The sequence below is a fragment of the Muscardinus avellanarius genome, assembly GCF_963383645.1.
Source record: "Muscardinus avellanarius genome assembly, chromosome: 17".
Classification (NCBI taxonomy): Eukaryota; Metazoa; Chordata; class Mammalia; order Rodentia; family Gliridae; genus Muscardinus; species Muscardinus avellanarius.
Genome location: NC_137803.1, coordinates 41,067,897 through 41,356,254, shown reverse-complemented (window position 1 = coordinate 41,356,254; position 288,358 = coordinate 41,067,897). Strand labels below are relative to the sequence as shown.

Sequence of the window (288,358 nt, the reverse complement as noted above, 5' to 3'; positions counted from 1 at the left end):
GGTCTGGGAGTGTAGCCCGGAGGTAGAAGGACTTCTAGGAACCCCAGTACCACCACCAAAAAAAAAAAAAATACACACAGTTATGTGGTAAATCGTTTTTGTTCTTTTACTTTCAAGCAACCTGTTTTTAAAATATATTTTTATAAGGAGCATATAATTTTGCTTTGGTTTTTCATCCAGTTTGATAATGGAGCATGTAGTATGTTTACATTTAATATAATGTTTGCTTTCATCAGATTTTAGTCTAACATTTCAGTATTTGTTTTCTATTAATCTTTTTACTTCTTTGTCCCTTTGTTCTTTTTGCATTTGCTTTCTTTTGAGTTAATTAAATATTTCAATCTCCTATTTTATCTCCTCTGTTTATTTTTTCACACTACTTCAAAAGGTGTTTTTCAGTAGCCATGCCTTAAGATTAGACTATAAATCGTTAGCATTGTCTACGTTAAATAATATTACTAAAATAATAGTCTAAAAACCATAAAAAGTATAATTTTATTTATTTAATTTCTGGACTTTGTTTTTCTGCATTTATTTTATTATTCATGGGTAAAGAAAATGAAATATGTGATTATTTTTGCTTTAAATAGTCAAGCATTATTTCACCCTCAAGTGGAAAGATAGGTTTTTAGAACACAGAATTCTATGTTAAGTTCTTTCCTTCAGTAATGGTAGATATAATTGCATTGTCTTAAGGTGTCCAGTGTTCTAGATGAAAAATAAGGTATCACTGTCAAAGTCATTTCCTATGCATAATATTTTTTCCTCTGCATTTTTTCAGCAGCTAAAATACAAAAATGTTTCACTGTATTGTCTGTTGGTAGTAGTTTTCCTCGTCTATTTGTGTTTACATTGATACTTATACTTAGCCTTCATTTAGATTTTTTTCACACATGTATGGTTACTGTTTATCAAGTTTGGAAAACACTCACCAATAATCTTTTCAAATATTTCTTCTGCCCTAATTGTCCCTTCGTATTCTCGTGGTGCGCTCATCACACGCATTCTAAACCATTAGACATCATGTCATCATCACGGGTTTTCTGTACTCCTTTTCCCTCCATGTTTCTGTTTGGAGGTTTTTCATGGCCTGTATTAAATTTTACTGATTCTTTCTTTGGCTGATTCAGTCTGCTGCTCAGTCAACTGAATGAGTCCTTCACTTATATTATTTTTATTTTAGCCATTTCCATTTTGTATCTTATGGTACCCACATCAACTGTTAATGTCCACTTCCTACTTTCTCATTATATCTTTATAACATGTTTCCCATAGCTTTTTTTTTTAATTTTAATCCTTGTCTTCTAAGTCCAACATTTGGGCCATCTGTATGCTTGCTTCTTTCTATTGTTTATTTTTTTAGGAGTCACATTTTTCTGCCTTCTCATGTGTTTTATGATATATTATTGTACATCAATCTTTATGGTAAAACATCATAGTAAGCAATATTTAACTCCAGTAAAGGAGCCACTCCTTCCTCTATTGGGCTGCGAATGTGTGTAGCGTAGGACAAGAGGCTGGATCAACCTGATACGCACTTGATCTGGACCCGAGCTTTGTTGCAGCTTTAGTGAGATCTAGTTTGCTAATGGCTTTAGGGATTGTGAGGGAGGAAATAGGACTTTCCCTTAGGCCAAACAGATTGGCTACACTCTAGAGAAGTTGTTACGCTTGAAGCCTACTGGCCAACATTTATTTATTTTTCTTTATTTTTGTAGTACTGGGGATTGAACCTAGGGGATTTCACTTCTGAGTTACATCCCCCACCCTATTTTATTTTTGTTTTTAAAACTAGGTCTCACTAGGTTGCTAAGGTTGACCTTGAACCAGGATACTCCTGCCTCAGCCTCCCAAAGTACTAGGATTACAGATACCTACCGCCGCATGTGGCTTAGCTGCCAACATTCCTGAACCACAGGAGACGTCTCCCTCCTCTACCGTCCATCCCCACTGTCCAGGCTTAATGACATCTTTCTCCACCTTTGGAGATACGCTACAGTGCACCTTGAGGGGATTGCCGCCAGCTCTCCTGCTCTACTACATCCCGTATCAAGCCCCTCAAACACTCAGCACAGACTCTCTCTGTGGCCGCACACTCAGGAGCCTCTCCTACACACCAGCCCACTTGCTTCAGTTCAGGTTTTCCTCGTTAGCCAGTTGTCGTCTTTGCCCATTTCGGTCCTGAGACGCTCCTTGCACCGTCCCCGGGAATGACAAGAACTGTGGAGTTCCACTCTCAAAGACAGGGGTAGTCGTATTTTGGAAATGAATAGGGCCTTTAGCTTTCTGATAGGTTAAAAAATATGGTTGTTAGCCGGGCGTGGTGGCGCACGCTTGTAATCCCGCGCCTGGGAGGCGGAGACAGGAGGATTGTGCAGGTTCCAAGCCAGCCGCGCTGGCTTAAGAGACCCTGTTTCCAAATGAAATATAAAATAGGCCTGGGAGTGTAGCCTGGAAGTAGAAGGGTTCCATCCCCAGTACCAACCTCCAAAAACTAATATATGATTGTTAGGCTTATTCATTGTTCAGGGCATAAATCAGCTAGGAAAGAGAAAGCATTGGAGGCGCCCAGTTAACTCTGAGGCCCTGCAAATATCACAGCAGGCCGACAGTCACACTGACTGTTTCCAAATGAAATATAAAATAGGTCTGGGAGTGTAGCCTGAAGGTAGAAGGGTTCCATCCCAGGCCTGTTTTATTTTGAAACAAGGCCTGGCTAACTTGCTGAGGCTGGCCTCAAACTTGCCATCCTCCCATATGAGCCTCCCAAGTACTTGCATTACAGGCAATTGCACCACCACACCCAGCTCCTCGGCACATTTCTCCAAGCTTGATTTATACTCTCTGCATCCACATCCTTTAACCACCCCAAAGGTTTCCCTGTGTGCTTCCTAGAGGAAGGTCCACCTTGGGAAGACACACCTGGAAGCAGTCTCAAAGTCTTCTGAACCAGGAACTCAGGAGTTCCAGGTTCTCAGAGCATAGTATGAAGATGGAGTCCTGGATTGTCTAACTCAGAGCTCTGTGGGAAGGACATAAGCAGAGGGAGACTAGTGCAGCGAAGACCCTCAGTGAGACGGAGAGCAGCTCTCCCTTCCTACTCCCTTTGGCTAGATCTAAGAGCAGTACAGACGGGAGTGCAGGCTATCCAGAGGTGGGCAAAATGCACTGAGAGAGACAGCAAACGTGGAAGCAAAGGAAAGGACGTGAAGGATGCCCTTTGACCCTTCACCCAGGGCCAGCTCTTAACTGCAGGCCCATTTGTCCTCCTAAGAGTTTAAATATTGATGGGATACTCTTGAAAATATAAGGTATAATATGACTTTTAGAAATCTCATGTCTCCAGATTGACATTATAAGGAGCAAATCTACATAGAAATTGATTGAAGACAAAGCTTGGCTCAACAAAATATATCAGTGTGAGCCACATGCCAACGGCCATGACAACTGAAGCTGGGAATCACTCCACCATCAGACTCTTCGTTGCTTTCCTACCTAAGCGAGCACAAGTGGCTGCCAAGATCATTGCAAGATAATTTTGCTTGTCCTGACTGGATTTTGATTTAATTGATAGTTTAGGCAGAATTTCAATTACAAAAGAAATAAATGTATTTTTTTTTTTTACTTTTTAAGATACATAGCTTTTGCATATGAGGGAATTAGTTATAATTACATATGTTTAGAGTTTTAATTCCACAAGCATATGCTGAAAGTTTTAATATAAGAAACCACAAGTAACTTCAATAAAAAGCACTCTTTGTTTTAATTGAATGCCATGTTTCACTGTATCTAATACAATTAGATACCTTGGTAGGATTCAGCTTTCATCTAACAGTGGATGAACTTCTGGTAAAATGAAGTATTGTGTTGCCCCCTTCATATACAGATATACACAAAACTGTGGAATTTGGTGAGATTGTTGGGGGAGCAATTTGAAAATGTGTTTCCTTGTTAGAGCAGTGCTGACATGAAGGCAGAGAAGTCCACTCAAAGCAATGGGTGGAACACGTGCTCCACTGCACTTGCTCCCTCCCCAAGCAACCCTTTGCTGATGTTTTTTTTTTTTTTTATAATTCACTGGAATAAATAAAAAGGAAGAAAACACAACATCTGAGAGTGATTGATAAATTTTTGAAGATGGAAAAGGAAATAAATAAATAAGTGGCATTTGTCTGCAGAAGAAATGCTGTCAAGAAGCAAATGGGGGGCGGGCATGGTGGTGCACGCTTGTAATCCCAGGACTTGGGAGACTAGGACAGGAAGATCACTAGTTTGAGACCAGCCCCTGCAACAGCAACGTGGTGAGATTCTTGGTAACCTAGCTAGACTCTGTTTCAAAACAAAAGATAAAAAGAGCTGGGGTTATAGCTTGGAGGTGGAATGCCCCTGGGTTCACTCCCCAGTACTAGAAAGGAGGGAAGGAAGTAAGAAAGGAAAGGAAAGGAAAGGAAAGGAAAGGAAAGGAAAGGAAAGGAAAGGAAAGGAAAGGAAAGGAAAGGAAAAGAAAGGGAAGGAGAGGAGAGGAAAGGAAAGGAAAGGAAAGGAAAGGAAAGGAAAGGGAAGGGAAGGAAAGGAAAGGAAAAGAAAGGAAAAGAAAGGGAAGGAAAGAAGAGGAAAGGAAAGGAAAGGAAAGGAAAGGAAAGAAGAGGAAAGGAAAGGAAAGGAAAGGAAAGGAAAGGAAAGGAAAGGAAAGGAAAGGAAAGGAAAGGAAAGGAAAGGAGCATTGGCAGCAGCAGTACCAGTAGCAAATTTAATCTCCCTTAAATAACCCTGGAAAGTTTCACAACTTGAGGCAAAGGAGATTGTGGAAGACAGTGCAGGAACTTGGGGTTAAAAACAAGACTGGTTAAAATTCTTTTTTAAAAAGCAGTATGACTCCCAAATCTCCTCCTCAACCATGTGAAACTACCTCACCTTGTTGAAAACACAGGGGTAAAAGATTATTCTCAGGAGTCACTTCACTAGAGAGGCAGACACTCTGCAACACTGGGAACAGCAGGGGCAGGGGAGGGTGAGGCGTCATACTGAGCTCTGGGAGACTAAGTGGAATCTGCATGCTGAACAGTAACTAAATGCCCCCAAGACACCACGTCCAGCTCACCTCCCCGGACACTGGTGGCACTGCCTCCTAGGCAGGAGAGTGGTGGGCACGCCCGTTTGCAGGATTTAACTGCCCAAGGAGGTAGGAATCTAACTACTCTTGAGGGTGCTTCCGTGAAGCAACTTGGCTTAATCTAAACTTTTCACGGTAAGATCCTATCATCCATACTATGCTGCTTGAGCAGGCAGCTTGGCAATACCAGATATAAAGGAAACTCTTTAATATAAAGAGATCAAAGTAAACACAATAGCAAGAAATTGAAACACAACATCTGCAGGGAACAGATTAAAAAGCTGAAATGTAGCGCCAGGCGTGGTGGCTCACACTTGTAATCTCCATACTTGGGAGGCAGAGACAGGAGGATCGTGCAGGTTCGAAGCGCAGCTGGCTTAAGAGACCCTGTTTCTAGATTTTAAAAAAAAGTATAAAATAGGTCTGGGAGTGTAGCCTGGAAGTAGAAGGGCTTCCAGGAACCCCAGTACCAAGAAAAAAAAACCTGAAATGTATGTTCCTACGAATATTAGAAAAGAAATGGTACCATGAAACTAAGAATGGTACTATGAAAAAGGAGCAATTCGAGTAAAAGTTCTTAGAAATTAAAAGTATGCTAGCAGAAATAAAATATTCAACAGAAGAGACATAAGACATTTTTCCAGAGAGGACATGACAGAAAGGAGATAAAATAGAAAATATAATACAGTGAGTGTCAATCTAAGGGATCCATAATCAACTAAATGGAGTTTAGTTTCAGAATGAAAGAACAGAGGAAAGAGAAGTTGGAAATTTCTAAAAATCTAACATAAAATTTTCCAGAACTGGAAGTATGAGTAAAAGTTTCTCCGGCTTCAAGCACAGTCAATAAGGAGATAAGTGGGCGTCACACCAATGTATACTGTCATGAGATAGGAGAAAGCAGGGACAAAGAGGAAATAACGAGTATTCCCAGACATGGAAGAGAGGAGGTGAAGGAGGAGGACCAGGAGGGAACGAGAGAGGAGGATGAAGAGTCAAATAAAATTTGTCAAGGAACAAAATCACCCCTCAATAACATGAGTAGCTGAAAGACAGTGAATAAAATTATTGAATTTTTTTCAGGAAAAATATCTTTCTTTCTTTCTTTCTTTCTTTCTTTCTTTCCTTTTGGAAATTTAATGTTTACTTGTCATCTAGGAATTATATACAGAGTGTGACATTTCAGTACATGTACACAGTATGCAGTGACCAGACCTAACCATTGTCTCATACATTTATGGTTTCCCTATTTGGGGGCATTTGAAATCCCCTCTCCCAGATATTTTGAAATATTCCATTAATTGTGGTTAACCATAATTATTCACTGTGTTACAGAACATTAGAAACTATCTCTCCCATCTGAAGAGAAAATACTTCTAAATAAAAAATTCTGTATCTAATCAAACTAACAACTAATGCAAAAAGGCAATAAAGAAATATTTTCAAGCATTCAAGTTCTCCAAAAGTTTATTTGTTCCAAGCATCTTTCTCAGAAATTTACTAAAGAGTGTCTCCCTCACACCCACGGTGAAGTCCACCAAATAGGAGGAAATCTAGGGATCCAGGTAGTGGCCTGTACTGCGGAGCAGCAAAGAGCAGCCTCGATGACAGCTGGCTCAGGAGCAAGACTGAAAGGAGGAAAGGAGCTGTGAAGAAAGAGCTATGTGACAACAATGTTGCCTGTGTGTTGGAGAGGTTGAGAAAAACCAGTAGTGATGAGCAGATTGAAAATTAAACAAACAACAGGACACAACCAATACCAGGAAAGAAGAAAAATATGTAAAAGAAATATAAACAGCCAGATGTGATGGCACCAACCTGTTATCCCAGTACTTGGCATGCCGAGACAGGAGGATCACAAGTTCAAGACCAACCTGGGCAACTTAGCAAGACCTGTCTCAAAATTAAAAATAAATTTGGGCTAGGAGTGTAGCTCAGAGGTCGAAAAACCCTGGGTTTAATCCCCAGTATCACACACACAGAAAAAGAAAATAAATATAATCATAACCCATGTCAGCTACATGTGAATAATATATGCATAAACAACATAATGTAAAGGCTGAATAATGATTCATCTAAAATTGATATATAATTAAATTAGGAGGATTTAGGAAAGAGGAGGTTGTGTGTGTGTGTGTGTGTGTGTGTGTGTGTGTGTGTGTTAAGAATAAGCAGAAAGGGAGGAGCAAAGGAAGAAAAAGTTGAGAGAAAGAGGGCACACGCTGGCTGAAGTGTGTAATGGTCGAATCTTTATCTTCCAAAGAAAGAGGTCAACATGTAGTATTCACTTTGAAAAATCAAAAATGAGGTGGATGAGAGTATCATTTAGGCATATGGAGTAATCATCATAATTAAGAGTTAAGAATTAAAGATGCCTCTGGGATTCAAAGACAGGCATGACCAGGACTTTCTTTTAGGCTACATAGTTCTATGTGTCTTTTTAAAATGTCTGCATGAAGATGGGCATGGTGGAACAAATCTGTAATCCCAGTACTTGGGAGATTGAGATGGGAAGATCACCATTTTGAGGCCAGCCTAAACAATTTAGTAAGGCTCTCAGCAATTTTTTGAAACCTTGTTTCAAATTAAAAAACAAAAAAGGCTGGGAATGTACCTCAGAGGTTGAATGCCCCTGGGGTCAATGCTCAATATATTTGATTAAAAGCTAAATGTTTTAATCAAATGCAGTGAATACCATAGTAAAGCAAGAAATTTGAAAAATCCTGATAGCTAGCTATGTGCTCATCTGGAGAAATCTCCCAAATGAATACACTGACTTTAACAACTACCCACTCCATTCAGTTTTGCTGTCACTTGCCATTTTCTCTCATCAAACAAAACAGAACTGCCCCATTTATAACCCTGGATATATCTTTGAAAACATGGATTTGAACCAGTTTTACGGTTGGCTATTAAATATGGATTAGATAGCTGGGCGTGGTGGTGTATGCTTGTAATCTCCGTGCTTGGGAGGCAGAGACAGGAGGATCATGCAGGTTCAAAGCCAGCCTTGCTGGCTTAAGAGACTCTGTTTCCAAATAAAAAACATAAAAATGGGTCTGGGAGTGTAGCCCGGAGGTAGAAGGGTTTCCAGGAACCCCAGTATCACCAAATATATATATATTAGATATCTGATTATAGCTTTTATTTTTTTTACCTTTTTTTTACCTAAAAGAGGGGTAGAATATGAAGGAATAATCAGGAATGGATGGGCAACCATAAAGTTTTCCAAATGGAAGAAAGGGGACCTGTAGTACATTGGCAAGAAGGCTTTCCATCAATTCCCTGAACTAAGATTTGGGAAGGAAAACTAGGGCCAGAGAAGGAGGAAAGAATCGATTAGGGAGCTTCCATGTCAATTAAAAAAGAGACTGGCTTACCAGCTACCTGAAGAGTTACCCTGGGCTCAGTGAGTATAATACAGGTGGTGAGTCAGGGTGCCATCAGTCTTCAGACAGGCTGAACAGAGCCAGCAGCCGGGCCTGGTCTGATAGGGTGGTCCCCCTATGTTGAGGCACCTGGGGCTCACTGCTTTTCCAAGGGCACTCACTGACCACACACCAGGAATGGTTGGTGGATGTGGCTGAGGGCAATTTCGGGCCCATTGACCTCTGTATCCACATTTAAAACAGGCTCCTGGAGGTAGTTGTCATTGCTGCTCTCCACCCCTAGGTGGTGCTGCTCGTCCCGAGGGTTGAGTCTCCTCTGCCAGCCACAGGGCAGCTACCAGGGTTCAGGCCTGCAAATCTGCCTTCTGGCGAAGTCTGAGTGTACGCTCCGGCGCCACTGATTCCTCTCTGGACTTAAAGACTTTAAATGCCATGTTCACCAAATCTCGGATAGGAGTTTGAGCACCATCCTCAGCCTTTCTTAATCTTTTCTAAATATCAGTGGCTGACTGCCCAATAAAATAGGTGCCAACGCCACAAATTCTGCCTCAGTAGATGGATCTAAGTAGGTAGAGATTGTAAAAGCCTCCTGAAGCCGATATAGACTCATTTTTAATTCCTCACCCCTACCATTAGAGGCTGGCTGATAATCCCAGGGAGGATCCTCAGAAGCAAATGCAGCTGCTCCCGTCGGGAGTGCTGAGTTGGTCAAATGAGCCTGGTCAGCCATTCCGGGGCAGTCTTTACAATATGATCACATTCATCTGGAGTTAAGGCAGAGGTTAAAATAACATGAAGATCCCACCATGTTAGATCATATGCTTGCACAATGTATTGGAATTCTTTAATAAAACCGGATGGATTGGTGGAAAAAGAACTCCGTTTTCTTTCCATTTAAACAAGGTCAGAGAGGGAGAAAGGCACATAGACACAGACTACGCCTTCTGCACAGGTCATCTCATGGAGCAGGGCCAAGGGAGAAGGGGGAGTCCCTGGAGCGGGTATGGTAACCTACATGGGAAGGCGAGGGGGAGGTAAGGACTGGTCTCTTAAAAGAGGACGGCAGGGGGAAAGGAGTGGGTTAGAGTGGGAGGCTGTCCTGGGATAGGATGGTTGCCAGGTTGGTGAGGAGAGAACCTGTGGATCAGGGTCCTCAGAAAGCGGCGCCTGCAACCCAGCAAGGTCACAAGATGGAGACTGTGCGTCGACACAATATGGTGACTGCAACCTCACAAGATTGCGACCAAGATGGCAACTGTGTAATTTCACAAGGTCGCGACTGTGTAACGTCACAAGATAGAGACCAAGATGGTGACTGTGACATCACAAGGTTGCAACTATGCACCATCACAAAACAGCGGCTGATGGGAAAATGGCAGCTGACAGGGGAGAGTGGTCAGAGGGATGGGAGTGCAGGGAAAAGAAAGCCTGAACATAAAGCACTTCCGACCGTGTACCAGACTGCTTACAAAAGTTGCTGATCCCGGTCAGGGTATTAAAGTCCAGAGTTCATAGGTTTTAAAAAATGACATTAAACACATTTTTGTTTGCTCCAAAACCAAATTTCATCCTTTCTCCTTAAGAAGCATCAAATGTAGCTGTCCATACAGCAGAGGTTATCTCTATACCTGGGGTCTCAGTTATTTATTTATTTATATCTCATTTCTTTTAGCCAGACACTCTAGTTTTACCTGGAAATGGATATAGGTATCACTGTGCTCCAATGTGGGTTAGCTTTGGTCCCCACAGAGGAAAAATTTCCCCACCCATCCTGAAAGAAAAATATAGTAAGATATTCATACTTTATACTGAAGACAATTTGTATCTTCTGTAATATGTCACATTGCTTATTACTGGGCTACAGAGCCTCTCAAAATCTAAAACTTTGAAGAGAAAATAAAATTTTGAAAGAGATACTTCTGAAAAAATCACTTCCCTCTCTCAATCTATCTCTCCCTTTTTCCAGTTTCTCATCCAACAGAGTGTAGTGCTATGCCTTTCCTGTGTGTTTCTATTATATCTTAATAAATAACTAAAAGCTGCTTTGAGAAAATAACTTTTGTCTCAGCAGTTGCCAGCATATAATACATTGTTATAAACTATAGACCTCGTGTCCCACATTAGACCTCTAGATTTAAACATACTACACCACAAGTTCCTTTTGATTTCCATCTTCATGTCCGTTCACATCCCCACTTCTGCTCTCCACCCAGCCCCTAATAACCACTATTTTGCTCTTTCTAAGTATTTGACTTTATTTTCTTAGACTCCACATATAAGTAAGATCATGCAGTAATTTTCTGTTTGGCTTATTTCATTTAGCATAATGTCAACCAGGTTCATTCATGTGGTTACAAATGACAGGATTTCTTTTCCATGAACATATAATATCCCATTATATATGCATATGCTGTAAATTATCTATAAATGTGTCAACATTTCAGTTGTTCCCACATTTTGACTAATATAATTAATGCTATAATGAAAATGGGGATGTAGATATCATCATAAGGCGATTATTTTATTTCCTGTGGGTTTATACTCAGCAGAGACATTGCTGGGTATATTTCTAAGTTGAGTGGCATGTAATAAAATTAGCATGCTGCTGTTTTGAAAACCTTCCATATTGTTTTACAAAGCCCATTATTAATGCTGTTTGTGTATAGTGTTTGCACTTTTTCTGAGTAGCATCTATTTTACTTTTCAAACAATACTACTTATATTTGTTAGGTTTTTTTCTTTAAACCAAACTATGATCCCCTGCTCTCCAATTTATTTTTGCAATGATAATATATGTTTTTAAAAATAAATGAGCCGGGGGTGGTTGGCGCACGCTTGTAATCCCCGCGCTTGGGAGGCAAGATAGGAGAATCGCGCAGGTTCGGAGCCAGCCGCGCTGGTTTAGGAGACCCTGTTTCCAAATAAAAATATAAAAATAGGTCTGGGAGTGTAGCCTGGAGGTAGAAGGGCTTCCAGGAACCCCAGTACCACCAAAAAAAAAAAAAAAAATGAAATGCTGAGTCCAAAGCAGAAATATCATGGTGCCAGGGTGTGGTAAAGAGAAGCTGCTTAGGGTACGCAGGAAGTGACTCAAGAGGAAGGGACCAGGGGCCAATACAGCCTCAAGGCCACGCCCCCAGGGACCTGCCTCCTCTATCACTCACCTGCATGCCACCAGTAAGTCCATCCAAACTGTTGATCTACCCATGCATTTACTGGTGAGGTTAGATCCATGATTCAATTATTTCACTGCTGAACATTTCTGTATTCCAACACATGAGATTTTCTGAAGATGGTTCAGCTCCAAATCCTAGGAAGAGGGGAGTATGAAATGATAAAAAACAATGGCTCTTGAGTGACCAGGGTTTTATATACGTGCATGCCTCACAGATAAGCTAGGACTATAGTCTGATCCCCTGGCTCACACCTGTAAGGAGCCTACACAAACATTTGCCATCTCCAGGACTACAGTAATACAGTCTGCTTCTGGAGAATGGAGCAGAGATTAAATGCTTCTTGTTCATAATAAATCAAGGGGAGCTTATTTGTCTGATATATGCCCGGTTTTCTTTGGAAGCAAGCTCTGGAAGATATTTTTCTGACCAATCCTAACTCGCATGTTACTTCCTATGGAAAAAAAAATTTTCTCATGATAAAGACTGAGTTCTAACCATTATACATCTTATCAATTGCTTTGTGACTGTTTGGGAGAGAAAAAGGAAATGTAATTGTATTCAATATATTTATGCCTAGACTGATACCCCTACTAATATTGCAGTGTTCTGGAATTTCTAGGAATGGCCCGTATGAAAACATAAGTGGAGAGAACATTGGGGATGTAAGGAAGGAGATCCTTGACTGATGAGTGTTGTACTGAAAAGAATGGCCAGTGACAATTCCATAAAGAAAACTGTCACAGTTTACTACTTAATGAGAAATACTAAAAAAAATACACTTCCTCTTTTTTCCTCACAAGCCAACAAGGTCAGCATAAATGATATTTTAAAATATTTGTCATGTTAGAATGTCAAGATAGTCCCCCACATACGTGATGATCTTTTACTTTTCTTTTTATCTTCAGCCAGGTGTGTAGTACATAATATACATCCCATCTAATCTCTTGGGTTTTTTGGTGAAGAGAGATTTTTTCCTAAAATCAAGATAATTACAAATTATTTTTGTCTAAAATATGGGCAAACACATAACTCTTATATATAGGTGAAAACGCCAACAAACATTTCTTGAGTGCCAGTTTCATGCTGTGTTCTCTCAAAAACACAACAGAAGGGAACAACGTGCTGTATGTGAGCCCAGTGGCCCACTGCAGCCTGCACACGCTTCTGATGTCATTTGCTTGGGCATCATCCATTATTCTAAAGTAGTGTGTTCTTGATAAAGGGGTAAAAAACAGAGTCAGAGATACTTTCTCTGTGGGCTCTCAGAGCCCACATACTCCCCTCTTCCTAGGATTTGGAGCTGAACCATCTTCAGAAAAACTCATGTGTTGGCAATACAGAAATGTTCAGCAGTGAAATAATTGAATCATGGATCTAACCTCACCAGTAAATGCATTGGTACATCAACAACCCCATACTTTCTCTGTGGGGTTATTATTTCCATTTATTTATGAATTCATTTATCAGGTTATTTATGAACTTCATGAATATAAGCATATAATTGACACACAAGAAGTGTTTAAAGAGCTGAAGAACTGTTATAAAAAAAAAAAAAGTGTGTAGCCGGGCGTGGTGGCGCACGCTTGTAATCCCTGTGCTTGGGAGGCGGAGACAGGAGGATCGCGCTGGTTCTGAGCCAGCCTCCCTGGCTTAAGAGACCCTGTTTCCAAATAACAAAATATAAAATAGGTCTAGGAGTGAAGCCCGGACGTAGAAGGGCTTCCAGGAACCCCAGTACCACCAAAAAAAAAAAAAAAAGGTGTGTATTTTAACCTATGGAAAGTGATAGATGCTCCCATCTAGCAGCATTGCATACAGTCTGCCCTTTCCCTAGGATAATCAACTTTGGGAGAAGTTCCTTCGCTGACTTTCTTGGAAAAAAAGTCTTTAAACATCTAATAACAGAGTTAGATTAGGGTAGGAGCAGGATGGTACGAGGCATCAAAATAACAGTGAAATAAATTAGTAATACAATACCAGTTAATCTAGTTTTCACTCATGAGTTCTTAAAATGGTCTTTCTCTAGAAAGACAATCTAAAATGAAAAAATTGAAGCCCCAAAACCAACAAATCTGAAAAGCTCTCTTTATGGAGTCGAGCATTTGCCACTGAATATCTTTGAGACATCCGTGTATGCCCAAGGAGTAGCTGCGGTCACATCACCACTCAGAACCCAGCCATCTGGCAGTTGCCAAGACAGTCACTGCTTGGGGTTGCACTGTGTCTAATCACCAAAAGTCCACTGCCTTATTAGGCCTTTGATGAAGTTGTGAAGGCTGTTGAATCATATGTAATAAATTCTCTATTGTGAATATGAGGTAAATCATCTTCAGTAGCTGAAGATCTTCTCACGCCAGTGACCAATGAATAAATGTTAAAAAACAGATTGATTAGTGGCAATTTAAAGCCTCTCATTATTAATACTTGGCATATTCTACTTAATGAAGTGTATCATTTTTTCTAGTTTCTATTCACTCAGTTTCTCTTCGTTCACATGCCTATGTGTGTGGTGTCTCTCTCTCTCTCTCTCTCTCTCTCTCTCTCTCTCTCTCTCACACACACACACACACACACACACACACACACACACACACACACACACTTTCTTTTCCATTCCTCACTAAAATCTGCAAGACAGTCCTTAAAAATAATCTGCCAGGGTCAGTGGCACATGCTATAATCCTAGTACCTGGGAGGTTGAGACAGGAGAATGACAGGTTGGAGGTCAATCTCAGCAACTTAGTGAGATTCTGTTTCATAATAAAAAATAAATAAAATAGGCTTGGAATATAGCTCAGAGGTAGATTGCCACTGGTTTCAATCCCCCACAAGAAAAAGAAGAAAGAAGGAAGTTCAGTAGGGAAGTAGAATTATTTCTTCCTCCTGCTATCTGCAATATAAAATATAAGTGAATTGAAATCAATTTTCCCCCAATTTCTTTTTCTTTTTTGGTGGTACTGGGGTTTCTGGAAGCCCTTCTACCTCCGGGGTACACTCCCAGACCTATTTTATACTTTTTTTTTTTTTTTTTTTTTTTGAAACAGGGTCTCTTAAGCCAGCGCGGCTGGCTTTGAATCTGTGTGGTCCTCCTGTCTCCGCCTCCCAAGCGTGGAGATTATAAGCGAGCGCCACCATGCCCGGCACCCTCCAATTTCTATAAGGAAATTTCTATATAGTTTTTTCACAGGAAAACCACAGATTCGACTGTCGCCCTGGAGACTACTGTGAGGCGGAGAGTGGCCCTTCCCTAGCGAGTCTCAACCTGTTCCTTAAAGCTTTCATAGGTTTTAAGGGGGTCGGGGGACAGATACTGTAGGTTGGACCCAGAGACAGTCTACCTCGAAGCTATAACCCAGCCCTATATATTTATTTATCCATTTATTTGAAACAGTTAGCTAAATTGCTAGGACTAGCCTCCAACCTGTCATCCTCCTGTCTCAGTCTTCCAAGTACTGGGATTACAGGAGGATACTACCATGCTCTGCTTAATATTCCATGATTATCGACAAAACATTTTGCCATTTTATTTTTTTACCGTAGCCATAGCCATCCAGGGTAAAATCATATGTGGCTACTAAAATGTAAATAATGTCCTACAACAAAAATATTTTAATGCTCCCAAAGAGTTGTCCTATTTTCCTCAAAAAGTTATGAAACAGAATCCAGGGGTGTTACTTGTCTGTCCTATGTACCTGGGAGGTTATCCGGGCTGAGTAACACACAAAACGAGAGCTGCCTTGCTTTCTTTTTCCAGGAATGCCAATCAGAGAACATTCTTTTTTCAGGCAGCCAAGTTTGGAAGTCAGTTGGTTTCTGGCAGCAAGTAGGGGGAGGGACTGGCAGGGAGGCAGAGTGAGTCCTCCCAGGCTGATCTTCAGCTTCCAAGGGTTTCCGTAATAGCCATCAATGAAGGCATTTCCTTTTACCCACGCAGAGACAGGTAAAAAGACAGCTGAGTAAATCAGCCTTAGATGAAACAGCGGAAGCTGGCTGGCAGGGAGGGGGAGAGGGAGGGCTTTGAAAGGCTGCCATTGGTGAGCTTACCAAAGGCATCTGCCAGTGGGACTTCAGTGGAATGTGAAACCAAATCATTTTCAAGTTAAAGATAGACACAGTGCACACCAGGATCGAGAGGCAGGCTTTCAAACTCCTGTCTTTCCCCAGAATTTCAGGGAGCTCCGTTATGATCTCGGTAGTAATTAACAATTTGGTTAAAGTTTGTTCTTCTAATGAATGTGCTAAGAATCTGTATCTGTGGATGTACTGGAATTAAAAGGACTCACGAGAACGTGGTGTGCGTGTACTAGGGTAAGTGAAAAGACTGGCTTGAAGGTGCATCGTTTCTCTGGGAAGGTTAAAGCTAGTTTTCCTTTTTTTATTGCTGTGAATGAAAAAGCCATCCTGAAGATTTTGCTGTTCTGTGTGTAGCTGGCTTACCTATCTTGAGAAAGACGGCATTGTACATTTTGTGTAGCAAAACAAATATGGCATCTTAGCTTGGCTTAGAAATTTACATCGCAGGTCTGTAACTTCAATTTGGCCAGTGACCTCGTTGTTTTTCTCCTGTTAATTCTTAAAGCACCCTGCATTTACTGGATGACAGCATTGGTATGTGTCTGTGATGACACAGACTGAGTGTCACTGTATTCATCATGTCGCTGGATAAAACTGTTATTGTGAGATGGGGTTCAGTTCCCCCTTCATGGCACTAGGTCATTTCCTAATTTTTTAAAACATGAAAAATTTTTCAAGAAAAAAAAAAAGGGGAGGGAAGAAGTGGCCTCTAAGGGTAGTCTAAAAGCGTATACGAAGCTACCAGAAAGTTTTCTTTTTAAAATATTACCTGAGGAGAAACAGACAATTTCCATTGAAGAGAACAATGTATTAGTAGAAGTTATTTTTTGGTGTTGCCTCATTAATTCCAAGCAAGTTCCCCTCATCCAGAAAAGCTGGCATTTGCTAAGTGGCTGGAGACTTTCTGATTATACAGAGCTCAAGGGAAGAGGAGGGAAGGGAAGGGTCCTCTAAGTTGTGATCACTCCCCTGCATTTGAAGAAGTTCTAAACATTTTTTTTTATTGAAAGAGAGAATAACATACTTGCTTCTTCATGTTTTGCCCATGTATAGGTTGTGTTTCTTGTTTTGTCAACTAACCTCTCCCTCTGCCCTTAGCGACATCTTTTCCAAACTTGAACAGCATTCCTTCTGAATAAATACTGTCCATAATAGTCACAGAGTACATGGTGTGAATTAGAAATTCTACTTTATATGGGGAAAATAAATCTGCTGACGCTCTCGTTACAGAATGTGGGGCTGAAAAGTTGTTAAGTGTACCGGCCAGTTTTTGCTCTGTCCAAAGAACCAGATCCAAATAAACTCAGTTGACTAAACTAGGTTGAAAACAGTGAATGATTTAGTAAAAATCGTTTACTCATCTTTGATAAGAATAAATAATACACTGTGTTACTCTTCTAAGATGAAAATAGATGTTATTTTGATAGAGTCACTTGATTTTACAACTACAGAATAATGGAGCAAGGCCCAAAAAAGTGACATTTACATAGCACAGGTGTGTTCTCCCCTGGTTTCCTTCCTCTGCCCACTTCCCCTCCCCCTCCCATCTTCCTTCAGGCCCTAAGGAATGTCACTGCTCAGGGCACCCTGTCTAGCAGTCAGACCTATCCTCAAGGAAGAAGCTGATAGTCGAGTGTTTCAGGGTCAGTATATGAAGTCCATCAGGAATACCTGAATCTCAGTATAAAAACCTAACCTTCGAAGAATGTGGGCAATTTGTTAAATCACGACTAACCTTTAGGAATACCTGGCAATTGTCCCATTAGATTGTAAAATACGCAGCTCATTTCCATTTCCCTAGTGAGTAGATGGTACCTTTGTAAATTTTCCCTGGTAATACAGATGCCTGTTGATATTGCATTATCAGCTGAGTCTTGAATTACATTAGCAATGAACCTGGCAGAGAATTGTTTCCAAGGAGTTTGTGAATCTACACACCTATACCCAGTACAAACAGGGACACATGAAGGCATGCCTTTTACTTAACTAATATGTTTCTGATCCTGTGAAAATAAATATAAATTATATTGGGTATAAGAGTGACATTTCAGCTTTTCTGTTTTCTGCATCTTGAAAGAAAATAAATAGAAATGTAAAATCCTAAAATATAAGGATTTTTAAGTATGTGGTCAACTAGCATCAATTGTAAAAGAAGTATATATTTCTTACTATTATGTCACCTTATCAATTCTGGTTCCCTGATAAAATTGTAAAGCTTGGCTTTTGTATTTTTTGAATATGGTAAAGGTCAATGTTTATTCTATATGTCTTCTATTTATAATTTCTCAAGTGCTATTGGGTTTGTGTTTGTTATTACTGTGTCTGCCATTTCTCACTGAGATGTCTTATTTTCTTGGTAGCTTAGATATTTTTGCTGTATGCTGGGAATGTATTTTAAAACTGACTTGTGTAAGGGTAAGTGGAGACATTGTGAGGACTGTGTTTCCCTCCAGGAAATACTTGGTTTGCATTTGCCAGGTGCTGGAGGGCGATGCCAGATCAAAATCACCTGCAGCAGAGTGTAACACCTGAGGCTCCTGGAGTCACTGGTGTGATAAGAGCCAAAGCTCCACCCGTGTGAGCCGCGGATTATTTCAGGTTCGCTCTAGCACAGACAAAGTTTGGGCTTTTCTGAATTCCGACTAAAGTTGGGTCGGTTTGTTAAATCTCTCACTAAGGGCCAAGACTTTGATTTTTCCATGAAACCCAAGGAGGCTGCTCGAAATGAAAGTGTTATCTGGGGTTCGTTTTTGCTGATAGTCATATGTTCAAGACAAACACTTTTAAAACCGAGTCTACCTCTCTGACGTCTCGTCCTCTAAATTTTCAGTTGCTAAATTTTCACCATGCTCTTATGCTCTTTGCTATTTTTATACTTCAAATATTTGTACTTATCTGACTGGGTGTGTCCATCTAAATTATCTTATTATTGTGACAAGAGATGGAAATTCATTCTAGTGCTCCTATAGTCGTTTTTTAAAATTTCTTTATTCTAAACATGATGTTAGACAGTCTTTTGATGCTGTTGATTTCAGGTAGTTGTTGTGATCTGTTTGGCTTTTTTCTTTCTTTTTTTCTTTTCTTGGCAGTACTAAAACACTTCCATTCCATTTTTCTTGCAATTGCTCTTCTTCAGTTCTTAATCATTTTGCTTGGGGATTACCACAATCACAATTACTTTCTTGCCTCTGGACTACTTCCACACTAGTACCACCCAACACACATCTTCCACATTGGGACCAACAAGCTACTTTAGTATGACTGATGAGATCTGTCACAAAACTTCAACCCATTAGTCTCACATCATCTCCACTAATTCACTGTTTTTCACCACATTTTGTTCACACATAATTGCTGCCTCTAAGGGCTGTAGCTCAAAGGTCGAATGCCCCTGGGTTCCATCCCCAGACCTGAAAAAAAAATAATAATAATAATAATTGCTGCCTCTAGAATATGCAGCATTCCATCATACTGCTGTGCTAGTCCATCTACTAATTTCTGTTTTCTCAGAATGCATGCTGTTCCTCTCCTTTGTGGGAAAACCCTGCTTCAAGGTTGACTTCCTAAGTCACCTTCATTGCACCTTCTTTAATTGTATAGTTCACCTGCTATTCTGGGAACTTCCAGTCACATAGATCTTATCTTACACAAGTCTGTGTGCTCAATGACTGTACATGGAAACTACTTACCCCATGTTCAAGGAATTAACACGTGACTGCTCCTGGGAAATTGTCTCTCAACTTCTTTTTCTTTTTCCTAAACATCAATGCTGTTTTTACCTTAGGATTTTTTCCTATAACAATGATCATTAATGGTTCTATATGTCAGAGTCAAGTAGCAAGTCAATTTGTCTTGGGATTGCTGTTTTGGTAGGAGGGAATTATTATTATTATTATTATTATTATTATTATTACCAAATGGGCAAACTAGTGACTAGAAAGACAGTAGCAGTTTAAGAAGTATGATGAATCAGCTGTATATTATCTGAGAGATTCTTTTTTGTGGGTGCTACTGAGGGTGGAACCCAAGGGCTTTTCTACCTCCAGGATTTGCTCCCAGACCTATTTTTTATATTTTATTTGGAAATGGGGTCTCACTAAGTTGCAGAGAGCCTCACTAAGTAGCTGAGGCTGCCTTAGAACCTGTGTGATCCTCCTCTCTCAGCCTCCCAAGCACCACCATGCTCGGCTCTGAGAGATTCTTAATTGCAAGATAGCCATGGAGTAGGGAAAACCAACATGTTTAAACAAATCTAATCTACAGTGTTGGATAACACAACAGAAAAAAGTCATTGAGGCACAACTAAGTTAAATGCACATAACCTGAATCTCGACCATCAGAAAACACTGGATTGCTTTCAGGTCATGGTATGGTGGAGAAGGAAAGTAGCTGATTATAAGATGACCCTAAGTTGTGTGTGTGTGTGTGTGTGTGTGTGTGTGTGTGTGTGTGTGTGTGTGTGTGTTGCTGGAGATTTAACCCAGGAGCATTCTACCTCCAAGCTATACCCCACCTCTATTTTTTTATTCTTTATTTTGAAACAGGGTCTCATTGAGTTGCAGAGGGCCTCATTAAGTAGCTGAGGCTGGACACAGACCAAGTGACCCTAAGTCTTAATGCTGGTTGGGCCTTAAAGTATAAGTTTAATCTTATATTACTGTCAGCATATGCTAAGCAAAGAAAAAGTAAGTGTCATTAATTTAAAATTCAATATAGTTGGTGAGAACCAAAGGTGGAGGAGGAAATATATAGCTGAGTTTTTATTAGAATGTTTAATTACCTTTATATTTTTGGACCACTCATAAAAGCACTTTTAATCATATACTTATTGTATACCTTTGATATGCCAGCTCAAGATTTAGAAAAATAAGACCTGACTTATATCATGCTTTATACAGAACTCTCTTACCTACCTAAAGAGAAAAGCCCTAATATTGGTGGAGCCAAAATTTATCTTTATTTTTTGTGTGTGTACTGTGGATTGAACTCAGAGGAATTCTACCTCTGAGCTATGCTCCCAGACCTATTTTATTTTTTATTTTGAAACAGGATCTCACTAAATTATGGAGGGCTTCATTAAGTTGCTGAGGTTGGCCGTGAACCTGCGATTATCCTGTCTTAGCCTCCCAAGTACTGTGATTACAAGGATATGCCACTGTGCCCAGCTAATTTTTTTTGGGGGGGAGAATGTTGTTGGGAATTTAAACCAGAGACATTCCACCTGAGTTACACCCTCAGCCCTATTTTATTCTTTATTTTGAAAGAGTCTCACTAATTTGCAGAAGGCCTCTAAAGTTGCTGAGGCTGGCAGCACACCTGCAATACTTTTATCTCAGCCTCCCAAATACTGAAGTTATAAGCATGCACCACCATGCCTGGCTAAAAAATTTTTAATGTAGTAAAATATTCAAAAGCATATTTAAATATGAACCCAGAATTTTATAAGATGTTGTTATTTGGGATTTTTAAACTCATTTATATGTTGGCTCTTGAATACTGATAATTAAAGCATAACTTCCAAATACCCAACCTAATCTAGCTTATTAATTCAATAATTCAAGGCCCTTATCTGTACCTTAACTGTGCCATACAATTAAATATTTTATTCACACACACCCTGTTTTTTTACTTGTGGTGCTGAGATTTAACCCAAAGGCATTCTACCTAAATGCTCAATATCCCCAGCACTTTGATTTTTTTTATTTGAAAAAGAGTTTTATTAAATTGATCAGGGTCTCTTTAAATTGCTAAGGCTGGCCTTGAACCTGTGATTCTGTGCCCGGCCACCCAGATTTATTCACACTCTTTCCTAAACACTGGCACTGGAAGATATCAAATTTAAAGAGTACACAACACATTTCTTATATTCTTTCACTTATATTCTTTGATTATTTGTACTAATCCTACCCATTGTTTTTGTTGTTTTGTTTTGGTTTGGTTTTGGCTTATTTATTTATTTATTGGTGCTGAGGATTGAACCCAAGGTCAATCTACCTCCAAGCTATACCCCCAGCCCAGTTCTATTTCTTCTTTGGAAACAGGGTCTCGCTAGATTTCTGAGAGCCTCGCTAAGTTGCCAAGGTTGGCTTTGAACCTATGATCCTCCTGTCTCAGCCTCCCAAGTACTGGGGTTACAAATATGTGCCACCACACCCGTCTCTACCCGTGTGTGTGTGTGTGTGTGTGTGTGTGTGTGTGTGTGTGTGTGGTACTGGGGATGAAACCCAGGAGCATTCTACCTTCAAACTACACCCCCAGCCCAATTTCTTATTCTTTATTTTGAAACAGGGTCTCACAGAGTTGCCAAGGGCCTCACTAAATGGCTGAAGCTGTCCATGAACCACAATCCTCCTGTCTCAGTCTCCCAAGTACTGGGATTACAAGTGCGTGCCACCACGCCTGGCTTCTACTCATTTGCTGCTGGGTGTGGTGGCACTCTGCAACTTAGTGAGACCCTGTTTCCAAATAAAGAATTTTTTAAAATGGGTCTGGGGATGTAGTTTGGTGGTAGGATGCTCCTGGGTTCAATTCCCAGTACCACTAAATAAATAAATAAATACATATATAAATACATAAATACATAAATAAATGTCATTTGCCTTAATAGAATTTTCCTCTCAGAAAGTCAAGCTATAGGACACAATTATTATCTTGGTATTATTTTAGTTCTTAAAAATATCTCATCTTTAACAGATACTTTTATTACAGAATAGCTTAATGAGACCTGAACAAAGTCTAAAATAAAAAGTTAAGTAAAATGTATATTTTACCACATTTTGTGTTGTATCTTAATACAAAATAGAAATAAGTACATTATTTGCATAAATAAAGCTGGGCTTTGCATTTTTTGCCAAATAAATATGATGTAAGAATGACTCAGAGACACCCTGAGTCAGAAAAGCTTTGTAAATCTTTACATGTTTTAAAGAGAGCAATAGAGTTACTTTTATTACTTTTTCTATTCTCATTTTGAGTTTTTCACCCATCTCTACAGAATATGATAGCTCACAGATCTGTGGATCCTGAAACAATGAATTCGCCAAATTAATCACATTTCAAAAATACTGATGGCTTTACTAGTTTTATTAAAGGATATTAGATTAATTTTGAATGAAATTGATCATCTAATGCAAATTAACTTCCAAGTCTTAGACTGTTCATTACCACACATTTTTAGAAATGTGTCTAACCACCAAAAGATGTTTTAACACTTCAAATAAATGTAATGAATCTCTTTGAAGGTGGATCCAACTTATCAAATAATTTCATAGATAAGAGACTTTCGTTCATTTATTTCAGGTATGATAAAATTAAGATGTAGACACAGGAAGTATTCCAGATATAGTAAGTGTGGTTTTCCCAAGGTAAGGAACAATGCCAGGTTCAGTGTGGTGTAAAAGCCAAGGCTGCTGTCTCACCTGTGCGATGCAGCCACCGCAGCGAGGCTGCAGCCATTCTCCCATCACTGCTTTCACCTGAAGTGGCCTGTTTTCTCGTGGCCATGCTTCCTTGGCCAAAGCACGTCATGTGGCCACACCTACCGCCAATCAGGTGGGGAGCACAATCCTACCATGTGCCTGGAAAGAGAAAAGACTAGAATATTTCTGAAGAGCTCTAATAAGTTTCCATACTAACAATGATAAGCAGTCCTTGATCCCCACACTCTAGACTTAAGTCTGATACACCTATGGACAGGTGCAGTCTTGGTAATGCACAGGCAGGCTACCCGCGATGTGATGGTAGTAGCATCTTCTGCCTTTTACATCCTTTGCCTTCCATCTGCGCTGAGTGTTTCCAGATCTCTAAATCTTTGCTATTCCCAGAGTACCTGTGACTCTTTTGGTCACAGCTTCTCTGATGGTATGAACTACTAGGATTTGCCTGCCCTCCCCAAAGCCTGGTCAGTTAAGGAGTCCTGTCCCAAAATGGTTTAGACAGGTGAAAGGAGCCTCCACAAAAGCAGTTCCTACAAAATGCAGAGAGTAAGCATGAAATGTTCATTCTCTACCATCTCTAAGAACTGCCCCGTGTGTTAGAGAAATGAAGAAAAAAGTAATTTAATGCAAGCATAACCTGTGCCTCCCTTTACCAGTAAACAAGGTAAGGGGCCCGGCTTGAGGAAAATGGCACAAAGGAACGCTGATAGAGATCATACCTGGAAATGCAGTCTTGAATAGCATGTATATTCACTGATGCTCTGACCTTTGCTTCGCATTTAATTTTAAAAATTAACAAGATAAAACTCAAACTTGCTGAGATTGAGAGAAACTTAAAAGTTTAAAATGTTTTTAAATCAATACTTTAAGATCCTTTGAATTATAATTTAAATCAACAAATCTAATTTGTGCTCTTGGAATCAATACTTCTATACCATATGTGGGGGTGGTAAAATGAAGAATTCTGGATCAAATAAATTGCTATATACTGTATCACCCTCTTGGAGATTTAGGTCAACATTAGCATTAAGGGTTCATAAAAGATCTATGCTAAAGAGTTATTTTTTATTTTCTTTAGCCCAGTGTTTTTCAATCTATTTTGACCATGGGAAAGAGAATCACTTTTCAACAACACAAACACACTTTGGTAAACTCTAGTTTAATCACGCCTGGTATGTTGTATTAGTAATTTTTATTGTGATAATCCTGTAGACATGTAATAATTTAGAACATAAAGCTAAGAATTTTAAAGTTTTGTACATAGCTTTACTATTTGGCAATTTGCTTTATTCTCTAGATAAAGGCACTGATTTTGAATACCAATCCAAATAAAAATTTTTTATTCTTTATTTTGAAACCGGGTCTCACTGAGTTGTAGAGGGCCTCACTAAGTAGCTGAAGCTGTCCACGAACCGCGATCCTCCAGTCTCAGCCTCCCGAATGCTGGGATTACAATCGTGCGCCACCACGCCCGGCCAAATAAAATTTTAAAAAGAGTATCTAATCATATCTCACACTACTCAAGCATATATTTGTGATAAACCACAAATACGAATACTGTTTATATTTTTTAGAACTCAAAGTGATTTGCCCTATTTTACCCATTTTATTGGAAACTCTTAAACTGTCGTTCTGTTTTATAATACACATTATTAATTTATTAGAATGACTCATCATTTCTTTATGAAGACCTTGTAAAAAGAAAGGTCATTATTTAACCGCAATGTTTATTTCTTGATTTTCTTTTGTTCACTTCCTTAAAATTTTAAAGCTTGAAAGGAGATAAGAAATTGTTGGCTTTTAAAAGACTCTACTAAATTCCTAATTGTAGGAATTTCCCTGTGCAAAAGAAAGCTAATATATTAACGAGAAAAACATATCCACCTTTCTCTTTAGAATATATGTTACGTTCAACTAAGCGCAATGACCACTTGAAATGAACCAACTGTTCCATACACTTTTATGCTACCAACAAGGCCACTCAAAGAAAACCCTAAGTATGAGGCTCTGATAGATGTTATGGTAGTTCAGGTGAGATAGAATGGGTATCCTTATCCACTCCAGAAAAATCATTATACTCTTTATTCATTAAAAATTTCAGTTCCCCTCTTTTTTTTTGTGGGTCTAGGGATGAAACCCAGGGACATTTGACCTCCCAGCTAACCCCCTATTCTTTATTTTGAAACCGGGTCTCACTGAGTTACAGAGGGCCTCACTAACTAGCTGAGGCTGTCTGCGAACCGTGATCCTCCAGTCTCAGTCTCCCAAATGCTGGGATTACAAGTGTGTGACACCATGCCGGGCTCCCCTCTTATTTTAAAAATGAGATAAGTTACAATTCAAAACATGATTTGTGAAATACACCTTTTCTATTCCATAGAAAGGGAAATCATTCAATCAAAATTGTGGGTAGCATAAATTCTTAGCATACTTTTATTTTCCCTGATTAAATTTTGTTTATATTTTTCCATGGGGTTATAAGGTTCAGAAGGTGTAATGGGGTCAGTAGTACTTGTAAAACTTTACTGCAGGAGGATCTGCAGACCTCTCCGGAGCACCGCAGGGCTCCTGCTTTGCATCTCTTTGAAGATCTATGTGGCAATACTTTAATCCTTGTTTGCTAAATTATAAAGTCAGTTACATCCATATTCATTCTCTCTCTCTCTTTCTCTTTTTCCCTCTCTCTTCCTCCCTCCCTCCTTTATTCTCTTTCTCTCTTCCTCACTCTCTAATGCTGGGATTAAAACCAGAGGCACCTACCATGAGCTACAAACCAACCCTTAGCTTAATTTTTTTTTAAATTTTGAGACAGGGTTTCACTATATTGCTGAGGCTGACCTTGAACTTTGGGGGGGGGGGTGTTACTGGGGATGGAGCCCAGGGACATTCTACCTCCAAGTTACACCCCAGCCCTAGTTTTTATTCTTCATTTGGAAACAGGGGCTCACTGAGTTGCAAAGGGCCTCACTAAGTATTTGAGGCTGTCCTCGAACTGCAATCCTCCTGTTTCAGCCTCCCAAATGCTGGGATTACAAGCCTGTGCCACCACGCCCGGCTTGGCCTTGAACCTTTGGTCCTCCCAACTACCTATCATCTAAACAATTGTAATGTTAACAAATATCTTTGCTAAATATCAGAGCATAAATCTAAGTTACTTAGCTTTACGGTATTAGAATCTCTCCTCTAAAATGGCATGAGGGAAGTGTTTCACTTAATGAGGCAGAGGGTCCTGGTGTACGAATTACATTAAATTTTTTATTGCACCGGGTAAATTATTACTTCGGTTTCCTGTATGGTACCCCAGTGGCCTCAAGACACACTGTAGCTTCTAGAAATGCCTGCTTTTGTCTCAAGCAATAGCTTACTCCTTGATAGTATACATTCTTAGAATTACCCATAACATTTCTTAACAGTAGGCAGAATTTCTTGAAGGTTATTCACAGTTAATAACTGAATTTAACTTCTTTTTAACTTGGGAACGTTGAAGTGGTAAGTCTGAAAATATGACTATACAAAAGGAAAAACTAATGAATGTTTTCTTTCTGAATACAACATTTAGAAAACAAATTCTGGGTAAGAAATTAAATTGTAGCTGGGTACATTAGTGCATGCCTATACTCACAGTGTTTAGGAGGCTGAGAGAGAAGGTTTGCAGATTTAAGGCCAGCCTCAGCAAGTTAGTGAGATACTGATTCAAAATTTAAAATAAAATTAGACTGGGAGTATAGCTTAGATAGAATGCCCAGAATGCCCCTATTCAATCCCCAATAGCACAAAAGGAAGGAGAGAGAGAGAGAGAGAGAGAGAGAGAGAGAGAGAGAGAGAGAAGGAAGAGGAGGAGGAGGAGGAGGAGGAGGAGGAGGAGGAGGAGGAGGAGGAGGAGGGTGGGGAAGGAAAGGAAAATAAAAGAAAAATTTAGAAAAAAATTTAGTATATCTCATCTGTTATTGAAAACTTTTTTGGGGGATACTGGGGGTGGAACCCAGGGGCATTCTACCTCTGAGCTACACCCCCAGCACTATTTTTTTTGAACCAAGGTCTCACTGAGTTGCACAGGGCCTCGCTAAGTAGCAGAGGCTGCCCATAAACCACAATCCTCCAGTCTCAGCCTCCCAAATGCTGGGGATTACAAGCGTGTGCCACCATGCCCCGCTTGCGAACTTTTTAATTATTATTTTTTATTTTGGTACTAGAAATTGAACCTAGGGGCATTAAACCTCTGAGATACACTTCCAGCCCTTTTTTAATTACTTATTTATTTTTTTGGTGGTACTGGGGTTCCTGGAAGCCCTTCTACCTCTGGGCTAGTGGGCTACACTCCCAGACCTATTTTTTTTATATTTTTCATTTGGAAACAGGGTCTCTTAAGCCAGCATGGCTGGCTTCGAACGTGCGCGATCCTCCTGTCTCCGCCTCCCAAGTGCGGGGATTACAAGCGTGCGCCACCACGCCCGGCTTAATTATTCTTATTTTTTTTCTATTTTTTTTATTATTGGTGCATTGTAATCATACATGACATTGGAATACAAGATTTGAGAGGATATACAAGCACACATCATCCAACGTGCCCTCATCCAATATTTGAAACAGAGTCTCAGTAAGTTTCTGAGGTTTTCACTAAATTGTCGAGACTGGTCTTGAACCTGCAATTCTCCCGTCTCAGCCTCACAAATGCTGGGATTAGAGGTCTGAGCCACCACACCCAGCACAAACTTTTTAAAATAAGTAAAGAAGGGTCTTTTGGGGAATGGTCTTTGAAGACTTACAGTAATAATTAAATACACTGTTCCATATTTGTAAATGAGAATCTTAATCCTATTTTGCGCTTCAGAATCAAAGGTCTAAGTGTGTGAGCTTTTCAAATAAGCTTTAAATTCTCATAAGGTAATATTAGAACTTAATTAAAACAAAACAAACAAAATGCCCTTCCCAGTCAGTGTTGGGTAAATTCTGGAGCTGGACACTTTTGAAGGCTGCCACATTGCTCTGGGCTTTCTGCCAAGCCATTGCGGGTAATCAGATGACAAGGGCTTAAGCCAATGGACGTACCAAGCTGGCTGAATTGGATATGCGTCGGCTACAAGAAAAGCCAGTACATTTCCTAAGCAAACCATGAAAATTGCAACTTAGAAACACACAAGCACACGCACACTCTGCTTTTACAAGCCCAGGAATATGCACATTAAAATACAACTCTGCTCAAAGGAAACACAGAAGTGGCAGGCACAGCTGGTATTGGCTGAATCCTTTCTGTATCTTGAGTGGTTTTCATACACAGCAACATTTCCTGCAATGGCTACAGCGGAAGCCATTCAATTATTCATATCTACACAAGATTTAGCATCACTCTTATGTAGCCCAATTCTAGTGGCTGCTCAACGTCATCCATCCATCGATAATGATTTGAGTTGCTATCATCCATGGTTTCCCCAATGATTTAAATAAATATCATTTTTATGGCATGATTCACAAATGTGTGTGTCATCCTTGCAAGGGGGCCTTGAAAATTTTCTCGGTAGCATTTCAACTTTAGTATAGGTGCTGCCAAAGTGAGCACTTAAATAAACAGCTTTTCTCCCCATTGTGCTAAAAATAATTTTTGTAATATTACAGCAGTATAAGAAAGTAATCAAATCAGGCTTTTATTTATTTATTTTTCCTGGGGATTGAATCCAGGGGCATTCTGCCTCTGATCTACACCCTTGGCACTTTTTATTTTTTGACTTTGAAACAGAGTCTCACTAAGTTTCTGAGGCTGGCTTTGAACCTGCAATACATCCTCCTTAGCCTCCCAAGCACTAGTATTACAGGCATGAGCCGGCATACCAGTCTCAAATCAAGCATTTTTATACAAGAAAGATTGTTTGAAAATTTATAATATTTTTGAAAGGAGAAAATATTAAGTAAATAACTATGAGTATTTGCATATATAAGCTTTGGCCACTGGAGGGCTCCCATTTTTTTAACAAATTCTTTAGACATCTACTTGATATAGATGCAACTTAAATATCACACATTTAACTCTTGGCATTATAAAGTCTTCCTTGTCTCCTAGTTCATAAAATTGTATATGTTTTCAAAACACTAAAGAAAATAAAATCAGGTTGAATTTACTATGTCCTTTAAACAAAAACATTTAACAACAAGTAAAAAGAAATTCACAATATGCCTACTTTTTTATAATCATTTTATAACTAAAATTAGTGTCAAAAGTACATTATTAGTAACCTGTGTGTTCATGTAATACATTCCTAAAGCTTGGGGTCACACTGGATGTTTGAAATCTTAAATAATCTAAACAGTGTCAAATCCATACCTTTGAGGAGGGTACTATCTAACACTGCAGTACATGATAGATGGAGTTTGAAGGTGTCCAGAGAAGATATTCAGAAGAAAATTATGCCCCTGTGGTATTTAACAGATGAGTATGTGGTACATACACAAAGATGGGGAAAGCATTCAAGATTCGAAGGTCTCGCGTGGTCCAGGATACGAGATGGCATAGTGCATAGAAGGTATAGCCAAAAATTTGATGGTGCTGTAGGGTGAAGTGTGTGACTAAAGTGAAAGGAGAAAAATTTTAGGAGTTAAATAGATATTCACATATGGACATGGAAAGACCTTTTATATCATGGCAAAGGATTTGTGGTGCATCCCTCTCAGGGCTTGATGCTTCTAAAGCCCTTTCCCAATGTAAGCAAAGCAAATACAGAATCAGTATATTCTCACAGGAGGCCTGGAGCCAAAGCTCAAAAAAGGCCTCCCATATACATCAAATTCTTTGAATTTCCATGTCTTTACATTTTACTTCATTAGTAAATCTTTGTTTCATACAGAATAAAAATATTTTTCTCCAAATTCCCATGAAGATGCACCATTTTATCCAATAGCTTCTCATTCTCAACACACTGTTGGTATCCTTAGAGTTACCTTTGATTGCAGATTCTCTGATTCAGAAGCACAGCTGTAGGTAGCTAAGATCATTTAAAGTAAGAGTCACAATAAATCAGTTTAGATAAATTGATCACTCTAAATTATTATTTTAAAGAAGAAAAGAATGGAAGCAGGAGTGAGAGAAAAGACTGTGATAGTCTGCTCATAAATATTTAACTGATTCTATAATATCTAGTTAGATTTATTAGTATTTCGGCCACTGATAATTTTTAAATTTATATTATGAACAAATTTATTGGATTTGGCTAAATATCAAAAGACATTCTAAGCAAGCAAAGAAAAATAGAAAAATAGACTATATTTTATTTTCATGTAGTTTCAGGCCCTTCTACTTATGAATACCTTCTAGGAAAGATAAAAGAAATATGTATCACTGTGAACAGCACTTAAGGGTGTTGTTCCTGAAGGGTCTCTCCTGTTTCTTTCCATTATTCCTTTACATTTTGTGACACTCTTTCAGAAACACTTAAACTTCTGGGGTTTCCTGGGCATTTTATTTATTTTTGGGCATTTTACAATCCTTCTTACTCATTATCAGTAGATCAGAAAATACGGAATAGATAGATCAACTAGAGGAAAAGCAAAAAAATGGAACATCTGACACTCAGTGAGGATAGATTTTTCCCAGATACCTCTGTCTAATAGTGCAGTGCAATATAGACTATGCCAGTGCTTGATCTGGAAGTGGCTATGACTCCAAATCCCTAGTGTGTGAATCTTAAATTGCTAGGGCACCATTTAAGAAGAGCTCAGAGGAAAATTTCCTCTATGTCCAATGAAGCTAACGTTGTGCTTTTCTAAAAAAGTTATTTCCAATTTTAAATCTTATAATTGTGCCATGTCTCACTTGTTTTAGAAGTTATTGGATTGATATTCAGGTATATTGGAGATAGGCTTATATGCCCAAACCTACAAAAAAAGATATGCAGCCTAAACTATGATGACCTGTTTTTCTTATAACAATCAGGAGTGGCCTTAATAAGCAGCCATGTCTGTTACTTATCTTTACCAGGAACACTTTCCATTAACAATGCTAAAATAATAAAAGACATATCCTTTAGTACTCAAATACGGAACAATAAATACTCTGATCAGGTCAGTTTGTTCATGTACTCAAAATATTTCATGCACTGGAGCACTCATCAATACTTCTTTCTGCTTGAATATTCAGATTTTGATAAAAGTGTCTTTCTCAGATACTTTTATGGATACAGGTTGTATAAAGATGAGAGCTCTCCATGAAAATTTAATGCCCCAATTTTTCCTTCTGTCCTTTGTGGAGAAAAATGTTGAACCATCTTTGTGTATTGGAGTGATCCATCCCTAGGTGAGAATAAAACTCATGTTTCTTAATTTTTCCATTGCAATGTCAACTCTGCTGCCTTCTCATCTACTATTTAAACATACAGATTGTCTTCATTTAACCAGGGGCAATATGAGAATCAACTGTGAACAATTTTTTTTTTCAGTACTGAGGATGGAATCCAGGGGCATTCTACCTCTGAGCTACACTTCCAGCCCTATTTTTTATTCTTTATTTTGAAATAGGGTCTTACCTACATCTTTATTTAATGTAAACTCAGCCTCCCAAATGCTGGGATTACAAGAGTGTGCCACCATGCCTGGCTAACTGTCAACAAATTTAACCTTGACAGGTTGAAGTTGATTGTGCTAATATGTTCGGGACACCTCTCTAAGTAATGTTGTGCGCTGGATCACAACTACAGATTATTGGCCTCGAGTCAATACTGACTCTTACTCCTTCCTGTACATGCATAATGTCATTGCTGAGTAGCCACTTAATTTTGTGCATCATTTCTATTGCACTTTACAACAACACATAGCTTTTTGAGGAAGTAAAGAATGTCTTTGAACACCTGCAGACACATTGTGCTAAGTGCTACTTGGTGTCTTCAGAATAGGAAGATATGCCACACGCTTCGCAGGAATTTGTGCCAGGAAAAAGCTTATGTTAGGACAAGCTTGTGAGGTTTCTTTATCGGACAAGGAAAACTATACCACATCAATTTCCATTTTTGTTTTGACTGCCTCAGTCCCTAGAGTTACTAAGTTATTACTAATAATCTGACGTTTGTTAACTTGTATAACTGTTGATTTCAAAATTAGTTTCAAATCATATCTTAGTAAACTCTCTGTTACTTTTTCTTTCATAGCACACACCTCAGGAGGCCAGGCTCCTTTCCCTCCCTGCTTGTTCAGGTCATAATGCTTTGCTACTTCTCATCACTGAGTAGATAATACATGTTTGTCAATTTAACATTTTTGCACCATCTTGTATTATTAATAATTTAATTATTCTATTTTGCGTATAGAATGTGAAATTTTAAACTAGAAAGCATGATTAGCAAGATTATTGAGAATAATGAAAAAATAAAAGAAGTAATTCTTAGAGACATTTTCTTTTTTTTTTTTTTTTTTTTTGGTGGTACTGGGGTTCCTGGAAGCCCTTCTACCTCTGGGCTACACTCCCAGACCTATTTTTATATTTTTATTTAGAAACAGGGTCTCCTAAGCCAGCGCGCGTGGCTGGCTTCGAACCTGCGCGATCCTCCTGTCTCCACCTCCCAAGCGCGGGGATTACAAGCGTGTGCCACCACGCCCGGCTCTTAGAGACATTTTCAATCCAATTTTTTTTTTTCAAAGATTTTGGCAATCTATTTTTTTACCCCCTCCCCCGATACACACACACTTTTTGCCTACATCTTTATTTAATGTTATCAGTCAGGTCATATTCTATGTTATTGAGTTTTATTTCCCGAAAGTTTTAACTTGGCTGGAGTTTGCATCTGAGGACTCTGGTAAGCAAGGCGGTCAGGTCATTCTTGATTACCATGTGTCATTGTCTTCCATTGCCCTATTCTTGCAATTAAGGCCAGTATTCAAGTACATGAGGAGAATTCTATAGGCCAAGGGAGACTGTGCCTGCAAGGCTATCTTTATGAGAACTGGGATGAGTCAGACCAACCATCGCTCATGAGAGCAGCTTTTCCCCCCACACAGAAATCTTCTGACATCTAAGGAAAATGAAGCTGGAGAAAGTAAATAATTGTCCAAGATCAGAACAAATAAGGAAATGGAAATCTGAAACCCAGGTCCCTCCGTTTGTAATACAGATCTTTAAGATTCTTCTTAGATGTTTCTCATAACTTCTCTGGAATAATGTATTGAAACAGAAAGGGTTTTCTCACTGTTGAGATTGCCTAAGAGAGCACTCTTTGGGCGCTCAGCCTTAGGGAATGGTGACTTGTCTCTCACCGGTAACATTGGCAGTTTGTTCTAAGATATGTTCCTTATAAAATGAAAACCTCCAAGGAAACGTGGAAGGGTGAGACTTCATCAAACTAACACACCATTGAAAAGTAAATACTTTAAAAAACGATGGTAGATCTACTCAGTGGACTATGATACCACCATTTATGTATTCAAGCTTGTTCTATGTTTTCCACAAATTGAACGCAAGTATCTTTCTGTAAACAATGTGATATTGGTTTAACTTCTTTAATTTTTTATTCTCCCCTGTTAAATTAGGATCATAATGGGGTTACCATCTAGGAATATTAAGATTTGATACAATACTGACACATGTAAAGAACACAGAAGCTTAGTGTGGTGCCAATAGTAAAATGATATCTATAAAAAAATTTAAGTGATTTGGCCAGGTGTGGTAGTGCACACCTGTAATCCTAGTACTTGAGATAGGAGGATGGAATGTTCAAAACCAGCCTCAACAACTTAGCAAAGCCCTTAGTGAGACCCTGTGCCCAAAAAAATAAAATAATAAAAAATAAAATAGGGCTGGAAATGTAAATCAGAGATAGAATGTCCCTGGTTTCAGTCCTTAGCACCACAAAAAAAAGGAAGTTATTTGTGGAAATTCTTATGTCATAACAATAACAACTAACAGAACACAATGTTATAAAATCCATCACAGATATATTGATAGAAAAAAAGAAGAAAGCATTTATCACAATTATCCTTAAATTATGAGCAATTGAAATTATTTTCTTCTTTATACTCATCTGTATCATACATTTTCTACAAAAATAAACAAAATATGCCCAGAAAAATATTAAATTCATGAAGACAAATCTCATACTTCTTTCCTTTAGGTATTAACAACTCTTGAGTATGAGGAAGAAGCTATTGTAGTTTTATTTGCTTACAAACTTTTACCTATTCCTGTACAATTCACATACTCTAAAGAAATAACATTCTATTCCACTCTCAATCCTTTCCAGCCTTTTAGACTAGTTCATTCACCTGTAATGAAAATTCATCAGGAAGAGAGTGATATGATCCTGTTCTCAGATGTTGGGATCTATAAATCTTAATTCATAGACACTCATTTCCTTCCTTGGAAGCTGTCTCATTCTTTTGGCAAAGAAAAATCTCAAAAGTATGGGTTCTTGTAGGATACAGGGATGTATAAGTACAGTGAAGTGGCACCCAGGACTCCAAGCGTGCTGGATAGCGCCTCATCACTACAAAATGAAGAGCACCAGTGAGCCTTCCTTGTTCACCCTGTTTATTGAGGAGCAATAAACATGGTAAGGTTGTTGACATTAATTCTGCAATGCTCACACTCCTCAGCAAACATTAAGCCTAAATGTCTACCGCAGTGCTCAGCTTACCTGTAAACATCTCCCCACCCATTCACTTGTTCTCACCTTATAATTATGAAACATTATGATATGTACTTATGTAAATGAAGACATTATACCCATAAACATTAATCATGGCTGGAAGAGTCCTCAGTGCATAAATCAGTTACAATGAGTCAGCCTTCGTGTTGGTCTCTTATTGAATTTAAAAACAAGTATGCACATTTTTATAACTTACTCCTCTATATACATCCTCCCTCTCTTTAACAACACTCCTTCCTTCCTTCCTTCCTTCCTTCCTTCCTTCCTTCCTTCCTTCCTTTTTTTTCTTTCTTTTTGTGGTACCGGGCATTGAAGCCAAGAGCATTCCACTTCTGATCTTCACCCCTAACCCTTCTTATTTTTTGTTCTGAAACAGAGTCTCACTAAGGTACTGAGGATCTCACTAAAGTTTCCAAGGCTGTCCTTGAACCTGCGATGCTCTTGTCTCTGCTTCCCACTTACTCCTGATTAGATTACAGGTGTGTACCACCATGCCCAGCTAACAATATAATTTTTATATTGTTGCATCCAGTTTATCTCTGGCCTGGTCATAAAATGTTAGAGCTGAGAGCAGGCTTAGCTATCATGTATCACATCTACTGATTAGTTCAATCTGTTAATGTTTCAGAAAAGGAAACCATGGTCTAGAGAAATTAGCTTTGTTCAAGAGCACAGGGCAAAGAGTATAACCCAATCCAGGTCCATTCTGTTACATCTTGGAGCCTTTAATAAATCATGGCAGCCATTCTTTTATTTTTTATTTATTTATTTTTTTTTTGCTGGTCTGGGAATGGAACCCAGGGGCATTTGACCACCGAGTTACACCCCCTGCCCTATTTTTTATTCTTTATTTTGAAATAGAGTCTCACTAAGTTATGTGAGGACCTTGCTAAGAAGTTGACACTGTCCGTGAACCGTGATCCTCTGGTCTCAGCCTCCTGATTGCTGGGTTTACAAGCATGTGCCACTACACCTGGCTATGGCAGCCATTCTTTGGCTCATATTATAACGACAGGTCATCCTAAGATACATTACTTTATGGAGTTCATCATGCTTTGGGATATCTGTTGACAACACCATGAAATCAACATCATAAAATTCAGTCAGGAAAATCTATGGACAAAAGCAATGAGTTGGTCTGGAAAGTGTTTTAAATCAATGCTGATCATAAATCACTATTTTATTCGAACACAGTGTCAGATAATCCTATATCCATAAAGTAGGCAAGTAGAAGTGTGTCTGTTGATGGCTGGAACAGATTGGCCATGGTTCTGGGACTAGTAGCACAATCCTCTCATTTCTCAGTCACTGTTATCAATCCTTTCCATCCATTCACTTTTGGAGGCTTATGTCAAACCTTTCATTGTTAGGAAGTAGTATTTTTTATATTTTCAGGGGATTTGTGTCACAGATGAAGAAAAACTTTAAACCAGTGTCATATTGGAATATAAGAAAATGGAACTGACCACATTTAGAATGAGAGATGAGAGAGAGAGAGAGAACAGATGGGAGTTAGCAAAAGGGACTTTTTCAGACGTTTGATGGTGGGAAAGGGGTGGTAGCCTAAAAGGGACCCACATTGAAGGACATCTTTTAAATGTCCTTTTAAATAAGACTGACTTGAAAGCATTTTAATGCCTATGTAAAAATAAGTTCAGATGGGCAAGGTGGCGCACTCTTGTAATCCCAGCATTCAGGAGGCAGAGACCAGAAGATCTTGGTTCGCTGACAGCCCCACCTACTTAGTGAGGCCCTTCGCAACTCAGTGAGACCCTGTTTCATAATTTTAAAAAGTCTAAATAATAGGGCTGAGTTGGAGCTTGGAGATAGAATGAACCTGGGTTCCATCCCCGATACCGGAAAAAAAAAAAGTTCATGAAAATAGATAATGTGAAGACTCCGAAGAGAGGAATTGATAGGTTCCCAAATAAGGAGGGAGAGCCCTTAGAGCAGGTATTTGTATTCAGTACAGTTATTGTAGACAAAGATGCCCATTGCTGTTGTGTTTAGCTTATAACTTAAATTTTTAATTAAAAATATGTGTTTGGGGTAACTGATTGCTTTTAGATTATTTCATGAAAATACTCTTAAAAAGATTCACGTATTTATTTAAATTTCAGATGCTATTGTTTCTATATTGGTAGACAAAAATCTGTCCTGAAAATCTGCCTTGAAAGATTTGTTGCTCTTACTTGTATAAATTATCACAGTGTTTGAAACCTGATTTCTTTAATATTATTTATATTATATATATACAAATATATGTATATGTAGCAGAAAACATTTGGGGGGGGAAGAACTAAATTATATGGTAACTAGCGCTGGTAATTAGTACTTTATCTTTTTTGTGTTTGTGTATTAGGGATTGAACCTGGAAGCATTCTAAATCCAAGCTATACCCTAGCCCTTTTAATTTTGAAATGAGGTTTTGCCAAGTTTCTGAGGATCTCACTAAGTTGCTGAGGCTGGCCTCAAACCTGCCATCCTTAGCCCCCAAGTACTGGGATTACAGGTATTTGGGATTTTACCAAAGAAATCAAAACTAGTTCATTCTCATGCTCATTGAAGCATTATTCATAATAACCAAGGTATGAGATCAACCACATCCATTGACAAATGAATGGAGGGAGGGAAGGAGGAAGGGAGGGAGAGAGAGAGAGAGAGAGAGAAAGAGAGAGAGAATGAATTGCTAAAAGAATCATTAATATTCTTACCCCAAAAAGCATTTGAGGTGATGCATATGCCAATTAACTTGATTTATGACAATGTATATACATATCAAAACATCACATTGTACACTGAAAATATATGTAATTATCTGTCAACTATATCTTAGTAAGCTGGGATGGGGTGAAGAAATCAGAACCAGTCTACCTGTGTACATTATGTTATCAACAAATGTGCTTGAGCATGAGAAAAATTACTTGATTTGTCACTAGGAACCTGCATTGGCTTGATCAAAAATACCACAGTTTGGTGTATGTGATAGCTAACACCATCGCTTCTCGGCCTTTGGGCTAAGATCAAGTGTGATAGATAACACCAAACTCCATTAAAAAAATGAGAGTGTTCTGTGTTCTAAAGGATCAGAGCATGGCTGTGTGTTCAGGCCTATGGCAGGACCACCTTGGGGCAGAACTCCTGGGTCACTAGCCACATGGGCTACCACAGAGCTGCACATCGTGGTAACCATACCAGGGTAGGGCTGAGGACTACATAATACAAGCTTTCCTGAAACAGGAAACAAAATCTGATTTAGGAACCAAGATCTGAGCCTCAAGTAAGACCAATCAGCTTTTATGAGGTTTTCCTTTTGGTTATTTAAGGGCTATAACTGAGTATCAGAATCAAAAGGAAATCCATTTACAATGTAAAATAGAGTTGGATTTTTAGAGACTACTCTAGCAGATGAGTCTTGCCAAAAGAAAGGTATTATAACAATGTTTTTTGTTTACTCAGAGATACTTTATCTTTCAGTATCTTACTTCATTTGTTTTTTAATGTAATTTTGCTTCTCCAGTTTTCAATAATTATTCTTTTCAATATATTCTATTGGTACATTTTAGCCTCACATCATAATGTAAAACATGTCGATAGTGGCATACGTGCACACAGCACTTTGTGCTCCCCCACCACTTTCCCATCCCCTTCCCCTTTACAGGGTACATAGATTAGCATTGGTATTCTTACATATGTACATAAAGCCAATAGTCGTAATTCCTTTATTGATCCTCGCTCTTGCTCTCCCGCTTCCCTTAGACCATCTCCCTGACTCCAGTGAAGTTTCTCCTCCATTATTTGGATTCCCTCTGGTATCCCAATTATTCCTTAGAGAATTATTAAATATTAGAGAAAACACATGATCCTTCACTTTCTGTGACTGGCTAATCTCACTTAACATAATGTTCTCTAGGTCCTTCCATTTTCCTAAAAATGACATAATTTTGTTCTTTATTTCGGAGTAGAATTGCATTGTGTGGATATCCCATAATTTTGTGATCCATTCATCTGTTGATGGATACCTAGGTTGGTTCCATAATTTGGCTGCTATAAATTGTGCTTCTAATTATTCTCAGGAGCTCAAAGGTATTGCCATGTTTGGGGAACACTCTTGGCTAGAACCAGTGACTACAGTCAGTACAAGTAGAAAAAAATAAATAGACTAAAGCAAAGTTTTATGTCCTCAAATTCATTCATTCATTCATTCACTCATTCATTCAACTAATACTTTTGAGCACCTGTTACATGACAGGCACTGCGCCATTTGCTGGTCACAGACAGACTAAGCTAAAAAAAAAAAAAGAAGAAGAAAGAGGCGTGACTTATAACAAGAAATGCAGTCACATCACTGAATGAGGAATCAGTGTTGTTTTCTGAAAGTTACATTTTTAAAACTATAATTCTCCCCAAATGTGTAGAAAATTATCCTCAGAAGCTATTTTTACTTTATACAGACACAGCACTTTTATAACAGGAAAATGCTCTTATTTTCAGCTAAAGTTTAAAGTGGGGAAAACATGGCAAATTCTTTTGCTAAGCGTAAGAGACTGATTTGAACTGAATGTTAATTAAAGTGACTCAAAGTCCTAGTGAATAGTTTCTCTGTGACCATCTGAGAGCGTTAAAAAATTCTGTTCACCTGGAAAGAAGAAAATTGTGTCAAACTTAAATCAAGAGAACAAGAAAAAGATAAGGTAACCAGTAGCTGCTTAGTTAGGTCATGAGATTATCTTCAGTGTTATAGTGGAAACATATTTTTTATTTTACTTTTGCCAGTTCCAGATACACTAGTTTATAAAGACACCAAAATCCGGAAATTAACAATGATGTGAAATCTTGTGCTAAGAACAGCATAACACATTGATACATTAACATTTCTATAAAAAGTACCTCTTGACTGTTAATTATCTATTTTTGTTTTTTTGAACAGCAACTGCCTCTTATATAATGATGGTTTGACAACACAATTGACTCTATTTAAATTTAGACCATAACACTGTTTTTGAACAAACGAATTAGAGAAGCATCACACTTAGTTTCTTCTCACATCCCTGGTGTCAATAAAATTTCTTCAAGTATAATCATTTTTAACTGTGGAAATATTTGTTCCTCAAAAAGAGGGCTACAGAGAATGCTGATATGTTAAACAAAGTTGATGTTGAATAGAAACTTAATTAGCAAGTATTGTTAAATTCTTTAATAAGCAATGCTATCTTAAGTACTTTGAGAAATAAAATGATGAATTGGGCAGGACTCTGACTCATCTAGAGCTCACTGTACTGTGGGAAACAGCTGTGATAAGTGCTTTAACAGATGCTTAAACAGTATCCAGGCTGAAAGTACTTGCAGGGAGTAGAGAATTGATTCCAGATGAGGATGTCTTTTGAGTGATGGAGACACATGGTTCATTAGGTGCCACAAAGAAAAGTAATACAAACTCATGACCTGGCACTTTCCTCCAAGGGACTTATCTTTTGGGGGAGATAAGGGTTGTACACAAAATAGTCAGAAGACTCTCCAAACAAACACGATGCTATAAAATATACAATTACATACAAAGAACAGAAAGGTTGGGGCATAAATCAGAGGCTCTGAGAGTTTACTAGTGGGACAAATTGGTGTTGATAGGATAGATTAAATGCCATCTTGGGGAAGACAGACTGTCCAATGGTTCAGGAATGCTGGAACTCTGTGCAGAAGCAGCAGAGAGATGTGAAGTGATGGGAAGGATGCGTGAAGGCAGGACAGACCAGAAGCCCAGTCCAGAGCTTCAGTGACTGGCCTGGCTGTAGCAGCAGGTCTTTAGGGGTATCTTGGAAGTGTGGGCTTCATTAGTGTGGAATATTGGCTGAATCAGGGAAGGGCAGAATAGGAATGCCACCCTTGGGTGGCAGGACAAGGAATCCGGACTTAACCTGATAATAACAGGAAATGCTTGCAGATTTACAAATAGCCTAACGACACATGAGATCAGCTAGGAAGATTTGTCTGGCGGTTACTGCTTTTCTGAAAAATGATTTTATATAAAGCTCCTCCAAACAGTTTGGAATCTGTAAATTATTAGGTGGACCTGTAATGTTATTGTTTTAGACATATACAGAGAATTAATGGGAAAATATACAACCCTAACACTTAGTGAAAAATATTCTATTGAAGCTTGTTAATCCCAGCGTTTGGGAGGCTGAGACCAGAGGATAGCAGTTTGCAGACAGCCTCAGCTACTTAGTGAGGCCCTCCGCAACTCAGTGAGACCCGGTTTCAAAATAAAGAATAAAAAATTGGGCAGGGGGTGTAGTTCAGAGTTCAAATGCCCCTGGGTTCCATCCCCAGACCCGCAAAAAAAAAAAAAAAATATATATATATATATATATATAATATATATATACATATATATTCTATATATATTTTTATTTATATTTCATATATATTATATATTTATATATTTTATATATTTTTTAAAAAATTATATATTTTATATATATTTTTAAATATATATATTCTATATATTCTATATATAATAATCTATTGAATATTATAACTGAGTCATAGAATAAATCATTTAATCTGCCTGACCTATTGTAATGCAGTAGATGAAAATCAAACATAATGTTCTACCGGATCTTTCAAGAGTCTCCAGAAGGTATCCTGACATTGGAAACAGGAAACTGCCTTTTGTAATTTTTTTTTTTTTTGTACCGGGGTTCCTGAAAACCCTTCTACCTCCTGGCTACACTCTCAGACCTATTTTTATACTTTTTTATTTGGAAACAGGGTCTCTTAAGTCAGCGCGGCTGGCTTCAAACCTGCGCGATCCTCCTGTCTCCGCCTCCCAAGCGCGGAGATTACAAGCGTGTGCCACCATACCCAGCATATTTTTAAGTGGGAAAAATATACTTGGAAATTACAAACTGGTTCAAATTTAATAAGAATAAATAAGCCCATTAGATCTCCAGCCACCAGCAGAACATTTAATCAACAAGATCTTATAAAGGGAAATCAGGACAGATTTGTTAAATTTCCACTCAGGACCAAGTAATAGATCTTAGTGATAAGGAGGTTATAACATGGCTGAATTTTTGTAAGACTTTTGGTGTCTGCTGTACTTGACATCTTTTCATAAACCTATACAGATAAAATCTGTTGATATTTCATATGGAGACAGATAATGCAAATGTATATCCAGATATTGCGTATTGATTAGAGACACCTCAACATTGCTGATAAACTCAGTGGTCAGAGATATGTTAATAGTGGCAAAGTAATGGAATTCACATCCATGTGAATTCAGTGTGTTCTAAAATCACATTACCAGCTGGGTTCACTCCTTCTCAATGACTCAAAATATATATTGTTTTCACTAGAGGAACCAGAAAAAGAATTACAAATTACATCCTTATTTCTAGAAAAAAAAAAATTCCCTCATAGATCCCACTTGGACAACATCTACATGCAGAGGAGATTGATAGTAAAAAACAAAAAAGAAAACTAATATCTACCCTAACAAAGCTAAGATTTAACTGACTTGACTTTTTCATTTTCTTAACCAGAGCAAACAAACTCACTCTGAAATTAGAATATTTCTGTGAGATCCTATTATAGCTGAGGAACCAGCAATCATTCTAAATGCACCTGCCTGTGCAAATGTGGGTTTGCAAGGTGTGTGAACTTTTCCTTATCCCACTGGAATCTCCACTTCCCTTTCAACCCAGGACAGCAAATTCTTCCCAGCTCCCCATGACCCCTTCCCAATTCACTCTTTTTAGGGCCCTATCAGTTCCCACAGCATCTTGAAGCCCTCTTGCCTTCTCCCATCCAACACACTAAGTTTAGGCCCACAAATATCAATGTGCCTAGAAATTATAAAGGGTCAGGTTGTTTAGAATGCCCTTTTCAGTGCTTGCAAGTAAAAATTACTCTCAGATCTCAAACACCAGTATCTTTGCTGCCTTTTGCCCTCTGAAGCACAGAGCTTTACCTTGAGTCCTGCCTCTGCCAGGGTAACTGTGCTTACAGAGATTCTACCCATGTCTCAGCTTCTCTTGGGATATCTGCTTGATCTGAGAAAACCTACAAAAGAATTTTTTTCAAATTCTCCATTCAGCTTCTTTATTATTGAAGACCTCCCAGTGCTGATTCTGTTATTTTTTTTTTACTAGCATTAGTTATTTTTAGGAACTTCCTGGTGCGTCTTCTGTGTGGCCATATTCTAGTCATTTTAAATATTAATTTGAGTGTCCTACAACCATTATTAAACACTGAGACATTTAAGTCATTTCTCTGGATTTTATGACAGTTCAAATTCTTCTTTTGAGGGCTGGGGATATAGCACAGTGGTGAAGCACTTGCCCAGCATGAGTCAGGCCATGGGGTTCCATCCCAATACTGCAAACAATAAATAAAACAAAAGTAATGAAATCCATCTCATTTTAATAAAATTGGAAGCTCAAAGATTTTTTTAAAAAAGCACTGTGACAAACTCTACTGAAATGTTTTCAAATGATTGGTTACAGATTCATATGACACCGATTTCCTTTGATCCTCCTTTGTCATAAGGCCTTTAGACATGACATAGGATTTTATAAGTAACACTAGCCATGGGGTTAGTGACAGGATTATGTAGAAACACTCATTTGGCCTCTACTTACACGATGTTCAAATTGCATTATGTCCTTTGAGATTTCTTTTTTCACTGAACCAGATCAATCTTGCTTGATGCCTTTTCAAAAAACTGCTATTGGAGAATTTCCAGTATCCTTCTGGCATCTCAAAGTTGCATATTCCCTAGATAGCACTTGAATTTGTTGTAAACATAAAGCTTCCACATTCCTAAAGATATATCTTATGTAGAATGGTAGCTATGTGAAGAGATGTTGTTCCCTTGATTTCTTCTAATCTCTGTACTTTTTGTTGTTGTTGTTGTTGTTGTTCCTACTTGAACCTGCTTGTTGGACTGGGTAAATCCGTATTTTCAAACTGGTTTTTCATGCCCCACAGACCTGTTACTTTTGGTCAGCAGCAATCAAGCATATAAATTCATTCAATCCAGCCAGACATGATGACACATATCTGTAATCTCAATACTTGGAAGGCTGAGACAAGAGGGTCGCAGGTTCAAGGTGAGCTTCAGCAATTTAGCGAGACCCTGTTCCAAAATAAAAAGAGCTGGGGGTGCAGCTCAGAGCTAGAATGACCCCAGATTCAATCCCTCATACCAAAAATAAATAAATAAATAAATAAATAAATAAATAAATAAATAAATAAATTTCATGCAGTCCTTTATCCTCTCCTGAATATCCACACCAGACACACCGTCCTGAGCCACCTTCCTCCTGACTGTTTCCATTCTGGAGTAATTGCAATTTCCAGCAACCATCACACGACCCTGCCTTCACGAAGCCTTCCTCCATCTCCTGGCCATGGTTCATGCCTACTGCATGGCGTCCCCAGCAGCCCTCTCCACGGAAGTTTCCTCACTCCACCTCTCCCTCCACCGAACTGTGTGCTCCAGGGCTGGATGTTGTGGTTGGCATTTTCCTCCACTTTGGAAGAATAGTTTCCAGATCTTTCTCTAATTCCCTTGGGTAAAGCCTCTTCTTGAGGCTTATGGCATCTGCTTTTACCTCTCTATTCCTCTGATGACCACTGTCATCTACCCACATGTGAAGAGTTTAGAAGCCAGTACAGAGCAAAAACATAACCCAGCAACTGCCAACCACTTGAGTAACATCCGGGTAGGTAATCCATGAAAACCATCGCTTCTCTGGGCCTTGGCTACCCTGACACCAGCCATATCCTAGAGCAATGTGCGACCCAACGCTTCCGAATTTCTGAAATCTCAACTCCCCCTCACTACTGTGCCATTGGTCAGTGACTTAAGCTCTCTGTGCCTCTACAGTTGTGGCTAATAATGATCCCAACCGTACAGGGCTGTAGTGCAGGCTAAAGGATTACTCTACATGTAAGCAGTACCTGACTCCTAGGTAGCCTAGTTGAGAACTCAGTTTTATTATTGCAACTTTTTTTAATACCATAAGGACTTAATGAAAAGGTATACTTATTACGCCCCCCCTCCCCTTTGTGGTGCTGGGGATGGAACCTAGGGGCCTTCTACCTCTGGGCTATATCTCACACACACCTATTTTATATTTTATTTGGAAGCAGGATCTCGCTAAGTTGCTGAGAGCCTCACTAAGTAGCTGAGGCTGACTTCGAACCTGCGTGGTCCTCCTGTCTTGGCCTCACAAGCTCAGGGATTACTAGTGTTCTCCACCATGCCTGGTTTTTGTCCCCCCCCCCTTTTAATTGGGGAAACAGATTAAGAGAGGTTGCTTTACTTACATAAGCAAGTATTGGGATTCATTTTTTGAAGTGGTCTGCCTAAGGAGCTCCTGTATTTAAAAGACAAGGGAGGCCAGGGGTGGTGGCGCATACTTGTAATCCCAGCGCTTGGGAGGCGGAGACAGGAGGATCCCGCAGGTTCCAAACCAGCTGTTCTGGCTTAAGAGACCCTGTTTCCAAATAAAAAAGTATAAAAATAAGTCTGGGAATGTAGCCCGGAGATAGAAGGGTTTCCAGGAACCCCAGTACCACCAAAACAAAACAAAACAAAAAAGCAAAAAGGAGACCCTGTTTCCAAATAAAAATATGAAAAATAGGTCTGGGAGTATAGCCAAGAGGTAGAAGGGCTTCCAGGAACCCCAGTACCACCAGATAAATAAATAAATAAATAAATAAATAAATAAATAAATAAATGGCAAGGGAGAATGTTGCAGGAAACAACAAAGCAAGTATTTCTATAAAGTAGAGTAAATAACAGTGTTAAATGAAACAAAGTTGTCTTGAAACTACTCCTTAGTTCCAATCCTTTTACCTGAGCATCAATACTCCCATAGTCAAACTAACTCATTGCCCAGAGTCCCTGTGCCTGGAAGACTGCACACATGTGATATCCTACCCATAAAATGGATCAGCTGGGTTGACCCAGGAGAGCCAGCTTTACTCCTCTTGGGAATTTCACGATTTTGCGCATTTTATTTTTTAACATTTGATTCTCTTTAGTTTTACATCTATCCTTTATTACTTTATATTATGTTGGCTTTTTTAAACTTTTGATGATGCACTATAAACATATATAGTGAAATCCAAAGTAATACATCAACACATGCATACATCACTTGGCGCATTCTCCTTTGTATCCCAACCCGCTCTCCCCTATTTCTGCTCATCACAGGTTAGTGAGGCTGGATAGTGACACCTTCATGTATGGACACAACCTTATTTGAACTGTTCCCTTCCTCAAGCCTCATTTACTCCTCTTTCCCTCTATCTCTCCCTAATCCTTTTCCTTATTCTACTGGTTTCTCTCTTCATTTGACTAAAATTCCTTTGATTTTCTATTTTCTTTCTAGTTTCCACATGTGAGAGGAAACCTGTGACCCCTGACTCTCTGAGACTGGCTCATCTCATTTAGAATAATATTTTCTAAATGCAAATGACACAATTTTGTCCTTTATGACCGAGTAAAATTCCATTGTGTGTATAGAACACATTTTCTTTCTTGAGCCATTCATCTGATGATGGGCCCCTACATTGGTTCCATAATTTGGGTATTATGAATTAATGCTGCTATAAATATGGATGTGCATGTATCACTACAGTATTATAACTTTAATTCTTTTGGAAAGGTACTGAGGAGTGGTCTAGCTGAGTCATATGGTGGTTCCATTACTAGTCTTTTGAGGAACCTCTATACTGATCCGGATAGTGGTTGTATCAATTTACAGTCCCACGAACAGTAAGTATACAAGAGTTCCTGTTTCTCCACATCTTCACCAACATTTCTTATCATTTGTGTTCTTGATGATGCCATTCTAACAGAAGTTAGGTGAAATTTCAGAATAATTTTGATTCATATCTTCCTGATTGCTAATGATGTTGAACATTTTTTCAAATATTTTTTGGCCATTTGTGTTTCTTCTTTGGTGAAATTTCCATCCATATCAATAGCTCATTTTAATTGGGTGATTTTGGGGGGCCTTTTAAGTTTTGGGGAGTATTTTAATTTCTATATATTAGTACTCTATCAGAGGAGTATCTGGCAAAGATTTTCTCCCAGTCTTTAAGGATCTCTCCTCATGCTCTTGATTGTTTTATTTGCTATGCAGAGGCTTTTTAATTTTATGCCGCCTCATTTATTGATTCCCCATCTATTTCCTGAGCTTTAGGGGTCTTATTGCCAGTGCCTGTGTGTTGAAGAGCTGGTCCTATGTTTTCTTCTAGTAATTGCAAAGTTTCTAGTTTAATATCTAGGTCCTTAAGCCATCTTCAGTTGACTTCTGTGCAGAGTGAGAGAAAGGAATCTAATTTCATCCTTCCACATATGGATATCCATTTTTCCCAACACCATTTGTTCAAAAGGCTGTCTTTTCTCCAGTGTACATTTTTGGCACTTTTGTCAAAAATCAACTGGCTAGAAGTGTGAGAATTTGTCTCTGTCTCTTCTATTCCGTTGGTTTATGTGTCTGTTGATTACCAATATCATGATATATTTATATTTATTGTTACTATAGCTATAATATGTTTAATTTTAGTAATATAATAATATATACTACAATGTATATTATATATTAATATAGTAAATATAACATATTATGTGTTATAATATATTAACATATGTCAATACTCGAATCTATTAATAAACATAATATTATAGTATATGCTACACACTATAATACATATTGTTACTATAATATATATTGTATATATACAGCGATATATTATTATGCAATAATATATAATATATAACGATATATACTATATATGTACGTATATAACAATACATATTGTTACTATAACTCTGTAGTATAATCTGGAATCAGGCACTGTGATGCCACTGACCACTGCACTCCGTTGTTTTTAATCATATTTACAGCTATCTTTTCATTCTCCATTTGGCAGAATTGTGGCTTTTGTTTGTTTCTTGCTAATTACTTTTCACCATTGCGTTGAATTCTATGTAATCAATATCATCTTGTATGTCTCATAATGTTTTCAATCTAGCATTCTTTTAACTAAAGGAAATAGATTTATGTAAATGTCTCAATATGGATTGCTACAGCCGTTGGCATCAGAAGCTTTTCCTTCTGTGGTGGCACAAACATACAGGGCTGGTACATGTGGGACACCTGTGTCAGCTTCTCTTGACCAAACCACAAGGCTCAAATTCCCCTCGTTAATGGTGATTGAAGGGGAGGATCATTGGGAAAGCAAGCCGAGGGGTTCCAATTGCATCTCAGCTCTTTCTGATGTGATAGCTGCAAACTATGCCGCTTTGCTTTGTTGTGGATTTCTACATAATTCTGGGCATGGTGCCTTATTTAGCAGTTCCCTAGTGTTGTTTTGGAAAAGTCCTTTGCAGAAAATGCCAGGACTCAGCTTGAACTCTTGTCCCCTGTCAGGGAGAGCCTTTCTATCAGCAGGACTTCTCAGCTATTATAAAAATCATTCAGTACTCTACTGGTAAGTTTTGTGCCTGTGGAATATGCCAACTGTAGCTTACCCTAATTGTTCATCTTATTAGCTTCAGAAACAAAGAATTTTATCAGGGAATTTCAGCCTTTGCAACAAACATTTTTATGTAGAAATCTTAATTTTAACTCACTAATTAGCTGGGGATGGTGGCGCATGCCTGTAATTCCTGTGCTTGGAAGCAGAGACAAGAGGATTGCATAGGTTTGAAGCCAGGCTCTGGCTTAAGAGACCCTGTTTCCAAATAAAATATAAAATAGGTCTGGGAGTGTAGCCCAGAGGTAGAAGTGTTCCATCCCCAGTACCACAAAAAAATAACTCATTAATTTTTATGTTTTAACTTTACCTTTAAAACATAGCAGTGCTTCCTTTCATTTTAATCAATTTAATGATATTTTCTTTAATAAAAATAATTTGTAAAGTTAAAAATTAGCATATCCACAGGGAAGATAGAAAATTCCTGTAAGTTAGTAAATGGTGAGACCAATGTACTACCTGGGTCCAAACCAGGTAGTTCCAGAGCCTGAAGACATAAGCACTGTGCTATATTTGACGAATGAGAAACATCCAGAATTTCAAGTTATGTGCCTCCCTCGGGTGCTGCAATATAACTATTCTTTTATTTTTAAATACTAGAGAGCGAACCCAGGGGGCATTCTACCTCTGAGCTACATTCCTAGCCCTATTTTATTTTTATTTTAAAACAAGATCTCAGTAAATTTCTGAAGTCCTCACCAAGTTGCCGAGGCTGGTCTTGAATCTATGATCCTCCTGTCTCAGCCTCCCAAGGACTGATATTAAAGGTATGCACCACCATGTCCAGTTGCAATGGTAACTATTCAATATCGAGATTAAGTCAATTCTTCATAACCATGTTAAGTTCCAAACGTCCACTGTGAGTTAATTATTTGAAATTCAGAATATAATGCTGAAGAGAAGTAATGCGCTGCCCAACCCACGAAATCTCATTTAAACTCTACAATAGTTAAAATATATAACATTTGTAGTAACCAACATAAAAGTTGTGGTGTGGCAACACACCACAAAGAGAAATCAAGGAAATCATAAAATAATAAGAGAATGTTTAAAATTTTAATAGTATTACTTGAGTGAATGCTAAATTTAATTACAAAATAAATATTTTGGGTTCACAAGAAAGACATAAGAAAGGAATTCTATCAGGCACGTTGCAAAGAATGGTAATTTTTATGTGGAAAAATTAAGCTGAAAAATAGATAGCAATCAGGTAAGGATAGAAGAGGAGGAAACAGTATGTAGAAAATGTTTTGAATATACACTGTATTAACAGGTCATAAGCCCCAAGGCCTTCTATAACTGCTAAGTATAATAGACTTTGTGGAGAAACACACACAGCACGTGTCCATTTGTCTGACCATCCACCATTATATTGATGAAAGAATTGGACCAGTTCAAAGTCACTGCCTGCAGGCGCATAGAGTAGCCCAGTCTCCTGAGGTTTTTAGCTTAGGGAAAAAGAGAATAAGTGGAACAAAACAGAGCCTGCCTTTCCAAAAACTCAAATCAAATGTTTGAACATCATCAAAATTGGATTCTGTGAGTTTAAGTAGAAGTAATACAATTCAATTGATTAGTGAGATAACTTATACAAAATCTATAGTACATTGTGCCGTACATAATAGATATCCAATAGATAGTTAATAGTAATACTGGGCAAAACCAAGGTGCTCCTCCTACCCCCAACTAAAAAGAAAAGAAAGTGCCTTTCTATTCAGTGCACTTCAATGCACTTTTTGAATTTGAGTTTGAGATTTAGACAACATAAACTCCAAAGATTATGTCTTTCATTCTTTGTTGCATTTTTCTTCACTTCTCTCTAAAGTATTTACTTCCTTTACTCAAAGTGAGTTTCTATATATTAACTATTCTGGAACAGTTTCATCTCAGAGCCCCCTTAATACTCTTTTTTAATTTTATTTTTATGTGAATCATATTGACAATGGCATACATTCACACAGTGCTTGGTGCCCTCCCCCACACTTCCCCTTCCCCCTCCCAACAATGCATGTCCAGGTTGACCATGCTACATTCACACTTATACACATGTTCGATTGTAGCTCCTCCATTAATCAACCTCAGCCTTCTTCCTCTCCTGCCCTTCCTTTATAGCTTTGCTGAGGTTTCTCCTCCATTATTTGGAGTCCCTCTCATATCCTTAAAAATTATTGATAACTCCAAAGAGCTTTGTTTTGTGGGTTACATCTGTTAATATTATCCAAGATAGAAATTAAAACTTAATAGGGTATGATGGCACTCACCTATAATCTCAGTACTTGGGAGGCTGATATAGGAAGTTTGCCAGTTCAAGGCCAGTATCAGAAAATTAGTGAGGTCCTCAGAAACTTAGTGAGACCTTGTTTTAAAATAAAAAAAAATAAAAAGGATTAGGGGGTTAATAGAAGGTAGAACACTTCTGGATTCAATTCTCAGTAATTTTTTTTAAAAGATGAGAAGAAATTAAAGCTAAGAAAAAATTTTTTGTGGTACTAGGGATGGAACCCAGGGATATTCTACCTCCGACTACACCCCCAGCTCTTTTTTTGATTATTATTCTTTATTTTGAAACAGGGTCTCACTGAGTTGCAAAGGGCCTCACTAAGTAGTAGTTGAGGCTATCTTGAAACTGTGATCCTCCTGTCTCAGCCTCCCAAATGCTGGGAATTTTTTCAGTTATACCACTTCTGAGTATCTTTCCAAAGGAACTGAAATCAGAATATTATAGTGATATGTGCATATCCATATTTATAGCAGCACAATTCACAATTGCCAAATCACAGAACCAACCTAGATGATGTCCATCAACAGTGAATGGATTACAAAATTATGGTATATACACACAATGGAATTCTACTCAGCAATAAAGAAGAACAAAATTATGTCATTTGCAGAAAAATAGATGGACCGGAAGAACACTATGTTCAGTGAGACTAGCCAGTAACAAAAAGTGAAGGGTCATATGTTCTCTATCATGTGCAGAAGGTAGAGAGTAATTGGGATACAAGAAGGATGCCAGATAATGGAGGAGAAACCCCAGTGGAGTGGGGTAGGTAGTCTAGGGGAAGGTGGGAGGAAGAGAGAATTAATGAAGGTACCATTTCCATGGTCACTATGTACATATGTGAGAATACCAAAGCCAGTCTCAATAACATGTGTAGGGAAGGGGGAGTGGGAAGAGAGCCAGGGGGAAACTCAACGAGTGCTGTGTGCATGGATTTCACCATCGCTGTGAGCTGCATTATGATGTAAGACCTTAATGTACCAATAAATATAGAAAAGAAAAAGGAAACGAAAGTAAAAATAAAATAAAATTATAAAAAATATTTTACTTATGAATCCAATAAAAATAAGAACAGATCACTTACCTATGACATAAATGACACTTTTATTGAAAAGAAAGCATAATTTACAACAAAAACATTTAGTAATACAACAGCAATTTTACATTTTTTGCAAATCTCTTTAATGTTTGTGTGATGAGGTAGTTGAATTCTCCTGTCTTTGCACTTATTCTGTTACAATATGTTGTTTTTAATGAATTATGAACAAATTCAGTTTAACACAGATGTGGTTGGAAAAGGAAAGAATATTTTATAGCCTTTCAGGTAATTTGAGTATTCTTATGAAATGTGCCTAAACTCGACGAGTGGTTGCTTCCTAAAGATTAATTTTAATATGAAAAGTAAAGCCACATCAATGAACTTCTTACAGTTAATTACATTAGTATCCATTATCTGTCTCAGACTTTGTGTAGATTTTTTTTTGCCTGTGCATGATTTTATAACATCAGGCATTGGTTTTGGGAAAGCTTGGGTTTACTGAGTTAAGCAGATCTTCAGAATATGGACACACTTTATACTATAATAACAAAAAGTACTTTTGTTAATATCAATATCAGTTTAATCAGAAAAGTCTTTCAAAAGATCAGAGGCTGTCCTCTTCAGGGTGGCAGATGCATGCTTCCCCAAATTTTATTTTTTCTTGAAAATCTCCATTTTTTTTCTATCACTGGCAACAAATGCTGTCGTTTTTCTTTCTCCTTGAAGTGACAACTCACTTCATTTGCTTTTGCTTGTCAATCTTCTTTGACATAAAATGGCATTCCATAAAAAAGCAGCTAGCCCAATTCCCAATCGATTGCACAGATCCTTCATGAGCACACGTGCCCTGCGATGTGCAGCTGAAGTCCTCTATGTATACTTCCCATTTCATCACACATGATATTAGAAAGACACATATTTGATGTTGAGATTTAGAAAAATTTACAGATTTTACTGTTCCATCAAAAAAACCCGAAGTGAAGCAAACATGGTGGGACATGCCTTTCAGCCATTTGGGAAGCTGAGCCAGGAGGGTGACAGGGAAAAGGATAGTTAGAAATTACTAGTACAGTCTGAGGTGACTCCTTCAATTCCTGCAGATGCAGAAAATTTTTCTTGCCATTGTTTTCACACCATCAGTACAAGTGGTCACCTGGCAAATCAAGCTGGCAGATACCCCCAAAGTCTCCAGGACCCGCAGAGGCCTGTGAGTCACACCTTGAGAGATGGTGCAGCACGGAGTGCCTCTAATTTCATCTTACCGTTAAGTATCTCCCTCCTTACCCACAGTTTGAATTTATTTAGTTACAGAATCCAAAGTCATGATGATGCCATAAGTATATTCAATTGTCAGGTAATATATAGATCCTTGGTGTTGATTAAAATGAATTTAATTATTTGCTGGTGGTTTTGAAATTTCACAGGAGATAGTGATGACTGGTGGATACTTAATAGGAGATGTCATCAACCCTAATTTCCAGGTCATTCAAAAAAGAACCCGAAGGAAGAGGGGTGAAATGGTTGATGGTTGACACCTGCTAGTTGTTAGTAGCCTCCAACCACACTGAACTTTGAAAGAAATAAATGCCATATTTACTTACAAACTGCTTGCTTACTTAATTGGTATTTCCCTAAGTTGTTCCAGGAGAAAGGAAGTGGATAGGAATATGTCCTACTATTGTGACAAGAGCAAAGGAACTGGGTCTATCTTCAGCCTCAAATACAATTTGTTTCACAGCCCATCATTGTTGCTATAGATGGCATATTATTCTGTTTCCTTTTAACAAACAGGATGAAATTAAGGGCAGCCCATTGTCCCCTCCAGCAGCTTTTGCCAGATCCTTCATAACTGTAAAGCAATTGTCATTGTTTAAAAAAAAAATGTTGCCCATGCAAAGAAATTTTTCAGGAAAAAAAGTATTTCCACCCCTAAACTGAAAGGAAAAGAACATTTCTGAAAATACAATATATAAAAGTGGTACATTTCTTACATGTGTGTGATAGTCCATTTTCTTTTGCTATTACAGAATACCTGAGACAGGTGGTCAATAAGGAATAGAAATTCCTTTGGGCTCATGGTTCTGAAGGCTGGGTAGACCAAGAGCACAGAGCAGGCATCCTCTCTGCTTCCTGTGAGGACCTTGTGTTGTGCCATGACCTGGTGGAAAACTGAAAGGGCCAAAGATTAGCATAGTCCTGAGTCCCCACTCCACAAAACACTCCACTTAGCCAGTTGGTTAGCTGGTAGTCTTAACTCTGAACAGTATCATGCCTGATCTGGACCTGCCTGTCACATTTGGATGCAAACACAGTTCTTCCTCAGAGATGAACTATTGCCCAAGCTCACAGAAATGAAAAAGCCACTTATTAAATTTTACAATCATTCTCTCATGAGCTAACTGCCCTTTTTTTTTTACCTATAGGCAGATATAGAAAAGAAAATAGAATCCAAGAGTTGTTTAATAAGATTAAAGTAGGGACAGTTCGCTGGGTCGCTGAAATATTTGAGAGCAAAGGAGCTGAGCCACCAGAATCTTTTCCACATGAACCACACATTGACGGGTTTGCCTGGACATCTCCTCTTGTTATACTGGAAGGAGTAAGGACTATCTGTTGTCAGATAGGCCCTGGGCATCTCAGCTGCACCTCTGACTATTCTATGTCCTTTAATTAGTTACTAAGCCTCCTTCAGCTAAAGAGTATCCCTGGAAATTAAATGAGGTAATGGATATGGAACACTTAATAAAATGCCCGGCATATGGTAGGCAAGCAGCAAGTAGTAATCCCTCTCTGTCTCTTGTTTCTCTTTGCTTTTGTGGCAGAACCCCCTGCAGCTCCCAATAACATTTAGTTCCTCTCAGTTGGCTAATACCCTACGGGAAGTTGTGTATTTAAGTCCTGTAAATAATAGCTACATTTCTTTTCTTTTCTGGTACTGGAGACTGAGCCTGAGGCATTCTACCTCTGAGCTACACCTACAACCTTTTCATTATTTTGAAACAGGATCTTGCTGAGTTGAGAGTCTTCCTCAGTTTCTGGGGCTGGCCTCGGACCTGTGAACCTCCTGTCTCACCCTCCCAAACAGTGGGATTGCAGGTGTGCATACCCACAGCTGTCTAATAATATCTACTCTTTACACAGTGCTTGCTATGTCCTAGGCATTGCACTTTGTAGCTTCTTTTAATAAATTCTCATTTACTCCTCAAGACAACTCTGACAAGGGCTGTGGTGATTCACGTGCTATCGATGAGGAAGCAGAGATTGGATGTTTAGTCCGTTGACCTGCCTGGAAAATGGGGACGTCAAGATTGGGATTCAGCAGTCTGACTAAAGAATCATGTTAGCTGACACCCTATATTGTCACTCAGGTGTGACTTGCCTACCCCTTTCTTTGGGCTCAGGGGGACTTTGCATACCTTGGTTCATTATATGTGGATTTCTAGTTAGTTCTCGGAGGGCATCTTAGTTCTTACATTTCTAAGTTCTAGGTGGGGACATGTTACCATCACTTTAATTCATTACCATTTATTTGCTTAATTCACAAGTATGAAAAAGCATAGTACCCATGCCCACGAGAAAGCAAAATGTTTATTTCCCTACTTGGAATAATTGGTTTCAAAATTTAGCCTGATATCTGCTGGTTCTCAGGCATTTTTCTGATAACTGGAGGCTCAGCCTTGTTCAGGGATTGTCAGCCTAGGCACAATGGTATTTGGGCAAATAATTCTTTGTTGTGGGAGCCGTCCTGTGCGTGATAATATTGAGTAGCATCTCTGTCCTCTACCCACAGTGGCTTGTAGCATCCCCCCCATCACACACACACACACACACACACACACACACACACACACACACTCTGGGTTCTAACAACCCAAACTGTCTCTAGACATTGTTAGCATTCCCCAGAGAAAGACAGCACATCCCCCTTGATTGAGGCCCAGGAAATGGCATAGTAATGCAAAAACTCCATCTAGCCAAGGCTTTTAGGAGCCTACTTGGTTTGAAACTCATAATTCATGCTCAAGCTATAAACATAGCTCTTGATCTACTCCAGACTCAGAAGGAAAGGAATCCAAGTCAGGGCAGAATTGGAGGTGGGTTTCAGTTCTCCTCGTTGGCACTCTGCCCCATGTGATGTTGGCCTTTCTCTTCACTGGCATGGGGAGAGGAGACAGCAAGTCAGTGGACGGGCTGCCACACGTCAACAGCACAGCTGATGACATCACCAAACCCATTCTTTTGATTTTATTTGGACACATTGCTCTGAGATTTTACTAAGATGAGATTAGATTAATAGAGACTATACATGAACGCTTGAAAATAAACAATCTTATAAATGGTTTTATTTTTTAATTTACGATTTGCATCTGAATACTCTTTCATTTTTTTCTCTCTCTCTGTGTCTCTCTCTTTCTCCCTCTCTCTATATCTCTCTTTCCACTAAAAATTAATTGAGCCCTGGGGCATTCCACCTCCAAGCTATCTATACCCATATATATATATATATATATATATATATATATATATATATATAATTTTTTTTGCGGGTGTTGGGATGGAACCCAGGGAGCTATACCCCCTGCCCTATTTTTTATTCTTTATTTTGAAACCGGATCTCACTGAGTTGCAAAGGGCCTCACTAAGTAGCTGAGGCTGTTTACGAACTGTGAACCTCTGGTGTCAACCTCCCAAATGCTGAGATTACAAGCCTGCGCCACCACGCCCAGCTCTTTTTTATATTTTATTTAGAAAAAGGGTCTTGCTAAGTTGCCGAGGATCTCACTATGTTCCTGAGGCTGGCCTTGAGCCTCCCAAGTCCTGAGATTGCAAGCATTAACTTGGCTCATTTATCATTATGTGTACATATGTTTATGTTTCCATGTGTCATATGTTAACAGTGGTTCTTTTTAAATGATTTATTTTATTCATTTTATATGAAAATTCAAGATATTTTTGAATTGCCGACTCTTCTACTACAGCTAAATGATTGTATTTGTATTTTAAACAGTCCAGTAAAAGCCTTTAATAGAAATTTCTGCTGACCTGACTTTCAAACTGTCAAAAAATGGCTGTGAACAACCAGAGACACTGATGTTTTGTGTTTTCGTATTCTCGGCACCATTTCTTGGCCCTTCTGTGTGCACCTGGAAGGCCAGGCAGTTGCCTCTCCAGGCAGCAGAGGGCCGGGGCGCTCTGCGCGGGCGGTCCTCACTCGATGCCACCTCCCTTTGCTCCATGCTCTGAGGTGGAAGAGGAGCATCCACAGACACGTTTACAATTGTTTCTCCTCGGCTTGGAGACAGCTGTCCTCCTGGCTTCTGTCTTGGCACCCAGGTCCGGTCACTGGACCCTGGCATATCTGTTTGTATCTGGTCTGGGGAATGGCAGCCTTGCAAGATGACCACATGCCCAGGACAAGGAGCCTCACTGTCCGCTTCTTTCTTCATTGGCCCCGTACACATGTAGCCAGCGTTCCTCTAGCCCAAGCCACATTCTAGGTACAGGTTGCAGCCCCTGTTCCACCCGCCAAGCTTGTCACAGCTCTGGCTCATTGGGCACCATGCTTTGCCCAGCTGCCTAGAATGTCTCCCAGGGTCTGCGCCTAAGCCCAGCCTGGTTGTTTCCTTCATCTGTATAAATGAACTCAGGGTTTAGGTCCCATCCAGCCTTGACCCAACTACTCTGGAACTGACTGTTTCTGTTTTCTATTTTCATATTAAAATTCCAAAGTGTGTTCTTACAACAGTTTTTTTTTTTTTTAATTTGTACCCCTCATGGACTTTTAGATGATTTTCACTGTATATGAAAGACTGATTCTTCTTAGAGGTTTGGTGGTTGTTGTTTTTGGTGTGTGTGTGTGTGTGTGTGTGTGTGTGTGTGTTACTGAAAATTGAACCTGAGGCATTCTACCTCCAATCTATACCCCTAGCCCTTTTATTTTTCATTTTGAAAAGGTCTCACTAAATTGCTGAGGCTGACTTCAAATCTATAATCCACATGTCTCAACCTGCCAAATACTGGAATAAGAGGTGTGAGCCACCGAATCTAGCTCGATTTGTGTTTTTAGGAAGAAATGTTAAACTTTACTAAGCACTGTCAACATACATAAGTTATTAGCTAAAAGTAAAAATTCCATTATCAATCAAATAAATGATATGGCAACATACAATAAGTGTTAGTAGTGATAAAAATAAGTATTAGCCGGGCGTGGTGGCATATGCTTGTAATCCCAGCATTCAGGAGGCTGAGACCAGAGGATTGCAGTTTGCAGACAGCCTCAAATATTTAGTGAGGCCCTCTGCAACTTAGTGAGACCCTGTTTCAAAATAAAAAATAAAAAATAGAGCAGGGGGTACAGCTCAGAGGTCAAATGCCCCTCAGTTCCATCCCCAGACTTGCAAAAAATATATATTAATAAGTATTAAAGAAGATCCACCTGCAAGATTGTTAGCACCCAGAGTAAATAATATATAAATATAAGATTAACCAGTGATAAGAAGTCTTACTCTGTCTATTAAATCATAGAATCTCAGAGATCAATAGAAACTTTGTCACCAATCCCCAGGCCTGAAAAAAGTTATAATGGTTTATTATATGATAATTAGTGATAACATTTATTAAATCATGTCTGTGTACCCCTTTTGGTCAAGGAAAATGATTGATGTCATTGAATCCTGGAAAATTATTCACTCCAGTGCTGGGAACTCACCTCTGACCACAACAGCCCCAAGATATTTCAGAATGACTTTGGTATTAGAAAGTTTATTATTATCATTTATAGACATTCCATCCTCTGCCTATGCTCTCTGAAACTTGACTAAATGTGTCTATTATTCCTTCCCCATCATAGTGCTGCACATGTGACAACAACAAGCATAATAATCTTGAATCTTTTCTTCTTTAAGGGGAACAAATAATATTAATTTATCCCACCCATCCACTTATAGCAGGTGACTCTTTTCTGAAGGAAATTCCCTAATTCTTTGGCCCAATTCTCTTCCTTCTATCAAATATCATTGCTTTTAAAAGTATGGCACAGGTAGACAAGCATTGCATTTCAAGTGTGGACAGAGTTGGAGAAGTCTTTCTTTGGGTCTTTATTTTTATTTTAATGTAAATAAGTTGATATGTGAGACTGAAGTTTGAAGTTGAAAGTAGAAGCAAGGAGGAAGGATAGAGTATCATATGCCAGAAAATTAAATTTAATAAGTTATAGTGCATAGTTGTATTTACTTATTACATAGTATGCTGAGAATTAAAGAGTAATCCCTGAAAGAAAAGTCTTATGTACCACAGTCCTGGAAAACCATAACCTACCAGGTAGACATTAACATTGTTCCCAGTTTCATTACTATGTAGGGATTGTGCTATATTCTGAACCCTTGATGAATTATGTTATAGCTGCTTTAAGTGATATGCATTGATGATCCCCTGATACAAGGTGCTATGACATCCAGGAGTAGAAGCTTTCCCCTGAGGTCTCATTAGCATCCTTCTCACAGCAAGAGTCTGTGAGGTTCCACTGAGGCATTCTGGGAACCGCAGGGGCATGTGAAGCTGAAACAAATGTGGGCCCAGGCTGATAAAGAAGGCATTTGGAATTATCCACTTCTTAAAGAATTCTTTTTAAAGGTTGTCCAAACTAAAGGTGGGTGTTGGAATTCCCTGGGCCTCAAAGCCCACTGATTTGAGGATGAGCACGTTCTTTACTATTTAAAACTCTGAATGTCATTCAAGCCCTCTCGCCTACTACCTCAGCAGAGGAAGCCGAGTCTCCTAGCAGGAAGCAGCTTGCACATTCCACATTACTCAGACTGGCTCTCTTGCTTCCAGAACGTCAGCCCTCCCAGAAATGTCCCAGCAGCATCTCCCTGTCCCAACCTTGTTTTACATGAACCTGGAATTCATGCTGGTGACCAGCAGCATGTAACTCAGTAACTCAGCTGCAGGCTGTTGCAACATCTTTGCATAGCGGGGGTGTGAGTCACCACATCCAGGGAGTGGGATTTGGTGGGTGAGATTTGGTGACTATTTCTGCTAAGTTTGTTTTTAATCTTGGGACATGGTCAGTCTCTATCAAGCAAAGGGAATACGTACAATAAAGCAGAGGTACCAAACATGTCATGGAGTCTAGCTCCTGTGTTAACCACCCAGTGCCTTTAATCACAATCAGAGCTCACAGTTCCTTATCTATGGTAGTAAAATATGTACTCCAGATGTGTTGAAATATCGATCAGTATTGGAAGAATGCATGATGTTAGTTTTTGTTTTTGTTTTGTTTTGTTTTGTTTTTATGATACTGAGGATTGAACCCAGAGGCATTCTACCTCCGAACTACACCCCACACCCCTTAAAAAATTTTTTTGATCCGGGCGTGGTGGCGCACGCTTGTAATCCCCGTGCTTGGGAGGCGGAGACAGGAGGATCGCGCAGGTTCGAAGCCAGCCGCGCTGGCGTAAGAGACCCTGTTTCAAAAATATAAAATAGGTCTGGGAGTGTAGCCCAGAGGTAGAAGGGCTTCCAGGAACCCCAGTACCACCAAAAATAAAATAAAAAATTAAAAAAATTTTTTGAAACAAAATCTTGCTAGGTTGATGAGTCTCACTACATTGCTGAGACTATCCTCAAATCTGTGATCCTTCTGACTCAGCTGGGATTACAGACATGTGTCACCATGCCTTGCTACATGATGCTAAATTTAACTTTACGAATAATACTTATTTAGAACGTTATTTGAATTCGCACATTCTTATTGTGGGGATAGGAATCTATAAAAATTATACTTTTTTCTTATTTTTTTTTGGTGTGTGTGAAAAATAATACAGGGAATTAAACTCAAAGACATTCTACCTCTGAGCTACACCCTCAGCCCTACTTTTTATTTTTTTATTTTAAAGTAGTGTGTGTTACTAAGTTGCTGGAGGTCTCACTAGACTGCTGAAGCTAGTCCCAAATCTGTGAACCTCCTGTCTCAGCCTCCTAAGCACTGAGATTCCAGGGTACTGCCACAACCAGCTAAGTGTTATTCTTGTATGACGGCAGCCTATCCCCAGCCCTTAGGTTTAAATACAACAAGGCAAAAGATCCATCAGCCATGTGCTAATTATCTTAGTTCTGCTTTACCTTCATTTCTACATTTTTCATGTGTTTAAGGGAATATGTTTATTCTTTATTACTCCTATTGTTCTTTGCAGAGCTTTGAGAATCTATTCACTGGAAAAAATAGACACGTTGGCAACAATATCACTGAGATCCACAGTTTCATTATCTAGGCCATTGGCCAGATGCATTCGACTTCATCCTTAAACATATTTTAGATTACATGATAGAAGCTTCTTTGTAAAAAAAAAAAAAAAAAAAACTTGGCTATATTTTCTGTTCCACATGTGAGAGCTAGTTGCCAACATTAAATCTCGATAAAAATATTATTATATAAATCATAACATTATATATTCTTTAATTACATGGTTTGGTAAATCTTTATACATCATTAAACAGCCTTTTTACATACCATAAAAATGTAAATGTCTGTAACCCAAAGCTAAGCTGCCAGAACACAACTCTGCAACTCATCAAATGGCACGTTTTTCTTCAACTGTGTGTTTGAATGTTTTCACTAAATGATCTATCACTCATATGGCCGATGTGATTATGAAGGATAATGGAAAATGGGAATCACAGATACTTCAAACCTACAAATAAGCTAAATCTCATTTGGGTAAGTAGTCTCAGCCTTCCCTCGCCAGGTCCTCCTGCATTTATGTTCCTTCATTGTTCTATTCGCCCTCTAATGGAATTCCTAATGAGCCCTGGAAATACATAGATTGAAACCATAGAGAAACTCAGGAGAGGGTCAAATACCCATGAAGCCGAGAAGTTCAAGGAACAGCTAGGAGTTGATTTTTATTATTACCAAGAGGATAGTTTGTGAATGTTAATTATTTATGGCTATTTATAATCTTTATACTTATTGGCTAAGACGTGTACAGAATAAAATTGCACAGCAACTAGTGAAATAACATTTTTGTATGTGGTACTGGAGATTAAACCCAGGCCTGTTCTACCTCAGAGCTATGCCCCTAGCCCTATTTTTTTATGTGGCACTAGGGATTCTACCTCAAGGTATACACCCAGCCCTTTTTATTTTGAAATAGGGTCTTGCTAGGTTGCTGAGAGTCTTACTAAGTTGCTGAGAGACTGATTTTGAACCTGTGACCCTCTTGTCTCAGCCTCGCAAGTACTGGGATTATAGCCATGCACACGCATGCCTGACCTCCAGCACTATTTTCATTTTTAATTTTGAAGCATGGTTTCACTAAGTTTCTGGGGGCCTCACCAAGTTGCTGAGGCCCACTCCAAACCTGCAATCCTACTCAGCCTCTCAAGTCCTGGGATCATAGGCATGTGCCAGCACACCTGGCTTGAATTACGTCTTAAAAGGTTCTAATTTGAACACAGTCATCATTTCAGGTTTTTTGAGATGACAGACTTTGAAACTTCTAATTCCTACCAGGGAGCAAGAAAGCTCTCCAGTGATCTGTAGTCACTTACACATTTCCAAGTCTACTTTTCAGTTCAGGTTTGGTTTAGTCTCTGGTGATGTGTGTACTTGTAATCAGCAGTAACATTCTAAATCACACAGCTTGGCTCCTTGCTATTTAATCTGAAGAGAACATCTGACATTTTAGAAAAATCCCAAGCAAAAGAAAACCATAATTTTTAGTTCACTTCAACTAGTCTTTTTTCTCCAGCCTAATATGGATATAAAATGTATCTGGCATTAGAGTTTCCTAGTATTGCTGCAGCTTGCCAGAATGTTTAGACCTTTGCACAATGAATCCTTTATTACAGTAAATAGAAAAAGACATAATATTCTAAACAGCTCATCACATTCCTTCTAGTGTTGCTTGTACCTGAGAACACATTTGAATGTATACTGAGTATTTGAATTTATTTTCAAAATGGCAAATTTGTTCATTGAGTTGTTTTTTAAGAGTTCTTTGAGTACTTTGTGATATTATAAACTGGGTACATTAATTATGTTCACTATCCACTAAAAAAAAACACAATCCTTTCCTAAGTTTCATAAACATATTTATACCATCATTTATTTATTTATTTACTTATTATTTACTTCTTTGGTACTGGGGATTGAACCCAGGGGTGCTCTATCACTGAACTACATCCCCAATCATTTTTATTTTGAAATGGGGTCTTGCTAAATTCAAGTTTGATTTAGTACCACACAAAGGGATCTGGGAAATGTAATATAGCTGTATGCCAGCAAGAAGAGACGAGAGTGGTCTTTGCCACTTCTGCTATTTCAGATGTTCCTAAAAATGAGGGAAAACATTGATTTATTTTATTGACTAATTTCTTGAGCCAGTTTTGTCACTAAGGAATCTGAAAAGTTTACCAGGTTCTAACCTCTTTGCCTTTTTTACTGTTTGATCTCATAGAACTCACAGTGTTAACAATGGTATTAAATAAATACATAAACAAATACATCATTATAAATTGTGAGTCATGTAGGCTTCAGGATCTCACAAAGAGAGTCACAAGTAGCCTACATGAGTCTGGAGCCTTTCCTTTCTGTCACTTCAAGCAGCACTTGGAACACACCAGGCGCTCAGCAATAATTATTGAATGAATGCACGCCTCCGTGTGTGAACGGACGAGTGGAAATATCTGAAGGAAAAAGTAGATCTTACGAAGGAAGGCAGTAAGGGGTTTAATGAGTCTGGGGATCAAGCCAAATCTTCCTAAGGACATAATATTGACAGTGAGTCCTGATGGAACAGGATTTAGCAAAGGGAAGAGGAGCATGGTGAACAGATTGGTTCCCTCCACGTTATTATTTTATTTCAAAATGCCATTACCGTTGCAATTAAAAAGCTGACCTTTCAGGACATTTAGGGTTACTTCATTAAGATTCTGTAAAGAGCTTTGTCCTAACTCAAGATTTGCTCAAATATCAGTCAAATAACAGGTATTTCAGTTTAGTTTTTTTTTTTTTAATTTGTTCCAGAGGGTTGGGAGTATCTCAGGGGCAGAGCACTTGTGTAGTATTAAAGAAATTCTGGGTTTGATTCTCACACTACAAAATTAAAAAACAAACTAACACAAAAATTTGCTCCAATTATATGGTATTTCCATTTCCTTCATCTTCAAGAAATGATTAAGTTCACAATGATGGTAGAGAGTTATGTGCATGTGTGTGTGTATACAAACACATCTTTAAAATTAACACAATTTTGTTTTTGGTGGTACTGGGGATGGAACCCAGGGTCATTCTACCTCCGGGATACACCCCCAGACGTATTTTATATTTTATTTGGAAACAGGGTCTCTAAAGCCAGCTGAGGCTGGCTTCAAACCTGCGTGATCCTCCTGTCTTAGCCTCCCAAGCATGGGGATTACAAGCGTGCGCCACCACGCCCAGCTAAATGTTTTACTTTTAAAAATAAGTTCATTAAGAGATAAATTTTGGACCATCTTTCATATCTTGCCAATGTGAACTGTTACAGCTGGTTGTTTTAGTTTTTCAACTTAATTGTAGGAAGTAATCCACATATTGTGATAGTGTTGAAACCTTATCCTTTGATTCAGTTCTTTCATCTTTCAGAGTTGGCTCTAATGACTCAGGTCTCTTAGTTTCTTGGAGATAAGAACACTCTGTACAGAGGACTGGACATGCTATGCTCCTATATTCCAGTTTGCTCTCTCTCCCCATTTGCTCTTGTCTTACAGATTTATCTTCCTCTGTATTTATAATCTAGACAATGGACAGCATAGTGATGTCCCAGAAGCCTTGGGAAGGTTGATTCAGTGTTTATTAATCAGCTTTTAAGATGATTCAGTGATTTGGGTAAAGCAATATCATAGATTTGAAAATAGATATATCTGCAAAATGGCTGGTACCCACAAGCATGGATGTTGTCAAAGCCTGGCAGGTTTCCTGTAGGATGGCATACCAGTAATCAGAGAAGTACTTCCAACAGGTTCTTTTCCTCGTTCTAAAGATAGAACCTCATTTCTGAGATTCTCTGGCAGGATACTTATGTGTGCTAAGTATTCCAACTTTAATTCGTTTATTTGAGTAATTCTCACCCAAAATTTCCTATTTTGAGCTACAAATCAGTGGATTAAATTCCTTAATGATCTGTTGCTCTCTGAAGAGAAACACTGAAAGAAAACAGAATTTTTAACAAAAAATAGGGGTATAAAAACACACTGATGTTTATAACCTTATCACTTTGTACCTGTTGGGATGTCCCTCTACTTTCTTTGATATAGTCCAGATTAATTTTTATGTACATTCTACTTTAATTTTTTCAACTTCTTTATAATCCTGTCTTTTCCCCTCAGCTCTTTCTGTCATTGCGCCTCCTCACTTTAGTATTATGCTATATGTGACCTAAAGTATAAGAAATTGAGGGGACCTTATAAATTCACTTTGTTGTTTTAGTTTATATGTGGATGTAGTATAAAAACATAAAGATGGCATAGATTTGTTGTAAGTTCCAAAGCTTTACTTATTATCTCAGGAAGTTATATGCATAATTTGCTTATCCAAAATTGCTACTTTTCACTCTAGAAAAAAAAAAATGTACCCAGGACTCAAAGTCTTGGATAAAGCCATTTTTGAAGAGAAACCTGACTACCAGAAGAGCCCAATGTTTTTAAATTCCTCATTTCTGGGATCTCTGATGACACCAATTTCTAGCACCTGGCACAGAAGATGAAAATCTTCGCTTCCTGAAAGCAAGGTGTTTGGAGAGAAAGTGTTGACCTTCTAAGTATCTCTGTGTCCTGCCAGAACACTAAACAGGAAGCTATTCAGAAAGGCTGTGGGTCTGGTGAACACTCCTCTTCAAGGGTGAAGGTCCAGTTGTGTGAATCGACTGGAAATAATGAAGAGGAGGTGTGTGTGCTTACAAGCCTGTGTTTGCATATGTTGTTTTCTGTACTCAAACATACTGAATTTTTTCCTTCTTCTCCCCTGGGGACACAGACTTTTTATAGTAATAGTGTAATTAGATCCCTTCCTTTCTAGCCACTTAATCATCTGTTCAACTTGGAGCCAATATCCCTGCCTAAGAATAGAATGAAAATTCAGCTTCCTGGCTTGTGGCACCCATGGTGACTGCCCTCGCGCTCAAGGAGCATTTATTGAGCTTAGAGACAGATACTATCTGGGCCTACATGGAAAGCTGCTACAATTGGGTATTTATGAATGTATCTTCTGATATAAGTAAAGAACATAAAATTAGTGCATTAAGTCCGTTTGGGGCCCTGTTGTAACCATATTCTTTCTATTACAGGGCCCCAGGATATGTTATCAAATAATGTAATCAGTCTTGTTACTGTCAGAGTAAGAATTTAACTCTAAATTCTAACTTACATTAGTCATTCATTATCATCCTTTGACTCATGAATCATTTGAATGTTTAAAAATTATTTTCCATATTCAACCTACTCCTAATAAAATAGTACTGCATCCTTTTATGGACCTAAATCTTGCCTCTTGAAACTACAATAGTATTTTAGTAGATAAGTCTGTTGTCATCTTTTCCAGACCATACACAGCTTGGCCACCTTTGGGTCTTCTTTGCCCAAACACCCTGTATTTTTGAGTCTGTCTTTATACAGCTACCTCCCATTTCTCTTAGATGCTTCATGATATCCTGGAAACTGTGTTAACAAGAGTTACAAGTGGTATTTAGGGTTCAGACACAATGTTTTATTAAATGGTAAGATTTATATATAATTGCATTTATTATTTTACTTTCTTATTAGCAATACCGCTCTAGTAAGATTCCTGTGAGGATTAAATGAGGGAATGATGAGAAAGTAATTAGCCCAGTGCTTGGCATGATAAGTACTCCATAAGTCTTAACAATCATTGCTATTTAGCTTCATTTTATAATATTATAAAGAACCATATACCATATGCCAAATGCTTTTTTTTTAATCCTAGGCTTTCCTCATTCAGCAGTTGAGATATGCTGCAGTCAGATCAACATTTTCAATACCCACCTCTGACCTGTCTGTTTTGTTCACCTACAAATGCATTCAATGAATATATCTCATATTGAGATTGATTCAGAGGATTCAGCTACAGGTGGGCAAAGTCTCTGCATCCAGAGACCCTGCCATAAACAGGGGGAAAAGCAATGAGTAGGCACGTATATTACAGTGCAATGAAAAGTACCAGATACTCTACCTCCAACCCTCACCTCAGTGCTATTTTATTTTTTATTGGAAAGAGGATCTTGCTAAGTTGCTGAAGCTAGAATCAAACCTGTGATCCTCCTGTCTCAGCTCCCCACATACTGGGATTACAGGCCTGCACCGCCATGCCTGGCTCAGCCATTCCTCTTAAAGACCTTACCTTCTTCCAACATTGCTATTATCGGCAACCAAATTTCAGAGAGAGTTTGAAAGTACCTCCAAGCCGTAGCACACACCGATCACTTCTGATATCTGCTCCTTACTCTGCACTTACTCATGCTTTCATGCTATATTATAATCGTGGTAAATCAAAAAAGAAAAATACAGTACAATTCTACCTGTTGTTTGCTAAAAAATAAAATTCTGCTTTGCCTTTAGCTTTGCAGTTTTATAGCCTCTGCCTGAATTTATAGCGAACGTTTCTAATGATTGCGTTTGCATTTCTGAGACACACCAATCTTGCTCCTGGCAGGCTCTGTGATTCACAGTGAGTACTAGGGTTGAATCCTGCTCGTCTCCACCGTGAATACTCTAGCCCAGGCTCAATTCTCTCCAGTGTATGAGCGATCTGTTTGAGTAAAAGGATAAGGAACAAAGCACTTAACACTAAGGGATTTTTTTTAACTAACACTGAAGGATTCGTGCTGAAGTACCAGGCAGCTTTGAACTAGAGAACTGCATTTCTTGGCTTCAACCTGCTTCTGTCTATCATACTTGGTAACGCTGGTTGAGCTTTATTTGAAACTATGATAAAAGATTTGAGGACATCATCCACTGCAGATAATGTGCTACAGCCAACTTTAAGAGTTTTCACTAGGGGACACCATGAGAGAGCAAGGGCTCCCCAAGGAACCCTGGTTTTGTTCACAAGCATGAGTGAGCTCAGTAGTTCACCTGATCACCTGACTCAACCTCCTCCTCTGTGACTGGCCAACTGTTTACCAGCTGGCTTAGTGCTGTCCTCAATAACTGATATGATACAGCCATCATTAATTGGCAGGGAAGAGATTTTTCACTTTAGAATGGTACTCTGGAAATGTTCCTAAGCCCTATTTCTGTTTAGTTACTTTCTTCTCCTTATCAATCAAATTTTAAAGTGAGTTTTAAATTAATAATAATTAATAATCCTAGAGCTAGGAGGGGTGAAGTCATTGAGAGTGACTGGCCTTGGTTATAGCAGTGAAGACTATACAGTTTGGATTTCATCTTCTGTACATGTTGTCCCACGAGGAATCACACTGGAAAAATAGAGAGGCTCTTCTTACCTTAAATGTCTGAACACGGTGTCATATTTCTTCTTCTCTGAAGGGCAATGGAGTGCTAACTGGACTCGAGATATTTGCCAATCACCAGTGAACCTTTCTTCCTGAACTCCCAGGTCAGAAAGAAATCAAAGCTGCTTTTCACTCTCCCATTGAGGTCCTCCAAGCCCATCAGTTTCTCTAACCAAATCTTACAGATGTCAATGTCTTTAGTGGTTTACATTTTTTGTTGTTGTTTGTTTTGTTTTGTTTTTTTTGGTATGCATTTTGGTTTTGGTTGGACTTGGTTTTTCTAAAGGAGTTTCCATAAAATCTTAGAATACATAAGATACTTTATCTTCATTACAAGTATTGATTTAAAATTTCAAGTAAAAAGAAGTGAAAAGTCTAGTTGTTAGATGTTAAAATCCATTTTTTAGAATACTCTAGTGTAGTCAGATGCAGTGGTGCACATCTGTAATCCCAGTACTTGAGAGGCTGACACAGGAGGATAGCAGGGTCACCACCAGACTCAGCAACTTAGTGACACCCTTCACAATTTAGTGAGATCCCGTTTCAAAATTAAAAATTTTTAAAATAGGTTTGGGGTAGCCGGGCGTGGTGGCGCACGCTTGTAATCCCCGCGCTTGGGAGGCGGAGACAGGAGGATCGCGCAGGTTCGAAGCCAGCCGTGCTGGCGTAAGAGACCCTGTTTCAAAAATATAAAATAGGTCTGGGAGTGTAGCCCGGAGGAAGAAGGGCTTCCAGGAACCTCAGTACCACCAAAAAAAAATAAAAATAAAAATAAAAAATAGGTTTGGGGTATAGTTCAGAAGTAGAATTTGGAAGGAAGGAAGGAAGGAAGGAAGGAAGGAAGGAAGGAAGGAAGGAAGGAAGGAAGGAAAAAAGAAAGAATAAAATAAAATATGTTTGGAGGTATAGCTCAGTGATAGAACACCCCTGGCTTCAATCCCCAGTAACTAACACACACGCACACGTACACACACACACACACACACACACACAACTAAAGCATTTACCTAAAAATTTATTGAAATATAGCCAACAGTGTCTTCTACACACAAAAAAAAATATTTGCAATTTTACTCAGCATTATTTTAACCCAAAAATCACAGAAATCAGATAATATAGAGTTGTTATTCTGCAAACACTGTAAACTTGTCTTAGCTTACTTAAACATCTTAGTTTTGTGTTTTCCAAATATGGGCACTTTATTTTTTATTGGTCACAAACACTTTTCAAGGGTTTAAGTTTAGAAAAACTTATTAAAAGTAAAATGTGGACAGGCTCAGTGGCGCACCCCTGTAATCCCAGCAACTCCAGAAGAGGGTGAGGCCGGAGAATTGCACTTTTAAAGCCCCCTGGGCAATTTAACAAGATAAGGCCATTTCTCAAAAGAAAAAATAAAAGTTAAAAGGACTGGGAATGTAACACAGTAGTAAATACCCCTGGATCCAATATGAAAAAGGGGAGAAGAATAAAATGTGATATAAATCACTTAATTTACTTTCATCAGCCACAGTAAAAGCATTAAATAGCAATTACCCTAAAGAGTAGTAGAAGTATTTTGTCCATTTTTAATTATTTATGTAAATGTTCATATTCTAATATGATATATATATATATATAATTTAAGAGTTTTCATTTGAAAAAGCAAAACTACATGAAAAATTTTTAAAATACTAACCCAATATTTTTTCTTTAAAATGTTTCCATAACTTTAAACAAACACACAAAATTTCACATATACATCTCCATTTAGAGAAGGAACAATGATTATAAGAAAAAATGATGAGTTGTCCCTATAGACCCATCTCAAATGTTTAATTTAATAGACAAAACTACAAAACTACATTATTTACTTGAGGCAGAAAGGAGAAAACGACTTGGTTTTTTTTAATTGAAGGATCTCATCCTTTCTACTGACTGATTTAGGAAGCAAACACTCTCCCTGAAGTCACCATAGGTGGCTCTGGAACCCCAAGGTGACATCTTTTATACAGTGGAACGCCAGGGGCTTTTCAGAGGAGATGTTGGTGAAGATGACAGAAGCAGAGTGGTGTAGCAGCTCCAAGACTGGAAAGAAGAGGGTGCGCACACAGGGGCAGGAGCCAGGCTGCTGGGCACCGCTTCACGCCAGCCAGAATTCCAGGCCACATTTTAGTAGTAGTGGCACGTCACTCTCAATCATAGAGAAAATCTAGAAATGGCAACTTTTCATTGACTTAAGTAGCCAAACCAGGGTTCATATTTTGATTTCTCGAAGTCCTTATTGAGACACAGTTTTAGTCTAATATCGTGAGCACCATGGCCAAATCATTCTCAGAAGCAACCAGGTCTAAAACAGAACTGGAAAAGGCAGGAAGCTATGCCAGTTCTGTTCTACAGAGCTGATTTTGTTCTTTTATAAGAGTGGCATAGAGGGGAAAACTTAACTCTTTGACAGCGTTCTTCCCTCCTTAGCAAGGTAGCCAGGACTAAATGAACTGACAATATCCTTCCACTCTTGGACCCAGGGCTGACACCATGGCAATTCAGGATGGGCTGCCACTTGATGCTGTGATGATGTTGTGCCATTTCCTGGCTTACAAAACTAGAATCTCCAAATCAGCACCTTGAATGGAATTTTGAAATCTGTGTTGTTTTAATGTCTGTTACCATGGCTTGCTTTTCCTATACTTTCTCTGTATGCATACATATTTGAATGTGTGGATGTGTGTGTGTGTGTGTGTGTGTTTGTGTAGAAGTGTGTGTGTGTGTGTGTGGAAGTGTGTGTGTGTGTGCATGCACAGAGGAGACTAGACAATGATATATAATGTCTTGTAGAGCTTCATTCACTTTAGAAATAAGATGCAAGCCATGTATGTCATTTTAAATGTTCTAGTAGCCGCACTTTAAAAAAGTAAAAAGAAACCAGTGAAACTAGTTTAAATAATATATTTTATTTTGCCCAATATGCCAAAAACATCATCTTCAACATGTATTCAATATAAGAAGCTCGATAAGATTTTATTTTTTCCAAACCGTATCTTGGAATTCAGGTATACATTTTACGCATCTCAAAACCAACCATATTTCTACTGCTCATAGCCACGCATGTCCAGTGACTTGTAAGTTGGTCGGTCCACTACAACAGCATTTCTCTCTCTTTGAACAATAATATCTAATATGACACTGCTGGCTTCTGATATTTTAGCTCTCCATCTGAATATGTTACAGTTTACAGAATAAATATTCATGTGGAAATACTGTAATCCAGATTCTAACACATACAAATTAACATCTAATCATTAATGGCTCATCCTTCTAAATAAACCTGAGCAATAAAATCCTTCCTCCCTTTTGCTTCCTGGAGCTGCATGAGTGTGTGTCATCATGGGTGCTAAGGGGTTACAATATTTAGTGTTGTCAGAGCTGCTGACTCCTGGCCAATGAGGGGCTCTGCTGCCCGTGGTGTTTGATGGAAAGCCAGTAATGGCTGCCTACAGCATCTGAAAAGCTGACCTTCTAACAATATCCACATTCTTTTAGTTGCTTTTGCTGACATCCTCTCAACTCAAAAACTGTTTTCAAAACAAAAAGTACAACAAAGAACTGAGCTTCTAGAAACAATTGTATGTCAGTTCATGAAAATATCTGAGTATGTTGAGGAGGGCACAGTAACAAATAAATAAATACACAGAGAGACCCATCCTTGAAAGTTGACATTTGAGCTATAGGCACATAATACTTGGGGACAGTGATCTAAGGTGACATGAGTGTCAACATGAAACAAAACAAATGAAAATCAGCCACAAAAGCTAATTTTTAATTTTTTCAGGATTCTACATTAGCTCTGTATTACTGACCTATTTGAAATTCAGTTTTTTCTTTAAAATTTAAAAAATGTATCCCATTTCCTCACCCCAAAAATATTTTTCTCAAGTGAAGTGTCTTAAGCAAAGAATATAAGATGCTCTTCTTTAATTAATAAGTGCTAAGATACTGTTAAATACTTAAAACAGAGATCAAATTAACAGTAAGTCCCAGCTCCTGCTCTAGTTGGTGGATAAACTGGTCATTGACACTACATCAATCTGCCTGCATAAAGCTCAATTTATGCCTTCCAGCCAACAGCACATGCTGCCAGGCCTGCCTTCTGATAAGCATTCAAGTTTTCAGCTTCTTCTCTTTCCTGGTGGCAAGGTCCAATACTCTTTTTTCTTTTCGGTACTGGGAATAAAATCCAGGAGCATTGTACCTCTGACCTACATGCCCAGCCCTAATCTTTTATAGTCTTTTTATTATTATTATTATTATTATTATTATTATTATTATTACTATTACTTTTTGGTGGTACTGGGGGTGGAATCCAGAGGCTTTTCTACCTCCAGGCTATCCTCCCAGAACTATTTTATATTTTATTTGGAAACAGGGTCTCACTAAGTTGCTGAGAGCCTCACTAAGTAGCTGAGTCTGGCTTCGAACCTGTGTGATCCTCCTGTCTCAGCCTCCCAAGCGCGGAAATTACAAACATGCACCACCACACCTGGCTAGTCTCTTTTTTAAAAGCAGGGTTTCACTGAGCTGTGAGGGGCCTCGCTAAGTAGCTGAGGTTGTCCACGAACCGCTATACTCCAGTCTCAGTCTCCTGGGTGCTGGGATTACAGTGTGTACCATCACACCCGGCCTAGATCTAATATTCTTGTCCCTGCTTGAACCAATTTCCCTGCTCCCTCTTTTTGTTGCCTTTTGCCCTGGAGTCCAATCCACACTCACCACTGCCAATAAAATTACCCTATGGCTCACATCTCACACACAATAGCCAGAGTCTGGTGTGCTGCTTTCAGGGATGAATGAGGAGCCTCACATAGATGGAAGTTTTCCACCCACAGATTATAAAGAGCATTCAGTTGCTGCTTTGGCACTCTATAACCACTAGGGGGAGGTAGCAGCTCCTCTCTATCCTGAGGCCCCACCCTCTCTGCCCCAAGTAAGGGGTGGTGATAGACATGAGTCAAAGGCTGAGCTTAAAGATACATGAGATCAGGAGGAAAATGGAATTTTATCATTGGAAAAATAAAAAATATAGAAGCCTGAAAACCCTGACAACATGTTTCATTTGGCCTACCAGCTTGAGATATGATTTATAAATTTGAGATTTTTACATAAAAATCTGAATTTCTACCCTAAATTTCAAAATAGAAAGGTGTGACTACACTGGATATATGCATATAAGTGACACAGAAAGAGCATCTCCCTTTAAACCATGTACACACTCTTATTTGAATTCCAGCACTTCCATTGTCTAGTGTTTTTCAAACATAAAGACAAATGCTATGTGCAACGTATCAAGTCTACATTGTTTGTTTGTTATGGTTAAGAACTAGATTTGGAGAATTATTTTGTTCATTTGGTGCTCAGTTATATTTGAAATAAAAAGGGGGGGGCTAAGTAAGCTTCTTATAATTTCAAAGAAAATGAGAAAAAGCCTATATTTTTTGAGGCAGTAAAAAATATTCACAAAGAAATATTTGCCGGTGTGGTGTGCCTGGGTCTCGCCTACTGACCCACACAGGTCAGCCGCGTCTCCACAGGAGTCACAGCTTCCCAACACTCACCCAGTCTCTGCCAAATCCCCTCTGTGACTGCAATGAACACATTTGTGTATTGGGGGCACATGCAAACACATATACACACACAGCCCTCTCTGTTTGTTAAGACAAACACCCTCTTGCCCTTACCTCTATTTTAGAGTTAATTTCTTCTATTTAGTTTTCCCTACAAAATGATAAAATCTGAAGGACCAAGATTAGCAAAAGAGCCAACATTTCAGGAGAGACATTTTCAAAGTGTTTGTTCCAGGCCTTAGGCAAAAAGGGTCCTCATGACTCCTTGTGACCTAACTTTCTGGTCAAAGAATAAACCCTTTGGTAATCTCTGCTTCCCAAACATGGTGTGGCACTCAGATCAAGGGTTGGAGGACTTGGCACTCCAGTCAAAATACCGTTTCTCATTCATCACCACTAGCTTTAGCTACCAAGAAATGGCTCTCATGACTGACTGAAAAAGAATTTGCAAAATCAACATATACAGGGCAAAGTATCAATCTTTGTACTCTACACAGTAGGACAAAAATACATCTGTGTGTTGCTTGTACTCACAAAGGAAATGTCAAACTTAAATTTGGATTTGGGTAGGATAAACAAATTCCAACAGCTGATACTCTGATTTACACACATCATTGCGTCTTGATCTCTAAAAGAAGTGATAGTATAAATATTAGTAATCATAGTATCTGTGGGTTTACTGTGTGCTGGGCGCCGTGCTCAGTGATCTTTGATCTTCAGGAACGCTCTTTGAGAAAAGACCTGCTATTTTACCTGTTGGAGAGTGGGAAAATGGGAAAATGGGGCTTGGAGTAGATAAGGAAATTGTCCAATACCAGATAGAGAGTAAGGAGAAAATGGGTCATAGAAGGAACTCTAGACAAAGAAGGAGAAACCACAGCGAGACGTAACTGAGGGGAATGGGAGTGGGAAGAGGAACTCCCTAATGTATGTGATGTACATTCACAAACATATAAAAGTCAATCACTAAGCCAAACATGAGAAGAAGGGAGGGGGGAAAGGAATAAGGTGGGAATTAGGGAAGGGCTAAATGAGTGATGCGTGCATGCATGACTCTACCATCTTGTACCCCATTAAGATGTATAACTATAAGGCACCAATAAAAAAAAAAGAAAAAACCAGTGAGAGGAGAGTTGCCTGTGGCAATGCTCAACCTCAGAGATTCCACTCAAGCACTTAACATATTCCCTTCCTTCTAGGATAACAGTTCTCAACCTCAAGTCCCCATGACACTTCCCAGGGATCTTTGCCATCAAAACTACTTTAATAATAATCTAACATATTACTTACCTTTTTCATTAGGTGGATATTTGCAATGATGACATAAAAGTAGTGGAGGGTAAAACGATTAGAAAATTTTTATAAATGAAGACAGTGGCACCAAACTCTACTGGGAGTCTTTATATTTTTTATTCCAACACATGTACAATTTTTTTTTTATGCGGAACTGGGGATGGAACCCAGGGACATTTTACCTCCAAGCCACACCCCCAGCTCTATATTTTTTATTTTGAAACAGGGTCTCACTGAGTTGCAAAGGGCCTCACTAAGTAGCTGGGGCTGTTCGCAAACCACAGTCCTCCTGTCTCAGCTTCCTGAATGCTGTGGTTACAAGCGTGTGCCACCGCGCCCAACTTTGTACAATTAAAAAAACAACAACAAAAGCACAGAGAGGCATGGTGGCACGCGCTTATAATCTCAGTACTTAGAAGGCTGGGACAGGAGAATTGCAGGTTCAAAGACAACTGTGGAAACTTAGTGTGATCCTGCTTAAAAAAAAAAAAAAAACGAAATAGTACTGGGGGTGTAGCTCAGTGGTAGAATGCCCCTGAATTTAACCTCCAGAACCACACACACACACACACACACACAGAGCATTTTGTTAAATCTTGAAGCCTTAATATTTTGATAGTTGGGATGAAGGAATGGAAATTATGCATACAACACTTTGAAATACATTGATATACATAACTGCCTCCAAGTATGATTGTTTAGGGTACAGGCTGCACCAGCCACTTCTTTCATAAAACAACATGTTCATTTAAAAGAATAACTGGCAAGCAAACCATGACTATTCAGACACGGTAATTTTGCAAAGATTTTCTTGGAAATGAATGAAGCAAGTTTGATTCTTCAGAAAAAAGCAACAGACAAATTTCTGACAATGATAAAATTCTAACTTTCCAGTAGAAATTGGAAGTTTGGAAAGCTTGCGTTTGCCACTATGAGTTTGATAGTGTCCTGGTACCTCAAATACATTTCTGATGAGACTGATGGGGAGATTAACAAAAATTATGTTTTGCTATTGAAAGTGGAATGTGTTGACATTTGGATTATTTGCAGCATCCAGTGAATTTATATTTCCCAAATGACAAATGCATGATGTTATAAAATCATACATAGGTTAAAAAAAAGATTCTATACAAATATAAAATAAATATACAAATATAAAATAAAAATGATTCTATACAAATATAAGGAGCAATTACTTATTCAGAGTTAGTGTTATATCAGTGACAAATATCCACTTGGAGCGTATTTGTTCTTGGGAGGCTGAGATAGGAGGACCACATGTTAGACACCAGCCTCAACACTTAGTAAGAACTTCAGTAATTTAGCAAGACTCTGTTTCAATTTTTTAAAAATAATTTTAAAGGGCCAGGGGTGCATCTTGGAGGTAGAATGCCCGTGGATCTAAAACATAGTACCCCCCCCCCAATAAGACCTGAATGACCATGAAAATACGCTTCCATTTTAAACTACCTACCTGTGTGAACCTGGAGTGTCTTCATACTCTTCAACAGACAGCATTAGTGCAATAGATTAAATGCAGAAGCTGATATGAAAAGCCAGCTATCTTCCATTAGCCCAGACATTAAAGTGATTTACTAACATGCAAAGCCATGCCATACTTCTCAACCAAGTCATGTTTTGGGAAATATTGCTATTTTATTATCTTATATGTAATGGATTTATTGTTGTTATATAAAATAACTTAAAAATAAATACTCTTTTTTATTTTCCAAGTTTTAAGTTCCAATAAGGTAGATGTTAATAGATATGACAAACATTTAAAAAGCACTTTGGGGTATTTAGAACAAAGAGTATGAGAACCTCTAATACCCCAGACTAGCATGGCAATTTACTGATACTAAATTTAGTTATGTACTCTTAGATTTGTTGTTTTAGAAGGCTCTTCTCCCCTCTGAGTCAGGTGGATGATAGGTTGGCCTCTCAGCAACCCTCAGGTTCATGTGGCTTTGAAGGCACATGGGCTTGCAAGGCCACCAGACGAAGCAGAAAAAGGCTTGCAAGGCCACCAGAGGAAGCAGAAACAACACAGAAGGGCCAGGCCCGAGCAGAAGCCCAGAATTTAGATGCTTCTGTCTCTTTATGACTTCGTCTTGATAAAGTTTCCTTTGTCTAAGAAAACACCTACCCATATTTTGCACACAAATATTTTTTCCCTGAGGAAACAAGATACACATTGTAAGCAGCGATAACAACAAAAAAACAAGATTCTGATTTTCATGCCAAAGGGTTTATCACTGAAATAGCATCCAAATAACTGCTTCCTTCGCATACATGGTATTTTATGAGAGCAAGTCTTATGGTTGGGTTTGTATGCATACTGGGTAAGAGGGGTGTTTAAAAGGAGGTGGTATTCTATGTGCTTAGAACAAGTTTGATTCTGCAAATGTGTAGGAAGAATAGTGTCCTCCATGGAGACATTCACTGTCCTGCCCTTCTATCCTCTTGTAGAGGTTGCTAACATAACCAATAACAGGTCCCATAAAATCTTTTTCTTTCTTAAATTTTTTCTACATTCAGTTTTATGAGTTTCTTTTGTCTTTTCTCGTTTTCTGGTGTTTTGATTTATTTATTTTTATATACTGTTACTGCCGCATAGTGGTCTCACATCATATTAGAGCCAGAATGACATGACAGGGTCATCCATGCACACAGTACCTGGTGAGGTGTCTTGATTTTATATCAAGGTAAACACAGCTATACCAGATCATATTTTATCCTTAATCTCTTAAAAGTGTGTGATAGACTTCCCTATCATGTAAATTAACATAAACTGTGAGCAAGGTATTCAAAGACACCTATTACAGGGAGGTTTCATTAGAATCTATGAATACGCCTGCATGTGACTAATTAAAATTTTGTCTTTTAAAAAAGTAATTGGACAGTGTGGCATGGTGGCACATGCCTATAGTCCTAGTATTTGGGAAGCTGAGCCAGAAGGATCACAGGTTTGAAGCCAGTCTCAGCAACTTAGCAAGGCCCTCAGCAATTTAATTTGAGATCCTGTTTCAAAATAAAAATAAAATAGGGTTGGGGGTATAACTCAGAGGTAGCATGTCCCTGGGTTCAATCCTCAGTAAACACACACACACACACACACACACACACACACACACACACACACACTTGACCAAATCTTTGCCACATTTTTATTTTTTCTTAATGTTTAAAATTCAATTTTATTATTTTTTGACCATTATGACTGTGGCACTGAGAAGCAAGAGGCAAAAGTAAATAAACATTGTTTTCTCTAGTCAGCAACAAGTATGTCAGTCTTCCAGCGATACTTGGAATTAGTCTCCACATGGACAGGTCAAGGGTTCCGTGAGTTACCTGCCATGTGGCTGCACTTGCCTGCACTTGGTTTTAGTTGTACAGCATCCTACTGATAGTCTTGCAAGGAGATTTTCATCTGAGAAAACTCAAGATACTCAGGTTTAGTGATTATGTAAGTAAATGAGACTCTCATTGGTTTTGCACTACCTTTCAAAATGTTTTCTAAGAAAATTACGCCTATTTTTCTGATATTGGGGACACTTGGGTTTTGTACATTAGAAGTTTCTATTACAAAGCCTTCCCCAGGAATGTGGTGGACACATGTGCTATGTGGGTGTGCATGACGTAGCAGAGTCCTGCAGTGACGGCTGGTGGCGCTCATCTTTCCATGTGTCGTACCTGTCTACTAGCAAGTTAAATAACCGCACAGCCATAGAAAGGAAGTGTGTGCTGAGTAGGTATGGATCACTAATAACAGCAAGGCACAAGACTTTTTTTTTTAAAGTTTGAGCTGGGCATGGCAGGGCACACCTGTAATCCCAGTGTTTGTGAGGCTGAGATGAGAGGATTGGAGGTTGGAAGCCATCCTCCACAACTTGGCAAAATCCTCAGAAATTAGAAAGACCCTTCAAAATTAAATAAATATATAAATAGGGTTGGAGGTTCATCACAGAGGTAGAATAACCCTGGTTTCGATCTCCAGAAATAGTTATGTTACAGGGAATAAGGATTAAAGTAGGAGCTGAAAATCTGAGGCCCAGGACTGGCTCTACTTTCCCGTATATCCCTGTATTCTTAGTACTTGGGAGGCTGAGACAGGAAGATCTCAGGTTCACAGCTAACTTCAGCAACTTAGTGAGAACCTTTGCAACCTAGTGACACCCTATTTCAAAAATTAAAAAAAAAAATAGGGCTAGGAGTATAGCTCTGAGGTGGAATGCTCCTGGGTTCAATTCCCAGTACCACACCCACAAAAATATATTCCCAGATGGTGAAATATAGCCATATTCTACAACCAGAGGCTGTGTCATAAAAATTACTTTCTGAGCCTGGTGTGGTGGTGCACGCTTGTAATCCCCACAATTGGGAGGCGGAGACAGGAGGATCGCGCAGGTTCGAAGCCAGCCGCGCTGGCTTAAGAGACCCTGTTTCCAAAAATAAAAAAGTATAAAATGGGTCTGGAACTGTAGCCCGGAGGTAGAAGGGCTTCCAGGAACCCCAGTACCACACACAGAAAAAAGAAATTGTCGTCTGATTAATTCCCCCCAAATCTCCAAAAGATAGATAAATACCTTGAAACAAATTGTATATATATTATAATCCCTTAATTGATTAAACTTTGTGTTGTGCATGTGTATATACATATGAGTGTACATATACACATCTAACTATATATATGTATATGTATTCATGTATGTATATATCTAATTGGGATTATATATATATGTGTAAGCATATATACATATTCATGTATGTGTATATCTAATTAGAAATAAATATATAAAATCTGAATAGGGATTTCCTCTGTGATGGATGTAAATAGCATAATTTTCTTTATGATTTATCATATTTTCACCATTTCTCTAGAGAAAATTGCTATAACTTTAAAATGCACCTATGTTTCTTGCAACATCTTATCTATTTTTAAATTACACATTCTTTCTACATAAACATTAGCATACAAACTATTACTATATTTCTTAGTTTAAGTTAAAAATGTGCATAAGGGCTTGAGTTCTTAGCAACTGAGTTCCTCTGCTGGAGCTGCTTAAATGCAAGAGACATCATTAAACACACCACATCAGGGAAATGTCCTTTTAAAATGCAGATGTCTTTGGAATTAGCCTCCACCTTAACCTTCCAGTGAGATTCAACAGAAAGTGTAACAAAGGCAGAGTTTTAGAGGGAAAAGAACACTGTAAGAAACAGAGCTGGGAAATTCTTTATCATTCCTCTTATTCCTTCTCAGCACCTTTAAAACAGTTGACAGAATACCCTACTGTATTGGTGTTGACAGGCAAGCCATCATATTTTTTGAGTTCCTGAATGTCAGCAGGTCTCTGGCTTTATGATACAAGAAATTCTGCTTTCACCGCTGAATGTGCACGTCCATGCCATTTGACAGTTGTTCTGTCCAAACGTTGTTCTCTGTTTTATTTAACTTTAACCTAAGTGATAGACTATGACTTTTTTTTATCCCTGATGATAAAATACCAAGAGTAAAACAGAATTCTCACTTGCTCAAAGATCCTAATGCTGTCTTGTTGTATGTTGTAGGGAATAAGTATTAAAGTAGAAGCTGAAAGTCTGAGGCCCAGGACTGGCTCTGCTTTTCTGTATATCCCTGTATTCCTAGTACTTGGGAGGCCGAGACAGGAAGATCTCAGATTCACAACTAACTTTGGCAATTTAATGAGGACCTCTGCAACTTAGTGCGACCCCTGTTTCAAAATTTAAAAAAAAAAAATGGGGCTAGGAGTGTAGCTCTGATGCAGAATGCTCCTAGGTTCAATTCCAAGTACCACACACAAAAAAGAAATTTTCCCAGGTGGTGAAATATAGCCATGTTCTGTAACCAGAGGCTGTGCCATAGAAGAAAATTATTCACTGATTAGATTAATTCCCCATTTATTTGGCCAAAGACTTAAAATCTTCACAGAAATGAGACGTTACCACAGCATAGGAGTGGATACAGTCTATCTCAATCATGCTTCCCTTGGAGTTCAGAGACCCTAGGGGGAAGGGACCATCTGATATGATCTTGGGTTTTCAAATAGCACCACTCCGAGACTAAAGAACTAATCTGTCATAGCTACAGCCACCCCCCCTCTTCTAGAGACTTGCCCATAATAGAAAATATGTATAGATGCTTAAGATATTGCTGGTTCTCAGTCTGAGTTTTGTGTCAAAAGAGCAAGTCTTTAAAACAGAGAGGATGCCCAAGTGTCCCTAAGCACTGATTTTGTCTCCAACGTCTAATTGTTCTGAAACGCTCACATAATACCCTTGTGTCTGGGGTGACTCTGACTTTAGCCCAAGGCTATAAATCCAAAACCATTTTACTGCAGCTTCTTAAGCCATTTTGATGTTCTTAGGCCAATAGCAATATCAAGTGAAATTATCTGAATAATTTGATTCTGTACCTCTGCAAAGGAGTCAGAAGAGAAAACATTAAGCTCTGTTTTTGCCAATTGTTCTACTATCAGTCGTTTACTCAAACAAACAATTAGTGAGGATTATTATTCATCACTAAAGATGACCTGCTAAAGATGATGAAGAAACAAGCAAGATATGTCTGCCATCCAGTGCAGATAGTCTTTTTTTTTTTTTTTTCCTGTAATACTGGGGATCTAACCCAGGGACATTCTACCTTTGAACTACACCCCCAGCATTATTTTATTTTTTTTATTTAGAAACAGGGCCTCACTAGGTTGCTGAGGGTGGCCTAGAACCTTCAATCCTCCTGCCAGATATTCTTATAGAATGATAAAAATATTCAAGGTCATTTTCCATGATAATAGATGCTAAAATGAAGGACTTACAGGGTGTGGCAAGACCAAAGACTACAGTATGAAGGGTGAGTCAGAGGAGGGCCAGGGAGATACAGGAAAGAACTCAGGAGAGTATACAGAGTGGAGGAACGTTCAGCAGGGGAATCAGGCTTACCCTGTGCAACTTCAGAGCTCGGGATGAGACCGGTGGTGAAATTACAGAAAAATTTTAGGATGGAGAAGGGCTTGAACCATCTAGACCAGAGTTTCCCAATCCAGCACTGGTACATTTCAGAGTGGATTATTATTTGGAGGAAAGAGTGTGCTGACCTGGCCTCTACCTACCAGATGTTAATGGTAACAACCTTTCTCTACAAAAACAAGAATGCCTCTAACACTGCAGGACATCCTTAGGGGTGAAAGTAAAATCGCCATCTGAAAATCTTTGGTTGAAACCAATATCGTTATTTTGTTAATGAGAAAAGTGAAACTGATTTAGGAGACAATGACTTGCCTAGCTAGCTAGCAGTTAAAATAGAAGTAATCCAGTCTTCCCATACTACTTCAGTCTCCTTCTCCAACACCAGAAGAGGCATGAGAGACCTTTCAGACCTAAGTTTTTCCTTCTCTTCCAACCTTCTCGTGTTGTAGAGGATCGTTCTGCTGTTCTGTTTGCAGAAGAGGTTTAGCAGGAATTCTTAATTCAGTTTTAGTACTGCATGCAATCTTAGCATGCATGTGTGAATATGGCAGCATAGAGCATCTCAGAACAAACAGCAGGACTTATTGAAGTCCTTTGGAAATTATTTGGACAAGCAGTTATTGTTCCAGTGACTATAATGGTTCTTGACCATCTCCCTTAATAACTGCTACATTTATTCTGACCAACGCCATCAAACACCAGAAATTGCCAAGCTCTCTATGTCTATGAAGGCAGTATGGTTCTCCATCTCTGCATTTCCCTGAAGCACCCTTTGTTACTTTATGGCCATAATTCCCTCTGACCCAAGGATCTGAAATTGTCTTTCATCCTCACCAAAAAAAGTTAGACCCATGGCACTCTAGACTCCCAAGCCTAACTAACAGGGAGGGAAAGCCTGCAAAGCTCTGGCTCTATTCCTCTTCTTAGTGTTCAGGCTATCCGCATGTAGTGTTCACATGAGAATTTTGCTTTGTGACTGTCCAATAGGAGAGAGGGAGAGAGAGAGAGAGAGAGAGAGAGAGAGAGAGAGAGAGAGAGAGAGAGAGAGAGAGAGAGAATTGATGGCTTTAATTCACTGGTAGTTTGGAAAGCAGCCACTACAGTTTCAAGAATGGAAATAGTTATAGTTATCTTTATTTGGTTCTGTATACCCTAGGGGTGCCCCAAGGAATAGACGCTTGGGATAATAAGGATGGATCTTCCTCCAGATTAGACACCTGCATTTGATCACTGCCTGTGAATTACAGGCTGAAACACGTCACTTGCTGGTGGAGGAGCAATGGCAAAAACTGAAGCTTGCTTGCAATCAGGTGCAATCTTTATGACAGTTACAGATCTCAGTTAAGTTGAACCACCAGTGAGGTGCTTCAACATAGCACCTCTATCTGAGTGCTACCTGGACTCCTTTCTGGTCCATTGTGGTCCAGGTTACCCAGGGAGCCAGGCAACAAGAAACAATGCAAAGCACCTGCCCAGAGATTGACAGGCAGAGGAGCAAAAGTCAGCAACAATATCCTAAGAGGTCACCATGCCAGTACCAAGACATTTCCTGTGAGAGTCTATATTGCCAGAGAAAGCTAGATATAAGTTTATTTGTGTGTGCTCACTTTAATAGATATGTAATAATATTTGTGAATATATATGGCCTTATATAAAAGAACTTAAGATTCTGTAAATTTCCATTTACTTCCTGGTACTGTGGCTTGGTCCAGCTTTCCCCTCAGTTTTCATCTGTAAAATTTCCCCAAAGGCAAACACTGATAAACCCACTCAGCTTTAAAAAACATGAACTACCCATTTTGCAAACTATTTACTATTTATATGTTGTTGCTATGCAATACAATAAATCATATAGATTAGTAAATAATGTTAGGTTGCCTTTGCCAAAATCCATTCATAAGGGCTATTATTCACAACTGCCCAAGCTTCAGTCATTAGTGAGCCTGTTAGTGTGAGGACTCTGATCTCAACCAAAATTTCCTTGGCTTTCGTAGAAATTATGGTGATATACTGATATAGAAAATTACCTACTTGGAAAATATAGAGGGTTCTATATCTCCCACTGCTGGATCTTTAACTAAAAAGAAAGAGCTATATAGGGATCCAAGACTTCAGGCCCTCGTTTTTTATTATCCGTAGTTTCATCTTGGATAGTCACTTCATGCCTCTGGGATTGACCTTCCTCGTCTGTGAAAGGACTTCTAGCATAAATGTCCATTATTTTTAGAGTAAATGATTTATTTCCTGTAGTAAATGAAATGTCCTATTTAACTTCATATAGTAAATGATGTTTTATTTGTTGTAAATAAAAACTGAGTTCTGAGTAAATTACTAAATACAAAGTTAAGCATGTATAAGAGGTTTGCAAAACATCGTGTGTTTCACAGATTCACAGAGTTACTGGTTTACATCTCCCTTTTCAAAAAATTTATTCAGCAACCCCTGGGTACTTTCACTGCCCTCTTATTTTTATTCAGTATCCTCAGTTGCACCCAAGACTACTGATAGCCCCTCAGATACCCCCCACCCCGGGGGGCAGTTTCAACTTTTGGAACCTATATCGGCGAGAGCTGCCATCCTGTCACTATAATAAACATGTAAGTTTGCGTTGCTTTGCTAAGTAAATGTGTGTTTTCTTATTTCAGATATATAGGATTTACCAGGCCCTGGATGAAGGCCTTGGGAAGACTTTAAATGCCATATCAACTACCATTTCAAAGGAAAAAAAAAATAGATGGTTTTAGAACGTCCATGCTGTTTCTTCACTGAATTTTAGGTGAGTGTGTTTAAGACAAAGAATTGAAGATAAACATAAAATGTTTCCCCACAAAATGCTTCTCTTCGTTGCATTAAAAAAATTGAGTTAAATGTATTAGTGCCTTTTGCTTTCTACTTTTTGAGGTTCCAGACAGTGAAAAACTTAGTTTTATTACTTTTGTTTTTATAATTATCTGAAACTCTTTCAACACAAAGATGGCTTGATGTCTCTTTCTGTTTCTATTAGGCAAATGCCATAATGCTTTTTTCCTCTTTTAAAAGTTACCTAATTTTTAATATAGAAAACATTTAATATCAGAGGACTTTATGTTGCCTAAATTCAAGATCAAGACATTGATAAGATTAGCTGCACTAAATTTTTAAACTGCTATAGCACAATTTTAAAACACACACACACACACACACACACACACACACACACACATTAAGCTTTGTTTTGCTTGGCTATGACTGTGTGAATATATTATATTATCATACATCATTGCCTTTCCATGCTACAAAAGTAAAAAATGTGAAAATTAATACTTTAATATTAGCCTAAAATATGTTATTAGCATTTTTTTCAGCTGAACAGAGAGAAATGGGTGAGTGGTGGTAATATTGAGAACATTTATGTCTTTCCACTTCCTCCTAAGGCCAGTTTTCAGAGTATGGTTTTATTACCTACTTTGAAGAATGGTGAGATCCAGCACAGAATATACCAGAATATACCTCTGTTTAAGTCTAAATAAAACAATGCAACAGACAGAGCATCAGTTCCCGTGTAAATCTCATCAGAAAGGCAGGCACACTTTCATACTTTTGATTAACTTCAGAATAAAGGTAGATAATTTTCTCAAAATCCTGAGGGTGTCTAAATTTGGTTCATGTATATTGGATATAGAACTAAAATCGTGATCTCATTTATTTTCAATATGTTTGTTAAAATGTACTTCCCAAGAAGTAAATTTCACACACTTTAAAAACATCAGTAAAATCAATTTGCCTAGTAGAATAGTTAGTCTAGGAGAAAAAATGAAAAACTTATGAGATTTCTTGAGTTGTGCTCATCTGTGTGTGTTTTTACCTTGAGGTCTGTCCCTTGCACTGTCCCTGCTCCATTTGTGCCATGGGAACTGACCCCAGCAGGTTGCCTTCCAGCCCTTACCCATGCCTCCAGCTTCCATAGGAACCCTAGTAACACTGTCTCTTCCTTTGTCCCTTGAGAATTGTGGGTGGTGAGTCCAGCGTGGTACTGCACACTTGTAATCCCAGCATTTCGGAGGCGGAGACAGGAGGATCCGGGTTCGCGGGACAGCCTCAGCTACTTAGTGAGACCCTCCACAACTCAGTGAGACCCTGCTTCAAAATTAAGAATAAAAAATAGGGCTGGGGGTGTAGCTTGGAGGTAGAATGCCCCTGGGTTCCATCCCCAGTACCAAAAAAAAAAAAAAGATTTATGAATGGTGGTGCCTTAGGCTTCCTGCTGCTGCTAATGCTTAGGGTTGATTTACTATTCCCAGTTCAGTCTCTCAATTCTATCATCTGTGTAACCATTTTCCTTTGATTGAATTCCATCCGTTTAAAATACTTAGTGTTGTCTCTTATTGGTTGAATCTTAACTAATCCATAAATGTTTAGTCAATTTCTTACAGAATTACTGGAAATAATGTAAATGTAAAGTTGGGTAGGGTTTTTTTTTAACGTATAAAATGTTTCCCTTTAAGACATTGAGATACACACACAAATATACATGTGTCTTTAAAACTCTTCTCCAAGTATTGACTATTAATCAAATCAGAAATTAAAATATTACCAACTTTCACAGAAGTCATACCCATGGTCCCTTCTAGTTGGCCCTTTTGAAGAAAAATAATATCCATATTATTTTTCTGAAATAATAATATTATTATTATTATCACACAGTGAAAGAATCTCACACTGAAAGAATCACACAGTGTGTCTTTTAGCAATGGGTTGTTCCTTTTTTAATTAATAAACTTTATATTTTAGAAAAATGTATGGTTTGCAGTAAAACTGAGTAGAAGGTACAGATATTTCTAATATGCTCCCTGCTCCCACACATGCTTAACCTCCCCACTTGTTACAAACTGTGAACCTACATTGACACACCATTATCATTCAAAGTCTATAGTTTACACTGGAGTTTACTCTTGGTATACATTCTGTGTTCTAACAAATGTATAATGATAATACATCTATCATCAAATACTACAGAATAATTTCACTGCCTAAAAAGCATCCCTCCCCACTATATCCTGGCAACCAATGATCTTTTTTACTGTCTCCAATAGTTTTGCCTTTTCTAAAATGTCATAGAGTTAGAATCATGCAGTGAATAGCCTTCTCAGATTGGCTTCTTTCACTTAGTAATATGCACTTAAGTTTTCTCCCTGTCCTTTTATGGCCTAGTAGCACATTTCATTTGAGTACTGAGTAGTATTTCAGTGCTTGGATATTCCACATTTTGTTTATCTTTTCACCTAATGAAACACATTTTGGTTGCTTCCAAGTTTGGACAATTATGCATAAAGCTTCTATAAACATCTGTGCAGATTTTCGAGTGGACACAACTCTTTAATTTATTTGGGTAAGTACCAGGGAACATGATCACTGTGCAGTTATTAAGAAACTGCCAAGCTGTCTTCCAAAGTGGTTACACAATTTGCATTTCCACCAGGACTCAGTAACTATTCTGTGGCTTCACCTCCTCTCTGGCCTTTGGTAGTCAATACTATCATAGGTGTGTGGCTGTTTTAACTGACAGTTCCCTGATGGCACAACATCTTTCCTGAGCTCATTTGCCGCCTATATAACTTCTTTGGTGAGGTATTTGGTCTTTTAATTAGGTTGCTCATTTTCTTATTGTTGAATCTTAAGAGTTCTTTGTATATTTTAGATAGCAGTGTTTCATCAGATATGCCTTTTGCAAATATTGTCTCTAATCCAGGCTTTTTCTTCTCATTCTCTTAATGGTTGGAGTTTTTATTTTACACTGTAAAAATGTAACATAATATGTTTAAAGCCATATTCTAAGCTATATGATTTTGTAGTATTAACTTGTTTCTATTACCAAAAGCATTGTCAACCTTGCTATTTTCCATGTCAAATTAATAGGAAGCTTTTTAAACTCTTAGGTATATCTCCAATAGAACTTTTTTGGGGGGGATTCCTGGAAACCCTTCTACTTCTGGGCTACACTCCCAGACTTCTTTTATACTTTTATTTGGAAACAGGGTCTCTTAAGCCAGTGAGGCTGGCTTCAGACCTGCGCGATCCTCTTGTCTCTGCCTCCCAAGTGCAGGGATTACAAGCCTGCGCCGCCATGCCCGGCCTGAACTTTTGTTTTTTTAGTGTTTTCATTTCATAAACTTTAATATTCACAATAGAATCATAGAGAGTCCTATTCATTCTCTCCTCTCTCTCTCTCTCTCTCTCTCTCTCTCTCTCTCTCTCTCTCTCTCTCTCCACCCCCCCCACCCCAGTAATGGCTGTTGCTTTCTGAAGATGTCCTGTGGTCTGGACATTTCAAATTTCCTATAATAAATACTGAATAGATATATAAAGCAGTCAGGATGCCAGTGTTCATCTTTCTTGGCAGATAAGCAATTTTCCCTGTCTGGACAATCCCATTCTCTCTAAAGGCCTTCCTCGATATTAAAGTAGCTTTTCACTTAATCATTTTGGTACTGCACTTAGTTATTTTAAATGTAAGTGCCTTGCTATTTTCATTTCCATCTCATTTATTTATGTAGACATTTTCCTTTTCAATTTTTTCTTAGAGGTTATCACAACTGCTCATCTGTCCGTTTTAATGTACTCTGCTTAGACTCAAAAGGACATGATGTCCCCCATGCCTACAATTTTCATCTATTCAAACAAAGTTTATGTTGAGCCTGAAATGACTCATTTAGAATCCTTTGAGACAATGTACAAATGCCATCATGAACAGGACAGTATTTCTTAGACGCTTTCATAATCCTGGAGCTGGGAGGTTCAGGGGTGAGCACCTTTATGATGAGGTTTTGTTCCACAAGCAAGTCTGTCTCTTAGATTTTGATATGACTGAAACTTCAAATAGTTAAAATCATTAGCATTTCTCTCTAGCATATGAAATGATACTTTATAAAGTTATATTTGGGGGGATACCACTGGGAAAGAAAAATGCATCCACCAGTAGTATATACTGCATAGCACATAAATCTAATGAATTAGCAGAGACCTCTGAAGCAATGGTGCCCACACACATTTTTGAAAGGTTTTACACATGTACCTAGGAAGAAATTATTGCAATAAACTCACTGAGCTGGATGAGCTAATCTCAGTTCTTGAGAGGCTGAGACAAGGGGACCTCAGGTTTAAGGCCAGCCTCGGCAACTTAGTGAGGTCCTTGGCAACTTAAGTGACATCCTGTTTCAAAATAAACAATAAAATAGGGCTAGGAGTATATCTCAGAGGTGGAACACCTTGGGGTCAATAGCCAGTATGAATGGAAGGAAAGAAGAAGGAAGTATCTCACTGGGTTCATAATGTAACCTGAAGTCACAGGACACAACTCTTGTCAAAGAAAACTCAGGCTGAAGAGATCTTAGTGTCATATTGGGGCAAGAAGAGAAGTAGGAAGAATAGAGGTACTGGTTGTTATGATAATGAACATTCTGATGAGTGATATTAAGTCACTGTTGCCCAAATAGTTCAAGGAGGGATTTTATTCACAGTGCACTCTAGCGCTATTGCTGGATGCAGAATGTGATGTGGGAAACAACTAATGTGTTTATAGACAGAAATCATGCTTTAATATTTTCATATTCCTGGAAATCATGATTGTAATATTGTAGGTATTTTTTTAATAAATGGCCAGTGATTGAGGGGACAGGTGCAAAGCCACACTGGCTAATGCTTACTGAGCTCTCCTTTACAGGGACATTGTTCTGCGCACCCATATGTTCCGTTTTGTGCGCAAACACCCTGTGGCATAGGCATTTTAACTTTTATTTTTTAATAGGAGGAAACTAGGACCCAGAGAAGCTGAAAAACCTGCCTGAGGTTCAGTAAGTTGAGGGTGAACATTCAAATCCAGACAGTCTGGGTGCAGCCCGAGCACTTGAAGACTAGGCTTCAATCACCAAGTAATTTTAAAACACAGAAGTGCCATTTTTATGATTAAAACATCATCATTCCAGAACACACCTGAATTAAAAGACTTTGTACAATCCTAAGACACCCTGTTTTGAAAACAAAGTCCCTCTTCATGCTCTCATCTTTCTCCCATTTTGAAATATGATGGCCCAAATCATTGCCCTAATATTTCCATTCTTCAGCTCTTTGTCCTAGAATTAATATTTTTAAATCCCATCACTTCTTTTGGCCCATTTTTTAAGAATGTATCATCTTAATACAACAAGTAACTTAACCTCTTGTTCCTCAGTTTCTCCACATAAAAAGACAAGTATATTTCGTTTTCAGGACTAGAAATTCGCATCCATAAAACAATAAAGCAAAGTTCCTGATTCATGAGATAACTGACAGACAGACAATATGATCTCAGTATCCTCTCCAACTTGTCTAAAGCCACTGCCAGCTGCTCCATCAACTGCAGAACACAGCCTGAGCCTTTGTCCTCAGCAAGTCCTAGTGCAGGCCAGCTGACCTCTCGAGTTGTGCTGCCTTTGCTCCACACCAGTTCATCTTTGCCAGCGAAGGTTAATTCGCCTTTTCTACACCTGTTCTTTGCATATGCTTGTTCATGGACTCCCCTCCTGTCCACACTCCTCTCCATACCCCAGTCACTCCCCTGCGAGTACTCTCCAGTGACTTACACTCTGCTGGTTTCCCTTGAAGGCTCATCACTGCTAGTGCTATCACCCTTTCACTGAAGTCACTGATGAACCCACTTGAGACAGTAGCCCTTGGGCCACTCTCAGGACACCAGCTCCTGGTATAGACAACAAAAAAGAAAAGCAATTTCCATTCAATATTTACATCATCAGATTGTAATTTCTTATGTCAACTGTCTTTTTTCTGAAATTTTCATCAAGGAGAAATATCTGGTTTTTTCTCATCTTTGAGACCCTTGTACCAAGCTCAGAATGGTCTTCTTTGCTGGTTTCAATGGAAGGTTCTATTTGGCGATAGGCTTGAGCACTTTCAGGGTGGCCAAGATTATAAACTTTAGCCAGCCATTAAAGAAAAGGAGAACTACATTTTGAGAAAAGAAACACACAGAGAACCTCACAAAAGAACCTCATTTGAGAAAGAAACTACCATAGAGGTAGTCCTCTGTGCCAAGCACTTCAGCAGATGTTCCATGGCCAACTGTCTTTTTAATCTTCATAATAATTCCTCATATTAGTTATTGCAATCGTTTTTATCCAGATATAATAACTAGGGTTCAAAAAGTATAGGTAACTTACTACTGACATATTTCTGGTTAAGTAGTAGAATGAGAATATTATTCTTTTCTTCTGTGGAGGGGTGGAGAATCTGCCATTCTAGAAGGAGCTTTCCAATTTAATTTTATATGAAGAATGCATAAGTTAGATAGTATTAAAATTTCCCATTTAAAATATTTCCTGATGGGTAAGTTATTTATAACTCTACAAATCTTTTCTCACTGACTAATAAGTTTATGTTTAGATTGATACTAAAATTAGTATTATTTATGTTCAATGAGAGCTTAAAAGATGTAGCACCTTGCTATTCTGAGATCTATTTATGTAAAAACTTCCTTTACTGATATGAGCATAAGTCTTGAAATAATAATGTCCAAAGTTGAAGATTAATATAATCTAAGGACTAAAGGTTATCTAAATCACCACTGGATCCGAGTCTTTTAAGGCAAGAATTTCTCTCTTCCTTTTTTCTCCTGAAAAATATTTTAAAATAAATATTTATAACTTATTATGAAAGAATTTGTTTAAGATGAAAAATTTAAAAATTTTCCTAGACATAGTGTTAACTGTTAACAGCTCTTAAGTGAGTATATAAGTGTGTTCTGGGTGTTTTTAATCACACTTTTTAAATTACAAGCATAAGAATGATAATTCCATGACTACAACTCAAAATTTCCTAAACCAATCTCTGATTTTAACTGAAACACTCAGTACCCACAGAGAAGGGCTTTTTTTTTTTTACAAAATTAGTTGTTAAAAAATGCAAAGGATGCATGGAACAACATTTGTACATTCATTTATTCATTCTCTCTTTAACATCTATTACTTCTCCTGAATGTGCCCTGGCTCTGTTCTAGGTACCTGGAAGCTTTCAATGAATAAGGTACAACTATTCCAAGTAATATCCTAGCTAGACTTGCAACATATTATCTTAGAATGATAGAAATTAAAAGCATCAGAAAGTATATTTCAGCCAGGTGTGATGGTGCACGCTTGTAATCCCAGCTTTAGGGAGTATGAGACAGGAGGATCACGGTTCACAGACAGCCTCAGCTTCTTAGTGAGGCCCTTTGCAACTCTAAGACCCTGTTTCAAAATAAAGAACAAAAAATAGGGCAGGGGTGTCACTCAAGGTAGAATGCCCCTGGGGTCTATCCCCAGTACAGAAAAAAGAAAGAAAGAAAGAAAGAAAGAAAGAAAGAAAGAAAGAAAGAAACAAACAAACAAACAAACAAACAAACAAAAGAGAAGATATTTCAGATCATCTCAGACTGCCTAAATTTTCATTTGAAGAAATCGAAGTTGAGAGCAGTGAAGTACTGAGCCAGTAATTAGCAGTAAAGCCACGTCTGGGCCTAAGTTTCCTACCACCCATCTCCTTTCTACCATACAACAGTTGAGTCAATAATATTTCTATGTTTTTATTTTATTTTGCTCCAAAATATGTTTGTAGGTCCAAGGAGATAAGACTGAAAAAATAAAGTTGATTTTTGTTTTATATATAACGTGTAGACATGGAATTTCTATTCATCAAGGATTTACTGAGAACTAACTAAATCTCTGCCAAGTGGGTACATGGCTGAAGAAAACATAAATGTCTTCTTGGCCCACATCCTGCTTACTGGTGTGTGTGTGTGTGTGTGTGTGTGTGTGTGTGTGTGTGTGTGTGTGTGTAAAACCCCAACATAAAGGTGCTATACTACTTGCAATGTAAATACTAAAATAGTACAGGCAATACTAGGCAAAATGAAATCCTAAAAAAGATTGAACATATTCACTTTAAGAAACGTAAAACAGACAAATGGAGCAGAATAGAAGACTCAGAAACAAATCCACACACTTAGAGCCAATTGATTTTTTGACAAAGGGGCCAAAAAAATACACTGGAAAAAAGATAGCCTCTTCAACAAATGGTGTTGGCAAAACTGGTTAACCATAAGCAGAAAAATGGAAATAAATCCCACTTTCTCACTCTGCACAAGAATTAATTCAAGATGGATCAAAGACTTGGAAATTAGACCAGAGACCTTGAGGCTCCTTGAAGAGGGCATAGGCCCAACACTGCATACATAGGCACAGATAAAAACTTTCTCAACAAGACCCCAAAGGCACAAGAAACTAAAAGGCGAATCAATATGTGGGATTGCATGAAACTGAGAAGCTTCTGTTCAGCAAAGGAAACTGTCAAGAACCTCAATCGAGAGCCAAAACAATGGGAGAAGACTTTTGTCACCTATTCCTCTGATAGAGGACTAATATCTAGAATATATAGAGAACTCAAGAAGCTCAGCATTAAGAAAAAATAACCCAATCAAAAAATAGGCAAGTGAATCAAATAGACACTTCACAAAGGAAGAAATTCAAATGGCCAATAAATGCATGAATAAATGCTCAACATCACTGGCAATCAGAGAGATGCAAATCAAAACTACCCTGAGATTTCACCTAACTACAACTAGAATGGCAATCATTCAAAACACAAACAACAACAAATGCTGGCGAGGATGTGGAGAAGTGGGAACTCTAAACCATTGTTGGTGGGATTGCAAATTAGTGCAACCACTTTGGAAAATAGTATGGAGGATCCTCAGAAGAATGAGAACGAACTTACCATTTGATCCAGCAATATCATTTCTGGAAAACTACCCAAAAGAAAGGAAACCAAACTACCAAACTAATGCATGCATATCTATGTTCATAGCTGCACAATTCACCATAGCCAAACTATAAAACCAGTCAAGATGTCCATCAACAGATGAATGGATTACAAAACTGTGGGATATGTACACAGTGGAATTTTACTCAGCCATAAAGAAAAACACAATTACATCATTTACAGGGAAATGGATGGAATTGGAGGACATTATGCTAAGTGAGATGAGTCACAAAAAAGAATTCGGATACTTTCCCTAATATGCAAAAGCTAGGGAGAAATGGATAACAGCAGAAACTCTAGATGAAGGAGATTCTATAGAGTAGCAAATAAGGCAACTTAACTGAGGGGATGGGGGAAGAAGAGGGAAACTCTCTAAAGCACATGATGTACTTAAATAAACATATCAAAGTCAATCACTAAGCCAAGCATGGGAAGGAGGGATGGGGAAGGAATGGGGTGGGGATTGGGTAAAGGCTAATTGGGTGATGTGTGCATGTGTGTGTTCACCATCTTTTATCCCATTAAGATGTAAGACTACAGTGCACCAATAAAAAAATTATTAAAAAATAAAAAAGATAAAATAATGCAATCCAAAGCACCATATATGTTACACTGAAAAAAAATCATATATGTGTCTTTGGTCTACTACTATTTTATAAATAACTTGTTTCATAGCTATTTCCTGTTTACTTAAACATTCCAGAGACAGGCCTGGTGGTACATGCTTGTAATCCCAGTACCTGGGAGGCTGAGAGAGGAGGATCGCAGGTTCACAGCCAGCCTCAGCTACTTAGTGAGGCCCTCCACAACTTATTGAGAACCTGTTTCAAAATAAAGAATAAAAAATAGATCTGAGGGTGTAGCTTGGGAGTAGAATGCTCCTGAATTCAATCCCTAGTATGGCAAAAAAAAAAATTAAACTTTACAGAAGTGAAAACAAATTTAAATATATATATATATATATATATATATATATATATATATGTGTGTGTGTGTGTGTGTGTGTGTGTGTGTGTGTGTGTGTGTGTGTGTATGCGGTATATTTATACTCCTGTGTCTATTTTTGAGTAACACGAATATATAGTGTTTTAGAAAACATATATCTAGCTGGGCATGGTGGCAGATGTCTGTAATTCCAGTACTTGGGTGACTGAGACAGAAGGATGGCAGGGTTGAGGACAGCCTTAGCAACAAAGGTACACTCTCAGTAACCTAATAATACTGTGTTTCAGAACCTAAAATAAAAAGGGCTGGGCATGAAGCTTGGAGATGCTTGGAGATAGAATGCCCGTGGGTTCGATCACACACACACACACACACACACACACACACACATACACACACACACAAAACAAAGGAAAGAAACAAAGAAGGAAGGAAGGGAGGGAAGGAGGAAAGAAGGAGGGAAAATAGATTTCATATTCCCACATTATGTTCCTGACTGTTATCTTATCCTGCTTGTTAATTGCCTCTTTACTATCCCAGAAGAGTTTACAAATGCCGTTTACCTTTATATAGGTATGATTTTTAGAAACTAAATTAGCAAAAGAATGGAAAGAGCAATATTTTCCTAACAAAAACTAGGGATTATGATAGGCTTACAATAGTAAATAATAATGTGTTTTATTGTTAGCACATTTATACTGATGGCAGCTTATTGTCTGAGTTTGTATTATAGACATTAACTGATTTTATGACCTTCAAAATGTGAATTTTAAATCTGTACAGTCTATTTTAGCAAAATCTAAAACTGTGAATCTGATCATTTTAAATCAGCAAAGCAGATAATGTAGCTTTCAGTTCTCTCAATTCCTAACAATTCTGTAACAGAGGCTAGAAATTTTACTGTTTGTATGTGTGTGTATGCTTTCAGATGCTTTAGATAAATACTTGGAGTATTTTCTCTTCTAACAGTTCTTGAATATATAAACATGCTTGTTTTATATTGCCACGTCTCCCTAATATATAAGCAACACTAGTATCCCATAGTGTCCCTTCTGAACTGGAAGTTCTTCCCAGGGTAGTCACATCCACAAAGGGCACACTTGAACAGGGAGGCTGGGAAGCATCAGGATGTAACCACATTAGGTTGCATGGTTCCCATAGAGCCAGAGCAAATGCACCTCCCTTAAGCTCAGTTACACAGTCCTCATTTTGTACTGCAAGAAACTAAGACGGTTCCGTTCAGACTTCCTTTGAGGCCGGCAGTGTCTCCATGGTAAGACAGGGAGGGCATGCTATTGCCTGGACCCCCGGCACATTCCCACAGCACTCCAGTTCTCCTTTAGCAGAAAACGTTTGCATACATTAAGTACAGTGGTAAAATTGCTCTGTTCAGTCCTGAATTCTCCTTTTCTACAGTACCAGGAGTAAAAGTCCCTTAGAAGTAAGGCTTTATAAATTCCCCGAAAACTCAATTCTTAGCAGGAATCCCTCCACCGGATAAAAAGGACTCCTCTGAGATTTTCTGTGTCACCCAGCTCTCACCCTGCTGTGTGTAGAGTTGTCACTTTTAAGCATGAAGGTTTTTTAGTAAAATACTATGATACTATTTTTTTTCTTTCCTAATAACAGTGTCATTCAGTCATAATTGCCTTGTCATTAAAATATTCAGATTGTTTTTGTATTTATACCTAGAGTTCTTATTTAATGTATACTACCTGCAAAAAAAAAAAAAAAAAAAAAAAAAACTGTGTTTGCCTGGTAACCAGTGGAGGCATGGCTGAGTCTAGAGAGCATCAGTGGATAACAGAAACTTGGACATCAGCTTCAGCTGAATGAACTAAGCCTTAACTCTGCACTGCCCATCCCAGCTTTCTCAGAAGTAGCTCATTACATCATAAAAATATCAATTAATGTTTATTATAATGTATTTTATAATCTGGCTTGGAGAATGACTAGAGGAGAAACAGGTTTAGGGGCTGCCACCTCAGGAGTGCTTTTTACAGAGTACAGAATAAAATGTCTGCTAGGGCTCATTCGATTGTTTGAAGAGCTGATGACTCCGTTTTCTCGGTTTCATTGGGAAAATATTTTAATATTTTTTCCACTCTCCGATAGTATTATTTCTCAAGTTGAGTTTTTAAGGATTATGAAACATTTTCCTTATATTCAAATGTTATTGCTTTAAAAAATGGAGACACAAAGAAAAATATGATTAGAATAAAAAAAAACTTTTAGCTGAATAGTGAAATGAATCCATAAAAGAAAAAAGCACCTGATATTTTCTGAAGAAGATACTCTCAACAGCTTAAAGTGCACCCAAAGCCATTCTTTTCTACCTTGGATATTTGGTCATATGATGGAACTCTCAATGTTTTAGCAGGAATTGCTACTATTTCTTCAAATGTCCTATATTTTCTGTGTGTGTGTGTGTGTGTGTGTGTGTGTGTGTGTGTGTTGCTGAAAATCGAACCCAAGGGTGTTTCACCACTGAGGTATAAATCCAGCCTATTTAATTATTTTTATCTTGAAACAGGGTTTCACTAAGTTGCTGAGGTCCTCACTAAGTTGCTGAGGCTGGCTTTGAAACTGTGATCCTCTTGTTTCAGCCTTCCAAGTACTAGGATTGCAAGTGTATGCCACCATACACTTGTCGAAATTTTTCCTATATTTTAAAGTGAAAAGGAAAGTTAATTTTTTTCTAAAAGCAGTAATGAAGAACTATAATTACTCCACACCAGGCTGCCTATTATGTACCTTCCACATGTTACCTATTTAATCCTCACCACATTCCATTAAGTAGCTACCACTACCTCCACTTTTAGGTTATGAATTGGAGGCTTAGAAGGTTTGTCAAGGCCACAGAGTCAACTAATAGTTTACTCTGAATTTGAAAGCATTTCCCATCAGGCCACTGTACTGGCTTCAAAAATACCTATATCAATCACCATTGTGCTTCCTGAAATTTGGTCTACTGAGTTTTGACTGAAATGCATGCACGTCATCTAGGCAGGCCTACAAGGTGGCTCACCGTGGCCTGTTCCTTCACTCCCAGAGTCTGGAGTGAATTGCTGGTATCTATGGACCTGGACTAGGAGAGTAATGACAAAGTTAGGAAGGAAGAGACAGGGCTCCTGTAAAGCCAACTCGGCTGTGCAAAGCCCTCTTTAGAAGGCGCTTTGGTGGGAAGGATGGGATTCTAGGACAGGGTGGAAAAGGCCGAGTGATAGTCAAGCGATTTATACAAATTAGAGAGATGCCTAGGGCAGCAAGCACTGCAGGAGGATGCAACACCCTCATTGTGAAGGACATGATGAACCATTTCTACAATGTGAGGACCACATGCCCTCCTTGTTGCCTTCCCCTCAGTGAATTTCAGCAAGAGCATCAGTTAGGCAGGAGCCAGCAAGAACGGCAGGTGGTGGTCATCACAAAACAGGAAACAGACAACTCACTTTACACAACACTTGCCAAGAAAAGCATCTACAGCGTGTGAAACAAAAAGACATATTTTCAGAAAACTGACTCATAATTCTCTTGACCTTCTCTTTCACACGATCAGTTCCCTGCCTTCAGAGGGCCATTCAGCATGCCAATTCAAGAATACCCTGTATTTAGAATCTTGCCCTGGCTTCACATTTCCTTTCAGTACCTGTCTATTTCCACCTCCCTACAAACCCATGTTGCTCAAAACCAAGTCTTCACAGCTGATTCCTCTTTGTTGTCCCTCATTCCCCACCTGGTCCTTACAACTTCATGAAAAGGGGCCCTGATTAAGGCCAGAACTGACTCTGTCTGCCAGAATGAATGCTTTATCCATTTTCATCTTGCCCAACTTTTCAGAAGTTTCAAACTCAAAGGCCACTTCTTCTCTAAAGCGCTCCCTTGCCTCAGCTCCTGTAGAAATCCACGTTTTCCTCCAGCTTCCCTGAACCCTCCGCTGTGGGCAGGAGGCTCAGATGTGTTCTTTCTTCTTTTTCCATGACTTTAAGAAGACTACAACCAGCCAGGCATGGTGGCTGATGTCTGTCATCCCAGTACTTGGGAGTCTAAGACAAGATGATTGCAGGTTTTAGGACAGCCTCAGATACTTAGTGAGATTCCCAGCAATTTAATAAGACCCTGTTTCAAAATAAAAAAAAAATTAAAAGGGCTAGGGATGTAGCTCAATGTTGAAGCAACCATGGATTCCATCCCTAGTGTGCACACACATACACCACACACACACACACACACACACACACACACACACACACACACGCCTACAACTCCCACCTGTCTCTCTCCATCTAGCCTATTTCCTGAGCTTTGGGCTCATGCAGACACTGATGTCTGGAACTGAATGCTTTCCTTCCCACACCAAAGCCAGGGTGCTCTTCTACAAATGAAAGTTGGGGCCTGGCATGGTAGTACATGCCTGTCATCCTTGGAAGCAAGTTTGAGGACAGCCTCAGCAACTTAGTGAGACCCTCCGCAACCTAATGAAACGCTGTTTACAAAACAGCTCCCAGGGGAGCTTTACTAGGGAAAAGAGAAAGTATCACTTTTATCACTTCTGCATCTAATTTTGGTCACCCAATATGCTGTTAGGGCACAGCAGGCATCCTCCATAGAGCTTAGGATAGGCACTATGCTATTGTATCCAAAGTTCCTGAAAAAAGTGGACGAATCAAAAACAAACCTAAGAAAGACCCCCAAAATAAATGCTTTCCAAGAATTTGGGGAACACTGACTAGGTAATTTCTCTCCTGTTACCATTCTACCTAAACTGACCCAATTAAATTATCTATCGACTCCCAAGTCAGTTGAATATATTCTTTCTCATCTATTGTTATATGTACAATTATATTTTCCTTATCCACATTCTTATCTCCTCCTCTAGATTGTATGCCATTTCTATTTATTTGACTACATCTAATATAGTAAGTGATTTTTTAAGCATTTAATTAAACTATATTGAATTAGGTCATCTCATTTTAGAAAAAGACACATGGAATAAACCAAGAAACAATCATCTCTAGCGCTGTGCATTCAGATTCAGGAAATGAATTCTTTGAAGAGCGAAGTTCAGGAATCTGCCTGTTTCCTCAACTTCATAGGTAGGCTTGATTTTCAGAAGTGTCCTTTCCTCTCTAGCTGAGAAAGAATACAGGCTGTCAAATGGAGACCTCGTATGACTGTGCAAACATACCTGAGGTTATAGGTGGTGACACTGTCACAGAAGGTGACACGTCAGGTACTTGTGTTGGCTGACAAGCTGCCACTCCAATCACACACATCTGTGGCTGTGCCAACAAGACTGTGCGGCCATGAAAGATCGTAGAGGCCTTAGCAGAGCTCTGATAATGCTACATCAATTTGAGCTTCCTAATATTGAGAGGATCTCGACCCCTCAGCTCTCTGGAGAACTTTCTATTTAATTCCCTACCAAACAAATTTTGTTCTGGGAGAATATTTATTCCTCAGTATCCAAGAGATGCTGCCATATGGATTTATCCCTGTCTGTCCTTTTCCCCAAAACAGAAGAAAGAAAAAAACAATGTCAGCTGCTTTCAAGTAATTCTATTTCTGACCTGAACTCCAAGAATATTCATGGAGTTTCACAGAAAACACCACGATAACACATGGGAACGGGGAGGGAGCCCTGGGGAATGAGCTGCCATTCAGAGCCAGCGTGGTAAAATTACAGAATGCAAAGTGAATTCACAACCTGTTTCTGTTCTGTCACTGGAATAATCCATGGTGTGAGGGGGACAAGTTGTTTCACCTCACTGGGCCTCAGCTTCCTCATAAAAATCAATAAAATAGGTATTAGACTACATTATAGTTATGGATCCTGCCAATCCTGTCCATTTTAAAATTGTGTGCTTAGATTTGTCTAACTTAAACGTAATAATATTCTTAGCCCCCAGAAATCTATTGTAAGGAAATAATCTTAGATACAACAAAAATTATACCTAAAGATACATTGATTTTAATAACACACCTGGAAAATGCTGAACATATATTTAACAATGTAGTAAAGCTAAATGAATATGGTACATCTGAATAATATAATTTCATGCAACTATTAAAGTGTTTTCAAAGAATGTATAATACTATAATGTGCTTATTTTGCTTGACTTTTATTAATTGAAAAGACAATATGCACAATTATCCAGAGTGCTTAACAGTTAAGGAAATATATTCAATGTTAATACTGGTTGTGTCTAATAATTTAAATGAGTGCTTTCAATGTAATTACATCAACCTTTTTTATATTTTTAATTTCTATATGGTAGATGTATAATACTATCTTTTAGTAAGAAAAAAGACAATAAAGTAAAACTTATTGTTCATTTCAAAAATAAAGTTTATTTTTTTACTGTAGATAAGTCCAAAATACCTACATAGTTATGAATTTTAAAGAAATAAAAGGTACAAAAACAGAAGATTAAGAATCAAATTCCTTACATTATTAAGGCAAAAAAATTTAGGGTTCATGTTAGATAAAATATGTAACCATCCATATCATAATGTTCTTTAAGTATAGCTATTTTCTATGATGTATCCATAGTAGAAAAACCTAAAAGAAACCTTATTATTAAGAGCACCATTTCAATAACTTGAGTATATATTTTGAAAACATCTTAAGGATAAAATGAAATATCTTGTTATTGCTATAAATTGAGATGGGTAGCAACAGCCTTGTTCTTTGATAAGAAATTGTCGTGAATAGAATAGATACTAATCTGATTAATAATTTTTTGGTCAGCTACTCAAACTGGCCCAAGAAACTGTGAGTTTGCAAAAATTTTCCAGATGATCACAATCATTTTTCATTGCTGTTAACATGTTTTTTTTTAATTTAATATCAACCAGGGCCTTAAAAATAAAGTACTCTGTGGTATTCAAAATAAAGAATAGTTTTACAATGCGACCTAAAAAATGGCACTGGCAGAGGCTGGAATTGTTTCCTCTTGTTTTAGTTTCATCAGCATCGGCAGCCAGTGTTTTTTATAGCCCTGCTGCCTAATTCAAACTAGTGACCTCTGAGCCACTTTGTTACCTTGAGTTGGTGCTAAGTTATGTGTTCTCATATCTGAACAGAGTGCAGTGAAGCAAATAACCTCTCATGCTCTCTCCCACCTCTGTGGGACCAGGACCTGGCAAATCAACTTCCTGGGGTATGTTCCACATCACCTGTGCTGCAAAAACCATCTCTCCCCAGGTGATTGGATTCTTCATAAACAATTAAGCGGATCACACCACCCAGATTATATTACAATTCAGCTCACATGGCGAGGGAAGTTAATCTTAACATTCGCAAAAGAGGATTTCAAAACATTGTGAAACCAAAACACCCAAGTCATATTCCCTAATGCTTCAAGAGAGGGACTCAAACAAGTTGCTTTAACATCTGACAAAGGATGCTCCTTGCGTTTGCCGATTGAATTCAATGTTCTGGAAGCAGTATACATTAGCTAAATAAATGATAGGCTCTTGAGTTTACAAAATGAAGAACAATTAGATACATGTAGTGGCCACCTGTCTGTAGGAGCAGAAAAGCACAAGGTAAAGACTCCCAAGTAAATGAACGGCAGCCATGAAAGCGTCTATTCAGAGCCGCACTTGAGAGTAGTTATGAATTATTCAAATCGTGGTTCTTAGTCTTTCCTTCATCAACTGCTCTGAAGAGGATTAGCGGTGCTAATTTTCCAGTGTAGCTGCTTCTTGCCTTTTTGCCTGCTCTTCCTCACACATTTTGTAGGACTGAATCCTCATGAGTCACAACACTAGAGGATTTTGCAGGTTTATAGCGGTGCCAAAGCTATTTTAATAATCTCAGCTGATTTGTTGTAGGGTTTCTCTTTCCCTTTTTCTTTCCTTTTTAATGCTAGAGAAACCTCGGAATGTGCCACATTCATTTTATTTTTTCTGGCAACTTCCTGCAACTGACATCCCCTCCCCCCCTCTAATCCTTGGCTAATGCTTTGCGCCATAGTTTGATGCTCATTTTCCTAGGCCATTGGCTTTGGTGTCAGACAATTTCTTGAATTAGATGACTATGGGAAAAAGCAGCGACCAGTCTATATCGTTGATCAGCTCTCTGTACTTGTCACAGATCAAGGTGACCTTTCAAAGGCTACTGTTAATCCAATATCATTGCACTATTAAGAATTTAATCTATGTTAAACCGGGCGTGGTGGTGCATGTTTGTAATCCTAGCACTTAGGAGGCTGAGACAGGAGGATCACACAGGTTTGAAGCCAGCCTCAGCTACTTAGTGAGGCTCTCAGCAACTTAGTGAGACCCTGTTTCCAAATAAAATATAAAATAGGTCTGGGAGTACAGCCTGGAGGTAGAAAGCCTCTGGGTTTCACCCCCAGTATCACCAAAAAAAGAAAAAAAGTATTTAATCTATGTTTATAATTTCTACCTTGAAACCTTCTATGGTGAAGATTCCTAGTACTCTGTTTTAATTTGAAAAAATAATTCTAATAAAACATGACCATTTTGGAGAATTCAATATAAATGGTGAAATGAACTGCTTTACTTGATATATTTTTTCTTTCTTATTTATTTATTTATTTATTTATTTATTTATGTGGTTCTGGGTATTGAATCCGGGGGTATTCTTCCTCCGAGCTGCACTCCCAGCCCTTTTTATTTTTTACTTTGGAATGGTCTCGCTGTGTTGCTAGGAGTCTTGTTAAGTTTCTGGGGTTGGTTTTGAACCTGATATTCTCCTGTCTCAGCCTCCCAAATAAAGGGCTTAGAGGAATGGGGCTACCACACTCTGTTATTTCATATTTAAAGATAAAAAAAATTTACTCCCCAGTTGAACATTCCCCACAGTCCATTTTATACTGGGAGTAGGTGTAATCTTTGACTGGTTAGTTACTCTTAGATAATCTTGGGGTGGGAGCAAACTTCCCTACCTGTTGTGTGAAATGGTTGCAGTATTTATGTTGTGTTGTTAGTCATCTTATGATGCACGTAAGTAATAATGTGTATCTGAAAAAGACAATTTCATCAACAAAGGGAAGTCAAGTACCAGTTAGCATTCTCATTTCCCCTCTTGTTAAAAATCATAAATGTATTTAGTACATAACACTGACTAGAATTTATTGAGCGCTTAGTATATTTAGAGCACATTGCATGTGGCTTCTTTTTTCACAACTCTTTAGGAATTTTACAGAAAAGTTAAATGAGGTTAAGAGAGGTTAAATAATCTGCCCATGGTCACAAAAGTAGTCTTGTGGGGAGCTGGGTTTCAAAGCTGCAACTGCTTAACTCCAGGGTTGCTTTTGCGTTTCTTCCTTTGCAAGGTCACATGTCAAGGAAAGTCCTCTGTAGAACCTGTAATGCTCTAACCATGGAAAAAGTGCTGGGAACTCAGTCCCCAAAGAGCTGAGTTTTTTTCAGTGTACAAAGGTGCAGCATCTATGCCCTTCTTTACCCATTCAAAAGTAGCCCAACCTGTGCCAAATCTTTTGCTGGTTACTTGGTGCAGAAAGCTGAATGAGATGAGGTTTCTCTTCCTCAGAGAGCTCATGTCTAAAGAGGGAAGACAGATATGTCAACAAATCATTATAAAATATGAACTAATTTGGGATAAGAGCAAGGCTGGGCAAGGAGCAGAGTAAGGAGGTCAGGCCTGGGGGACAAAGTCTCCACCCCCGGAGAATGAATTCAGCACCTGCCAGTGAAGATGTCATGGGGGAAAGGAAGGGAAGCCACAGTCACTGGCGGTGAGCCCTTAACATCTTACCTACATCGCCCCTGGTTTGGGGAGTCCCAGGATTAATGCAGAGTTGACACTGTCCTGAGACCCTACCTGTTCAAATCCCTCCTAATTTAGTTTGGTTGCCTCTAGCAAACTGGATCTCCATAGATAGAGACTTATGATCTAAAATCTAAATAGAACCAAAACCTAATCTGTTTAAAAGAGTTAAACATAAGATTTTGATTAAAAAAAAAAAGAAAGTGAAAAATTGTACCCTCCACATCTAAGTCATGATTAAGTTTGCTCTAGAAAAAAATACTTTTGAAACTAACTCTTTATATATTGATGTAGTATTTTCAATATCTGTATTTACTGAATAATTTAATGCATTTTTGTGTTTTTAAAGGAGCTATGGGATTATTTCGTATTGAGTTACTAACTGGCATTTAAAAATTTTAGTTGGCAGAGGGAGGAGATAATAATCAAGATTTCAAGAGATTAGTGGCGATTTAAAATGCATATTGTTATTTCAAAAGTTAGTTAAATGCTTTGGGGAACCTTTTATTTTTATACCTTTGTTATTCATTTTTCTCCCCTCCCAAACTTGTTCATGGAATTGAGTCAGCAAGAGAAACATATTCAAATTAGACTGTCATACAGAAAAAAAATCTGACTTTGTCGGGGTGGGTGGAGGGGAAAAAAGCAACTTTTTGTCAGTCTTTTGTATTTCAGCAGCTGGATTCATTGCTGCCATGGTAACGGACCACATGATGAGGTGTATTAGATTGCTGTGTGTTGAGCACCAGGGGAAGAATGAACACAGCTTTTTATTGAAGTTAAAGGTTACTTTGGAGTTTCTTCTGTGGAAATGTGTAAGGTCAAATACTATAGCTTTCAGCATATGTAGTACTTCAGCGGAAGAATTAGGGGCATGTTGGTGCATTTAACTACAAAACCAGGTAAGGTACAATCGAATCTATGAAGCTGAACTCTCTTACTTTGGAGGCTGTGGCATAACTTGCTGGGTGGAATTTCACTGTCGCCCCCACCCCCACCCCCACTCAGGCACAGCACAAAATTCTCTTGTCCCTTTCCTAATTTCGTCTTCATCTCTGATTTCATCTGTTTTTAATTTGAAAGTGTAAATTGCTAAAAGTGTAACACATTATGAAATTTGTACAGTTCTGTGGCAGTGTATACAATAGTGTGTGTGTGTGTGTGTGTGTGTGTGTGTGTGAGTCAAAGAAAAAACTGCAAAGGAAGTTAAAGGGATGTAATAATTAGTGTCTTCAGATCAACGTGAAACAAAGCAAAGTGTTTTTAAAACTGTTTTTTAAATGGACTGCTTTTCTGATGGGATACCTTATTAGCAGTGCTGGTCCAAAAGTACTTGTCTCGTACTAAATTAAGCAGTAGGACCAAGTTCTCCAGCATGAGATGTAGTGTATTTATTGTATGTAGGTTGTTTTTCTTTTCTTCTTTCTTTCTGGGTTTGTATTGCTGCCAGCCTCACCCAACACAAATAGTTCAGTTTTATCTATAATTTTTACAACATATTTTCTTTCCAGCAGTGTCCTATTCTTTCAGGCATTGTAGCTGTGTGTGTGCTGGAGGATTTATAAGTAGAAATACAATATGGGTGAGTGTAAAATGAACTCTTTTGCTTGGAGGCTGGTAAGAAGCGAATGTAAACAATTCCGTGTGGCTTGGTGAAGCCCCAATTCCCAGAGCGCAGCAGCCTCCTCCTGTGTTATTTATACATCTCCCTGGAAGCTTGCATCAAAGCAGAGACTTTGAGATGCACGGGCCAGTGAATGAAGAGGAGGATCTTCTCCTGATTAATAACTTATTTTTTTCCTTGTTCATAGTTCTTACTGATGTTTTTGTGTTTGACTTTCTAATGAGATATTAAGATTCATTTTAATTTTTAGCCAAAGGCTAACCTAAACTACTTCTTTCTGTATTAAGTTGTCTTGGCAGCTTTTAGAGACAAAAACCAAACTAATTAGCGGCAGTGTCCCACTATTGTTGGAGTCTATTCACTGTCCGTACACCTGCAGAGTTTCCACATAGGAAAATCTCTGAAAATTGCTTTCTTAGGTATCTAAAAACAATTATTTGCCACTAAGTAGCACGGGTCAGGATAATTATCTCACATTTGCTCATGCCCTGTACTTCCTTTAAAAAAGAAGAACTTGAATTTTGTTACGTTCATTTGTGCTCTGGTTTTCACCGCTATTTTCTTACTGACCAGTTTTTGTAGGTAAGTCACCTTCCAAGTTTGAGCAAGGAGTTTTAAGCACTATTCAAAACACCTTTTTTTGCCATGCTTTCAAATAAAGAGAACTATTCCTGTGATGTAAATATCTAAATCACCATACTAACACCTAACATTAGTAAACCATGTATGTTTCTCTCTGAATTTATCCTTTCCCTTTTCCCGTTGTTATTCTGAATACAGAACGAGTAATAGACATGTTCTTCAAAGCATAAAATGTTTTCACAAGCATACATTGTTATTATTAGAGAAAGGGAACTTCCCCAGAAGTGCTTAAAGAGAGTACCTGGCAAAATACTTTGAAATATTAAATTTGCAAAACTGACGGTATCTAAAGTAGCAAGTATTCTGTCTCTATTAAGGGAAAAATAAAAGAGAAAGAAAGGGGAAGAGAGAGAGAGACAGAGATGCACAGAAAAGACACAAGAAAATAGACAAAGGGAAAAAGTAAAATGATCTCTTATGCAAGCTCCCTTCTTTCTCTCAAGTACCAGACTGGGTTAAATATATGACAAGAGGGATAGAGTCCAAAAGGTGAATTTACTAAAAAGCACAATCATTGCACTATCCTACATTAATAAGGCATAGATAGTTTCTTTCTATGATTTAAAATGTTTTTTAAAGTTCCTATAGGTGAATTTGCTTCCATTTTTTTTCCCTGTATTGAGCTAACCTCTCATTAGCTTGGCTCTTAGAGCTAGAAGTGTGCAAAAACCAATATACACCCAAATTTCTGTGGTCTTCATTCATCTGCACTAAGCCCTATGTACACAACCAGTTCTGAAGTCATCATAACTGAAAGGTCATAAGACAAAAGCTCCTTTTAAAGCTGTTTTGGTACCTATATTCTTTTTTTTTTCAGTAATGGGGATGGAGCCCAGGGACATTGTACCTCCAAGCTGCACCCCCAGCCCTAATTTTTATTTATTATTATTTTTTTGAAACGAAGTATCACTGAGTTGGGAAGGGCCTAGCTCACTAGCTGAAGCTATCCGCAAACCGCCATCCTCGTCTCCCCTGCCTCCAAAATGCTGGGATTACAAGCATTTTGTATTTCCCAGCTGGTACCTATATTCTTAAGAAGCAAAATTGGCACTTTGTATACTGGTTTTAAATTAAAAATTTTTCACGATGTTTTAATTGAGTACTTCTGTCAATTTTTTTTTTTTTTTTTTCGGTACCGGGGATAAAACCCAGAGACATTCTACCTCCGAGCTACACCCCCAGCCCTATTTTCTATTCTTTATTTTGAAACAGGGTCTCACTGAGTTGCAAAGGGCATCACTAAGTAGCTGAGGCTGTCTGCAAACCACGATCCTCCTGCCTCAGTCTCCCAAATACTAGGATTACAAGCATGTGCTGCCACACCCAGCTGTCAACTCTTATTTAGATCATACTTTACTCTTAATTTTGAATGATTAGTACTGTTTTTGACATTCAATTTTGATTTCTAGAGCTCCCTAAATGCTCATTACTACAAAAATTTACCTCTATTAAGGAGATAGATGTTCAACAGTCAAGATGAAGGAGAACTGTATTGACTCATATAACCCATACTAGAAAATTCACAACTTTTTAACCACGAGACAGTTTTCCAAAATAGAGGAAGAGTAAGCCAATGAATGGTGACTCAATCTCAGCTCTATGTGTCATTTTGAAGATTTTTTATTTTTGCACTTATTATTTCCTTATTCTTGATCATGATGTAATTTTTGTGTAAAAAGAATTGAACTCCTTTTTTTAGAATTCTTACTTTTCAAATGAAACAAAAAGTGATGATACAATGATAATGGTGATGTAGGCACTAATATTAATTTGGAAATTAAGATGTACTTACAAAGCTTTTGGCACTGTATCTAATAAAAGGGCAGTGTTTTGAGAAAGAAAATGGAAATTTCTAATGAGTTATATGATTCTTGGAAATTCAATTTCAAATTTAATTAATTCCATTAATAGCACTTATAAGTCACTAACAATAGGTGTGCTTGTTATGTTCTTAAGAGATCTTATTATAAAATATGTTGGCTTTGTTCAGGAAGAAATAGAGGCTTTTTATCAAAATGATTAAATTTATCAAGAATTGTACAATGAATGAGCCAGCATCTGATAGAAAAATAATAAAATCATTTCTAGGAATGAATAACTTGTTATATTTTTAGTATATGAAGGAACAATCAACTAGTTTCACTTTCATAAAAATATTAGTTGACTATATTTTGGAGTGATATTATTATATTTCCCTCACTCTGGCATGCATATTATGAAATGTTTATGCCCTTTTTATATTTTCACTGTTTTTAAATTTTAAATTATTCATTTAAGCAAATAATATTTTATGCCTACAACATGTTGATTTGGGTTGTTCAGGGAAAAATTATACTTCAAAGAGTTCTTATCACTCTATCTCACACATGCAAGAAAATGCCAAATGTGTTGGCATTTCCACTCTAAAATGAGGACCCATAAAAGGAATAAGATAAAACACAGAATCTGAGATACAAAAGCTTGCCCTCAAAGACAGAAACCATGCAGGAATGGTGATGTGAAAATTTATTACTTCTGGAAAATGTTAGAAGTTAAAGTAAAGACAAACTAGAAACAACATTCAGAGCACATATGAAAGAGAGAAGTAAATATACATAATACATAGAGACACAAAATAACTAGAAAAATGAGTTTCATGTTTGTTTTATTTTGTGTGTGTGTGTGTGTGTGTGTGTGAGAGAGAGAGAGAGAGAGAGAGAGAGAGAGAGAGAGAGAGAGAGAGAGAATCTGTAAGTTACTGGTGACCGAAACCAAGGTCATCCTACCACTATGCCCCCAACCCTTTACATTTTTATTTTAAGACAAGGTCTAAGTTGCCAAGGCTGGCCTTGAGCTTAAGATATTTCTCTTTTAGCCTCTCAAGTACTGAGATTAAAGGCATATAGCATCATGTCCGGCTTCTCTGATTATTTTTAAAATCACTACAAATTAAACATCAGAACTCATAGAGGTGTTCAAGACCAAGTCATCGTCGTCACAACATCATCACCCTTATCACACAATAACCATGTACTTGGCATTAGGCATTTTCCATTGGTTATTTAATTTTTAACACACCTGGTGCAACAAATACTGCCCTCATTTAATGAAGAGATGCCTACATCGCCGATAAGCTAGCTCAGAGCTGCAATGTTAGACCAGAGTTGGCCCTGTCAACCATGCTTAGTCTTTACTTACTTGCTTTTGTATGGAATTTAAATTATCTTATCCTGTGTACTCTGGGAAGCCATATCAACACACAGAAAATAGACCAGAGGGTGGCCACACTGGATGGATAGGAATGAGTCATGAAGTTAAAGCTACCACCCAGAACAAAGACAAGGTGGCTCTTCAGCCCGGGAATAAAAGTGGACTGTGGGAAGGAGTAGGTTTGAGACATGTTTTATCAATTGTATGTCTTTATAAATAGTCAGGTAGGAAACATCTGACTTAGTTTTTACTGTTCCTGAAAACCATCAGTGTCTGAAAATCACCAATGGCCACTTATAGCACTCAAGAAGGACAGTTGTGGCCGGGGAAACTGAGCATATGTAGCAGTATGAAAGCTTTGCTGACAAGGCTCGCCTTTCTAAACCATCCTGTAGGCAGTGAGCATCACCTGCACTCTTGAAATATGTGGCACTCTTTCATGTGTGTCTTGTTTGGAGACATAGTGTAACTGAGGTGGTATCTTTATAAAGTTTCTTTCAACAAAATCTTAATGTTTATCCAGATGTCATCATGTATGCCTATAATCCTAGTACTTAGGGAAACTGAGACAGAATGATCACAGGTTCAAGGCTACCCTCAGCAATTTATCAAGACCTTGTTTCAAAATATAAAATATAAAAAGGGTTGGGAGCTATAGCTTGGAGATAGACTATCCCTGGGTTCAATCCCCAGTGTCCAAATATATATATATGTTATTAATTTGTAGTATTTATATAATTATAATTAATATAAATAATCCATTTGTCTAAATGTTATTAACTTTTATAAATAATTGTCTATTAATCTTTGCAATATGCAGTTTTTTAAAGTTTATAGTTATAAGTTATTTAGAAAGGTCACAACACGGTTGCTTTATCATTGTAGAAGCAGCAGTTGTCTAATTGAGAAATTGATTTGGGTACTGCCTTGGCACCATTTTTTCTTTGAAATTTTTCCTCTTGGCAGTATATCCATTTTCCTAGGCTGAAAGATGGTTAAAAAAAAAAAAAAAAAAAAAAAAACACTGTTACTTCCAGCATCAGAGCTCTCACTATTTTCCAAGAATTCACTTTTGATGTCTTTCAGTCCTATGATGTTTGCAGTAAAAAAAAAAGAGTGTTAGGGAAATGCAGAAAACGGGTGGAGGAGGTCGAGCATGGCCTTGGTAGTAAAGAGCTGACAGGAAGAAAAAGGCAGAGAATCATATGGGCAATGTACCCATCATATGCTGGCGACAGTAGTAAACCCAAATACAGAGGAGGACATATAGGAGCACAGTGCATGAGGATCCCATGAATTCTCTGACAATAAAACAGGATACTTTCTAAGTGACAGGTATTGTCCAAGTGCATTTTTGTTTATTCATTTTAATCTGTTGAACAGTTTCTAGCACATGGAAATCACTGATGGAACAAAAGTAGTTATTATTTTTCCACTAATCCTCATAACCCCCAGTGAGTTGAGTATGCTTAGAAGTTTTATGTTATGGATAAAAAAAAAAAAACAAAAACATATGGGCAGAGAGGTTAGGTAATCTCACAAAAGCAAGAGAGAAAGCTGTAGTGTTCTCATTCCCTACAACATCCTGCCTACTTTTTATCTAATTCAAAGTTTATTATATGTAAAGAGCAATGGTATTTATAAAATGCTTACAAAGTGCCTAACATATAGTAAACCTATAAAAATATTAGCAATTATATTATTTTGTAATAATATTTAGAAGTTTGGTATTTACATCATCCTACCTGACACTGCCTAGAAATAATAATGGGGCAGGTGTTTTTTTTTTTTTTTTTTAATCACATGCAGTATGAATACAGCTTTGCTTAGTAGCATGCCCCTTACAAGTTGGAAAACCCCCTCTTTCTATCCAAATACTCCCATTCAGTTTGGCGTAGTTGAAGTTTTCACCTCAAGGAATGTAACTCATTGAAATATTCTGCATACACATCTGCATAATTCTGACCTTCTCACAGAGAAGGACTGCTGCTAATGGTACTAATGAGAGCAAATGAAATCCCCTTCCACGCTTGGTATTTGAATATGTCAATTTGTTCATTGCTGTCTTGCTAAGAATTAAATACTCTGACATTTTTATAACCTAAGGGAGCAAGTGAGAGGTTGGCAGCCAGGAAGGGGAATCAGGCCAGAGGCTGGCCAAAGCCTAGGGCAAAGGGGAACAGAGTCAAGGTCAAATGAATGCTTCCAGGGACAACCCAACCAGACCCTAGAACAGAGTCAGGAACAAACTGTGTTCTGATCTCTTCTACCTAGAACATGGTTTCTGGGAGATGAGTGGGTTGTCATCCTCTGTACTGAAAGAATTTTATGGCAAATTAGTTGGCTTGAAATCTAACTGAAACAAAAAACCAACAGATGCAGAATTAAAGATACCAAACATTATGGATCTATAATGATGCTAAAATGGTTGTACTGTATTCCTGGGGAGGACTATGCTGCTGGGACCCATGCAAGAGGAATAAGCAACACAGAGAGGGGCTTGAAGACAACATAGCACAGGACAACGGAAATGTGGGGACTCTAGAGAGTTAGAGGAGGCTGCAGGAAAGAGGGCAGGGGAAAGCCTTGGGCCTGAGTGACCAGCAGTTGCTTTGAAACCTGCAACTGTGATTCTGGTACTCTCTAGTTATCTGTGGCCAGAAAGGGGAAGAGGAGAAGGAAGAGAGAATAGACGGGTGGGCCGACCTTTCACCACTCTGCTCCTGGAGAGGGATGCCGTGGGGATATGGAGCATCTCTACAGTGTGTCCTCTGCATGGTCACTATCAGTAGATTGCCACTCCAGGAGCTTAAATGGTCTGGGTTTCATACAACTACTATAAAATGCATACATAATATCAGAAATTCATGAGGTCTCTGAAGTTATCTCTGCCAATGTTTTGTGTAGTTCTTCATCTAAAGAAGTTATTGGCTTTTATTAACTAACAATTGTGTGGTGATTTACTGTTTGCCAGGTATTCTGATTATGTTAAAATTGAATCTCCAATAGCTCTGGAAGATACCTAATGCTATCATTATGCTTTTGTGTGTGTGGGAGGGGTGGGTCTGGGGATTGAACCCAGGGGCATTCTACCTCTGAGCTACTCCCCCTGCCCTATTTTTTATTCTTTATTTTGAAACAGGGTGTCACTAGGTTGCAGAGGGCCTCACTAAGTAGCTGAGGCTGTCTGAGAACCATGATCCTCTGGTCTCACTATCCTGAATACTGGGATTACAAGCATACCCCACCATGCCCACTTCTATCATTATGCTTTATGCTTTTTAAATCATTTTTGGTTTTACTTATTTATTTGTGAACTGAGAATTGAACTCAAGGGGTTTCTACCTCTGAGCTACACCCCAGGTCTCTCTCTCTATATATATTTTTATACTTCAAAATAAATTCTAATCAGTATATAATATATTGCTATATTGCTGAGGGCATGCCTGTAATTCCAGTTCTTGGGAGGCTGAGACAGATGAATTAGAGTTTCTAGGCCAGCCTCAACAACTCAGTGAGATTATATTTCAAAACAAAAAATTGGAAAGGGGCTGAGGGTATAGCTCAGAGTTAGAATGCCCATTGGCTCAATCATCAATATGTAAAAAGAAAGAAAAAGGAAAAAGAAGAAAAAAGGAGTCAGTTGCTAAGTTTCTCACTAAATTGCTGAGACTCAGCAACTTATTTTACTGGTAAAAATTTTCTCAGTAATAGCTATTTACCTTTATCTATTACCAATAAGGAGCTCTTACATTCAGAATATTATTCAAATCAAATCCTTTTAAAATACTTCCAAGATAATTTATGTACACAGTAGATATTTAATAAGTCCTAACTGCCTGATTATTACTTTTTGTTCTCCTCAAAAGTAATCATTACTATCCATACACATTTGATAAAAAAAAGAGTTGTTTATTTTCAGTAGAATAGTAAGCAATTACAATTCTCAATATGGGAAAGTATTCTGAATAAAAATGTGAAGTAGTTCATTTTTAATTTAAGAAAATAATCTAACCTGTAACATAAGTAAGTAGGTTTAAAGTATCTCAACTGGACAAAACCAGAAGATGACAAGCAGACATCTGATAGCTATGCAAACCAAATAAATGGAATTATTGGAATTATTATGAGCCCCTGACTATTGTCCCTTATCCACATGACAATCAAAGAAGATACAAGTTTATCTCGCCTTTGAGCTGCCCTGCTATCTTTCTGGGTATGTTTTTGTATCACACACTCTCTGTATTCTTTATAATCTTTACCCAGTATTCTCCTTGAGTTCAACTATCTTTTTTTTTTAATTTTCTAGACATATCAAAAAATAGCATTACCCCTGGCTGATTCTCTATGAGAACCAGTCATTAAAAAGCTTGACCAGAGAAAAGAAGCTGGAGCACATAATTATCAGCAACAGATTTTTCTAATTTGGCTGAAGATTTTTTTTTTTACTTCAGCTAGTATTGCAGCTATTTAAGTTGCTTTTGCTTATACTTGTCCTGAAAATGAAAGAAAAATGCTAACATCTATTACTTTTGGTATTTAAAATTGTAGTAAAATAATCCTGTGGGTTTAAATATTTCCTTCTATTAGTAATGCTAAGACCTGGAATTCTTTTGATTAGGGCAAAGGCTAAGCAAAAATACACACATACATACATATATATGTATATATACTAAAATAAAAAGGTACTGATTTTACTAGCTATTAAATATTTATGAAGCCATAATTATAATTAAATTGAATTATGATTAAAGCAGTGTTAATATAAACAAAATCCTGGAGTTCAAACAAACACTAGCATATATATTAATATATGCTACAGATGGCTGTGTACACCTATAGGAAAGATTAATATGATTATGCAGTAAATAGTATCAAGAAGGGAAACATTGTTTATACTTCAAAATAAATTCTAATCAGTTGATTAGAGTTAAATATTGGAGTTAAATAAATCAAGCTATAGTAAGCGATGGAAACTGAAAATGATGGCACATGTCTGTAATTCCAGTACTTGGGAGGCTGAGATAAAAGGATCACAGGTAAAAGGCCAGCCTCAGCAATTTAGTGAGACCTTATTTCAAAACAAAAAATTAAAAAGATTAAGCGTGTAGTCCAGAGGTAGAATGCCCCTGGGTTCCATCCCCAATAGCAAAATAAAATGTCTAAAAAATGTACTGTTAATTTATTTATGGTGATAAAACTGACAATAAACTATACTACATAATGTGCATGAAAAATAAGTTCGATATATGTATCCTAAACCATCTCTAGCGTCAGGTAGTGGACATATCTAGCCTCCTGAAGCCTCCCTAAGTCCCTTGGTCATCCTCCAATGCCCTACCAGGCAACCCCAGGTATGCTTCAGTCGCTACAGGTTAGTTTGCATTTTCTAAAACCTATATAAATGGAATCATGCAGTGCATATTTTTTCATCTGACATCTTTCACTCAGTATAATTATTTTGTGATTTATTCATGCCGTTGCATGTATCAAACATAAGATCATTTTTACTACTTAATTTACTGTTTATCCACTCACCTGTTGATATTGGGGTTGTTCCCAACTTTTGGCGATTACAAAGTCATTTTTTACAATTCATGTGAAATTCTATTTTTTTTTCTTTTTGTGGTACTGGGGTTCCTGGAAACCCTTCTACCTCCCAGACCTATTTTATATATTTTTTTTATTTGGAAACAGGCCCTCTTAAGCCAGCACAGCTGGCTTCGAACCTGCATGATCCTCCTGTCTCTGCCTCCCAAGTGCAGGGATTACAAACGTGTGCCACCAAGCCCGGGTTCATGTGAAATTTTGAACTGATCTATTAAAGGAAAAGAGTTTTATTGTATAAAAATTAACATTCACAATGACAAAAAAGTTACACCTAACAACATTAACATTTAAAATTTTTGAATGTCAAAAATTTCACTAATAACATTATAGGCTAAATGCTGGTCAAAGAAAATATACAAGTAATGAGTAACAATGGTAAGAACTTATTATACAGAGGCATTGAAAACTGATGTGTCAGTTAACCAGCGCCATGGTCTTAAGAAAGAGAAACTGTCGTCCCTGTCCAAGGCAGCCAATACCACAGGCCGTGTGCAGCCTCTTTGTATGGATAAGGTACATACAGTATGTGCATATGGTCTACCTGTTTAAAAAAATAGGTAATATTCTAATGTAGAAAAGTATATGGGAAATATCATAGAAATGATCTATAAAATGTGTATGTCTGATATTTATATGTGAGATTATGGGCCTATAACTTTAATTTATAAAGAATTTGTAAAAAAATGTAAAAGATAAGAAGACAGTTGTAAAATAGGAAAAGTATATAAATAGGCAGCACACAACTAAGAGAAGGTAAAAACAAATAAAATATTAAACTTCACTTTTAATCAAAGAAATTAAGAATAAAATCACACTGTGACTCCTAGAAAAACTAATGTATACTTTGAGGTATTCTGTTGGTTTGTTTTGCTCTATATTAATAGCAGTGATATGTTAGTGAAATTAGAAGGCATTCCCATATTTTATTGGTGGAAAATTAATTAATATAATAATTGGGGACTTCCGGGAAGATGGCAACTGAGAAAAGCAGCATTTACGAGCCCTGCTAAAACTCAATCTCTATTGCCACAAAATCAGCGCTTTTCATAGCCAGAAAACGCCATCAGCAGAGAAATAAAAAAATGTAAACGCAAGGGACAGAGAAAAAAAAGACTAGAACAACCAGAGACCAGAAATCAAGCCCGCAATGCAGCAGCAGGGCCACACCGGCACCATCTTCCCCACAGGACCAGGATCCAGAGAGGAAAGGTAAACAAGGAGCTGAAGTGAGCAGCTACGAATCATTCAAGTGCAATTCAGCAGTTCTTTCAGCGCAAAGAACGTCTAAAACTCCCAGTGGTCAAGCTCATCACGCCTTCCAGGGACTCAGAACAGAGCTCAAAACCAGAAAAGAAATATGCCTGCATCACAGCCGAGGGCATGGCAGCTGAAGGGAGTTCACCACGCCCTCAACAGCTCCTGATCAACACGCACAATAACAGTGAGTGAAATTGTGGCCCCTAAAGGAGAAATCCCTGTACTGCATGCCCAGGGACTTTGATAATCTCCCTGGATCTGAGATTTTGCAGTTCAACCCAGTGAAGGAGTAGCGGTGGCAGAGATACCACACCTTAGTCACAGCTCCCCATGGGAAAACGCCCAGCCCGGCACCCCTCCATGGTCTCGCGCAGCCTCGATTAACTCCCTGGGTCAGAGACTTTGCCATACAACCCAGTAAAGGAGTAGTAGTGGCTGAGATTACCACAGACTCGAGATACAGAGCACCCTCAGTGAAGTCGTAGTGACCCAGGGAAGGCACAAAATTCTGAAATCATGGGAAAGCGGAACAACAATAGAGCAATGAATGCCCACAACCCCATATTATCATAACCTGATAACACAGAAATTCAGAGATCACCAGAAGATCAAATCAGGAATATAACTGTAGAAATAATATAGGACCTTCGAAAAGAATTTAGAGAGAGCCAAAAAGACATAAAGGATGCAATAATTGAGGTAAAGGCCTCAATTCAAAGTATAAACAATCGATTAGACCACATGGAGAATAGAATCTTGATCCTAGAAGATGATCACTCCAAAAACGAATGCATAATTTATAACTTAGAAAAAAAATCAGACAGCAGGAATCTGACATTGAAGAAATATGGGGCTGTTTTAAGAGAGCTAACCTAAGAATAATCAGAATAGAGGAGAGAAAAGAAAGTGAAACCAAAGGGATCAATAATCTCTTCAAAGAAGTAATAGAAAATTTTCCAAACATAGAGCAAGAGGTCAATACACAGGTCCAGGAAACGTATAGAACTCCCTTTAGACAGGATCAGAGAAGAGGTTCCCCACGCCACATAACTGTCAAAATGACCAATGTGGAAGCCAAGGAGAGAATCTTAAAGGCAACAAAAACAAAAGGCCAAATGACATTCAGAGGCAAACCAATTAGAATCACTCCAGACTTCCCAAACCAAGTCATGAAAGCCAGAAGGGCTTGGAGTAACATATTCCAAACTGAAAGAAAACAACGTCCAGCCAAAAATTTTCTGCCCAGCAAAACTATCTATCAAATTAGATGGGGAAACGAGAAGTTTCCATGACAAACAGAAACTGAAGGAATTTATGTCTTCAAATCCAGCGCTAGAGAAAATACTCAAAGAGATTAACTTCAAAGAAGAAATAGGTAACACACACCAGAACCAGAGAAACGAGATTTTTCATCCAGCAGACAACAAAGATTGGTTATCTTTGGAGATTCATTATTTATTTTAGTCTTTTACCTATTTTAAATTGTATTGTTTGCTTTTATTGTTGCTAATTTTTAGGATTTCTATTTGGAATATTAATATACCTTCAAATATAGCATTTGGAAATATTTTATCCCATTCTATCAGTAACTTTTAACTCTGTTTACATTGTCTTTGGATTTACAATATTTTTTTATTTTTTAGGAAGTTTGTTTGTTTACCCTTCTGTTGCCTGTGCCTTTGAAATCATATCCAAGAAATCACTGCCAATTTCAATGTTGTGAAGTTTTATGACCCAGGTTTTCTTCTAAAAGTTTATAGTCTTAAGATGTATATTTAGGTCTTTTATCTATTTTGAGTTAATATTTGTATATGGTGTTAGGTAAGGGTCCAATTTTATTCTTTTTCATGTAATTATTATTTTTCAACAATATTTAGTGAAAGATTATTTCCTTCACCAAATGTTCTTGGAAACCTTGTCAAAAATAACTTGACCATATATGGAAAAATTTATTTCTAGGCTTTTTATTTTACTCTACTGGTTTATATATCTGCCTTTATAGCAGTACTACGCTGTTTCAATTATTGTAGCTTTATAAGTTTTGAAATCAGAAAATGTACACCTTCTAGCTTTGTTCTTTTTTGAGATTGTTTTGGGTATTTAGAGTTCATATTTCATGTTAGGATAGATTTTTTCTGAACAATAAATGAATAAATGTATGATAGTTTCACCTTAAAAAAAAGAAAAACATATCCTCTGGTAAGAAAGAAAGCAAAAAGAAATATTAAAATGTTATCTCTAAGTCATCAAAAGCTTGGTATCAGACAAATGAATCTGTTATGTGGGATTATCATTGATAATTTTGGATAAATTGCTATAATACTAGATGTCAACCACTAAGCCAAGCATGGAAAGGAGAGATGGGAGGAAATGGGCTGGGGATTGGGTAGGGGCTAATTGGGCGATGTGTGCATGTAAGTCTACAAAAGTTTTTTTTAATCCCATTATGATGTATGAATATAGTGCACCAATAAAAAAAATTTTAAATAATAATTAATTGAGCCAGGCGTGGTGGTTCATGCTTATAATCCCCACGCTTGGGAGGCTGAGACAGGAAGGATCGCACAGGTTCAAAGCCAGCCTCAGCTACTTAGTGAGACCCTGTTTCCAAATAAAATATAAAATAGGTCTGGAAGTGTAGCCCAGAGGTAGAAAGCCTGTGGTTTCCACCCTCAGTAGTAGTAATAATAATAATAATAATAATAATAATAGTAATAATTTGGTACAAACTAATGCAATAAGCTTGGAAAGCAATTTGGCATGTGACAGAAAAATAATTACACTCTTTGATTTAAAATTTTATTTTTAAAATTACCTAAAGAAAAATATGAAATATTGCAAAGACTTAAGTACAGAGAATCTGTATATGGCATTATGTATAGTGGTGAAAACTGAAGAAAAAAAAAAAGACTCACAACAGGGAAAAAAAAGCTAAAGTCATTCTATAGCTAAGAATTCCCTGCAGCTACAAAAGGGGTTTTCTATGATTAGAGTGAGAATTACTACAAATTTTCTGGAGATGTTTTTAATAATATGCTTAATTCACTTAACATTCTTCTGATCTTTGGAACAGCAATTCTACACTTAGGAATTTCTAAAATGGAAATATTTTTGCTCCAAAATTTATAAACAAAAATATTGATCACACTGTTGTTTTAAACATGAAAATTTTCAAACAAACTTACCACATAACCATGGAAAGCCTGTTAAATGAGTTGTGTTACATCCATATGGTAAAAATCACTTTAAAAATCTTATAAAGTGATTAATCTCTCCATATGTGCTTTTTATAACATACTATCTAGTATCTATTGAAAAGGGGTGGGACCCAATAGCGTTAGAAGGGAAAAGTAAGCAAAATGTTAATAATGATTATCTATGGGTAATAGTTTAATTTTTTTCTATCCTTACTTTTCCTGTATTTTTGAAATTTTCTTCAGCAGATATGTGTTACTTTTGAATTGCTCTGATATAAATTAGGTAAAAACATGAAACTGAAATGTGCTAATAGCATAGTTTTTAAGTATTTTGTATAATTTTTCTAAACAGTCAAGAATCAGGGCAAAAAGTATGCTAAGAAACAGAAGGAAAAAACAAGGCCTTCTGGGTAATGTGTGAGAAGTAATGCAGAGGGAGTTTTACCATCAGCTCTTCCTGTTGTAAGCTCAAGAAATACCACCTCAACCAGCTTCAAAAGGAGGAGCTGGCATATATAAGTAGCAGGAACCCTTATGCAGATGGCTTGAGGCTTGCTTAGATCCAAAGAACCAAAGGCATTCCCAAGACCTCTGAAAGTGACCATGGAATGGGGCGTTCGGTTCAGGTGACCACCTTTCTGTCTGAAGGAAAGCACAGTCAGCCCACAGCAGATGCATGAGACAGATACTGTCAAGAGCTGGCAGAAATCACAAGGAGGAAAGGAATGTCCAAAGGAGAGAAAACAGATATTGATGACAAAAACTAATAGGCATAATTCATAACATTTTGCAAAATCATCACATTCACCCCTCGTGTAATTATGTTCACTTTCAAATAAAAAATATTGAAGGTAAGAAAAACTTATTTGCTCAAGAACACGCAGTCAGTAGGTGGCAACGAGGAAATGTGTGATAAGCTAAGTGTGACTACATGGCCAGGCCTCCCCTCCAAAGTATTTGTCTTTCTTAGGCTCCTATGTCTGCTTCATCTGCAGTCAAGGGAGAATGAGAGAGCTTTCTTTGTCTGTGAGTAAGAAATGGCAAGAAGAAACCAGGAGCTCTCTACCTTCCAAATGTAAAGCTAGGGGACAGGTTGCTTCTATTTCCCTTGAGGACGCTACTTGGAGAAGAACTAGCAAAGGGAATTCTATGCCAGTGTGTGCCACACGTTAAAACTGTTTTCCACACATTAAAACTGAGTGCAGAATTCAAGTTTATTAAAAGAAATTCACACTCAAATTGTTAAGCTTTTGTGAAGACTGGACACATATTTGGCACTCACAGAATGTCTTCAAGAGCATACTAGGCGCTCTCAAAGATACAAAAGAAAACACTTCTAAAGTAGAATACGAAGAAAAGACAGGAGATGGCCGATTCAAGGTGAAGAGACATAAATGGCAACCCAGAAATAATAGTCTTTCTGGATCTGGCAGCTCCCCAGCGAAAGCAGGCAATCTAAGAGGAACCTCAGGTTATTTATACCTGCTGAGGATTTACTCTACCTAGTGATTAAACCTCCAGGACACTCTAGATAGATTTAGTGGAGCTTTAAGATGTCAAGCTTTGTGTTTCCTTAACCTGCTTGTTTCCTGTCCTTGGCTCTGCATGGGAAAAAAAAAAACTCATCTCTCCACAGTTCCAAGGAATAATTCCAAAAATAAATGTCGGTATTTGCTTTGACCAGGACATTCTGTTCCCAGTTTTCTCTCCAAGGACTAGAGGATGTGCAAGGTGCTCTTAAAGTCTGTCCTCCGCACAGCAGATGCAAGTGCTGCCCTTTCTCCCTGCTGAGTGGCCATGCTTGGCAAAGCTGCACTTGGTAGATAATGCCCATGGAGGAACAGCTGGATGAGTCATTTGTAGTCAAAAGCACTGGTGAAGGCTCTGGATTTATTTAGCACAGTATATTTCATTCTTAGTTCAGAAGTAAAATGCCATACATTAGGTAATGCATGTAAAAGGGCATTGAACTTCAAGCATTAAAGCAGAACACAGTTGCTGGGGGCTCTAAGGTAAGAATGGTCCTTGCCTTGGTCAATTAGGAACTCATTCCTTCCATAGCCAGAAAACATGGGAACTGTTGCCTGTAGGCTTCTTCTGTGCATTCTTGGCAAAAACTGAGGAAGCATGGCAAAGTAGGAAAATTATAAGCTGGATATGGTGGTGCATGGCTGCAATCCCAGTACTTGAGAGGCCGAGACAAGAGTATCTCAGGTTCAAATCCAGCCTTATGAGGCTTGCAACAACTTAACAAGACTCTGTTTCCAAATAAATAACATAATAGGGTTGGAGGTATAGCTCAGAACATCCCTAAGTGCAATTCCCCAGCACCACAAAAAAAAAAAAGAAAAATAGAGTAGGAAGAATATTGAAGTCAGATTTGGGTTTAAATATAATTTCCATTCAGTAACTGGCTCTGGGACCTGTCTGAGTCCCATGGCCTCATTTGAATAACCCAATTGTGAGATGGGAACTCCTAGCCTATTGAGGGTTCACATGAGTTGGTTTGAACGAATTTAACCAATCCAACAAGATTTGGGAGTTCTTAGGGTTACTGTTCTCCACTCTTATTCCTCTGGCCCTAATTTCTATACATGCTGTACCATCTTTTCCCCCTTTATTGGACTGCAAGTTAAACTGCCCCCTAGCCAGCATCCACCAGAAAATGCACTCATGTTAGTGTATCCAGTAACCTCACTGAAGTTTGGGGGTTGGCAAGAATGGGGAGATGGGAGAGGCACACAGCCTTCATCTCTCCAACAACCTTGATCATGGTTTTCACTCACATATGCCTTCAGCTTTCTTCTTGGGAATACAAATATTTTTATCTTACTATGCAGAAAAGTTTTACTGTCTTCTGTTCTTGTTCCCAACATTCATAATAAAAAGATATAAAGAATGTATAGTACATTTTATAATGTATAAAACAGTACATACTTGAGGATGATGATGATGATGATGATGGTGATGGTGGTGATGATGATTCTGTGTTGGATAATCAAGGTTAGCAGTAACTGCACTTCTTTAAGTACCACTTAATCACAAATAAAATGAATTATTTTTTAATCACGTTTTAATGTATTTTCCCCCTGCGAATACTGCTAAGTTCCCTGAGGGCAAAAACTATTTCTGTCTCATTTACCACTGTATGTCACCAAGCTTCAAAATGTATCTAGCCTACATATTTAATTCTTTATTGTACTAAGGGATAGATGAATACAAAAATGCACAGATATTAGTTGTAGAGGATTTTCCTCTTTGTCTAGAGTTATAACTTTATAAAGAGAAGTAATAGGACAAAAAAGGATGATGAAAACGTTTAAGTTATTCCCAGAATATTGTCAGTTCTCTAAGAGTTTGGAATGATTAGCAGAGCCTTAATTTCTTTATTTTCTCTCTCTCTCTCTCTCTCTCTCTCTCTCTCTCTCTCTCTCTCTCTCTCTCCATATATATATATTTGCTCTCATATCCAGATTCATCTCCTTCCTGTGTTAGGTTCATCAACATTAATGAAGCTGAAAAAAATGTTTTCCAGACCCCACATCATCTTTTTAATACAAATCGTAATCATTAGGTCTCCATACTATTTTATGAAAAAACCATCTTACCCATAATTTAAATAGTTAAGGTTTATCCAGACATGGTGGCACATTCTTGTAATCTCAATACTTGGGAGGCTGAGACAGGAGGATTACAGGTTCAAAGCCAGCCTCAGAAACTTAGTGAGGCCCTCTGCCACTTACCAAGACCCTATTTCTCAACAAAAAATAAAATATGACTGGGGGTATAGCTTGGAGGTAGAATGTCCCTTGGAGCCATCTCCAGAAGCGTGCGCGCGTGCACACACACACACACACACACACACACACACACACACACATACACACAATAGTTGAGGGTTTTTTCCCTTATATTGTTCCATGGCAGGCATTTTGGGATTTTTAAATCTACTTTGTTGAGTTGCCTAAATATCTAATATTGTAGCATGTCCTAAATGATAAAAATGTATTCTGTACTAAAATGAAGTTTGTACATTAGCGTTAGCACTATAACTTATTCTTGTACTGCAAAGTCACCTGCATATGCAAAGACAGCACGATCCATAGCAAAGACTCGGGATTTGTAGACACCCTCCTCAATGAACTCCTCTCATGTAAAAGGAGAACTTGGGACTACAGAAATAGAGTTCAAACTATAGCAGAGATGGGATCCTGAGTGAGTGAGGCTCTGCCCTCCTTCCCTACCAGAGAAACTCTTACTCAGCTCAGCTTGAGAAATTCATCTGAATTAAGGAACCCATGGCAATAATAAAATTAGAAGTCTAGAGTAATGACTTTCTATATTATCTCAAGCAAAGGAAATAAAATCACCCAACAAATATTTCCTGAGTCTCAAGTGCTAGTTAAAACACAGATGTGAGCCGAGTGTGATGGCGCACACTTGTAATCCCAGTACTTGGGAGGCTGAGACAGGAGGATCCTGCAGGTTCGAAGCCAGGCTCAGCTACTTAGTGAGGCTCTCAGCAACTTAGTGAGACCCTGTTTCCAAAGAAAATATAAAAATACAGGTCTGGGAGTATAGCTCAGAGGTAGAAGGCCCATGGGTTTCATCCCCAATTACACACACACACACACACACACACACACACACACACGATGCCCACTTTTTTTGTTGTTTTTGGTGGTACTGGGGTTCCTGGAAGCCCTTCTACCTCTGGGCTACACTCCCAGACCTATTTTATATTTTATTTGGAAACAGGGTCTCTTAAGCCAACGAGGCTGGCTCCGAACCAGCATGATCCTCCTGTCTCCGCCTCCCAAGCGCAGGGATTACAAGCGTGCGCCACCACACCCGGCTTCCACTTAACTTTTAATTTCAGACAAAGGTTGAATAATTTTTTTAGTCTGCATATGTCCTATTCAATCTTTGGTTCATTCTTATACTAAAATATATATTTTTATTTGCTAAGACAACTTTATCAGCTTTGGGAGTGGAGGATTGGCATCAGACAACAAGTAGAACACAAAGATATTATAAAGTTGAAATTTTACTATTGATTTCCTTTTATTAATAATAATGTAACAGTGTGACTCTTGGAAGCCTACTGCATTACTTCATTGCCTTGTCTCATATCATGACACTGTATTTCTACTGGCCAGCCAGAATAGGAAGCTCTCTCCCTGACGTGTGTGTGTGTGTGTGTGTGTGTGTGTGTGTGTGTGTGTGTGTTACTAGAGACTGAACCCAAGGCCTTAGTCTATCTAATTTTTGTTTGGAAAGTGTCTCTCTAGGTTGCTGAGACTTTTGCTACATTGCTGAGTTGTCCTCAAACTTTCGATCCTTCTGTTTTGGCCTCCCAAGTACTAGGATTACAAGCATGTGCCACCACATCCAGCTGACTCCTAACTTTTGTTTGTTTGTTTGTTTGTTTGTTTGTTTGTTTGTTTTGCAGGTCTGGGGATGGAACCCAGGGGCATTCAACCTGTGAGCTACACCCCCTGCCCTATTTTTTATTCTTTTTAATTTGAAGCAGGATCTCACTAAGTCGCGGAGGGCCTCACTAAATAGATGAGGCTGTCTGCGAACCATGATCCTCCAGTCTCAGCGTCCCGAAGGCTAGGATTACAAGCATGCGCCACCACGCCCGGCTCTCCTAATTTTTTTATAATATCAGGGATTAAACCCAGGAGTGTTTTACCTCTGAGCTACAAACCCAGTGCTATTTTTTATTTTTTATTTTGAAATGGGGTCTCAGTTGCTGAGAACCTCCCCACGCTGCTGAGGCTGTCTTCAAACCTGTGATCCTTTTGTCTTAGCCTCCCAAGTATTGGGATTACAGGTATGTGCCACCATGCCTGGCTGGACCTAACTCTTTAAGGTGTTCTGTTCACATGGGGCCACTAAAACAGTACATGAGAAGTGAGGCCTGCCCATACCTTTAGCTCCTCCTTATTAAATCTCCTGCAGGATTCCCTGTCCACCCCACTCCCTAGGACAGTATTCCTATGGCTTTACTATCTTCATAGTTTATTTCCCATAAAAATTGACATCAGAAGGAAAATGGTGTTTGAGATACAGAACTGAAATTTACAGCAAATAAAATATACCTTCATGGGCTGAGTCGTACTTTCTGACTGGCTAACACTGATAAAAGTTATAATTACAAGAGAACAACACCATGAGTATTCACACACCATAAGTATGTGGCCTCAACTTCTTGTCATGAGCTTCCATTGGTTGGAGATTTTATTTCCACAGTCTTTGGGATGATCTTTTCAAATGAATTCTGTATGTGTCATAATTAATATGAATAAATTCCAGAAAAACATTTCTGAATATATATATATATATATTTTTTTCTTCATTGCTACTGTAGTAAGCAGTTCTCACCAGATGGGGAATGTAATTGCTTTCTGTAGCCTTTGTGTCATAGATCTTAAAATGGAGCCACAGGTAAGGAGAGAATATGGACAACTGATTATATAGATAGAATCAAATTCCGGGTCCTAAACCACTGGAGTAGACTGAGAAGCTGGAGTCAGCATCATAGCGGTAAAAATCTCAGTGTTCTGAAATCTAAGGCTACATTTACATGTCTTGGGCTACTCAAAATTATGCAAGAATGATTTTATGAACTTTTGAGAAATATTCATAGCACATTTTGGCCAAAAGTAATGACTTGTGAATCCAGCAAGTCACTTGAGAATAGGTTCTGTTTGAAAAAAGTGATAGAAATTCAGTAGTGAATTTTGAAGACTTTTAAAAATAACTTTCTAGAAACGACAGAATCTGGGGCATACTCTATACTTGTTCCCCGTTCTTGTTGGATCTTCCCACTTTCCTACACACCCTCAGTTTTGTCCGAAAGAGCAGAAGGTGCTGAAAGGTAACCCTTCTCACCTTCTGTGGTTTACAAAGAAAGTAGCTTCATTCACAATTGGGAAATAGTAAACATTAACTTGATTAATTAATCACTTTCAAACTTTTTGAGAATTTCAAAACTTTCAGCTGTGTAGTGGAAGTTTTAGTATTCTAAGGGTATTTGGCTCTTTTGGAAATAGTCATAGGGATCCAAAATTAGCCACTTGGAGGCTTAGCTGAAATAAGACTGTATATTCTTAATGTACATACAAAGGTCTCTTGATCATCAAAGAAAGAACTAGCTAATTTTTTATCAAAGAAATTGAGACAAGCTATACCTGTGATGGTTATTATCTAACTTCACATCCACAAACAAATGATGGCGAAACCTCACTTATTTAATAGAAATCTTAATTATTTTAAGGTTATCTTCATTTACCACATCTCCAATCTCTTTAAAATATACTGAAGCCATAAGAATGAAAGTGAATGATTTTGCTCATTTTTAAAGTAGCTGCTCTTAGTTTAAACCAAATCATCTATGGAGCTTCCCTTCCTCTTACAGTGCAGACAACAAGGGGCTCCTCGGACACAGGGCTCCAGTTACTGGAATACCTTCCTGTCAGTGAGTTCGCACTGCTAGTCCTCATCCAAGCCAAACCTTGCAAGGTTTTATTCTCTGCATCTCTGATTCATTCAGTGTGCTTACTGTCAAATGTAAATTCCTTGGTTACTGTTCAATTAGTTCCTGTGCACAGAACTCTGCTCATTCTCCTTCTTGCTTCCTCTGTGACGTGTAAGCCACTCAGCGCAATTGTGAGAGCTGCTGTAAGAGGAAATTATGAGAGTACCGTGAGAGCAGATAGCTGCAGCCTACTAGAGAAATTAACTGCCCTGGGGCAGAGAGGCTAATTGGAACTGTCCAGGTTCAGGGATGAGAGGGTTTGTACTACACACTGGGAAGAGAAAAGGGAATCTTGCAGGCAAAGGAATCAGAAGAATAAAAGGGCCCGGGGCATGTGTGACAAGGGTGCAAAATGTGAACAGAGACATGGGCCTCGGCTAAACCTAGGAGCCAGATGGCTCAGCCATTTTAAGGGTTTTGAATTTAAAATTAAAGGCAGTGGGAAGTCCATCCTGCTGGTACTTGCTATTCCCCAGAAAGCATCTTAATTGACCATGGAGGCCGTTAGACACAACAGGCATAGCTACTAAATTAGTTCATATAATACCAGCTGCAGTTATAGAAGTGTGATGTCTAAACCAAGAAAGGCCCACACTGTGGTCCCGCTGATGAGGAGAGTAGATCAGGGATGTCAGAAATGGAACACACAGTGTATTTATTTTGTTCAAACCAAAGGTGTCCTCATTCTTTTTTCAATTCAAATCATAGGGGTTTACTAAAAATCCAGTTTACCAAATATTTGAGGCTGGATCTAGAGGATGAGTTGGGGGTCACTTTGTACTTCCTCTTCATCCCATCCCCCTTACTGCACTGGGCCTCTTCACACTCTGTTTTGCTCTCCTGATCCAACAGTTTCTCCCCTTTCTCTTCTCCCCTCTGCTAATGTTAGAGGTTTGCTATGTCTGATACAGGAGAAAACAGAGAAAAATGCCAGTTGAGAAATGCCAGTCTACAAGAAATAGCTTTCCTTAGACCCCTTTGACCTAGAGTTTTGTGCATAGTTAACAGTCCTGGAAAAATCCTGTTCCTGAGAGCCGCAGGCCAGAAGCAGCCCATTAATAAAGGATTAATGCAGAGTGCTGTGCCTGGCGAAAGTTTCCAAGATCGTGTGGCAACGAATTCTTGATGTGTTTTGCAGAGAATGAATGCATAATTAGCTTAAACTTTTTAAACTAAGAAACACAAGAACTTGATTCTCTGTGGTTAGGATATAAACAGGCTTTATATTAAAACCATTTTTATCATACTTGAGTGATATGTAGTATGATATTTAGTATGAGGTCTACTTCTCTTTCTATTCTTTGCTAATAAATAGTCTTCCTCCTTTCCCCTCCACACCTCCACAAAGTATTTACATAATCCTAAAGCTTGGATGAACAAAGTCACATCAGACTCTCTTTTTGAGGGGGTGCTAAGGATTAAACTCAAGGCCATTCTCCCTTTGATCTGCACCTCTGACCTATTTTATTTTTATTTTGAAACCAGGTCTTGCTAAGTTACAGAGGGACTTGCTAAGTTGCTAAGACTAGCCTCAAACTTGGAATTCTCTCATCTCATCCTCCCAAGTACTAGGATTACAAGCATGCACCACCACACCTGGCTACATCAAACTCTTAAACGCTGTCATTCAAAGATCTCTTTAACTTGGCTCCTCCGCAAACTATTAATCAACCTCAGAGAACAATGACTCAACTTTAAAACCTTTTCAGGCAGATGGTGCACAGGCCAATGACTTGCTTGCTTGAAGGACTTCTGTGGACCCTGGCGATATGACAAATCTTGCAAAGTTCAAGATTCTCAGTTCTCATCACCTCCATCCCTGACACCCCACATTCATTTATTTACAGGTATTTTGCAGAGTTCGTATGCATGAGAATCTGACTCAAAGAAATAGACCTTTAAGTCACAGAAGAGAAAAACATTTCTAACTAGGAGGCAAAATATCTAGATTGCAGTGTTGGCCTTGGCGCTTCACCAGGCAGCCTTGGATCTGTCTCCTGAATTCTGAGACTCACCCGTTCTCACCAAGTGACAACACAAAGTTGTAAAGTTGGGAAACAGCAGTAGAGACACCTGTCACTAATGGGGAAGGAATGATGAAGAGCATGACTCCTCCATTTAGGCATTGATCATGTTTGCCCTGAAATGTTATGGACCTGGCTTTTATTGGTAATAGCCTGATGTGAGAGATAGGAGCCATTCATGCTGGAAACCTTATTATTTCTACCCTGAGTTCAAAGAATGTTGTTCCCATCACATAGAGGAAGCTTTCCAAGTTTTAGCATCCCTTTCAACAGCTTTTTAGAGATATTAAAGAACAGTTCTTAATAGTTCTTTCTCTCTGTGCCTAATCATTTCCAGGTAGTAGTTCAGACTCATTAAGTCTTTGAAATCACTAAGGTGCTATTAAATGCATCACTGCTTTGCTGCATTGAATGACTGAAATGGCGGCCTCTTGTCTGTGTGCCCAGCATGGTCAGGAAATGGCTTGAGTACCCTTAGGCAAAAGGCTTTGTTAAAAAAAAAAAAAAAAGAACTGTTTTTTCAGTCTGGGATACTTAGCCTCTTTCTTAGGAGCCTGGGCTGTGTTTTCCCCAGGTCTAGGGAGCTTATTCCCACGAATGCCCACGCTAAATAAGGAAGGAATCTGGGGCACTTTGGTATTCAGAGATCCAAGGAACTCACACTTACTCCTGCATTGAAAGTGTGACTTTAAAATCTTGAAACATGCGTGATTTCTACACTCTCAAAAGTGTGTTCATGGTGGTGCTAATGCTTTGGCTGCACACATTTTCTTCGAGTGCTGCAGCTTCTATTTTGTATCCCTGTGTCTATCTCTAGCACTGTGTCTGTGAAGTGGTTCAAAGTGTTGGCATCATGAACAGAGAAGCACAATGTTTGCACATTTTTATGTGTCCCATTTATAAGCTCTAACTTGGGGGATTATAATTGAAAAATTAGCTTTGTTCTTCAGGTCTCCAAGCAGATCCACTTTCTATATAATCATATTGCATATCACTTTGTCCCTTATAGTATAGTAGGAATAACACAACATAATAAAAAGATGTGATGTCTTAATTAGGTTAATGCAATTCAATAATGTACTGGCTTTGGGGAATATAAAGTTCCCAGCAGCATGGCCTTCATTTCTACATCATTTGATTAGCTTATTTCTCTTATATTTCTTAATATTTTAGCTATTACATGTAGTCTTTATAATTCATCTGGTCTTTTATATGTGCTATGTTGAAGTTTCAATGACTTTTTATCATGGTATTCATATGTGATATGATATGATTAATGGTATTGATATGATAAATGATATGATTAATGGTATGATATAATCATGGTATTCATATATGATATGATATGATATGATTAATCTCTAAATGTTTTACTATACTTACCCCTATTCCATTTGATCATATTAAACAATCAGAACCAATTAAATATATGGATATATAGAGATGGCATCATAGTAGAGTCAGGCTAATTTTAATCATGAAGGCATAGGATTGAAAGAGCTATGTCAGTGGAAACTCTATGTCCAAGGATTTCACCATTAGCCCCTAGAGTAGAACATTCCTGGAGCATAGTTGACAAAGTGAGTCCCATGTAGGCTACCTAGGCGTCTTCAAGAATGTTTGAAGTGCAAAATACTAAATTTGTTTGGAGGCAACTGGAGCTTGAGCCCGGGGGCATTCTACCTCTGAGATATACCCAAGCCTTTTTTATTTTTGTTTTGAGGCAGGGTCTCACTAGCTTGCTTCAAGTCTCGCTACATAGATAAGACTGTCCTCGAACTTGCAGTCCTCCTGTCTTAGCCTCCCAGTGGGAGTACATTCTTATGCAACCATTCCCAGCTACTAAAATTTGAATTCATGGTTTATACTTGCACTTAATAGCTGCCATAATCAATAAATGTTGGTCAAATGCATATGATAATAGGATGAAGAGACTGAAGATCAATAAAAATGATCTAGGTTCAAATTTTAGCTCCTTAACATGTAACATCTATAAGCCTCGCTTTTATTATCTATAAAATGGGGATAATAACACCACCTGACCTGAGGACAAAATAAGATCATGTCAATTAACATAGTAGGTTCCAATAAATGGTCTTTGGAAGCTAGTAGACTCTAAGGAGAAATAGCTAGGTTGTACAGTAGTGCCTAATTATTTAGCCTCTGGAGAGACTTTGTGAGCACAAATCCTTGTTCTATGGCTCCTAACACTTTAATCTTGTGAAAGTTTCTTACTCCTATGCAACTATCTAATTTTCCTATTGTTGCTGTGACAAATTACCACAGATTTAGTGATTTAAAACAATACTAATTTATTATAGATCTGTAGGTCCTAAAATTCAAAAACAGGTCTCACTGTGCAAATATCAGGGTGTCACAGGGTTATCTCCCTTCTAGAGGTCTTAGAGGAGAATGTATTTCCAGTTTCTAGAAAGTCACCTGCATTTTTTGGTTTATGAGATTTTCTTCCATCTTTGAAGGCTCTCTTTCCCTCATAAGGATCTTCATAATTACATTGGGCCCAGTGACATAATTAAAAGATAACTACTCCATCTCAAAATCCTTAATCACATGTGTAACGACTCCTTTTTGCCAAGGAATAACATATTCACAAATCCTGGGGATTAGAACATGGTCTCGCTCTATTCTGCCTGTCTCATCAAATCTCTTCATTTTCTCACCTATAAAACAGGGTAATACAATATGACCTATCTCTGAGCTAGAATAAGAAATAGAATAATATATGTAAAATTGTTAGCTTTGTACCTACTCACACATAGGAAACATAAATTGCACTCACTGAATGGATGTCAGAGTCACTTCTCGATGTATAGCCTAGGCATCCCTGCCTCTGCCTCATCATGCTGACTCAGGGGCCTGGGTAGTTCAAGACTGAAAAGGAAGGCACTTTCCCACCAGCTATTCTTTCCCACTCAAATTCTTGGCAGCCACCAACTTAGAGCCATGGCTCTTTCTACAAACAGATTTCTCCCAGTCTTCCTTTAATTTCAGACAAAAATTCCTTCAGTTGAAAGAACTTAACCAAGGGCCTTATAATTCATAAGAACAAATCCAGAGGCAAGAAATAAGGGTTGCCTCTGTTTCTTCTCTTTCCATTTGTACTCCCTTCGTGCCAGTCTGTCCTCGTTTAAGAACGATGACCACAGTATGCAGAATGCCCTTGTTTACTGCTGGAGATCTTGCAGCCATAACTTTTGGCTCCACATGCCCTCTGCCTGTTTCTTTTTCGTGTGACCTATTTAATTTTGGCATCTCCATTCATTAACCCCATATACTTGACTAAGCTTTTATTGGTCATTAGTATCCCTACAGTGTTACTGCTATGTTCTAAATTGTTTTATATCAGCCTTACTTATTTACTATAAAGAGAATTTAAATGGGTAGAGGAAAGTAGCATAATGGTAATTAATATTTAAGTGAATTAATCTATTACACATGTTACTGATATATTAAAGTAAATGGAAATGTTAATTGTAGATTTCCTAGTATCTTCCTTTTAAAATTTTAAATTTTAAATGCATATCTATTAAAAAGTAAAAATAGCTCCTTCTGCAAACTATAATACCTGAAATTTACCCTTTAAAAATATTTGTTCTAGCCCAAATAAATTTCCAAAAACATATATTGGAATCAGTAAAGAGGAGAGGTGTGTTAGTCAGCTTTTTTGTAGTTGTGACAAAAATACCTGACAGGAACAACTTAAAGGAGAAAATGTTTATTTGAGTCATTGGGTCATCCTTTCAGAGGTTTGGTCCACAGTCAGCAGGCTTCAAGACAGAACATCATGGTGTCACGGTGTAGCAGAGGAAAGCTGCTCAACACATGGCAGCCAGGAAGGAGAGAGAGAGAGGCAGCAGTAATAAACCTAGTCCCCAAGCCATGCCCCAGTGATTTACTTCCTCCAGCCATGCTTTACCTCTGAACTTTGATGCACAGGGGGTGAGACTTTTAATTTTTTTTTTTTTGGTAGGGAGGGATATATTCCAGATCCAAACCATAGCAAGAATAATTTTTTAAATTGGTAGAGTATATTCACATTATAATTAGATAAGTGGAGTTCAAAATTTCAGTTACAAAATTTAAATTTGACTTATTGCAAAGTTAATAAAAAGTCTTATAGTGAAGAAAAACTTTTCACTTTTTTTGTTTTTTATTAGATATGTAGAAAAATATATTTTTAAGAACAGTAACATCTTACGCTGAATCAGGAAAATCACAAGCAATTGGAAGGCAGCGACTTCCCATCACCTGCCCCTAGAAATTAAAAATTTAACAGTCCTAGAAGCAGAACAAGGAAATATCTCCCTCCAGTGTTAGATTTAGCCACAGCTTCACGAAGATAAAGTGGGCCACATGTGTAACTTTGTGAAAATTGCAGATGCGCACATGCCCACAACCATTGTCCCAAAACACGTCATGGTCGGTAAAATGTGGTTTTCCAGAAAAAAAGAAATCAGAAGTCTTAATGCAGTGCTTGAAGCAACAGAATAAACAATCTACTTCTTATGACAATCCATGAAGCCCTTTTGATCTACCTTAGGCAGGGATCTCCAATCCTTAAGACATTCTCCAACTCTAAACCTCACATGACAGACTCTGGGTTTGATTATCATCTTTCCAAGAGGTTCTTTGACCCATTCCAGTGTGCTTCCATCCTTGACCAAGTCTTCACTAATAGTAGGGGAAAGCATGGTTGACACCATGCATAAATTCTAGCTTCTTCCTAAGTCAAATGAAAGTCAACAAAACCAAATATTCTGAAGTATCTTGTGCACCCTTACTTCACACAAAAGGTTTCTTCCTGTCTTGAAAAAACAACTAATAGTAGTTTTCTCCAGAATAAAAATGGGTTTTCTCACTTTTTAGTGGAGCTTTTCATTTCTTAAAGTGTGCCTCATTAGGTACCCATGTCTATATATATGTATGTATATATGTATATCTGCATTTACATTCCCCCAAATAATTATCTTCCCCATTTGACTCATTTTAAAGTAGCTCTTACAAACCACAAAAACATATTGCAAAGGGGTATAGGAATTCCTAATGCTGTACAAATAAGTTCATGCTCAGAGCATGGTATTTCTAGCTCAACCCTAGCTGTGTATCAGAATCACCTAGGATGCATTTGAAAAGTGTAAATGCTCAGTTCTGTCTCTATATTCAGTAGATCCAGGCATTTGCAATTTTGACAAGACATCTGGGTTTGTATGATGGGAGCTTCAGCTCAGAACAACTAGAATGGATACTTGAAAGACAAGACCAAATCCCTGATAACCCATTTAGCTGTCATTAAACTAAAGCAATGAGCTTATGCCTCTGTTTAATATATATATATATATATATATATATATATATATTTTTTTTTTTAAAGACCCAAATTCCAAGAGTAGAAATAATGTTCAAAATAAAAGACAAAATCAGAAATCCATTATAACCATTTATTTTAGTAACAGCATTTTTCCCCCTGCCATAACTCATGTAGATAAAGAATTAGGAAGTAGAAGCAAATGCAATTATACTTTGCCTCAGGAAGAAGTTCTGAATACTTTTTTATTATATTGCCATAGATTAGAACCAGAATGTAAATCTGAGAGAGTCATATGAGAGCCTTCCTCATTAAAAGTAATGGAAACAGGTATTTATGTGCCACCAATAAATCAATTAAAGAAGGAAAGATGCTACAAATGGCCTTCATTGTAGTTATTAACTTTGGGGATTACAGAAGCTGGTAATTGCTGAACCCAGCATTTTCTTGTCATCCACCTGGAGCAAATGGGAGGGACATTAAATGTGGGAAGGGTCTCCCCGTGTTAAACAGAGTCTGCAAGAAGCCAAGTGTTTCTAAAGTGGAACCAAAACCAAGCAGAGCCAGTCGTTTCCACAGACACTGCCAACTCCTGCTGATTTTACTGTGAGTGTGAATCAGTGTGTGCGTTAGTTTGTATATGTCTGGGTTTATATTAATTGGGATGCCAGGAATCATTTTGGCCTCCGTGATTATTTTCAGTATAACAGTGTTTTAGAACTAGAGGCATGCATTAAGAAATCATGCACAAAGGATTTCCCCATGAAATCTAAAAGAGCCTAGACTCTTCTCCATTCTCCTTCTGTCTGTTAAGCATCAAGTTCTACCAACTTCTTTTTAGTTCACCAATTTCAGAAAATTTCACTTTGTGCCGAACAGAAGTATGTGGAATAAAATTACTAGCAATTAGAACTCTACTAATTATTTTTCTTCTTTTCTCCCCCTCCCCTTTTTATGGTGGTATGAGAGATTGAACCCCAGGGCATTTTATCTCCAGCCACCTATTTTATTTTTTGAAATAGGGTCTCACTAAGTTTTTGAGGGCCTCACTAAGTTGCTGAGGCTGGTCTCAAACCTGTGATCTTCCTGTCTCAGTCTCTCAGGTATTGGGATCACAGGCATGTGCCAGTATGACAGGCTGGAATCCTAGGGATTTAAAAATTAAAAACAAAATAAGGCCGGGCGTGGTGGCGCATGCTTGTAATCCCCGCTCTTGGGAGGCAGAGACAGGAGGATCACGCAGGTTCAAAGCCAGCCTTGTTGGCTTAAAAGACCCTGTTTCCAAATAAAAATATAAAAAATAGGTGTCTGGGAGTGTAGCCTGGAGATATAAGGGATTCCAGGAACCCCAGTACCACCAAAAAAAAGTAAATAAATAAATAAAATAAAAAGAATTCAGCTGAGCATGGTGGTGTACACCTATAATGTCAGTACTTGGGAGGCTGAGACAAGAGGACAACAGGTTCAAGAACAACCTCAGTAAGTAGAAAGAAGACTCTCAGAAACTTAGCAAAACATTGTTTCAAAATAAAAAAAGGCTGGGGCTATATCTCAGGAGATGACTCCCCCAGGGTTCAATCTCCAGTATTACTACTACTACTACTACTACTAATAATAATAATAATAATAATAATAAATGAATTTAATATCCTGCCCTGTCATAAAATTCTTTGTTTTGGGATAGGTACTTTATCTGTCTAAGTCTCAACATCTTCATCTATAGCTTAGGAATGCTAATGTCTCCCTGACTTTCTCTCAAGGTTATAAGAAGATGCATTATATATTTTTCAGACAGTTATGCAAGTGTAAGACATCATTAGTTTATGCTTCTACCTTTAAAACTTTTTATATATCATGTGTAGTAGAAATATGCATTTATTATGGATGGTGAAGGATTAAAGATATGTCATGCAGGAAGTGACTTGAGGATGTGAAAGTTCAAGGTGCACTTACTCTTGCTGTGCCAAACTATAATTCACATTCTTCTAACACTCTGTACCCTACATTTTTTTTTATCTATTCTGTATTTCTTACTGATTCCTGAGCTGTTTTGCTCTGTTACATCCTTCTTTTCCACATGAGTGGCAGAGTAGAACCCTTCATGTCCGGTTGTGCGATCTTCTTTTGATAACCATGCTGTAGGAAGTCACTGTAACCCGTTTCGTACAAATTCGCTATTGCCATCAGGGCATTAGATTATTTCTTAACATAGAAAATTGAAAGCTAAGGTATCTTCCACACAGCCTGGAAATCACCAATCACACCAAGTCCTACTGAATGTGTCTTCTACTGTGTGTGTGTGTGTGTGTGTGTGTGTGTGTGTTTTACTGGGGTTGAACCCGGGGATGTTCTATCTGAGCTACCCCTTAGCCCCATTTTATTTTTTATTTTGAAACAAGTTCTCACCAAGTTGCTGAGATGACCTCGAACCTATGATCCTCTTGTCTCAGCCTCCCAGCACCACTACTCAGATCAAATCAATCCTTTGACACAAGACATAACAGTCTTATTCCTGAATCACAGAAATAGCTAAATAACTGACTCTTACGTATATGCTCTCAGACCTACCCTCCTCCCCACTCAATAGACTGGAGCAACCTTGCCAAATCCTAAACCTCTATATACATCGACTCCCTACTTAAACCTTGGGTAGCACACAGTCTCTTTCCTATAAGAAAACCCTGGGTTGTCTAGACATGGCAAGTGGGGCTTCTGGACTTGACACCTCTTTATCTCTCCAGCACTGACATTCAGGCTCGTACCCAGCAATGCTAAAGGACTTCTCTTCTCAAATGGACCAGACCCTTTTTAAAGTTCTGTGCTTTTTTCTTGATTTAATTTAACTGTAATTGTCCTTTCTCTACTCTTTCCCATCTGAAAAATCTCTATCAAATTCTGTTCCAGAATCTTCCTTTCTTTTCTCTCTCTCTCAGATCTTCCTCTAAATCCACTATTAGATCAGAGGACATGCTTTCATTATGGTATATATTATACTAAATTCTATGTATTTATTAGGAACATTGTTTTTACTTCTGGACTGTGAGTTTAAAGCAAGGATTATGTTTTCTTAGTCTTTGGATATTGGGAAACTAACATATGACAAATAAAAACTACTTCATAAAAATTTCTTAAATTGATGACTAGATGGATTTTGAAAATAGCACGTGCCCTGTGTAATTCATGGGACTAAGCGCTAGTAAGGAAAACACCTTAAAGGAGCTTGTCATGCCTTTATTGTTTAGTTTTTCTCACTCTTTTGACATTTGTGTAATAGTCTAATAGCCTTTAAGACTGTAAGCATCTCATCTTCACAAAGAAAAGACAGAAATTGACCAGCTCAGACTTGTAGGCAAGCCCTGTGCCTTGTAACATGTTAGTATCATCAGGAATGGGTTATGTCTCCTTTACCACCTCCTATATCTGAAGGTAGCTGTTGTTATACTGAGATTCAAAACAGAAAACATAGTCCTGGACAGTTTTTATTATTTCAGAAGCAAATGGCCCTCTGCAAAAGCATTCAGTCCTCTCTTTAAGGTGATAAGAATGTGGTCAGGAACATATACCTCAACCCTGCTAACCAGAGACAGGAAACCAAGAAGCCCATGGTGGAGTTCCCTGCCTATTTAATTCTTGAGCTCCCTTTATTCAAGTCCCTTTACTGAATGGGTTTAAACTCTCAGATAGCATGTCTCCTTCTTTTGCCATGATGACTATGATCAATGAGTAGTAAGTGAGTATTCTCAAATGTGTCTAACAGTGTTGCTTCCCAGGAACCTCTAGGGGTAAAAAAGAAATGTATTATTTTTCATGTTTATAATTATATTCAGTGTCTCCTATTATTTCACACCACTGCGTTTTTCCTTCTTTTCTTCTTAAGGTACACATTTTACTCACAAGTGAGAATTAAAACCTATTGTGTAACTAATGATGGTTCTTTTATGAGTTAATTAACCAAACAATGGTGGTAAATAGACCAAACATGGACATTGACATCAGGGCAATTTGTATCTTTCCTGATTTTCATTTCATGAGACACGATTTTGCTTTACAATGTACAATCCTAGCTTATAATAAACATAAATTAGTTTCTTTTATTCAAATGATGAATTTTTGAAACTAATACAATTAGAATTTCATCTTTCTATGAGTCAGATTTGGGAAATTTTGTTAAAAGTTCATTTCATGGAAAGAAAATTAGCTCCATGTTTGTTTGTTTGTTTCTTCCCCTTTTCTTTCTTTTATTCATTTATTCAAAATTACTAACTGGCCACCCCAATTGTTGACTGCATTTTGCTAAGTACTGTGAAGAATTTAAAGCTTTATAGACACACACACACACACACACACACACACACACACACACACAACTAGGAATAAAGATGTAACGGTGATGCATGCTAGTGGCCCAGGCGGAGTGGCCTGAGCTTAGATGCTGGTCTTTACCTTGCAGACATTCCTAATCTGAATCTCCCGCCTGTCATCCTTTGTGATTTGTTTTTAATGAGTCTCTTCAACTCTCACCGGCATAAACTCAGACCCGGGTACACATCACTGGCTCGATCCCTTCTCTCTTTTCTCTTACTGTCTCAACTTATGTCTGAGCCCTTGAAATAAAAACTGGAAGCTTAATTCAGTCTATAGTGTGGATTTCAGATGATTATCTACTCACTTCCTGTAGAGTAAAGGAGATGACATGATGTGAATCGGCAAAGGTGGAAGTTTTCTCCAGATCTCTATATGTCAACTACAGCTTCATATTATAAAAAGAAAGATTTGACCACATTCAGCAGTGAGTTATTACCAAATTGAAGAAGCTTTATTAACAGCTCTACTCTTTTCCAATTGTTATTTAGATCCTCATTATATTATCTATGTCATTACAAATATGTGTATACTGTCCCTTGACCCTACAAACAAAGACTGTTCTAGGTCCATCTTTCCCTTCCTGGCAATAGGCAGCCGTCCTTCAGTTACAGAAACCACAGGTAAGGCTATGTGACCAATGTAACTAATCTTGTTCTTATAACAAATTCCTTCCCTCTCAGGCAAGTCACTTTATATCCAGCCCATTACCTTTTGAGCAGACTTTGACTAGGAATTCTGTTAACTTTGTCCCCAGGAATCGATTTCTCTCATGCTCGCATCTTTCCTCCCATTTCTATGGCTGTAATTAACTCCCTGGGTCTTGACGACTCTTATGCTCCTGCATCTCCTCCACTGCCCAAGTAAGCACCTTGTGGGCAGGAACTGTGACTTGGCTCAGGTGGGTGCCCTGAGTTTAGTGTGGTTTCTGGAGACCAAACAAAGATGTACAGAGTGAATACACAGTATCTAGAAAGGCATAGTGTGCACCTGGAGGTTCTTGGAAAAGGCACCAGATTTAGGCAGAGAGTTAAGAAGATTTCAGAGAAAGACACAGCTAAACTGAAACCTGAAGGGTGGCTGCAAGCTACCTATGCATTGGGAAAAGTAGTCCAGTCACTGAAAAAAACATGTGCAAAAAATACCTTGATTTGAGAAAGAGTAGAGCACTTTTAAAAACAAGCAAATAGATTTGTTCAGCTATACCTTATATTAATCATGCCTGAGAATCAAAATAGAACTCACAGTGCTATGCATATGTGTGCATATGTACATGTGTGTATGAGAGAGGATATTTAAGTTTTTAATGGTTTCATTAGATATAGTAATTCACACATCTCCATATTTATAGCAGCACAATTCACAATAACTAAATCATGAAATCAACCTAGGTATCCATCAACAGACAAGTGGAATATAAAACTATGGGATATCTACACAAAGAAATTCTACTCAGCAATAAAGAAGAACAAAATTGTATCATTTACAGGGAAATGAATGGCCCTGGGGAGATTAGGCAGTCACAGAGAGTGAAGGGTCATGTTCTTCTCTCATCTGGGGAAGCTAGGGAGTAATCAGGATAAATGAGGGACTTCAGATAATGGAGTGGAGTGATGGAGGGGGTCTAGGTGAGGCAGGGGAGGGAGGATTAATGAAGGAAATGCTTCCATGGACATTATGTACATATGTGAAAATAGCAAGGCCAAAATCAGAATCTTGTATGAAGAAGGGGAAGGAGTGGGAAGGTGCGGGTGGGGGAGCTCGCCAAGTACTGTGCATGTATGCCCCATCACTATATTATATATTATATATATATATATATATATAACGATTATATATATAATATAGTTATATATATAATATTATGATATATATTATATTATATATTATATATATATATTATGAGACTATAATGCATCAATAAAAATATAGTTAAAATAATAAATAAATTACCTGTGATCTTTAGCCCAAAGCCTTCTACATAATTAAACAACACTTCTATGAACTTTCTCACTATTTTCTTTTTTCCTCGAGCTAAATAAATTTTAATTTTTTATATTTTTCTTATTCTCCACTTTAACTTTTTTTTTTTTTTTGCGGTACTGGGGATGGAACCCAGGGGCATTCAAGCTCCAAGCTACACCCCCAGCCCTATTTTTTGTTTTTTGTTTTGAAACAGCATCTCACTGAGTTACAAAAGGCCTCACTAAGTAGCTGAGGCTGTCCTCGAACCATGATCATCCTGTCTCAGCCACCCAAATGCTAGAATTACAAGCGTGCACCACTATGCCTAGCTTTTTAACTGACATTTTAACAGCAGCTTAATGGTATGGTTAAGGAAAGAAATGTAAAACCAATTTCCTTTATGAACTTATTGTGTACAGGCAAATTGTTGCAAACTGTAAACACTCGACTTAGAAATGGACATCAGAAAATGACCAGTTTCTAAGTTAAGGTTGTGAATGCACAAGGGCCACCTGGCAGAAGAACAAGGTGAAGGGCATCCTGGCCCTGGGGTACAAGGGTCCGTGCCCTTCACTCACCAGGGGCATGAGACCCTCAGCCTCATCGCTGTTGAACAGGATCCATCAGATCTGCTCTGTTGTCTTATAGATATTACAGAAATTAAAAGAGACACTGTGTTTAAAGTGAATTGCCTAACAGATGGTAGATGGTTGTATTTAGTCATAGCATAAGGTCATCTGCTATTGTAGTAATGTTTATGTTAAAATGATATGCCTCCTTCAAAAACTACAACAACATGACATATGGAAAAATATGTACAGCAATTTAGGTTAGTACGAGTAAAGCTGTCCTTTTTAAAAACACAGCTTTAAAACAGTTTTTCTCTGTAGCATAAATGCAGAGAATGTGTTTTTCTAGAAATAGCTGTTTTCATTATTAGTGTGAGGATAATATACATTATAACAATTTTGTCTCATAGAATGATTGAAGATAGTGGGAAAAGAGGAAATACCATGGCAGAAAGAAGACAGCTGTTTGCAGAAATGAGTAAGTATGGAACTTTTGAGGCAATCCCTAGAGGTTTCATGGAAAGGCTGGAAATAGCCACCTAATCCTTATGGAGTTTGTACTTTTCCTTAATGTCCTAAATTCCTTGCATAAAGCATGCATTTGACCATTTTTCTATCTTATTACTTAAGAGTTAAATTAGTCAGTGATTCAACATGATTTGTTACTAAACATATTTTACATGAAAAATGTTTGTGGACCTATATATTTATAGGTTCTCTAAACCTATATATTTATAGGCCATTTTTGTCTTTTATTAGCTAAGAGTTAAATTAGTCAGTGATTCATCGTAATTTGTTACTAAACTATATTTTAAATGAAAAAATGTATGGACCTATGTATTTATATTTGCACAAAGAGAAACACTTGGTAAACACTGCTTCATGTAGACATTAATATAACTCACTAAACTTAAAAGTCTGTGTTCATCTTCCTGCATGATCACAGCGACTGGGATAGTATAAGTACTAGATAAAAATTGTGAAATGAATCATGTAATGAATCATGAAATGAATCATCTTCCCTGAAAAATGATAGCACATGTTCATATGAGAAAGAAGAGTTCAATGTGAATGCTGGCTCAAACTATCAGCAATCGTTTCTACCTTTTTTGGAGGGGAGGAATCTAGCCTAATAGCCAGTTTTTTTTTTTTTTTGAAAATACAGAGGATACCAGATATGACAGCACATGCTTGTAATCCCAGTTCTTGAGAGGCTGAAACAGGAGGATTGTAGGTTCACTGCCAGCCTCAAAAATTTAATGATGCCCTTCACAATTTAGCAAGACTTTATCTCAAAATAAAAAAAGTAAAAAAGGCTGGGGATATACTCAGAAGTAGAATGTCCTTGGCTTCAGTATCCAGTAAAACACACACACACACACACACACACACACACACACACACACACACACACACACTTACAGAGGAAAACAAAGCAAAAGGAGGTAGGAGGTGACCTGTCATTAGGAAAACCAAGCTAGGATTATACATACTGATGCCAGTGGTGAACCTACCTCCATTTCTGTGAATGGAGAGTTACTATGTAATTTTTAGTGCCTCCTTTACAGACCATTTTTCTTATTCATAAAGAACTTCACGTGAGGGGGGAAACACATCTCAAATTAAATATTACGAAGAAAAAAAAAAACAGGCATGGTGGGGCACACTTGTAATTCCAGCATTTGAGAGGTTGAGACAGGAGGATCAGTTTTCAAACAGCCTCAGCTATTACTTAGTGAGGCCCTTTACAACTCAGTGAGACCCTGTTTCAAAATAAAGAATAAAAAATAGGGCTGGGTATGTAGCTCGGAGGTAGAATGCCCCTGGGGTCCATCCCCAGTACCAAAAAAAATAAAAAAGGAAAAAAGTATGATGCTCTTATTGTTTATTTGCTTTGCCTTGTTTATCTCTCCCTCCTGCATATAAACAGGAGTAAGTTTTAAGTTTCTTCTCTTGAGAAGAAAAAAAATTATGTGTGTATAAAAGATTGGAAGCGACTGGCAAGAATGAAGGTCAGAGCAAATAAAGGAAAGTCCTAGATAATGAGAGTCACATTTTCTTCTATCATTTCTCAATAATCAGCAGTCCCAAGTTAGAACTAACAAAGACGAAAGAAAATTAAATGGATGTAAGAAATTTCAGGCATCCTCCTTATTTTTTCCACTTTTAGAGATGAGTCTAAAGTGTTTGTGGGACTTTCAGCCAAGACCTTCCAATATCCTAGGCCATGCTTGGTACCAAAACCTTTACTTTTGGCAAAGCCAATCAACTGGAATTGTATCCAGTCCTCTAGATACAAATCTAACAAAATGAAAAGTCTAGTTACTGCCAGCCAAAGTCTCCAATCAGAGCAGTTCTAGTGCTCCATTAGATTGCATGGTGACCACAGTTAATAATAATGTATTACTGATTTCAAAATTGATAAGAGAATGAATGTTCTCCCCACAAAATAAATGTTCTCGCCACAAATACCTAAGTTGGTGAGGAGATAGATATGTTGATTAGCTTTGATAACTCTTTATATAATGGATAAGTAGATCAAAACATCACACTGCATCCCATAAATATGGAAAATTATTATTATTTGTCAATTAAAAGTAAACTAATAAGCCGGGTGTGGTGGTATATGCCTGTAATGCCAGTACGTGGGAGGCTGAGACAGGAAAATGACAGGTTCAAAGCCAACTAGTTCAGCAACTTAGTGAGGTCCTCAGTGTACCAGTATTTGGAAGAGGCTTCAAAATGTCTTAATGTACCAGTATTGGGAAATATTTCTAATTTTAAAAATATATCCTTGGTAGTAAGAAAAAAAAAAAAAAAGCCAGGAGCTTCAAGAAAAGGGCTGCAGATCTCCAGGGGCCAAGGGCGATTAGCGAGAGAATACAAGAAGCCCAAAGGCCTAGGGTCTTTCTACATTTCTAAAGAGAGGCAAACTTCCTCAAGGAAATCCCAGACTCCAGATAAGCAATTTAACCCATTTTGGAGTGTGACAAAAGGCCTGGGGGTCTGGGCTGGAGACAGAACAAGTCTACATATCAAACAACCTGCCATGGAGATTTAATCCTGTCAGAAGACTTATAAAGATAGCCTGTGTCCAGGAATCTCCAGTGACTTCGTTTCGGGTCACTCCCTATATTATTCTGTAATAGTATAGGGCTGTACCTGTATTTTTTATTTCTATCTTTGTACTAATAAACTCACTTAAATCTTCAGCAAGAATCTGGACTAGTGTACATCTGTCCTAAGTCTGGACAAGAAACCACGGCTATGAGAATAATCTCCGGGACCCTAAATGACATCCCGGGGACAGTTCCCCCAAACCATAAGAGGTCAAACCGTAACTGTCAGCAACTTAGCAAGTTCCTGTTTCAAAATAAAAAAAATAGGGTGGAGGGATAGCTCAGAGGTAGAATACTCCAGGCTCAATCCCAGTAACACACACACACACACACACACACACACACACACACACACACAGAGTAAATAAATACATTTTAGAAAAGGAAAATAATATCTAATTGTGAAATGGGGGTTTCTTGAGAGGAAACCCGGCGTTTCCTCAAGATGAAGCGGAGTTTCCTAAGAAGGAACTTGATTACCGGGTTCTTGTCTACAGTGAGCAAAGAATGACACCCGCAGACCTCAAGAAGGGGAGAAAAAGGTTTATTGGAGGCAGCAGGGAATGGGGGGAGGGTGGCTGAACACCCCAAAGGGGCTGGAACTCTGGGTCCAGCAGCTGCCTTCAGGACAATACTTGAGAGTAGCCCAAGCCGAACTGCCTTCAGGTGCAGGCTGCTTTCTTCCAGAGTCTACGCGATCTGCCAGAAGGGAATAGGGAAAGAGGCAGAATACCACTCGGGCTGTCGGGTCTCCTGGTGTCCAGTAGTTGTCTTCAGGTCACTACTCAAGTGTCGCCCGAGCCAAGTGCCGTCAATTACAAACTACTTTCTCCCAGAGTCCACACGATCTGCCAGAAAAGAGGTGCAGGTCACCCCTAGGGGCCCTGGTCAGCCTTGATGTTCAGCAGAGGCCTTCAGGTCACTACTTGAGAGTAGCCTGAGCCACGTGTCCTTAGATGCACTCTGCCTTCTCTCAGGGCCAACAACGACCTGTGAGAGAGAGAACAGCTCTGCAAAAGGGGAGGGGGTCCCAAGAGGAAAAAGCCCCAATTGCTGATCCCCAAGGGCCATTGCCCACCACTTGCAAGTCCTCTTTAGGTTAGGGTGACTTTGGGAATTCTGGGAAGCAGCTTTCAGGATTTGCATAGGGTATCTGCAAGTCCTTTGAAGGGTCTCATCTCCTTTCATTCAGTAGGAGTGTCCGACTTGCTCTGTACTGGCTCTTGGGTTTGTTGATTAGTAAACAGATGGCTTTGTGAAGCTCTGGCCTTCTTATCTCGGAGCCTTTGGAATTCCAGGTATTTGTCACCCCTCAGGAAATTCAGGAAACTCAGGAAATTAACTTTTTCTACCGAGGCCTCTTCCCTATCTGCCTATTTCCTTTCTACCTTCTCAATTGGATAGTCAAAACACAAGTGGAAAAATTTAAAGAACAATATATTGGGGAGGGAGAGACAACATCTATTTACTTGCCTGCCTATTTAAACAAAATTCAAAGCAGCACAAATATCAAAAAAAGATAAGAGTATAGTGTGGGCAAATATCAGACACAGAAAAATAATTAATATTTACTGTAAAGGTAATAAAATCTGGTAGAAAACTTTAAACTTACTTTTGTAGCACTGAAGACTATCATCTGGCACACTATGAGAATTATGGGTGTGCAAATACTTATACACGTTTAAGTGTCTGGTTTCTTTTGCACCCAATACAGTGCTTGGCACAGACAAATAGAGATGTTGACTATTAAGTCAAATGACTATTGATTAAAAATGGCTCAACTCAAAGAAAGCACGACAAAAATTTTAGTCATAGAAAAAGAACAACTAAATTTTTCACCAAGTGAGAGACAAGAAAATTGTACATTCATTTTCTATCTTGTAGCATATGTTCATAGAAATGTCACAGAACTATTATACAGTTTATTAAATAGCTTTATTAGTTTCCCTGATTAATGATCCAAATAGATAAGAAAGTTAGCGTGTATCAATCTTCCCTGTGTGTGCTGAAGACTCACAAGCTGAAGGCAGCTACACAAGTCTGACTTTAATAACCCATGAGTTTGAGCAACATGTCTAGACCAGCACTAATACACAACCTCTGTAAATAGGATTCTGCAGGACAAAAAAAATTGACTGTTTTGAAAGGGAGGAACTGACTCTGACAGGTAAACTGTCTTACAAAAGAGTAAGATGATTTCATTGAGAATGTGTTAAATGGTAGGGAAATCTATTGGTGATCCCAGTTTTATCAGCAGAATACCGAAGGAAAACAATGAAAACTATTATCAGAGAAGACTGAGAGCTGGGTGTGGTACAGGCCTGTAATCCTAGTACTTTGGAGGGTGAGAAAGGAGGACTACAAGTTGAGACCAGTCTCAGTAACTTAGTGAGGGCCTCAAGAGTTTAAAATTTTCAAATTAAAAATAAAACAGGGCTGGAGGTGTAGTTCGGAGGTAGAATGTCTCTGGCTTCAATCTCTAGAACCACAGGGGGGGGGGATAAGAGAGACTGAGATTTGAAAAGTAACTTCTTCCAGGAATCTGCAATGTCCACACAGGAAGCAAAAAAGAACTAGAAACTTGTATATTTAGTCAACTAAGTTTTATCTGGAAATATTTTTAAGCGAAAAAAGTGCCAAAGAAATCTTTGCTTCAGGAATTATGAATGTGAAAGAAAAATCTCATCAGAGTTAAGCAGGCAGGGAAGACTTTATTCAAGATGAGGGCAGTAGAGGAGAAAAATTCACTAGGACTCCATTGGAACACAGAGCGGGGTTGTAGGTCCTGGGTGAGCTTGTGCAAAGTTACTTCAGGCTCCAGCCTGGAGGTGGTCAATGTCATTAAGGCTGGATCCAGAGCTTGCTAATTGTCCAATTAAAAAGTTAGGTGCTATTCCTCCCTCAGGGACTGGGAGAAGGGGCCTACTCCTTGGATGACTGCACTTCAAAGGCTGGCCTCCAGCTCCAAGAGAAAGACTTTACAGGGTTGTAAAGTTGGCTAGGGGCTGGGAGATTTGCATCTCAATGGAGCAGAGAAAGGATTTACAATGGAAGTCTTCTAAAGTTGAAAGCCCTAAGAAAAGGGAGGTCTGAGGCCTGGATGTAGGAAGAAATTCCTCTAAAGTCAGGCAGGTGGAGGGGACTGTGCAGGCTGCCTTAGCCTTACAGAGCCAGAAAGCGCAATGGTAAGAATAATAAGAAGTTCTGGAAAACCTACATGACTGCTGCGCATATGCATGAAACATCTACTCTGAGCTTATTACCACAAACAGCAGAAGCAGGAAGAAACAGCCAGAAGTGCAATTAAGAACAGCATCGACTTACAAATAAGCAGAGAAAGACTAGCCTCATGTAAAAACCTAGGTAGCCACCAACTTGATTTAAGAAATCCTGGGCAAGTTGCTCTTATCTGAATTTTTTTCTGGCTATAATGCCCTAATTGTCAGATTCCTTGCTGCCTTGAATTACAACTGAAATGAACAGAAAAAAACACCCAGTTAAATGTAAAATGTCATCTTCACCTTGGCTTTTCCAGCCATCAAGCAAGTTTATCAGTTCAAATATAGTCTTACCGCCTGGCTTTTCTGAATACGTGTTTTTCTTGGAATGACACGGTCCTGTTTTTCCACTCTCAAGGCAAGAGTGACTTCTGTGAATTCCTTTTTTTTAGGGAACAAACCCTAGACATGTACCTTCAAATCCACTCATTGTTCAGTGGGAAGAAGGCAGTTGGAAACACCTGTTTAGAACCTGGAAGCCTGCCTAACAAGATAAAGCAGGCCTCCAGGGGGAAGCAGAGGCACTGCTGGCCTCTTAAGTGGAGGAGGGACCTGAAATCAAAGGGAGTCAAAGTGGGCCCTCAAGAAATACTGCTGAGTTGTGTGAAAGCAGACAGGCCTTTTCAGAATAGCTGTGATCAGCACAGTTGGAAATGAAGCAATGAACACTATGAGTTTTAGCAACACTGATTTCAAAAATTCAGAAAAACGATGTGAATGATCCCACCACCATGGGCCACAGTGGATGCCGTGACTATTTCTACTAACCATTTCATTTCTCATGTTCTTTAGTCTCTTTAACCTGTTTGGTACCATTGTCTCAACCACAAAACACTTATTAAAAACTTCAATTGAGTAACAAATATATCACTTATAGTAACTTTGAAATAATTATTATGTCTTTAGAGGTCTATTATTTTGATACATGTAACAGGTGAGCTGGGCATTGTGGCACATGCCTCTGATTTCAGTATTTGAGAGGCTGAGACAGAAGGATTGTAGGGTCAAGAGCAGCCTCAGCAACTTACTGAGACTCTCAGCAACCTAGCAAGACTCCCTTTAATACTAACAATAAAAGGACTAGGTGTGTAGCCCAGAGATAGAATGCCCCTGGGTTTAATACCTAGCACCACACACACACACACACACACACACACACACACACACACAAGATATGTGATTGGCACATTTGAATAAACACACACACACACAAAAGGACTAGGCATGTAGCCCAGAGATAGAAAGATAGAATGCCCCTGGGTTTAATACCTAGCAACACACACACACACACACACACACACACACACACACACACACACAAGATATGTGATTGGCACATTTGAATAAACACACACACACATATCATAGCTAAGCTCTTAAGTTATGGTTATGATTTACAGCCTATTTTAATAAAACTGTGTCAATTTCACTAAAATATTCACAGAATTGAAAACCTGGAACATAATAGGATAAAGTGTTAACATTGTTGTGTAAGTCCTCTCTTGTCATCACCCGTACTGGACTCCTGACTTTTCTCAATGCTCTACTTATCTGCTCCACTGTTTCTTTCTCTTAGTACCCAACAGACCCAGAAGCCAATTTTGTTCTTGACCAGTCCTCTTCATCTACAATTTTTTTTTCTCTTCCAGGGCTTTAACTTTATTGCTCTGGCTCTCAAGTGTTCAGAGTCCTTCAAAAATGCTCCTCACATTCACATGCTCTAGCTTACCCAGGACAACAGGTGGACACACCATCCCTGTCAGCTTTGCTATCTTGCTGTTCTGCTGCTGAAGCAGCTTGAGGTGGGCCCATCATTAGCTCCAATAATAGCTCCCACCACAAAAAAGCCAAGGATATTGCCTCTCAGAATGTCTAAAGCCATATCGTTTTTGAATGACTATCAAATAGCTAGGCTATTGATAAAAAAGAAAACTCTTATTCCCAATTTTGGGTCTCAGTTTATCATCTAGATTATGGACTTGTGCACAAAAAATTCTTTTGAAAAAATGTTTCCAATCTTGGCCCAGTCAAACACACTAGTACATTTCAAATTTTTGATAATTCCTGGACTGTATTATAGCTCTAGTCAAGAACTTCATATCAATATATTCAACTGCCCTCAAATATCTCCACTTAGACATCCCTCAAATAACTCAAGATCTGTATGCCCAAACCTGAGCTTTTTGTCTTCACCTGTCTACAAACCTCTTCCTCCCTATTTGTACCTCAACTCAAGAAGAAGCATACTGTCTCTCTCAGTTGCCCAAGGTGGAAATCTGAGCATTCTCCTTGAGCCCCAAACGCTTATATCTTTCTCTCCTAATTTCTTCTCTCTCTCTCTCTCTCTCTCTCTCTCTCTCTCTCTCTCTCTCTCTCTCTCTCTCTCACACACACACACATGCACACATACACAGAATATACATGTATTCAATCATTAATCAGAACAAAGAGTTCAGACACAGAATTTCTAAGTTTCCTATTTATTCTCTATATTTGTGGAATGAAGTTTTAAAACAAACAAGATATTTAAGAATCTCAGTGGTTATACAGAAGATTTTATAATGAACTCTCAAAACATAGAAGGCAAAACTTACATAAATTGTGTACAAATGTTCAGAGCCTTGTAAAACTAAAGTTAAAGGTGTGTAAGGCTGCCTGGTTGCTTGGTGGGTAGGTAGATTTTCTAAACAAATGAGAAAAGATAGGACCAAGAAGATAAAGAAGTAAGAGAGGGAAGGAGAGAGGGGAGAAAAGGAGAAAGATTTCTTTCTTTTAACTAAAGAAAAGAAAAACAGGATTTAAAATTGATAACTATGAACAAACATAAATTCTTACCTGGATCTTTGCTCTTATTCCTTTTCACTTTCTTCCAACTATGACCTGGGTAGGAGAGGTTCGAGGATGTATTGTAAGAACATCAAGTTTCCTTAAATGAATGAAATTTGTTTTGAAATTTTTATCATGAAAACTTTCAAATATGCACAGATATAGAGAAAATAGCACTTATCTATCTTTAATTATTTATTGTGAGCTCCCAGTGTACATTAGTATAAAGAAAACCTAAAAATTTTTTAAATAAGTTGACTCTTCAAGAATTAGATCCCAGTGATATAATTTTTAAAATTCTCCATTATCATGAAATATAAGGAAGAAGGCAAAACCAAAAACAAAAAAACAACTGGATTCTTTAGAATCAACAGGATGAACTTGAAGTTACATTTCATGATAAAATGATTTATTCTTGTTTTAAACAAAAAATTCTAAACATTTCAACATGCTAAGAACAAGGATCCTGGACTTCATTTCTTTATCTACTTATTTAAACTCCATCTTTTTAATAAAAGGATTCCTAGTTAATTTCTCTTTTTAATAAGGTGACCAGCCTGATAGATCAGGAAAATACAATCAAATAAAAAAATAACCTCAATTTCAACAAGAATATTGACAAAGGCTTTCAGGCTGTGCCTGTGCTGGGAAAATGTGGTCTGGATCATCATACAATTAGGTAGAAATATAGATTGTGTTGTGAGCATGTCCAGGGCCTACTTCAAGAGTATTAAATATGTGGATGAAGGCCACGAGCAGTGTACTGCCCACCCCTGCTCAAGACCCTGGCTCTGCTCAATGATGTAAAGGAAAACACAAAAGATTAACTGAATCCAAGCTAGACTTTGAGCTTAAAGATTTTCAGGAAAATACCATATATATAAAGCTAAATTAAGCTCATGATTTGTTGAGGGAAAGAAAACTTACATTTTATTTATTTATTTATTTACTTTACTTTACTTTATATTTATTTATGTGGTACTAAGAGTGGAATCCAGGGGCATTCTACCTCCGCGCAATACCTCTAGTTTTATTTTAGTTTCAATTTTGAAATAGGCTCTCAGAAAGTTTTTCAGGCCGGTCGTGAACCTGCAATCCTCCTGTCTCGGCCTCCGAACTACTGAGATTATAGATGATGATGATGATGATGATGATGATGATGATTTTGTAATACTGCTGATTGAACCCAAGGGCATTCTAACTCTGAGCTATCCCCCAATCCTATGTTTTGTTTTGTTTTGTATGTGTGTGTGATACTGAGGGTGGAGCCCAGAGGCATTCTACCTCTGAGCTCCATCCCAAGCCCTATTTTTATTTATTTATTTATTTATTTATTTATTTATTTATTTATTGCATTACTGGGGATGGAACACAGGGCCATTGTACCTCCAAGCTACATCTCCAGCCCTATTTTTAATTTTTTATTTTTGAAACAGGGTCTCATTAAGTTACGAAGGACCTCACTAAGTAGCTTAAGCTGTCCAAGAACCGTGATCTTTCTGCCTCTGCCTCTCAAATGCTGGGATTACAAGAGTGGCTCCAGCCCTATTTTTTATTCTTTATTTTGAAACAAGGTCTCACTAAGTTGTGGAGGGCCTCACTAAGTAGTGGAGGCTGGCTGCAAACCTGTGATCCTCCTGCCTCAGCCTCCTACGCACTGGGAATTGTGCCACCATGCCTGGCTTAGAAATTTTTTTAATTTTATTTTAAACTAAGCGAATTCTCAGAACAAGAATCCTCAGCTTTTTTTTTGCTCCAAATTCAATGTGAATCCCATAGTTGGCATTTGCATTGTCTGTACAAGGCAGTGTGGTACTCTCTGTGAAAAAGCTAAATTTTGTGGCTCACCACATCCCCTTCAATATCTAGGATATACATCATCAGCCAGGAAGAATGGGACCTTAAAAAGTAAAGGAAAAGCTACCTCCCAGCTAAACTTAAAAGTTCATGGTGACAAAATTTTGTTCTTAATTTTAAAATATTGATGAAGATAATAATTATGATAATGATAGCAGCCACCCAATATTTAAGAAATGAATTATCCAAATGACAGGGATAAAGAGTATGTATCTCTGAAGGGAAAACTAGATCAAGTGGTTTGAGATTTCAAGAAAGCAGATTAAAGCTCAAATGTGAAAGGAATTCCTATCATGTTATTATATTATATTATATTATACTATATTATATTCTTCAAGAGTGGTAGAGGAAGCCATTTAAGAAGGTCCATTTGCACCAGGAGTGCTGAAGCATGCCTGTAAGCCCAATACTTGGGAGACTAAAATAGGATGATCACAAATTCATCACCTGCCTCAGCAACTTAGCAAAACCCTGCTTCAAAATAAAAAATAAAAAGGGCTGGGAGTGTTGCTCAGAGATAGAATGGCCCTGAATTCAAACCATTGGAGATAATAGTTCAGAGGTTATGCCCCTAGGTTCAAGCCCTAACACCACAAAAAAATGTAAGAAGTAAGTAAGTCTGGCTCATTTAAAGTTAGGTGTTCACTGTGTTACTGGTGCAGAGGTCACGCTGCACATCTATTACCAGCTGGTCAAGTTCATATTATATATCTCTATTTTATACATGGGAAAATTGAGAAGCGGAGTAAAAACTTCCTGAAGTTAATATGGTAGGATTAACAGAATTACAGATTACTGACTTTAAAGTAGTCTTCCCTATCATTGAGAATAACCCTACTGGCCATTGACTAAATGTCCTGAGGACATGTGTAGGAGAACTTTGGATTGAGTCAGGGTAGGTCTTTCCTCTTACATCCTTCCAGGGCTCAGTATCAATGAACCTGTTTATCAAATAACATACTTCCATAAAAATGGCTGATGATCTGCCTCTTAAAACCACATCATAATAGGACTATTGGCAATATTTTTAAGTGAATGTAAAGAGATCAATTTGAGTTGAGGGGATGCTAAATGCCCTTGATGACAGAGATGTGTTCATTCATCCTGAGTTTCATTGAGAAAGCACTTCATCGGCCACCTAGTAGAACTGCCTCCAGGCTAGTTCATTTACTTGCTACTCTATTATGTTCTGAAGCACGTGTGGAGCACATTTTACTATAATATCACTGGAAAGAGAAAGCTCAGTATATGCCAAAATATAGCTAAATGCCTTTTTATCTGATATGGAGCATAAACATGAGCTACAGGAGGCCAAATATTTAGAAGCAGAGAAAATGTGAAAAGCTTAACCTGTTTTAGACATGGGGTAGAGATTATCCTAACCTAAGGATGGTGGGAGGAACACTAGGGTCTCCATGTTGCTGTGACAGGCTTGTGAAGGGACTGGCCCAAGCCTTGCAGGGATGTGGTGGGAGAGGGGAAGGGGACTGTTAGCAGGTAAAATCGAAAGAACCCACAGAGGGCCTTGGATCCTGAGCCAAGGTTTTAGACCTAGTGTTCAGGGCATCTGTAGCCATGCTAGATTCTTGAATAGAAAGTACTTTAGCCGGGCATGGGGAAACACTCCTGTAATCCCAGTATTTGGGAGGCTGAGGCAAGATTATGGCAGGTTCATGGCCAGCCTCAGCAACTCTGAAAAGATGCCCAGTATTTGATGTGCCAATGACCAATAACAGTGCATTTCAAAGTGCATTTATTTGAGTATAGAATCTGGTATCATCTAGCAGCCTAACTCTAAGTCACAGCTTGAGCAGATTGTTTCAGAAGTGTCAGACACAACAGAGATGAGCTTGTGTTCCCTGGTCATGAATGGAGCTAACAATCTAATTGCCAATGTTGGATGCACATGCTCTTTCCCTCCTGAACCTAAGGAATATGTGGCAGATCTTTTCAAGTCTTAAATTAATAGTTCTATTCTAATAAAAATTAAAATATTAAGTATATTGGCTATATCTGCAGTTGTTTTATTTCTAAACATTATAAGTTCTTTTCCACACAAATGGCATACCATATGTGTACTATTTTTCCCTCACTAGGGGCTCAAGATCTGGATCGTATCCGACTCTCCACCTACAGAACAGCATGCAAGCTTAGATTTGTTCAGAAGAAATGCAACTGTAAGTGTGCCAGTTGTTTCGGCTAACTGCCCTCATGAATCCCATAGTTTACATTTGTTACTCGGTTGATTAAAACCAGGTTTTCTTACAAGTATTGATAAAATATGTTTACACAACAATGAAAGGGATATGATGATACAGGAATGGAAGAGAGTTTGCTACTAAGTAGTTCTGAGAACTGAATTCCTCTTAACTAGTAAGGTATTAAAAGGCATGGGCCTCTGGATGCACAGACAATGCTGAGCTTGGAACGGTTTATTTAAGTGCAGTGTCATCAAGATGGCGTCTGTGAACTACACAAAACATCAAATGTTGAACCCTCCTTATGTGTGTATCTCTTTTATAAGGGAAGGAAAATGTTTACAATCTCCTGGAAAGCATGGACGCTTGGTTCTGATTCTACGTTAGCCCTTGGTGTTAGAGTATTAGCTACATTTACAGACATGATGATAAGAGGGACAGAGAGATGCTGCTTAAAGAAACACAGGACCTCCCTTCAGCTCACTCCCCAACCGCCAGGTGTGGCAGCAAGCTGACTCTCTAGCCATGATGTGCAATTTTACATTCCCTGCAGCTCAGTGCGGCCATGTCCTGCCACATTCATCTTCCCTTGGAAACTAATACTACTTCATAATTCATATGCATAATATTATTTTCTTTTGTGAAAACTGACTGCTATTAAAAATAATAACGGTTCTCATTTTTAATTGGTATTGGATGAATTCTAAAAAATGAAAGCCATAATGTTCTCCTGAGCACCAACACACAGCTCTCAAATAATGGGCATAGGACTTGGACTGAGTGGATGCATAGACTAGCCATGGACTGGGTCGTCAGCAGGTGTCTCCCAGGGTCCTGGATGGACCACTGAGCTCCCAACTTTCAGGCTGAGCACTGTGCAGATGTTCTTCAAGGTGCCCAGCTGCAGCTTGTCCTCCAGCCCCAGTGCTTAATTAAGCATGGGTCTGAAATTGGGGGCAGGAGAGAAAAGAATAAAAAAACAGGTTGGCCAAATATATGTTTTGATTCCGCACAGGAAGCTAAATCAATCCGAAAGGAGCAGCGAGATGAACCCTGTAGATGTTGAGAAGGAGCCATGGCTGTATTTGTAGTCTTGGGCCTTGGTGAGCCAATAAAAGCCCTTTCCAATACTGGTGTTAGGGGACAGGAAAATCCTCCCAGAGAAGGAAAGCTGCCTCCCCTCAGTCCCGTCACTCATATTAGAACAAAATGAAGCATCTCTACATTCTCAGCCATGAAGTGATGGGATTTTCTTCACATTCTGACCACAGATTACCACTCCCATGGCCTTCCAACTGGGGAGGATGGGAGGGATGGGAGCAAGAGGCTTGCCAAGCCTCCTTGGGCTCCTCTCAGTAGTGCTGGATACCTCCAAGAAGGAGGAAAAGAAAAATAAGTGAAAGAAAGAGGAAGGGAGAGAGGGGTGGAGGAAAAGGGAAGAAACTGATGGTAATTTGACAGCCCTCTAGCCAATGCTGCACTGTGCCCACACTGTCAGCCTGATCAAGGTGACCCAGCAACAGCAGGCCTTGTTTTGTTATCCGGCTCTCAGAGAAAGGCACAGTATCATTCTTGCACAAATATATGTTTTGATTCCGGTCTCATCCTTTTCTGGCCTCATCCTTGTCCTATATGCAGAATTGTGTCTCAGTCACGCTGAACTTCTTGGAAAACAGTGGGAGAGAAGACAGGTTATACAGTACATTGTGGGTGAAAATAGAACCTTCATATCTGCTCAGTGGCCATTCATGTGTCCATTTGTTTATCTCTTAATTTAGTAAAGAGGGAAAAGCATATAAGGAACTCAGTTGTTCAAGGTCTAATTGAGTAGATGGAGTCTTTGTTTTTGTTTCATTACTGGGGATTGAACCCAAAGGTGTTCTAACACTGAGCTGCACCCCTAGCCCTTTTTATTTTACTTTGAGACAGTCTAAGTTGCCCAAGCCGGCCTCAGACTTGCAGTTCTCATGCCTTAGCCTCCTTAGCTGGAATTACAGGTGCATGTCACCACACCTGCTTTGGCAGATAGATTTTTAAATAGATTTATAAACCCATGTAGCAGTGTAACAATAGTATTGTGTACATGGTGTTTGAGAGCCTTAGGGAGGCAGTACCCTGACTTGAGGGATGAGGACTGTTGAAAGGACTTTACTGAAAGAAATTTTGTATCTTAAAGAATTAGTAGAGATTAAGCAAAAAAGTTTTATTTGCTTTGCAAAGTACCTTATAAACTTCATGCATTTTAGGACAAGAATTGGCATTATGGTTTGCACAACCTAGAGAAAGTTAAGGCTCACAGAAGAAAAACAAGCATATTTTGAATGCTCTGCTAAGTTAAACTTCTTTCTAAAATTGTTTTTACCACAGTCAGAAGTATTCAGTACTGGTACTGCATATGTTTGGGGCATTTTTCTTCCTGGCAATTAATATAATAGTTGTGATATTCAGAGCTACTTGTACAATGTTTACACAATTGAGGTTGTCTGGTCCTAATCAGAGTCAGGGGCTTCTAGAGAGGAATCAGAAGCAATGACTGCTTTGATAACATAACATTAAAACCTAACCCACACATATATAGCACCTTATTAATTTAAAAAATTTTTAATAGCGTATTTGAAAGTGCAGTTGTATCTGAATGCAATTGTTTTTTCTTCTTGGGAGCACAAAACTGATAAGCGCGACCAGGAGAAAAGGGCGAAGAAAGATTTGTCACCTGCAACAAGTAAGGCAAACACTGGGGCTAATCTCACAAGCAGGGTCTCCCTTAGAAAACAAAGCAAGGGACTTTTTCTGGGGAAAGGCATGCGTATCTCTGCAGGAAAGACTCCTTACCCCTCCACGTGTGGCGGTGGGTTCATTCTTGAGCACTCATAGTCCAGTGCCATGCCTCTTCATACATCACATGTTCAAAACCTGGTGGGCAAATTTGTATTATAATGAACAAAGTTTACTCTAGGCCATCTTAAAGGAATCAGCACACTCCCTAGTAAAATAAAACAGTGAAACTAGGGAACACCAAGCTGGCTAGGAGGAATGGGATAGAATGGAGGAAACAAACATTCCTAACACTCATTTGTAATCCACAACCTTCTCCCTGGCTGTCAGGTTTTTGTTAACGTTCTACAAAAATAAATACCCATAAGCCACTTATAAGCATGTGTAAAATGGCATCTTGCCCTTCATTTTAAGCAAATAACTGTTTTCTACTGGAACATTATTTCTTGGGTCAGCACTGACATGCTTAACGACCCAGGTACCCTGCAGTGTCAGCAAATCTTTTTTTCAGAAATTACTTTGGAGTCAATGAAACGTAGCCCTAAGTTCATGAACAACAAAAGGCAAGAAAAATAAAGAAGATCTGTTTAATCTCTCCTGTCCAGTCGTGGGAACAAAACTAAGGAAGCAGGGAGGTCCTCCAGGCCACTCCCGCAGCTGACACTGCCCATCTTTTAGTCCCGATGCTGCTGTTTACAGCTGGATTTTTTTTTAATATCATTCATATCAAGTAAAATTTTCTTTAAAAGGAAAAAAGGCGGAAAGATCTATAATTGTAGCTGGCCTTTCCTATTTTCTTAAAATATCTTTCTTTGTATAAATGAAGATATATATCTTCATGTTCAAAAGTCAACAAGAATACCAGGGCGTGTGTGACTCCATGAGGCAGGAATCCTGGGGAGGGAAGCCCTTAGACTTCTCTGCCTCTCACACCATCCAGGAACACAGACTATTTTCTTTCATAAAATCTTGATGTAAAAACAAAGTTGAAAGCGAAAAAGTCAAGAAAGAGAACAGAACCAAAAAAAAAAAAAAAACCCAAAACCAAATTTTATATATATATATATATATATATATATATATATATATATATATATGGGGGTGGAACCCAGGGGTCTTCTCCGGGCTACACTCTATTTACCTATTTTATATTTTTATTTGGAAACAGGGTCTCTTAAGCCAGCAAGGCTAGCTTCAAACTTGCAAGATCCTCCTGTTTCAGACTCCCAAGCGCGGGGATTACAAGCATGTGCCACCATGCCCAGCTGAAGATATATTTTTAAATATATCCTTCATCCAGAAAAAAATGAGTTAGAATATATGCTTTATATCTCTATGTTAATATCTATATTTCTTTTAGTTACCTATTTACCTAAATGGCTCTCCACCACTGTATAATTAATCCAATCCTACGAATGAGTAAGTGTGCTTAACTCAATTTACGCCTAACCAGCCAGATGACTATTCAGCAGAAGAATGTTTTAGTAGTAAATACTAATACCCCACTCATTTTGTTCAAGCCAGTGTACCAGTATATTCCTCCACTCTGCCTCATTGTTAATATATGGGTTTCAAGATGCCTACATCTGGTGATGAGCCAGTTATCACACATTTAGCATCTTAAGACAGCATCACATTTACTCTCTTGCAGTTTCTGTAAGTCAGAGATGCAATGCAGCGTGGCTGGATTCTGGGTTTCGCATCACACTGGGCTGAAATCCAAGCGCCAGTTGGTTCTGTGGTTCTCAGCCGGGACTCTGGGTCCTCTTCCAAGTGCACTGGCTGTTGGTATGATTCATTTCCTTGCAGTTCCAGGACTGATGTCCCCATTTCCTTCTGGCTATCAGCTGAGAGGTACTTTTAGCTCTTTTGATTTTTTTCTCCACACATGGTCCTCTAGAGTTTCTGACTTTTCCGTTTGATACACACTAGTGAATTTTTTTTTATTTAAAGGATTAGTGTGTTTATGCTAGCCCTACCAAGATGATCTTCATGTTCAAAAGTCAACAAGAATACCAGGGCGTGTGTGACTCCATGAGGCAGGAATCCTGGGGAGGGAAGCCCTTAGACTTCTCTGCCTCTCATACCATCCAGGAACACAGACTATTTTCTTTCATAAAATCTTGATGTAAAAACAGAGTTGAAAGTGAAAAAGTCAAGAAAGAGAACAGAACCAAAACAAAACAAAACAAAAAACAAAAACAAAAACAAAATGTACATAGAAGAGACAGGTAGAAAGATGTCCTTAGCCAGAGTCAGAGGAAAGAGCAGGAACCTTTTCAGTTAGGGATATTAAGAGATAGATGACTCCTCTTAGAACACAGTTTTCTTCCTATGACTGCAAATGTTTTTGATAAATACTCTCATTCTTGATGTTGAATCATTTTAGACACTTGTTTAGAATAGAGAGAAGTGCATTGGGTTAGAATACAATGTTCCCCAAAATTCCCTCTGGGGAAGTTGGTGGTGGCAGCAAAACATAAGCAAGCCCATTAATGAATGATACCTGTGGAGTGAGACAATGGAAAGACTCCTCTGGGAGCCCTGGACCTATGGCAGATTCTTTCCTCTTAATCAGAGTACACCACTGGTAGAAAGCAACCATCATTTCCAAGTGACTGTGATATGGGCTTAATTGAAGTTGCTGCTTCTCTTTACTTGTTTTTATTTTTAAGAGCTTAAAGATGCAGGGTTTTGTTTTCTTGCCAGCACTGTTAGTTTTACAGAATGCTGGAAGCTCTGCTGCTCAAGCCGCTGCACAGAGGAACCCGCAGAGGGCTCCAGCACTCGTTATCCTGTTTAATTTTGAGGAATCTGGATGTAAAAGACAATGGCTCCCTTCCCTCTCTTCTGCATCTGCATTATGCCGGAAGCTGTGCCAACAAAACACTTTTCTTCATCATTTAGGAAAGAGCGTCATCTTTAAATGCCCTGGTTATCTAGGAAGGGGTGATGCACGCAGAGGCATGCCTTCCGAGCTTCCCCAAGCCTCCCCTACAGGTGCCCAGGCAGGAGGCCACAGCCTTTCCCTGTGGCCTGCCAAGCTTTGTCCTGGGAGGCGCACAAGGCTCAGCAGAGCAAGGAAGGGGCCCCCTAGAAGGCATTCTTTTGCAACCTTGAAACTAGGGGGCACAGTAAGAGAAAACAAGACATTCAGAAGGATGGAGATGGGAGAGCAGCCCCTCCCACACAGCCATACCCCGGAAGTCACCGCGTCCAGTCTTCACTGAGGCTTTGTTGTTTTTCATTGTTTATTCATTCAACAAACAGGGACTGAACATTTACCATTTGTTGCCAAGCATGATTCTAAACCACAGCGGTGAGACCATGAGTAGAAAGTGGAGCGTTCAACTCCTACCTTTTGCAGAATTTAAAGGAAAGCATAGTTATTTTAGAACACCTCTTAGAAACACTGAACTTTATGTTTCCAGTATATTACTCTCACCTGTTAGAAATTAGAGTAAAAGAGTTTGAAGTTGGTCGTAGAATAGTGAAAGGTTTGTTCAAATAATTCTTTTAAAAGAGTTTTGCTGCCTTGGTGAATGGCACCAAGACCAATCAAGTCACCCAAATCATAAAACTGGAGATTGTCTTTGAACTCTTCTCCCACCTCAAACGGAACCAATTCTGAAGTCTTGTCAGTTTGACTTTTAGCACACTTCTAAAGTTCATCTGCATCTCTTTGGAAACTTTAAATACCCAGTCAAAAACACCTCTACCTAGGTTACAATTTAAAATGCCCCCCACCCCGATTTCCTATGCCCTGAGTAATCTTGTGCAAAATCCCCAGGACTGGTGAGTTTGATGCAATTTACTTTTTGTGCTAGGTTATGTTACCTGCACAGTTGGCCCTAAAATAGGTTATTTGGGTGAACCTGACCTCATCATATGAGCCTGTTAAGAGCAGAGCGTTTTCTGTGGCTGGTTGGCAGCTGAAGAGAAACTCAGAAATACGGCAGACACCCCACTGCTGGCTTGAAGCCAGAGTGAGCCGCATGCCCAGCTTCTCGGTGCTGACAGCCAGTAAGGAATGGGAACCTCAGACCTCCAACCTCAAGGAACTGAGTTCTACTAACAGAAAGAAATGCATTTGGAAGTAAATCTCCCCAGAGCCTCTAAATGAGAGCTGAGTGAATCCCCCTTCTGTTGTCTGTCTTTTCCTGAAGAAAACAGCAGCGAATGCTAGAGGTTTGCTTGCTCAAGCTGCTGCCAGAAACCTGCGGAGAATGACAATCCTCAAAACTTAAAACTTCACCCCCATGTTTGTAAGCAACTTCAGTAGATATAAGAAACCTAGACGCTGGGCGTGGTGGTGCACGCTTGTAATCCCCGCCTTGGGAGGCGGAGACAGGAGGATCACACAGGTTCGAAGCCAGCAGTGCTAGTTTAAGAGACTCTGTTTCAAAAAAAAAAAAAGTATAAAATAGGTCTGGGAGTGTAGCCCGGAGGTAGAAGGAACCCCAGTACCACCAAAAAAAAAAAAAAACCTAGATTTTAAATTTATGATGAAAAGATCATGTGACCAAACTCATCACAGACAGACCCCTGTGGATTTATGAGTTTCATGGAGCAGAAGATTCTAGCAACAGATTGAGACTTCCTTTTCTGACTTACTTGAAAGACTTCAGAATCTGACTGATACTTAAGGGCCTCATTCTAAAACTTGATATACCGAAATCCTTACAGAAGATGAGGAGGGGTGGATGTATTAAACTAAAAATGTAAATTTCCAAAAACAAAATTAATCTACTTAACTACTTAAAAAGAAATAGCTAATGTATTCAGGCAAAAAAGATTTCCAAAAACTGCATGTTTTCATTATGTGAAGCATCATGTATATGACGCTGGTGGTCTCCACTTCACTCTTATTTTAACATAGTCTTATACTTGCTACCTATCAATGCTTTTTAAATTTTTTAAAGTATGCAACATAAAAATTGCTCTTTAACACATTTTAAATACACAATTTGGTTGCATTAAGTACATTCACAATGTTTTTCAGGCATCACCACTATCAATTCCCAGAACTTTTATCTGCCAAATAAAAACTCTATCCATTAAATTTTAAATGTTCTGGAAATTTCCCATCAATTTTTCTTTTCAATGATAACCACTAAATAGACTCAGCTCTGAGAGGTGAAATAGGATACCGGAAAGGCAAAGACATGGTGAAATGATACTGCTAAAACTGAAAACAAAAAAAAATTTTCTGAAAAAAAATTTTGTTAATAAAAAATTTTATTTAGAGTGACATTGGTAGAGGAACAGGGAGTGGGCTGGGGGGAAACCCAAGTGCTGTGTGCATGTTTATTACTGTTACTGTAAGCTACATTATGATGAGATTATGATGCCTCAATAAGCGTATAAAAATCATATTGATCAACAGCTTAGCTTGTAAAATACAAGATACAGTGAACTGGGAAAACCTCTGTAAAATCATTCAGCAAATATGTATAGATCACCTTCCATAAGTCAGGTATTTTATACACAGAGCAATGAATAGAACGGGGGGGGGGGGACACCCGCCCTCACAAAGTTTGCATTTTAGTAAATAACACAATCATCTCAAATAAGAAAAAGCGCGCTGATGAAAAGAGTTGAGGACAGCAAGACTGTGCCTCACTGCTGCTTGGATCCTCATCTGCAGATGAGGTTATAAAGTGTCATTGACCGACGGCTTTCTGCAAAACACCTTCCACCTGAAGAGACACGGGCATGGCTCACACTCAGCGTCACCTCAAGGAACTCGCAGATAGATGATCACTAGAAACACATATCACTTGCAGATGATATGTATATAGCACATCGTTTCTCTTCTAGAGATAACTATTTGACAATGTACACAGCTTTTTCTTTCACCTAAACTCACCTTTTGGGCCGGGCGTGGTGGCGAACGCTTGTAATCCCCACGCTCGGGAGGCGGAGACAGGAGGATCGCGCTGGTTCAGGGCCAGCTGCGTTGGCTTAAGAGACCCTGTTTCCAAATAACAAAATATAAAATAGGTCTGGGAGTGTAGCCCGGAGGTAGAAGGGCTTCCAGGAACCCCAGTACCACCAAAAAAAAAAAAAAAAAAAAAAAACTCACCTTTTGCTTAATTTTTTTCTATTGATCATATCATCAGAGCCTTACCCAAATCTTTGTTTGGCATAACCTGTATGCTTTCCTTCAGTCTCTTTAAAATGTTCAGCAGTAACAAGCAAGTTGAAAGCCTAGAATGACCAATGGAGGATTTTTTAAAGTCCCCATTTCCCCAGAAGAACAACAGTGCATCTGCAGAAGCCCTTTGGGGGTCTGCCAGTCAGAGCGACAGTTCTTAGAATTATTGTTTGCATTTAAAAGAGAAAATTTTAACTGGAATAGCACAAGAAAAAATGCAGTATGACCTCATCCCCTTAATTTGGGTTATCCTAGATAGTCATATTCCTTAGTGTATAAATTTAGTAATAGAATAATCTCAAGTTTAGAGTTTAAGGAATGTGTTCTGTTTTTATAGGTCTGGATTTTGTGAATATCAAAGGGTAGATATACTATTAAACTTTGCTAAATAAATTTTACTGCATAAATTGTTACCTAGCCTATTTAAAAAAGCATATCTATATGTAATGAAATGAGGTGTCTATGGCAATTTTTAAGCCTTTATGGTGTTGGGCTAGGGCTTCTGTGTTAACTCCTTATCTTCCAGAAATTATAGTTAGTTCTGTTTATTCCAGGTGAGGATAGCAATACACAGCAGTGGATTCTTTGGGATAAACATCAGATAAAATCATATAATTAAAGATTCCACAGATGTAAGACAAGAGAATTGCAGGTTTGAGGCCAGCTGCAGCAATGTAGCAAGACCCTGTTTTAAGATATAAAATAAAAAGAACTGGAGGCACAGGTCAGTGGTAGAACACCCCTAGGTTAAGTTACCAGCACTAAAAAAAACAAAAACAAAAACAAAAAATCTTCCAAATATAATTTGAGTATCATGGTGAACAGAGCTGCTGTTCTACAATGCCTGTCAAACCTTGTCTTCAAAACATTCTGGATTTAGGAGGCTATGACAGGAGGGTCGCGGTTCGCAGACAGCCTCAGCTAGTGAGGCCCTTTGCAACACAGTGAGAAGCTGTTTCACAATAAAGAAGAAAAAATGGGGTTAGGAGTATACCTCAGAGGTAGAATGCCCCCGGGTTTCATCCCCAGTACCACACACACACACAAAAAAAAATACTGGAAACTGGGTGTGGTGGTGTACACCTATAATCCCAGTGTTTGGGAGGCTGAGACAGGAGGATTGCAAGTTTGAGGCCAGTCTCAGGTACTTAGTGAGGCCCTCTACACTTAGTGACACCCTATTTCAAAATAAAAAATAAAGTAATTGGCTGGGGGTGGAGCTCAGAGGTAGAATTCCCCTTGGTTCAATTCCCCAGTACAACACACACACACACACACACACACACACACACACACACACACACACACACACACACTACTGGACCTCTGGGGCAAGTTTGTGGTTTGGGGCCCACTAAGCCTGCTGCTGCAAATAATAGTCAGGCACCTGCCCTACATTATTTACTTCCTCAGAAAACAATGAACTTTGACATAAGATCAAGTGTGATGCATTTTATTTTTCAAATTAAATTCTGCTGAATAAGACCCTGATATTATGCTATGGAGAAAGATAGTGGAAGGAAATGCATATAACCAGGCAGAATCAGAATCCGCTTTGCACATGGGCTTAATCATTTCGTCTCATTTACTATTCTGGGAGGGCTCAACTGGGAATAGACAGGGACTTGATTAGAATCAGAGTGTGAACCTGTGTTTCCCCAGAAAAGAGATCCCACGTGTCACAACACACACATCACAACAAGGCTTGCGTAGACAGTGAGCTAGAGCAGAGCTGGAACAGGAAAGGAAGGAGAGCGACCCTGAGCAGAGGCTCCGGCCGCCTGTGGAGGGCGCCCAGAACCACCACCCGGCCAGCGGCGGAGCGGGCGCAGCGCGGCCCCATCATCGCCAAGGGCGGCTGCAGGGGTTGCCTCTCACCCCTTACACACGCACGGGCGCTCAGTAGATTCCAGATTTTCACACTGGGGCATCAGAGGACCGCAGGAAGATCCTGAGGCCGTGGCTTGCTGGTAGCAGCTGTACCGTGCTGGTCGGAGTCTGCGGGGTGCTGGGCGCTGCTGCAGGGGCTTCAGGAGAAAAAGGGCCAAGAAGATTTGGAAAAGAACACAAGATGGGTCTGAAATATCTCCCACTGTATACCAAGATTCTCATTATTTTTGATACCTCATCATTATTTCCAGGAACCGTTTTGTTTGTTGGTTGGTTGGTTGGTTGGTTGGTTGGTTTGGTTTGCTTTGGTTTGGTTTGTTTCGGTTTGGTTTTGCAGTCCTGGGGATGCAACCCAGGGACAGGGACATCTACCTCAGAGCTATACACTTACCCCTCTTTTTTATTCTTTATTTTGAAACAGGGTCTCACTGAGTTGCAAAGGGCCTTACTTAAGTAGCCGAGGCTGGCTGCAAACTGCGATCCTCCTGTCTCAGCCTCCCGGATACTGGGATTACAAGCGTGTGCCACTACCCCCGGCTGCAGTTTTTTTTTTTTTTAATTTTTGTTTTATTTTAATTGACAAATAAGAATAATAATTTATAGAATACAATGGGACATGAGTATACATGTATTCGCTGTGAAATTATTAAAACAGGATAATTAATGTGGACATTCCTTCATATACTTATCATTTCTTTGTGGTGAGAATATGTAAAATTCACTTAGCAATGCTTTCAATCTACATTACCATTAACTATGGTCATAATGTTGTATAATATATCACTACAACTTATTCTGTGACTTTAAAAATTTTAAACAAAAGCTATACCTCATATTATATACTGGGGATTGAACCCAGGGGCACTTTACCTCTGAGCTACATCTCCAGCCATCCCTTTTTTAAAATTTAAAGCTGAGTTCCACTAAGTTGCTAAGGCTAGCCTCGAACCTGTGATCCTCTTTTCTTAACCTCCCAAGTATTGAGATTACAGGTGTGCACCGTCAATGACTGTATTAAGGTATCTATTAAGCCCTATATTACAGCCAGATGTGGTGGTGCACACCTGCAATCATAGTACTTGGGAGGCTGAGACAGGAAGAGCAAATGTTCACGGCCAGCCTTGGCAACTTAGTGAGGTGCTCTGCAACTCAGTGAGACCCTGTTTCAAAATAAAAAATAAAATAGGGCTGGGGGTGTAGTTCAGAGGTAGAATGCTCCTGTGTTCAATCCCCAGAAGCACACACACAGAAACTACATTCTTGATTACCTAAACACTTCCTCGTCCCAAACATTAATCCAATTGCCCAAGCAATATTCTCTGCACTAGGAAGCTGGCCGGTAGCTATTTTCTGAATTGGTCAATGAAACACATTTCTACCATCTATCCCATTATCTACTGTCACTGCACAGACAATTAACTACATATGAAACGATACCAGATGAGTGCAGAAGTAACACTTCACAGCCAATTGCTGCTGGGTCGCGGTTTCCAGTGTCCACACATATTTTGTCTATTGGTTTTCATGGTGACCAGATGCACACACAACAAAGGTTCAGTAAGACCAAAATTTAGGAAGGAAAAATAGAAGACAGTCCCTCATGGTTTCCTTCAAAATGTGGCCTCTGACATCTAGGATTCTGGCCAGCTGCTCAGGTCACAGTACATAAAGACTAAGAGGACAAAGGAGAAGCCCTGCGCAGCGGGCACCATGGGGCTCCTTCGGCCAGCTGAGGTACAGCGGAGGGTTCAGACACTGCACGTGCAGCAGCAGCCCCACTCCATTCGCCAGGTTTTATTGGGCACCTGTTTGAAACAGGTACTGTGCAAGGAGTCGCAAGAAATATGAATGTGGGCAAGACATAAGCCCTGGCTTCGAGAGCCAATCGTTCAGTTCTCTGGTTCTCAAGATGCTTATCATTCTGGGGGGTCTTAGTTCTCTTCTGGGGAATTGGATGAAAGCCACAAACTTTTCCCCCAAAAAACATAAATGACTCTATTCACAACATTGAGCTCCTAATTTTAGCCTTTCCTCTCCCCTAAAGTCCAATTATAGGCTGATCTAAGCAATCAAGGGAGAAAGTGTCCATTACTGTGGAAAACACAAAATGTCATAAGTGAAGGATCCGGGTGGAGTGATTTACCTGGGGGTATCTGAATGGCATTCCCAGGGAGCTCAGTGTGTGTGTACTGCCTGAAAAGATGCGGACCAAAGGCTACACCTGATGCAGGGAGCAGGCTGAATACAGGCATATGTAAGAGGGCCACAGGCATATTCTGGAATTGTAAGGAGTCCAAAACGTGCCTGGAGGATACGATGCTTAGAAGCTGCAAAGTACAGAGAGATGAGACTGAAGATCATAGCCTGGACTGTGTTACACAGTAGGCAATGGAGACGGTCCTGGCCAGAGATGAGTCCCATAATATGTCTTAAAGGGTTATGTTTTTTAAATAGATAAAGCTGGAGATGAATAGGAGGTTAGCTTCCATGTAGAAGGCAATAAAAATCCAAACTAGAGCACTAGAATGGTAAGATTACATAAAAGAAAACTATTCAAAGTTTTCCAGTGAAATTTAAAAGTTATATGCAAAAATGACAAGGCTCAGGGAAAGTATGATAGTGGATCCTCTTGTTTCTAAAGTTATTAAACATATTCTGTACAAAGTTAAACACTGGCAAGGAGAAATTAGTTATTATTCATATCTCTCTTTTCATTTACCTTCTCTTGTTATTTTTACATTTCTTGGTACAATACCTTGAAAATAATAAGCTTAATAAATGTTCAGTTCAATTGAATTTAGTCCAATTTACAGTATGACAGCTATTGAGGCAACAATTATTAGACCTCATTTTGAATAATGATGCTGGTCTACAAACACAATTTAAAGAACACTGAATATTTTTCCTAATAGGCAGTGGATGTGCTGCCAGGGCCTTTGAGGATTGGCATGATATTCAATTTGATTTTATACCAAACATATGTTGTAGACCTTTTCATTAAGTTTTATTATATCACCTTAACCAGGAAATTAAAGTGAAATTGAAATGTTATCTTTGTAAGATATGATGCTTTTCTCCAAGGGTTCTTAGTGAAGAGAGCTAACTGCCTTAATGATAGAAACATACTTGGAAGCAAGGAAGAGGTTGAGATTGGATGCATACAATAATTTTGTGAGCTATTCAGGTGTTGTGTGTATTTGCAATCTATGAAGATTTAGCAAATAGATATTAATCAAAACCAAAACTAAACAAATGATTTTTTTACTAACATTTTATTTCTGAATTCAAGGTTTGGTTAATCTGAGTAATAACTAATATCTGCAATAGAATCACATCAAAATACATTTGTTGACCCTGGGAAAGCATGAAAGCATACCATTATCCTGATTCTTCCTTCCCAGTAGATTTTGTTCTTTTTCTCTTTTCTTTTATCCTCTTCCTTTTCCTTCTTCTCCTTCTCCTCCTCCTCCTAGTTTAATATGGGTTTAATACATATCTCTTCATGATTGATGGCATTCATTTTTTTCATTTTATTCTTTCCCCACCCCAAGAAGATTTTTTTTTTCATTTGCAGTACTAGGGATTTAACCCAGGGACAGTCTACCCAGAAACATTCTACCTCTGTTTCCCAGAGAAAAACAAGCTACATCCCTGGCTTTTTTTAAATTTCAAAACAGGGTCTCACTAAGTTGCTGCAGTCCTCTTAGCTAAATTGCTGAAGCTGGCTTCAAACCTGTGATCCTCCTGCCTCAGCCTCCCAACTACTGGGATTATATGCATGTACCACCATGCCCAGCTCATATTTTTAAACATTTTTTGTCATGATAAGAGGCCTGAATAAAGGAACAAAATAAATTATTTATTTGGGAAAATATTAACAACTGGCTAATTTACACATGGCTTTCTTGACCACCATTCTGGTGTTCCCAGAATGTTGAGATAACTTCCAAATAAATTTTGATGAATGAAATAAGCATCAATTTCTTGTCCTTCCTGTCTTCTAACTTAATTCTTAAGTCATGCTTCATAACCGTGAGTCTAGAACTTCATTAACCTTCAAAATTACCCCAAGTGTTGATTAAACCTAGGGAGGCCCTGGCTACCTGGGAGACCTGTGGAGCAGACACTGAAGTGTGAGGTCTACTCACTGAACTAAGGAACAGCCCTGGTTTTCACCACCAGATTTGTTGGCTGTAGGTGGGGTCTGAATTAGTTTACATGGCAGTCCAAAAATGAAACCAAGCATTAAATTTTATAAAATATAAATTTATAATAATTAAATATGCATAGGCTTAAAAATAAATATACCTGCTCATCGAAAAATTAGGACAATGTAACATAATAGGCCATAGAAAAGATTGATTGGCTATGGTCCCTGCTTTCCTATAAGCCTCAAATCAAACTCCCCTGGCCCAGTTAGGATCATATAAAATCTGAGCACACCACCCTCTGTCACTGCTCTGTGCCGCTGGCTGCTGGCCTCTTCCTCCACCGTCTCCTCCCTCCTCACCTCCATCAGTTCACCTCCTGCTGCCTTCACGCACAGACCTGGACCTCACCTCCACCAAACCTTTCCAAAGTTTCCAGCCCACAGCAGTGCCTCAGCATTTAGAACTCGGGTAGCACTTACAAACAATCTGCACGGTGGATGTGGACTTTTGATAACTCGGGACTTTGTGCTGATCTTCAGTTAGGTTGACTTCGTGTGTCTCTCCCTATGGAATTATATGTCTTATAGACAAGCTCTTACACTTTGTTCAGTCTTCTATAGTATCAACCATAATGCATTCTAGATGCTTAAAAATTACTGGTTGGATTTAATTTCTTTTGAAGCTGTTACTGGATCTCATTTCTTGCTCCCTTCTCCAACTCTGTATGTACAAGCATATGGCAATCTTTCTCCATATGTTGCTGTCTCCATGTGAAATAGCTGTGTGGTAAGTAGTAATATATTAAAGTGTTCTTTTTATTCCCATGAGCTGAACTTTTCTGAATTTCAAGGTAGGTATTTGACCTAAAATTGAACTAAACTAGTGGTCACTATTATACAGTCTGTCATGGATTTATAATACCATTTCATTTTGTAAGAGGAAAACAAACCTGAAGTTATAAGAGAAAACCTATAGTAAGAGGAAAATAACTTTTTAACTGATGGAGTAGAGCAAAGAATTGAAAGAAGGGGGTTATTATTCTACCTGATTATGGTGGTGCATGTTAATGTCTGGGTTTTTTTTTTTTATCAGAAATGAGCCTAATATCTAAAATTAATGTAGTGCTTTCTGCTTCCTGTTTTCTCATGTACACTTTCCATTGTTCCTCATGATACCTACCCATTGAGAAAAGTGTGTATTACTTCTATCGTGTACATTATTATATACTGAATCTCAGTCTACTATCTCAAAGCCTATTGTTTCTCTATAAGAGAAAAGAGATATATGCAAGTATTGTGTACTGATTACCATAAATACCAAATCATGAGTTGTATACCTCATTATATACAATTTTATTTTAATCAAGTATTTTAAAATAAAATAACATAGCTCATTGTTGCATATTCAGTATACCTATTTTCTTAATATCTCTAGTCCCGGCCACATAGGTGGAGCGGCCTATCTCGTACACTGCAACAGTAGCATCTTGCCTATCTTGTACTACTGTGATACTGCCACATGGTAGGAATGAATAAAACCTACTACACAAAAGAAGTCTTAAATCCCCGAGACGGAAGGCTATCAAAGAAGACTAGCGAGAAGCTCAGACTAGTGAGCTTGAGAAGGAACCTGGAATTATCCCCAGCACCCTCGTGACAGGGCTCAGGTCCTCTTCCCCCTCCTGACACCCCACCCCTGCCACTGACCCAGGTGTGGAACAACTGAAGAGTACTTTGTTTAATGTCACCTCGCTTACAACACGCAATGAAACTCTCCACTTGAGAACTGTCACAGGGAAAAGGCGGTGCTCAGATGTGTATTTATCTTGTAGTTCTAAGGACGTCAGAACTTTTTAGATACTACAGGAGTGAGTCTCCATAATTAAATCTTCTACTAGCTCAAAAATGTACTTGAAGAATTTTCTATGTGAAAGGACAAAACTTGACACTTCAAATCCAGCATGTGAACTGATAAAAATAATACCTGGACTTGGTTCTCGTGTTCTGAAGAGTATGGAGAATACTGCCCAGAAAATCAGGAAATTAACATTTGGGGAAGGGAGAATCAGATGAATTTTCATGGAAAACAACCTAACTTTGTTGCTATGGGATTTGATGGATAGGTTACCTGCCTGTCTCAGAGAGGAAAAAAGCAGTCAACAGGACCTCAGGCATCAGTCACCATAGCTGTAATGCTGGGGGAGGGGGAGATGAGGTTGCGAGGACAGGTGTGTAGGTGAACACACACAGGCACGCACACACACGGGCACGCACATACATGGGCATACATCAACTGTATCTAGAGGATACAGATACTTATTCCCAATGACATAGTCACAAATTATATTCATTCCCAGTGTAGCTGCAATTTCCTTTTCTCCTAATTAAGAAAGCAATCATAATGTAATGAATGACCTTAGAGATGCAAACTTCAAACCCCTCTAAAATAATGTATATATGCATAATTATTTAAGTCATCCTTAAATAGCATAAATTAATACTAATCAGCTTCTTACAACACATCTCACAACCCATTAGGACATACCAGGTGGTCTTGATGCCAGAGGACTGAGGAGGATAGACTCGAGCAGTGCTTCTTGTCCTCTAGTGTGGATACAGACTGCCTGAAAGTGTTGCCGGCAGGCAGCTTCTGAATCTCTTGGCTTGGAAATCCATGGTTGTCAGAATCACCTAAGAAGTTTTGTCAAAACCCTTTCCCTCACTCTTAAGCTTTGGAATCAGAAAATGATAGGATAGGGATATGAAATTATTGAGACTATCTCCAAGTGTTTTAGACAAAGGACACATGCTTCTATTCAGTAACATGGACTCAGCCTCTAGATATGGCAGAGGCATGGCTGGCCCTGAACTAAGTCATAGAGAATGCTCAGTGCTGAAGTTTTCTTTTTATTTTTCCTATCCTTTCTGTATCTCACATATTTTACCTCATTGATATGGTCCTATTTCTTCTAATAAGCTTATGACATCGGCCACTTTTATGTAAGTGTAAGTGTGTTTTTAAGTTAATAAAAGTTAATAAAGCTGGGCATGGTGGCGCACGCTTGTAATCCCAGCATTTGGGAAGCTGAGACCAGAGGATCGTGGTTCGTGGATAACCTCAGCTACTTAGTGAGGCCCTTTGCAACTCAGTGAGACCCAGTTTCAAAATTAAAAATTAAAAAGTTAGGTTAGGAGTGTAGCTCGGAGGTAGAATGCCCCTGGGTTCCATCCCTAGTACCAAAAAAAAAAAAAAAAAAGTTAATAAAAATACTATCACTTTAGGTCAGTGAGTTTAAACACTAATAGCCAGAATTTCATTGGCAATGAATTTAAATAATACCTAGCTATGGACTAAAGACCCCAATCTCCTTTTTTAATAGTGCAAGATATTAGCAAATAGATAACAGACATCTAATGATATTAACACACTCTTCTTTACCCACCTGCAACTCTCCTCCACCCCGTAACCTTTTATGCCTGATATTGTTTGGATTGTTGTCTATTTACATTTACTTATAAAGACAAACTTGTAGATATTAACATTAATGTCTGAAATCAACATTTATAATGCTTTAAGATTATAAGAAGTACTATTACGTTAAGAATCCTTTTTTTTTTATTCTCAAGGTGGTTAATATTGCCCAAAGAATTTCATTATGCAAAATTGTTACCTTACCTCATATAGAAACATAAAATGTATACAGTTGTAGAGATGAAGGAGCCCCATTTTCTATGGCCTGTCCCTAGTAGCAGGTGTCTATGATGGACAATTAAAGCTAGATAGCCATTTAGTAAAATATGCACAGTGCCATCTAGTGGTGGATAGTCATTATTGAGTTTCCTAAATGTTTTCATTTTCTAAAATGGTTTCAGAGTAGGACAATAAGCAATATGTACATACAACTGTCAGACTTTTGAAACAGACTTCCTAGAAACTCCCTAACTTAGTATTTCCCAGTGATCCTATTCTTTGTGGTGCTTAGGGTTGAATTCAGGGCCTCGTGAATGCTAACCAAGCCCTGGTTTGACCTGTATCCCTAGCCTTCAGTGTTCCCATTTAAATAAACAAAAAGCTGATAATACTTATTTCTCAACAATAATAATTACTATATACTGAAGGCTGATTATGCACTGATGACCATGGGAAATCCTTTACATGGATTATCTCATTTAACTCCCCACAATAACACTGTAGTAATGACCACTGCCCGAGGTCATAGCGATAGCCAACACAGGAGGCCGTCAGAACCCAGCCACACTGCCCAGGACCCTGCGCCCTTCTGAGTCGTGACCAGACCTACTAAAGAAGACCAGTGGAATAAAGTGTCTGAGAAATCTTTATAGAGAAGGCCTTTCTCATTAGATTCCTAATTATCCAGTGCAACAAAATCAATTCAAAGTCGACTAAGTCAGATTTTATGGCAACTAAACAAACATTTGTTTTGTGGCTGGAATTTGGTTTGTGCTTCTTCTACAGGACCCATATTACATATGATTGAAACCATGTGTTAATAACTTAGTTTGGGGCTCATGGGTTTTAAACATTAATAATAGTATGCCATGGCTTTGGATCAGAGCTATTTAACACCAATATCTAGGCCGGGTGTGGTGGCGCATGCTTGTCATCCCAGCATTCAGGAGGCTGAATAGGAGGATCACGGTTCTAGGATAGCCTCTGCTACTTAGTGAGAACTTTTGCAACTCCTAAAGACCCTGTTTCAAAATAAAGTATAAAAAATTGGGCTGGGGATGTAGCTCAGAGGTAGAATGCCCCTGGTTCCATCTCTAGTACTGCAAAATGTTAAAAATAAAAATAACAGCAAAAACCAGTATTCATCAGGCACCTATTACGTGTCAAGTCCCGTGGCCAGCTTTTGTAAGTAGATTTTCTTCTTTAACCTCTGTATGCAATTGGTTTCCTTTTCCTAAATATTAAAGGAATATTATGACTTTTAAAGGTAGAATAATTTGTCCACTTTCACAGCTATTAGCGGAGCCAGTACTTGGGAGGCTGTGACAGGAGGATCACAGGTTTGAGGCCGCCCCAAGGTAACTTAGAGATACACTGTTTCAAAATAAAATAAATAAATTGGCTAGGGTGTAGCTCAGTGGTAGAGTACCCTTCCAGTTCACTCCCCAGTACCACAAAATGAACAAATGAATGAATAGAAAAATGAGGCTGATAATAGCAACTACTCTCAGATGCCAAAAGTGAAACCTTAATATTAGTGGCTGCAAAATCGAATCTTTTCTACAGTGGCACCCCAGGAAAATAAGTGGTATAACATGGCACATGATCCCAGTTTTCTCTTCATGACCCCATCCTTCTGCCCCATGTAAATTCCACTCTCTTACCTGGATGGAGCTGTGGGCCCCAGCTACTTCCCACTGCCTGCCCTCATCCTCCTTTCTTTCTGCCCTTAAAATCGGAAGTGTTTTGAAGCCACATTTCTGAGTATGTGGCTCCGTTCTTAAAACCTGTGTCTTCACACGTGGCATGAAGATCCAAATTCCTTCTTGGGGCTGCAGTGCTCGGTCAGCCTTTTCCTGGTGGCCCCTTAGCACCCATATGATAACCCCACACTGCGCCTGGCTCCCGGCACGTCACGGTGTGTCGTCACTCTGGTTTTCCTCCTGAGTGGCTGTGGGTCATGTCCATGTCCCCGCTAGACCTTGAGCGACCTTGAGCGACCTTGAGCGACCTTTAGCGACCCAAGGCAGGAGCCACATCGGTACTGTCTGCCTTTGGGCCCCCAGACGCTACCACAGTGTCTTCTAGCACTCAACAATAAAAACTAGTCTTATTTAAATCATTTGTAATTATCTTTTCCCACAGATAGCCAGAATTGCTTTCCCTTCTGAGGGATCTTGAATGTGCAAAGACACAAATATGAAGTGTATTTATTTTTAATAGCCTTCATATGATTTCTAGATGTTTTATATATCCATAAAAATTAATGATTACTATTTTCTATGTAACATATTCAAGTGTTTTCCAAACATCTCACTTAATCCTCCTTTACGACTTCAAAATATTTCTGACTTTAAGAGGAGAAAGAGAGGAGTAGGGGTAGGCAGTGGGATTTTACATGGGGCAGAAGAAGGGGATTAATGAAGAAAAAACTGGGATCATGTGCCATGTTATACCACTTGTTTTCCTGAGGTGCCATTGTAGAAAAGATTCGATTTTGCAGCCACAAAGATTGGGTTTTCACTCCTGGCATCTGAGAGTAGTTGCTATCATCAGCCCCATTTTTCTATTCATTCATTTATTAATTTTGTGGTACTGGGGAGTGAACTGGAAGGGTACTCTACCACTGAGCTACACCCTAGCCAATTTATTTATTTTATTTTGAAACAGTGTATCTCTAAGTTACCTTGGGGTGACCTCAAACCTGTGATCCTCCTGTCTCAGCCTCCCCAGTACTGGAATTATAGGTGTACATCATCATGTCCAGCCAGCCCTACTTGTTTAAAATAAAGGATTAGAGAAGTCAAGTAATTTCACTGATGATATAACTTGGATTCAAACCAGTATGTGTGAGATGATTCACAACTAAGCATTATTGCCCCTTTGTAAACCAAATACATCCTTAGAAACCCCTGCTTCCCTGCTGAGTCACTTCTCTGCCATTTTCTCACTTTGCCAACAGATAGTGACTAACCTCCTATAATGTGTGAGTTGATAACCAACGTTTGGTGTGTCCGTATCATGGAGTACCACTAAACAATAAGAAGGGATGAACTATAGCAATACATGAGCAATGAAGATGACTCTAAACACCGTTATACTAAGTGAAGCATCCAGATGAATAAAAGAATCTAGAACATTGTAGCAGTTTCCTACTTGATGGGAAATAGATTACAGGGGACGCATGAAAAAAATTTTGATGGTGGTCGTGATGGTTTCTGGAATATCATAACAATACTTCATGGCAAACTGGGGGAAAATAAAAACAGATTTCTTAAATGTCCTAGTGAATGAAACTATGACTTAAGTTGGATTAGCTAGTCAATGTTGTACAAGAAACTGCTTGTTCTTGACCAGGTTAGTTAGGTGACCTCTGACTTAATTCTGCTGCCACATAGTACAAATAATGTGTCTTTTTTCTCTATTCTTTCTGCATACCTTTTTATTCTCATTTTAAACTGTCTCATTTTAAAATATATATATTTTATACTTTGTTGTTGTTGTTGTTTTTTAAACAGGGTCTCTTAAGCCAGCACAGCTGGCTTCGAACCTGTGCGATCCTCCCGTCTTTGCCTCCCAAGTGCGGGGATTACAAGTGTGCGCCACCACGCCTGGCTAAAATACATATAAATTAGTAAAAATTTAAATACTCAATTTTTATATTTGCTTAGACAACAGAATTCAGACTCCAGTTTTTTTTTTCTTTCGGAGGGGTTGTGTGTCTATTAAAACGTTTAAGCCAGATACCCTTGGATCTGACTGTCCCGTTTGCCTTTGGCTGATCCCTTGCTATAGCTGATCTGCCAGTTAACCTTCCCGATCCTCGGTCTTCTTGCATGTGCCACGAGGATAATAGCTGTATTTCGAGGGTCACTGTGGAGATTGAAGATAACTTTCCACTGTGATATGCAGTAAACGATTCACCTGCCTTTATGTCCCATACATCAAGTCTTCGAGATCATGCACAAATGCTTTTCCTCATTCATGTTAACCCCTGTGACAGCTGAACATGTGTGAGAAGCCTAAGAAGCCAGGCAGATGGGCACATGAAGGCCGTACTTGCTTTCTGTGCACTTTGGGCTGATGTGTGGGCTCTGCTTTCATTGTAGTGCACCTGGTGGACATTTGGAACGTCATAGAGGCACTGCGGGAAAATGCCCTGAACAACCTGGACCCAAACACTGAACTCAACGTGGCCCGCCTGGAGGCCGTGCTGTCCACGATCTTCTACCAGCTCAACAAGCGGATGCCAACCACGCACCAGATCCACGTGGAGCAGTCCATCAGCCTCCTGCTTAACTTCCTGCTGGCGGCCTTTGACCCGTAAGCTCACTCTGTCTCTTATTTGCTCCATGTCGGGTCTCTCTTTCCTTTTGCACTTCCTTCCTTTGTTTCCCCAAATAATTTTCTAGAGTAGCCATATCTTTTTTCTTCATCAGATGCATATGTCGATAAAGTGTCCATGTGATTGATAGAAATTTTAAAGGCTGTAGAAAGGACTAGAGAGTAAAATGGTGCTGTGGGACTGGCAGGGCAATTGTATTGTGCGAGCCGACCTTTATTTAACTCATCCCACGCCTCCTGGCAGCTCTGGGCGCTGGAGAGTGCGGCGTGACGGCGTGCTGTGGAGGGAGTTAATGAGGTGTGGAGTAGGAGGATGTTTTTTAACTCTCTTCTTTGCAAATTGTCTAAGAAGGTGTTTCTGAGGTGTCATAACAAGAGCCTAGAGCAGATGGGGAAGAAATTGAAAAGTTCTTTTTTAATATGTTTATCAGTGCATTGTGATCTCACATCATTATGTAGTTCAGAGTGGTCTTCACTCGCCTAGTCAAAGTAACCATGGCTTGCATTAAAGGAACTGTCAGCTATGGGCGACCAGAAAACAGTGTGATGTTGTCCACAGACCACAAATGAAACTCAGCCTCATTAGCATATAATTTTGTCTCATGGAATCAGGATTTCAGAGCCAGATGACATTTTAAAGACCGATTGTCCAGATCTCTCCCTTTACAGATGAATGAACGAGGCACGACGAGATCGTCACTTAGCCAGCGCCTCACAGCATGTTAGTGGCAGAGCGGGGACTTAGGTGCTCGGCTAAAGCTTCTTTTCCAGGGTATACATGGCAGCATCATGAAATGTGAAAACATCCCTGCATCACATTATTCGTTTTAGATTTCCCAAGGCCTTCTGCCTGTAGCCTCTAGTCTGGACATAGCATCACTATCTTTTTTTTTTTTTTTTTTTTTACCACTTGTTTTGAATACTAAAGAGGAAAATTGTTAGCCTGACCTTTCAGCAGTCACATCTGAGACCCTGAAGGTTTTGTTCAGTCTCTTTGTGTCCAGTGCTTGGGAGCATTTATGCCGGCAGTGAGACGTTCCAGCCAGGCGAGTGTCACCATGCTGCTCACCACAGTCATCAGCTGTCACTTTGCAACCTAGAGTGGCAACAAAGTTGTCCCTGCTTGGTTTTACCAGCATACATTGTTGTCTCCATGATGTTTAGATTGTGAGAAATTCTCAAGTTGAAATAAGCAATCCTAAAACAAGCAGTCCAGCTTGGTAGATTTCTTCCCTTATCCGTGCAGACCTCAGAACTAGATGTTCTGCTCTGGCCTCATTGCCATGGTAACCAGTGGTGAGGCAGGTGGAGAGAGCTGTGGTTCCACATGAGAGGCCCAGAAAGGAAGCAGGTCATGGAATTTCTAAACATCATTTCTGTCCCTGTCCCTTAATAAGAGCGTGGCAGCTTTCAGACTTGCTGCTAAAGACTACATGGGACTTTTTTGGTAAGTGTATTAGCTAGCTTTCTAGCATGGAGACAAAATACCTAAGATAATCTATTATAAGGGGAAGATGTATTTTGGACCACGATTTCAGAGGTTTCAGTCCATTGTCACTTGCTTGGGGTCCATGACAAGGCAGGATGTTTTGGTGGGTGCATGTGGCAAAGCAGAGGAGATCTGTTTACTATGTTTTAGCTGTGAAGCAGACGGAGAAACGGGGGCGGGGGGTGCTGAGATCCCAATATCCTCTACAATATCTCCAGTGCCCTACCTTCCTTCCACCAGGCCACCCCTACAGAATCCAGCATCTCCCAGTCACACCATGGGCTGTCAACCAAGCCCTTAGCGTGTGGAGCTTTGGGGAACATTTAAGATCCAAACCAGAACAAAGTATAATAATGAAAGATATCTTAAATATATAATTTTCCACTAAGTTCTGGAGTATTACTGTAAGATTCACAAGGAACATAAGTTAAATAATAATTTTCACCCACTTCATAAACATAAAACAGGGCCAGATTAACAGTAACATGGCCAGTTTTGTTAAAATGTGGAATTAAAAAAATAGAGTCAGATGTTTCACTCTTACTTAGAAATATTAGTTACTGTTTTTAAAAACAGAGCCATACATGCTTCCTAACCACTGCTAAGAATAGTGAAGTCACCTCAGGATTGATGAATGCTAAATTAAAGGACTGTCTCAAGGTAAGAAACAATTCACATAATGTTCAGAATAATTTGTTTTTGTTTTTGTTTTGGTGCTGGGAATGGAACCCAAGGATGTTCTACCTCTGTGCTACACCCCCAACTCTATTTTAACTTTTTTTAATTTTGAAATAGGTTCTCACTAAGTCATGGAGGGTCACCCAAGCTGCTGAGGTTCCTCACTAACCTGCTCTCCTCCTATCTCAGCCTCCCAAGTACTGGAATACAAGGGTGCGCCACCATGCCCAGCTAGAAGTGCTTATTTAGTCTACTTTTCTTACAGATAGGAAGGCTCCTGATGTATATTTCAATAATCTCAATTACAATAAATTTATAAACCTCTCCACAATAAAGAAGTCTCACTGCCCAGATTTTTAAATACATCTATACTCCATGTAACTTCAACTACAGCACCCTGAGACCCCAGCCCGGAGGCTCTCCCGCTCGCTCTTCCTCAGCACAGCACTAACACATGGGTGGTTCCAGTACTCAGATTTCCTATTTGATAGCTTTTGGAATTTTAATATGAAACATAAGCCATCAGGAAGTACAACTAGTGGGGAATGGAACTTAGAAGTGAATGGAAGAGAAACTTAGAAATAAAATGAATGTTCGTCTCTATTTCTTATAATAGTGAACTTCTGTTTACCCAAATGAGTTCCAGTATGGAAATCTGATGTCACTTCCTACCACCCGCCACGGAGCCCAAGCATTTAAGACAACCTTCTACATCCTGGCAGCTATGAATGGGCCTGATACTAAACAAAGATGTGCTGTTGCTATTATAGAATCACTAACACATTTAGAGATTTTCTCCCATTTGCTACATTTTAAATGACATAGTAAAAAACGAAACAGAAAAAAATTCAGAATAAAAACTAGAGATTCCTTAAAAGCCTGGACTCTAAAGATGTAATTTTTTTAATAAAAAGGAAAATAATACAACAATTTAAACTTATGAACTCACATTCAAAGAAACTTGTTCATTCTTTTGGCAGCGTCTTAAAATTCATCAGACCCAGCCAGTTGGACTCTGAAATAGTGATGAAAGCCCACTTTATGTGGATGTATCCCTGGAAACCACATTTGCCTTCCCACCACTAGAGTTCTCCGAGAATAGCACTTTCTCCACCCCCCAAAAATCTGGCTCTGAGTTCTCCTACAAGGGTGCTTCCTGCAGACAGAACTGTGTTCTGGCTGCAAGCTTTCTCTGTTTCTTGGTCCAGGCAGCCCCTCAGGAGATCTGGGACATGGCTACATAACAAGATGGATGACTCACACATGTTAGGGCACAGCCCTTGACCCCGTGGCCTGCCATTCTGTCACTGAGAGAGACAGCTCTAAGAGACAGTTCCTTGAGTCCAGGAAAGTTTGTTCCTCCTGACTTTCCCTCTTTAAATAAATGGATTTTTCCCTCGGAGGGGGGTCACCCAGGGAACAATTGTAGCCCATTTTTAATCAGGTCCTTTTCATAGCCACAAGCCATCTTTTAGGGTCCCCATGGATGTGTAAGGATATGCTTTGGAGGAATGACAAAAGAGGTGTCCGAAGATGGGAAAAAGATATATTGGGAAATAGCCAGAGTTGGGCCCGTCTCTTCCCCTCACACCTTTCCGCCGTGCTCCCCAGACGCTGGCCTGCGACCCCTGGCTTTGCTGCCCGGAGCCGCCCACTCTACTCCGGAGTCCACTGGCAAACCGGCAGCAGCCCTTGCTGTCACCTCATGCCCATGTCGCAACGGGGTGTCAAGCTCTTTGGAATGTTCCAAGGCGCTTTACTGTTGTTGTTGTTTTTATTGTCGTTAGTATCATCATCATCATCATCATCATCATCATCATCAATCATTAGGAAATAGAAAATATCTCAAAAGAAAAACAACATGGCAGAAAATTACAAGATGAAAACAACTGTTAAAAGTCTATAATAAACCAGGCATGGTGGTGGTGCATGCCTGTAATCCAGTACCTGGGAGGCTGAGATGGGAGGATCACAGGCTTGTGGGCAGCCTCAGAAACTTAGGCCTTTGGCAACTTAATAAAACCCTGATTCAAAATAAAAAATAAAATAGGGCTGGGGGTGTAGCTCAGAGGTAGAATGCCCCTGGGATCGATCCCCAGTACCACACACACACAAATAGTCTACTAATGTGCAGCCTTTTTTTTTTTTTTTTTTTTGCAGTACTAGGGATGGGACCCAGGGACATTCTACCTCAGAGCTACTACACCCCAGCCCCATTTTTTTATTCTTTATTTTGAAACAGAGTCTCAGTAAATTGCAGAGAGCCTCACTAAGTAGTTGAGGCTGTCTATGACCTGCAATCCTCCTGTCTCAGCCTCCCAAATGCTAGTATTACAAGCATGCACCACCGCACCTGGCTATGTGCAGCCCTTTGAGACGTGTAGTCACAAACTCTGGTGCTCTGAAGAGCCCCTTGCCTGTCATGGTCAAGATTGTCCCCCTTCCCCAGGTCCCAGTGCTCCTTGCACAAGATTCTGCTTTCTCTTATAGAGCATATCTGACTATATGACTGCCCCCACAGGTTACTCTAAGGTGGGACTATGGCTTATTCTCCTCATATATGCACAGTCTTTGAGTCTGTGCCCAGCACAAGAATGAGCCAATGAATGCAAATCAAAAGTTAACCTTTTGAGCCGGGCATGGTGGCGCACGCTTGTAATCCCAGCATTTGGGAGGCTGAGACAGGAGGATCGCACAGGTTCAAAGCCAGCCTCAGCTACTTAGTGAAGCTCTTAGCAACTTAGTGAGATCCTGTTTCCAAATAAAGTATAAAAAAGGTCTGGGAGTATAGCCCGGAGATAGAAAAGCCCCTGAGTTCCACCCCTATTACCACAAAAAATAAAAGTTGGCCTTTCCAAGTCGGACTGGTGGATCACAGTTCGCGGACAGCCTCAGCTACTTAGTGAGGCCCTCTGCAATTTAGTGAGACCCTGTCTCAAAAGAATAAAAAATAGAGCAGGGGTTGTAGCTCAGATATCAAATGCCCCTGGGTTCCATCCCCAGATCCCCCCCCCACCACACACACACACACACAAAGTTGACCTTTCTACTTGGGAAGCTGAGACAGGAGGATCACGGGTTTAAGGCCAGCCTCAGCAATTGAGTGAGGCCTCATTTCAAAATAAAAAATAAAATAGAGCTGGGGGTGGGGTATAACTTAAGGTAGAATGCCCCTGGGTTCAATTCCAAATGCCAAAAAATAGTTGACCTTTCTTAGCTCTTTATATTCTCTCCCTGAGATTAAGTTCTCCTTAATCTCCAGTATATTACCAAGATCAGTAAATCCTAGTGGCTCAAATCCATACCCTCTACCCCAAGTGCTCAGGGTTACTAACGTGGGTGATTCTCTATTCACTGGCTGGAGTAGACTCCTCTTACTTTCTTCCTCCTTCCCGGGGAAACACTAACTTCAGTCTTGACTTCACCTCATCTCCATTCAATAGTATCTTTCTCCTTAGGAAGGTTTCTCATAAAGTGAGTTTTGTGACAGGGACCTTGATTTTAGCAAATATCATTTTCACATATATTCAGTCACTCAAAAATCATAGTAGGACAGTGATAACTAGTAAAAGAAACAACACTTTTTCTATTTTCTGGGATTAAGATGCATTTTAATGTCAATTCTTCAAGGATGATAATAATATTTTAGTTATACATCTAAGCAGTACTCAGCATTTAATGTGTGACAACAACCTTACTAATTTAGTACTATACTATTATAATATTCCAGATCCAAGAATGATAAAACTAGGACATAGAGTAAATAATTCCCAGGCCCTGCAGCTCTACACCACACAAGATGGAAGGAGAAGAGACCATTGCATTTCAGGAATTTGTTTAAATTCAGCTCTAACCTGATTTCAGTTTTATTTTTAAAATATGAGAATGAATATACTTTTTTATCCTAGAGTTATCCTGTTCATTACAGAATATTAGTATTACGCTCACATTCCTCACCTTTCCAGTTTGTTGTAGACATATTTGAAAGAGTGGGTGTGAAAGAAATATTGGCACTTAACAAATTTTAGGTTGTGGCATGAGAGTCCATTTTATGGGAAACTCCCAGAACAAGACATCCATCTTGTGACAGTCTTATGTGGAAAATACAAAATCCGGGTACTTGCCTCTCTGTCTGACATTACCCCTTGTGGCCATCAAAACAGCCATGTGTACTGCTGAGCTCACTGTGCCATGAAAGGGAATTTCAAATGCAGAGATATTAAATGATCCTGGAACTCTGCCAAGTTCCTGCTGCCTTTTGAATTTCAAAAATGATTCTGATATTTAGCTCAAGAATAAAATATGGTATAAAATACACAGCCATTTCCCTGCATGCCAATCATATGTATTGTTCATTGACAAATTCAAGATTCCAACATGCTGCTGAAATGGAACCATTTTCCAAAGAATTTTCACAACTGTGAATAAATTGAACTTCATCAATGTTACTTTTTGTGAGAATTATACTTTGGACAAGTGGCAGATGGAATTTCTTTTCTCTTGGAACAATACCCTGGACTGAGGACTGGTATAGCCAGATCATATGGTAAACCAATTTCCAGTTTTCTAAGGAATCTCCACACTGATTTCCATAGTGGTTTAACTTGTTTGCACTCCCACCAACAGTGTAAAAGAGTTCCTTTTTCCCCACATCCTTGCCAGCATTTGTTGTTATTTGATTTCTTTACACTTGCCACTCTGATTGCTACTTTGATGGCGGGCGGTTAGATCTTTTGCCACTCTGATTGGGGTTAGATGGAATCTCAGTGACTCCATCAACAGATGAATAGATTGCAAAATTATGGGAAATACACACAAAGGAGTTCTACTCAGCAATAAAGAAGAACAAAATCATGTCATTCGCAAGAAGATGGAAAGACCTAGAGACCATCATGCTATGTGAGATCAGCCAAGCACAGAAAGAGAAGGGGCATATGTTTTCTCTAATATGCCCAAACTAGGGAGTATTAGAATACCAGAGGGACTCCAGACAATGGAGGGAAACCTCAGCAAAGCCAGAAAGGAGGGGTAGGGGAGGAAGAAGGCTGAGGTTAATTAATGAAAAACGTACATTTGAATATGTGCATACATGTGAATATAACATTGTTAACCTGGACACTCAGTATTGGAAGGGAGGGAAAAGGGGAAGGGGGAGGGCACCAAGTATTGTGTGAATATATGCCATTGTCAACATGATCCACATTATGATGTGAGAATATAGTGCGCCAATAAAATAATAAATAAATAAATAAATAAATAAATATAAAAATTAATGGCTTCTGACATTTTTCTCCTATAAACTCTAAGGAAATGGAGGGTAGGAGACACCTTTTTGTACAATATTAGGATTGAACCCATGGGCCTCCTAACTCTGAGCTACACCCCTAGTCCAATTTAATTTTTTATTTTGAAACAGAGTCTGGCTAAGTTACCATGCCCTGCTGTCTTTCAGCCGGTACTTTTCCTACCTAAGCCTCCCCATGAGTGCTGAGCTCACAGGCTTGCACAACTGTGTCTGTGGAGCCACTTCTGATTCACCTGTTATCTCCAACCTCTGGGTCAATACCAATAAGTATGTAGTGGGATGGTAAATGAGTGTGTGCTATGAGCAACACAACTTCCAGATAAGGAAATGTGTCACGAGAGGCGTGGAGTGGGAGTGCAGGAGGAAAGCAACTCAGTGAAGCCCCAGAATGTGTGCGAAAGAACAATTGGAGTGCTGTGTATATGCTCATCAAAAATGCTTACCAATGTTTTTTGAAAATATGCTCATAAAAGAAGAGCTTCTGATTTCAGCACTCTAAAATAGAGAAATAATTTCTTCGGTCTGAACTCTGATCTCACTTTGAGGACTTGAAATTGGTCGCGAGGTTCTATAACTTCAAAATGAGAAATTTACCTGGCAATGTGTAGAAAATGTAGCCAGGTATAGCGAAGCATGCCTATAATCCCAGTATTTGGGAGGTAGAGACAGGAGAGTCACACGTTCAAGGCTAGGCTCTGTGACTTATAGAGACCCTATAATCCCAGGATTTGGGAAGCTGAGACAGAAGGATCTCAGGTTCCCAGACAGCCTCAGCTACTTAGTGAGGTCCTTTGCGGTTTAGTGAGGACCAAATAAGAAACAAAATAGGGTTGTTTCCAAATAAAAAATAAAATAGGGCTGAGTATATAGAGGTAAACTGTTCCTGGGTTCCATCCTAAGTACCGCAAAAAAGAAAATGTGCCTTTTGTTTTGAGGTCAGCGCAGCATCCCAGGCATCTCAGTATCTATTTGTTGTTTTCCCTTCTTGTCAAAGAAGATGTTTTTCTTTTAGGCAACTTTCCCCTAAAATTAATACCTTAGTTAAAACAAATTACTTTGATAATGGAAAACCCAGCCCAGAGTAAAGAAGTTGCTCATATTTATTATGACAAATCACATTTTTTGTGTGTGTGGTACTGGGGATAGAGCCCAGAGGCATTCTTCCTCTGAGCTACACTCCCAGCCTTATTTTTTATTCTTTGTTTTTTGAAACAGGGTTTCACTGAGTTTCAAAGGGCTTCACTAAGTAGCTGAGGCTGTCTTCAAACAGCAATCCTCCTGTCTCAGCCTCCCAAATGCTGGGATTGCAAGTGTGCGCCACCACGCCCGACTCACAAATCATATTAAGGTAGCACTTTTCATTTTAAAGAGAGACAGTGGGCAAGTATAGTTTGGCTGATGGGTAAGTGCTTTCCTCTTTATGTCTTCATTAGGTGGTGCCCTGGTAAGTTCCTAGAAGGTGGCAAAAGAGTGCAAAGGGAAATAAAAGATGTAAAGGAACATTTGGTTGATAACTTTGATAAGTTGCTTATTAACCTAGTTCTTTGAAATACGTTATTGAGTATTTAATTAGATAGTTTGGGATATGAAGCATGATTGGGAATGTAAAGTTTGCACAGATGAGAGCTCTAGGATAATTGGCTTAAGACCAGAATATATTCCGTTATGCCAAAAGACAATATGGAGAAGTGGAGTGAATTATACATTGTGCTTTCTTTCAACACTGAAAGAGAACACACTATAGTAGGTAAAACTGCATGGCTTTATTTTTCAAACAAACTTATTATTTTAATAAAAATACTAATCATAATTTGTTCATTTACTTACTGATTTTTGGTACTGGGGATTGAACCCAGGGGCATTTTGCCTCCAAACTACACTCGTAGTCCTTTGTATTTATTTATTTTTTTATTTTAAAAGAGTCTTGCTAAATTACTGAGTCTCACTGTATTATTAAGGCTGGCCTTGAACTTCCAATTCTCCTGTCTCAGCCTCCCAAGTACTGGGATACAGATGTGGGCCACCATTCTGGGTATAATTTCTTTTTTAAATCTTTTACTGTGCCTTTTACACTACTAAAGATTCTATTCCATAAAGTGAACATAGAGGCACACACCTGTGACCCTAGTACTTGGGAAGCTAAGACAAAATGATCACAGGTCCAAATCTAGCCTCTGCAACTTAGTGACACCCTATTTTAAAATAAAGAATAAAACGGGGCTAGAAGTGTCACTCAGAGGTAGAATCCTCCTAAGCTCATCCCCCGGTATCACTGTCACAAGAGGAGAAGGAGGAGAAGGAGGAGGAGGAGGAGGAGGAGGAGGAGGAGGAGGAGGAGGAGGAGGAGGAGGAGGAGAAGGAGAAGGAGAAGAAGAAGAAGAAGAAGAAGAAGAAGAAGAAGAAGAAGAAGAAGAAGAGGAGGAGGAGGAGGAGGAGGAGGAGGAGGAGGAGGAGGAGGAGGAGGAGGAGGAAGAAGGAGAAGAAGAAGAAGAAGAAGAAGAAGAAGAAGAAGAAGAAGAAGAAGAAGAACAACAACAACAACAACAACAACAACAACAACAACAACAACAACAACAACATTACTACTGCTACTACTATATTGTTCTAGCAACAGCTTTAATTCACAAAGCAAAGCTTATGTGCTCATGGCATTAATTGCTGACTCCTAAAACTGTGATGCCGACATGTAACTGTGATGTTTGAAATACTCTCAAACACACCTGTCTCTGTTCTGTCTCTTTAGAGTGCTGGTGAAATTGAAGATATGTTGCCATAGCTTCTCATAAAAGCAAGAAAGGAGTATAAACTTTTGCTATGCTCTTCCTGTTGCCCTGTTCCCAGGCTATCTAACCTGCAGCTTTAGGGACAATCTTTGTGCATCATCTTTAAAACACTTCCTCTGGTCTGCACCCTGAGTTGTGGGTGACCACCAACACCCCAGAGATGCAGTGCACTACCCTAGTCGCTGGGCATGGCTGTGTGTGTGCAACAGTATGCCTGCCACTTTTTTGTTTGCTTGCATAAGATTCCTGGGAACTTCCTGCTATCCATCCTCATGGTTTCTTTTCACTCATAGACATCTAACAGATTTCACCAACCTCATAATTCAAATGAGGTTCCAACCAGTGATTTCTGGTGAGAATCACTTCTCCATATCTCCATTTGGGTATACCAAACTCCTGCTTCCTGTATCAGTGCCGATTCTTTTATTTATTCATTTTTTTCACAACAAAATAAGGACTTGGTCCCAAGGTGACTTTGTTAATGGGCTTTCTCATAGTACTTGGTCAAATACCTTTAGGAAATTTTCTTTCCCCTCCTTTTCTACATTGTATCTCCTGAAAATATGCTTTTAAAAAAAATGCCTTTTGTATCTACTCTTTGGTGCCACTAAGGTGAGCAAGGTCTGAAGTCAACTAGTGTAGGTGTGCTTACCAGGATTTAAATCCTGACAAGTCCCAGATGGGGTCACATTTGCAATCTGGCACAGTATCTTGCATAACAATGGATTCCAGTGGCCTAATTTCACCCTTGAGTTCCTGTAAAAATCTCATTCAGCAGCCCTCCACTTGGTGATCTATCTAGATTTATTGTGTCAATTTGGCAGAGAAGCTCAGTCTTCCATTTCCAAGAAAAATACAGGACTGGCAATCTCCCTGTGATAGTCCTCATTAAAAGCCAAAGCGTGAGAATTCACTCATGAGCTGTCCTCATTCCATTCTTTGGAGAATTCTCCATTTCCACATCATCCAGCCTCAGTCTTCTCCCTTGAGTTAAATTATTCTCTCGGATTCATTGAAAGGATGTTGCATCCCTCTTGAAGTCTCACATGTAATGCTTCTCAATTTCTTTGCATTTTGAAGACTATATTATTGCTGTATTATTCCATGTTTTGCTTAGAAAAGAAGCTGATTATTTCCTGAAGTAAAATGCTTGATACCTCTGATTATCCATGCAATTGGGAATTCAGGGGACACAAGATAATTCTGAAGAAAGTGATTTCAACAAAAAGATTGTATTTTTTATTACAGCTACCTGCTCTAAAATTACTAAACAACTTAATAAATAGACATTTAAAATTCTAGGGACACCTATTATGATGATTAATATCCATTCACTAATAAAAGAAATTTATTGATTGCTAGCTGTGTCAAACAGAAGTGTGGGGTACTAGGGATTCAATGAATTTAGAAGAATCATCTCAGTCTCCCAAAGTTCTCAGAGTGAATAAAGTCTAGTCACATTGCAAGCATGTAAATAAACAAGGTCATGTGACAGACGTCATATGAGGGAGGAAAAGCTGTTTTCAGAGATCTGATGATGGTATTGATCACCATCCTACAGAGTGGGTGGGAGGACCCTGGGCCTACTATGGTGAGAGGGGCCGGGTCCAGGAGGTATTGAACCGTAACAGAAATAGTGGCCACTGAAACTGGGGTAGACAGCTAGGTTTGCCATGAGAAAAAGCCAGAACTTTTTCCTGTGGGCAAAAGGAGGCAATTGGGGTTTAAACAGTGAGATACTATGGCCACATTTGAGATATAAATATGTGGGCAGAGAGATCATGGTGGAGCAACAACCCATGGAAGCGATAGCTGTGGAAATGGACAGAAGGGAGCAGAGAAGAAGAGCAATGAAGGGTAAAAGTCTATTTGAGTTTCTCAAACATTTGTTCAGGATGGTTGCAAATTAAGAAAGAGGGAGAAATCCAGGGTGATCCCTGCCCCAGGATTCATTTTTAGGTAAGTAGGTATGGGGTGGTTCTACCAACTAAGTGAGGGTGTAAGAGGATGTAGGTCAGTCTGAAGGGCTTCAAGATAATGAGTTTTTTTTTTTTTAACATACTTGGTTTGGTCTGAAGTATCCACATGGAGAATTGCAACGAATAATTACATAAGTCTATCAGTCAGGCTTAAAAATGTCCTAAAAGAATCAGTTAGCTTTGCATTCTGGCCAGCTGAATTTCAGGTACTATGCTAAGAAGGAAGGCAACACAGATGAATATGAAAAGACCCTCCCTGGAGTTTAGAAGGAAATAAAGACCCAATTACTTATTATACCTTTTTCTAATATATGAGGTATATTAATTTTATTCATATAAGTGATTTATTATATACACTAAAGACTTGTCAGTACTGACTTTATTTGCCTTTCAGCCACATTATTTTAGGTAATTCTTGATCGTTCTTAAGAGTAAGTGGCAACTATCAAAGCAATGGGCTGCTAATATGATAGTCTTTCTGATTCCAAGGATGTAAGTAAGAATACACAGTTTACTCTAGATGGAAAATAATTTATTTTAAAGGTTGTATTTCTTACAGTATATGCTTTAAACACGTTTTGTGAAGGACAAGTTTTTATACTTCCTAAGTCAATGAAGATTTGGCAGGATTGTGTCAAGTCAGGTAGAAGTAGAACTACTCAAAGATTTACTTTTGCCCCTTTAAAATGCCAGCTCCTTGGCCGGGCATGGTGGCGCACGCTTGTAATCCCCCCGCTTGGGAGGCGGAGACAGGAGGATCGTGCAGGTTCAAAGCCAGCCGCGCTGGCTTAAGAGACTCTGTTTCCAAATAAAAATGTAAAAATAGGTCTGGGAGTGTAGCCCGGAGGTAAAAGGGCTTCCAGGAACCCCAGTACCACAAAAAATAAAAAATAAAAAATAAAAAATAAAATAAAATACCAGTTCCCTTTGAATAGTAAATATATCATATAAGCGCAGTTGGTTTGAAGGTAGGAAATAATATTTTAAAAACAATTTGGGCATGGTGCCACACCTCTCTAATCCTAGTACTGGGAGGCTGAGACAGGAGGATCACAGGTTTGTGGCCAGCCTCATCAACTTAGAGATGCTGTTTCAAAATAAAAAATAAGCCAGGCACGATGACACACGCTTGTAATCCCAGCATTTGGGAAGCTGAGGCAGGAGGATCGTGGTTCACGGACAGCCTCAGCTACTTAGTGAGGCTCTTTGCAACTCAGTAAGACACTGTTTCAAAATAAAGAATAAAAAATAGGGCAGGAGGTCAAATGCTCCCATGTTCCATCCCCAGACCCTCAAAAAAATAAATAAATAAAAATAAAAAATAAAGCCGGGGGTGTTGTTCAGAGGCAGAATGCCCCTGAGTTTAATTCTCAGTACCTAAAGAAAGAAAGAAAGAAAGAAAGAAAGAAAGAAAGAAAGAAAGAAAGAAAGAAAATGTGTTATAAAGAAATCCCCATAGATATCTAATCTTAAATTCAGGAATTATCTTACAAAAATTATCAAGTGTCTAATCTTGCTTAAATAAACTGCAGAGACTGGAATCATCACACACAAAAATATGCTATGAAAGCCCAAGTCAAAACTCTGCTCCGTTATTTAAATCCATAGTGAGCTAGGGCATATTTCTCTGGCTACTAGACCATGTTTTGAGCGAGTGACATATGCAAAAAAATAAACTAGGAGATTCCGATGTCTCTTAAAGAAAGGAAACACTGAATAGACACTTCTTTAGAAATGTACTTTAAATTGTACTCACAACCTTTTCTAAGATGCATGTGTTCACATAGTGCATGCAGCCATGTGTCTTGCAATTTCCACAGAATAGAAAATGTCAAACCTCATTATTGGAACTGCTCCAAATGATTTTTTTGTTTTCTATTATCATTAAACAGGGAAGGCCACGGTAAGATTTCAGTGTTTGCTGTCAAGATGGCTTTAGCCACATTGTGTGGCGGGAAGATCATGGACAAACTAAGATGTAAGTTATGACCGTGTCTTTGCCCGTGTCGTCCGTGTACCACTTTTCCTCTCCCTTGGTCCTGCCGTGTCCCCGACCGCTGTAACCTTCCTCATTCCGTGAGAGCCGTTTGAAATGCATCCTTCTTTGTTCTTGGGAATTTTTCATAGAAATATTTTTCCTATTAGATAAATGTTAATGAAATTAATAGTTTCTTCCACTTCTGGATAATTATTTATCACTTGTTGTCTATCACCAAATAGATTCTTTCTGATATTAAGACAAGATAAACATTCCTTCTAGTTCATTGTGTCATGCCACCTTCCAAGTAGTTCACCAGCAGAAGGACAAGAAGGCCAAGCTAGCCGGCCTCACCCTTCCGGTTATCCTACAACCAAACTGGCACGACTTCTCACTCACTTCAGCCAGTGCTAGTCAGTCCCCGGGACTCCACAGGCTCCAGAGCCTCACTGCCAGGGGACAAGCATCAGACGTACAGACAAACAGACTGAGCTTACTGGATATCAACAAAACATTCACGAAAGGGCATTAAGTAATCATGGGCCTGATGTACATTTGTCACTCACTGCTACAGAGGTTTTTATGGTTTTTTTTTTTTATCAGTGCATTATAATTATATGTAATGGTGGGATTCATTGTGACATATCTGTACATGTATATAATTGGGTCAATTTCATTTAACAGACAACACAATGGGGTCTTTTTCATTCATCTGTTGTGTTTTGGTTTGGTTTGGTTTGTGTGGGTGGTCACTGGGGATTGAACCCAGGGCATTCTATCTCCAAGCTACACCCCCACCCCTAATATATGTGTGTGTGTGTGTGTGTGTGTGTGTGTATATATATATACATAATTTTTTAAAATTTTGAAATAAAGTCTCACTAAGTTGCTTAGGACCTTGCTAAGTTGCTGATGCTGGCCTCTAACCCGAGATCCTCCTGGCTCAGCCTCCCAAGTACTGGGATTATAGGCATAGACCACCATATTTGGCTCATTTGTTTGTTTTCAGTAAAGAAGCTGATACCCCTAGAGTTAAAGGAAATCACATAGCTAAGATGGCACCAGGATTTAAATCCCAACTTTTCTTTTTCTACACTAGTGGTTTTCAAACTTTAGTATGCATCAGTATCAACTGGAGGGCTTCGTAGAACATGAACTTTTGGGTTCCATACCAGAATTTCTGATTCAGTAGGTCTAAGATACGGATGGGGAGCAAACATTTTTATTTTAACTAGTTTAAAATGATGTTGATGCTGCTGTTTAAAAGAAAGTTTCAGCCGAATGTGGTGGTGCAAGCTTTTAATCCCAGTACTTGAGAGGCTGAGATAGAAGGATCACTGGTTTGAGGCCAGCCTCAGCAATTTGTGAGGCCCTTCACAACTTAGTGAGACCATGTTTCAAAATAAAGAATAAAACAGGGCTGGGAGTGTAGTTCAGAAGTAGAATGCCCCTGGGTCCCATCCCCGGTACCAAGAAAAAAAGAAAGAAGAAAGAAAGAAAGAAAGAAAGAAAGAAAGAAAGAAAGAAAGAAAGAAAGAAAGAAAGAAAGAAAGAAAGAAAGAAAGAAAGAAAGAAAGAAAGAAAGAAAGAGAGAGAGAAAGAAAGAAAGAAGTTTCCATTTAACCCATCTCTTACCCTAAGTATTCTAAGTCTGGGTTATAATGCTGTATTAGGAAGGGTAGAGTCATGGGAACTGGGAGTCCCACTGACTACTTTTCTGTTCCCCTATAGAAGTTACTTCACTTCTTTAATTCTCAGCTTCCTCCCACATCCTAATTTTGAGGATTTTATTAGATACCCACAGGCCCACTCCTAGCTGCAACAGTCTCACTCACAGTCTAAAGGCTCTTTCCTCTCCAGCTGCCTGACAGCTTCTGAGTATATCTTTCTTTATTTTTTAATATACTTTTCTTGGTGTGTTACAATTATCCATCATAGGTTTAATGTGGTACAAACATATGCACACTGCACTTGGAGTGTCTCCCTCTGAATCCCCCCCCCAACATCCCTTCATACATGCATAGGAGATTAGAAGTGACAGCTTCCTATATGGACATAGCATTATTTGAACTATTTTCTTCATCAAGCTTCCTTTTCCCTCCCCCTTTCTCCATCACTAGGGATCTAGTTGAAGTCCTTTTTGATTTTTATTATTTCTGTGTGTCTTTGCTTCTTGACGTACAAGAGGGGAAGGGTAAAGGAAGATACAGAAAACACACTTTCCTCCTTCAGAATTTCCCCAGAATTGCACCAAGGAAAGTGTTTTCATTGGGCCAGGAAATAAGTGAAAAGGACTGGGAAGCCCAGATAACCAGCTGGCTTCCCTTGCCCCAGAGGCTTCCTTTTATGGAATGACCAAATACAGCCAGGAGTCAGAGGAGCCCCCAGCCCTTGCGAGGGTCCCATTAGTTTCTTATCAGCTAGCCTGGAAGACAGAAAATGAAAACTATCCACCTCGTATTCAATTGGCAGCTAATTTAGAAGGTGCTGGAAGCTTTCAAAAAAGGGCTTTGGAGTGATCCAGGAGGCATTTTCTTCAGGATTAGACCAGGAAGAGAAAGTTTATCAAAATGAGCCAAAGTAAAGGAAGAAACCCTTGAGGGCTTGGCCTGATGACCTGATGTCACAAGTGGTCCTTGATCTAAGGACATTAGACAAATGTGGGGACATATGTCCATATGTGAAGGCATTACTACCACCTCACTCGCATCTACAGGGCGTGGGATGGGGAAGCAGGGTGGGACCCAGAGAGAATCACACCAGTGCTGTGTGCACGTATGCTGGCCACATTAAACCTCACTGTGATGTATAACTACGATGCACCAAGAAGTGAATTAAAATTTTAAAAATAAATATTAAGCCAGGCATGGTAGCACACACCTATAATCCCAGCATTTGTGAAGCTGAGGCAGGAGGAGTGCAGGTTTCCCTCAGCAACTTAGGGAGTCTCAGCAACTTAGTGAGGCCCTGTTTCAAAATAATAAAAAACAAAATAATGCTGGGAGTGTAGCTCAGAGGTAGAATGCCCCTGACTTCAGTGTCTAGTAACACACACACACACACACACACACACACGTGTGTGCACACACATGTGCACTCAAAAAAGTGTATATATAGTATATGTACATATATACACATATAAGTATATGTTTTATATTTTTATATTATTTATAAAATATATATTTGTATATATACTTTTTCTTTTCTTGTTGCAAATATTTGCTTCACATCTATTATTCATGGTTGAATTTGCTTATCCATTTTCTTATTTATATACCTGTTATGTAGCAGACATGCTATGGGCTATAGGTTCAACAATGAACAAAATAAACAAACATTACTTCTAAAAAAAATCTTGAGAAACCTTCCCAAATACCTACCCAATATTATATTAATAGGTACCTGTATAAAAGAGCCCCATATTAAATAAACTTGAGAAAAATTGGTTAAAAAAACAACAGTTTTCTGCATTTCAGAACTCCTCTAAGGCTTTAATGTGCGAGGGTAGCCTTGCCCTCGAGGACCCAGCTGCGCCCTTTCCTTCCACTCAGAGTTCCTCAGGGTCAGAGTTCTTCCTAAGGAGGAAGGAGCCTGGTAATTCTAGGACTGACATCTCACTCTAGCCGTTAGGTCTCCTCACTCAGGGAGGCACCTCAGACCAATTACTAAGCTACTTTCTGGTAGTAGGAAAGCCATGACAGGGACAGTAATCAATCCACTTTCACCTCCTGGACTGGGAAGGGCCGCTTCTTTCCTTTAGCCCAGGAACCAATTTGGAAGCAATATAGATAAAGGGAATGATGTCAGTCAGGCAAGCCATTCACAATGTTAGGAAGCTCCAGCTGTTTGGGGGCAGATGTGGATGTTATCAGAATCCTTGAGGTTTTCCTGCAAGCCCATATGTTAAAAGAAACAGTGTAAAGCTATACTGCTTTCTCTTTACCCAATCTCATCACCCCCGAGGTGATGCTCTCTGGTGGTCAAAGTCAGTCCTATTCAGGACGGCGAGTGAGGCAAGGAAGGCAGGAGCCCACTGGAGTAAGCCTGAGCCCTCCAGTCACAGAAACAAGCCCCACCACGTCACAAATTACCTACAAAAACACATAATATAACCACAATGTCTGTCACATGTTCCCCTCAGAGCAGTAGACCTGGACCACTGCCTCATAAGTCCCCAGTTCTCTGACTGACAAGTCCCTCCCTCCCTCTTCATACAGCTAATCCCAAGAAGATGGCTGTAGGCAATATGGTTAGAAGTAATTTGACCAAAAACAATTTAGCTGGAATAAGTTTGGTTAGAAGAATGTTTCCAAAATACTACCAAGTCAAAAATTAATATCTTTAGTCAACAATATTTCTGGTTTGAATGATGATTATCAATAAATGAGCAAATGTGGGCAAATCTACCCACAAACAGCAATGGTTGCTTCTTGGTATCTAAGAGTATGGGTATTTTTTACAGTCATCTTCAATGGCTTTCATTTCAACAATAAAGCAGGCAAGGTCATGTTTTTTCCGCATAACTTTTGCAATAAGAAAAAGTAAAATGATGGGATATGAAATTTTTCAGAATTTAAAAGTCTTGATTTCCCGTCCATAAACTTTTTAAATTCACTTTAAGCCAATATGCCAGCTGTGCTTATTTGGCAATTTTTCTATTTTTGTGCATAGGGATGAAAGATATTTAGTATGTTCCAACTAGCTCTCCTTTGCTGGAGAGCACAGATCAAGCATAATTGGCTGAAAATAACTTAGAAATTTAAAAAGAAGAAAACAGAAAATGGAAGCTTTTTAAGGCTTTCAAATGCATTAAAAGGGGCAACAGCTCCATGTTGCATTATAATTTCTAATACTCAAGGTTGCCATCTACTAGTGTTCACTGGACATCATTAACTCAGCCTAGGAAAAGAAGTGCGCCCCCTAGAATTGTGTATTATAGCAACCTAAATATAAACTGACCTAACACACGCATTTGTATTTAGTTTTTCTCCATCTAATTACAATGAGTTCTGCTTTGGAGTTCCTGTAAAGTCTCAAGGATCTTAAGGAATTCTAAGTCCATCGCTGTCAGCTCTTCTGAGAAGGACTGTTTTTCTTTTGTGCAGAACACTAGCACTGCTAGGGTTGGTGGCACACGCCTGTAATTCCAGTACGTGAAAGGCAGAGACAGGAGAAGTACACGTTTGAGAACAGACTTAGCAAATTAGTGAGCTCCTCAGCAACCTATCAATACCCTGTTTCAAAGTGAATAAATAATTAAATAGGGCTTCGGGCATAACTTGGAGGCAGAACACCTCTGGTCTCAACCCCCAGTGCCAAATTAAAAAAAAAAAAAAAATAGCACCATGGCAAACACCTTGCATGTATTGGGTCTCTATCACTGAACTAATTAATTTGCCCCCACAACTACCTCCAAGGTAGTGTCCCTAACTTTGCTTAAAATTATTTAGTTTCTCTCTCAGAATCCTGGACATAATATGAACTCCATAACAGAGTTTTCAAAGCTCTTCCTGTCTCAGCCTCAACTCCCACCTCCCACAATGGCTGTGTGCACCCCAGGTCCCTGCCACAGTGGGTTACGTGAAGATCCTCGACTGCATCACGTTTGCCCTCTTCCCCTGCCTGTGCTGCAGTCCTGATCCTGTTTCCTAAGGTCTCCTCCCCTCATCTGTGCCTGACCAGCCCCTCACTGACATCCACATGTGACCCTGGCCCACGGCTCCCCCTGGGAACCTTCTCTCTGAGCTGCCGCTCTACCCTGTCCACCCTACTGTTGCGGAATTCACAGCACGAGGTTATATTCATAAGGCTTCTATGATGCACCCTACAAGCACATCTGTGTCGACCTCAACAGACTTCCCAAAGGGCAAGAACTATATTCTGACTTTCTGTATATTCACTGCTGAGCACATGTTCATACACTTAGTATGTGCTAGGTTGGCTTTAACTGAATGAGTCAGGGAACACAAATCTCCATAAGGTATCTATCATTGCATGGTGCTGCAGGAAATTCAAAGAGAGTTTAGAATATAACTTGGAACCTTAGAGACAATCTGATTACTAAAGCAAAGCCTAAACATATAAAGCCAATGGCAGAATAATGTAACATGAAATTAGTAATAAAAATACCTACATGTCTGTACTGTACCCTATGCATCAAAATACGATTCTTAGTGCTTTACTTCTGTTAGCTGATTTACTCCTTGAAATAACCCACAGTTTTATATCTACACACATATATATTGCAAGTATATTGCCTAGGGCCCCAAACTAAAGTACAGATCTTTTTTTTTTTGCAGTACTGGTGATGGAACCCAGGGGCATTCTACTTCTGAGCTATACCCTCAGACCTAATTTTTATTCTTTATTTTGAAACAGGGTCCCACTGAGTTGCAAAGAGCCTCACTAAGTAGCTGAGGCTGTCCGTGAACCACAATCCTCCAGTCTTGGCCTCCCAAATGCTGGGATTACAAGCATGCGCCATCACGCCCAGCCCAAATACATAAAATTTTAATGTCTTCCTTAGAGTTCTCTCATTTCTTTTTTCTTGTTTTCCTTTTCTCTTTCTTTTTTTCTCTTTTTCTTTCTTTTCTTTTTCTTTTTTTTTTTCTTCAGAACTGTTGATTGAATCCAGGGGCATTCTACCTCTGAGCTACACCCCAACCTTTTAATTAATTAATTTATTTATTTATTTATTTTGTGTGGTGCTGAGGATTGAACCCAGGGACATTCTACCTCCAAGCTACATCCAGAGGCTTATTTGTTATTTATTTTGAAATAGGGTCTCACTAAGTTATGGAAGACCTCACCAGGTAGTTGAGGCTGGAGGTGAACCTGCGATCCTCCTGTCTCAGCCTCCTAAGACTGGGATTACAGGCCTATGCCACCATGCCCAGCTTCAGTTCCCTCATTTCTTTTTAAAAACTGGACTGGTAGCTGGGCATGGTGGCACACACTTGTAATCCCAGTGCCCGGGAGGCTGAGATAGGACAATCACAGTTTCACAGCCAGTGTCAGCAACTTGTGAGGCCCTCCACAATATGAGATCCTGTTTCAACATAAAGAATAAAATAGGGCTGGGGGTATAGCTCAGAGGTAGGTTCCATCCCCAGTACCAAAAAAAAGAAAAAAGAAAAAAAGCCCGAGTAGCCATTAATGGCCACTTACCACGTATTCCATTGTTCTGTCACTAGTTTGGCCATTGCTTAGCAAACCTTCATCAATACGAATGAGGCTAATACTAGTTTCAAGTGTATAAAAGGCCACTATTGGTACACCTTCTGCTTTTGCCTTAGGTAGAGATGATGTCAGAATTCATTCAGTTGTTGATTTGAAAAACAAAGGCCATTTTTCAAAATGTTCCCTGGAAGAAAAGAAAGCTTCGAAGAGAATCAGGATAACCCTTTTATAACCAACTGACCTGCCCCCAAACAGACTAGATGGCAGCTCTCATAAGAAAGTCAATTTACTTTTTCTAAATTTATTTTCTCCCTTTTGATTGGAACTCTTAAGATGTTTTTCGTTTGTTTGTTTTGGGGATTGAACCCGGAGGCAATCAAGTCTTAGATATATCCCCAAGACTCCTTTTTTAATTTTTAATTTTGAAACAGGGCCTCACTAAATTGCAGAGGCTGATCTCAAACCTGTGACCTTCTTGTCTCAGCCTCCCAAGTACTAGGATTATTGGCATGCACCACCACGCCCAGCACTCTTTAGCTTTTATATTTGAAATTAGGTATTTTGTAACTGGTAGATTTTTGTTTGTCTTTTGACTAGTTATAATGGAACATGAGATAAATTTTACTAAGTAAAAAATATGTGAGATGAATGAGAACAGCATTCACTTTTTTTGTTCAGATAGAATTTCATTTTTTCTTAATTGACAGATAAAATTATATGCTTTTATCATATGTTTACATTTTTGATATGTAAACCCATTGTGAAATGACTAAATCTAACCAATTAACATATGTGTATGTCACATAATTATTTTGTGGTGAGAACACTTAACATCTATTCTCTTTACATTTTTAAAAACTACTACATACTGTTATTTACTACAGTCACCATGCTGTACAGTAGAGTTCTTGAACTCATTTTTCTTATTTAACTGTAACTATATATCCTTTGACCAATATCTACTCTACCCTCTCTCCTCTCTATGCACTCCAGTCTCTGGTAACCACCATTCTAGTTTCAACTTCTATGAGATTAACTTGTGTAGGGAGAAAAAAGGATCCTAGGAGGAACTGTAGAACAGAAAGGAAAAACCATAGACGAGCAAATAAGGAGACCTAACTGAGGGGATGGTAGAGGGGAAGAGGCAAATTCCCTAATGTACATGATGTACAGTAACAAACATACCAAAGTCAATCACTAAGCCTACATGAGAAGGAGGGAGGAGGAGGGAAGGAGGGGGAATTGAGGAAGGGCTGAATGAGTGATTTGTGCATGTATGCCTCCACCATCTTGTCCTCCATTAAGACATATGACTACAATGCATCAATAAAAAAATTATTTATATACAAACAAGATCATGCACTATTTAGCTTCTTGTGCCTAGCTTATTTTACTATGCATAATGTCCTCTGAGTTTATCCATGTTGTTGCAAATGACAGGATTTTCTTCTTTTTATGAACAAATAATATTCCAAAGTGTATACACGCACACACACAAACTCACATATTCACATGTTGTATATGCACACACACATATATAAATATATACATTGTGTATACTGTGATATATATATATATATATATATATATATATGCATTTTCTTTATCCATTCATCTGTTGATGGACACTTAAGGTTTGTTGCCTATCTTAACTATTATGAATAGAGCTGTGATAAATATTGGAGTATAGATGTCTCTGCAGCACACTAGTTTTCTTTCTTTTGGACGTATACCCAGTACTGGGATTGTTGAAACATAATGTAGTTCTATTTTTAACTTTTTTAGTTACCTTCATGCTGTTTTGCATAATGGCTATAATAGATTATATTCCCACCAACCATAGATTAGGGGTTGTTTTTTCCAAAATTCTCCCTAACACTTGTTATCTTCTGTCTTTTGGATAATAGCCATTATTGAAATAAGGTGATGTCTATTTGTAGATCTGACAGTTAATAACACTGAACATTTTTTTTGCTTATTGTTCATTTCTATGCCTTTTTTGAGGAAATAGCTATTTGGATTCTTTGCTTATTTTTTAAACAAATCATTTGTTTTCATGCTATTGAGCTTTTTGAGTTCCTTATATATTTTGGATATTATACTCAGGTTGAACTTTTATAGTCTCATAATTAATAATTAATTAAACTACTTGAAACATTGTAGAAATCCTTTATAATTGGAATATTTAAAGAAAATTAAATTCAATTCACATCTTTAGAACATAATCCAATAAAAGCCTATAACATGCTTAACACTCAGTTGTGTAAAAGCACTGTCCTCAGCTTACATTTTGACCTTGAAAATTTAAACCCAAAATGAATGGAGGTAGCAAATTGAACTTACAACAGTTTATCCCAGCGGCTGTGCTAGCCTCGTGACATTTTGGCTACCATGGTAATAAGCTAAAAGCAAATCCTTTCATTCTAATAGTGATTTCCAAAGAGAAATTCTAAACAACCTTGGGAAATTATGCCATTAATATTCATCAAATGTGTGTAGCAGAAACTGAGGATCACAGGTTCAGTGGGGCCAGAGGCACTTCGGAAAATAATCTGAGACCCTGACTTTACCTCATTGATCATACACAAGGCCAGGCTTCTTCACTACATGAGTTAAAAGACCTTTTCCCATAAATCAGATGCCTTCCACCAGAACACGGTGATTTATAGAAAGTTTTCTGCTTCTGTGGGAAGTTAATCAAATGTGTTTGTTACATCTTTATCCCTATTCTTTCATTTTTCAAATATCTTAAGCCTAAGCCCAAAAGTGTTGGTGGTAATATAGATGGATAATTCGCTAACCAGATAAATAATTACACACATCCCAACTTTGTAGTAAAATTCTCACTTATGCATTTCAAGTAAAGTCAGAAATGTTTTCACATATTCAAAAATTATCCCTACCAAGTTATATATGATTTGATGATTGACTTCAAAACAAAAATGTAAAGTTTTCTCCCTTGCCAAAGTATGTTCATTTTACCCAAAGAACCAGTTAATGCCATTTGCCAGAATCATCTATGAAAGCCACCAGAGAAAATACTATTCTAGGACTATTTCAGCATAGAAATTAGCTTCAATGTTATTCTTTCATAAAACAATATGTTTATTCTGCCACAATTTTGTTATTTGCAGGAGATATATTGACTAGAACAGATGTTAATACTTATGTGAGGGATAAATATTTTCATCCTTTCTCTTCCTTCAGATATTTTCTCAATGATTTCTGACTCCAGTGGAGTGATGGTTTATGGGAGATACGACCAGTTCCTTCGGGAGGTTCTCAAACTACCCACCGCCGTTTTTGAAGGGCCTTCATTTGGCTACACAGAGCAGTCAGCGAGATCCTGTTTCTCTCAACAGGTAACAATTTTTTTTTTTTTTTTTTTTTTTGGTACTGGGGATGGAACCCAGGGGCCTTCTACCTCCAGGCTACACTCCTAGACCTATTTTATATTTTATTTGGAAACAGGGTCTCTTAAGCCAGCTGAGGCTGGCTTCGAACCTGCGCAATCCTCCTGTCTCAGCCTCCCAAGTGCGGGAATTACAAGCGTGCGCCACCACGCCCGGCTCCAACAGGTAACATTTTTAAGGAAATGTCTCTCAGGCAGTTATTGCTCTCCTGTGTACCATTCCCAGGCACAGGTGCCAGGCAAATCCTTCTTCATGACAATAACCTGGAGTTGGTGTCTTCCAGCCTCTGACAAATGGCCTCTGAGCCCAAATGATACTCAAGTGAAAATAATAGCTGGTGTCCAGTAACTGTAAGGCAGGTGCCATGCTAAGCAATTTGCTTCAGTTGTGTAATTGAATCTTTTTGACAATTCTATACCCTCAATGCCACTATTATTATTACCACTACATTATCAAAAGGACTAAATTGTCACTCATTCCCACACAGACATATGCCTGACCCAGCACTAAGCTGAACCAACGTCAGCAGAAAAGAGAAGGAAGGAGTCACCTCACCTGCCACCTAGCACCCAGGGCAGCTCAAAGTATGGCACATTACAGCTGCCCAAATCTTCCATGAGTTGATACATTAGGATGGCAAATGATATGTTTTAACTGGACATGTCACAAGGGAAGCTGCTAAGTTTGAGGATTTCTCCATGTTTATACTTCTTTGGTCATGTAGAAAGATTATATCATTCTCCAGCACAGCACAGTGGTAGTTTATAAATTCATGAATAGGTTTGTTTATGGTTTTAAAAATCCAAGCTAACCAGGTGTCTCCCCTAAAAGGAACCTTTAAATAATAAATGAGAAGCTGGGTGTGGTGGTGCATGCTTGTAATCCTAGTATTTAGGAGGCTAAGACAATAGGATTGCAGGTTCTCAGCCAGCCTCAGCTACTTAGTGAGGCCCTGTTTCAAAATAAAGAAATGAAAAGAGTTGAAGATGTAGCTCAGAGGTAGAATGCCCCTGGGTTCAATCCCCAGCACCACAAAACAAACAAACAAACAAACAAACAAACAAACAAACAAGAAATCGGAGCCAGGCTTGGTGGTGCATGCTTGTAATCCCAGTATTTGAGAGGCTGAGACAGGAGGATCTGGGTTAGCAGCCAGTCTCAGCTACTTAGTGAGGCCCTTTAAGACTCAGTGAAACTCTGCTATAAAGAATGAAAAAATAAAGAATAAAAAATAGGGCTGGGAGTGTAGCTCGGAGAAAGAATGCTTCTGGGTTCCATCTTCCACAGTTACTGGAGAAAGAGAGAGAGAGAGAGAGAGAGAGAGAGAGAGAGAGAGAGAGAGAGAGAGAGAGAGGGAGAGAGAGAGAAGAAGAAGAAGAAGAAGAAGAAGAAGAAGAAGAAGAAGAAGAAGAAGAAGAAGAAGAAGAAGAAGAAGAAGAAGAAGAAGAAGAAGAAGAAGAAAAGAGAAGAGGAGAGAGTTGACTAGGAGGGTGTCCCCTTCCTCCCATGTGTGTCCCTCCCAAAGCTGCATGCTTGGTGGAAGAGGATGACCTTCCCCAAACAGAGGAGGGCTAGTCTTCAGTCAAAGGTACAGGAGTAGCTGTGCTCCCCCGCTAGAACCTCCAAACAAGCTCTCAAGTTCCATTTGTAGGAGAACACAGTATACTCATGCTGCCAAGACTCCAGGCGCTGTATGTGGCAGCGCTTGTATGTGGCAGTCTGTCTTTCTTTTAGAAAATAAAAATAAATAAATAAATAAATAAATAAATAAATAAATAAAAATAACATAAAAGAGGAATTTAAAATCTCAGTGCATAGTAGCCTCTAGAAAATGGCATTAACTTCAGAGAGTAGACATCACTAGTCTATGTACCTGACCTGGAGGGCGGAACTGTGCAGGTACCCTTGTGAACTTAAGTAGATTCACAAATGAATCCATGTGATCAAGAAAGACTATGTGGTTTGCTACACTAACTGCTAATTCTGATCCTGTGTCATCTCACTCAGGGGGGCCTTTTCTCATCTTCCTAACTAACACTCCCAAACCTAGACAGGGCTTGGGTGTTCCTGTGTAATCCTTCTGTGCCCCCAACAACAGAATGCCCCTCTCTCAATAATTTCTGGCTGGAGTTGGTATTTCTCCTATCTAACAGGATTTCTGTACTCATTTACCAACCTCCCTCTGTTCCCCCTTCTCCCTACCCTTGCCAACCTCTAGTGGCCACTATTCCACTCTCTTCTCTGAGATCCACTATTTAGCTTCCGAGTGAAGGAGAACATGCATTATTTGTCTATGTCTGACTTTCTTTAAAAAGTGTAAATGGACCAATATATACGATGTTCCATGCTAAAATTGCTTTAAATGTTCTATAGACTGTTCCACTATATCATTTATATATCCTTAGTGATGAGAAATTTGTACATCTCAAAATTATAACATCTTTGGGAACATCCAGGAGTGATTTTTTAGCCAATATGGTGAATGATCAAAATGGAGAGGAGCATTTGAAGTACAAAAAGAGATAAAACAAATAAAATTAATAAGACCCATTTATTTTTGTCATTATTTTTACAACAGCAGTTTAAGGGATGGCATTCCAAAAGTCTTTGAAATGTTTCATTGGAAAAAGTCTGGCTACTCTAAGTGATAGTTCTGAAAGAGATAACTGTCTTTTAGACCTATAAATTCTGGTAGCTTTTGTAAAAATACCCCCTCATTACTTATACTTTACATAATATACATATTTAATAGAAATACTGATATCTGCCCTATAGAAAACCCAAGCTATTTAGTATTATAAGGAAAAACTAAAATCTTCAATTTCTGCTTCTAATAAAATAATAATTAAAGGGTCACAAAACAGTTGTTTAGCGAATTTTAAGAACTGGTATATGACATAAGTCTTTTTTTAAAAAACGAATAGTATTACTCTTCAGGACTGATTTAGTATTTAAAAATATCAAAGTTCTACCACTTTGATATTGTAGTTTAAATTTCAAATAAAATAGAGACTTCTACTTATAAATGTGTATTTTTGTTATTCATAAAATATATATTAATGTACTTTCTTATTGTTGACATTTTTGAAAGAAACATACATATGACATATTCATTTTGTATATCAGAAAGGATCAAGTTAAGGAGACAGAAACATGTTAAATTAAAAGTAAAACCTTATTTTTACAAAGCAGAGAGATTTTTAAGATTTGCAATTTTGCCTCTTACTGGAATCCACTTCAGTCCTGAGAGAATCTCAGTTCTCTGTCTTTCCTTATCAACATGAAAAGGATGTTGTCAGAATTGTTTTCTCCAGGTGATACTCTTGACTCAGTTCTGGTGGCAGTAACCCACCAGGTGGATTATTCACTAGAAAGCAATCAGTGTTTTCAATTCTAGGCTAGTTTGACAACATATTTGGCAAATTCTTTCCTTACATAGTAGAGGTTAGTTGAACATCTCATTTCTTAAGTGCTCAGTGATATTTATATAGCAGATAAATTAAGATTGTTCTCTGTCCTAAATTCTTGTGATTATTTTTATGCAGAAAAAAGTCACACTGAATGGCTTCCTGGACACCCTCATGTCAGACCCCCCACCACAGTGCTTGGTGTGGTTGCCGCTCCTGCATCGGCTGGCAAATGTAGAGAATGGTGAGTAGTTCCTGTTCAGCAAAGGGCAGTTTTTTTAAATTGTTGACATTGGAACATCAGGTCTACAGTGAGTAAGTCCATGGTGGTAGAGAAGTCTATTTCATAACTCTTGGTTTTGTTTAGGATAAAATTAACCCATCTCTGAATAATAAACCTTATAGGAACACTGCAAAATGAAGACTCTCAGTTCTAAAAATATATTAAATTTCATTATGTAATTTTCCCTTATAAGTCAGGTGTGTACAATAAATAAAGGAAATAATGTGGCATTTTCTGGTAGATGCGTTAGATCTGAATTTCCAACAGTGGTATACGGGGCACTATTTCTTCCAAATAGGTGGGAGAAATGGAAAAAACTTAAGTGCTATAGCACCTTGCTGACCTTCAGCCATATGCCTCAAATTGTAAGCTCTCAAGAGGTGTAATTATGTAAAAGATGAGAATAATGTCATATTTTAAAATAATTTACAAATGTTAATTTCATTTTCTCCATAAAATAAAACCTACTTACTACAAAGGAAGAAAGAGTTGGGCACAATGACACAGGCATATAATCCCAATGCTTTGGGAGGCTGAGACAGGAGGATTGCTGGTTCAAAGCCAGCCTTAGCAACTTAGCAAGACCATATTTCAAATTATAAATAAAAATACTAGAGTGTGGCTCCGAGGTAGAATGTTTCTGAATTCAATCCCAAATACCAAAAAAGTAAGAAATATGATCCATGATCAGCCACACAAAAATTACCATGCTTAGTTTTTTAATGTTTTTTTCCTTATTTTAGCATCCTATTTTTATACTTTTATTGGTACAGTAATGATGAGGTTCAAAATAATACAAGCATACATGCACTCAGTTTTGTGTGCATTTCCTTCAACATCCTGCCCTCCTCACCCCTCTTTCCTCCCTGTACATGTTAATGAATTGGTATCTTCAAATATGGACCAGAACATTAGTTTTTGTAGTATTCTTTAATGAGAAAAAAAATGTTTCTAGAATAAAAGTATTTACTGTTGGTACCAAGATTTAAGTATGAAATACAGTTCAGGGCAAGAGTTAGAGAAATTAAACACCAAACAATTCAGCATGTCCATCCTATCTACATTCAGGTATTTTTATTTATTGTTTAATTGAACTCTGGAATTTCTCCAGACTTTAATAGGACATAATTTATGCCATCTCTCACTATATCCTAATGTCCTTTTTTTTTTAGTGTATATATGAGGCTAAAGTTGGCTTCATTTTAAATTCTCATTCAGAATTTTTGGTAGTTGGCTTTATTATCTCTTTTAGTTAACAGTTATGAATTTATCTGTATTTAATCATAGACAGAATTTAAAGGATTAATTTACTAGTCTCTGTCATTACTAACAATTATAGTTTTTCTTTAATTCTTCTTATCCATATGCAGAAGCAAAAATCAATCAAGTTCCATATAATGATGTAGGTTGAGTTCAGAGGACCATTTGCAGTTCCAGAACTAGTCATTTTCCAATCATAAATCTGTAACTTCATTCTTGCTATCTCAGTATCTCCTTTTGCAGGAGATATGTTTCTCAGCACTTGTCCCAGAGCAATAACTTCAGGTTTAAGTCCCACCCTGGTCTTTACCAAGAGCCAAAAGGGGGCTTGGGGGGCTTGTTTAGAAGACAACACACCCAGAAGTAGTTAGGTCTTTCTTTTCAAACTTTGCCTTTTATCTTCATTTATTCTTCTATGCATTATTTTTTCCTGGCTGGTTAACCAGAGAATAACTTTGCCAAAGGCAATAGTTGTTGCTGTTTTAGTATCTTTATCTCACAGTATGTAGACAATTACTTGGATTTGATCATTTATTAGCTTTGAATCTCAAATATTGTACCTTGCCTGGTTTGGATTTTAATTTCCTACTGAAAAAAATGTTAAGTGTCTCTTGAACTATCTGAACTGGAATTTCATTCCTATAATTTAGACATCTTTTGGGATTTATCCACCTGCCTCAGGTGGGAAAAACTGACAGATGAAGACAGTGCCGTTCATTAAATAAACCCAATATCCACTCCATGTTTTAAAAAATAACCCAATTCTCTCACCCAGTTTTTCTGCTCTACTCTCATTTCCCTTTCATTTTCTTCCTCTCATTTTCCATTTCTTTAATATTTGATCGACCACTGGACAGTTAACTATGTTCATCCACTGTGCTTGTGAGTCCTTAGGGAGCTGTAGTTGTCTTCAGGAGACAGAGCAGTTTTGGGAAAAGCAAGTCAGTTTGGGCCTTTTTTTTTTTTTCTTTTTTTTTGCGGGTCTGGGGATGGAACCCAGGGGCATTCTACCTCCGAGCCACAGCCCCTGCCCTATTTTTTATTCTTTATTTTGAAACCGGGTCTCACTGAGTTGCAGAGGGCCTCACTATTTAGCTGAGGCTGTCCTCGAACCGCAATCCTCCGGTCTCAGCCTCCCGAATGCTGGGATTATAAGCGTGTGCCACCATGCCCAGCTAGTTTGGGCCATTTATATTCTGTTAGTGTAAGGAACGGGATTAGTGAGAGCAAATTACATTACTGAGAGTTATGTAATTAAAAGGACACCTATGATGTGTCCTATTTTACCCCTATATCCAGCCAACCCCCCCACACACATACATATGTTTGAAAGCCACAGTGAGAATCCAAAGATATGCTAAAGACTTCTCTGAGCCAACATTAACTATGATTTGAAATCAGCACATAGCAGAAAAGTACAGTCTTGGTTGGGCTTTGTTTCTCCTTGCTCTTGTTCATGCTTTTGTTTTCTTGCTTTTCATTTACTTCCCCCATAGTCTTTCATCCGGTTGAGTGTTCCTACTGCCACAGTGAGAGTATGATGGGATTTCGCTACCGATGCCAACAGTGTCACAATTACCAGCTCTGTCAGGACTGCTTCTGGAGGGGGCATGCCGGTGGTTCCCATAGCAACCAGCACCAAATGAAAGAGTACACGTCATGGGTAAGGCCAGGTCCCAGCAACACTTAACAATTGGATGTGCGAATGTTGCCCAGAATAAAAGGGACTATCAAGGTTGAAGAGAACGAAGGGGGGCTGACTTGACTTTCACTTCACGTCTAATGTTCCTCCTTCCGGTTATCCCGTGCTTTCTGGGATCTCTTCCTTATTCTATCTGAACCCAGCGTAGCTTCCTGAGACTTAAAATATAGGAAGACTCAAACTATGTTACTTCTTGGAATATAGACAATTCAGTGCTGATTTAAATAGCTACTGAACAGCAAGCATCTTCTGGAACATAGTCTTATTTTCACAGTAAGTTCAAGGTTTTTCCAAATTTCCTTTTGTTTTGCTTTTGTGGAAGTAGCTAGAAAATTGGTAGTTTCATTTTTCTTCTATCCTTGAGTTCTTTTAACTTCATGACTTTTCTTACTAAGAAAGGACATTTGAGAATGAGCTGTTTCATTTTACTCTTTTCCAGAGGGTGGGGAGAGAGATGGTGGTCATATTAGCAAATCACTTTTTATGAATAATGTGACCCATCTGATAAGGTAGTAAAGGTGACACGTGAGTGTCCGTGGTATTGGTGCGTTCTCAGGAGCACATGGCCTGCGGCCTGTGGGAGGACCCTGACTCACTGTGTGCTTGCTGTCGGGACGGTTGGCAGTTTTCTGACCTCTGTCTCTGTTCATCTCAAAGGTCAGTTTTAGCAATGTCATTCTTGTGCATCTGTTAAATATTGTTCTCCAGGTAGTTTGTGTTTTGTGACATATACAGTCACCCTGCCAGCCCCTCTTGATAGAGTTTTATCACAGAAATGCAAAGAATTTAATGAATTTTTTCTATATTAAGTGTACTTAGATTTAGGTGTAACTAATTGTTCTTTTAAAAAAAAATCTTCAGCTGGGCGTGGTGGTGCACACTTGTAATCTCTGTGCTTGGGAGGCGGAGACAGAAGGATCGTGCAGGTTCAAAGCCAGCCTCGCTGGCTTAAGAAATCCTGTTTCCAAATAAAATATAAAAATTAGGTCTGGGAGTGTAGCCCGGAGGTAGAAGGGTTCCTTGCCCAGTACCACACACACACACACACACACACACACACACACACACACACACACTTCATAATATGCATATAAATCAGAACGATCTTTCTAGGAATTATTATTGGAAACTGTTATGGAGTCTAATTTTATTAAAAGTTCATTACCTGTCAGATTCTGACATCAAGTAACAGTTCCTCAATAACCCAGAGTTAGAGTTTTGTGCCAGATCAAACATCATCCGTTGCTAAGGGTTAGATCATGTGCTTAGGACAGATCAATAAACACCAATAATAAATTACAATACAGTACAGAATATACAAGCAAACACTCTATTTTTATTGTCAACATATTAGCAGTTTCAGATTTTACAGGTTGATGTTTGAAGATTAAATGTTGATGGTTATTATTTTACATGCTAAAGCCACATAAAGAGCTTCTTTCTCCTGATGGGCCCTAAAACTGTATGGCAGGACACTGTCTTCACAAAGATGGATCCAGTTCTGTACGAGGACAATGGGCCCAGTGGCTGCTGGCTGAAACTTGAGTGCAGCTGCTGAATTAGGTGTCCCAAGACTCAGTCCTCCCAACAGAAGCCCAAAAAGACTTTAACAATGCTCCTACTATGTAGCTTCTAAGTAATGAGGACAAAAGTCATTTCCTTATATTACCAATTATGAACTCCAGGAATACAAGAAAGTGACAAATATAAATGGCTCCTGATGGAAAAGGAAACGTTGGCTGAACATTTATTATATAGAAAAAATATTCTATATTATACGGGTTTATTATATTTTTATAACTTTGATGGTTTTTCCTTTTAGGAAAAACATCCCATTTGTCCAAATAAAAAAGAGGCAGCATGATGCTCTGGAAAGAACATGCTCCTTAAGCTTAAAAGATGCAGATTGAAGCTCCACTTTTACTTCTCAGCGGTATATTGGTCCACACCAGAAACATCTTGCATCTGGGTCCCTGCATAACTTTCTGTTTTTCTCCTTCCTTCTAATCTGATCAGATCCCAAGTTGTTGTTGTTGTTTTGTTGTTGTTGTTTTTCGGAAACAGGGATTGACCCCAGGGACATTCTACCTCAGACCTATACTCCCAACCCTATTTTTTATTCTTTATTTTGAACAGGGTCTCACTAAGTTGCAGAGGGTCTCACAAAGTAGCTAAGGCTGGCCATGAACCTGTGATCCTCCTGTACCAACCTCACAAGTACTGGGATTATAAGCATGTGCAACAACGGCAGCTCCCGAGTTCTCAAGTGGGAGCAATGCTTCTAGAGTCAGGGGTCATCTGTCACCTCTGTGATTTAAAGTCTTCATCACATAGCGGCCATGGCCTGCCACCCTGGTGACCTGCCGCCTCCTTTCCTCCCCAGAACAGGACCCTCTTTCTCCTCCCTTTGCACTTGCCATTCCCTCCACTTGGAATCACCTTCCCGGTCCCTTGGGTTTGTGTGGAAGGCCTCCTGCTGGCCCAGTAAGTGCCAGTTAGGTTGTGGCCTGCAGTCATTGCTTCCACTCGTGACAGTATTTGCTGCACTAGCTGCAGGAGGTGGTTACTCTGGTGGCTTGTTCCAGCACTCCAGTCCCAGCCTCCAGCCAATTCCTGCTTGGAGGCTCTAAAAGGATTTCTGAACTGGTTGAATGAAGGACTGAGCAAGTGGCCAATCTGAAAAGCAAATAATCTGACAAAACGCCACAGCACAGTTAGTTATAATAATTCTACCCTAACCAGATGTGGTGGCACATGCTTGTAACTCCAGCATTCAGGAGGCTAAGACCAGAAGATCATGGTTCACGGACAGCCTCGGCAACTTAGTGAGGGCCTGTTTCAAACTAAAGAATAAAAAATAGGGCAGGGGGTGTAGCTCAGAGGTCAAATGCCCCTGGGTTCCATCCCCAGACCTGCAAAAATATAATAATAACTCTACCTTTCTTCTTCTTGCCAGAAATCTCCTGCTAAGAAGCTAACCAATGCACTAAGCAAGTCTCTGAGCTGCGCTTCTAGCCGGGAACCTCTGCACCCCATGTTCCCAGATCAGCCTGAGAAGCCACTCAACTTGGCTCACATTGTGTGAGTATCTCTAGCCCCCGCCCCAGTAAGATATGTCTTTCTTCACTGGCATGAGTCTGGAACCACACAGAGGCAGTTTTTAAAATTATTTATTTATTTATTTATTTATTTATTTATTTATTTATTTATTTTGTAGTAGTGAAGATTGAACCCAGGGACATTCTGCCTCTGAGCTACAATCCCAGCCCTATTTTATTTTTTTTTTTAAATTTTAAAACAGAGTCTCATTATGTCACAGAGGATCTCACGAAGTTGCAGAGGCTAGCCATGAACCTTTGATCCTCCTGTCTTAGCCTCCCGAATACTAGGATTACAGGGGTGTATCACCACACCTGAGTCAGAGACAATTTTTTATCAATTGTCAGAGACTACGCTTTAAATTTTATTTTTTAAAAAAGAAAGTAATGGCATTATAATTTTTTCTTGTTGCACTTTGCAGTACCATTGCTGTGACATAATCAACACTAACATAATTCACCATAGAGTGGATTATTAAAAAATCCTGGTTATACTCTATGAATGTTCAAGGATTTTACACAATTAGAAGTTAACAATCAATAAAATTACCATAGTTTAATGAAAACTAAAAAGACCTAAAATTTATATGTGCTTTGAGTCTAAAAGCTCAGTGTTTCAGTTCTCAGCCCCCAAACCTAGAAATTGATTTCTTTAAAATCCCAAATGTAACTATAAAAATCATAATCTACTCATGGAAAAGTTGAAGAGGAAAGTGATATGAAAATTTATTAGAACATAAAAAATGTAAAATTCTCCAAAGTATATGCCAGTATGGTGGCCAGAGGTTGGGCCAGGAGGAGTTTGACTACTATTCCAACTACCTCCCAGAAGCCTCATGCCCTGGGCCTCTTTGAGGCCTGGCCAGCCACAAATGCAAGGGGCTCCGGTAGAAGGAAGTACTTCTTCCTTGACTGTGAACTCAGAGACAAAAGAAGAAGGAAGCTTATTACCTGCTTTTGTGTACAATTATGAATTCTGTGTACATTTAAATGTATAGGGCAGAATGATCTGATGTTTTATTTGCTGAATTAACTGAGGGCAATGGCTACACAATCAGTCCTTTATTTTTACTTGTGTATTTCTTTTCTTGTTCATTTGTTTGTTTATTGGCGCTGGGGATTTAACTCAGGGCCTTGAACATATGAAGCACATGTTCTATCACTGAGCTACACCCCCAGCCCCCACGATATTTTTTTTATTTTGGTTACATGGAGAAATTTTTCATCTTAAGCAGTAAAATGTCTTATAAGGTATAGGGGTATAAAGTGAGACAGAGATACATAGCTTATATTTGATCGATCCATAATAAATAAATTATAAAATATTTTCATGGTTTAAGATTTCAGTTCCAACTTTTTCACATATATATGGTACATGTGTGTATGGGGATTGAACCCAAAGGCATTTTACTTTCAAGCTAAACCTATAGCCCAGTTTTATTTTTTATTTTGAAACAGGGCCTTGCTAAGTTGCTGAGGGCCTCACTAAATTGCTGAGGCCTCTCACCTGCAATCCTCCTGTCTCGGCCTCCCAAGTACTAGGATTACCAACAAGTGCCACCATGCCTTGCCCATTTAAACTTTTAAGTGTGAAAAGTGGCAAAAACATGGCACCATCTGTGTAACTACATTAACATTTTACAAGGAAGTTTTAGATATAGTAAAAAGAGACTGAGTCAATAGAACCTTTAAACAGACTGTGATACTACAAGCATGCACACATTTGCATATGGAAATGCCATGCCCTTACTGTAGCCAAGAGCTTACGCACACAGTGAAGAGGTGCTGCCAATCATGAGTTACTCCTGAAATAGAAACGAGCAGGTGGTGACATCTGGGTACTTTGGCATTTGCTCTTAGCTTTGCATTGCTCATAAATGTTGCCATGATTAATGGTCTCTGTTCTGTTCAATTTTTTGCTGCCAAAAGTGATACCTGGTAAGTAGTCCAATAGTCCTCCATGTACTTATAAAGATATAATTATACGTGGTTATGAGATACAAAACATGTGAGCGATATGAGGCCAATTTAAACTTATTCTGCCTTGAGCTGAACTTTTTCTGTATATGAAATAGGACGCCGATTTTATAAAAATATCTTCTACAAATATCAGAAAGAAAACTTTGCACTAGGGCCCTCATGACTTACTCCATTTTCTGAAGTTATTTCTTCTTCATAAGAGTAAATATGTTTAACATTCCCAATGTGACCTATTTATTGGATAAGGGAATTTGCCATTTGGTTAAGGAGAAAATAGAAACTTCAGTCTGTCTGAATGCCAACATTTGGTGCCAAGGTTAGCCATTTTGTGCCCCCAGTTCAACATTTTAATGGTGAACCTTAAACGCAAAGCTACTTGTTAAGAAACCTCAGTGCCAGCTTTGCAGTGATCAGATTCATTTGAGTGAATTTACCAAACTGGTTAAAAAGCACTCCAGATTTACATATTTTCTAATTTCCTACACAGAGCAGATAGAACAAAATAGGAAAGTTTTTTTTAAATAAACAAAACAGAACCAGAAATGGAGGGTCATGTTTATTTTCTTTTCAATTCTTTATAAATCTACAAAAATGATGTTTCATTCTGCTTACTGTTTTAAAATATGATCTACCCAACTTCATAATTACAGATGACATTTGTGTAAAATTATCATCCACCTTAATAAAGTTAAAGTGTTCAACTCAAGGTAGAATTAGTTTTAAGTTAGTTAAAGTCTCATGTGCTCACTTGCAGAAAAATACACTCTAGATAAGTAGTGCAAGACACTAAAATTGTTTTCAGGACTTCAGCTAATATATCTAAAGTAGATGAAATAGTGAATCTGCTGTTATGATCTCGCCCATAAAAAATGTGATTTACAAAGTTTTAGAACACAGTTTAGCACCAACTTCCAGGAAAAATTTCATTTCAGTTTTTCATGTACTGCTGACATTGAAAAACCTTCAGAACATCATGTTCATTTCAGTAAATACACTGAATAAATAAATAGATGAGTCTACCCTTTTTCCAGAATCCCTTCATTGTAAAATTCAAAACTAATTCTGGTTCCCTAAGTTCAAAATTAAGCCATTTACAAATATGGTTTTTAATCAAACTAATATGAATCGATCCACTATGCTACTGCAATTAATGGCTCATCTCTGAAAACAGTCTATACTGTCAAACTCAAATAGAAAGGTATAACGAAACCAGAACTTCCCTCTGGCACAGAACGGTGCCCTGCTTTACTCTCCTTCCTCTGAACTCTAAATACCATCTCACATTATCATTCAGTATCTAACATCAAAAGTAAAATAAGACTAAAAGCTTATCATTCAGTATCTAACATCAAAAGTAAAATAAGACTAAAAGCTGCTTGGTGATGTAGTAGGGATCATGGCTCAATAGTGAAAGAACAATGAATAAAATTAAAAAGGAGGAGGACAGACCCAATGAAATTGGTGTTTAGGTCCATGGACAATTATAAGAAATAATGAATCTTATTTTTTTTTCTCATCATATGAAAAAAAGTTAATTTTATGTTATGCCTTACACCATATATCCTATCATATAAATCAGCCAAATTGCAAAAGTGATAAGCTATGGTGTCATTTCCCTTTATTCTAAGTGAAAATGCATTTACCTTCACTTAGAATAACGATAAAATAAGTCAAGATGTGAGTTTGCAGCCTACATCCTTCAGCATATTAAAGAGGACCATTGTCATGAAGAACACAGAAGACATTTCCAAAGGCTTAGAAATCTTCCTCTTTCCAAGAGGATGTAGATCTGATGATACTGCTTTCAGAGTATCATCAGATACACCTTTAGAAGACAGTAGAAAGAGGTTACTGCCTTCTTCAAAGCCTTCTTCGAAGCCCTTCACCCATTCAAGAACACGATTCAATGAAATGCCAGAGCTTAAAACTCATGGATAGACATTCTTGTGTTGTTACAAGATCTTCCTTCCATATTTTAACTGAGATTCTATATTCTCAAGGAAATACAACTTTTGAAACTTAAATACTTTATAGGGAATATGTAGACTTTCATGTTGATCCTGAGAACTCTGATCTCCCAGCCCTGTCCTCAAGGGATGGAGGGCAGTGTTTTGTAATTGGTGACTTGGCTTTGCTTTAACTCTCTGTGCACTGTGCTCTGTTTTAGGCCTCCCAGACCTGTAACCAGCATGAACGACACCCTGTTCTCCCACTCGGTTCCCTCCTCAGGAAGTCCTTTTATCACCAGGAGGTAAGTTCCAATCCTTTTTATAAAATAAGCCCTATCTTCTGTGATGAACCTTGATTCTATAGCAAGAAAAATATTCTATTGTAAGCCAAGTTAAGAAGATTATTTTTGGAAGCTAGTTTTTAAATATCTATCACAAGCTTTCAATTTCACTCTTTTGGATGTATTTTAAAAGTGCTGGGATGGTTTTAGGGGTTAATGTCACTTCTGGAAACCTATTTAATAGTCTCCCTATGGCAGAAAAGTGGGGTATGTTCCACTTTTACTACTGACACACATATATTTCATTTTTGCAAGCAAGCCATTTAATAGCACTTGGAGTGGTCGGTTGAAGCCAGAAAGTTGGAATTTCAAGATGAAATGGGGTCTTGATAGATAGATAGATGATAGATAGATAGATAGATTGATTGATTTTGAAATATCTTATTGCGCAAGGCTCCAGATATGGAAAAATATTCTTCTTGGTGAACTCAAATTTTCTGAGGCTAGATCCTGAAGACCAAACTTACAAATGTAGTTTCCACACAAGTAATTTCATGGATAACAAGAACTTAAAAAGGGGTAACATTTTGTCTCATCTTTTTGAACAAGATCCACTCCATTGAGCAAGGAGCAGGAAAAGCATGTTCTCTAACACCATAGACACACAGGACTCAAAAGATGCTTTGAGTCATTTAATCAAATATCACAAATTAGGCACCTGCAAGTTATTTCATAAATACATGAAGAAGGCTCACAGGAAAGCCAGCACAAAGGCAGAAAAAATTTTAATGAGGAACTGAACATAAGATCTCAAATGCTTTTCAGCAAGAAACAATATACAGCCTCATATTTTACAAAGTTCTTACAATCCATCTTTTTTCCCAAAGAGGTTTACTAGGTACCAATTTCAATATAAGATCCTAGTATGTTCTCGTGGGGAGTTGAAAACAGTGAGACTTAGTTCACTGGTCATTATTTCCCTGCATTTCTATATTTGCCCACCAAAGAGAACCTGAGGTGAAGATGTTCCTCATAGTCATAATAAGTGCAGTAACAAGTGGCATTACATAGTGTTTCAATATAAAAACTACATCTGTAGCAAGTGGAAATAAGAAGGCATTTTTACTGCAGAACATCCACAGGGAAATAATACAACTCAAGACCTCAGTAACTTTCCTGTTGGCATCCCTTTCCAGAACCACCAGCCAATTCAAACCTCCCCCTGAAAGAAAACCACAAATTGTAAAATATGTAAGGGACACACGTTTGTGTGTCTACCTAGGGCAAACTTGATTTGATGTTTAGAGAGATGTTGTGCTTTTATTAGGAAGCTCTACATTCTGCAAATGCCAAGCACAGGTATACCCCATCCTTACTGAAGGTCATTTTATATCATTTCAGCTCGGACGGTGCTTATGGTGGATGCGTCTAGATGGATAACATGACTTCCTCTACTCTAAAATATCCCTATAATAGTTTGAGCTCTTCTGCTCCCCACAGGGCACATGGTACTTGTTAACCTAAAAGCTGATCATTTTCCTTTTCTCCCATTTTCAGTCTTTTTGGCATGTTCCCTGTGAACACAGACATGTTTAAAGCTTGCAGTTCCTCTTATAACCATGGAAATGGGGTCCCCAGTTTGTTTTCAGGGTGCTGTTCAATAAAGCTGTGTACACTGAACATCTTCCTCTCTGCGTGGGCCTTGCTCTGTCCATGGGAGGTTTTAATGAGGTCTCATTGTTTGCATCCCTCAGGTTGCCTGAGGTGCTAAGTGCATCCAGCCCTGTGGCTGAAGAGCATTCGCTCATAAAGCTGTATGTAAGTCAGCTTGACCACAGCACACGGTCAGTATCCCTGGATCACTAATGGTAGCAGTAGCTCCTTAGCTAGACAACTAGTCGTTCTACTTAGCCCTAAAATCCTCCCGTCTCGTGTCCTAGTAGAGATGGAAGTTGTCTGTCAAAGATGAAATTCTGTTGAAGAGTCCATCCTAAACTGGACTTCTTAGTGCTTTCCTCTCATTCTCACCTACTTTATTAGTTGCATCGCTTCACACCAGTAAATATGAGGTATAACGTCTCCAGTTTTATACAATTTGCAAGCTCCTAGATTATGACTTCTAAGACTCTCAAATTCGGGAGCCACTTGGAATGATCTAAGTGCTGACTGGGAGAAGCTAGGACAATGGCATGTGGCTGGACCTTATTGCAGTTAAAGACTTGAGAACTTAATAGGTCTTAAGACTTTTCTAGTCCTACTGGGCCAGGCAATTTTCCTCCAAGGCAGACAGTCTGATTCCTACTGAAGTAGGAATTTCAAAACTATCTTCTTCTATCATTGCTTAATTTATATCACTTGATAATGCTGCTGGTGATCACTTTGCTTTCTTAACTATGCCAACAGTTAGGTTGATGGAATCCATCATGCCAGGTGAGCACATAAGTTAAAGGTCCCATTCCTTCTATCATTGAAACAGGAATGGGAAAAAAAATATTACCTAGAACTCTGCCCTCATCCCCATAGCACCCCAGCTGATCCTTTTTTAAGCTTTATTTTTAGAACAGTTTTAGAGTCATAGTAGGAGGTGCAGAGATTTGCCACAAAGATATATGCCCCTGCTCCCATGCATGCATAGAACTCCCCATTATCAACATCCTCCACCAAATTGCTTCATTAGTTATAGTCAGTGAGCCTGCATGGACACTCTTATTACCCAGGGTCCATAGTTTATATTAGGATTCACTGTTTCTGTTGTGCCTTCTATGGGTCTGGATAATGTAAAAGGACATGTACTGCCCTTATAGTATTACACAAAATCTAAAAATCCTCTATTTCCACCTATTCTTCTTTCCACCAACTCCTTGGAACCACTGATTGTTTCATTGTTTACCTAATTTTACCTTTTCCGGAATGTCATTTAGTCAGAATTATATAATCTAGGAAATTTTCAGATTGGCTTCTTTCATTTTATGATATACATTTAAGTTTCTTCTATGTCTTTCAATGGTTTGGTAGTTCTGAATAATATTCCACTGTTTGGATGTACCACCATTTATCCTACTGAAGAACATCCTGGTTGCTTCCACATTTGGGCAATTTATTTACTTATTTACTTATTTATTGCAGTATTAGAGATGGAACTCAGGGGCATTCTACCTCCAAGCTACACCCCTATCCCTATTTTTTATTCTTTATTTTTAAAGAGGATCTCAGTGAGTTGCAAAGGGCCTCACTAAGTAGCTGAGTCTGTCCTTGAACTGCAGTCCTCCCATCTCAGCCTCACAATTTCTGGGATTACAAGCGCATGCCACCATGCCCAGCTGATAGACCCCTTTTAAATCAAAGAAACTTAAGCAGGAAAAGAATAGTGCTGTTCAATAGTTAGGGCACCATTAAGAAAGTAGAGAAGCTGGCTATGAAGACATTTAGCCTGAATTGTCAGTCTATTGTAATTTAATTTAGAAATTTCAGAGACTTAGATAAGGCAAATGATGATGAAGTGAAATCACCACTACAAAATCAACACTACAAACCCCTGGCATTCCCTCCAGAGTCTTCTACAAGTCTGCCACTCTGATCTTCAAAAGTCACTACAGTGAATCTTTGAATTCTCCTGACATCCAAGTAATCTACCTCATGCACATTTACAAGCATATACCTTTTATTACCACCACCATCTGCCACATCCCTTGCTCTTAATATCCTTTTCCAGCTATATACTCGATTCACTTTTCCTTTGTATAAAAGGAAAGGAAGGATTTCCAAAGGTACTCTCTCCCAGTCCTTTGAGTCTTCTTGGATGTGTGCATGCGTCTGTATGTACGCACATGGGGACATGCCATGCTGGTTAGCATTAGCAGTTAGGTAGGATGTGGGTTAAATAACATAAATTATAGACCAATCCTCCCCATTCATTTTCTTTATCATAAACTGTATCTCTAAAACTAGGTTGTTTTTTTGTAAGTTTATAGAAAAGAATGGCTGGATCAATGGAAATCTCTCATTCTTACTAGGAAAAGCACTCCAAGAGCTAAACATGGCAAGTCAGTAATACTGAGTGATAGCCTTATTGCAAAGATGGGCCACAAAGCCAGGCTCAAAAGACCCTTTCTCCCCTCTACTGCCCTCAGCATCATGCCTCTGAGGTTCTACTTTCCTCATTGGCATCATGCCTCCTGTGTAAAATCTTAATTGTCTTGCCAAAATCATTGCTTAGTTTATGCAAGAGTTAATAATAAAGACATGGAATGTTCAAATGGCCATCAGTGAAAGAATTTCACAGGTGCTTGATAGCTGCATCTTCTAAAGTGGTAACCAGTCACAAAAGGAATCACTCTACCTAGTATATATTAACACCTAGCCAGATCTTACTGCTTTACCAAATATTGGGAGGTTGGAGTGTGTTGAACACAATCTAATAGTGCTATTTTCTGCCTTATCACAGTAACACTCATTATTACTGACTCTGTATTAGGCTCTGTATTACATATGGGGAGGGACTCTCATTCACCCAAGCACTTCCCAAATCTTAATTCTTCCCAGTGGAGGAGACTTTGTGGGTTGTTTTTGTTGATTAACCACTTGGTTACTGGGTTGATTAGTTTGCATTTTCTTGGAAGGAAGGACTAATTCACCGTGCCCTTTTCAAAAACTTTTGCTTACCTGAAGATTAGTTACCAGCCGGGGATGTTGGCACATGCCTGTAATCCGTGTACTTGGGAGGTAGAGACAAAAGAATCACAGGTTTGAGACCAACCTCAGCAGCTTAGCAAGACTCTCAGCAACCTAGTGAGATCCTGTTTCAAAACAAAAAATAAAAAATAAAAATAAAAAAGGATAGGGGTGTACCTCAGAGGTAGAATGCCTCTAGGACTAAAAAAAAAGTCTTAAATTTAAAATGTTTAAACTAAATTTTAAGCATTTGCAATTTTGTAATCAAAAGTGACTAGAAATAAAACTGAGGTGCGGAATTCAGCTTTTGGCTTCTGAACATCAAGGTTTACTCCATGGCAAATTTTTGTAAAAGAAACCCAACCATTTCCAATTATAAAAATAGAGACATGTATAAATTGACAACACCATCCTGAAGATTTCTTCAGTCTTCTCACACTTTCCTGTGCTTTTTGTGTGATATTTGAAATAATTACCTCATGTAAATAAGTCCTTATTTCATGTATCTCCAGAGCTTCACAATGACACTAGATAGTTTTTCAAACACTCTTCATTCTCAAATCTAACAATTTCCTAAACTGTACATAATTAAAACTCTGGTATTCTCTCTCCTTCACTTTGTTAGCCTTCTCTCATAAGACTGTTTTATTTGGTTTTTGTGCATGCCAGGCACCCAGCAGACCTTTCTACAAGCTCTCTTGGCAAAATGCAATCATTATGGCTTATGATGTTGGGGAACAACATCATAGTCAATGTGGTGAATCAAATTCCACCTAGGAATTTTCTGATTTCTTCCATGGTGCCTGTTTAAGACATTTCAACCTTTATGACAGCCTGAATGGATGGGTGGCTCATTTTCCTGCTGAGACATTAACCTATTTTTAATTAATTGTTCCCTGGTTTGTATGTAACAGACTATTGAAAGCTAGAAAAGGAAAGAAAAACAATTTTCAAGAAATTATCTCTTGACATAACTTTTCAGTGTGTTCTTTTAATGTACTTAAATTAGTTTAGTGACATTACTAAACTGTGTAAGTTATAGTTATTCACAATTCAAAGTTTAAGGAGAAAGCAACTTTACAAATTATTCTTCACAAGTCCAATACCACACAAGTCAACCAAATATTGAAGAACTAATAAAAAATAGTTATTTATTATTTGCCATTGTTTAGTTATTGATTTTCTTTTAACCATTGTGATATATATTCCACATTATATAACCTCTTTATATAATATTCTTGTTCCACAAGACTGAATCCAAGCTTCTAATGCTCAATAGATGAAAAAAATCTTTGGTCAGTGTTCATATAGTAACCCAACATAAGGAGAAGTGGTTATAAAAAATTTTTTGAAATTTAAACAAAACTCCAGGGAGCATCTGTATATTATTTCAATGCTTTAGAATACCTTCAAAATGTTCTCCCTAAAGTAAAAATATTAGCTTCAGTTGTTAACCTCCAAAATTAAGGGGATAATTAAAAAGAATAAATATAAAGTAACTTGAAATTGTTCTATTTTTCCAGAATCCATTTTGTCACTATATATATATATATGTCATTTGTCATATGTCATTATATATGTGTTTGTGTTTATGTATACTTGCATAAAAATTTAGAGGAAAGTTATTTGTCACTAGAGGCTTTTTAAAAAAAATTGATAGGAATTTTTTAGAAGCAACATCATCTAGAAGAATATTCCCCCGCATTTTTGCTTCTAGCAGAATGCACAAACTTCAAAATTTATTGCCATATTCTCTGGGGTATAGAGCAACGATAAGAGCTATGTAGAGGCTGTATTTATATCTTGGCAAGAACCTGGTGGAAAGCAAAGGGTAATGTTTGTACACACAATTTAGACATGATAGTCTTGCTTTTCATTGTGAGTCAGATTAAGAAAGGTGTATTAGGCATGTCAAGGGAAGCCTCAAGCAGGCCCCGGTTTCAGAGGTTAAAAGAAAGAATGCATTTTGATCTGAGGACAGAGCATGCAGAGCATAGAGCAGCTGCTGGAGCAGGAGCTGGAGTTCTGTGAAAGCCACCACGGCTCTCAGACGCACCGGCGCGCATGAAGTGTGCATTCCCGAAGAGAAACTAGGTTCCGTATGCCTGACCCAAAAGCCCATGATGGATTGAAAATATAATTTAACTTCTCCCTGCAAATCTTCAGGCTACAAAATGAGGGTTTGAAACTCTATGTTATTCTATAAGATAGTGTGAGAATATATTGCTTCATGGAAATCATAATAAACTACCTGTCATCACTGTTTTGACAACTCAGGAGAAAAAATATTCACTTTACTTCCCTTCTTCAAGCTCCTTGGGAACTGCAGAAGGGATTCTGGTGGAAGTTACTTCATACCTAAGTTTTAATTGAACCCTGACTCCCTGTCAACTGTTAGGTCTTGGTCCATTTCATTTTCAAAGAGTAGCTTCTTTTCTCATTTTTGTTGTGTGTTTGCTGCCCCTAAGCATGGTCATATTTTGGCTTCCCAGAAGCAAGTAATGAGCAGAATTTGAGGGTAGCTCCAGGAAGTATAGAAACTATGTGAACAGTAAGTACCAAAAATTCAGAAATGCTCCTAAAACTAGAAATTAAGAATTATAGCAAAACAAAATAATTTATTTCCACAAATTTATAAATGTACATGGTACAGCCCCTGTATCTTCTAAGAACCTGTTTTTCCAAGAATTCATGCGAGAATAGAAAGAAAAATAAAGGATTTAAATGATTTCTTCCAACCAACACTGGCAAGGACCAATACAAAGAAAATGAGTAAGAGGAAAAAAGATGCGTAAGCATAGCCTATCTATCCATCTCTTTGAGGGTGGTAAGGACTTAGAAAAAGAAGAGGGAAGATGGATAAATGAAGGCAGTATGAAAGAAAAGAGCCCAAAGAACTGAAGAAAAAGAGAAAATAAGGCTACCAAGAGAAAGTAAGGCTACCGAGGAAAGCCCTTTGCCTCTTTCCTGCTGCCCTGCTCTTCCACCACACTGACGTCCCCAGGGCTCGTCATGTTTGAGGAGTCAGCTAGTGGGAACAGCACGTGTGGGCCTGTTGACATGTCAGCTTCCGACCACACAACACTGGGGTTATTTGCAGCACACATCATCGCATGGCTGATCGTCCTGTGCTTCTTTACTGGTTCTGTCTTTTTACCTTGCACATTCGGCATCAGTGGGCATAGCTGTGCAATTATTTGGCTTTGGGTTTAAGGAAGTATCACTACAATATTTCTGAGATTTGAAGAGCAGAGAAACATAATAAAGGAGAGAAATTCTTTAGTTTGGAGGGGAAAATGTTGCTATTTCAGTGTTTCGAATGGTTTTGCAAGTATCTGAAATCAATTGCACAAATCAATAGATATATCTGCCTTAACTTAAAAAAAAGAAGAGATTGAGGGGGTATTGGGCAGTGGGGAGACTGTACCACTGGATAATGAAGGTATGGAGTTCTGTCTCCATATGGAGAAAGGCTTGCAGTGCTATGTTGGTGAGATAATGGGACATCACAGGAAACACCAGCTACAACGGGTCAAGGTGGTTATTGGCCCTCATGAGCAGGCTTCATAGTTCTGGAAGATAAAGATCAATACGCCAAAAGAAATCATTAAGGCCATCAGAAAAGTAGATCCTCCTAGAACAGTAATGTATTTATTGTTTTTAAATTGTAGTTATTATTGAATATGATGACTGTGGTTAACAATAATGTGCATTTCAAAGTTGCTGAAAGAATAGATTTTAAATGTTCTCACCACAAAAGTAACATACATATGTGAGGTGAAATGTATGTTCATTAATTTGCCTTAATCATTTGATGATGTACATGTATCAAAACATCACCTTGCGCCCCATGCCCTAACTCGTTTTCAAGGCCACTTTTGTTTATGTGCAATTGTACTTTCTAAACACAGCAGTACTTTAACAAATGCCTTCCTAAAGGGCTGAGTGAAAATGTCATATGTTCAATACACATGACTGCCAACTCTATGGAAGACGTTTTCTTTACAAATCAGATTTGAGGGAAATTTGCCAGACACTTCACTATTTAAGGAATCTTTAGTATACATCTATTATGACTCAAGAATACTAAATTATAATATACATAATCCTAATGTGCTATTCATGTATTAATTTACATTTTTAGTATTTCAGACAGAAAACATAATACTTTGTAGTACAATCTCAATACTTGTGGTTAAGTGTTTTGCAAGGTTTTAACTACTTTATAAGCCTCAATATATGTTTATACGTGTGTAATTAAAGCTTTCATATATGTTCTATATATGTGGCTTAGAGCTACTTGGTATTTATTTATTTATTGGTACTGAGGGTTGAACCCAGAAGCATTCTACCTCCAAGCTACAACCAAGCCCCATGTTTTTATTTCTTTTTTTTTTATTGGTGCACTGTATTCATACATCATAATGGGATACAAACTTTTGTAGACATACATGCACACATCGCCCAGTCAGCCCCCACCCGATCCCCACCCCATTCTCTCCCCATCTCTCCCTCCCATGCTTGGCTTAGTGGTTGACATCTAGTATTATAGCAATTTATCCAAAATTAAAAATGATAATCTCATATAACAGTTTCATTTGTCTGATACCAAGCTTTTGATGACTTAAAGATAACATTTCAATATTTCTTTTTACTTTCTTTCTTACCAGAGAATATTTTTTTTCTATTTTTTTAGGTGAAACTATCATATATTTATATATTTATTTTTCAGAAAAAAAATCTATCCTAATATGGAATATGGACTCTAGATACCCAAAATGATCTTGAAAAAGAACAAAGCTAGAAGATATATATTTTCTGATTTCAAACCATATAAAGCTACAATAATTGAAACAGTGTAGTACTATTCTAAAGGCAGATATATAAACCATTGGAGTTAAATAAAAGCCTAGAGCTAAATTCTTCCCTATATTGACAAGTTATTTTTGACAAGGTTTCCACGAACATTTGGTGGTAGAAATAATAATCTTTTAGCTAAATATTGTTGAAAAATAATAATTACATGGAAAAGAATAAAATTGGACCCTTACCTAATCCCATATACGATTTTTATTTCTTTTTTTTTATTGGTGCACTGTATTCATACATCATAGTAGGATACATACTTTTGTAGACATACATGCACACTTTTCCCAGCCAGCCCCCACCCAATCCCCACCCCATTCTCTCCCTATCCCTCCCTCCCATGCTTGGCTTAGTAGTTGACATCTAGTATTATGGCAATTTATCTAAAATTAAAAATGATAATCTCGCATAACAGTTTCATTTGTCTGATACCAAGCTTTTGATGACTTAAAGATAACATTTCAATATTTCTTTTTGCTTTCTTTCTTACCAGAGAATATTTTTTTCTATTTTTAGGTGAAACTATTATATATTTATATATTTATTTTTCAGAAAAAAATCTATCCTAATATGGAATATGGACTCTAGGTACCCAAAACAATCTTGAAAAAGAACAAAGCTAGAAGATATATTTTCTGATTTCAAACCATATAAAGCTACTATAATTGAAACAGTGTAGTACTATTTTAAAGGCAGATATATAAACCATTGGAGTTAAATAAAAGCCTAGAGCTAAATTCTTCCCTATATTGTCAAGTTATTTTTGACAAGGTTTCCACGAACATTTGGTGGTAGAAATAATAATCTTTTAACTAAATATTGTTATTTGGAAACAGGGTCTCAGTAGGTTGTTGAGAGCCTTGCTAAGTTTCCAAAGCTGGCTTTGAACCTGTGATCCTCCTGTCTCAGCCTCCCAAGTACTGGGATCACAAGTGGCTAAATACTTGATAAGTTAGACAGCTTACTTTTGTATTCTCAGTGAATAGAAATTAATTTTAAGTGCACCAATGTGTAAGGAATATTTTTAATCTGCGAGAGTAAGATCTCTTTAAACAGATTACTAACCCAATTGTAATGCTAAGAATTAGTACCATATTTCCCAATGAAGCATGCTTATTCACTACAAAAGGTCTTGGGTGACTTTAGCTTGGTTACAACTAATCATTACCTATATTTCTATTTCTACTTTAATAAAACCATATTTCAAACCTTAAAACTGTCATTTAAATTGCTTGATAAATTTAACCTTTATTGTAATTAATACAAAATGCCAACAATTTCTTTAGTGACAGGACTGTATTTCCTAGTTGTGTATTAATATTGACATAAGAAATATGAAGCCGAGTGTGGTGATGCATGCTTGTAATTCCAGTATGTGGAAGATGAGACAGGAGTATCGTGCAGGTTCTAAGCCAGCCTCAGCTACTTAGTGAGGCTCTCAGCAACTTAGTGAGACCCTGTTTCCAAATAAAAACTTATAAAATAGGTCTAGGAGTTTAGCCCAGAGATAGAAAGCCCCTGGGTTCTATCCCCAGTACCACCTAAAAAGAAAAATGAATATATATATATATATATATATATGTGTGTGTGTGTGTGTGTGTGTGTGTGTTATATGTATATGTGTATGTGTGTGTATGTATATATATATATATATATATATATATATATATATATATAATCTGCAAGGTATATTTCCATTTCTCTGAAAGATTTATTTGTGGCTTCCCAGCCAAGGTCAGATGACTTGCTTAGGGCAATAAAACACTCCTAACATGACATCTATCTGTAGGTAATTTTCAAGTCTCCATTCAACACAGACAGCTGGGAATTCTAGGGAAGGCTGAGAAATAAATTTCTTGAGTGAGATCTAAAGGCTGGCAGGACTTAGTGAACTTCTGGACTGTTTGCACAATACCTGTAATAAATGTTGAAGGAATTTTCATGTTATCTAGGCATAGGCAATATAAATGCTCACTTACTAAACAAATAGCAAGGGTTAAATCTGGGGCCAGGGTGGCTTGTATAATTGCAGTTATGAATTTCAGGCCAGGTTTCTGCTCCTGGTTAAACTCTGGAAATCCAGAAACATCTTGAACATTTCAATATTATAAGAGATCTGTCCAAATAGAGCTTGGACCTACACTTGGGAGCTTCTGTCGCCAGTTTCTGTTCTTGAACGTGTTGTGCTGTTTACGCTCCTCTTGGCTTTCCCGTCTTATTAACCAGCTCTCCTCCCAAGGACAGCGAAGTAGAGCAGAACAAAATGCTGGCTAGGGCTGCTCCGGCTTTTCTGAAGGGCAAAGGGTAAGTGAAAGCAGAGTGTCCTGGAACCCTGAATTAACTAAACTAAAAATGGAGATTCTGGTGTCAAAAAATGCTCTGTGTGGGAAAGATCATCTTTGACCTCAGGAAAGCAGCTCTATCTTAACCCAATTAACAGCACTCAGTCGTGATTTCAAGTGGACACATCTGTGTTGTTAATCGCTTTCATTAATGTCTTTTTTTCTATTCTTTTTTATTTTTGAATTATTAAACAGATAATTTGGTTTTCTCATAAGATACTTACTCTTTGCTCATGACCCATTTCCGTGTGTTTACTATACAGATTAGTTCCTTAGCATTAGTGATTAAAGAATACAAATCTGTTTCCTGAAAATGGAAGCAGCCTAACATGAGTGAAATGGCTTTGTGAACTCCACTGCATGGGTTTTGCTTGTGTTCTTCACAGAACATCACTTGTTCTCTTCCTTTCCTGGCTTGTTTTTCTAAATGTTTTTCTACCACAAACTCCCTCCTGCCTTCTCTGCTCATTTCTGTTCACCCCTCTCAGTCCCCTTTCTTTCCTCCTGCTCTGTTTCAGGATACAGTACAGCCTGAATGTGGCAGACAGGCTGGCTGATGAACATGTTCTCATCGGGTTGTATGTCAACATGCTCCGGAACAACCCACCGTGGTTAGTGAAGGTTTGCTGCTTGGCTGTCCTTAGAGAGGGGAACAGTCTGAGCTGGTGACAAGGAGCCGAGTAACGGCATGCCAAAGGTGTCACTAACGTGCTTGTGACCTAATTCAATTAAAAATCTTTGCCATATTGGTTTGAATACTTCCCATTAATATATCATGAAATTTAGAACTTTCTGTATATCTTAGCAATGGCGAAAACCTGTGTGAGAGGATGCCGTGCCAAAGATTAGCATTGAGGTGGATGCAGGACTCTGAGTCCTATGAGTTGGTTCTAGGCCAGGTGTCATGTCAAATGACCACAGGATGGTCATGGAAGAATTTGTTCTGTTCCAAGGACATATACGTCTCTGCTGATGCAAGAAGCAATGCTTCATTTTCCTTAAGATAGAAGTGAAAAATCGAAAAGTAGTGTGATGTCATAAAAATGGAAATAATTTCTCTCACAATGATAACCGTGGGAGAAATGGTCTTTCAACAATCCAGTTACTTACAAATATGAGTAGCCACACTGATGAAGGCCGCTTTCAAATCGTAGGGCAGTTTTCTACTTTAATTTGACATAGATTGGTAAAAATTACTTTATTTAATAATATACATTTGTAATTTGAATAAAAGGTCAAACAATCTTATTATTATATTATGTCTCAGTCTAGTTTAGACTACCATTGTACAAACATATTTAGCCAAACGGTTCCTTGGAAATACTTTAACAACTTCAATTTTCTCTGAACCAAGGTCCTGTGGATGTTCTGAGGTGATAACCACTAAGTGGCCTAGTGGCTGAATTCCTATTGAAATGGCTTACACCTTCAGCAGGGCAGGTCCCTTCTCTATCTCACAATGACGTCCTTCAAACACGTAACAGCCACTATATCATGCTTATTGCCCCCACCACTTAGTGTTGTTAGACTCTTTGTTTCTAGAACTCTTTCTACCTTGACTGTTTCCAAAGTCCCTTCCTGTTGCTACTTCTAACATCTTGAATCTATTTTGGCAAGATTAATATATCATGTGATTTTAAGTCTGGCGAACTAGTGAATATTTATTTAATATATATAGGCATAATTTTTTTTTAAAAGCCAGGCATGTGGTACGTACCTGTAATCTCAGTACCTGGGAGTCTGAGACAGAAGGAAGACAAGTTCAAGGACAGCCTCAGCAACTTAGCCAGGCCTTCAGCAACTTAGTGAGACCTTGTTTCAAATTAAATATAAAATAAGGTTGGGGGTTTGGCTCAGAGGTATAATTACCCTGAGTTCAATTCTCAGTACCACAAAAAATTAAATAAGCAGCACACTAGTTAGTTTTATCCTATATCCTATTCCTTAAGAAAGTAAGAATGTACTCTTCAGCCAACCTAAATCCCCATCATTTTGTTCAAATTTCCTGAGCTTCTAGATTCAGTAGTATCTATTTTTTATTTTCATTTTTTATTTTTATGTGGAACATATTGAAAATGGCATACATTCAGACTGTGCTTGGTGCCCTCTTCCCTCCCCACTTCCCCTTCTTCCCCTCCCAACAATGAGTGTTCAGGTCAATCATGCTATTTTTATATTTTTACACAAATTCGGATGTAGCTCCTTCACTAATCAACCTCAGTCTTCTTCCTCTCCCATCCTTCCATTATAGTTTTAGTAAGGTTTCTTCTCTATTGTCTGGAGTCCCTCTGGTATCCCTAATATTCCCTAGTTTTTGCATATTAGAGAAAACATATGTTCCTTCTCTTTCTATGCTTGGCTGATCTCACTAAACATAATGTTCTCCAGATCTTTCCATCTTCTTGCAAATGACATGATTTTGTTCTTCTTTATAGCTGAGTAGAATTCCATTGTGTGTATTTTTCATAATTTTGCAACCCATTCGTCTGTTGATGGAGACTTAGGTTGGTTCCATATTTTGGCCATTATTAATTGTGCTTCTATGAACATGGGTATGCGTATGTTACTGTAGTTCTCTGATTTCAACCTGTTTGGACAAATACCCAGGAGTGGTAGAGCTGGATCATATGATGGATCTATTTCCAGTTTACTAAGGAGTCTCCACACTAATTTCCATAGTGGCTGAACTAGTCTGCACTCCCACAAACAGTGTAAGAGTTCCTTTTTCCCCATATCCTCGTCAGCATTTGTTGTTATTTGATTTCTTTATGCTTGCCACTCTGACTGGACTGGGATTAGATGGAATCTCAGCGTAGGGTTTTTTTTTTTTTTTTTTTTTGCTGGTCTGGGGATGGAACCCAGAGGCATTTAACCTCCGAGCTACATTCCCTGCCCTATTTTTTATTCTTTATTTTGAAACAGGGTCTCACTAAGTTGTGGAGGGCCTCACTAAGTAGCTGAAGCTATCCGCAAACTGCGATGATCCAGCCTCAGCCTCCTGAATGCTGGGATTACAAGCATGCACCACCACGCCCAGCTTCAGCGCAGTTTTGATTTGCATCTCCCTGATGACTAATGATGTTGAACATTCTCTTCATGTGCCTATTGGCCATTTATATCTCTTCTGTTGTGAAGTGTCTATTCAGTTCAGTTGCCCATTTCTTGATTGGGTTATTTGTTTTGCTAGTGTAGAGTCTTTTGAGCTCTTTGTATATTCTGGATATTAGCACCCTATCAGAGTGGTGCCTGGTAAAGATCTTCTGCCATTCTGTAGGCTTTCTCTTTAGGTTCTTGATGGTTTCCTTTTTTTACAACTCAGACTCTCGAAATAAAAAAAAAAAATCTTTAGTCTCATTCTCAACAAATTTGGTACCTCAATGTTACATGGTAGCTGAAAGAATAGCACTAAATACTAAATTATCCTCCCTCCCAAAATCATGTCAATAATCTTCAAAAAATTCAGTCAGCACTGATTCAGTCATAAGGCAGTAATATGGTCACACTGTGCCCAACTCCGTGATCTTAAGTACACCCCAGTCCTTTCCACCACTTTTCTTTGACCTTTTATCAATTAATGCTCTAACACAGAAATCTCCAAAGAGAAAAGCTCAGGGTTTGCCACACCCAGCCATTTCCCTTACTCAAGTGATTAATCATATTGACTTAATGGCCACTTGTGACCATAATAGTGTCTCAGCAGAGATACCTTATACCAACTTGATGAAAGCTACAAGAATTTTGTATTTTGAAACAAAAAAAACAATGTAAAATTGGACAGCCATTTGAACAGCTACCTCTCTCTTTCTCATTGATTTTTCCTGTCCTTAGGAAATTCCAACTTCACCCTCAAATTTCTCAGTCTTTTCTTTCCTTTCCTCCTTGTTTAATTAAATCCTAGCAATTTCTCACACCTGTCATGATTACATAAGTGATATAGTAACCTCTTACCCTACCCTCTTTATAATCATTATAGCTATGATGTATTAGCATTCAATTATTGTTAGATATACATGATAATCATAATAGCTAGGGGTGTGTGTGTGTGTGTTACTGAAGATTGACCCTAGGGGCATTCTACCTCCAACCTATACTCCCAGGACTTTGTATTTTGAAACAAGATTTTGCTAAGTTGCTCAGATTGGCTTCAAAGCTACTACCCTCCTGTTTTAGACTCCCAAGCACGGGAATTATAGGCATGTTCCACCACACCCATCTAGATATTTTTAAAAAAACACTTGCCCTGTGCTTTGTTTTATGTAAGAAATTCATATATGTGATTTTTCCTAGTCCTTAAAGTCCACAGAGTAAATATGATCATTTTCGTTTTATAAAAAATAAAGTTAAAAAGCATCACCTCAGAGAGTTTGCCTGACTCTCCCTTAGCCAGGTAGTTACTAAAGACTGAGAAGAGATTTTAACCATTATCCATCCAAGTCCATAGCTTACCATGCCACATGGCTTCTTATAATACCTATGTCCACACAGGCCCCTGGAAAGCTTCCTGGAGTAACTCCTCCACACTACAGTCCCCATGCATCTGCTTACTGAAACTGAGACCCTTACCTTGTTCTTTTTATTTCTTTTAATAAATATTTTGAATACATACTAGTAAAAAGAATGGTGGTTACTAATGAGTTATCTTTTATGAATTTTGTTTATGAATGAATACTTTTAGCTTTAAGCTTCAAAAAAGGCAAGAATTTTGATGTCAATCTCTTTATCAAAGCACTCTTATCAAAGTCTTACTTAATCAAAGCAGTTAGAACAGAAATAATAAATTATTTATGAAATGCTTCAAAAATGAAAGGACCCTTTCCCTCATGTTATTTAATTTACTTCACAGCCCTAGAAGGTTGTATATTACTATTTTATTTCACTGATAAGAAGATGCAAATCCCAAGACACTAAGGACTTATCTAGGTTGCATGCTCCCATGGCTTGCATACGCATTTTCTGATACCAGGTCTCACTGGTTTCCACCTTACTCCTCCACCTCCTTGTCTAAACACTCTTTGTGAGATGCTCAACAAATGGGCAACCGTAGCTGTTCTTGGTCAAAATTTTTGTTTTTGTCATTTTTCAGACATGTTCTTGATTTACTCTCTGTGGGGATCTTCTACCCCATATTAACTGCTAACAGTGAAAAAGGGCTCATTTGTAAATAGGCCCTTGCTAAATTACAGACAATCTGAATCATTATTTAGAGTTCTGATGCCAGATAAACCTAATAAATACAGCTCGATGGAAAATAGATCTGGGAGTGTAGCCCGGAGGTAGAAGGGCTTACAGGAACCCCAGTACCAATAATAATAATAATAATAATAATAATAATAATAATAATAATATAAAAATATCGTTTCTAATTAAAAATATATGTATATGGTGGCTATAAAGCACCTTTTTCAATGAGAGATGAGAATTCTCAAAATGTAATATAAGCCCAGTGCTGTGACACATGCTTGTAATCCTAGTACTTGAGAGGCTGAGACAGGAGGATTGCAGGTTTAAGACCAGCCTCAGCAATTTAGCAAGACTCTCAGCAACCTATTGAGATCCTGTTTCAACATAAAAAGTAAAGAGATGAAGGTATATCTCAGAGGTAGAATGTTCCTGGGCTCAGTTTCCAGTACAAAAAAACCCCACAATTTAACACACTGAGGGCTTTCTATCCTCCCCTAAAGCTTATCAAGTATCTGGGTTTACTAGAAGGTCTTATGGCAAGTGGACCAAAAGATTGGAATCAAACCCATAACTTCTGTGTTTAACTACAATTCTAAAGATTACTGTTTCTGGATTTCATATATAAAGTCTAATTTTATATTCCCTTGCCTACTTAAAACTCTTTACTGCACATGCTTTCAAAACCCAGTTGCCCACTACGACCTGCAAGCCTGTGTGGATCTAGCCCTGGCCTGCCCCTCTCTCAGCCTCAGTGCTCATGAGACCTCCCACTCAGTCATAAAATTTAGTCACATAAGCACTGGACCCTAAGTCAAGCCAAGTCCTTTCCTGACTAAAGACTGTGATGATAACTCTTCCCTCTGCCTAGAACATTGAATCTCATTCCACTCTTGCCCCTCCCTCCATCTGCACGGGTGCTGACTCCCTCTCTGGTTTCCGACCTTAAAGATACCACCTAAGACTATCATGGTACACTATTTCCCTTTTGCCATGACTGCATCCTTGGGTGGGTAGGCAGTTGATTGGTTAGCTGGCTGAGCTTACCATCTATCTTTCTCTCTGTGGAATAGGGACCCTCTCTGACTAAGTCACTCCCCTATTTCTGGTACCTCGCACAGAGTTAGGCATTCAGTAGGCGTCCAATAAACATCTGCTAATGTTGAATATTGATAATGCTGTGTATATAAGATCCCCTCTTACTCTAAGCAAAATCTTTGTTAATATTAGAAACCTTTTTAGTAGAATTAAATAGTTACAGTTTTAAAAAATTATAGAGTAGCCCTTAGGACATGAGTATAAAGTATATGAAAAAGTAAAGTATTAACCTTTACATAGATATAGGTAGTAAATATGGACAAAGATAAGTACCAGAAAGTTACAGAGACTGCAAAAACCAACTTATATAGGTTAGTAAAATTTAAAAGTTAGACAAGCACAGTGGTATATGCCTATAATCCCAGTGCTTGGGAGGCTGAGTTAGAAGGATCACATGTTTAAGGCCAGCCTGGGTAAGTTAGAAAGATTTGTCCCAAAATTTAAAAAATGGAAAGGGCTGGGGTATAGCTTAGTGGTAAAGCAACCTTAAGTTTAATTGACACTATAAATAAATAAATAAACAAATAAATAAATTACCACCCTTAAGTTTGATTGACACTATAAATAAATAAATAAATAAATAAATAAATAAATAAATTTAAAACTTAAGAAAGATATTGAGTGGAGAAAATATAATGCTCTCCGAGCTCTTCCACTTCTGCCACTTACTTCCTTTCTTCTTCTTCTTCTTCTTCTTCTTCTTCTTCTTCTTCTTCTTCTTCTTCTTCCTCTTCCTCTTCCTCTTCCTCTTCCTCTTCCTCTTCCTCTTCCCCTTCTTCTTCTTCTTCTTCTTCTTCTTCTTCTTCTTCTTCTTCTTCTTCTTCTTCTTCTTCTTCTTCTTCTTCTCCTTCTTCTTCTTGGAGTCCTGGGGATGAACCCAGAGGCATTCTACCTCCAAGCTACACCCCCAGCCCTATTTTTTGTTTTTTTGTTTTGAAACAGCATCTCACTGAGTTACAAAGGACCTTGCTAAGTAGCTGAGGCTGTCCTTGAACCACAATTCCCCAGTCTCAGCCTCCCAAATGCTGGGATTGCAAGCATGCTCCACCACACCCAGTTGTCTTCCACTTTCTATTAGTTTGTTAAAGCTGCCATAACAAAATACCATATACTGGGGGACTTGAACAACTGATTTTTATTTCCTCACACTCTGGAGGCTAGAGGTCTAAGACCAAGGCGCAGGAGGGATGGTTCCTCCTGATGCCTCTCTCCTTGGTAGCAGATTATCTCCCCACTATGCTATTGAATAGCCTTTTCCTTCTTCCCATGTACTCCTAGTGTTTCTTCCTTTTCTTAAAAGATGTCAGCCATATTGGGTTGACATCCTAAAACCCTAATTACTGTTTTAAAGAGCTTAATTCCAAAGGTAGTCATATCCTAAAGTACTGGGGTTTAAGATTTCAAACTATGAATTTGGAAGACAAATATTGGTCTATAACATACACTGACAATGAATCGACTTGGCTGTATGCCCTTTCGATGTGCTAGGCTGATATTTGATTGAATGGATGATCTCAATTGTAACATAATGTATTGTCAAAGTCAAAATCTTCGTGAAGAAATTTGAAGACATTCCTAAGAGAATTATGTTTCGGTTTATTATCATTAACCATGAAGACTGACATTTCAAGATTTTTTATCCTTTCCTTGCAAACCACCTTTTAAAGGGCCACAATTTTAAGCTTCAAGAGTGAATTTTTCCCCCCATTCTTTAGTTCCATAAAAGCACTGCTCAGGCCCCACTATCACTTCATCCTTTTCTTTTCCACTATACCTTTGGTTGACTCCCATGTACCTAAATGAATCCCATAGCATTTTACTTTCAACCACTGCAAAAGTTACAAAGTAATCTGGGAAAGAAACTATCCACATAAATGTTAACTAATAATGTCTTTAGACAATAATCATCCCATTAGTGAATTGCACTTTAGTAGACACGTGATATATGAGACCCGATGGCCTTAAAATTAATATCTCATGATAAAATTCTTAGACAGAAAAAATATTAAGGGAAAATATAGAAACTTTTCTGGTGTCCTTTGGATCACAATATTTTTTGTTTGATGGTCCAACCCTGGAGAATGAGAAGAGGCTCACAAGAAATCATAGACATGTGAATAAACCCTCATATCTCAGAAATCTTTGCTAAATCGCAATTTAGTAAACCCTAGCTTAATGGGGCCACTTAAGTGTCCTAGAATGTCATTTAAAGTTACTAGCGGCCGGGCGTGGTGGTGCACGCTTGTAATCCCTGCGCTTGGGAGGCAGAGACAGGAGGATTGCGCAGGTTCGAAGCCAGCCGCACACACTGGCTTAGGAGACCCTGTTTCCAAAATTAAAAAAAAAATGTAAAAATAGGTCTGGGAGTGTAGCCCGGAGGTAGAAGGGCTTCCAGGAACCCCAGTACCACCAAAAAATAAAATAAATAAAATAAAGTTACTAGCAACTGACACTGGTCATGCATATAAGGTAGAAAATAGAGAGATTACAGAATAATGGATTTCATCACTCTGAATGAAGTCAACACAACAGCCACTATTGAATTCATCATGATCTTGTAGCAAGATTACTGATTACAGAGTCCTGAAATGAATAGCTAGAGAGGGAGAAGGTAATGGAATTGGTATTTATTTTAATGATTTAGGGATTATTAGCCATTTGTCTTCAACTGTTTGTAATTGAAGTCTTACAATAATGGAATTTATCAGAAGAATGCCTCATTCACCTTTGTATAATTTGAACATACTGAAAAGGCAGATGTGGACTCATAAATCGTTCATGTGCACAAAGGGGGTAATATATCACACCCGTTCTCGTTCACAGTGCTGGGGGAAGAAAGGCATGGAATCTGAGTTACTGCTTACTAGACAGAATCCTTATCTGCATGTCTTACACTGCCAGGAAGCTGTTTAAAAAATATAACCTTCATTTATTTATACTTGCTGGGCATTCATGATAAAAGTGGTTTTATCATGAAAATTTATAATCGGTTTCTTGTTATTTATTTATCAAAACACTCATGAATGTTCCTGACAAAGTCACTTTTAAGCAACCTAACAAGTCTTGGACTTGGAATGCAACCTAACAAGTCTTGGACTTGGAATGAAAGGCACTGTTGTTGCACAAACGTTGTTGAATTAAGCATATAGTCTCAAATATACCAGCAAAAAAGGATAAACGTGTTAAATCAAATCAAGTGGTCTTTTCATAGACTAGTCATATGTTTAAAGCAAAGACAATGCAACTTTCTCTTTCTTATTGAATTTATAGTTAAAAAAAAACCTTGATTATTTTTAACCAATGCAGAGTGCAGACATTGCTTTATAAAGAAAAACATCTGCTTTAGAGCATCAGTTTTCCAGAAATAGTTCTGCCTTTTGCTATTATAATTATTTTCTTATTTCAGTTCTAAATTTGTATGCTGATTGAAATCTCAGTCTACTTTGGGACTGGTAACTACACATTATGTAAGCCCTGTTTTCTAGAACATTCTGTCTTAGGGGAATGTTTGTAAAATATTACACATGCTATGTGAATAGCAGTTGAATTCTCATAAAAATTTTTCTTTTTTATATGGCTTACATTTGAGCATTAGTTCATGTATTTGGATTCCCTATCTTATTTTCAGGATCTTTTTTATTTGGTGTATTGTGGTTTTACATCATTTTGTGGTATTGAGGGACAGACAGATGCATGCACAGAGCTCCTGGTGCCCTTTCCAGCACGTTCCTCCCCACACATGTCTTTGATATTGAAATTGATAGTTTTGTATACATTCATAGAATTACTTCACTGTTATACTCTTTATAACTTCTTCTCCCTTCCCGAATCCAAGAACTTCTTGATTCTTTCTATTCACAGCATTCTTCATTGTCTCTCAGAAGCTTGTTGAAAACGCACATCCTCAGTTCCCGACCCCACAACTCTCAACCAACCCTATCACTTCCCACTACAAAATTCAGAAAGTGAATTTTCACAAGAGCCCAAAGTCACAACACATTTACACTTTAAAGTGGAGAGGCATTGCTCTGAATAGTCCAGATAGCAGATGACATTTTGAAAGAGACAGGGATTGTTAGTGAATCTGAACAGGCTACGTTAGAGGCAGCATAGTAATATGGTATTAACAAACACTTTTGAGCATTTCATGTGTGCCAGGCACCCTGGCACTTTGATGCTTTTCACATATATTATTTCATTTGGGCAAAAGAAGAAAAGCTTTTTCTGGGAATGGATCTGTGAGTTTGTAAATAGTAGTATTTGGGGATATTCTAGTTATTTAATGTAGTCAGGGAAAGGACTAAATCTTGTATGGAAGTATTTAGGACTAAAATAGATAGTCTACATATGTGAGGGGTATAAACAGTAGCAGAGATGATGGAGACAGGAAAGCTTTCCAAATGCTAAGAAATAAATGTTAGAGTGATGGATTTAGCCAACTAGGGAAGAGCTATTGGAAGAGGAAGAGCCAATATGCCTGAAATGCTTAATGATTTCCGTTCATCTGCACACTTTAAAACACAGGTTAAAGGATTGTGTTGCATTATTTACTTTATAGTTAGCGTATATTAATCACTGTATGTTATTTATATGTATCTGAGTCTTCACAATGAATAATTCTTATCCATTGACACAGGAGTGAGTCTTTTTAAATGCACACTCATGGATATTGATAGTTTTCTTTATGAATGAAAGTATAAAAGCCAGTGGAGAACTTGTTTCTAACCTGATAGGCACCTTAATAACTGATGAGACAAACTAAAACCAATTAATCTGTTAACAGGATCAGTGTTATTGGTGTATTTTGTAAAAAAAAAATAATAATGGCACCTAAACTTAATCTTGGCTGGGCATGGTGGCACACGCTTATAATCCCAGTGCTTGGAAGGCTGAGATAGGAGGTTTGTGGGTTCAAGGACAGCCTCAGCAACTTAGCAAGATCCTGTTTCAAAACAAAAATAAAAATAAAAATAAAAAAGAGCTGCGAGTGTAGCTCAGAGGTAGAATGCTCCTGGGTTCAATCCTAGTAACATACACACACACACACACACACACACACACACACACACACCTTGAACTAAGGGCTTTAGAAGACAAAAATTTCTTGAAATATGAGAGAGTTCATAATTCTTCCATTTGCCTTAGTTTTCAGGGACTCAGATCAGGCTTATCCTAGTACAGTTTTCATAAATTTATAGTAGACACTAAACAATTACTATTAGTGATATTAGAAGCCATTCTTATATGTAATATCACTTCTTGGAAGTAAATATAAAAGACAGTTTACCTAGGAAATAATCATATAGATAATAATTATATTAGTTACTCATTGCTAAATAGCATATTACTCTGAAGCTTGACAGCGTAAAACATCAAACATTTACTTTTTCAGTTTCACAAAGGAATCTAGATTTAGCTCAATGAGGTGCTTTTGGCTCAAGGACTTTTATGAGGTTTAGCAAAGCTGTGAACCCAGGACCTGGGCCCACAAGATGGCTCTTCCTGTGAGGATTCACTCACATGGTTGTTAACTGGCTCAGGTTCCTCATCACATGGGCCTTTCTTCAGGGCTGTTTTAGGACCTGGCAACAACAAGAGAGCTCAAGAGAAAGCAAGCCCAAGATGAAGTCATGGTCTTTTTAAATCTAGTTTTGGAAATGACATTTATGTCCTTCATTCTATTCATTGAAAGCAAATCAGTAAATTCAGGCCATGCTTAGAGGGGAGGGTGTGTGTATCAGTTGGTAGGAGTCACTGAAAGCTAACTACAGTTGATTGTTTTGCTTTCTGCTTGCTTCCATATTTTCTAACATCATCTATTTTGGACATGCATTACTTATATACTAAAGAAATAAAAATGTTAAAGGAAATGAAACTAAATCAAAGAGAAAATATTCTTACATCAGAAATGTTGATAGCCAGGCATGGTGGCATACGCTTGTAATCCCAGCATTCGGGAGGCTGAGACAGAAGGATCACGGTTCACTCACAGCTTCAGCTACTTAGTGAGGCCCTTTGCAACTCAGTGAGACTGACCCTGTTTCAAAATAAAGAATAAAATTAGGGCTTAGGTTATAGCTCAGAGGTTCCATCCAGAGGTTCCTAGGTTCCATCCCCAGTGCTGCAAAAAAAAAAAAAAAAAAAAGTTGATCACAAAAGTAATTTCCTTTGGGGGCTCTCTCACTAAGACAAGCAAATTGAATTAAGGATTTATTATTGACCTCCCAGCTCACATATTAGATCATGTCAGGAATCCAAATCTGAGATCACTAACCTAACATGGTTTTGTACAGCTTGCAAAAATTTGGTCCTGAAAAATTAAAGTAGCAAAAACACCTCATGGTGATATGAATATGTCAGCCTTTTTCTGTGGCCTGACAGTTTCCTTCTTGCTCTGTTTTCCATAGTATGCTTGAGAGTTCCACCCGGCTCGATGAAGAGCACAGGCTAATCGCCAGGTATGCAGCAAGACTGGCAGCAGAATCCTCCTCGTCTGTAAGTACTTTGAGTAAATGGAGTCACCTGTTGGCATCTTGGATTCTTGAATTTCATATTTTGTGTCCATTATTGTCATTATAGCTGGTGCTAACTACAAGACAAGTAGTGTTCATTTATTTATTGTTTGTGTTTGTTGCTGTATTTATTACATCTTGGTAGTGAATTCCCAGTTTTAAAATGGTAGGCTTGTTCTTGAAAAGAACAGAACATTTCCAGAAGTGTGTCAGTATGGCCAAGCTGGAAGCCCACACCCTCCTGTGCCCATCCTTGTCCCTGTGTGAGGACCCGAGGAAAGGGGTGAGGACTAGTACTGATTCTCCAGTGGGTTTTAAACTGTTATGTTCAGCAAAGACGACAGGTTTAAGGCAGAATAGTTGCAAATGTCATTTAAAATATACTAGTAGAGACAACAGGGTTCATATCTTTCTCCATTTGCCTCTATCTCTAAAGCAGAAGCAGCAATCAATTTGACACTGTTATTCAAAACTCATCTGTGCTGAATGGAGGACACTATTGACACATCACAAAAGACAGTAAACAGCTGGGGAGTAAGTGAGGGGGCAGCCACCTGCCCTCTCACCTGGAATGTTGCCTTTGTCAGGGTCATTCTCACATAGCAGTTAATTAAGGATCCCAGCCAGGGGAAGCCATGGCCCATCACATCAGCCCTGCACTTGCTCGCTATGACATCATCAACTGCAATACTGTTAGATATCACCATGATCAAGATGGGAAGGATCCAAGCATGCTAAAAGTTTACAGTCCCAAAACAAGACATGGTAAACAGGCATATTATTGGAGTACATAAAAATTTCAATACCACACATAAAAAATAAATATGCTAAAGAAAATCAAAGTCAACTGAGAGAATAGAGCTAGATTTTAGGATAAATAACTCCTTTAATCACTCAAAAGGAAAGGAATAAAAATATATTGAATGGAAAAATGAATCAATTGATATACTTGAGATTACCTAAAAGGAAATAAAACTTAAGGAAATTTTATCCAAACAAGAATAGTAGAATCTCCTCAAGTTAACTTGAGTCTGAAATGTACCCTACAAGACAATAAAATAAACAGTGAATTCAGGAACATTTTAAGTAATCAAATTTTTAATAGAATATAGCTAGCTAGGGATTAAAGATGGCAGAATAGAGGGAGACAGCATGCTTTAGGTGCTGAGACTCGAAACTCAACTAGTGGAAAGACTGTTTCTTGACAAGAGAAGAAAAGCAGCCAAAAAAACAACAATCAGAACTCGGTGGAATTGGAAGCTGCAGAGAAAAAAGGACTGTAAAGTGCTCTCCAGTTCTGCTGGGCCATTTCAACAAATGGTTTGGGAAAACTGGCTATCCGTTTGTTAAAAAAAAAAATGAAACTAAATTCTTACCTCTCACCCTGAACAGGAGGCAACCCGAGATGGATTACAGAAATGGAAGTTAGACCAGAAATTTTGAAACTACTAAAGGAGAACAGAGGTCCAACATTCCAACACTCCAATATTTAGGCACAGGTAGAAACTTCCTCAACCAAACCCCTAAAGTTCAGGAAATTAAAATAAGAATTAATATATAGGATGGCATTAAGTTAAAAAGTTTCTGTTCATCAAAGGAAACCATCAAGAGTTTAAAGAGAAAGCCTAATGAATGGGAGAAGTTCTTTGCCAGTTATTCCTCTGATAGAGGACTAATACCTAGAATATACAAAGAACTTAAAAGACTTTACCCAATTAAGAAATGGGCAATTGAATCAAATAGACATATAACAAAAGAAAAGATACAAATGGACAATAAATTCATGAAAAAACTGTCCAATATCATTAACAATCAGAGAGATTCAAATCAAAACTACACTGAGATTCCATCTAACCCCAATCTGAATGGCAATCATCAAGATGTCAAAAAGCAATAAATGATGTGAGGATCTGGGTAAATTGGAATTCTTCTACACTGTTGGTGGGATTACAAATTAGTTCAACCACTATAAAGGTGAGCTTGGAGAATCCTCAGAAAACTGGGAATGGATCCACCATTTCTGGATATCTTTTAAAAGGGGCTGAAATTGGAAAACTACAGTAATAGGTATTTGTATACTTATGAACATAGGTATTTGTATAACTATGTTCATAGAAGCACAATTCAAAATAGTCACATTATGGAACTAAGCTAGGTGTCCAACAGTAGATGAATAGATTACAAAATTATGGGATATTCACACAATGGAATTCTACTCAGCAATAAAAAAGAACAGAATTATATCATTTGCAAGAAAATGGAAGGACTTGGAGAACATGTTAAGTGAGATTAGCCAGTCACATAAAGTTAAGGGTCATATGTTTTCTTTAATATGTGGAAGCTCAAGAATAATTGGGATCCCAGAGGTAATCCAGATAATGGAGGGGAAAGCTCAATGGAGCCAGGGAGGTGGTCTAGGGGAAGGGGAGAATTAAAGAATTACTACCATGGGCTATGGGAACATATGTGAAAATACCAATGTCAATCTCAGAACTCTGTATGGGGAGATGGGGAGGGGCCTGGGCGAGGCCCACCAAGTACTCTTCCCATGTATGTCACTGTCAACATGATTTATCATGAGTCTGTAATACACCAATAAAAGCATATACGTTTTTAAAAAATTACAAAGAACACGACTCGCTAATCAACAAGCCAGTATGGTCTTTGAAAGAATATGAGACAGCTGGTTACAACGGCACATACCTGTAACCCTAGTACACAGGAGGCTGAGACAGGAGGATCACAGGTTCAAGGCCAGTTTTCAGTAACTTAGCTCTCAGCAACTTAACAAGGCCTTGTTTTCAAAGTAAAAAATTAAAAGACTGGGGGTGTAGTTTAGAGGTAGAATGCCCTAGAGTTCAATCCCCAGTGAAGAAGGAGAAGGAAGAAGAGGAGAAGAAGGGGAGGAAAGGAGGGGGGGAGGAAGAGGAAGAGCATTCCCTAGCCTACAGTTATGAAAATGTGGTCAGCTTTAACAGCCTTATAGCAAAATCATCTTGAACTTCAAACATGACTATATAAAAACTCACTGGTTTTGGTGCCTCTTAGTACTTTCTATATAACTGGACCCTAGACCAGAAATGAGGCTTTGAGGTGGCCAGAGCAGGGATCTACATAATAGATTTCAGGTGTGATGGTTTTAGTTTTTTTTTTTTTTTTTTTTTTTTTTTGGTATTGGGGATTGAACTCTGCCAGAGTCATTCTACCTCTGAGGACACCCCAGATCTATTTTATTTTCATCCTGAAACTAGATATCACTAAGTCACCGAGGGTCTCAGTAAATTTCTGAAGCTGTCCTCAAGTGATCCTCCTGTCTCCACCTTCCAAGTACTGGGATTAGAGGTGTGGGCTGCTGAAGACCAGCTCCAGCCAGTTCAGGGTTTCTCAAAGGTGGTGAGGAGTCCACGACTTGAGGGAATGAGAGACAGCCTTTTCTGGAGGCGTGACTCTGCTGTACAGAGTCAGTGCTTTATTTTTATATGCTTTTACATGGAAATATTTGATATTAACAACTTTTGACAAAACACATCCTCGATACACCTGGATGGATATAAACAACTTTTAGCAAAATATATTTTCAGTACACCTAGGTACATTTTGTGCTTTATCTGGAACAATTCAACCTGCCTCAATGAGTTCATATCCCAATACCCGAAATTATCCAAATTAACATCATACAAATCATTCTGGTTACCTAGCCACAAAGATCAATTTTATTCTAATTATTAACCTAACTAACAATGAGCTCTGCAAAGCATGTTCAAACCTAAAGCTAAACCAAAAGTACAGAAAACAAGGGGCTATTCCATTAGAAGGAACACAAAGATTTTAAGAAATCTTAGCCAGGCGTGGAGGCACACGTTTGTAATCCCTGTGCTTGGGAGGCGGAGACAGGAGGATCGCGCAGGTTCAAAGCCAGCCACACTGGCTTAGGAGACCCTGTTTCCAAATAAAAAAGTATAAAATAGGTCTGGGAGTGTAGCCTGGAGGTAGAAAGGTTTCCAGGAATCCCAGTACCACCAAAAAAAAAAAAAAAAAAAAAAAAAAAGATTTTAAGAGATCTTTAAGGGGCACAAAACATTTTACTTTTATATTTCATATTTTAAAATGCTAAATGTACAATTTATTTTCTTGAATTCTTATGATCTTTGATCAGAAAATACAAAAAAGGGAAGGCTCTGCCTAGTCTATCTCTCCATCACACATAATAAACTTTAAACAAACTTACCCTTAACTACTAAATGCTAAACTTACTATTTTTACTTCTAAAGTTAGCTGCTAATTTTATCTGTTATTTTTGACTACTAGGTATTCTATTAACTTAGTTTGACCCAACCACCAAATTTACACTAAACTTATTCTATTTCTCTAACATACAATGCCTACATCTAATTTTCTATAATACCTGTTAAGTTATTTACCAAGAGAACTCTTTTGTCTTTAGTGAGCAGGCACCAAGGAGGTCCCTGCCTACCCAACCCTCTGTAGGAATGGCAGAGTCCTGACATCAAGCCATTTTCCAGTAATATTAACTCTGTGCTTTCCATTCATCATACACTCCTGTACAGGAAAGTGGAGGATGGCTGGAGGTGGAAAAGTATCCTGATTAGTGCTAGTCCCCTGAGGGGGATACTACAGTCGACACCCTAACTTATAAGCAACATATGGAGGGCCTTGCACAGGAGGAATAATTTGCCTGAAGTTAACCTTTTCCTTTCATGGGTAAAACCTTAAGTGAGTTAGGTGTTGTAAGCAGAGGAGCAAAGAGCTCTTTTCTTTTCTATGTAGCTTCTTGAAAGTTTTCCCGTAGCCATATTCTTCTTAGTGCTATTCCCAGCACAATCTTAGGGCGTTTTCCATTCATATTCACATCAATTTTCAGATTATTACAAAACAGCGATCCTCAATCAAAACAATGTTCAAATTTCATTAATATTATCATTATTATAACTAAAATCAAGAGGGATAATGGCTTCAGTTTTGCCAGTCTTCCAGCCCTGCGGAATTCTCTTCCCAGCTGTGACCCTGTCGTACAGCAGGAATGGCGCCGCCTCCGCCAGTGGGCCACTACTCCTGGCTGGTAGTCTTATCTTTTATGAATAATATTCTGAAAAACTCCCTTCCCTCCCTCCTTCTTTTCCTCCTTCCCTCTCTTTTTGTGTCTCTTCTATTTCTATTCCTAGGTCATCAAAGAAGCTAAACATAATTACATATTTAAAGTATGCAAAAAGTAAAATATGCAGATGCAATACATATCCCTTTTCTCTTTTTTTTGTTTCCCTCTATCTCTACCTTTTGCCTGTCTTAGTCTGCCTATTTTTCTTTTACAAATTTTTCATTGTTTTTTGTTTTTGTTTTTTTTTAATAAGGCCTATTATATAGACCTGACCTAACATTTATAATTTCATACATTTAGAGACTAGTTTAAATTCTTAGTCCTAATTTTTTTTTCTTTTCCTTTTATAATATGGGAATTAAGCCCAGGTACATCCTACTTCTGAGCTATACCCCCAGCCATATTTTATTTTTTTATTTTGAAACAGGGTTTCACTAAGTTTCTGAGGCTGGCTACAAACTTCTGATCCACTTGTCTCAGCCTCCCAAGTACTGGGATTACAGGCCTGTGCCACTATACTTTACTAGTCCTAAGTTTTTAAAATCAAGGAAGTTAGATGCTATATATTTTTGCTCTTTAAAGAAACATTTTTTTTTTTACTATTTATGGCTTGACATTGTTTTTCTCCTTTGTTGGCTACTATTTATTGATTAAAAATTAAAGTAAAAAGAAACTTCACCCTTGATGGATTAACAAGTTACCTTGGGCCAAATATGATCTATTTTCATACAACATGAACTATGAACAATTTTTACATTTTGTGACAAGTGAAAATTACATAAAATTCAGATTTTAGTGTTCAAAAATAAAATTTTATTACAATAACATCATGTCTCTTGCTTACATAGTATCTACTGCTATTTTCATGATGTACCAGCAGAGATGAACAGTTGCTGTCTTGGGGCCTACTTTCATTCTTTTTTTTTTTTCACATTTCAATTATCGTTCCACTGTAGCATATAAGTTAACTTGAAGAATTTTGGTTATAACATTGCTAGGCTCATTCAGCAACTAATTTGTCTGGATGATTCCTGATCAATTAATGTAAAGAGCAAACCCATGACTAAAATCCATAATTGGCTCAGATAAGCTTCTGATAATACATAAAATATATGGAAGAAAGAAAATTTCAATGTAGTGAAGTCATAAGAAAAACCTGGATCACTGATCAATGTTGCAAACATCAAATTTAGCCATGGAAAACCATTTAGGATATAGAACACAGAGCCTCAAAATTTTCATTTGCAACACAAATTGTTTACTTGTTTAAAAGAAGTATGAAGTAGCCGAGCATGGTGGCACACACCTGTAATCTCAGAGACTAGGGAAGCTGAGGCAGGAAGATTGTAAGTTCAAACCCAGCCTTAGCTATTTAGGCCAAAACCTGCCTAAAAATAAAAATAAAAAGGATTGAGATGTAGCTTAATGGTAGAGCATGCCTGGATTCAGTCCTCAGTACAAGAAAGAAAGGAGGGAGGGATGGATAGAGGGAGGGAAAAGCAAAGTAAAAAATCAGAGACAAGCTTTATTTATTTGTTATACACATTTTTATTGAAAATAAATGGTATATATTTAAACTGTACTTGGGGTCCACTCCCCACCACCCTGTTTTCCCTTCCCCCCTCCCACCAATGATTGTCCAGGGTAACCATGCCATATTCATACTTTTACACATATTCAGATGTGGGCCCTCATTAATCAAGTTCAGCCTTCCTCCTCTCCTATCTTTCCAGTCAAACTTTGCTGAGATTTCCCTTCCATTATCTGGAGGCCCTCTGGTATCCCCTATGCTCCCTAGTTTGGGCATATTAGAGGAAACATATGTCCCTTCTCTTTCTGTGCTTGGCTGATCTCACTTAACATAATGCTCTCCAGGTCTTCCCATCTTCTTGCAAATGACATGATTTTGTTCTTCTTTATAGCTGAATAGAATTCCATTGTGTTTTTTCCCATAATTTTGCAACCCATTCATTTGTTGATGGGACCTGGGTTGATTCCATATTTTGGCTATTACAAATTGTGCTGCTATGAACATAGATATGCATATGTTGCTGTAATTCTCTGATTTCAACCCCTTTGGAATAATACCCAGGAGTGGTTGAGCTGGATCATATGGTGAATCTATTCCCACCTTTCTTAGGAATCTCCACACAGATCTCCATAGTGGTTGAACTAGTTTGCATTCCCAGCAACAGTGTAAAAGAGTTCCTCTTTCCCCACATCCTCACCAGCATTTGTTGTTTAATTTCTTTATGCTTGCCACTCTGACTGGGGTTAGATAGAATCTCAGTGTAGTTTTGATTTGCATCTCCCTGATGGTCAGTGATGTAGAACATCTTTTCATGTATCTATTGGCCCTTTGTATCTCTTCTTTTGTGAAGTGTCTATTTAGTTCAATTGCCCATTTCTTTATTGGGTTGTTTGTTTTACTAGTGTAGAGTCTTTTGAGCTCTTTTTATATTCTGGATATTAGCCCCCTATCAGAGTGGTGGCTGGTAAAGATCTTCTGCCATTCTGTAGGCTTCCTCTTTAGGTTCTTGATGGTTTCCTTTGATGAGAAGAAACTTTAAGTGACATTCTTTAAGTGACATAGACCTAGAAAAATCAATCATGAACTTTATATGGAGAAAGAAAAGATCCAGAATAGCCAAAGAAATTCTCAGCAATAAGAATCACACAGGTGGCATCACAATTCCAGACTTCAAATTATACTATAGAGCAATAGTAGTAAAAACAGCATGGTACTGGCACAATAACAGGTATACTGACCAGTGGATTAGAATAGAAGATACAGAAACAAATCCACACACCTTTAGTCAATTAATCTTTGACAAAGGGGCCAAACTCATATGCTGGAAAAAAGACAGCCTTTTCAACAAATAGTGCTGGGAGAACTGGCTATCCATTTGTAGAAAGATGGAACTAAATCCTTACCTCTCACCATGGACAGGAATCAACTTGAGATGGATTAAAGACTTAGAAATTAGACCAGATACTGTGAAGTTATTAGAGGAGGGCATAGGATCAACACTACAACATATTGGCACAGGCAGTAACTTCCTCAACAAAACCTCTAAAGCTCAGGAAATTAAAGCAAGAATTAACAAGTGGGACAGCATCAGAGATAAGCTTTATGAAAGCCAGACTCCAGCCAGTCTGAACCTTTTCTACAATTAGGTTTCTGGACATTAAAATCAGGATGAGTTTCTCTACATCTTTTTGCTTAGGCAGCTTAGGCAGCAGGTGCCATTTTTTAAAATTTTATATATATATAGTTTAATATATATATATGTATATATATGTATATATGATGGTACTGGGGTTCCTGGAAGTCTGGGCTACACTCCCAGACCTATTTTTATATTTTTTATTTGGAAACAGGGTCTCTGAAGCCAGCAAGGCTGGCTTCGAACCTGCGCGATCCTCCTGTCTCCACCTCCCAAGTGCAGGGATTACAAGCGTGCCACACCACGCCTGGCTAAAACTTTATATTTTTTGATAGAAAGATTATGATTTTTAAAACAATAAAAATTGGCTCAGAGGAATTTCTATAATGTGCCATAAAGCAAACAAAACAAGACACAGAATAGTGTATCTAGTATGACCTCATTTTTATAAAATAATCCCAAATCAGCCCTTGAATAAACATATATAGAGAGATATATAAAATATGATATGATATATGATATGCATTATTATGAGAATAGAGAAAGATACAACTTTAATATCAGTTATTAAAGCTGTTTGTTTAAGAATAATGGGCTTCTGTGTTATGAATGTAAAAGAAGTTAGATAGCCAGATAGATGAAATCATCAATGTAAAATTACATATAAAAACATTTCAACCAAAAGAAAAGAAAATCTTATTCCTGTTTTTAAAACTACTAAATCATTGATTAGAAATTTATTTATTTAATTTTTAAATGCTTTTATTTAATTGATACATAATTATACATATTTAGGGGATAGTACTATTTTGATAAATCTATAAAATATGTAATGATCAAATAAGAGTAATTCACATCCATCATCTCAAGTATTTTTCATTTCTTTGCATTGGAAGCATTCAAAATGCTTCTAGTTATTTTGAAATATACAGTAAAAGTAATCAAATAGTAGTCAATTCTACTAAATAAAGCATTATCTCAAGTAAAACGTTTTTTTTCAGAACTGGGGATTTGAACCCAGGGGCATTATACTTTTGAGTTCCACCCCTAGACCTATTTTTTATTCTTTATTTGGAAACAGGGTCTTACTCAGTTGCAGAGGGCCTCACTAAGTAGCTGAGGCTGGCTGCAAACCTGCGATCCTCCAGTCTCAGTCTCCCAAGTACTAGGATTATAAGCATAGACCACCACACCTGGTTAAGTAAAACATTTTTTTTTTTTTTTTTGGTGGTACTGGGGTTCCTGGAAGCCCTTCTACCTCCGGGATACACTCCCACGGGCTACAGTCCCAGACCTATTTTTTTAACTTCTTTATGTGGAAACAGAGTCTCTTAAGCCAGCGAGGCTGGCTCCGAACCAGCACGATCCTCCTGTCTCTGCCTCCCAAGCGTGGGGACTACGAGTGTGCGCCACCACGCCCAGCAAGTAAAACATTTTTAAATGAGCCCATGTTGACAGAAAAATTTCAATGGGAACTGCATTGTAAGAATAAAATAGCTTTGCAAGTACTTTTGGGAAACCTCTAAAATACAAATTCCCTGTCTGATGTATCTGCCTACCAAAGAGTTGTGTTCTGTTTTCCATTGCGTACATATGTTCTAAGTCTGCAGAAAAGTTGGCTCTTAGGTAAATGTATGTCGATTTAATTTTATGTTTCATCCTTTATTTTAATGGAAAGTTTCCTCTTCCTTGCCTGTGTCATCTCATGACCTCTGTCTTCCCAGACTCATGTGGGTTCAAATTCCAGTATTGAATCATGTAAACTATGTATTTTGCAGCAGCCAGCTCAGCAGAGAAGCGCTCCTGACATCTCCTTCACCATCGACGCAAATAAGCAACAAAGGCAGCTGATTGCAGAACTAGAAAACAAGAACAGGTAAGGCTCTGCACACACCCGCCCTCCCGCTCAGGGTGTACATGCGCGAGTAACCTACCGTCCAGCTTTAGTCTACGGGATTTCTATCTTGTATGCATATTTTGTTTTGTTTTGTTTTTTGGTACTAGAGGTTGAATCCAAGGGCATTCTATCTCCAAGCTACACCCTCAGCCATAGTATGTCTTTAATTTAAAACTTTTTTGTACTGGAGATTAAACTCAAAGGTATTTGAGTTTAAATGCACCCCCAAACTGCACCCCCAACCCTATTTTATTTTATTTTTCTTATTCTGAAGCAGAGGCTCATTAAGTTGCTGAAGGCCCTCACTAAGTTGCTGAGGCTGGACTTGAATCTGTGATCCTCCTGTCCCAGTCTCCCAAGTACTGGGATTACAGGTTCCAGTATTGTTATTGGTTTTACTTATTTATTGTTGTTGTTTGTGTGTGTGTGTGTGTGTGTGTGTGTGTGTGTGTGTGGTACTGGGAATGGAACCCAGGGGCTTTCTACCTTCGAGCTATACTCCCAGACCTATTTTTATATTTTATTTGGAAACAGGGTCTCACTAAGTTGCTGAGAGCCTCACTAAGTAGCTGAGGCTGGCTTCGAACCTGCGCGATCCTCCTGTCTCAGCCTCCCAAGCGCGGGGATTACAAGCGTGCGCCACCACTCCCGGCTATTATTGTTGTTATTTTTGTCATCATTTTACCAATCTGCTTCTCTTTTCCTTCCTTGGGCTAAATGGCTCAGTCATGGTTCCATCCTGGGAACCTGTAAGTAGAACTAGCTGGAGATACTAAATCTCAGGAAGTTAACTCTAGAGGAAATTTGAAAATCCTAGCTCGGTGATTTTTCAGGCTGAGCTCTCTGAGACCTGGGAACCCTGCAGAGGTGTCTGAAGAGGAGAGTGGAGCGCAGGCAGCACAGGGCCACTCTTTCTTTGACTATAGTGGCTTCCTCTGACCTAAACAGAAAATGGGTTTCCATGGAAGATTTATTTTAAAGAAATAACAGCACCTTCTTACACCATAGTGGTAACTATGGAAGCAAAGAGAAAAGCTTCCATCCTTCTTATCATACCCCTGGAAAGTGCACTGACTCACTGGTAATTAGCCTTTGATTCCTGTGTGTGTTTGTGAAGCAGACAGATGTATTAATCAGCCTTTACCATGGAAAACCACCAAATGCATCTCTTTTGGTTATTTTGAGATATATAATAAATCGCCATAAACTATAGTTATCCTGCTGTTATCGAACAATACAATGTATCCCTTACTAACTGTATTTGGTACCCATTATTCAACTGGAATTTGAAGGTTCCCAACACAAAAGATGCTTATTACCCTGATTTGAGCATTATAAGTTGTATACCTATATCAAACTATCACATTGTACCTCATAAAGATGCACAATTACCATACATCCACTAAAATCCTTTCTTAAGTAGAGAGTTCTACCCCTTGATCACCGAACTTACCTTCTGTTTTAGAGCTTTGTTCTGTCTTACTGACTCTTGACCATTTTGTTGAGTAGGAGATTGACACCCAAGTCCCCAAGAACCTGAGTCTTATAACCTGGCTTAATGGCTTCCAATTCACTCAGGAATAATTTACCTTGCACTAGGTACATAGCATTTATGTCCAGCCTAATGTCCACCAAAATGCAGGGCAGCCAGGCCTCAACATCAGTCATAGGCTGACACATCTCTCCCCCCTGACGGAGGTCATCCCGATGGCACTCCGTGTCAGACTCAATTACAGAGAAGCCTCTTAAAAGCACTTTCCTCTTAAGGCTGCCCCCATTGAGATCCATTGTTAATGCTGAAAAGAGAATTTTTACCTAACTGGGGGCTTCTCAAATAAATTCAGCGAGGAGGATGTTATTCTTGGTGAGAGAATGAGGTTATTTAGTTTGGTGAAATGAGCACCATTTATCCTTATTTTCCCTCCGAGCGCCTCTTACATGATAGCTGTAGGTACTTTACGGCGTCAGAGTGTGATCATAAATAATAGCGGGGTACATTTTTGTCTCTTAAGCAGAGCACTCATCAGGGTTGGACCCATTACCTAGAGCTAGCGTGGCCTGGTGGAGAGATGGTTAGCCCCCGAGATAACACTCAGTGACACCCCGCAGAGTTTTCTTGGTCTGGATGGGCCAGAGATGACGTCAGCCTTCCCCTTGCCCACAGCACTGTCTGGCTCCGGCCCAAGCCATCAACACAGAGAGTCTGCTGGTTAGTGGAGGTCAGTTCTGCTCCCAAGCCCAGAAGATCCCTCTCTGTTTTGTTGGACTGATCTGCTCAGAAGTTAGAGTTCTAGAAGGTAGCTGACACTGGTCTCTTTCCTTCCTCTCTCCCAAGAGAAATCTTACAGGAGATCCAGAGGCTGCGGCTGGAGCATGAGCAAGCGTCCCAGCCCACACCAGAGAAGGCACAGCAAAACCCCACCCTGCTGGCAGAACTGCGCCTCCTCAGGTAAGAGGAGGTTGTCTGGGGAATAGAAACCCTGCAAATCTGAATGCCATCTGCCCGTCTCCAGCCAGGAAGCAAACCTTAGCCACCCAGCTACCCACATTTGTTTGGTTTTCGGGTTTTGTTTCTGGTTTTGGTCCTGGAGACGGAACCCAGAGACGCTTTACTATTAAGCTGCATCCCCAGCCCTTTTTATTTTTTTTATTTTGAGACAAGATTTACTTAAGTTGCCCCAGCTGGCCTTAAACTTGCACTCCTCCTGATCCAGCCTCCTGAGTAGCTGGAACTACAGGTGTAAAGCACCACACCTGGCCTAGGTGCATGTCATCTATGGCCAGCCCGATGTTTACTCAAACATAACCCCAAATGTGGATGAATGCACATTGGGTACTAAGTACTTAGCTCACCCCAAACATGAGTGAACCCACTTTGGGTCCAAGTATACCCCAGGTATACCCACAATTCTGAATCATACTTTTCTTTTTAAAATAGCATACATCTAATTGCTGAGATTTGGGCGATTTGAAGAGAAGTTTATATTTTATTATTTTGGGGGGAGATACTGGGGATTGAACCCAGGGGCATTCTACCTCTGAGCCACACTCCCAGCCCTATTTTATTTATTTATTATTATTATTGTTATTATTATTATTTTTTTTTGGTGGTACCGGGGTTCCTGGAAACCCTTCTACCTCTGGGCTACATTCCAAGACCCTTGTTTATATTATTTATTTGGAAACAGGGTCTCTTAAGCCAGCAAGGCTGGCTTGGAACCTGAGCGATCTTCCTGTCTCAACCTCCCAAGTGCGGGATTACAAGGGTGCGCCACCGTGCCCGGATTAATTTATTTTTTATTTTGAAACAGGGAGGGTCTCACTAAGTTGTGGAGGGTCTTGCTAAGTTGTTGAGGCTGGCCATGGACCTATGATCCTCTTGACTCAACCTCCCAAGTACTGAAATTACAGATATGTACCACCATACCTAGATGTGTTTTATTTTTTTTTTATTAAATACAGACAAAAGGAAACAGTGTTCTTTAGGTCAGAAAAATATTTCACTGGAAAAATTTTAAATCAGCTCTTTTCAGTTGTTGTCAATAGTGACAATGTGTTTCTCTCACAAATGTTCAACCGAACAAACACATACACAGCCAAATAAACAGTTTTCTAAATTTATAGTTTTGAAATAAACCGTTTTCCTAAATTTAAATATTTACCTGTAACCCATAAAAGAGAATCTGATTTTCCCAATATCATGATCCCTAGCTTTATATACAGATCTTAAAAAATAGATGTCATCTCTTCTTATTCTGCAAATTAATGATAATACCTAGCCTTCTACAGTTTGTCATCACAGAATATTTGAATTAGAAGAAACCATCGGAGGTCCTCTGATAGCTGGATATGGTGGCTCACATCTGTAATCCTAATACTTGGGAGGCTAAGACAGGAGGATCGCAGGTTTGAGGCCAGCCTCAGCATTGCAGTTACTGATTTTTATCCCTCAGTTTGGGTGCCAAGTGCATCCCAGGGGTCTCTGTAACTCTAAATCATACTTTTTATAATAAGTATAGATGCCTCTCACAAACACTTACCTGACTTAGTGGCTTTTTCCCCTCTATACAGAGTCTAAGTTAAGCAGGTACTGTGTGGCTGCGTTTGAGTGAGTTATCCCCTGCTGACTGCAGTCACGAATGCTCCTGGGCCCATCCCAGCCCTGCCCTTCACACTTACTAACACCTGAGCGCTGCAGCCCACCCGCCCGGGCCGCTGGCCTCCGGGCTCCCTCTGCCTCTCCCAGCCCATGACTGCCCCAGACACATCGAATGCTTCACTTGTGCAAAGGAGAGCGGTAAAAGCTACAGCTGCTTAATGCAGAGAAAGCGCTTTGCGTTTGGCATAACAATTAATTTAATGGAAAAACCAGAAAGACTTCCTTCTCGGCCTTTTGGTGTCTGCCTGCCCCCAATGAGATGTACTGGAAATTCTTGCACGCTGAACCACATTATTACCTGAAGAGGTGGAAATAAAAAGAACAAAAGGTGATGTTTTATATCATCTTCATCAAAACACTTCAAAGTGAATGCTTGCTGACGGTCATTGCCAAAGAGGGTCACGAGGTCCTTCACACTCACGGCCTGGAAGCTCAACCGAAGCGCACATACACAATGGAATGGGCGTTCGTCTAGCGGAGTCGGAGCAGCGCCTTGCTTCTGCCCGAGACGCTTTTTATGCCTCTTCCCTTAGTCATCCTGTTCTCTGTGGGAGGGGTGATGACTAGCACTTTCCATAAGTGTTTCTTTGGTTCCTCCATTAGCTTTTTCTTTTGGAGCATTCTATCCATGTGAGCGATGGTCAGGAAGGCTTCTGGATGGGCCTGGGTCACTGATAATGCATTTTCCCACTGGCATTTCTCCCCCAGTTGAGGTCTCCATCTTGGAACTGACTGATGATTCTAACCAGCCCCCTGGCCCTGATCTGGGGGCATCCCATGACCTCAACTGAATCCAAAACCAGCCTAAGGGATCTGGATTTACTAGGAGGTTCCACATCACTGGCCTGCGATGTCAGCTGAGGGCCCATTTGATTTGCAGACTTGCCTCCACACTCCACTTGTGTTTCTTCTGCCTGAAGGAAGAAGAAATGCCCCCCTTTAAATTGTTGAACTCATTAAAATATTGCCAATAGTACCAACACTATCCTAAAAGAAACTAGGGGTTTTGTTTTGTTTGTGTGTGTGTGTGTGTGTGTGTGTGTGTGTGTGTGGTGCTGGGAATAAAATCCAGGGGCCTTTTACCTCCGGGCTACACTCCCAGACCTTTTATATTTTATTTGGAAACAGGGTCTCACTAAGTTGCTGAGAGCCTCACTAAGTAGTTGAGGCTGGCTTCGAACCTGTGCGATCCTCCTGTCTCAGCCTCCCAAGTACTGGGATTACAAGTGTGGGCCACCATGTTTGGCTTAGAAACTAGGTTTTTAATACATGTACAGAAAATATGTATTTGCCCTCTAGATACTTAGAAACCACTTACTCTGTGCTAAGCATGTTCACAGTTGAAGGATGTCACTAGATAAGAAACCTTGTCTCGGGTAGTTTGTTTTATCCTTTTGTCATTTCAACTTTCAAAGAGCTCTAAAACAGAGGCCCCTTGAAAAGTTGCTTTGGCCTTGGTTTCACTGAGGATGGCCATACGGGGCAACCACGGGGAGCACTTACCGTGGCTGTCCAAGAAATACCCACTACCTTCTCAGGTTCTCTTCTGAGAACCCAGCAAAAGAAATGTCTTGCTTTGAATGAAGACTTGCTTCTCATAAATGTATAGTTTCGTTTTTGACTTAAAACCTCTATGGCTTTCTCGCGGCTCTTTTTGCCTTAGCCATAGGTAATGGGAAGCTATGTCGGAGTCTGGGTGTGGTTCTCTAGTAGGCCTCTCTGTGTGCTGGTCTGACACATGTCATGTACTGAGACTACACATGCTGGCCCATAGGGTTTCTATAACAAGCCTGAGATATAGACAGTTATCACACTCCTTTTATAAACGAAGAAACTGAAATTCACAGAAGATAAGTGAAAGTGGCAGCCATCATCAAAATTGCAGACATTATAACTGTTTACCCCTAAGTACTTAAGTATAAGCTAAGAAAAAATTTTACATAACAATGTTATCATCTTCAAATCCAAGAAGCTAATATGAATATAATATATATATATATATATATATATATATATATATTATTCAATATATAATTCATATTAAATGTTGCCAATTTCTCCCAGCATTATCCTAAAAAAACAGTACATTTTAAAACATATACAAAACTAAAAATAATCTAAGAGAGGCAGGAGTGGTGGCTCATGCCTGTAATCCCAGTTCTTAGGAGGCTGAGACAGGAAGCTTTCAGGTTGGAGGCCAGCCTCAGCAACTTTGTGAGACCTTAAGCAACTTAGTGAGACCCTGTTTCAAAATAAAAAGGGCTTATTCCATCTTGTACTCCATTAAGATGTACAACTACAATGCACCAATAAAAAATAAAATAAAAAGAGTTGGGAGTATAGATCAGAGTTAGAATGTCCTAAGTTTCAATCCTTAGAATAAAAATAATAATCATCCTATAAGAAAATTATAGAATAAAAGGTATTTCTTTAGAGATGAATTAGGTGTAGAAAAATAAAATCAGCAGTCTTTATTTTCTCCTCCCTTCGTAGAATGGTGATGGCTACACCACAGATTTTTTTGTGGACACACAATTTGGCAACCACAGATATAAATGGTTACAGAGAAGATTAAGTAAAGGCATAATGGAATAGTTTTAACTAAATTAAATGTCATGTTTTAAAAGATAACTACTATAAAGACAGAAGTGGTGGCACATGCCTTTAATCCTAATACTTAGGAGGCTGAGACAGGAAGATCACAGGTTGGAGGCCACTCTCAGCAACTTAGCAAGATTCTGTTTCTTGCTAAGAAATATTACTGCAGGTCAGTAATATTATTCTAGATAATTTTAAGTATATTCTAGCTCACATTTTTCTCATACAACTTAAATTCCTATCTTAGTATTTCTTGCCTACAATGTTAGGATTGTTCTTTGATCTTCTCAAGGCACTGCTGTGGCCAACAGGCCAGATATTATAGAGCAGTATTGAGGTGAAAACTGTAAATAACTCAGAAACACCATCTACTCTTGACCCAAGTCCTCCTGTGGCTGTGCTTGGAACACCATCTGCAGACAAGGGCACAGCAAAACAGCCAGTGATTTGTCACTGAAGAATATTTTTGAACAGGGTGAGACTTACAAAATTAGGATGCTTCATCTCAAAGAGGCAAATACTAAAATAAGATACCACTAAAAACTATAAAATTGTGATGTTGCTTACCCTCTGGATACAGAAAAAAGACAATTATAAAAGAAATGAAAGGAAGAATCATTTCAGCAGAGTAAGTCACCAAAGGCAAGAAAAGCTAAAAATATAAATACATTCAGGAAGGATTGAGATGTTTATTAACTTTAAATTCATAATTCACTATAGAGAAAGCCTACATGAAAGAAAACTAGAATCGTCTCATTTATATCCCTAAACTGTTCTCCTATAAGTATCTTCTACTTGAATGAGGCATGGACCTAACTCAGTGTGACATTTTTATATTATTAGTTTTTTATTTCAGAGTCTGTGCTATAACTCTGCTTAATGTCTGTGCTATTGAGACCAGCTATATTCATTCATGCATTAGTACATACATAGCTGAGACAGCCACACAATTTTAGGGTATAAGTTATATTTCAAATCAAATAGAAGCCTTTCAGGCAAGGAAAAAGCATGTATATTACCTATTCGCTAATGGCCATGAAATAACGGACTTGGATTGATTTGGAAAGTATACATATACTTCAGAAATTTCAACCATCAGTATTCTTCTCCATATTATTTTATTTATTTCCCTTGTTACAGATATTTTGGTACCTCTTAGTGTCAACATAAATGATTGAATATAGATTGTCCTTCGTGGTTTCCATTTTGCTTACCGTTTAATAGAAGTTCTGCGCCATAAAAAATTAAGCAAACATTTTATATATGATTTTCAATTGTAGAACAATTATGTAGAAAATCCTCTATTCAGACTTAACTTTATCAAATTGAACTCAAACAAAATAACTTAGATTGAATATAGTTAAGTATGAACCAATAATATTTCACTTCTGAAGGGCACCATGGTACATACTGAGGATGGAACAGATTTAAAATGTATGTTCATCAGTCAGATTCCCAAGTACTCAAGTTAGCTATATTTTCTGTGGACTTACAAATGATTACTTGGATTTGAAGGATCTGTAAAATTGGCCTTTTTAGTGATAATTTGGTTTTTGTTTACAAAATGGGACATACTATATAGTAAGCATTTGAAAATATTTCATTAAGTGGCTAATTAATTCAGAGTTGAAGGATAGAAATATCTGAAAGGGCTTAAATTCTATATAATTGAGTATGACTTGTAATGAATAAAAGTACACCTCAAACTGCAACTGTTCATTCATTACCTGCCTGGTAACCTTATCAAAGACCTAGAGATGCCCTTTTGCAGATAATCTACTAGTCCCAGAAAATCAGAATATGTGATTAGCTCCACAAGAGGAATAATATTCCTGATGGCAACTGCTTCTTTCTTAGACAGCGCAAGGATGAGCTGGAACAGCGAATGTCTGCTCTCCAGGAGAGCCGGAGAGAGCTAATGGTCCAGTTAGAAGGTCTCATGAAGCTACTAAAGGTAAGACATTTCAAAATAATGCTTCTCAGACCTATTAGTATTACTGCACTTGTAAAAAATGTTTGCACATAATATGCAATGTCTTTTCCAATTACTATATGTGATTTCTCAAAAGAAAAATGTTGTTCTAAACACAGCTATGAAATGATTACTCAGACCCATGAAACAGTAGCAGTCAATTATAGAGTTCATTCTTACACATTTTCTGAAACCAGGCTGCTGAGGAATGTCACAGGGCAACTTCTTCTTGGCTTATTTCTAGTGCCTTATGTCCTTGAAAGTAATACAACTGAATTTATTTAGAAATATTTTATGTTTGATAGTTCCCAGTAATTCTGGCCAAAAATGAATAAAGATTAGTGTGAAATTCAGAAAAGTATAGCCACTAACCTATCTTCAGAGGAGTAACTTTTGTTAATTTCAGTAAAATACAAGCTGTATGATGTCTGTGAGTCTCAAATGCATACTTTATTTCTGTAGGTAGAGTGCTTAGGAGGTGGTCTATGGAAGTCTGTAGAGTGCTGTAATCTATCGTTCTCAATGGGAGTGTATTCCTCCTCTAGTAAAGTCTTATTTCCATCATCAGTATGCTAAATTGATTTTCATAGGAATTATGGCCATACATCCACAATCAACCCAGAAGAAGCATCAGTGTTATGTAGTCATGTGCATGATGCAAACAGACATGACAGGTGGAGATTGGGACTGCCCCTGACCAAAGGTGGAACTGAGACTTTTGGTGGTAAAATAATGAAAGGAAGGTCTCTAGGCAACTCACTGTGGCCCCAGATGTTTTTACCTTCAGTCCATGAACCCCCACACCCCACACACTACCATCTATCATCCTAATTGTCCTTCCTTCTTTCCTTTCTTCATTTTCTTCTCCCTTTTTTGTCCTTCTCTTTTCCTTCCCTCTTTCCTTCTTCTTTTCTCTCTCCTTTTCTTCTTTCTTTCTTTGTCTTTCTGAGTTATTTCATTTATTTAACAAGTATTTTTTGAAACCTTTTGCATCTCAGACACTACACTCATGATTTTTTTATTTATTTTCTTCACTTATTTTTATTCCCTTGACAACCTTTCTTTTTCTGCCATCAGCGTCCTCTTTAATAATCCATTTGGGGAATGCTCTATCTTTACCCAACAATGTTTGATTTCCAGTGCATTAGACATATCAAGTGTAGAATTCAGGGTTATGCACAATCTCTGGTAAGATAGAACTAGATTATTAATAAGCTGCTGCTGTTTCTGGCCTGTTATCTTATTTGATGCAAGCCCAAAGCTCTTTCCTGCTTTCCTTTCCACATATGTCAAATGAAGAGATCTGAACCCATTTCATATTTCATCACATGGCAAGACACTTTGAAAACTGCCCCCTTTTGCTGTTCCAATAGCTCCTGTCACCATTGTAATGGGATAGGAGTCTGTTGACCACCAGCCATCTTAGCCTCGACCTGGCCCACCTGAGCACAGCCTTTGTATCAAGATTTATAAACACTGGGATAGAGAGACAGATCGTGTTGAGAAGTGGTTGGGCATGTGGAGGAAATGAATGTCTATAGACTTAAATACTTAACAAGGCTTGGAACTATGGTCACTGAGGAGGCAGAGACATGGACCTGCCTTCAAAGCTGTGTTGACGTTTTCCCTGTCTTGCCTTCCTTCACTCTCATGGGAACCCTGGGTAATCTAACTGTTATTGATTCGATCTTTCTGTAGGAAGAAGAGCTGAAGCAGGGAGTAAGTTATGTCCCCTACTGCAGGTCTTAACTAACAGTGGAGGGGCCTGCGTCCTGCTGTTTTTCTCATTGCTTTTGCCTCTAATGTATGTTCATGCTTCAGTTTGGAAAGAAAAAAAAATCATACTAATTTGCTTCTTTTTTCATTGTAGTGCTTGAATTGAGATTATAAAATTTAGTAAGTTTTTTTTCTTATAACTACCACTGCTATTGGCACCAAATGAAGATCTACTGCATCTTTTAAAACAGGGAACAAATTGTAATTTGTTGGAAACATCTTAAATCCCCAGGGGTATGAGTCTCAAACCGATTTTATGCTTTTGAGGGTTGTCAGTCAGACCCTTCTCTTTGTGAAAAATATAGTCTCTGGAGCTACACAGTGGTTAACGCTATGCCAAAACCTATGCACAGAAGTAAACCTCACCATCACCTCACACCAGGCATATACAGCTGTTTGCATTTTACTGAAGAGGTGTGGACACTCTTTTTATAATAATTGAGCAATTAAATCTCTTTATTATGATTTTATGATTACTAGGCCTTGCCCCTATGACTCCCAAAATATGTTCAATCATGTAAGAGATTATACTCAGTAACTGTCGTCTTTTGAATCTTCCCCAGTATAGAATTTCAGCTGTTGGTTGACAATAATCTCTAAAGAATAGGTAATGTTCAACCTTTCTCTTATCACTGAGAACCTTTCTGCTCTAGCAGCCCACAATGACATTACATACCTTTTTTCTTTTTCTGGAGTTAGGGACATCATGATTCTCTAACCATGTCTTAAACTAGATCCTCATGTCTGACCCTGGATGGTCAGGTTTAGAACCAGCAGAGGGAGCAGCACACTAGAAATAAATTATTAAACTAAAGCAAAAGAAAAGCAGCTTTAATGTCCAGTGCATGTACCAAACTGTATATGACAATATACCCCACTCGTTAGCACTATTAAAAAAAAGTTTCATATTATCTTCATGGATCAGTTAGAACCTGTCCTCAATTAGAGCCTGTCGAATTTCAACATACCCTTTAATTCTTCTGTATGCTCTTTTCTATTATTCATGTGTGTGTTTGTGTGTAACAAAGAATGTTTGCAAAATGCTGGACACATTTTTATCCTTCATCTCCATGGTCTGTAAAAAAAAAAGAAAAAGAAAGTGTTAAACCAATCTGTAATGTCAGACAATAAAGACAATGTGCTACATTACTTTGTATTTGTGAAAAAAATTACTTTACTAAACTTAAGTGGACTCCTAATGATGGTCAGACCCCCTGGGTTAAGGGCACACTGCCTTAACAGCCTGTATAATTGCCCATAAGTGCATACATGGGTATCACTGTTGTACTTCCAATACACTTAGATCATGGTAGAGAAAAATGCCTTTCTCATGATACTTCTTTGCAAAAACCCAGACACTTCATCTCTGTCCTACTTTGCATGTGCATAGAAAGAGGAAATACTTCTTAAATATAGCCTTCCTCCTAGTGGAGAGACAGGGCATTGTCAGTCAGCCTGCTTTAGTTATTTCCCTAGTGGATCCCTTCTCTACCATTTCCAAGCAGCTGGTTCTTGAAAGCCTCCCTTTGCCTGGGAAGTTTGTACATAGATATATGCACAGAGCTAAACCACACAGTGCCCTTAAGGTGGCATCCCTGGGATCTTGCCTTCCAAACTCACCCTCTAGCCCTTCCCAGCGGCCATCCTGGAGGGTGATAGCACTGGGTCTGCAGCATCAACTGGAGAGCCATTAGTTAGTATCCCCCAGAGGTCAGTTAAGCACTGGGTAGAAGGAAAATTTACCTGTTTTGCTCTTATCTATTTGCTATTATACTCAAGCCTTTCTTCAAAAAGGACCTGAAGCAGCTTACCACAAAATATATGCAGTGACTCCATGAAACTGAAATAGAAAAATCTAAAACTAAGAAAAAGGAAATGCAAATGTGCTAATCATAAGAGACAAGGGTGTTTCTCTAAGCTCGCTGGCAGTGAAGCAAAAGGGGGGGGGGGTGATCCGTGGTTTTATCAGTACAGAAATACCACTTCTCAGGATACCAGAATTTCTGCAGCATAAAATAAGTCTTCACTCAGAGCTTTATAGAAGTACTGAATAATGAAATTGAAAAAATGCAGTCACTGATTTCATACAGCTGTTTCTTATTCTGACTTCAGTCAAAACTAAAGGCAAAACCCCATAAATTCCAGCCCATAAAGGCATTTCTATCTAAAAATAAACAAATGCCATCCAAATCTATAGATTTCTCATGATATATAACATGATCTAAGGAGAGAATTTAGAGGTTTTAGACCAGCATCTGCTTCTAAATTCTGCTTTTGTTTATGAGTCTTTCCCCATTGGGGATATTCTCTTTGTAAAATCAAACTTAAAACACTCCACACAACAAATTGTGCTTGATTTAATAACTTCTACTTGCTTTACCCTAAGTCTGTGTGGTTCAATGTAGTGTTTTATTATACTGGTATATATAATTCCTACTTATACTGTTTCTTGTTATAATAATGCATGAATTCATTCCCCTTGAGGAGAGAACATGAATTTAAAAAATAGTGCCTGTAATATAATATGATGATTATGGTATCACAAGCAATAAATTTTTTACAAAACTTAAATTGAAGTTATCCTACCCTTTTTCTTCTTTGTGTATTTTTAAGATTTATTAAAGGAGCCATAGAAAGAATACTCATAAAAAGTTTAATCATGAAGGTGGCTGGGGTGTAATTGCAGTAACAATATGTTCCAGAGTTTCTGGTATATTTGCAGTTGCAAATGTTATGTACCAGACTGAAACCAATCATCCTGGCTTCAAGTTCCAGAAAGTAAAGTCTCAATAATGATTTTCTTAGAAAAGCTACAGGGAGGAAAGCTCTGTCACAAAGGTTCCTGATCTCTACTCACAGCTGTAAGATCTTGAGTAAGTAAAGCAACTTCTAGATCATTTATTTCAAACATGCCGATAATACATGGCTCGTAGAATTATTACACATATTTTAATAGATCATGTATGTGAAAGTGCTCTGTAAAAATACTATATGAATGTCAGATACAAGTATGAATGAATGTATGTATGTATGACCCATAGTACACACACACACACACACACACACACACACACACACACACACACTTTTCTTCTTTATATTTTACTAGCAGTGTCTCCATCAGAAGAAATTTGAAAAAAATCCAAGCATGGTAGCACAGGCCTGTAATCCCAGTATGAGGAAGGCCATGTCAGGAGGATCATAGGTTCAAGGCCAGCCTCTGCATCCTAGTGAGTCCCTGTTTCAAAATAAAAACTAAAACAGAGCTGGGGATGTAGCTCATAGGTAGAATAACCCAGGATTCAATCCCTAATACTATACCAAATAAACAAAAAAATTTAAAAGAACTTTAATTTATTCAGAAATCGTATCATTGCTTTTATTTTTAGAATAAGCGACAACGGAAGTCCAATACAATTATCTTTTCCTGTCCTAGTGATGTTAATATCTGCCAGGTTTCACTGTCATGGGTATCTGAGTAGATATTTTTAAACAAGCACACAGTGAGAGACTGAAAGCATCCCACTTTATGTGCGATGTCAAAACGGCACCCAAGATTTCTTCTGAAAGTTTTATTCTTCATTTGCATTTTTGTTTGAGAGAAGAAGTGATTAGTACAGGGTGCATATTTTAGTCAAGGATAAAATTAAGTTTAAATTTTTTACAGGTCTTTCGTTTTTGAATTTCCAATTGGATTTATTTGGGAAATTACATTTTAAACTTTAGAATCAAATTGTTTCTTATTTGGGAAGGGATAATGTATATCAACCTTGTTAAATAGCACAATTATTCTAATCTAGCATTGAAACAAAAGGTCAAACATCACTCCAAACTCTGTTCCCTGCCTCCATTCTCTCCTCTGATTGTAACTGGATGGTCCAAATAACTCCGCAAGTTGTGGTCACTCGGGTTCCTACTTTTCCAAATACACTATTGAGTATAAGCAAGGCAGAGATGACCAGTCTCGCCAGCTTAGAGTTACCTTCCCTTGCTCATCCTCTCTAGATAAGCAAGAATCTTCCTATTCTTGTCCTTTCTGCCAGCCTAGAGTTCACATTTCCCTTGTTACTCCTCTTTGGTGATTTTTCTGTGGAGTCATGAGCAATCAAAGGTAAAAGACAGCCAGGCGTGGTGGTGCACGCCCATAATCCCAGGACTAGGGATGCGGAGACAGGAGAACCACCGGTCTGAGGGCCAGCCTCAAAAAGATAACTTAGCAATACCCTGCTTCAAATAAAATAACATAGGGATTGAGGGTATAGTTCAGTGGTAGAGCGTCCCTGGGTACATTTTTTTTTTTTAACAAAAAAGTAAAACTAAGCCGGGCGTGGTGGCACACACTTGTAATCCCCGCGCTTGGGAGGCTGAGACAGGAGGATCCCACAGGTTCGAAGCCAGCCTCAGCTACTTAGTAAGGCGCTCAGCAACTTAGTGAGGCCCTGTTTCCAAATAAAATATAAAATAGGTCTGGGAGTATAACCTGGAAGTAAAAAGCCTCTGGGTTCCACCCCCAGTACCATCAAAAAGAAAAAAGAAAAAAAGAGTAAAAATAAAACTAGTGAGGGAAGGATAATGCACCTTATATATGATGAACTGAAATACAAAGGCTAAAACCTAGCCTTTAAAACGTACTTTCTCAGCCAGGCGTGGTGGCACATGCTTGTAATCCCCGTGCTTGGGAGACTGAGACAGGATCACACAGGTTTGAAGCCAGCCTCAGCTACTTAGTGAGGCTCTCAGCAACTTAGTGAGACTCTGTTTCCAAACAAAATATAAAATAGGTCTGGGTGTATAGCCCAGAGGTAGAAAGGGTTCCACCCCCAGTACCACACACACACACATAAATAAAATAAAATGTACTTTCTCCAAATGTCTCTCACTAACATCATGTTTTTAAATTTGGGGTTGATTAAACTGGACGTGGTGGCGCACGCTTGTAATCCCAGCATTTGGGAGGCTGAGACAGGAGGACCATGGTTCACAGACAGCCTCAGCTACTTAGTGAGGCCCTTTGCAACTCAGTGATACCCTGTTTCAAAATAAAGAATAAAAAGTAGGGCTGGGGGTGTAGCTTGGAGGTAGAATGCCCCTGGGTCCCATTCCCAGTAATGCCAAAAAAAAGGGGGTTATTAATTAATTTTAGAAAAGTCAAAGTTATTTCTTTGCTCAGAATCTTGGAAACTGACAACTGACCCTCTAGTTCAGGTTAAAATCTATACCTAAATACCCCAAGCCTGTTTCCTCCCATTCTCTGCTTCATTTTTCTCTACTCCCCATAAGGAACCTACTGCTTAGCAGCACGGACCACCCTGCCATTCCCACAGTAACCCCCACATCCCACGCCTTGTCAGGATATTCCATAACCTGGACTCTCTCTCTTTTCTCCTCTCAATACTTTAACTCTCCTGCCTGGAAATCTCCATTATTAAGACCCAAATCAAGCCAGGTGTGATCACCAATACCTGTATCCCAGTACTTGGGATGCCGAGGATTCCAAGGTCAGAGCCAGTCTCAGCAACTTAGTGAGACCCTATTTCAAAAAAATAAAAAATAAAATAGGGCTTGGAGTGTAGCTCAAAAGTGGAAATGCTCTTGTGTTCAATCCCCAGTACAACAACAAAAAAAGGACCCAAATCAAATAATGCCCCCACAACTCTTTGTATATAACAATCCATTTAAGAAGCCCACTTATAGAAATGGCCATCAGCATGATGGCAGGCAATGAATGTGTTTTGGAAGACAAGATGCTGGTGCGGTTGAATGTGCTAAACACTGCTTTGCTGTACCTTCCCAGACCACTAAGTGCAACCAAGTATGCACTCTTAGCCAAACCTTCAGGCAGACTTCACAGGCCTCGTGAAGGGTTTAGCAATGCTCTGCATTTCATCAGGGTGCGCTGATTCAGCAGTTAGATATTTTCCCCTTTCCTCGAAGCATCTTTCATTTCTAGAACTAAGTAAAAACCAAAATACTTCCTGGGGGGAAAAAATTGAAAAATTTATGTATCTCGTCAGGCTTTTTAAAAAATTAATGCAATAACAGATTGAGTGGACTCAGAGGATGGCATGTAGAAATTAATTTTTCATTTCTTCTCTAGGAAGGAAGCTATTTTAAATTTGCCAAGTGAGATATATGTTTTCCTCCTTTAATAAATCAAATCTCTCCTTGGGAATTTTAGATCTATATATTGATCTGCATGGACCATTGTCCCTTATGTCTTTGCTCCATTAATCATGGAGTAATTTCCAGGGAAGGATGTTCACAGAGATTATTAGCTCTAACTCGTCTAAAGTTGTTACCAGCCAACCATGTGTGATAACCAGGTAAAGGCCACCATTCTACAGAGTTCGCCACCTGTAAAAATGATATCACTACTGTCCTGCCCCAGTGCCAAAATGCCACTACCCTACAAAAATGGGAAAGGGAGATAGGAGAAGGTGTTTCCCACAGTAGTGCTAGGAAAACACTAGTCATCAAATGGAGCGGAGTTCTGAGTGATTTCTCCAACAGTCGACATCCTTCCCCCAGAAATATGAATAAAGATTAGACCTGGCAAGGGAGTTGCAAGAGAGACTCAGCTGAATCTTTCTTTTCATGCGGAATCTTCTGCCTAAATTCTCCACATAACCAGACTACTTGAAATTACACCAATTAGAGATTCCTTTGGGAGATGGTGGCTACAGTCATTCACACTTTGGTGCAATTTAGATTTAGTCAGTTGTTTTTCCCTTAACACACAACTACAGCCAATTATTTTTCTCTTAACACAGGACTACTAACAGGATATTTAGAGAAAGGAAGCAGACAGAAAGGAGTAGAAAAAAATGACTTTGAAGATTAGGCATTAAACAGAGAGGTTGGGCTGGGAGTACCTCAGACAAAGGGTCAGTAGGAGAGCCCAGTACACTGGAAGCAGGGGAGAAGTTCACAGAAAGGCAGGAGGGCCAGATAAATGTCTCTACAAATACCGCCAACGGGAGAAGCCCAGCAAGCATCCTATGCCAGGAAACCCAGTGTAGTAGACCCAAGCAGAGTTGGTGTCATGCAGCCCCAGTAAAACCATCAAAATACTGAAAAATGGTCCAGAGCCCCATATCTCAAATCACTGGGTCCATACGTGTTCCAGAATTCAGAAGTTTTCCAGTTGTTGAAAGACAAAGAGATACAAATAACATATCAATAGCTTCACGTTCCATTAGGGCCAGATTCGTTATGAAACGACACCTGTTGATAAAGCTTTTTGGCTTAGAATTGCAGGTGAGAGACTGTGGGCCTGTCCATCTGTACTGATAGGCAAGCAGCCCCAAGGTCCTCCTGCATTTCAAACATCCACATTTCTCCCATGTCCCAGCCTCAGTGACTGAAAGGTACAGTCTGGCCCCAGGAGGCCATAGGTCCTGGCTCCCGCAGCACACCACAGTGGGCTTGAGCCTTTCAGCCTTCAGGTTACTAAACTTTCTAGACTTAGTGAGGCATCCATGGAACCACGTGATGGTTGTTCACAATGTCTACAATGTGGGAGGCAGCTTGACGCCGTGAAAAAGCCCTGGGCGTGTTGACTAAAGGCTAGAGATTCCTTTATCTTTGCCATTCACTAGCTCGGAGCTCTAGGCAGCCCTGGTTATCCTCTGAGCCTGTTTGTCCATCTATAAAATGGGATTATTAATATCTTATGTGGTTTTGAGAAGGATTAAGTGAGTATTTGGGGTTAAAGTGCTTTATAGATGGCAGATTGCTATTCAAATATGTTATCATTTCTACTACTGTACTAGGAAAATGAATCAGTGCAGGTAAAATGCTTTATACATTGCCCACTGCGTTCAAAAGGAGAGTCCTGTTATTACTGTGAACTTCCCTAGGCTGGAGGAGGATATCCCTAGCCTTCCCAGGGTTGGGAGGATAACCTATGCTGTCCGGCCAGGAGGAGGCCACTTCTGCCATCACTCTGTCCACTGCTCATGTCCCGTGCCCAGTGCCTACTGTGGCTGCTCCTTTGGTAAAGAGGAGGCACAGGTAGGTGGCCCAGAGAGGCAGCCCTGAGGCCACCTGACTGACATCTGTGTCCCTTAAGAGACACTCCAGCCGCCACAGTCCATCGAGGTGTGGGTCCAGGGTCTGTGGACTCAGCCTCCAGCCTCACCAGGGGCTCCATCTCTTCAAACAATTTCTTTCCTCTCTAAGCCCTGGAACCCGCAGTGTCTATGCAGAGTGATGGTGCCTACTTCTTAGGGTCAATAAGAAAGTAGATAAAACCCATAGAACATCATAAAAGCATGACTCAAACATGAAGTTCGTTATTCTTATTAGCGTGGGGAGCTGGGGATGCAGTGGTAGCTCAGAGGCAGAAAGTTTCGTGATACTGGGCTGAGCTGCTGACACATGTTGGGAAACCAGATCCCGTCCTTGAGTTGGCTGAGGAAAGCGGGCTGCAGAACATCCCAGGCGGCAAGGTCCTCTCCTCTGGGTCTGGACGGACCACAGCAGGTACTGTTGAAGGTGGGAGGATGGAGCCCCAGCCCCGGCTTGGGGCCCGGAACCCACACGAATTATTTTCTGTGTTCTATTTTGCTTCCTTTCCATGATGGGCTTTCTTCAACTTGACAATTACGTGTGATACTGAGGCCTGGATTGCTAACAGCATGGCATTTTACCAGATTGATGTTGTGTGTTCTAACTAAAAGCAGCTGAATCCAAAGATATAAACACAGTATCCTGGAGCATAGCCTGGGGGTGCATGTCTAGGAGTCTGGAAGGGCTACCAGGAACCTGAGAGCCTCACTGTGGAAGAGCTCCTACTGTTACTGGCCAGTCCAGACAGACAGACAGAACTGACATGAACCTATAGTTGTGTGTGTGTGTGTGTGTGTGTGTGTGTGTGTGTGTGTGTGTGTGTGAGAGAGAGAGAGAGAGAGAGAGAGAGAGAGAGAGAGAGAGAGAGAGAGAGAGAGAGAGACTGACCAGACCGGGGATTGAACTCAGGGGCCTTCTACCTCTGAGAGACATTGCCAGCTCCATTTTATTTTTTTATTTTGAAATAGGGTCTTGCTAAGTGGCTGAAACTTTAGTTGTGGATGCTGACCTCATACCTGCAGTCCTCCAGTCTCAGCCTCTCAAATACTGGGATTACAGGCATGCATCTACACACTCAAGGGTGTCTTTGCATTTTCTCCCATGCATGTTCAATTGACCTCATTTGTCTACTAATTGTTAAAACAGAGAAATTGTTTTCCAGTGACCTCATTTTTTAAAAAAAATCCTTAAAGTCCAAAGTGTGACTGTCTGGGAAAGGTTCATGTCCAAGACTAATGCAGAGAGAAAGGACTTTGAGTTATTTTCCACTTTTGTCTTACTCCCTTTAAAATTCTACCATTCTTACTCTCCTAATAAAAGTCTGCTTTTTTCAAAGGTGAAGAGAAAGACATTTCCTGTGGGAAATAGTAACCAAAAATTAGAAGCCACCATGTTTGCAAATCAAAACCACAATGAGATATTGCCTCACTCCAGCAAGAAAAGCTATTATCATAAGAGACTGTGGGGAACAGGGCCCCTCACACACTGCTGGTGGGAATGTAAACTAATACACCATTTAGAAAACAGTATGGAGGTTCCTCATAATATTAAAGACAGAACTGTCATTTGATCCAGTAATCTCACTACTGGGTATTTGTTCAAAGAAAATTAAATCAGGACACAAAAAAAAGAAAAAAAATGCCTGCATTCTCTTGTTTATTGTATCACTATTCACAATAGCAAGAGATGGAAAGTGCCCATCAGCTAATGAACAGGTAAAGAAAATGTGGAATATATATACAATGGAATATGATTCAACCATTAAAAAGAATGAAACTCTGTCACTTAAAACAGGATGGAACTGGAAGTCATTATGTTAAGTGAAATCAACTAGGAACAGATATATAAGTACTGCACAATCTCACTCATATTTGAAATGTTAGTAAGTTGATCTCACAGAGACAGGAAGTAGAATGGCGGTTACCAGAATCTGGAGAATAGGAAAAGGCTAATCAATAGGTACTAAGTTATGGGTGAACAGGAATAAAGAGCTCTGCTGTGCTATTGTACAGTCAGGTGACTATAGATAGTGCTGTACTGTGTATTTAAAAAGCTAGAATAAAAGACTTTGAATATTTTCACCACAAATAAATGATAAATGATGAGATAGTTATGTTTAACCTGATTTAAACATTACACAATGTAATGTAAACATTACATGGTATCCTACTAATATGTATAATTTTTATGTTTTCATGTACCACTTAAAAACTAAATTTAATATAAAAAGAAAAGCAATATTTCTTTCTCCTCTTCCCTATAAAATCCTTACATCAAAGAAATATGACTCAAATCAGCTTTTACCATAAAATAAGAATAAATAATTTATACTTTACTAAGTTCTTAATATGAGACTTAATATGCAAAATATTATAAGATGTGACCTAAACTGTGAGTTGTCCTCTAAAGATGATGCCAAAAAAGAATGGTTGAAATTTTAGAAAGCAAATATTCTGTATCCACTCCAGATTGTCCCCTGGTTTGTATTTAAAACCTTCTCCTGAATGTCTTCTTATTCAACCTAGAACTTCCTTCAAGGAAAAAACACACTTTGTAATTATCTCTGCTATACTAATATTCTTAGCTTTCAAAACTTAACCCACGTGTCAGATCATTCATCAACGCATCCAGATTATCTATACGTAACCTACAGCTCAGGTTTAGGATGACCTAAGATTTCCTCCTCTGGAGTCTCATTGGCACCGTTGGGATCCCATATGGCATTTTCTTGAGAAGACAAATTAACAACTTGTGTTGTCTCTGCAGACCCAGGGGGCAGGATCGCCTCGCTCCTCTCCCAGCCACACCATCAGCAGGCCGATCCCCATGCCCATCCGCTCAGCATCCACCTGCCCCACTCCAACACACGCGCCTCAGGACTCTCTCACCGGGGTAGGGGGAGATGTGCAGGAGGCGTTTGCACAAAGTAAGTGCTTTATCTTTTGCTGTGCTCTGCTTTCATGTGGCAGTGAGTCACCAAGGTTCACTGAGTTCACTGAGCGGCGGAGTCATCAGTGCCATGTGTGAATGCTCTCGGGTATCCCGTGGCTCGGGTCAGAGTTTGGCTGAAGCAGCTTAGAAACTCTCTATGCTGAGCCAGTGCGCACCTGTGATCCCAGTACCTGGGGGCTGAGACAGGAAGATCAGTGGCTAGAGGCCAGCATGCGGTCCCTCCCTTCACTACTCAACCTTCTTTGGGTTCCTACTGCCCTGCCCAATTTATTTTAGTTAGTCTTTCCTCCTCAAGGTACAGGACATCTTTTACTAACATTCCTGGAAACTTTATGAATACAACCCATCCTAATATTCTGAAAGGTGTTATTTTGTGTCTTCTCTAAATTGAAGCAAAGCCCCAAGTGCATAAAATGCTCTTCTACCTAAGTTCCTTGTAAGTCAGGTATTTAATATCTTGAACCTTTTTCCAAAGAGATTATGCTAATTAGCCCTCTGCTCCATTTCTACCTTGCTCCATTCCCTGGCTTGTCTCTTTACTCCTTAGTGTGTCTGAAATGTAAGAATAATCTCTCTCTGCCATAGACTAAATTCCCACGTAGTCTAAGTTCCAGTTTAGGGTACCAGCCCTGCATCTGCCCATGTTTTGGAAGCAGAAGAAAGAATCCTCTCCCCTTTGCCACACTTTGAGAGCACTGGGTGCTTGAGCCTCCCATTCTCAAGAGGTACCTATCCTGGAAGGGGGAATTCTGCAAGCCCTGATCGAAAACCTGTGCTGACAGAGAACAGAATCCATTGTGCTAAGCCACGAGTTCATGGCTGAAATAATAGCAGCTAGAAAGAGGCAGCTCTCCTGCAAAATCAGACTTTCCACCAGTGTGGATTATCCTTAAAGAATGACCACACATGCTGGTTTACATGGGACCATCCCAGGTTGTGCGAATTGCCCAGTGTTATTAGTGCTGGTCCCTTTCCCTTTTAAAACTATTTTAATTTGGACAATAAATTATATAAACCTCCATCATCAGCCATGTCTTTTTATATCAGGGGCCACTCACTACTCTAAGCACAGTAGGAGGTTATCATTTGGTTTGTTCTCTTTTGTTTTTTAAGGAGATGAACCAAAGCACTTCTATGAGAAAGTCTTGGAAGTTTTCTTGCTATAGGTTATCAAAGGAAATGATAAACAACATAAAATTTGGGTATAAAGGAAAGTTTTTATTATTGTTATTATTACTATTACTTCTTCTTCATTGAAGGTTCAAGAAGAAATTTAAGGAATGATTTACTAGTTGCAGCAGATTCCATCACTAATACCATGTCCTCTCTTGTGAAAGAGCTGAACTCTGGTGAGTGCCTGGCGCCGCCTATTTGCCTGTCCCTTACAGAGGGCTCCAGTAAGTCCAAGAGGCCTTTCTTAGAGATGAGCTCATTGTCAAATATAAAAGATACTTTAGAAGTTTATGTGATATTTTGTTTGGGATTTTGGGGGGGAGGTTTTGCTTATTAAAGACAGACATGGTAGTGCATGCCTGTACCCTCAGTATTTGGGAGACTGAGACCAGAGGATCACAAGTTCAAGACCAATCTCAGCAACAGAGCAAGGCACTGAGCAACCTGTGAGAAACTGCTTCAAAACAAAAATTTTAGAAAGTGTTGGGGGTGTAACTCAGAGGTAGAATGCCTCTGGGTTCAATCTCACACACACACACACACACACACACACACACACACACACATACACACACACCTATTAATACACACCAGAAAGTTTGGAAAATACAGAAAAGAATAAAGGAAAATATTAAAATTGACCTATAATTATAGCATACAAAGACAGCCACTTTTAACATATAAGGAAATTCATTGCAACATGATGCTGAAGTTATTTAATTGAGTCAAGTGTTTTACATACTTTCTTAGACCCTATTGATTTAGAATACATCATCATTTGAATGAGGCTAAATTGAATGTCACCTTTGCAGTATCTCCAAAGAAAAATATGCCTGGAAAATAAACAGAATAAAATTTCAAGAAATTCTTTAGCGTCCTCATACTATAAAAAATTGTAAAACTTTAGCAGCATGAATATGGACATATCTTACCAGATATATCTCTGTCTATTCCTTAAAGCAGACCTAGGAAGATATAATTTGGGCAAGACTGTAGTTTTATAATGAGAGTACAACCATAAGATATAAAACTTCAGTATTAAAAAAATTCTGATGATGCAGGATGGCTACACCTGTAATCTTAGTACTTAAGCTGAGAAAAGAGAAATGCAGGTTCAAGGCCAGCTTCAGTAACTTAGCAAAGCCCTTAGCAATTTATTTATTTATTTATTTTTGTGGGTTTGGGGATGGAACCCAGGGGCATTTGACCTTCGAGCTATACCCCCTGCCCTATTTTTTATTCTTTTTTTTTGAAACAGGGTCTCACTAAGTTGCAGAGGGCTTCACTAAGTAGCTGAGGCTGTCCATGAACCACGATCCTCTGGTCTCAGCCTCCCAAATGCTGGGATTACAAGTGCGCGCCACCACACCCAGCTCACCCTTACCAATTTAGTGAGACCTCATTTCAAAATAAAAAGGGCTGGAATTGTAGTACAGAGGAGGAGCACTCCTGGGTTCATTCCCCAAAAGCACACAAATATGCAGAAAAGAAAATCCTAGACTTAAATTCTTAAAGCCTCCCTAATAAGAATTAAGGTAATTGAAATTAAAGAATTAAAGTAAATGAAAATTATTGCTGCTGTTTTAGGTTAATATTACAAATTGCATAATTAATGGCACATTCCCTAAAATATAACTCAAGGATTATTTGTGTTGTGGAAGTTTCATGCACTATAGCTGTATACTTTTACAATTCTTTAAAATAGTGATTGAAATATTTTAGACATGTATTTCCCAAATTAAAATAATATTAAACAAAAGTAACTATTTTATTTTTATTTTTGATACTAGAGTTGTATCCAGGTACATTCTACGCCCCAGCCCTTTTGATGATTTACTTTCAAACAGGATTTTGCTAGGATACTGAAATTCTCACTGCATTGCTGAGGCTGTGCTCAAACATACAATCCTCCTGTCTCTACCTCCCAAGTACTGGGATTACAAGTGTGTGCCATCATGCCCAGCTAAAATTAACTATTTCAATGAATAAGTGTATAAAGAGACAAAGCTGAAGTTTCAAAAAGCCAGTTATTAGCCGGGCGTGGTGGCGCACGCTTGTAATCCCTGTGCTTAGGAGGCCGAGACAGGAGGACCAGGCTGGTTCGAAGCCTGCCTCGCTGGCTTTAGAGACCCAGGTTCCAAATAAAAATATAAATAGGTCTGGGAGTGTAGCCGGGAGGTAGAAGGGTTTCCAGGAACCCCAGTACCACAAAAAAAAGTCAGTTATTGAAACACAAAAATGTCTTATATTCCTGAGACAAAAAATAAAATTCTGTATATCAAAATATTTTGTAGTGACCCACATACCAATTGTCATTTTTAAACAATATTTGACTTATAGACTGTAATTGGCTGATATTTTATACAGCACAGGATGATTTTAAAACTAGTTCTTCATTTGCATGTCCTAAAATATCTAACACATTTTTTCTTCCATTGTACCTACTAGAGGTAGGAAGTGAAACAGATAGTAATGTGGATTCTGAATTTGCCCGGTCTCAGTTTGAGGACCTGGTTCCATCGCCCACATCAGAAAAGGCTTTTCTAGCTCAAATCCATGCCCGGAAACCCGGATACATCCACAGCGGAGCTACCACTAGCACCATGCACAGCGACATGTGAGTATCTTGTGCTCTGAGGCATTTTCTTTCTGTGGTAGAACCATCTGTAGAGAGTGATACGACAGTAAAATCATGGCTGTTTAGTTCTTTACTTTGGGAAAGAATAATGCAGTTTCTCTTTCTGCCAGAAGAAGCAGAGGACACTACATTTAAATTTGCCCTGGGGCTATTTCCTACGTACAGTTTCCAAGGTGTATCGATGAACTAAGCCAACCAGGGCTTCCTGAGAGCACAACTTGACCAAGGCGCTAGACACTGATGCTCCTTTGCTTAAAATGAAGTCACATCCTTTTAAACCCCTGGGAAGTTAAAAACACTACAAATCGAAAGTGCATTTGGTGCAACTAATGAATGGGATTTTGTCGTCCAGCAACGGAGCACTCTAGAGTATCAGTTGTTTACTTTTCTGATACACTAAGGCTAGGGCTATAGCTCAGAGGTAGAATGTCCCTGGGTTTAATCCCCAGTACCACAAAAAAGGTGAATTAGACGTTCTCTGTTTTGTCTAGTAAATATGTATCTACTTGAATTTTTATTAGTAAGCATTGGACATGGCAGCTACCAAAAATTTCTTGATCCCAATCCTAAAATGCTATTATCTGGACATGTAAGCGACTTTGTACATGATCGTCATTTCAAACATGTGTATCATTTCACAAAGGGCTGGGGAAGGAAGTTGCTGAACATTTTTTTTAAGTGACAGAAGGATGAGGCTTAATGAGAAAATAAAAAGTACTTCAGACTAGTCTATAAAAATAAACTGGTTGCTTTAAAGACCCAAAGAAGAAACTAACCAGAGGCCCCTCTGCTGTTTTGGCTCTCAGTCCAAGTAGTGAGTAAAAGACCAGCAGTAACCGACAGTTATAAACAGACCTGGTTGGAAAGCCAGCTGTGAAGCAGCAGACTGCAATGGCAGAACAAAGTAGTTACAACATCATTTAAGGCGGCAGGGTGCAGCTGCTTTTAATTCTAGTTTGCTTTCTTGTCCTTTCCCCTATAATTTAGAATTGTTTGATTTGTGATTCAAAATGGTGAACTAGCTGTCATCTGTTTCGTAAGTACATACCTACTTGACTTTTTATCATTAAGCATTCACATGGTAGCTACCTAAAATATTTTGGTCCCAATCCTAAAATCAAAGACTATTATAATACACTCGATTTGTTGTCCCTGGTAGGCTCAGAAGCAGGACTAACTTCCAACCAGCGATTTGGGAGTTTGGGAGGAAAAGTTCAGAGCTTGCCTCAAAACTCCAAAAATAACAAGAAATAAATACGAACAATGACACTAAAGTTCTAGCTCAGAAACATTTGGACCATTCTTTTCACTTTAGGGAATATTTTAATAGCCCCGGCACTGTCTAAACAAATACTATGTTTTACCCCAAGATTCTAGTTATATGATTTAGGGAGTGAACTTGTGTTCCTCTTCATAAAGTACTTTATACATTCTTGATGAATAGGAAACAGAGTCTCACATTAGTGAGTGAGGTTATTTTATCTATTTATTTTATAATGAAATTGAACAACTTAAATATTTTTTGAGGTCTAAGCTAGTATATATTTTTAAGTCTGTCCATAGCTACAGGTTAAAGTGTGATCCCTAAATTGATTCATGGGCACACATGCATGCTGTTTATGTGTGTGTGTTTGTATGTGTGTAACACAGAGGATTCAATTATGAATGAATGTCCTTGAGCAATATTTCACTAGAGGGCTCACTCTCCTTGTAGAATGTGTTCCTGAATTCAATTAAAAGTAAATAGCCCCCATACTGGGAAAACTCTTCAAAAGACAATTGCCTTTTTTAAGATTGTAGAACATGTAGCTGGGCATGGTGGCGCACACTTGTAATCCCCGCGCTTGGGAGGCTGAGACAGGAGGATCACGGATCACTCTGGTTCGAAGCCAGCCTTGCTGGATTAAGAGACCCTGTTTCCAAATAAAGATATAAAAAAATAGGTCTGGGAGTGTAGCCCAGAGTTAGAAGGTTTTCCAGGAACCCCAGTACCACACACACACACACACAAAAAAAATTGTACAACATGTAAAGGGAAACCCACTCTTGAAAATATAGATGGCCAGATTGCCATGGAAAATATTTGTAGGAAAAAAAACCTCGATCATATATTTCTCCAAAGCCTCCTTTTTGGGGGAGGGGCTAGGGATTAAACCCAGGTGCAGGCCGGGTGTGGTGGCGCACGCTTGTAATCCCCGCACTTGGGAGGCAGAGACAGGAGGATCGCGCAGGTTCGGAGCCAGCCACGCGCACTGGCTTAGGCGACCCTGTTTCCAAATTTAAAAAAAATATAAAATTGGTCTGGGAGTGTAGCACAGAGGTAGAAGGGCTTCCAGGAACCCCAGTACCACCAAATAAATAAACAAATAAAATAAACCCAGGTGCATCGTACCTCTGAGCTACACCCCCAACCCTATTTTAGATTTTATTTTGAAACAGAGTCTCACTAAGTTGCTGAGAATCCCACTCTGTTACCAAGGCTATCCTCAAACCTGCAATCCTCCTGTCTTAACCTCCCAAGTACTGGGATTACAGGTGTGCAACACCATGCTAAGCTCAAACCTCCAATTTCTGAAAAGTTTCCTTTTGGGAAAAGAAGACATTGAAGTAAATTGGAGGACTACAGAGAAATCAATGTGCCAACAAATCCAGCACTAACCCATGAGTTCCACCCATGCTTCTCTTTTAAGATACGCTCCCAAATGGCATCTGTGCTTTACTCCCAGAGTTACAGAGGACGGGGACCCCTACGTCCGGCCTGAGGAGGAGAACTACGAGAACGACTCTGTGCGGCAGCTGGAGAATGAGCTGAAGATGGAGGAGTACCTGAAGCAGAAGCTGCAGGACGAGGCCTATCAGGTACGGAGCTCTCCTTGGCCCCCGGAGCTCTCCTCGGCCCCCGGGCTGCTGGGCCTTTCACGTCACTCACAAAACCAGTGCTTCCTCCTTTCTTCCACCCTCCCTTCCCAGAATATTCTGACAGTAGTAAAAATGTAAAATCCTTCTTATGTCTGTCACTTGCTGTGAATTCGTATAAATTCTGGTCTGGAAAATGAACAGGGGCCGTGTGGCATTAGCAGAAACAGTAACAGTCCCAACCCCTCCAGGATTCCTAAAATGCTTTTTATTATAAATTTACAAAGAAAAAGCTGGGCGTGGTGACACACTCCTGTAATCCCAGTATTTGGGAGGTTAAGACAGGAAGATCGCAGATTCAAAGACAGCCTCGGCAACTTGGGCCCTGCTTCAAAACAAAAACTAAAAAATGCTGAGCTTGTAGCTCAGAGGTAGAATGCCCCTGGGTTCAATCCCTAGTACACACACACACACACACTCACACACACATACACACACACACATAAAAGAAAAAGAATGCAAAGAAAAGGACACAAAGAGACTGAATAAGCACTACCAGACCTCCTCCCTTGACTTATTTGTTCTCAGCCTCCCTCACCGCCTGCCTCACAACAGGAGACAAAACTTACTGAGAAACATGAGGGCAGCTGAAGGCCCCTGTTGTGTAAGGTGTGCAGAAGCAGATCTCCCTGCACACAGACGCGTATTATTAGCTCGCCTGGGATTCACACAACATGGCACATTCAGTTCAGAATAAACGTAATTAGTCACTCATCCCAAAGGCGATGCATTTTACCCACCGGACTGCTCCAGGCCCTTGTTTGTCTTTCTGTGTGTTGCTGGGCTCTGGGGATTGAACATCCCTCCTGGTGGAGACCTGCTGGTGCCCAGCCCCAGAGGGTTTTGTTTCCCTGTCAGACTGTCTGTCCAATGGCCACAGGTGCTTTTTCCGCATTCTTAGGCCAGCAGCGATTCTCTCTTACTCTGTTAGTGAAGGACAGAAAAGAGATTTATGGACAAAGCCTTGACATATTTTCTTAATAAGAATGTAGCAGGAGTGAGATGGCCACCCACCTTGCTTCTCCCTAACAATATAAAGCAAAGTGTTGCCTCTTAGAATGTCCCATTTGCTTGTCAGTTTAACTACCTCCTGTGTTTTAGAAGCAATCAAAATGTTGGTATAGCCCATACCAAAAAAAAATTAATAACACTTATAGAGCCATGCTCCCATGCTACAAAAAACAAAACAAACATAAAAAAAAAAATCACCAGACCAAGCCACAGAGAAGGATTCTTCTTTGCAAATTTGTGGTTCATCCTGGCATGAAGCTGGCAGGGCATCTCTGGGAAGTCCAATGGATGGCATTCCTACAGGACTCTCATGAGCTCTGCACACAGAGGGAGGCAGTTATGGCTAAATAGTCAATGCTCTGGTCCATGCTGTTAGAGGTACCTAATAGGCCTCCCTCTGAGCTCATACCAGTTTCTGGAATTTAGTGTCAATGGTGACTGAAATTTTAGAAGTTATTTTTCTTAATTTTAGCCTTTTAACATTTCATCCCAATATTAGATTTTTTATTATTTATTTTAATGGATTTAAGACCCAGCTTGACTTTTTACCATCACTGTCATCATACTGTGGTAAGTTTTAAGCCCTCTTCTCCCCCCCCTTTATGTCTGTCTATCTGTCTGTCTGTCTGTCTGCTCTCTCTCTCTCTCTCTCTCTCTCTCTCTCTCTCTCGCCTTTCCGTGCCTGGTGGCTTCAAGGGAATGTACAGGGAAAGAAAGGGGCCAGGAGAAGATGAAAACCCATGTGTTCTCATTTACGATGTTCCTCCAGGAGAATGTAGAAGTGGTTTTCCTTGAGTACTCTGAGCAGACGGTTGTTGGACAGATCGGATGCCGCTCTCATTCACTGGACTCTCCCTCTCTTTCCCTCTTTATGCATGGCTTTCAGCCAAATAATTCACTTGCTTGACTGCATCACTGACTTGACATGTCACCTTTCTTGTTTGTGTCCTTTGTCACCCACAGGTCAGCTTGCAAGGTTGAATGCAATATCCTTTTATCACTCTCCTCTCAAGTAAGTACCTTCTTGTTGGGAGGAAACGTGGACACTGTACACTGAATTCTGATAACGTGTAGCCTGAATTCACAGTCACTTTCTTATAGGTGTTTCTTTCTATGCGACAGAATTTCCTCCTTCCCTGCCATCAAAGAGTCCTCTCAGGCCTTTGGAGCATTTTGTTAAAATCCAGTGGACATTCCCCACACATCCTTGGGAGTTGTTTTTTTTTGTTTGTTTGTTTGTTTGTTTACTCTTTTTTCATTAGGAAAGTTGGCATCAAAACTTCCATAAGACCATAGATGCCCCGGATGTCCTCTGTGGCCATGAAGCTTAGATAGCCACATCACCAGCCCAGCATGGCATTGGCGTTGCAGCCACTCTAGCACTTGAGAAGGAAGACCCCAAGCTTGCTCTGCATCTCCAAATGGGTCAGCCCCTTAGTCACAGGATACTCAGGGCCTAAAAAAAAAAAATGTGTGTGCCTTAACAAGTGAAAGTAAAACCAAGTATTATTTACTAAAAAACAAAAGGATCAAAACAGATGGGAGGAAATTTGCAGCCTTAAGTTTGGTGATAATCAGCTGATTATAAAATAATTTTCAAAATCATTTGTGTGGTATGTGATTATACCCCCATGATCTACCTAAATATGTATAAAATCCTTAGTAGTTTTTTTTTTTAATGTAGAAAGAATAGCACTTGACTGGCAGGATCTTTTCTGTGTAATGGTCTAAACCTAGGCTCTGAACTCCATTAGACCCATTTTCAAATATGGGTTTCACCAAATCCTAGCAACATAAATATAGCAAAATTATTAAACTTGTATTAGCCTCAGTTTTCTCTGCACAACATATGTTATAATGCTTAGCTCATAGAGGTGTTGTCTCCTGGGGATGTATTTTTAAAGACCTTGATACAATAGGAGGCACATTGTCATTTACTATGAACATCACATATGCCTGCCACCATACTCCATGGTTCACGACCAGTGCAGTACCTGGAAGTTGCTGTCACAGTTATGGAAGCACAGGAAGCTCTGGGACCCAGAACTAGCTTGCTCTCTCTACGTGTTTAAGGAAGTCAGGAATCCAATGACTTGAGGGACCTTGGGCTACACTGTCCCAGAAATCTAGACAGTTTCTCTGGCTCCATGCTAATGGCCATTTAGATATCTCCAATGATAGTTCAAAGCTCCAGTACTTCTAGAGTAAGCTGGCTGCACTGACCCGAGGACTCCTGCTCTAGTCATATAGTCCTTCCCGGCTGTTCAATCTCATACATCTATATAGTGCAGCTGATAATAAATTCTACTGACTCTGGCTGCCAGTTTAAAAGGGATATATATTTCTCAAATGACATCCCAATTAGTGAAGAATCCATGCTAGTCTGAATACTACTTATATAGTGTCTCAGTCCTCAGGTTAAGATTAAGCAAGTAAAAATAAATACTCTGATACATATTTTTGAGCTATGAGAAAGGTTCTTACCACACTTCCCTCTTCCTCCCTGGGATTTGAGAATGCAATGCCACATGTCATCCTGAGTCACTATCAGTAGAGGGGGAAAATTCCCAGGAGCAGTTTCTGAAAATATTTGCTCCAGTTACAACAAGCCTAGTCCCAAAGGGGCACCCTTTTCCTTTAATAGCACTTTATTTCTCTTTGCTCTAGCAATTTGATTATTTTATTATGTATATTATTTAAACATTGGTAGCTAGTTCTTAGAAAAAAATTATTATTTTAAAGAAGCCCAATAAAATGGCCTGATATAAGCCCACATAAAAATTATCATTGGGTTCTTCTTGTACCTAAAAGCCAAAAATTTCAGTACTCTGAAAGTTCTGAGACCATTTTTTTAATCGTGTGTTACAAAATTGGCTGTGGAGAATTAAACATTTGTGACTTCTATCATCTACAGCATCAGTACTGTGCCAGGCCGGCATTCTACAGGCCTCTAAATATGAACCAGCCTGTTGCTAGATCAACCACTTGTGCAAAATTTATTTAAAACCTGAGAAAGCACTACAAAAGCCACTAGCTTTCCACCTTTATTGCTAGTTATATTCTGTTTCTTTTCAATGCACTAAAAATACATTTGAAAGTTTAGAACAGTTGACATTAAAATATATTTGAATTGTATGTGGTGGTACACTCTTGCAATCTCAGTACATGGGAGGCTGAGACAGGAAGATTATAGGTTCAAAGCCAGACTCAGAAACTTAGTGAGGCCCTCTGCAACTTAGTGAGACCCTGTTTCAAAATAAAAAATAAAATTGGGCTGTGGATGTAGAGGTAAAATGCTTCTGGGTTCAATCTTGTACTCTGTGTTGCAAGATCAAGAATTACCCCAGTGTATTTGTATATCTTAGCCAAATGTCCCAAAGCCAACTCCATAACCTTGATGTCAGTCAGCCATCCACCAAGGCAGAGCCCTAAATGGGTGAGGGGCCGGAGGTGGGATGCCAGAGACATAGAAGACTCATTTTTCCCCAAGTAGGACTTTATGCCTATTTAGAAGACACACACTTAGCAACATACTAACATGAGTATCTTGCTGATTGCTTTTGAAGAAATAGTATGCACTCACCTGAGCGTCCTCCAAGATTCCATTCTGGACGCTCTGGGTTTAAACATCGGCTTAGTTCTTTTTCCATTGTCTATGAGATGTCAGTGATATGCTGTTCTCTTTGACCCGTCACATATTAACTCCAGAAATGAGAGAACTGGATCACAGAAAGTGAATATTTTTTAATCCACATGGCATTCTGATGGTGAATTAGTGGTCTCATCTTTTTCTTCAAAGGACAGCATGCATATTTCTGTTGTGTTGCTTGAATCCTTCAGGTGCTTCAGGCACCTGTTAAGAAACAGACTCAATGAGGAGGACTTCTTGTCCTCTCTTCCAAAAGGTGCAACAACACCTATGTCCTAGTACCGCCCTGATTTTCAGAGGAAGAAAGTACAGCAAGCGTGTGTGTGCAGGCATGGGCGTGCGTGTATGTGTGGGCATGTGTGTGTGTGTGTGTGTGTGTGTGTGTGTGTGTGTGTGTGTGTGTGTAAGGGAAAGGGGGTATCCTAAGCTTTATAATTCTAATTTAGAAACAGTTTCATCTTTTAAAAAAATCACACATTCCTTATTCCCAGGCAAGATATAGTCAGACAAATGATGAAATAAGATGAAAACTGATGATGCTGGAGAGTCCTGCACCCACACAGAGGAGGACCACAGCCTGGCAGCAACCTCATGGAGAGGAGCCACCCACCCAGCAGCTCCCGGCAGACCCCCACCCCTAAAGATGTGTTCTGATGCCTATAGTGCAGCTAACTTTGTTCTAAGATTTGTAGTTCATAGGTGTGTGTGTTTTAGAAGGAGAAAAAAAAAGACTTCTATTCAAAACTACATCTTCTGTAACACAACTCATCCTGGTTAAAAAAAAAAACAGGCTGAGAACCTGTGCTGCTGTTACACACGATGGCAGTATTAACAAACATTTTAAACCTTTGCACATGATATTGAACCTGTTCAGTTTACAATATTAATACTGTTTGTAGCTAGAGATTTGATTTCTGGATTCTTTGAGATTTTAGCAAAACAGTTTATTATACACTGTACATTTTTTCACAGCAATTGGAAAAAAAACAACCACTTACAACAATTCACTAACCCTGAAGGAATTTGTTCCTGAGTGTACAAACTCAGAACTGGGAAGCCAAGAAGGGTCCTTGTCCTGAAGTTGACCTCAAGTCTCTGTGAGCAGTGACTTGAACCAAACACCAGGAATAATCTGTTCTTTGGGGCTTCTTTCCAACATGGGGTTGTTTTCTTTCAAGACACTCTAATGAGTCAGCCATAGAATTTAGTGTAAATATTTTTTCCAAATAGATATCATATTCAAAAAGAGACAACATTCAAATTATATAGAATCTAGTTTTTAAAATCAGCACAGATCTTCTTAAAAACTGTGAACTATGTTTTGAAATACTCGTTACTAAAGCTGTTTATAAACCACAGGTGCCATAAGACCCCCAAATGGACTAAAGTTATCTATGCTCTTCCATGGTCTTGTTCCTCTCGTTTTAGCTTTAGAAAGCATGTCTTTAATAGCACTGCTCATTCAGAAGTTCCCCTGTCAGGTCGTTCAGAGGCCTTCAGCTTTAAATGTACAGGCTTAAAGTGCGCTTGCAGACATCTGCTCTTCTTTCGTTTCTGACTGTTTATTGCCTTAGCTGGCCACCTGGTATTCTGCATGCAGCGTTCTGTGGTCACGTGAAAGGAGGCAGGCTCTTCTGGGTCAAGTTGGGCTTTTGCACTCAGTGAAAAGCTAAAGTGCAAAAGAACTGTGAAAGACAAGAGGATAAAATCTCTGTCGATGGTCCTCGGTGGGGGCCCTCTTCAGAGAGACCTGAAGACCTCCCTTAGGGATCCTGGGAAAAATGGAAAAGCAATTTTCTGTTAGTTTCGAGATCTGATGCTGGGGTTGGGGGTGGGTGATAGCCTGCAATATATTGGCTATATTAGACTTAAATTAGCAGCGTCTCTGGAATTCCTCTTTTTCCTTTAAACGAAAGAAGAGAACCTCATTGTGGAACAGTGATTCTCAAAATGTGTTTCCCAGACTGGCAGCATCAGCATCACCTGGGAATGTCTTAGAAATGCAAATCCTTAGGCCCCAGCCCAGGCTACCTGAGTCAGAAACAGTGGGGTCAGGACTAGCAATCTGTGTTTTAATCGGCCCACCACGTGATTCTGATGCATGCTAAAGGTTGAAAACTGCTTTAGAATAAAGTTGTCCAATGGAGTAAGAAAGGTTCTGAGTCAACCTCAATGCCTCAGTGATTCAGTTTTGCTTCCCAGGCTGGCAGAACCCTTCTCTCACCCCACAAACCTGGTCTGTCGTTGGTGGGTGCTTGGCTGAGAACACACATTGTGACATCTTCAAGCTCACTCAGCAGAGAGCCAGCATAAGTTCATACCTCTGCATTTGGTCAAAAACCACCTCCTTGGCTGCCCTTCGGAACAAAATCACTTTCCTCGGGGATAGGAAAGTGATTGATTGGCATCAAGTAAGGACCCTATCCTGTCCCCGGATGTACTTTAATTAATCATCCTTCCCTCCAGAGAACCTGCCTAACAAATGTCCCTGAGCACAGGCTGACACCAAAGTGGCACAACTGCACAGTTCTCAGATTGCTTTGCACAGATGGATTCTATTGCGGGTTCTGTCGGTGTGTGTTAATGCTCATCTCGCTTCCACCGCCCATCCTCTGTGAAATCATGCCTCTCTAGATGGAGCAGGTGGCCATTGGTGCCTCATACTCAGTACTGAAAACCACTACATCCCAGCTACCTACATTGCCGTCAGCTCGAAATCAGAGCCGGGTGGTTCTTGAACTCAGAACTCAGCCACTGTCTGAACTGAGCTGACTTACGCTATCTCTTTGTGTTTATACATCAAAATGTCTGTCTAAGGTTTGAACAGTTCTGCTGAAAGCCTTCCCCTCGTCTTACCGTTCATTGCCAACCAACTTCATCACACAGTGTTGATGTCATCGTACAGAGCCATTGCGAGGACTCTGGAAACTGCCGCCAATGACCGATTTCTGACTAATCCGCCACCTTTTCTTTCTCTTAGCTCCACGTCAGCACTGAGACCAGACTCAAGCACCCCTGTCCTGTAACCGAGACAAAATGGCGTGTGTTGTTTTGGGGTTTTGTGTTTTTCGGTGGGTTTCTCTCCTTGGCTCTCCAAATTTACTTTTGGGGACTATTCTAAGTGCAAACCCAGCAGGTTTCATCTGTCATGTCTATTCAATGCAAATATATCTTGTGGGGGTCACTTTTTTCTTGTTACACAATGACTTGCATGTCCGTCTCCATCAGAGCTAGTGGCCTAGTAACGAGCACAGGTCTAACAGCCAACCCTCCCCTGCAGCACCATGTCAATGGAGAAAGGGAAGAGGGTGAGATCTACTGTATAGGATTCTGGAATCAGTTGTGGTTGGTCAGGAAGGAAGTCGGGGTAAGTTTGGTTGGTCAGAGAGAGTAGTGCTGGAGATTGTGAACATGGATTCTCAGATGATCTACTATAAGGCAGGGAAGGTTCATTTGTAAGTAGTAATGTGAACTGAATTGCATTAAGAGTGTGGCCTTTGTTGTGATATACTATGTATTTTCTTATATGCATGAGCCAAACTGTTGCATCATAATTTAGCACTGATGTCTGCTTTTATTTTGATCATCTTCACCCACCCTTATTAGTTCTTGGCTGTTAATTGTAGATA

General features: G+C 38.8%; 1 protein-coding gene across 9 annotated transcripts; it reads left to right on the top strand.

Annotated features, from left to right (window-relative positions):
- Positions 1 to 142,330: 142,330 nt before the first annotated feature.
- On the top strand, positions 142,331 to 287,850 carry DTNA (dystrobrevin alpha; the record flags this gene model as incomplete). Of its 9 annotated transcripts, none has more annotated exons than XM_080714374.1 (21): positions 142,331 to 142,397; positions 155,096 to 155,176; positions 177,970 to 178,183; positions 192,331 to 192,416; positions 202,803 to 202,957; positions 206,554 to 206,659; positions 209,455 to 209,621; positions 212,617 to 212,741; positions 216,906 to 216,989; positions 228,732 to 228,809; positions 229,366 to 229,458; positions 241,531 to 241,618; positions 251,697 to 251,794; positions 254,151 to 254,264; positions 260,430 to 260,526; positions 262,243 to 262,263; positions 273,157 to 273,316; positions 274,602 to 274,691; positions 276,964 to 277,132; positions 279,880 to 280,012; positions 287,710 to 287,850. In XM_080714374.1, the coding sequence occupies 21 exons, from the start codon at positions 142,331 to 142,333 to the stop codon at positions 287,848 to 287,850; spliced, it is 2,367 nt and encodes a 788-aa protein (XP_080570500.1). The 9 variants fall into 9 exon arrangements, with proteins under 9 accessions (XP_080570500.1, XP_080570499.1, XP_080570501.1 ...); XM_080714373.1 differs by lacking the exon at positions 262,243 to 262,263 and adding an exon at positions 218,723 to 218,812; XM_080714375.1 differs by lacking the exons at positions 228,732 to 228,809; positions 229,366 to 229,458; positions 262,243 to 262,263.
- Between the last annotated feature and the right edge of the window lie 508 nt (positions 287,851 to 288,358).